The sequence below is a fragment of the Chlamydotis macqueenii genome, chromosome 1, assembly GCF_036417535.1.
Source record: "Chlamydotis macqueenii isolate bChlMac1 chromosome 1, bChlMac1.mat, whole genome shotgun sequence".
Lineage (NCBI taxonomy): Eukaryota > Metazoa > Chordata > Aves > Otidiformes > Otididae > Chlamydotis > Chlamydotis macqueenii.
Genome location: NC_141556.1, coordinates 144709646 through 144998003, shown reverse-complemented (window position 1 = coordinate 144998003; position 288358 = coordinate 144709646). Strand labels below are relative to the sequence as shown.

The 288358-nt window shown below is 40.7% G+C and overlaps 1 protein-coding gene and 1 non-coding gene across 2 annotated transcripts; both read right to left on the bottom strand.

The window, feature by feature from the left end:
- Window positions 1-13053: 13053 nt before the first annotated feature.
- On the bottom strand, window positions 13054-13125 carry TRNAE-CUC (transfer RNA glutamic acid (anticodon CUC)). Its single transcript has one exon. It is a non-coding gene; the product is annotated as a tRNA-Glu (tRNA).
- A 150484-nt stretch (window positions 13126-163609) lies between these two features.
- On the bottom strand, window positions 163610-288124 carry GABRB3 (gamma-aminobutyric acid type A receptor subunit beta3). The gene is made up of 9 exons (XM_086768977.1): window positions 288044-288124; window positions 287757-287848; window positions 287588-287655; window positions 201917-202137; window positions 194744-194826; window positions 193523-193660; window positions 184956-185108; window positions 180126-180370; window positions 163610-167598 (listed from the first exon to the last, which is right to left on the bottom strand). The coding sequence occupies exons 1-9, from the start codon at window positions 288121-288123 to the stop codon at window positions 167248-167250; spliced, it is 1431 nt and encodes a 476-aa protein (XP_086625103.1). The 5' UTR covers window position 288124; the 3' UTR covers window positions 163610-167247.
- Between the last annotated feature and the right edge of the window lie 234 nt (window positions 288125-288358).

Here is a 288358-nt window from a genome sequence, read left to right as displayed (position 1 = left end):
CTGCAAACGTTTTTAATGGACTTAGAGCCAGATCTAGAAAGCACGAGAATTTAAGAGGCTATAAAAGCCCAGAATCTTTATAAGTAAGAATGGCTTTCACCTTAGGCACCTCAGAGCTGCTGAAACTCCTTGGACATCTACGTCTTTGACTTCAAAGCCAAATTTACCCAGGTCTGAGCATTTCAGGTTTAAATATACTCTCCTAGCTTAAGTGTGTGTCGTGGTTTTGTTTAGTGAGGGGGGGGACTAAGGCAGTAGCTTCTGTAGGAAACTGCTAGAAGTCGCTCCGCTTTGTTCAGTGGACTCAGCCAGGCCTAGGGCGGACCCGCTGCTGGCCAAGGCCGAGCCAATTGGTAGCAGAATGTCCTGTGATAATGCCTCTGCGATAACGTATTTAAGAAGAGGAAAACAGGAAAAAAAAAAAAAGGGAAGAGAAGATGTGAAGAAGCTGAATGGGGGCAGAGGCGCAGAGGGGGAGGCACGAGCCTCATGGACCTTGCAGGCCTCACCCTCTGGCGTCCCGCCGGGCGGCCGACTGGGCCCAACTCAGCCTGGCCTGGCTGCAAGAAGTGGAGAGGAGATGAGATGGATGATGTGAAGAGATTCTGAGAGGCATCTGCCAGCCTGTTGTGAAGAACTTTTCTTGTGAGAGGAATGGCTGCAGAAGCCAAGGTCAGTTCAGAAGGAGAGGGAGGAGTAATGCGACTCCTGGCCAAGATTCCCCTGCAGCGTGGTGATGACCATGGTGGAGCATGTTGTCCCCCTGCAGCCCATGGAGGTCTATGGAGGGGCAGAGATCCACCTGCAGCCCATGGAGGACCCCACATCGGGGGAGGTGGATGCCTGAAGGCGGCTGTGGCCTGTGGAGGGCCCGCTGGGGCAACCATTCTGGAGAGACTGCACCCCGTGGAAGAGATGACCCATGGCAGAGCAGTTTCATGAAGGACTGTGGCCTACGGGTGGGACCCCACGCTGGAGCAGGGGAGGAATGTAAGTAGTTCTTCCCCCGATCATGAAGCAGCCGTGTAAAACAACACATGATGAACTGACCGCAACCCCCATTCCCTCTTCCCCCCTCTGCCGCTCGGCGGGGTGGGGAAGGTGGTAGAGATAATGTTAAGCTCGGGAAGAGGGAGGGGTTGGGGGAGGTTATCTTGTTCTCTGTCTCATTATCCTGCTAGTTTTAGTAATAAATGAATAATTTTCCCCAAGTTGAGTCTATTTTGCCCATAGTGGTAACTTTTAAGGATTTTGTCCCTGTACTTATCTCAAACCTTGAGCCGTTTTTCTTATATTATCTCCCCCTGTTCTCTCGGAGGGTGGGGGGAGTGAGAGAGAGACTGCATAGTCTGGTCCCAATTGGGGCTGAACTACGAGAGTGTGTATGTTCATCTCTTCTACCTGAACCCTACTGAGAGCCAGGCATTTGAGAGAGTGCAAGTCCTCTGTGGGACCTTCTGTGGTACCACATGTGCACACACAAAATCTGGCTCTCCACAGAAAGCCTCAGTGGATACTTTGCTTTTAAAGAGCGGGGATAAGAAGAGGAGTAATTGCTTACCTTGTATATAAGATATAAGCATTTCCCGTCACAGCCCTTGCCCATTCCCCTACAGAAGTAAAATTCCTGATGTGGTGCCTGAGGCTGGCTATAAGGTTTCCTAATCATGACCATTTATTGTTTCTAGTTAGGCACTTAGGGAGATGCTCATGCCTGCAGATGGTTCTGATACCTAAGAGACTTTGAGGTGGGAATTTCTTAGAATTACAATGGAGCTCAGTGTTCAGCCCACAAGAATAAGACCTTGGTACATAAATTCCTCAAGAAACTGAAAAATAGCCTGTCTTTGGGTAGCTTGTGTAAGGGGGACCATACAAAAAGCAAAGAAAAGGACTTCCTGATTCGTGTATCCTCATTTCCCTCACTCTCTACAAATGTGTTAGTGTGTTTTCCTGCCAAATTAGTCATCAGTACAAAAGTATTATATTAGAGGTCACACACACACCGCTTCAAATGGTGATGCATATAATCCTTTCATCACAGAGTTTTACTGGGAAAATTTAAAAAGTGAGATGGCTAATAAAGTAAGCTTAACTGATTCTTAGACAGAAAGATCTGTTGATTCAGTTTATGTTGCTTTGCAGTTGATGTAATATGCCAGGATAGCAGTATACTTGACTTAAAAAGTAATAGTAGTAACTTATCGTAAAGTGCTTATTATCATGGAAAGATCAAGGCTAGGCTGCATGGCAATCCGTAGGTTTGGGGAACTTAGGAAGATAAAACACAACAATTTATGGGAAAATACAGGAAGAGAGGAATGATTTCTTCACCAGTAACAGCCAAGCATAAGGAATGAAGGAATTCAACATTCACATGATTTCAGCAGCAGTGGGTAATTCATGAGATTTAGGATCAATTTGAAAATGAGCTAGGGAAGTGCCTGCTCAAAGCAGGGTAAGCTATGGGATCAGATCAGGTAGCTCAGGAATTCATCCGGTTGGGTCTTGAATCATAGAATCATAGAATCATAGAATGGTTAGGGTTGGAAGGGACCGTCAAAGGTCATCTAGTCCAACCCCCCCTGCAAGAAGCAGGGACATGCCCGACTAGATCAGGTTGATCAGAGCCTCATCCAGCCTGGCCTTGAACGTTTCCAGGGATGGGGCATCCACTACTTCTCTGGGCAACCTGTTCCAGTGTTCTACAACTCGCACTGTAAAAATTTTCTTCCTAATATCCAATCTAAGTCTACCTCCCTCTATTTTAAAACCATTACTCCTTGTTCTATCACAACAGGCCCTACTGAGCAGCCTCTCCCCATCTTTCTTGTAGGCCCCCTTGATGTACTCGAAGACCGCTATAAGGTCTCCCTGGAGCCTCCTCTTCTCCAGGCTGAACAGCCCCAACTCTCTCAGCCTGTCCTCATAGGAAAGGTGCTCCAGCCCTTTTATCATCTTCGTGGCCCTCCTCTGGACCCTCTCCAACTGGTCCATGTCCTTCTTGTGTTGGGGGCTCCAGAACTGGACACAGTACTCCAGGTGGGGTCTTACGAGGGCAGAGTAGAGGGGGAGAATCACCTCCCTCGACCTGCTGGCCACGCTCCTCTTCATGCAGCCCAGGATGCGGTTGGCCTTCTGGGCTGCAAGGGCGCATTGCCTGCTCATGTTAAGCTTCTCATCCACCAGCACTCCCAAGTCCTTCTCCTCAGGGCTGCTCTCAATCCATTCCCTGCCCAGCCTGTATTTGTGCCTGGGATTGCCACGACCCAGGTGCAGGACCTTGCACTTGGCCTGGTTGAACTTCATGAGGTCGGCATGGGCCCACTTCTCCAGCCTGTCAAGATCCCTCTGGATGGCATCCCTCCCTTCCAGGGTGTTGACGGCACCACACAGCTTGGTGTCATCGGCAAACCTCTGGGGAGGGAGACTGCACAACCTCTCTAGACAACCTGCTCCACTGTCCGGCTGTCCTCATCAGGCAAAAGCTTTTCCTTATATCCAACCTGAAACTCTCTTGTTTCACTTACGCACATTTGTATCTCATTCTCCCACCCTGCAACACTGTGAGTAGCCCAGCTCCACCTCCTCAATGATTCCTTGTAGGCACTGGGGGACTGTTAGGTCCCCCTGAAGCCATCTCTTCTGCAGACTGGACCAGAGCAGCTTACCCTGCCTCTCCTCACATGCCAAGGACTCCAGCTTCCACTGCCTTGGGGGCACTCCAAAAGCTTTCTCCAGTTTGTCTATGTCTTTCCTGCATTACAGTGCCCAAAACTTGATGCAGTATCTAGATATGGCTTGATGAGTGCCATATGGAGAGGGATGATCTTTTTTCCTTGGTCTATGTGCCTTGCCTCTATTCATAAACACAGGTGCTGTTGGCCACCTTTGCTGCCAGGGCATACCATGGACTCACATTCAGCTTGCTGCCTGCCATCATTCCAGGGCCTTTCCCACAGAGCTGCTCCCCAGCCTGTCCACCTTTTTCCAGAGAAAAAGCTTAGATGATGACCTTATATGAGGCCCCTACCCTGCAGATGTTTATCTTTTCCACTGTCTTGGGTGGAAATGAAATATGTCATCCTAACATGCATTCTCATGGAAGGTTAATTTAGTAGCCCTGACTTTACTGGGGATGACTCACGAGTCACGAGTTACTCATGTGCATAAATGTTTTCAAGATCACGCCTCGAGCATGTACCTGGGTTTGGAGGACTTTGATTGACAAATTTATTCTGTTCTCTTTTCTTTAAATATTAATTTGTTAACTTAAAAGTCGACTTATTCATACATTACTCATTAAAATATGAATAAAGTTAGTTATAAAAGGTCTAACCTAAAAAAAACCGACCCGCTTTTTTCTCAATTCTTTTGCAAGCTCTTAGGAAAAGTGTTATTCTCATTATATTTGAGGGATGCTAATGATTAACAAGGTTCATTATTAGTGGTGTACGCTGATATTTTAGCACTTTGAAGATTAAAAATCTTGGCTTTTCATCAAAATTATTAAACTGTTATCTCTGTCCACTTCAAAATCTTTTATAAAAGATCATTTATTAGTAATGGAGGATTCAACTGCCTAGCAATGATGCAAGCAAATCTTAATTTTCATTTCTTAGTACAGCAAAGTGTGAATTCTCAGATTTCTATTTTTCACCTTTTTTTTTTATTCTTGAATTGCTATCAAGGTCTCTATAATTAGCTTCAGCTGGTAGCTAGTTCACCTCATTTATTGCATCTTCACCAGTGCATCATCCCACCAAGCACTGCAAAAACTTAATATGCTGGGTCATCTTTGTGAAAACCTTTCCGAGTTTGATGATTTCTTGATTCATTGAAGCAAAATTTGCTGACAGAGAACAATTCCAGCTTTGAGATGAATTTATCCAGGGAATCTTGTATTAGTAAAATAAAATGATGGAACCTGTTGTTTTGCCAGATAGGTGCCTTTGACTGGAGATAGATTTTAGCTCCAAGAATGAAGTCAAAGTACCGGATGAGCTTCGTTCCTGTCTGATGGCAAAAAAAAAAAAAAAGAGAGAGACTATTTCCTTCCTTTTTTGCCCTCTTCCTCTTCTTGAAGAGTTTAAGTGAAAATGATCAGACTGAGGAAAGAAAGGGACTTTTACTGAATCACTGAGCATGGGAAAAAACATCTAGTAGTATCTTATCAGAACAGGTAGCTAGAAGTAGAAACCCTGCAGATATTGGAAGTTGCTCCTTCCTCCCTCCCTCCGTCCCTTCCTTCCTTCCTTCCCTCCCTTCCACCCTTCCTTCCCTCCCTCCCTCCCTTCTTGCTTCCTTCCTTCCTTCTTTCCTTCCTCACTTCCTTCCTTCCCCCTTTTGTCCCTCTATTCCTGTGCTATGCCAGTTTCTGAGCTATGTAAGTTGCTCTTCAGTCATGCACTACTTTGTGTGCAACTACTTTGAGAGCTGGAATGGATCATTGTTTTGGTGCAGCCTGTTCCAGAGAGAAAAAGGGTTAGGAAAATGTTGGGAAGAGAAATGCAGCCTGTTCCAGAGAGAAAAAGGGTTAGGAAAATGTTGGGAAGAGAAAGAAGAAAATGAAAGAAAGGTCAAGGCTATGGAAAAAATTCTGAAAGTAGGAAGAGTGGAAATAAATGGTAAGATTTTTCTGTGTGTTTTATAGAAGTACAGATTCTATGGCAATTAAATATAGTTGTATCTTACCCACTGCTAGATAGTGAATGATGACTAATAATCCATATTAGAATTAAAATCTAAATCTTTAGACTTTTTCTTATAGGGAAAGTGAAGTGCATTGCAAAGAATGGTAGTGATATGACTGCAAAGTCTGTTTGCAGACGGTGACTGCCCAAGTGGCTCTATAAGCACCTGCCTGTCAGCGACACTTTCACAGTGAGAACATAAATTACCAGCTACAATGCCCTATACTGAGTACAGCATAGTTCACCAACACACTTTGGAGCACAGTGTCTGACATTTCTGTATGTGGCAAAAAATCAATTATCGCCCTTCTCGATGCTCTTTTGTTTGGGGATGAGGGTTGGCGTGTTGTCAGGGCGTAAGCATGGAAGATCCTCCCAGTTGTGATCTTGACTATGAGTCTGAGATGTAGATAGCTCATTGTGCATGCATGTTTCTTCTCCTGCTGTGCCTAGGTTGAGAACAGTGTGATGAGGCACACAGAACAAAGGCAGCACAAGAAAACACTCTTTGCCTCCCTGTATTCCAAGCAAAGCCTTGGGGTTTATGACTGGAGGAGAATAACAGCAGTACGTGTAACTCTGGGGCCCCCACCATCTTCTTGGTGCTGTGGAAGGAAAGCTAAAAGCTATGTGGAATTTCACATGGGCTTTGCTGTTATTTGAGGTCTTTCTACTGGAATTAAAAGTGCAGTCATTAAAATTTCATGATACACTTCCAAGAAAAATGTTCTCTGTTTAGTAAAATAATTAAAAGCCTGAACAGTGTCTGCAGTAAGTGGCTATGGAGGGATGAATAAGAGTGCTGTAGAGGAAATGTGCTTGCTTTAATCAGCATTACATCAAGCAAGTGGGATCCACACAGGAGAAATGCTAAAAATCTATCATTCAATAGAGCTGCACCATTTCCAGACCCTTAGGGAGAGCTCAATGCTACTTTGCATTTCAGACACACTGTGGTTGGGTCAGACTAGAGTAAATCTAAACCATATCCCTCCCCAGGGTGCTTATATCATTCTAAATAAATAAAAACTTCCCAAAACAGAGTAGAATACATCAGAAAACTACTCCTCTGTCAGCCTTCAAGGTATTTCTGTCAGCCTCTGTGCTATTTTAAGCTCCTATATAGGTGGCAAACGCTCGGCTTGACACTGAATCTCAGTGACATGAATGCAGCGTTTCAGCAGCAAACACTGGTTAAAGGGAGGGCAAGGAAGCTGCAGCAGTCTCTCCTCCATATAGGGAAAGAAAGGTTTTATTTTTAGATTCTTTAACCATCTACCCCTGCAGCCCTCTCTGCTCCTTCAAATGCAGACATGTTACTCTGGGATAAGATTGTATGTGGTGGGCACTAAAATTATGCTGATGGCTTCTAGGAGACTCAAGATAGCAACAGGTGCCACCGTGAGCAGCAACATAGAAGCCTCTAAAAATGCGTGAAAGTGGAAGAAGAGGTTTGTCATCCGACCCAAAAGCTCCCAGTAGCTCCTGGATATAGTGCTGATGCTATCTACTTTATATCCTGGTGAATTGCAATGTTCAGCTGCCTGCTTTCTAATTTTGCCTATTGCTGTATTCAAATTAATGTCAGACACGATGTTCCAGAGCTTATGCATCTAACTGCAGTCATTCACCACAACAGCGGCTTCCAAATGTCCTATGGATGCTACTGTGACTGTATATAGCACAATGAATTTCTCGTGCCAAAGCCTTAAACCGTGGGTGTGGAGAAGAGAAATAGAAAAGGAGCCAAATTCCCAACACACCTTGTTGGAAAAACAATTATTTCTGAAAGCTAATCAGAAGCTGCTGGAAGAGGCATTTAACTTGTTTAACTTGTAGAAAATCTACACCTTCTTTCTGCAGGGTGGAAAATATTCTGCTCTTTTTGTAAGCATGCCCTGTTTGGTCTACAAATAGAACAAGAACATGCAAAGATCTTTGCTTCTGACCCAGCAATTTCTCTTAAGCAATCTAATGCTTTAATTTTGGTTCCACATACGAGCAGTCCCATTAAAGTCTCCATAAAGTAAAAGAAATGCTTAAGTACAGCAGTGTTCAACACTGTCATAACTGGGCTGAGGAAAGTGATGTTTCAGATTCCAGGTAACAGGCTGGGAAAGGTTTCAGTGTGTGTTTTCTTGTGTGGTGGCATCTTTATACTTATTATTTTGGTTGCCAAGGCATGCTCTCTTCAGCATTTCCCTCAGTACTCTTTACAAGGTTTACATTTCCTGAGGGTTTTTTTTTTCTAGCCATGTTCTCCTGTCACAGCTTACAATTTTTATTTTGGGCTTAGTAGCAAAATGCACAGTAGTTGGACCGCAGCAGCATATGATGAACACTTTAGGTCTGTTTCACCTCGCTGTCACTGAGGCCTCTGCATGACCCGGCTTCCGCAGTCTCTGCGTTCCATGCTACTACCTGCTCTTCTGGGATATTAATCACATATTGTTTCCCTGGCTCTAATTGGGAAGGTCTAAAAAGAATTACCCATTCCAGACATTGCTGGAAATTGGGTGTAGGTATAGCCTATGCAATGAGAGAAGAAATCTCCATGGACAGATACGGGGGAGGGAATTTTCCTTATAGATTTCATAGCGAAGTCTATGATGGTATTTCTTGCATGAATCTTTGTGTGCAGTTTGACTGAGAGGGGTGGAAATTTTCCAGAAAGTACACTGGTATAATATATGGAGCACTTGTTTATTATTAGCTATTGGGAACTTAAAATTAGGCAACTATTTTCCATGCTGCCCCTGGCTATGTTCCCACTACCGGCATAAGATACAATATTAGAAAAATGCTACTTCTCTTAGCTATAGGAGAGATTTAGTTGCTTGTATCAGAGGAGAAGAATTCAACAGCTTTGGATGGAAAGTTTCTTTTTTTTTTTCTTTTTAATAGTGTCACTTTTAATGGCTTTGCAATTCTTCAAATAAATGAAGTTGTAAGGCTCATTTCTAATCTCAAGCACACATAGGCATTTTTCAGAAGAGCTCTTAAGCAAGAATTTTATGATTTCACAGAAATACCCCATTCATCTTGATAGCTTAGTATCTGTGACCCAGGAAAACTAGATCTCTCCCTTCTCTGAGGCATCTCGAGACCAGGCGGTATGTCTTTATTGTAGGTGGGATATTCACATGACATTACTCTGAGCCGCAGAACTGTGCATGCATTAGCCATACTTGCCCAGAAGGCGAGCAGCTATGAAGACAAGGATTTTAGATGGTTACTAGATGTATGATTCTGTGATTACTATTCTAGGAAACTGGCAAATATGTAGAGATTTTGTAAACATCAGCTATTTTTCTGAAGCACAAGCAGGAATCTTTCTTCATCTGCTTGCTCTGAACAATTTCCTGTACCTGAGACCCTTTACTGGCAATAGTAGAGCTCCTTCTTTTAGTGAATTCACAAAATTTGGTCTTTCTGGACAAAGTGTTATTGTAGACTGTCTGTTGAGACTGACTGTTTAAAGTCAGTGAAGTAAAAGCCACAAACATTTGCCTGACTTATGCCTTACTTCTAGCTATTCTTCTTACCTCACTGCCTGATTCTCCTGACAGCTCTCTTGTACTCTTGCAGTGAACACTCTTTTATGTAGATGAAAATACTGTATTCATAAATTAGTCCAGAATAGCTCCATTTCTGTATGTGTTTTTCTGCCTGATGCAGCCAAAAGCTTTAAGATACACTCAGGACTGTTGGTCATGGCAGGAGCCTGGCTTACTCTTCAGCTAGCTCACTCCAACTACAAGGTATTTTTTCATTCAGCATTCCCAATCAGTGCAGAATCGGAAGTAAATTAACCAGTGTAAATTCATTAAAGACACCAGTACCAACCGTAAGAATATTTATGAATTCTTAAGATCTTCTTCTTTCCTCCAGATCAAATATTTGCTATTTTCAAGTGTTTTCTAAAGTTATCTTTGGCACAGGTGTTTGGTTTGCTTTAGGTACGAAACCCATTTCCTCTTGCCACCAAGGCTAATCATGCAGGCAAGGGAATATGTTCCCTAATCGTAGTTTGTTATTCCTTTTCATTGTTAGTCACACCTTTTTTTAGCTTTTAAAAAACTATCTCAATAGGTAGAATCAATGAGGCACTTCTATCATGTAGTGCCCATCCCAGTGTGTGAGTAATGAATAAAGTGAACAGTGTGCAAAGACAGTAGGGGTTTTTACATAAATAATTTGGTGAGTATTTGTGGAATACAAATTAATTAGCAAAAATTAATTAGTTAATTAGCAAAAATCAGCCTAATTTGCCAGGTTTTATCAGTGCAATGTAGGGGTACATTTACTGGGGAAATTGTTCACAGAATTTCTTACTGCTTAAGTTCTTTTTCTCACACTCTGACTTAAAATAGGTTTACGTTTGAAGATGACTGTACTGGAAACAAAATTGCCTCAGGTTCTTTATGGAAAATACAAAAGACTCATGTAATATTTGTGTCAAATTAATCACCTTTTACCTTGCTTGCCCAATCAGTATGGCACATCAAAAATGCTTATCACTGAGGGGTTTTAAGAGCAAAAGCTTTTATAGTTGCAAGTGACTCCAAAATAAAAAGTGCATGGAGGTTGATAACTCTTTCTTGCTGTGACCTTTCAGACTTTCATACTTGTCTTCATTTCTTATCAGAAAACCAGTAAACATCCAGAGTGTTTTCAAAACACGACTTGTGCTGAAATGTCTTTTTTTTTAGATCAAAGAAGTCAGATTCATAGATTTAAAACAATGTTTTATTTTCTCTCTTTCTGTGCCCAGTTTGACCTCAGAATCTTCCCACTGAAAACTTTTCAAATTAAGATCTCTTGACAAAAGTTTTAGTTTACCTGAAAGAGCAAAAAGTACTTTGTGAAAAGTGTACAAAGTGTTTACTAAAACATCTGTGTAAAGCGGATAATATTCTACAGTTTGTAGGCAAGACAGACAAAATGATGTATCTATGTTTAAGAGATTAAAAATTCAGAAGTCTGTGTTTTCCTTTCTATAGCTTACCTTGGGACACAGATTAACGGCATTTGTTTTAATACAATAAATTTATTCACAGGAAAGATTACAGGGAGCTAAGGAAATCTCTCTTGTCTTTGTGTTAGCTATATCTCCCTCTTCTTTGTGTCCATTGTTAATATGTGTGACAAATTACAACCTTTTCTTTCCCCACACCCCACAAAAAAATCCCCCCTACTTCAGAAATCCATTCACACTTGAACAGGGAGAGTAGTTTAAAGCATAGGAGAAAACCAGTTAGGCGATCTGAAATTTTCAGAGTATAAAAACATTTTCAGAGAGAGTCTTTCAGAGTCTGAAATATTTTTTTTGCTAAGGCATTATGGAGAAGAATGAAAATTGTGCTTCATTTTCCTTCAGAATATAGATCATATAGAATGCTACCATTCTGTAAAGACACAAACAAAAAGCAATTACATGAAAGTAAAGTAAGTATATAGTCAGAGTTGAATAGTTCACTGATCTGGACATTAAAAATATCTATGTGCACATAACTGATCAGGGGATATCATTGGCACACAACTCCCTGCATTTCAAATACAGTACAGCCATAGCTTCATCGCACCAACTAGAACGGCGTTATTACAGGAATATATCACCACCACCTCTCAAGTGAAAGAACAGTACTGATCCACATCACTTCTGTCCTCCTTTACTCATTCTTAACCTAACTTGTTGAGGTGGTGTGATTACAGAATATTATGGTTCTAGAACGGCCTGTGGTGGCTCTTATAAATTGCTGGTCTGCTTTTCTTAAGTTGATGGGTTGCTTTTTTTTGTGTGTGTGTGCGTGAATTCTATTTCCAACCTTATTTTATTTCAAATGATTGGTTTTATCTAATTTTGTCATCATGGCAAATATTGTAGCTGATTACAGACATACTGTATCTAAAATACCAAGAAACAAACACAATTAAAAAAGAACTACTTTCCCTTTGATCAGCAACCCATAGAAACCTGCTGACTTCTTTCAGACATTATAGCTCTTTTAATTAACTTACTACTGGCTTTGCTATTATACAGAACTAAACTACTGCAAGAATGTTAAGGCGATAATAAACATCTCATTTAAATCCACTAAAGAGAGAAAAAAAGTAATTTACAGCAAGATCTTTGTCCTTAGTTTACCCTTGAGTCCCTCTGTAGGAAGCAGACTTTCTTACTGAGTGAGATGAGAAATATCAGGGTTTTGCTGCCTAAAATCTGTTTAAGAAGCTGGGATCAGCATCAGTTTGCAAGATTTCCTGCTTTTTCATTTCCTTCTTCTAGTAAATTCAAACATCAGTTTTAGATTTGTAGAAACTTTTTATCTTTTTAATTAATGTCTCAGGTTTTTCAGTATTAAAACCTAGATGCAATGATGAGTTGTAATCTATGGTTTTTCAAAAAGGAACAACATTTGATTCAACTAAATCCGTTCTGACTGAAAAAAAATGGTGTTATCTCTATATATAGTACTGGGGGAAAAATGGTGACATTATTTAAACGATTTTGGTGTTTAACTTTCGGTAAAGAAGGGAGTTTAGAGAGGGCTTAGGAAATAGCACTAAAAATAATCCAGAGATCTAGAAAGCATGCTTCACATAGCAAGGGAATAAAGAAATTCAATTTATTTATTTTTTTAAAGAGAAGTTTGAGAGATGACTTGGTCAAGTGTGGCAAGTACCTCCATGAAGAAGTGTTTGCTGTTAGTGTAGAGATTGTTCATCCACTGAACCAACAGCAAGAGACTGAAACCAATTGAGTTCCAAATGGCAAGAAATGGGAATTTCTGGCCGTGATTGTACCAAAACACAAACAGAGGTGATAGACTCCAGGTTGCCTAATGTCTGTAAACAAGGATAGATAGAGTTACCAAATGATGCTCTACCTTTGTCAGATGTTGTGGCCGTGATGCAGGCAATCAGATGAGCCATTCACATCCTGACACTACCTCCTACCACAGGACTGTCACTCCAGTTGATTCTTTCATCTCACATGATAATATTTGAATCTAAACTGCAGATGCAGAAAGAACTTGACTCATAACCGAAAGAAGGCTTTACAGAAAATCTTAAAGGAGTTCAAGCTTTCAAAGAGCTGTGTAACAAATGTTGTGTCCTAAGCTGCCCTCTTACCCCGCGTGCTGCTTCCCCAAAGGGGCACTGTCCTAGTACACTGTCACCTCAACCCATGAGTTTTCCTTTCTTTCTGATTCTTTCCCCCATTCCACCTGGAAAGGGTGAGCGACAAGTACTTATTATATGGTACTTATTTGCTGGTTGGCGTTAAACCACGTTAGTCATTTTTAGCACTCAATATCGTGCTCCAAAGACGCTTTGCCGAGGGGAAAAAGACATGTTCCCTGACCGGGAATCGAACCCGGGCCGCGGCGGTGAGAGCGCCGAATCCTAACCACTAGACCACCAGGGAAGAGATACTAAATTTACTGGGGTCACTCGCAATCCTGCATAATTTGGGACTAGTTTCAGCTAACTAAAGCGGTTTCAATTTCTAATTGAATGAATCCAAAGAGGTTTGAAAATACTTACAAGATGTGCCATATAAATTCCAACAATTAGTAAGTCAGAGGTAATTGTGACCTGTTTCTGTATATACTGTGAACACAAAAAAGTGATAAATTAATCAAGTGCACTATTCATTGCAAAATTACTTTTTCAGTCTTAATAATGAAGCAATTGTACAGAGACGAACTCTCTGCTCTTAGACTTTCTGGTCACTAACACAAGCAATTTTTCAGGAATGGGGCAGGGTGTTGCTTTATCCTTACCCGTCTGCCACAGCCCCCAGTAGTCTCATTGCAGAACCATTGTGCTTTCCAACACCGTGTTAATAGCCTTCACTGTTGCTGGCCTAAAAGTACTGCTTATAAATTTGTTAGGAGGAGAAAGTTGTACATGACCTATTTCTACATAGGCACTTTGATTTGTACAATATTCCAGCATGCTTCATTGACTCCAATCCAGTTCATAGACCATTGGATATGAAATAAAACCAGAAGAAAATTGGCATGTACTGTCACCTTTTCTCTTCAGGGGCCAATGAGGTATCCTAAACATCTCTGATGACCCAATAATGCATTAAAAAGCCATTCATCACAGGCCTGGAATCACTGAAGGCTTTACACAGAAGACTTTAGTACTGCAGAGATTGTGTCTGTAGTATTTACTTCCTGCTTTTGATGATAAAAAGAGTGCTGGAAAGACTGTGGATTTTACATGAGGAACGCAAGAACAGAAAGGAGTAGGAGTAGGTCGCCTCTCCTGCAACACTTCATGTTTGGTCTTGGTGGCCCAGCCGTGTGGGATCATGGGAGAGGATTCCAGAGTTCAGACTGTTTTTGTATCCTGAGAATAACAGGAATATTCACTGGCTTAAGGGGATTAAAGATTAAAAAGGGAGAGAAAGAAAGGGAGCCTTTACTGAGAAGATGCAGCCAACGTCAGGGAAGCCGTTTCTATTCTATACACCTTGTTATTTAGAGCTTTGCGTCCAGCTTGCTTCTGGCAACTACGAAATACATAATAAAATTAATAACAGTTCATTGCCACCAGCTGCTCACAAGAAACAGATGCAATTGTGGAGGCATTTAGTCAGCATTTTTTCCTTTCCAGTTATACCTCATCTTGAGCACAGGATATTTGAATAATGAATTGTGTATTTGACTATGAAGTAGGACAGATATAAATCAAGTTATTCTCCTTAACTACTGCTTATTGCTAAGAAGTTGTTGCACAGTTAAGCACAGGAGACTTAAGAGAAGAACATTTGTGAGGAAAATTCAGCTTTGGCTTAATTCATTTGGGGCATTTCCTCTCAGAAGCATCCAGCATGAGATACATGCATGTGTGTATAGGGAGGACAGTCCCTTGCCATGCCAGGAAATGCCTGCATTGGCACTCCGTCTTGGGGATGATCTTGGATTTTATTACATTTCTAAATCTATCCTTTTCTCTTTACAGAGGAGAGACAATAACATTCCCATACCTGGGATCCCTCTGCCAAGGCTTCTCTCCAGAAATTCTAATTTGAAATGTTGTGGATCCCCTTGCCTGAAACATAATGTAACCCTGGCATACTTCCACTGCTGAAACATTTTCATGTTCCTAAAGGAAAACCACGTGTGTTTCTAAGCCTATTAAAAACATGATTTACGTGTGCAATGTCATTCAGAGTAAAAAAGTTGCCCAAAAGCATATACTTCTATCTGAATGCAGCAGCCAGCAAACAAGGAGTTCTTCAGTTGACCATTGCCATGTGTATAAGGATAGCCAGAACAGCTTGGTAAACTAAGCCTTGGATAAACTAGTTGTAAGACTATAGAACTCCCATATGACACAACTGACAGAAAATTAATAGATTATTCAGACAGAGAATTACATCTTAAATGAGAAACGGGCTGGAAGCAGTCACAATTTAGATAAAATCATAAGCCCCAAGGAAGAAAAGAGAAACTATTTTAGGTACATTTTGACTTCAAATTAAGCAGTCATAGAGTGGCTAGAGCTATGTCTGAAACTTAGATCACAAAAAAAAAAAAATAAAAAGAAGTAATAATAGCAAATATGACAGTAACACAAGTAAATAGCCTTATTTAAAGGACCAGAGGATTGGAAACCAATGGTTACAGCTAGAGACAAACATAGCCCAGGTAAAATATTATGGTAATAAGGAAATAAGAAACTTTACAGGATAGGAAAGAGTTATAAGTGGCAGCACCAAAGGTTGCTTTTCTGCAGACTCTCATCCTCTGGCTGGACAAGGAGATGCCTAAGAAGGAGCGAGGTGCAGCAGGTCAGCATCAGTGTGCTCCCGTGAAGGAATCTCCCGAAGTTGAGCACAGGGTGGCTCGTCCTCCGCCCCGCCACCCGCTGCTATTCTTCAGGAAGGATCTCGGAGGGTCCTTCTTGGTCATCTGCTTTCATGGAGATTTGGGGAATTTTAAATCAGAGGTTTTGATATGTTTGAAATTGACGAAAAGTTTCAGACCATGTTTGGGAGGCAGGAGAGACACAGGCATGCAGGCAGTGATCAAATACATTTAATTACCTTGGGAATGCAGGTAAAAAAATAATGCCCCAAGGAATAATTTCATTGAAAAGCTGCTTTTCTTTTCTTTGAACTTCTTAGTCTTGGTTAAGTTTCAAGGGGGAAGGAGGAGCAGAGAGTTTCTCTTCTCTGAAGCCTGGTGAATTGAATGGATGTAGTCCCCTGTTTGTTGAGCGTGGCCATCTTCCCGTATATTTCAGTAGCCGCTACACACTTACGCAGAAAGAAGGCACTATGTCTTGTTTTTTCTCTTTTTTTTTTTTTCCCTCCTGTGTTTTACATCCCAGTTTCCCCTGGAAACAGAAGTTATGCAGATCTGTGTGTCCATGCACATTTCCCTTATTTGAAGGAGGGATATGGGTCTCAACCATTGATGTGTTTCTATGAGTTTTATAAAAAAAATCCATAGCGAGGAAAGCAAGAATTGTGTGGGTCCTGACATTCACAGGTTCATCTTGCAGTGACTCACGTATGTCACTCTTTCATTATCTTGCCATTTCTTAAAAGACTCAAGCTGACTCCTGCCAAGAAAGATGCTTTTTCAAAATTTGCTAACATCTGCATTTCAGGGGTTGGTAATGCCAGGTGTTTTTACAAATCTCATAGTTTAGTGGGCCAGAGACGTCCTTCTCCACTCTTGAATAATGATTTCAACAACAGGGAGAGAGTGTCATGTCAAGCCAGTGTTATACTAGTCACAGTCAGACGTAGCATTAAGCAAGACTGAGAGATAAAATGACTTGTTTATTTGAAAATACAAATTTGCATGGAATAAATTTACAAAAAAATATAGCAAAGTTATTGAGTTTATGCTTAATATTAAGAAACTTTCTGTGCTGCTCCAACATTGCTGTGGCTTTCCAGGTCAGCCCAAACTGTTCTCTGAAACCTGTCCCGGGCTTGACATGTACTGGGAGCTCCCAGAATTGGGTCTTTCCTGCTCCTGGCTGAGAGTGAGTGATCAGGCTACTGTATCCTTTCCCTTGAGAGTTTTTTTTTGTCTTTTCTTCTGACCAGGCATAATCCTGAGTTCACATTCATCCTCCTTTCTTAGAGATACAGTTCTGATTTACATTGTTATTGTAAATCTTAAGTAGCAGAGACCTGGCTTTAGGTAGCAGGCTGTTCTGTTCTGTTTACTGGGTCCTTAAAACATGACAGATAGATACAGCAATCGATAGATAGATTCACACACAGACAGATAGATTGATCCACTTTATCATGAGATATGAAATGTACAAGATTGATAACATTTTTCTTGTTATAGTCATGACTCTACTTATGACACAAAACATAAATGATAACAGATAGGAGCATGTGGTATTTGGATGGCACAGCATTCCCATATGCTTTGTGTAATAGTATAACAGAGGTTAATCTTGCTGCAGTTGAAGTAGTTTTACACCTTCAGTTAGAATGTAAATGCACAACTCTTCCAACTACTACCAACGTTTTCATATTTATGGGCTTTAACAGGTACAGACCTCTGATCCTATACATAATATAATATCTGCTTGAGCATTAATTCTGCTTCTCACTGTGGTTAAGGCGAGACAGTATGGCCAGGCTTATATTTAATTGGATAAACAAGGCCTGGCCCTGTTTAACATCTTTGTTGGTGACATGGACAGTGGGATAGAGTGCACCCTCTGCACTCCCAAGTCCTTCTCCTCAGGGCTGCTGTCAATCCATTCTCTGCCCAGCCTGTATTTGTGCCTGGGATTGTCCCAGCCCATGTGCAGGACCTTGCACTTGGCCTTGTTGAACTTCATGAGGGGGCCCACCGACTTCATGGGCCCACCTCTCCAGCCTGTCAAAGTCTCTCTGGATGACATCCCTTCCCTCCAGCATGTTGACTGCACCATACAGCTTGGTGAAATTGCTGAGGGTGCACTTTATCCCACTGTCCATGTTGCTGATAAAAAGCTGTTAAACAGTGCTTGTCCGACCCCTGAGGAACATCACTTGTCACCGGTCTCCACCTGGACATTGAGCTGTTGACCACAACTCTTTGAGTGCAGTCATCCAGTCAATTCCTTATCCACTGAGTGGTCCATCTGTCAAATGCATGTCTCCAGTTTAGAGACAAGGATGTCATGTGGGATAGTATCAACTGCTTTGCACAATGGCTTGGAGAAATGTGGCTGCATGATGAAGTATGCAAGTGGATCAAAACCCTGCTGCTTGCAGGGACATCGTGCGTAGATAGATGGGGACACAGAACACAGTTTTCTTTGTCAGGATGGAGCATTTTCAAACCCTCTAGCACCCTGTCATTAGGCTGGTGGAAAAAAAAAGCCTGAGAGACATCTGGTCCTCACCTGCACTGTGCTGTAAGAAGCACAACACTAAAAGCACAACACTAACTGGGTGCCCAGCTCCTTCGCTGTCCCCTCACCTCTGCACCTATCGTCAGTGCGACACCCCAAGCACCTCTGAAGCAGCGCTGTGGGACAGCACAGCTGGTAGTACTCTGGCAAGGCTACCAGACACAAATTAGCAGTTACTTACTAAAAATGACAATTTCTTTCAAAGGAAGGCAGCCAGGTAAACTGTTACTGTGAAATGTGCTATATCTGCACTTAGCGCGATGTACTACAGTGACTATTTTGATTTAGCTTTCCCAGCTCTAAAAACACAGGCAGTGTCTGGCAGTGCAACAGCCATGCAAATTTCATGAGTAGGGAAACAGCAGATTTACAGACTTCACACCGCCACTGGCTTAGTGCATGCTTTCACCAGGAAAAAAGCCTGAGAGAGAGATAGGAAATCCAGACGCAGCACAACAAAGAAGCAGGAAGCCTAGCTAGCCTGGAAACTGGCATTTTCTGAATTATATGAAATAACAACTTTCTTTCACACCTCTTGCAGTGACATTTGGCACGTAATTACAGACAGTACCTAGGGCACTCCTGTGTAGTGCATTTCCCCAAGTACCGTAATTGGGGGTGCTCTGGGGGACACCTGTGCCTGCAGGTCCCCGAGGTCAGCATTCGGGTCCACATGCGTGAGTCCCCAGCTTCTTTCTAGACCTGACTCTACACAGCAGCAGATCTAGCTTTCTCCAGCTGATTTTGTTGTTAATGATGGTGTGGCAGAAAGATTTACTTAGCCAAAGACAAAAAATAAAACAGCCTGTGAGAACATGGTAGTGCATAGAACAGCAAACCTGTGAATATGCAACATAACCAGGGAGTATATTAATGTAAATATCTGATTATGGTAATATTTTTTCCCTTGTTTACTGATCGGTATTTATATTTGTGAGAAGTTTACAAGGACCTTTATCTAAGTGTTTGTAATCTCCTTCCTAAAAGCTTCAGATGACAAAAGAAAAGAGAAACCAGCCATTGCCAGGGCAGAATTGTTCTTTCTAATTTACAGCTGAACAACTGAGTGGAGGATTGATTGGGCAGCTTGCTCAAGGCCAGACATCAATGCTAGGGCTGTGAGTTGTTGTAACAGAGGTCTTGTGCATTCCTACCCAGCACAGCCACATCCTAAACAGTCAGCAATAGCGTACAAATATATACAGCAATATCATCCAGGGCAGCGTGCATGCACAGGAATAGCAACACTACAAAGCCAGTGTAGGTACTGATGAGAAAATCAGATTTAGAAAAAGAAAACCCTTTGTTTTCTGTAGTCTTCATTTTTATAAGTCAGGGTTTATCTGTTTTCTTTTTTCCTTTGTTTGTTTTTTCCCTGAAGTACTGTCTTTCCATTTTTTCTCTCTGCAACAAACATTTAGTTTTCAATAGTCTCCAGTATGCAGTTCCATCAATAAATGTTTTTACTCTCAATGACTGAAAACTCATGACCAGTAGGTCATCGATCCTGTTTCTGCATGAGAAACTTCAGCATAGAGATCTTTCAGAGCACAAGTAGTTCTTATGAAAAGTAAATACTGCTCCTAATTTGGCCTTTACTTTTTGTAGCATCTGTGCCCAGTCACAATTCTGGAAAGATATTGGCATCTATAGATTAAAACCTAATGATCTTGGGGAAATGTAGAAAGGAGGCTGATGAGATTCTTCCAGGCTTTATTCTTGCACCCAGACTGCAGAAGTGCTGTAAAGGGGCAGCAGCTTATAGCTTTGCTTTCCATCACTCTCGTTAGTATTCCTGTCAGAGAAATACCATTTAGCATTTCTCTTCTCTTACATGTCTCATTTATTTGCTGGCATTATTAGCGATGCAAGTCTTGTGGATACCTGTGAGAGGAGGACAACTTGAAGACTGGTGCAGAGAGTACAGTTGTAAATGATATTCATGCTTTCTATTAGGCTGTCTTTAGTTCTGTCAGTAAACATCAGTTATGGAGAAAGATGGTGCACTTTCCAAAATATGCAAGAAGAGCTGCATCAAGGTTACATACTACTGAGCAGTTCAAGCAGCAAGTAGTATTGTCAGGAAGGTCTGCTACCTATTGAAACAGGTTGAGCTCCTCAGAAGAAGCAGAAATTACATGCTGCAAAACCGTAGGAATGTGTGTTTTCTTTTATTTTTGCTGTCTCTGGGGCCTTTGTGCATACTCTAAAACAGTTATAATAATAAGCAACTTGAGTCCCAGTATGCCTCATAAAGAAGCGTAAGTAAGCTGGCTGTTTAAAAGCTCATCTGGCCTTTAATTATCTCTGCCACAGAGCCAAGCACACCCTGCCCCAGGATGGAATGGCTGTGTGCATATCTGGAGAACACGGCTTCCTGCCCTGCGGGGTGCTGGTCTGGGGGCCACTTGCTTACATGTCCCCCCATACAGACGTCTTGCTGACTCAGCTGAGGTCCCCATGGAGGGTCCCCAGCATGGCAGTCCATTGGGGACAGCACCATTGGAGGCACGGAGGAGGGCCAGTCAGGGTCAGGGTCTTCTCCCATCTCCTCTGGCTTGGCAGCTGAACACTGGGCCCATCTTCTGCTTCAGAGTTTCAGGGAACAACTTCCAAAGGTCTTTGGACTGAAAGAAACAAACACCTGTAGAGGTCTCTCTTCGCTTGGTCAGAGAGATTTATCTCTGCTCCTCCAAGGCAAAGCTCTGTGCTCCTCTCCGGCAAAAGCAAGCATGGTGATAAAGCTTTCAGAAACATCAGTTGGCAGGCTGAGTTAATTCATACAGAATCCTTACTATTAAATTTCTTCTGCCATTTTCGGAGTGATGAATTCACAACACAGAGCACTAATCATCAGGCAGCTACATCTAAGCCATGTAATAGCTAAATGCTCTAAGGGGAATTGACAGCTGACGTGTACCCAAAGTGTTACTTACTATGGCCTGAAATTGAGGGAATTATGTGACAAAATTAAGTGCTTGCATGCTGCCAGGCAGCAGCTCTGATTTTAGTAAGGACCAAAAAAATACAATTACTGCACAAAGATTTACTGTAGGTAAGTTTGATCAGGATTTTATACCTACAATATACCACTTCAAACTATGTCACCAGGTATGCATGTAAACACATTCATCTTGATGGATGTCACAACTTGCTTAACACAACCAATAACACAATGCCTTACAGCAGCAGTATCTTTGGAGAAAAAACCCCCAACCACCTAGCTTTCTTACTCTTTTAAAAGACAGCCATTTAAAAACACTTCTTTGTAAAATTAAGTTTAATTAAGTACATAAGATTCACTTAACAGGATTTTTCTTCCACCATAGAGATTTTGAATGCAATTTTATCACTCTAATTTGGTAGCTCTGATTTTTAACTTTTTTTTTTTTTACTCTGCAAATACATTAATTTGTCAGATCCTACTGAACAGAATCTGCAGCAGTCTTGTGCTCTGTTGCATGACAAGTATATTTTGTAAGTAAAAATGGTCTGTTTCTTTAAAAGGGATTCCCATAGGTGGACTCTCCAGTAACTGAGCTGAGAAAGCAGAGCAATTCAATGCATACCAGTCTGTTCTACTTTCCAAACTGCCAGGTTAGCAAGGATAGGTAGTGCTCCAATGTCTTATGCATACTCAAAATATCTTGCCAGCAGGGGGACGTAGAATTCCAGGTTTTTTTATGTGTTGCAAGACTGGTGGGACAATTATTTTCCTATGCCATGAACACCAGAATGGATCTATTTCAAAGAAGAACAACGTAAAAGCAAAAAACCAAGCAAGCTGATCTGAAGAATTCCCAAATCTGAGCAATTGTTAAATTGCTTCCCAGTTTGTAGTCTTAATAAATGATGACCATTAATGCTTTTGAATCACTTGCCAGATCACTGCCTGGGAAATTACTGGGGCAAGTATTCCTGAATCTATTCTGAGTAAATTACAGATAAAAACTGAGATAGCATAGGGATGATTTCAAAACTCTTTGACCAGGATGTGGCTGGCTGAAAACAATGCAAACTCAATCTGGCATTGCTCTGGAGCATGTTTTTCCCTGGCGTGAATCAAGTTAAGAATAAGGTAACATTAAAAAAAAAAACAACAAAAACAAACAAAAAACCAAACCAAAACAAAAAGCTGACTAGGCACCCTAGAGACTTTAGACCAACAAATACAATTTCCCTTGTTAAAGCAGTTCAGTGTTAGTCACAGGGAGAAATTTGAGCCCAGTCCAAAGAAAAGAAATTCCTTTGGGTTTTGAGAAACAAATTGAACATTAGCACCTGCCAGTGAATCTCATCTGGACATCTGCAGCCTGCTCTTTTGAAGCCAGCCTGGATCCCCTATCTCCAAGAGGGCCATAGCATCTTCCCTCCTGAGGAAGTTCCAGCTACATCATGGCAAGAACACTCTCCTGCCTGCTCCTCTTTTCTGATAAGAAATGTGAAGGCTGGCTTGTTTTTTAGGGCAGAGGACCTAAATCTAATTAATTCAATGAAGACATCACTTGGAGCAGCTCAGTTCAGGCGGGTGCTGAGCCAAAGGCTATCCCAGTGAACTGTGAGTGGGAGCTCCGCACCTGCTGCCTATGAAGGATTTGAACTTCAGCTCAGGTAGGAAATATCTTAAATTCACTGGCCTTTGTCCATTTTTGGCTGGTGTAAACCCAACAGCATTACACTGAATCACACGGACTTCAAGAGTACACACCTGTGAAGTTGGCATCTGCCCAAAGCAGAAAGCATAGATGCAGCCTTTAGAATCCTTTTTTTTTTTTTTCCACCTGAGCCACAAACCTAGAAGAGAAATAGACTGAGTTAATTCTTCTTGAACTCCTCATTCCGCATCTGATTTCCCTTTTCCTCACGCTTCTCTCCATCCAGTCCCTCACCTACCACAATTCCTTCTTCACCCAGAGATTCCTAGCACATGAAAAGATGCTTTTGCAGCATACAAATTAGAATTTGTCCTTTTGCTCAAAAGCTGCTTACCATTCTTATCGTATGTCAATTGAAGAAGGAAACATTTTATATTTAATCATAGAAAATTGCATTCAGATACAGAATCATTACACAAAACAAAGTGGCTGGTTAAGCCAATTAAGAGACGCTAAATTTTAAAAAGAAACAAGCTGTTGTCAATATACCAATGTCAATTCTCACCAGAGCTTTGTGTTTTCCAATAATAAAGTTCTTTCAGAGGGTCTAGTTCTGCTTCCATTGAAGTCAATGGCAGAACTCCCAATGATACCAGGAGGAGCAGAATCCAACTAATAATCTGCAAGCTGCTTGTTCAGTAAGAGTCAGAGTAATTACGCAGATGGCCATATAAAGAAGTTCAGCTGAAAGTCATTTTCTGTTAAAAAAAAAAAGATAAATATGGAAGAGAAATTCTGTTGTAATAGAAAATTACTGAAGGCTTAGATTTCAGTGACAGAAGGTGATAAATCCTTTGACATTATAAAACATGGTGGAGAAATTGTAACAGAATTATGTAACAGATATCAAGAGGGGCATAAAGAACAGATCTGTATGAAATTATACCTTTATTTTGATATTAAGATATAATCTTACAGGTTTAATTACATGCTGAGTTTTGCACTGTTGGAAGCAACTAATTTCAGTAGGGCTGTGAAGAGTCTGAATTAGTATATTACTGACTTGTTCAAATTTGTGTTACTTGAAACAGGGAGCCGGGTTCAAAAGAAGGGGAGTAAAAAGAAAGAAATGCCTGTAGATCTTAGGGCTAGAAAGAACCATTTTAAATTGCTGCAGGGGAATTTAAAGTTAAATTGGGAAATAGTTTATCTCCGGAGGCTGTGAAATCTTTATTAGCAGCAGTCTTTAGGAATAGATGTTAGATAAACATTTTTCAGAAATGTCAAAAGAAGCAATAGATCATGAATTGGGAAGGGAAGGCAGACTTCAGGATCTCCTGAACTCCCTTCCAGGAGTCTTTTCTATGATTCTTTCTTATTTTTTAATTTTTTTTTTATTTTATTTTTTCAAACTGACTATTTCCTCTAATCTATCATTTTACTCACTGCTGCTGTACAGAATGTGATGACTCCTGTTTGGCTTCTGGTTTGGTTTTAAAAGTGTTATAAAATAAAGATTCCTTTCATCACATTTATTACAGCAGTGCCTAATGATCAATGAAGAATGGTGCCACTGCACTAAGTGTTATACTTGGTGAGCATTAGAGGATCAGCACCTCTGAGGCTTTTGGACTAAAAAGCCTTTGGTAGTTTGTTCAAGCAGTGAATCACCCTCACACTACACAGTCTATGCGATGTTTTTCTGCTCCATTGGGAGAACTCTTTTGCACTTCCTATTTTCTTCCTCTGGAAATACTTAAAAGGTAATAAAATCGGTGCTTTTTCGGTGATGCAGGCTTGAATCTGTTCCCTGAGCATATCGCACTGGAGCTGAGATGCCTATGTGGAGAGATTCCTTACCTCTCCTCTCAATGAAAGGAAAGGAGGAGGAACCTTCAAGTGACGGTTTAAGGCTTGTGAGGTCTGTGTTGCCTTTCAGAGGTGATTCCCTTGTCGCTGCCCCTGTTGAGTATGTAGGGAAATTCAGATGGCAGAACCACTGACATAGAACCACTGACCTAGAAATTTCAGCCTGGTGTTAGGTTTTTAGATGGATTTAGTCTTTAAATTTCCTCTATAAGATGTTCTTTCAATTTCTTCAACAGGTTCTGTGGCTTTGTCATAGTTTAGCCCTGCTTGAGACTAAGCCTTACGCAGCCTCTTACTTGCCCTCTCCACCCTCCAAGGGAATGGGGGACAGGTAATATAACAAAAGGCTTAAGGTTTGAGATAAGCATAGGGAGAGATCATTTGAGTTACCATTATGGACAAAACTGACTCGGGGAAAAGTGATTCAATTTTTTAACAATAAAACCAAAGTAGAATAACGAGAAACAAAACCAGATCTTAAGAACACTTTGCCCCCACCTCTCCCCTCCTCCTGGGCTGAACTTCATTCACTTGATACGGTTTCACTGCTCTTAATGGATGAGCTTACAATAAAGTTAATGCAGTGATACCTATCCACACTGGAATCGCACCCCCAAATGCTCCATAGAGCCTTATAATGATAAAGATAACGAGCCAACGAAATTGAGTGGCTGGTAATTGTGAAGTCTCTTTTGTTGAAGGTCTCTAAATGGAAGCTGAATACAAAGCTATCTGGAATGATTTAGTTACAGATGAACTTGCCTTTGGGCAGATAGACAAAGTAATTGACCTCCTGATGTCTTGACCAGGTGCACTTTTTTACTTTATATAATCTTGCATTTTCATTGGGTAGCAAACCTTGTTAATCTATTTTTCTAAAACTTTTATGCTGCCTTAGTGCAATGTTGATGCATTGATCTTCAGAGTCACATCTGAGTACTAGTAATGCCTCCTATTAGGTTTGCCTGCAAAATTCATTTCTAAAATGACATTATTCTAAGATTGCTCTGAATGTAGCAAGTCACCTCCCTTCTTGCTGCTAGGTTTTGTAGATCTTTGGCTATCCTTTCACCCAGAGAAAGCCTTAACATTTGAAGAGTTGTTGTCAAGGATGGCAGATCTGTACTTTTTGAACTTAATAGGGGAAATGTATCTCTACTGTACAGAATTTTGCAAGCTGGTTAGGTGTACATACTGCATGTAAAAAATTCGTTACCTTTTAAATTCTGCCTATCCCTCTCTCCAACATACCTGCAGAATTTGTCTGGTGTCTTCATTTGGTTTTGTAACAGGAATGGACATTAAAATATTATTAGAGTATGACTGTACTAGATTTAGCTTTACCAAGTTTCAAAGCACTTGTTCAACTGTGTTTGTGATTGCTATTATAATTAATTAAAATGTTATTTGGTTGACAGTCTGGAAAATGCTTCTATAGAACAATTCAGACAAAACAGATCTACACTTTCCTCCTGGACTCTACTTTCTTTGGGTGTAGCGATCCACACATAGACCTTGATGTGGAAGCAAATTCCTGCTGATTTCCTTGGGAAGAGTGGCAAGTCTGAGAGCATTATATGATGATGTCTTTGAAATAAGTTCCATGCAAATAGAGGGTTTGTCTGCATGGGGCCCTGCTCCGGATAACGAGATCCAGGTCCCTCCTATGCATTTCTTTCTGTGAGAGTGTATCTTCTGTTTGACCAAAGAAGTCTGAATTTACAATTCTTTTTATCTTCTTGTTAGGCAAGATATTCATTATATTATATGATTTAGATGTAGCCTCTGAATAGAGAGAATATATTCCTATCTCAGACTTGCTCTTTCCTTGGGCATTTTAAATAACTGTTAATATACAAATTTAAAATTTAAGTTAATATGATATTTAGGATGTAACACTCCTTTGCGGTTTAACCTGTCATTATATCTGATTATTCCACTACGTTATGAGCTTACTCAGAGTAGAAGAGAAAAACATCTTGTCTTTCTGACGAGGCGAAGGAGAAGAAGAAATTGATTACACAAAGGAGATAGTGGGTCGCATTCTGCCTCTGTTATGCTGTTTTTGCATCACTGTTATTCTAGGCATTTCAGCAAAGTTACTCTGAATTTGCATCTGTGTCTCCATGTGCAGGATTTGGCCCACACTGTGTAAAGGCTACGTCCAGTTGTTATGGCAACAAGAGTTCTAAAAATTGTGAAAGAAAATAACACCAGGTTGTTATGATAAATGATGCATTAAAAGTGACTGCTTTCCTACACTTTCATAGTTTTAATTGTTGCTTTTTTTGTGTGTGTGTGGAATCCATTTTTATTGACAGATGTAATTAGCCAAGATGCTGCTGCAGCTTTAGCATTCCAGTGGCCAGATATCACACGGGAGATGACCAGGTTAGATTTTATAGCAAGATGAGTGATTTGTTAGCTTAAACTTATATGACAAACTTATGTTCTGTGCATTCCAACTGATGTCTGCACCAGCTGTTGTGCAGCAGCAGGAATCAATCTAAAGCTAATGTTATCACAATGACAAGAAGGAAACCACATTTTTAACATCTGAAACACTCTACATTCTGAAACAGGCTTGTGGTGGTGGGAGAAGTTTCTGCGAGTTCTTTACTTGTTTCTTTCAACATCCTTGCCTGGAGATATAACATGTATAATACTTCTGGTCTGTGCTGGGCTGAACTTTGAGGTCTATAAATCTATCCCAGCCAGCCCTCTGAGTTTACAAATCATCGGGTTGGATTTGCTTAATTGACTCCACCAGCCCTCCCTGACAAATTGGCCTGCCAGAAGTTATGTCCTTGGGAGGAGAGACCTGACTCACATCCTCCCGGAAAGTTACGGGTGGCACCAATTAAGAAGCATGCATACAAATGAAACTCTGGGAGGTTAAAGGCAGCAGTGAAATAAAGGTGAATTCAAGTTTTAATGATACAGCATACTATTATGCTTATAAAATACAAAGCACTTCTGTTCCAGTTTACAAGTATCAAAGTTCAGGTGTCTGCACGTAGATGTCAATATGTGCCTAAGCTTCCAGCATAGCCAATGGTGCCCACATCAGTGATGTGGGGCTTCTATATTTAAATCTGCTGCCATATGAGATATTTTGCAGTCTCAAAGACATCTACGACTTCCGTGATATCCGACTATTTTTGAAGCAGGACCTGGATATACTTAATATAGCACCAACATTTAGGCAACTTCCCTTCCAACCCTAACCATTCTATGATTCTATGATTCTAACTGAATCTTCCCATTATCTAAACTGGACAATTTCATTGCTCAGATATTCAGCTGACACCAATGTTAGCCTTGTTTTGTTTCAGCTGTATTAATCTGTTGTCCATTGACTGCAACAAGAGCATAAACACCAAATCACACATAGATACCTATACTGTAGATGTCTTACTGTGTAAAGACTGGTGCTGAATTTTGTACTTGATCACTGTTTTCCAGCCATAATCCTAACACCAAATGAAACAAGGGAATGCAAGGTGTTTGAGGTTTTTTTTTTTTTGCGTTTAATTAGAGTCATTTCCCATTAGCTACATTGAAATCAGAATAAAATTTCTACTGATTTGGGGGAGAGGGACACAGAATTAATGTGATTTTGAAATATAGCTCATTAATGCTAATGTCTGGGTGACTGTGGTTCCTAGCCTATATAGACTTGTTTTGGTTTATCTGTTTAAATATAAAGTGATATCTAGACTCTTTCCATTGTCGTTGGATGGGGAGACACCTCCACAGGCTCTCTTTCCTACTATTAACAAGTGAGCCTTACTTGTGAGACTCTTGAGACATTGTTTATGTCCAGAATAGCTTCTAGGTGACCAGAATTGGGTGAGATTAATTGCCCTGAATGATTGCATATAACTAATATGACAGATATTTGGGTGCCTCAGTAACACCAGTCCGTAGGTAAGTGGGAGTGGACAAGATCAGTGGACAAGATCATCTCCGCGCTTACAACTGGAGAAATAACTTTGAAATATTGACAGGCATTTCTGTTCAAGAGCTTTTATCACAGATACATAAATGTGGAAATTAATTAATAACTAAATTTTCAGATAAAATCACTGTTGTGGCTCTGATACATATTAGAAAAGGGACATGAACCCTCTGAGGCTGGAATAGGTTCTGTGTTGATGTCCTGCAGTGGGCATGATCAGCAAATTTAAGGATACATGTTGATCAACAGGAAAAAAATAGCCAGCAAGACTCAAATTCAAAGGAATCCTGAGCATACAGTTTGGGGTTTTTTTTTGCCAGAGTTTCTCCTGTGCTAAAGATTAGGAACTTGCTACTTGCTAATCAGAGCCTAGGTTGCTACAAACTATAATTTACAGCATGACCCATAATGTTGTTCTGGTTTTCAATTGCTCTGTTTACCTCATTCCCTGGAGCTCATAGCAAAACATTGCTGAGATGAAAGGAAAGTCAACTCTGGTAAATTCTCAGTGGATCTCAAGCACTCTGTCTTGGACAAAGTTTCTTCCTGGAAGCCAGGATTTGAACATCCTGCAACAGGCTATCATGTCTGTGGCCAAGCTCTGGGGCTTCAGGGGTGAAGTTGCCACGTCACCTGTGCCCTTGCTCTCTGCCAGAAATTACCACCCTGTTGGAGGAACTGCTGAAACCAGCGTGTCCTGCCTACACAGCTCCTGCAGTTCCCCAGTGCGGTCATGGGAAAGTAGCCTGCACACTGCCTTCTCCTTTGGTCTGTGCGCTGAGCCCGGCTGGGTCAGCATGGCCAGGGAAACTACAGCAGCTCAGGTGGGAATTTGAGTGCAACCAGCACGTGAGAGTGAAGCGCCAGCAACGTGTTGTTAATACATCAACCAACATCTTTGAGTTAAACTGAGCAGTTGTGGGGTTTTTGTTTTTTTTTTTTCCTCCCGGAGACAATGTGTGCATGCACACACATTCAGAGAAATAACTCATATCTTAGAAGGCAATGAAAATGAAAACTACATTGCAGTGAAAATCATAATGGCTGGAGGCTGCTATAGGATTATCATTTTTAGCTCTTAAACAATGACAGTACTTTCTATGCTGTAGGATAGTGAAGGTAAAATGTAAGTCCTGCTCAGATTAAGTTGGTAGGAAGAAAATACATAAATCCACAGCTTTAATGAAAAGAAAAAGTCGAAGTTGTTGCAGTTAGGAAAAAAAAATTACAAGGTCTTTTTAATTTATTCTGGTCAAACTATAGAATGTAGTTTGAAGAAGAAACTATATCTCACAGGAAGCTAGCACTGGCCTTGACTATGCTGAAGTTGCTTCCAGATTTGCACAGCAGCTTACGGCTTAGCTTCTTTTTAACCACCCGCGGAACTCCAAAATAGGATGAAATAGAACAAAACCCAGAAAGCGTACATAAAGCAACAGAACCAACTCCTGCACATTCCTCCTGTCCTCACACTCAATTGCACACATTCTAATAAAAATCTGAGGCAGTGTATTTACTGTCAGATGTGTTAGTGGGAAGCTGCAGGTGGAGCTCAAGAGAGGAGAGAGAAAAACGAGCAAGACTGGACTTAGCTACTACAGCAATCCGTGAGCTCTTCAGCAGCAGCAGTTTAGATGAAGTTTTGTTTTTCACAGATCTTTGCTTTAAAGGCAACAAGGAATCCAGGTAGCTTGGAGTAGTTAGAAAAGTCATAATGTTCCCTTCTCCTCTGGCAAACAGTCAGAAAGGAAAAATAGACCCGGAACAGAAAGCGGACTTCAGCCTTTCTTCTGTTCTCTGCGTAATAAGAGGCAAGGACTGAGGCAGCAGTGTGAAATACTGCTTTGGCATGCAGAGCGAGCGCCTGAGCTGGTGAAGATCCCTCTGTTGGGAGCACAGGGACAACTTCATTCATCACATTGCGCAGAAACTAATAAAAAGAATATATATTATTTGCTTTTATGTTTGCAGAGTTGTTAAAAATTCATGGTCCTATTCTCCGAGAGATTCATCAGGCATGAACTGAACGAACTGAAAAGTGTGTTTTATGTCGCATGTGTATATCTGGAGGGGAATTGGAAAGTGGTCATAAGTCATGAACTAAAACTAACTTCAGTGTGACCAGCATACTACAATGCTGCATCCATTTCCGTGGAAGTATATGTGAAGATAAAGCAAATAGAAGAGCCTTTTTAAAAGCCCTTCCTTTTTGTTGTCAACAAAAATCAGGTTTAGCTGATCTTTTAGCTTCACAGGTTGGGTTAGAGTCACAGACCAGACTGGGTGTTTGAGGATGAGAGATGGGGTACACTTATTTGTTGTTCTTCATCTGTGATCTGCAAAAGCACACAAAAAGGAAATAGAAGTAGATGATTAATGAGACCCTCAAAGGATGTCCACTTACACCTGCTGATGGATTTTGTGTCTCTGGAATAAAAATGATTGAGTAAGAATAAAGCAACATGATGACAGAAGCTGCTGTAACTTCCTCTTCCTTGCTAAAAAAGTGTATTTTGATACAGAAATCAGGGAATTGGAGCACATGAAATGGTACTTTCCATAAGGAAGTGTATTATGGCCATTTAACAAAGTTAATAATTGAAATTATTGAAATACATAAAAGCAGACCATGAAATATATTAAATTTGTGCCTTTTCTAATTAGATTTAAGTTTCAAGATGACATAATGGGACCAAATATATTGCTGCCAAAAATAAAAAGAATATGAAGTGTCACAAAATGGCTGGAAATCTGTATATCTTACTAAGTTATATCATCTCCGGTAAATTTTGGTCAATGAAAATATTATAAGCATTAAATATAAAAAATGTGAAACTACATAAAAGTCTTAGATTGATACTTTTGAAAATAAATACAGAAACACAAATTATTCTGAAAATTAGTAAGTAGTAAGCTGCTACTTTCAGTTACTTAGATGAAAACACTTAATCTAACAATTTAATTCATTTTGCTCTTTGTTATTTACCAATGACATAATAATCACAAACTTATTTGCAATTTGATTGCTCCTTTGTTGGCTTTTGACTATACATTTTATTTGTATTTTAGTCATGCACTCTTTAGATTTGTTCTGATTTTGTTATTTTAATTTATAGTAAAGGGTTTTCTGTGTCTGAAGCTACTTCAGAATAGGTATTTGGTATAAATTTCCCTTAACTATCTTTTTATTCCAGACTAGTAGCCTTCTATTATTAAAATTCTTAGTCCACGTAATGACTGATTTATGCATCTGAAAGAATATCCTATTCCAACCTTCTTCAATCTTCTGAAAAATAGTTTTAAGACTTGGATTCACCTACAGGAAAGTGGAGTTTTGGAGCAATCATGACTGACTCTTCTTCACTCAGAACTCATGTTTCTGAAAGGTTTTCATCACAAGCTGTTTGACCCCAGATATCAGGATGAGAAAATTGTCCACCTGATAGTTGGCATACCTCCTCTCTTCTGTAAAAAAAGAGCACAGCATTTCTGTGAACAGTTGTGTAGACACCGGCAGTCTGGAGAAGGAGTACTCTGTGTTAAAATTATCTGTGGTCATAGGAAAAGTTAAAAGAATCTCTAAATAACACGCTGATTACCAGGTAATACTTAGGGCTTTTTCCTTGGAGTTTTCATTTTTAAAGATTTACTTGTATGTTTAAGAAGGTCTCAAGGACAATGTTGCAGTATTGGACTCCAGCATTTCCACCAGGAAGGTCCATCTCCTCATAAGGTAGCAGCAGTCTGAAATTTGTGTTGTCTTGTTTCTTCCTGCACCACAACGTGTTTCTGCTTTTTCTTATGCAGAACTGATTTTATCTTTCACATATGTTGGAGACTGACCATTGGATTCGCCATCTCCTGCCAGTCAGAATTTTAATTTAATTTATTCTGAGACATAGTAAGAGAGTACTATTCAGGATTTACAGTTTTATGCTATTTCATTCAGACCTGGTGGAAAACATTGTCTTCTGCCAGGTCCCAGATCAGACAAAAAGGGGGAAATATCCAGGGAGAAAATGTTGTTACGTGGACTGGCAGAAGAGGCTGCAGGCAGATATCCCCATTACTTTGTAGGAAAAATAGTAGTTGCTTCATGTCCTGTAGTGGAACTCCTAGAAGGATGGAAAGCAATGGAAAAAGTGGCAATAAGATTTTGTGTGGAAGCATGGTGTCACACACACAGAGGCAAGAAAAGGTGTAAGGGAGCTTTGAAATCCACACCCTCAGCATCGATTCAGCCAGATGCCACAGCAAGGAGCTTCCTCACAGCGAGCCCAGCTGCCCAGGCATGTATTTTGCCCATGCGAGCCAGGAAGCCAGGATCCCCCTCCCCTACCCTCTCCATCTGCCACTGTTACCTTGGGAGAACGGATGGACTCTCCTTCAAATGTGCCACGAAAATGCTTTTCATTACTTTTAGTCATTTTTTAGAGAAACAGTGGGGTGCTGGGAAGGAAAACTGTGCTGAGTGGAGCTGGTTCAGGTGTCCCAGGACAGCTCTGGTCCCAAGGGGAGCCCCATTGCCGCTGCTTGGGTTGTGGGAAGCCAAAACCTCTGGGCAGCCTTACTGAGAGGGTCCTCTGTGGAGACCCAAATTGTGTTCCTCCTCCCATTGCCACAGGGATGGTAAATGCTCCTCTAATGGCAGCACGTGGGGACATGGGGAGAAAGACCTGAGACTGCTCCTTTTTCCCAGACAGACCATATGCGCCTCTAAAAGGAAATTAGAAGTTTGTTTTCTGCATATTCCTTAAACAGTAGGCAAAAACATCCTGAGAGCTGTACTCACGGATATCCATCCTGCTAATCAATAAATTCTACAGCTGGTGATGGAAGGATGATTTATGGCACAGTGCAGTATCAGAGTTACAGTGCTTTGTTGATGTATTGATGCAATATATTATGGAGGCAATATCCTCCAGTGATACATTGATTCAAGACATGGTTGTAACCACCAGCAGCATTATGGAACAGCCCTGTCTACCTGTTTTTCTTTCTTTTTTATGTCCATCAGATTAAAACATTTGGGGTGATGCCATCATGGCATTGTTGGTCTCCTCCAAAGAAAGAAAAATCCTAATTTTTTTGAAAGCTGCACTTGGACCTGCTGCCCCCTTCAGCCGGTGCGTAGAAAGTGTTGGGTGCTGTCCCTGGTGAGGGCAACCAGGTGGAGTAGGCCAGGCTTTAGCCACCACAGCTGGATGGACCAGGTATCACTCGCAGCCCAGTTAATGGGGGACTGCCAATGCAGAGGCTGCCGAACCCACCGTGTCATATTGCCAGCACGGTCTGTGTTTGCTTGCTCCTTCCTCTCTCTGTCAATGATGAGCAGTGTTTATTTTCAAGTGGTTTTGCTTTGCCACGTTCCCAGTGAGCCGAGCACATTTCAGCCAGCGGAGTATATAGAGCAATAAGACAACATTAAGAGAGCCTCGTAGGGAAGCCAGCATACTGCAGTGTTGAAATTAGACAACATATTGTACAACACAACCTCAGATATTCAGATGAACATTTTTCCTTGCAGTCCCGTAGGCACATCCAAGTTTGAGCAGTGAAGAGTACAAACAGCTGCAATCCTCAGGAGCCAGTGGGCACACTGCTGTCACCAGCTACTGAAGTGCACGTCAGTGACTTCGGCGTACCTTGAGGAAAGAAGTCTGCTACCCAAACAAAAAATGATTTCTCATCAGGGAGCAGAACAGTGGCTTGGAGGAGGAGTAGGCTGAGAGGGGAATTAAGTGTTCAGGTATTTTTCTTTAGATATTTTTTTTTGTCTGACTATCAGCACAGATGTGCTGGCATGCTCTGATATAGAGTATTGCGTGCAAAAAAGTTCTAACACCTTTTTTTTTATTGGGAAAAAAGAGCAATGAGTTATATTCAGTAACTGTTCAAAGCTTGTCATAAATCCAAAGAGCCAACAAATAACTAGACTACTCATACATCTAAATCCTCAGTGTGCCTCTCAGATACAGCAATTGGTTTGGAGCAGATGGAGAACTGAGAAGACATCCAAAGCTAAAGGGAGAATCTGGCATCCTTTCTAGGGACTGCATAACTGTGCGTCACTGAACTATGTACTTAGAGCTTGTCAGGGAGCCTTACAGGATGCAGCTAATGGCATTAACAAATTCCCCTTCTCATAAGGCCCATTGTACAAAAGAAGAAGCCAAGAAAGGAGGATCTGTTAGAAAACTTATTTCTTGAGTAAGACACAAAGACAAAAATCAAAACTGTTATCTAGAAAAGGCCAGGTTCAGGCTGCTTACTGTGTGTGCCTGGCAAGTGCTGCACCTCCTGTCACTCCCACTTTTGAAGGGGTGATAAGAAATTTATGTGGTTCTAAATTGAGGGGTCTCCACACACACACACAAAAAAAAAAAAAAGAGGAAGAACACATGTTCCCTTTTTGCCATAAACTCAAAATAAATCAGGGAACTGAATGCTCCTGTGGAGGGTGATAAAAAGATCCTCAGTAGCCTGGATTGCTGAGGAGACAGAGAAAACAGAGCAAATGAGATGATTAATTAGATGTTATTAAGCATCTGAAATTTTCTTCAGACAAAAGTGATCTAACATCCAGCTGCCAAGCAGGGAACCACTTACAGTATGATGCACTTGTTAGAAATTTTCAGACTAGCTGAGAAATCCTGGTGCAGATGTCACTACCTGTGTCTATTTCTGGCAGTGTTGCTGTGCAATTAAACTAGAATACTTTTTTTTTTTTTGCTCATCTGAAGGATAAGGTAGCTATAAGTGAAGATAACCATACGCTACTTCCTTCTATGAGGACATTAGCATTTGAAAACATTTCCTTGCTGAGTCTCAAAATATAATTTGATGTTAGTTATCAACTTCTCAAATGAGACAAAGCTTACCAGCAAGAAACTGATTTGTGACTGAAATTTCATTTTATCACCTTAAAAGTAGTGACACAGTCTGGCACACAACAGCATATATCCTTTGCAGTATGTCTTGATAAAAGTTTCATGTTGATCAGTTACTTGGGCAACTGGCCAGCGCACTCTGCTAATTGTAGAAGACAGAACATTTGTTTTGTAACAGACTTAGAAAAAAACCCTTCCAACTTAAATTAAATATGCTAAATGAGAGTAGGTCTGACTTGTGTTTTGAAAGAAGAGAAAGCAAAGAGTAAGTGATACTGATGCTTCAACTTCGGAAGACGTGTATCTTCCAATACATTTTACTTTTGTTTCTTCAGATTTCCAAACTGGAGATCAGGGAAAGAATTTATCACTTTTCTGAATGCTTCTGTTCTGGGGAATAGCCCTTAGCAGCAGAGCACAGAACAGAAACATTGCTGCCAATATGTGCTGAAAACGATTTTTAACCAGAAAAGAAATCATTGAAAGGTTTCTTTTTATTCAGAAAAACCACTGAAGGGACTGCTTGTGTTGCCGCATTTGTGTGAAGTAGGTTTTTGCTTGTACACTTTTGCTGGGTTTGAATCACAGTTCTCTGGAGCTCTCTGTACTATGAATATTTTTTCTACAGTAAATGCTGCTTAAAGACAAGCAAACTTAGGTTTTCAGCTGTTAGAATTAAAGGTTCTTGTTTGTTCACTGGAGAATTTTCCTGGAGTCTTTGCTTCCTTTGAGCAAAAACTCGAAGATCAGACTGAATAATGGGGCTACCTAGTTAAACACTGATGCAAAGAAATCTACCTATATCCTTCACTAAGTGATGTGCCAGAGAGTGGTGGTGAAGAGCAACATTTTCTGCTGGAAAAGCAGAAGGCTGCTCATTGAGAAGGATTTTTATTTCTGCTGTGGCTGCTTCCGCCAAGATAATCAGCTAAAAGAGGCCATAAGACAACCCTGATTATGTCTCAGTCACTGACAGCCATAACAGCTTGTATATACTATTAAGCAGTTTGTCACACATCACAGTATGCACTGAAAATATTGTGATAGATGCAGCTACTACTGTATACGGAGCTGTCAGAACATGGGAGATGTAGGGACTGTGCCTTCAAAAATACAGAACTTCCCAGGCCTATTTCATCTAGCATGTTACTTTTCAGTTGAGAAGCAGTGTAATCCTTACGAAATTGTTACGTATTCTTCCCTTCCTGGATATTTTCACCTTGCTTTTCCCCTATTGTAAGAAGGATAGAATAATCTAGCTCAATACATTCACAGCAGGTGTAATTAAAAGAGAAAAAGATCACTCGCACGCAAGTGGTCTTCAGAAAGTCAGGGTTTCCGTAAGGAACAAATGGTAAGGAGCAGAACCATGTAAAAGAAAGCCTGCTGAGGGGTAGGATGTTGTGGGAGAGGAGCACTGAGCTGTAAACTACAAGAAATTACTCTGATTCAGAACAGTAGACGTCAGTGATAGAACTGAAAGGTTTTACACCCTAGTATGGACTTTGGAGGATGACATCCTCATCTCAAGGGACGACCAAATATGTATACATTGCTTCTGATGAGGATTTGTGAAAGCTACAAAAATGGAAACTCCACTTTCTCCCCGGGGCACTTTTTCTATTCTGATTCTCTCATTACTGTTAGACAGCTTTTTAGCAAATTTAAACCGTATTTTTCTTACTGCTACTAAGGTCTCTTACTTTTTATCATACCCATCACATGTATATGCAGAATATTGTCCTCTTCTTTGCGCAGTCCTTTAAATATACTTGAACTGCTCCTCTGACTCTTCTCAGCCTTAGGTTAAACAACTCTGTTTCTTCCAATTCCTCCTACCAGTGTGGTTCTCTTGACCTACGATCATTTTGTAATTCCTTTCTAAACTCCATTTTATCTGTCTAATTCTGTAAGAATGCCTATGGAAACTGGATACCTTACTGTTAAAGTATTTCCTAACAGAAAGCAGAGCAGATAGACATCAACTGTTCAAAGCCAGGGAGCAGCAAGGACAGCTCCTCCTTAGGGAAAGGGGAGGCAGGAGCTGGCCCACGGCCTCAGTCATGAACAGGGGGAGCAGAGCAAGTCTGGCTACACTAATAAAAGTCAGATTGCCAAACAAGCCATGCTGATGAGGCAGGTCCAAGGTCAAGCTGGGAAGTTAAGACCACAGGTCAGGATCATCAAGGAACATAGCAAGGCACAGGCATGGCTGGAACAGAACTTGTTGTGATGTGCAATGTGTCTACAGACTCAGCTTTTTCTGTTACCTTTTTGTAGAAGGTATTTACTATCACCAGAATAAGCTAATAGAAGACTTACGTGTAAAAATAGCATAATTTGTTCCAAGGACTGATTTTTAGAGAGCACCACTAGAGAAAGAATTGTTCTCATTTAACCTTAGAATATGAAAACTATTTGACTTAAACTGAAAATCTTCAAGTCCATTTCTCAAATGCAATAATTATACTTATGCCTCCATAAAATCATGCAGGAGCTCATCTCCTCTCCCCAGCTTCCCTGCAGAACACAATGCCCATAAATCATAGAATCATAGAATCATAGCATCATTTAGATTGGAAAGGACTTTTACGATCAGCGAGCCCAACTGTTAACTTAACAGTGCCATGTCTACCACAAAACCATGTCCCTAAGCACCACATCTACACATCTTTTAAATACCTCCACGGATGGTGACTCAACCACCTCCCTGGGCAGCCTGTTCCAGTGCTTGACAACCCTTTCAGTGAAGAAATATTTCTCAATATCCAATCTAAACCTCCCCTGGTGCAACTTGAGGTAATTTCCTCTTTTCCTATTGCTTGTTACTTGGGAGAAAACACTGACACCCATCTCCCTCCAACCTTCTTTCAAGTAATTGTAGAGAATGATAAGGCCACGCATGAGCCTCCTCTTCTCTAGGTTAAACCACCCCAGTTCCCTCAGCTGCTCCTCATAAGACTTGTTCTCTAGACCCTTCATCATCTTCGTTGCTCTTCTTTGGACATGCTCCAGCACCTCAATGTCTTTCTTGTAGTAAGGGGTTCAAAACTGAACACAGCATTCAAGGTGCAGCCTCACCAGTGCCAAGTACAGGGGGACAATCACTTTCCTCATCCTGCTGGCCGTGCTATTTCTGATACAAACCAGGATGCTATTGACCTTCTTGGCCACCTGGGCACACTGCTGGCTCATATTCAACCAGCTGTCAACCAACATCTCCAGGCCCTTTTGCAATGGGCAGCTTTCCAGCCACTCTTCCCCAAGCCTGTAGCGTTCATGGGGTTGTTGTGACTCAAGTGCAGGACTTGGCATTCAGCTTTGTTGAATCTCATACAGTTGGCCTCAATCCATTGATCCAGTCTGTCCAGATGCCTCTGTAGAGCCTTCTTACCCTCGAGCAGATCAACAACCAACTGGTGTTGTCTGCGAACTTACTGAGGATGCACTCAATCCTTTTATCAAGATCATTGATAAAGATATTAAACGGAACTGGTCCCACTACTGAGCCCTGGGGAACACCACTTGCGACCAGCTGCCGACAGGATTTAACTGCATTCACCACAACTCTTTGGGCTCGGCCTTCCAGTTAGTTATTTTACCCAGTGCAGCACACATCCATCCAAGCCATGAGTAACCAGTTGCTCCAGGAGAATGCTGCGGGAAACGATGTCAAAGGCTTTACTAAAGTCTAGGTAGACAACAACCACATCCACATCCTTTCCCTCATCCACTAGATGTGTCACCTTGTCATAGAAGGAGATCAGGTTACTCAAGCAGGAACTGCCTTTAGTAAACCCATGTTGGCTGGGCCTGATTGTCTGTTGCCCTGTATATGCCACACGATGGCACTCAAGACGACCTTTGCCATAACCTTCCCTGGCACCAAGGTCAGACTTACAGGCTTGTAGTTCCACAGATCCTCCTTCTAGCCCTTCTTGTAGATGGGTGTCACATTTGCTAACCTCCAGTCAACTGGGACCTCCCTGGTTAGCCAGGACTGCTGATAAATTACTAATATGACACGGAAGCACATTAAACATCAGTCAGACTTTGGAGATTATTATTTAGAAAACACAAATCCTTTTAGCCAAATGGTCTGATGCTCCTGGTGGACTATACAAGTGAATAGGATTTTGTATCTGACAGGCTTCCTCAGATCTGCAGTTTTAAAGTTGTGTGCATCAACCTTGGAAAGGCGTGCACCTTGACTATACTTGTTCATATTTTACTTCTAAACAGACTTGCCATTCCTAGACTGGTCTGACCTGCTAAATGCTTACCACAATATGGGATGTGTACACTTAACACAGCACTTACCTTTCCATTTTAGCAAATAGATAGATCAGAGTCCTTACAGCTCTGTCCGAGGCCTCAAATATCTCCTCATCCCTTCTCATTGATTCCTCATTTACTTTCACTTGTGAGTTCTTCCTCCTAGGTTGCACTCCCTCCTGTCTCCTCAGCCAGCAAATTAATTTCTATGATGCCAAATTTATGTGGTGTAAAATCAGAAGCCACTAAACTCACCTGAGCTTTTACTAGCAGGATAATGCCTTTGTACCTGAATTTGGAAGGAGCATCAATATGCTCATCTACCACTTTTTATCATTAAGACATTCACAAACTTTCTACAAATACCTTGTTCTTTAATTCAGAGGTAAGTTGGTCTTGTGCTAAAGATATTCTACATAAACTGCCTTAGAAAAAACTCTTAAATAATACACTGCTCTACTCTGAACTGCTGTTATCAGGTACCCAAAGACATGGTTGATAATGACTGGTCCCCAAAAACATTAGTGTTGAATTTATTGTCATGAGTATCAATTGAAAGTCCCTAAACCAAATAATTTTGTCTTGATGTTCTTTGTGTCTCTAAGTTAACAAAGACACTGAAAAATAGTATAGCATTCAGGGGTAAGTTACAAAATCTGAATCAAAATCTGGACAAATGATGTGAAGTTAAACACTAAAAAGGACACTATGAAGCACCTTAATCACCTGCTGTAAATAGCTGTGCTAGAATATAATATACTAATGGAAAAGACATACTGAGAAACAAAGACTTGTTGCAACTCATGGAATTCAAATGGAGGTAACGAGAAAGGTGGGGTACAACTACCATAAAATGTTTTATCAAGGGATATAGATATATTCTCAGTTTTTTGGAGGTACTTTCTAGTTCCAGCATGGCTTTTCAGGCTCTGCGTGGGACCTGTGAGATTCTGTTGGCAGAGAAATGGAGGACGTTAGATTTGGTGTCCTGTAACTGTCTTCTTCCATGGTCACATTTTAATCCATTGTTCTTCATTTTTTTCTGGCTTTAGTCAGTTAATATAATGGTAAGCAGTGAAAATAACTGACTTTCAAGTCTGAAGTAGTAACACTTCTGGATATTCATTCTTGAAGATAATATAATTCTATCAGTGTCCGTTTCACTCCAAGATTTCTGAGATTCAATAGACAAGATGACTTATAAGGAGAGCTATTCCCACAGTGAAGCCAATTTGTCCTAAATACTCACCAGAGTCAAGAATGATTATGAAAAACAGCAGAAGATGTTGCATTTTCGACGACTTCTAAGTCATGAGCAGAAGACAGGCAGGTGGTGTACGTCTGCCAGAGGAAACATGGATGTGCATATAAGCCACAACTAACAGGAATACAGGATAGGAATAAAATAGCCTTGCAGATACCAAGGTCAGACAAAAAGGAGAGGAGGACGTTCTACATGCACCGGTGCAGAGATTCCCTTGCAGCCCACAGAGGACCATGCTGGAGCAGATATCCACACTGTAGCCTGTGGAGGACCCCACACCGCAGCAGGCGGATGTGCCCTTTATCTTAACCCTGTCCTGTCGAAGAGGAAGATTGAGAGAGGGGCCAGGTCGGCAGCCAAGTTTAATGCAACACATTTAGCTAGTACTTTCAAGTTCTACCTGTGGATGCCTTGTACTGTAGGGCATTGCAACATACATAATTTCCACAGGTGTTGTCAAAATGTCGTGGTTTCGTTAGTGAGGGGGGGGCCTAAGGTGGTAGCTTCTGTAGGAAACTGCTAGAAGTTGCTCCCCTTTGTTCAGTGGACTCGGCCGGGCCTGGGGCGGACCCGCTGCTGGCCAAGGCCGAGCCGATTGGTAGCAGAATGTCCTGTGATAACACCTCTACGATAACGTATTTAAGAAGGGGAAAACAGAAAAAAAAGAGAGCAGAAAAGATGTGAAGAAGCTGAATGGGGGCAGAGGCGCAGAGGGGGAGGCGCAGAGGGGGAGGCGCAGGCCTCACCCTCTGGCCTCTCGCCACGGAGCCGACTGGGCCCGGCTCGGTCCAGCCTGGCTGCAGGAAGTGGAGAGGAGATGAGAAGTGAATAAGATGTAAAAAGGATCCTGAGAGACATCTACCAGCCTGTTGTGAGGAACGGCTGCAGACGCCAAGGTCAGTTCAGAAGTGAGGGGGAGGAGTAATGCGGCTCCTGGCCAAGATTCCCTTGCAGCCTGTGGTGACGACCATGGTGGAGCAGGTTGTCCCCCTGCAGCCCATGGAGGTCCACGGAGGAGCAGGGATCCACTTGGAGCCCGTGAAGGACCCCACACCGGGGGAGGTGGAGGCCTGAAGGCGGCTGTGGCCCGTGGAGGGCCCGCTGGGACAGCTGTTCTGAAGGGACTGAACTCCGTGAAGAGATGACCCACGCTGGAGCAGTTCCACGAAGGACTGTGGCGTAGGCGTGGGACCCCACGATGGAGCAGGGGAGGAATGCGAGGAGTTCTTCCCCCAACCATGAAGCAGCGGCGTGAAACAACATGTGATGAACTGACCGCAACCCCCATTCCCTCTTCCCCCCTGTGCCGCTCAGGGGGGAAGTTAGTAGAGATAATGTTAAGCTCGGGAAGAGGGAGGGGTGGGGGGAGGTTATCTTGTTCTCTGTCTCATTATCCTGCTGTTTGTAGTAATAAATGAACAGTTTTCCCCAAGTCGAGTCTGTTTTGCCCGTGACGGTAACTTTAAGGATTTCTCCCTGTCCTTATCTCAAACCTCGAGCCGTTTTTCCTTATATTTTCTCTCCCTGTTCTCTCGGAAGGTGGGGGGAGTGAGAGAGAGACTGCGTAGTCTGGTCCTGATCGGGGCTGAACTACGACACAAAATAGTTGCGATTATCAATTCTTTGAATACCTTTACAAGTTCCTGTTAGTTTGCTGTGTTAGGCCAAATCACAGCAAAGAGACCTTTAGGAAAAAGCTTGGTAGGATCAATTTGTCCTTGCAGCACATCTCTAAAGTTTAGCCAACTTCCCAGTTCCCTCATGTTGTCCTACATGGTTGCCATGTTTAATTATGGACATTAATACATTTCTCGGTATGAAACGCACTTGTGACTTTTACCTTAGACACTAATAAGTTGAGTGTAATAGCAGGAAAAAGAAAAACCCCAAACACTGACATCATTAAGGTTAATAACCCAGTAGTTTACCAAAGACACTCCATACTCTAGTTTGAATTGATTATCTAAACAGTTTCACTGCAGGATGCTAACTAAATCAAGCCCATTTCTTCACAATCACCCAGAGAAATGACTTTGCTGTTCTATTTATGAAGGTAAAACATCTATACACTTTGAAATTTGCTTGTGACTCCTATCACTTTGTCAGGTAAATTATAAATGTACAAAATATTTAAAATAAAGGTGGATATAGAGAGAAAGAGTCCAAGTATATCAACGAATCTTTGCAATTAAGAGGAATAGAGCTCTCAGTCAGCTAATTACTTCAAATGAATTCTATTTAGAGTTAAGTATACCCCCCTCTTACTGCAAAATTATTGTAACCCTGAATTCTGTGTAGAATTAATTTTGCCGTGGTATGGGGAAGAAGATAAATGTAAGTATTTTTGAAATGTTGAGATATTTTTTTCCTGAAAGGTTAAAATAAATATTTCAGATGTCTTCATGATTTTTTTTTTCATTGAAATGCATGCAGATGTCTCCCACATTCTGTTCGGTAAAGTCTGTCACAGGGAGAGGATAAAACTGTTGTCAGGGCAGAGTGCCTGCTCGGCGCTCAGCATGCAACCCTGAGACCCACTTAAGGCCGTGGGGAAGGTGGGGGGGGGTGTCACCTGAAATCCTGGAAGGAGAGGTGAGGCTCACAGAACAAAGGGCTTCGCTGTGAGAGTGTCTGGATCCACCAGCATTTATATACCGCTGGGTTAGGACATAGGGGGAAATTACCTGCCTGTAGAGATCAGACAAAAAGTAAATTTACATGAGGGAGAAGTTAGGTGGTGACATAGTTTATGGGGAAGACAGAGAGGGCAAAAGAAGGTGGCAATTACATGGAATGAGCAGTAAGGCCACAGCAATCTCTAATCACTCTTCACGTGAATAAACCACTCCTTTCATTGAGTACATTTTTTTAAAGTTTGGCAAGTCACGTGCAAAGGGAGAAGCTTGTGGGATGGAGGTGAGCAGAGAAGGGGAGACAGTGATGACAGATGAGACAGTCATCCCCAGCTTGCTGCTGGGGTAGTGCTGCGGACGATGCAAGGAAAAGTCCCTCTGTTTTCTTGTTACAGAGTCATGTCCTTTCCTCAGAAACCAGTTCTCAGGTGGCTCACACAGATATTAAATACTTTGCCTTCTGAACGTGCAAAGCCACATGTGTTGAAATTCAGTGACTGAAGCTACTGTCAGAAAAACACCAGTGCTTAAGTTCATTGGCTCCGAAATAAGCAGTATCATAGCCTCCTTAAAAGCCTCCTTGTACAAAATAGATCTTAATTATGCTCCACTCACTGAATTTTACAACAGACTCGTCTGATAGTCCTTGCACTAGACTGCAACAGCGTCACTCTGTTTATGAAATTGTTGCTTGCTGGGAGGGCATGTGAAAACCAAAGGAATTTAATAAAGGGTCTCTAGCAACCTCAGAACAACAGAGTTTTTGTCTGCTTTAGATAACATTACACAATCTTCTTTATCTCGTTTCCATTTGCATCAGGGATATACCAGTCTGAAGAAGAGTGACCTACTTTTCCTGCAATATTTGCCTTGCTTTTAATTATAGCAATTATAGTGCCCTGATCACTGGCACAGTCCCCAGAATGTTGATTTTTTTTTCTTAATGTTATTGTTATATAGATTACACAGACTCTTTGCCAGCATGTTGCCCTCTAATTATCCAGCTGAAGATGTTGCCTGTGCCACAGACAAGCAGGAGAGCTTTGTGTGGGGGATCTTTGAAGATTTCTCAGGAGGCTGCTGTGCAGCAATCATTATGCATAGACTCCTTCGGGGGACAGGTAGGGCTGTATATTGCTCCTAAACAGCCTCTTCTTTCTTATGTTGTTCTTCCCTCGCTTTTGGTGCAGCCTTTATAGCAAAGTGTATAACAGAGAGAGAGCAGGCTGAAAACCATCAAATGGTTGGCATATCTCTCAGCCTGCGTATCACAGAACAATTTTTTACTCTTTAAATAGATGCATCAGGAAGTTTTTTATTAAATTATTTATTAAATTATTTTGTGTGTTTTTATTAACTAGCTTATTAACTTTTTTCTGTCTTTATTAACTCATTTAACCTAAGAACTAAGCTAGACTAATTATATTATTATTCAACAACAGAACAATTTTTATGTGGTTCAAGAGATTAGGAGGATGAACCAAGGTGAGCATGGTAAAGCTCATGGTATGTATGTAACACCAGAGAATAAAGGAGTAATGTTCTGCTTCATAAATTGTTCCAACATATCTTGGTTTCACAGTAATGAATATTTGGGCTTAGAAAAATAGAAAGTAGTAAAGATTACTTTTGCCAAAAACACAATAAAGAGAGAAAATATTCTTACCTCACAAATATTAATGGAGTGATTGCATGGCTTGATTAATGGGAAATTGTTTCAAGAGCTTCCCTCTGGTAGAAAACTGCTATTGTTACTGCATCTGAACCCCCTTCCTTCCTCAGTCTCAATCCTTGTACCTGCTCTGTCCTGATTCCTTAATAAAGGAACTCAATTAAACTAGGAATCAGAGGCTTTTTTTTTTTGCTGAGAGCTGGATGACATCTATGTTGTGTCCTCATCTGGACAATCAGAAAGCCACTGGTGAGGCCAGACACAGCTAGTCACCGATTTTATAGGAGTCTTTTCTTATCGTCCTTCTCTGCAGGAGATCCTACATACGTGTGTGAAAATCCTTGGTCTCCTACTTCAACAATAATACTGGTCAAGAAACAGTTAACTGAGAATGTTTTAATATTCCAAAATGTAATTGAAAGATGTAGTAAATATATCGTTGGAGCCAGATCAGAATTGCTGGTACCTCTACACTGTCTAATAATTCAGTTCCCTGGTTCACCCCTGGATGAACTGATCCCATAATTGCTCATGCTGCAGAAATGTTAATTTGCTTATGGCAGCTCTCTTTTGGAACAAGCTAATGTGTTCCCTTTAATGAAAACAAATGAAAATAAAAACCTGGGATTGCTTCTGAGGGAAGTCCAGCCCAGGGACTACTCCCAGTGGGCAGCATGGAAGAGCTAGTCCCAGGCTTAGGTCCCTCTGCCCAGCCTACTTCAGTGCTATCATAGCAATTTTTTTGCACATCCAAATAACCACCTGCCCTCATACCATGCCCCAGGACACACATTGCATACCCAATATTTCGTGCTATAAACGTGTCATCCTGGCGGGCTGAAACACAGCCCACATCACTTCAGAAATTTGCATCAGCAATATACTGCACATAAAAAAATACCTGTGCCTAATGGCTAAAATGATAGCCCACACAGCCCGGCAGTGACCCCAGGCTATGTGCTTTACAATGTGGACCTGGTGCTCTTCTCTGGAGGGGACTTCAAGGTGCTCTGATTCGCTCCACACTGCTTGGCCAGGAGCTGAAGATCATTTCTGAGAGCAAATGGATCTTGTAGTGTACGCGCAGCCAACAAGGAGTCCCAGCTGTAACCCTGCCCCCGTGCCAGTTCTAATTCTCACGCAAGATGAGCAGGCCCTGTTGGTATAATGCTATTCTTGTTCTGACAGCCCCTGGGACAGATCTCAGGTGCACCAAAATATCTTGCTTGGGGAAGGTGGATGGCCTAAAACTTCCAGGTCATGTACAGCTTGATGTCTCCTAACAAAACCCTTCAGGTCCTTCCAAAAGGGATATCTGCTGCTGCTCTCCTCCCTTGCCCATCAGTGTCCAGGCTTTCAATAAGCAGATGAAGGAGTAGTTGTGGTTAGTACGAGCTGTCCCACCAAACCATCTGGTTTTATGACTTGCCAGACTTCTGCCCCCTCTCCCTTCCTTTCATATTAATGTGCTTTTATTGCTGTAAATGCATGCACATTTCTTTACGTGTACATGCCATGCAACATGTTTCCACTCATCGCTGCACTGGCACAGCCCGTCCCTTGGTTTTTAAGTAGTGATGTCATATAATAAACATTCAAATCCCATGAAGGCAGCAGGAGGCTCCTGACAGTTGTAATTATATTCCACAAGGCATGAAGTTCTCATTGTGCTCCATTCGTGGTTTTGGGTTGGTTTTTTTTTTTTTTAAGCTGGAAAGGCTTTTTTTTTTTTTGTTCATTTCATCCATTTAAAAGCTGAGGAGGTGTATTCCTTTGGGGTGCTGTGAAAGGCTGACCGCCTATGCAGACATAAACAGGGTAAGGGGATTAACAGGGGATTGAAAGGACACGGCTCTCTATAAATATAGCAAAGCATCAATTTTAGATAATGCTTTTCTTCACAATGTGCTTAGGTAGTGTCACAACACACATATACAAAATGGGGATAAATTCCATTTCTGTCACAGCTTTCTTGCCAGAAGGGAAAATAGAGCCTTTATAGATACAGACCTTACTGTTAGGTCTACACATTAACTAATTGTAAAAGTGCTATAAAGGTAATCAGCATAGCAGAGGCTTTTCCCAGTGTTAAATATTAAAATGTGTCAGAAATCTAAGTTATTCAATCTCCATCTATACACACAAATTTGGTCTGGTTTAAGTAGTGTGTGTGTGTGTGTATCATCTTTCAATTTAAGCGTGATTTCCTTTCCTTGTTTAATCTGTTTTATGAGTTATTTAAGCACCACCGAAGTAAATAACTCTCAAGATAGTGCAAATGTCTTATTTCAGTTTCATTAGTCTAGTTTAAATTTAGCCCATATTAGAAATATTACGATGTTCATTTTGGACAATCCTTATATATTTGAGTGAGATAGGCCAATCTCTCCTTTATTTATGGGTTTGATTTAATTTGCAACTAAAATAAAGTTATTTTAGATAAGCACTGGTAGCCAGACATACTTGACAATGTTATTTAAGATGGAGACACTTCAAAGAGATAGGAAAAGTCTGAACTATGTCTCTGATCCTTTAATTGCAGGAACACTCTTTTGTGGAAGACCTTACTATTTCTGTCCCTTGATGGGGAACTTCACCACTGACAGAGTCCCTGCTCCTCATCTGCCTTACCCCTATGGGCACTCCTGGGCTTGACAGATGTAAGTTCTCATCATGGGAAACCAAAACAACTTATTTCAAAACAGTGCATTACGTTGGTGATAAAAGCAAGACTAGGGAAAAAGTGGGCCCTCTCCAAGAGGAAACGGGAGACCTGGTTACCTGGGACACGGAGAAGGCTGAGGTACTCAACAACGTTTTTGTCCTAGTCTTCACCAGCAAGGGCTCTAGCCACATTGCCCAAGTCACAGAAGGCAAAGGCGGGGACTGGGAGAACGAAGAACTGCCCACTGTAGGAGAAGATCAGATTCAGGACTATATAAGGAACCTGAAGGTGCACAAGGCCATCGGACCTGATGAGATGCATCCATGGGTCCTGAGGGAGCTGGTGGATAAAGTTGCTAAGCCACTGTCCATCATATTTGAGAAGCTGTGGCAGTCTGGTGAAGTTCTCACTGACTGGAAGAGGGGAGCAACAACTCTCATATTTAAAAACGGAAAAAATGAAGACCCAGGGGACTACAGGCCAGTCAGTCTCACCTCTGTGCTTGGCAAGATCATGGAACAGATCCTCCTGGAAACTATGCTAAGGCACGTGGGAAATAAGGAGGTGACTGGTGACAGCCAGCATGGCTTCATTAAGGGCAAATCATGCCTAACAAATTTGTTTTGTAACCCCTACGACAGGGTTACATCATTGATGGATAAGGGAAGAACAACTGACATCATCTACCTGGAATTATGCAAAACATTTGACACTGTCCTGCATGACATCCTTGTCTCTAAACTGGGGAGACATGAATCTGACAGACAGATCACTCTGTGGATAAGGAATTGATTGGAAAACTGCACTCAAAGAGTGGTGGTCAACGGCTCAATGTCCAAGTGGAAATCAGTGGGTGATGAGTGGTGCTCCTCAGGGGCCAATGCTGGGACTAGTGCTATTTAACATTTTTATTGGCAACATCAGCAATGGGATAGAGCGCACCCTCAGCAAATTCGCCAGCAACACCAAGCTGTGTGGTGCAGTCAACATGCTGGAGGGAAGGCTGCCATCCAGAGGGACCTTGATAGGCTGGAGAGCTGAGCCCATGCAAACCTCATGAAGTTCAACAAGGACAAAAGCAAGGTCCTGCACATGAGTTGGGCAATCTGAAGCACAAATACAGGCTGGGCAGAGAATGGACCGAGAGCAGCCCTGAGGAGAAGGACTTGGGAGTGCTAGTGGATGAGAAGCTCAACATGAACCGGCAACATGTGCTTGCAGCCCAGAAAGCCAACCACATCTTGGGCTGCATCAGAAGAAGTGTAGCCAGCAGATTGAGGGAGGTGATTCTGACTCTCTGCCCCCCTCTCATGAGACCCCACCTGCAGCAGAATCATAGAACCATAGAATAGTTTGGGTTGGAAGGAATCTTCAAAGGTAATCTAGTCCAACTCCCCTGCAAGAAGCAGGGACATCTCCAACCAGATCAGGTTGTTCAGAGCCCCATCCAGTCTGGCCTTGAATGTTTCCAGGGATGGGGCATTTACCACCTCTCTGGGCAACCTGTTTCAGTATTTCACTACTCTCATTGAGTACTGCAGCCAGCTCTGGAGCACCCAGCATAAGAAGGATATGGACCTGTTGGTCCAAAGGAGGGCCAAGAAGATGATCAGAGGGCTGGAGCACCTCTCCTGTGAGGACAGGCTGAGAGGGTTGGGGCTGTTCAGCCTGGCAAAGAGAAAGCTCTGGGGAGACCTTATAGAGGCCTTCCAGTACCTAAAGGGGGCCTACAATAAAACTGGAGAGGGACTTTTGACAAGGGCAGGTAGTGATAGGATAAGGGTTAATGGCTTTAAACCGGCAAAGGCAGAGGAAGGGTGTTCAACACTGTCACTTTTGTATTTCTTTGCAATTCTGCTTGGTTCAAATTCAAGTTCCCTAACCCCAGCTAGGAAGAGGTAGGAAAACCCTGGAACCCTATATCAGTGTCTCTCCATCAGTGATGCCTCTGCTGCTGCCCACACACTGGTCTTTTTTATTAGACAAGAAAATCCAATAGATTAGTGACCTTCTGACTCCAAGCATTGGCCTAGAGAGAGAAGAAAACTTTGTTAGCCTTGGCTGGGCTAGCTGACCAGCTCCCCTTTAATAGCTATATTGTAAACAGTGATCGATAACGTTCTCCTTGGTTGTACTTCAACTCAGTTATTACTTTGCATCTTTTTTTTTCCCCCCTGCTTTCAAAATCTAAGAGCCTCCTTTTATTTCACTTCATACTTTTTAAAAAGTAATAAATTGCTCTCAGTCAGCACAAGAGTTCTGGAAGAAGTGGAGGGAAAAAGAAAGACACAAATGTCTCAAGAACATTGAGAAAGCTGGGAAGCTCTAACTCAGCATGCAGTCAGAAAATACAACCCTTGATTGACAAAGCACCCAAAAAAACCCAGAGAACAGTGTGGATTCTGAAGTGTCTTTCAAAGAAAAAAAATAGTATCTACTGAAGATCTTTGGAGAGCCAGCCCTAAGAATTGCTTTCCAAACATCTGTCTAACTTAATTTTGACAAGATAGCAGCCTAAATCTATTCAAAGAGCCTTGTAACATCTCGTTCTTTCCTCACTTCCTCTAAGTTTTAATGGATTCTCCAAAAAGGAATGAAACTATGGGAAAGGAGACAGGGAAGTTTAATTTCCAAATCAATTATATAGCATGTTCTCATCCACGTATTTCTTAGCTCTGTCCTGGCTTGTGCCTGTGCTATAACAAGTGCTCTGCAGGCTATTTGACTCTCATGGGCTCTGTTAGTTCTGTGTTGAAAACCATCCTCAAGTGTGCTTTCCAACCTGAATCGAAGAGGAACTTCTGTGGCAGATTTCCATTTCAATGGAGCAGTAACTTCCATTTGGTATCTAACAATCCTGCTACTCTTGCTGCATGGCAGAGACGGAGAAAAAAGAGGTTAAGAGGTCTGCGAGGGATGGCAGTGATTTGAGTCAAGCCTCTCAAGTTCCAGTGTTTTTTAAGAGAGCAAAGCATATATCCAAACCGGATATTTCCAAGCTGCCTCCCCACTGTGCGCAATGATTTCTTCCAGTCAGTGGCTGCTGGCATAAGATTGGTAAATGGTACCTAATTTCTATAAGCCCACTTTTTCTAAAGCCTCAATGTTGGCAGACAGTTTGAAGAACTACTGGTAATATGTAGCTAAAAAGAACCTATAATGGTATGGCTTGCTGTAAAAATTTTATTACAAGTTTGAGCTAGTTGCATTACTCATTAGTGACATTTCTTAGGCAAGCAGCAGCAAAACTTTTACAGCCCTTTACATCATCAAATAATGCCTGTCCCCTCAGTTTTTTAAAACAGGCATTAAAATTCAGTAAGGCCAGATTTTTTGTCATTCTTTTCTCTTGTTCATTTCTTAAATATTTTGGAGCCCATACTAACATCAGGCAAGAGACGGTCAACACTGTAGTATGAAGTTACTTCAGAAAATTATGAATGCAATGGCCATTTTCTGGGAAAAAAAAAGATGTTCCTTGTGCTTTTGGTGGGAACATACACTGTAACATAAGTAAATCTTCACTAAAAATAAGAGCTTCTCTCTTTCTGGACAGATTTTGAAGTCATGGAAAGTACCTTTTTACGTGTGACTTTCTTCTCCCTATGAACAGCAAGTGTATTGACTTGGGTCAACTTTCATACCTCCCCGTCACCTCTCATAGTAAATAAGGGGATAATATATGTTCAGGGGACAATATATGTTTCCCGTCACCTCTCATAGTAAATAAAGGGACAATATATGTTCAGGGGAAATGTTAACTACTTAAAAGCTTTGCAATGCAGATATTGTGAAGGGAGGGGACTTCTCTCTAGTGGAGTGATAAATATTAAGATTAGATCAGGAAAGCAGACTGATAGCACTTCAGTTCACACCTCCTGCAGCCCACAACACTTTATTCAATTTGCTCTCATCACCAACTCAGTTTATAAATGAAGAAGCCACATACCTCAATATTTATAGGTCACAGCTGCAAGTCTATTTAGTGACATTATGAATACTGTAAATCAAGTCATATCATAATGGTTGGACGATTGGACTTGATGATTGTAGAGGTCTTTTCCAACTCTAACGATTCTATAAACTATGAAGTAGACCAATGGTATAAGAGTAAAAACAGACAGAATTTATTGCCAGGTAGCAAAAAAATATAGCTTAGATTTGTTTTTTCACTCACCTAAAATGGATGTATTGAGGGGGCAGGTATGATTAACATCCTCAGATGAAGCAGAGCCTTCTGTGTGCAGCCAGGAGTGATGAGATGAACCATCACACCATGAGTGTGATTCATTTCGACCACTATTTTTCCCTGTCTATCTGGTAAACCTGCCCTAGAAATAAACGGTGCAATTCCATCCAGTTTTGCTAGAGTACGTGGAAGGAAAACAGAGACAAAAGATCAGAGCTCCAAGCACTCCTGTGCTGTGGTGTAGCCCTTTTGGACAGTTTCTTTCAAGTCCCTTAGCAGCTGACTATGAGCTCCTGTTTTAGGCCATTCAGTTTTGCTCCAGCACTTCTCAGGTTCACCCGTCAGCTGCAGCAAAAGGGAGTAGTGCAATATGGGTGCTTCCCTGCCACTGAACTGTGTGTATTGCGCATGCTGTGAGCCGCAGAGTCGCTGACAGTAACACGAACTACTTGATTTGAAGGAAAAATTAACAAGCCTAAATGGTCTGATTGATGCTTCCCTTTTCAGATAGGAGGTTGTGGAGAAAGAGGACTAGCTGACTTCATGCATCTCCTGAAAACTCCTTTTCAAAGCTTCTTAGCAGGAAACCACTCCCTGCAACAACACGGCTGGTGCCTGAAGGAGGAAGAATAGCATTTGCTGCAGATTTATCACTTGCAGCAGCCTTCATCAAGTTGATATAACATGTGTAAGGCATGCACCTGGCCCAGGTGGTTTTGTCTGAGGTAAAATGCTACAGTAATCTTCTTGATTATAATTTACACCTCCTGGATTTCTGGGACACTTTTGTTGCTAGGGATCCTTTGAATTCAGTATTGCTCTTAACCCTGATTTCATGTTTGGCTTCGTGTCAGCATTTGCTGCTGGTAACAGATATGAAATGTTAGCAGGAACAGCTCTATGATGCTTCATCCCAGACGTAGCATCATCCCCAAACCTTCCTATCACTTCATGAGCTTTCATGGATAGCCATCAAGTAGCATACCTGTGTCTTACTGACAACTGTATGAAAATGAGCACCTTGGGAATCCCATCATTGTTTTTACAGGAGTGTTGTATGTTTTTTGAACTGAGCCTGCTTCTATTTTTTTTTTTTAATTCCCTTTATGGAATGGGATTTAGTTGCCATGGGCAAGGTAGTGCTTGTATCACCCCACAGAGTAATAGTTGATGCAGTTAGAAACCTACTATGCCTGGAAAGGATAAAAACCGAAAGTTTGCTTCTGTATTATTTGTCCAAAAGCAATTAATTTTGGTGAGTTTGGACTCTACATTTTTGAATACTAACTGCTGCTGGCCATGGTTAGTTTCATAGCATTTTGAGGTCTGGGAACACTTAAATATCAGATTTACTTAATGAATGACATAGCCAAGCTGGAGGTTGCCATCCTAATTGGCCACAGTGGAATCAATGAGACATTGTGGTTTTCAAAAGGAAGCTCAAAGTTGGTGAAGTTTAGCTAAATGTGTGCAAGTAGAGTGTGTTCTGTCTTTGTCTAAATAAGCAATGTATGGAGCACTAAATATGAGGTACTGACAGGAAGGGAGCCTTCTGTTTCCAAAGTGGAGCATGAATTTCATAGCTAATTATGTTATTTATAGAAGGATCCCTTAAATTTAAATTAATGTCTGGCTAAAAGTGGAAATTGTTTGTATTTGTGAAATTTAGCTTTGCAATAAGAGACGCTGTGTGGTTTTAGCAGAGCTTTACTTTTAGTACTCAGCCAGTAGATTTGAAAGATCCTTGAACTTTGTTGCAGACCTTGTCAGCATTGAGCCAAAAAAATATATCAGAAGCTATCGAAAGTTTCATTCTTTGTTCTTAGTATATTCTTGCATTCCTTGGGTACAGAGCTGTATTTCGAATACATTCAGCTTTGATTGTCTGTGTAACTGAATGTAAACTTCAACATGCAAAGAAGGGGGAAAATTAACTGTTTAGGATGACACAAGGCAAAACTAACAAACATTAAGCAAAAGAAGAGGCAAGACAAATCAAAATTTTCAACAGTGAGTTCTCCTAAACCACAGAATTTTCTCCCAGGTGAACCTAGAAGGAGAACACACTGCTGAAGGCAACAAAAGCTAGTTATTATGCACCAGTTAAGGGCAGTTGATACTAAGATTGAGTGTTGACAATCTCCATAAACAATCTGGGCCCTGGGGAGGAGTGGACATTCACTGAGTTAGCAGATTATACCCTGCTGGAGGGAGAGCTTGACGTGCTGGTGGGTAGAGATGCCATTCACAAGAATGTCAACAGGGTGGAAGAATGGGATGAAAGAAGCCATGAAATTCAACAAATTAAAATACAAAAAAACTGCACCTGGGACACAAAAACTCCATTCAACAGTGCAGGCAGGGAGTGAGGGACTAAGGAGCAGCTTTGCCCAAAAACACTCAGGGGAACCTGGTATACAGTAAACTGAACATGAGTCAGCATCATGATGGTGAAGACTATAATTGGGCTGTATTAGCCAGAATATAGCCAGCAAGTGTTTATCCCCTTCTGTCTGGCATTTGTGAGGGGGATACTATGTCCAGTTTTTGGCTTCCACATGCAGGAAGGATATCAGTAAGTAGAAGAGAGTGTGTGATGGCTGAGGAGCACATTATGAGCTGGGGTGCATTGAGAAGTCTTGGCTTCGTCAGCCTGGAAAACAGAAGTCAAAAAGAGGAGTCTAACTGCTTTCCTTTACTTTGTAAAGGGGACTTGTAGGTAAAGAGAGATGGATGCTTTCCAAATGTGCAAGACAAGAGGTGGTGATCACCAGTTGTGGTAAGGGAAACTTCACTCAGATATAGGGGGAAAAATTGTTCCCATGAGTGTGATTCAGCACTGCACAAGGTTGTCTCAGGATGTCGTGAAACAGCTTGGAGACTTTCAGCACCTGGTGGGAGAAAACACTAAGCCCCCTCACCTAATTTTGAAGCCAGTCAAGAGAATAAATTATAAATATATTCAAAATAATGATAGTCTAAGGAAGATGGATAACGAGCTGTTCTCCACTTGGGCTCATAAAAAAACCTAAGGATTGTAAATGAAATAAAAGGTGGTGAAATCAAAACTGATAAAAGCAGAGTTTTTTCCTGCATTATGAATTATTATATAAAACATGGAAGTCACAGTTTTAAAAGATTGGTACAGGTGTCTGGAAAGTTACAGGGAAAAGTAGAATAAGAAGAGCTTTATTAGTTACAGTGCCAGAAAAGGGAGATAAGAAGAGAGATAGAACTCCATATTTTGATTTTACAGAGTCCAAACACCTGCAACTCGTATCAAGTAGATGTCAGGGTAACTTAGTCCTCGGTTGCCTGCTGCGGAATATTTTCACCAGTCCTTGGCAGGAATTTATGTTTTAGGAATCCAAAGCAATCCCTTCTAAAGCAATAGCAAAGTGCACACAGTTTTTTATAAAACAGAATCAGGATTTTCCTGCAGAAAGACAGGATATTCAAATTTATAAGATAAATAAAAAATAAAAGTATTAACAAAGATATCATCAAGTAACAATCAGAGAAGCTTTCTTTCCTTACAGCTACCAGCCATGCTCAGAAATTTTCCTTTTGCCATTAAATAATTGATTAATCCAAAAGGACTGAAACTGCTCTGTTTCTCTTAAAGCCGTGCTGAGATCGTAAACCTTTGCTAGGAAATATGAACACAGGTGTTGCTGAACTACATCAAAATGTCATGTACTACTTACAAACATGGCCAGCAGTAATGTTTGAGTCTATGTCAGCACGAGCTTTGCCTTTTCCGAAATGAAGTGAGTACCTTCTCCTCTGGGAAGTGGTTCTGCTGACTCCACCTAAGCGCTGGGACTCAGAAGTGCTTCCAGACCTGGATGGAGTTTCCTGGACCCAGGACATGTGTATAAGATCTGGGACCTTGAATGTCCCTAAGTTTCTTGAGCTTAAGTTTTCATTAGATGGAGCCCAAGTGTGGGGACAAGGAAGAACAGGGACATGATCCTGCAGATCTCATAGTCTGCAGGGCTCCCCAAGACCACAACCAAGGGAGTGTTCCCTGAAGCACATTTGCCTAGTAGATAAGAGCAGCCACTGTGAATTATTATTTCCTCCAACATAAAAATAGTGCAATTATTACTCAGTTTAGCAGAGAATTGAAACACAACAAATTTACGTATGCATGTACATCTGAAGAGAGCATGAGAGATATTTAAATGTACACTAGGGCCGTTTGGACAATTGATGCACCATTGCATACATTGATGTTTCTTAATTTTTTTGTGTGTGTGCAAAGAACTATATGAAGTAGCAAAACAGAAACCATTAACAGGTAATTTGATTTAAAATTACAGGCTATTAAAGGCTTACAGGTCAAAGTGCTAGACTCCAGTTGTATCCCAACAAGAAGGTAGAAAGTTTTGTTCTACTGATTTGGCATTACTATAGAAGGCAAACTAAAAAAAAATGTCAGATAGGCATTAGAGCTGCAGCACTGATGTTCATAACTGGCCTTGTGATGAAAGATCACAAAATCTTATTGAATTTCATGGTGCTTTCAAAAATTCTACCATTATCTAATTATAGGCTTCAGTTAAAGGCCTCAGCAGAACTCAGCACACTTCTACTGCAGATTATCCAAAAAAAATGAAATTATAAGGAGCAGTAAATATTCAAACTGATATAAAAACTATGAGATTTAAAACTCAGTAAAATATTGCAATAAACTGCTTGCAGGATTTCTCATGCTTCTTGTTCCATTGTCTTTCTGAACTGGTGTCTGAAATAGTTACATTAAAAATGATAGAATTCAAAACACCTCAAGACTCACATTGGTATTTGGACATTTTTCTCTGATGTTTGGACATACTGCACTGGTTTAATTAGCTATCTAACAGCAATTTTCACACTTTAGGAAAGGGAGCACTTCACAGGAAAAAGGCAAGAAGTTTGTGTGTACACTTATGAAGTATTGCGAACAGATCTGGAAATTAATCTATGCACTCTGTCATCTCTCCTACAAATCATATCTGTTCATACTTCAGCCTTGAAAACAGTTCCTTTAAATTCGCCACATACTTCACTTCATCTGAATGAATACATCTTTTCGTAGCTGGTGACTCACTTGTTCCCCATACATATTGTCTTTAAAATATAAATTTCAGGGAAACATATAGCACTACTTCAAGCAGAACAACATCTCTGGGATTTTTCTATTAATGAATGACTCTATAGTAACCATGTTAGTTCTTCTGAAAGATAAGACAATACATAAGTTAATTTTATAGCAATTTCTTCAATTTTTTTTTTTTTGCTTAATAGTCATTCAGAATTCTTTCACTGCTGAGTTCTTTTGCCCACCAATACTATAATCCAGTGTACACTTGTTTTGCTTCTGTTATGTCCTCACTTGACCCCATCAGTATCCTTTTATCATTCACTTTTGATTCTCATTGACTTATGAGACTTTTGACAAACTTCAAGATGCCACAGGTTCCCAATTCTTACTGAAGGCGCTCTTGTTTTTACAGTCCCTGTCCTTGTGGTAAGCATTCCCTGGAGAGAGATGTTTCAGGCAGTTGGAAGGCTCAACATTAGGACATGTAAATGTTTAAATTATGGCTTGCAGATCAATGACAAGAAATAGGACATCTATTTCTGGTAACATTGTAGATTTATAGTTATGAGTCAAGGCTAATGCAAGGTGAACTCCTCCCTTTATGATCACTGCCACAAATGCATTAGCTCATCCGTGAATTTAAAAATCGACCTCCAGACAGTTAGTTGGCAATTTGGCACCTTGCTTTGATTGTATACAATTTAACAAAAGAACATCCAGCACTAATTTAACAGTAATATTGCTTCTGCCTTTCAGGAATGATTTATTCATTTGGATATGATGTCCAAATTACATTTCCTTAAGGAAGGGTGTTTACTTTGTTTGCAGTTTATTGTACTACTTCTCAAGGACATGACAAAAGTAAAACAGTTGCTACTGATTATTAGGTTGAATGTAAGTATGTCCTGAATGACGGTCCACTGTACAGACAACCCAGAGGGTGGAGGGGTGGATGGGAGGACAGTTGTTGCACCGTACTTTCTGACACTTTACAGCCTTCCTCATCTGGAAGCTACTGTCCCAACTATTATCCGTATAAAACAGACAGAGGTCTTGAACACCAGCACTGCAGACTCTGAAGGATTCACCAGACCTTTGAGCTCATTTTTGGAGCTGTAGCATGAGCATCTCAGCACTTTTCAGGGATCGATAGGCAAGGGGCATTGCCTTGCCTATGTTGAGCTCCCTTTTAGTGCTATAACTGCAGTCTTGTGCTGTTGTAGTGTCACAGCTGTTGTTCACAGTAAAACAGGCTTGGGTTTGTCTAGCCTCTTTGGCAAGCAGCTACCCCAGCATTGTACTGTATTTCTGTACAGCAGATCCCATCCTTACTCTCGTCCTAGAGGAGAAGGCTTTCTATTTCTCACCATTGCCTGCAATGGTGATGTAAGGCACGACTTAATATTGCTTACAATGTTTCAATTGTCAGGGTATAACTAAGAATTTAGACAGTGGATTGTTACACTTACACTTTCACATTAACAATATACTTACTGTTATTTTTAAATCACATAACATAAATGTTTAAGTGCCAGAGACTCCCTACATTATTAACATTTCAGATGAACTGTCTCCTTAGTTATTAACTCTCTTCTGGACTTACCCTTTCTGGCTGGGATTTTCACTGGGTTTAGTCACGTGCTGCCTAAATCCTGTGGAAATTCATGCCTATCTCTTTTGTTGTCACTAGGACTGTCTTGGATGTGGGCACGTAAGTATGAGCTAATATGCATTCTTGTCATTCTTTGTAGCCATAGCCCTGCTAGATATATGGTGGAGAGCATTTCAAAAGTATACTCTTTGAAGAAAATGGTTGCCTGCCCTGCTAAGGAGGTCCTGCAGCTGTAGGTCTAACATGTAAGCATCTTTGTAGCTGTGGATCTCATATCTGCTCAGTGAGTGCTCAGCTCTCACAGCATTGTATGTTGGGTATGCATGGCCATCTGGACCTAAAATAACCATCTGTGACTGCAGGTGTACTTAATGAGAAAGGGTATCTTCTTGAACTTAGTTCTCTCTCTCTGTTTCCAGGTCAGGCAGATAAATAGCCCTATCAGTGAAAAAAAAAAACCAAAAAACCAACAGGTTAGCATTGCTATCTGACTCCGGCAAACCAGCTGTCATTGCTGAACGGTGTAAGGTGGTCAAGCAGGCATCTTGTCATTTGACTACAGGCAGTGTTAGAGTTTCCAGCATAATGGCAAAGAATGCTCCAGAGGTCTGCTGGGGCTATCACTGTGACACATGACTTGAAAGCCTAAGCTGTAAATATGTCAGCTAGACATATTCATGCTCATTAAGTAAGCCTTGATCAATCAAAGAAGGGAGTGAAGAGACATCAGTGTAATATGGCTGATGTTTCTTGTTTTAGTGTTTCACGATGCGAAGGTGATCCAGAAATCCGCTATTTACAGTGTGAGAGATCCGAGGCTTTCCTCCCACTGACTTCCTCAGACAAACCGTGGGATGTCTGTGCCCACTGGTGTTTCATTTGGGCTCATTAAACATTTGATGGGAGGCTAGCTCGCAAGGCAACTCAACTAGATAACTAAACTAACAGTTGCAGAGTGGTGATGGAGAGTGTTTAGCTGGAAGAGTAACAAGATATTACTGCTCACAAACCTCTTTCAATGTCAGTCTGTTCAATGATGCTCTCATTACAGTGAAGATGAAACACTGCAAGAGCTTTAGTCTGGAGCAGACTGGTATTTCTGCTGGTTTTGTGGGGCTGGTGCAGGTAACTAGCAAAAGGACGTCTGAAAGGATGCTGCATCCAGGACAGCAAGGCAATTCCTGTCCCGGAATTGCACTGTTGCTTTACATGTTCTCTTTCTGCAATGGCTGCATGTGAATAGAGAAAAATAAGAATGTTTTCACTTGGCAGCACTTTTGTTTCCATGGTGCATTGACTAACTCCTTTCCCACTAATGCTTCTTATGTGGCAAGCTGAAGGAGAGTCCAGTAAGGACAGTGATAATGTTTCATTTGAATCAGCTGAAAGACAGATTCAAGTCACAGATAATGATACCAACAAATTTCATAATGTTAAAATTTTCAGAGAAGGATTATTGTAATTTTCTTTTTTTTTTTGAGAGAGAGAATTGGTGCAGGATTCTCTCCCTGTCCTTCTCTTTCCTTTTCTCACTAATTTTCTTTCTTTTCCTTTAGTTGAAAATCTGGAGAGGATTTCCACCTTGAAGGTAAGTAGCATTGGGGATCCTTCTCTATCGTTCTCTTTCCCCTTTCTGCTCTCATGCCAGGCACAAAGATGGCATCTCTGTCCTGTCTACCTCCTAAGCTGAACTTTGTCCTGCATCCCTTTGGGTGTCCTCTTGAACTTCTATATGAAATTGTACTGAGCTTCTTCCCTGCCATTGACAACCACAGTAACTGCTATGAAGGCCTTTTCATCCCAAAACCTCAGTCTCAAAAGTGTGAGAGGAGTAAGGGTAGTGTAAAGAACTCTCTTTCTCAGAGAAAGGAAAGATTTGAGAGTGAAATCCCAGGCCTGACTTTGGACTTTGGAATTGCGAGTGTGTGTTCCTCCCATTTGTTATTGATTTTGTGCCCTGATGCCCCAAAAAAAAGAAAAAATCCCTTCTCTAAAACCTATTGGAGAGACCTTGAGCTGATTTCGGGAACAGAGCCCTAAGTTATGCTCTCAGTAGACTCATGGTAAAGGGTATACTAGGGACAATTCCACCTCCCAGGCAGTTACTATGTGCCAACGATAATCTACATGTCTCAGAATACGGCTTCTATATTAAAAGCTAGCTGTAATGCTGAAAGCATTTATTCTCTGCAAATTTAGTTCAATTTTGTCTGCTTGGCATGGTTGTTAAATTTCCAGCCTTCATAATGAAGCATTTGTTAGAACTGCAATTGAGTTGTTTAACCTAGAAAGGGATTTAGTAGACTATAAAAATTACTCTTCCTCTAAAACAGGGCCAAAGATGACACTGTCTTTCATATTTGGGTAAAACTCCTGCTGAAATGAAAGGGAGTTTTACTTGTGTAAGGATTGCAGTGTATGCTCAGGCTCTGGCGACATGGCATCATTACTAGGCTACCGGTTTAAAAAGGTGACCTGTCTGAACAGGAATTAAAGATCAAGTCCCGAGAACTGTTATGTGGGAAGCAAGAAGGCTGTGCTGGATAACACACTTTTCACAATGTTTTGTAAGATAATTCATCAAATAGTAGTTTGTTATTAAATCATTTGACTCTTATTTCACTGGGGACTGCACTCATTTATAAATTGTAGCGGCTGCATTTTTGGGATTTGCCCAGCTGCCACCATGTATTGTATTTGAAAAGCCTCTGGCACACACCAGTGTGTTTTTCTTCCTAAAAGCATAGTTAGGCAAAACTAAAGTTTGTATTTTGAGGATAATGTGCTAAACAATCTTTCCACCCTCTCAGCTATTCAATAGTAAATTTTCTTTCATGTTCTGCCATCGGTTCACTCTGAACATCACAGCCGCATCTGGTGGTGCCGTGGTCTTCTCAAGTGTAATACATTTGCTAATCTCACCACTGTTTGTAAGTAATGTTTCTTATAAAAAGTTGCACTGAAATAAAAGTAGAAGTCGATTCTATTTCATGGATCATGAGGCTGTAACACAGAAAGTGTTAGAGTTATCCTTTTAATGACTTGCCTCCCTGTGGTGCTTGAACCAGGACCTCTTGTGTTAGAAGTCTTTCTGTACAAAGAGGACAGGAACACAGAGCAGATGAACAACTTTTTAGATAAGGCGGAGAAATGCTGCATCATATGTCATCATTTTAGTAGGTAAATTCACCATCCTCTCATAGCACATCTGCAGATGTAACACACACATGGACAAAACCGTTATCAGAAAATATACCTAGATATTATTGCCTCTTAATTCTAGCAGGCTGCACTGCTGTGAAATCAAATGTCTGTCTAATCAACTGAAACTAATTAAATAGCAGCTTTAAAAGTCATATTGATTCAGCTTTACCTCTCCCCCACTTTTGTAACAAGATAATGCTAAGCTTAACTTTTTATACAATGACAGGAAAAAAAAGTGCTTCCAAGAGCTATAATTAAGTCAAAATAAGAAATCTAGCTAAGCCTTTTTTTTTTTTTTTTTACTTTCAGAAGGCCAGAGGTGCAAGTATAGATGCACTTTCTTCTCCCTCAGGAAACTTTATACCTAAAGCTCCCTCCACTATATGAAATAAAGTTTCATTGTAAAATGTGATTAGGTGGAGTCTGAAGTTGGTATAATGTTTGGGAAATTTTTAAGCCTGTTTTCTCTGCAACCAAAATCCATCTTCACCTTGATCATAGCTATTGTTTCTTGGGAAGTAACCAGTGAGGAATACTGCCAGCTAGCAGAGGGAACAAGGCCTGATCAAACAAAATTTCACTTTAGACCCTTGACATTATAACAAACCCAGGACACCCTCTGCCTGAAATACAGGCTTGCTGGTTTGTGGGAGGCCAGAGGCTGAGGGCTGCAAGGCCCACAAAGCTCATGCCTCCCCCTCTCTGCCCCGACTCAGCTGCTTCACATCTTCTCTTCTTCTTTTTTTTTTTCTATTTTCCCCTTCTTAAATACGTTATCACAGAGGCGTTATCACCGAACATTCTGCTACCAATTGGCTTGGCCTTGGCCAGCAGTGGGTCCACCTTAGGCCCGGCCAAGTCCACTGGACAAAGGGGAGCGACTTGTAGCAGCTTGTTACAGAAGCTGCCACTGTAACCCCCTCTTGCTAAATAAAACAAGGACAGAGTTATTGCCTTAAAACTGGAGTCAATACATAGGGGCAGGCTTCAAAACTTATGCACAGAAAGCCAGCTTCTTGCCAGCTCGTGTAAAGAGGGAAGCTCTAATGATGGTGGTGCAATGAAGGATGTAACTTGTGAAGGATGTCAGCAGAGCAGCAACAGACACAGGGTGGCTTGATAGGTTGACTATCCCCTCACCCTAACGAAGTTTTGCTCCATTCTGAGTGAAAGCAGCTCTGTGGTTCTTGACTCTGATTGACTTACTGACTTTGTTTCCAAAGAGGTTACTTTTTCAATCAGCAAAAAATGAAGAGCAATATCAAAGTGCAAATCTCTACAATGTGCAGTTTTAGAAATATAAATAACACATAAATATATAATGTACAATGTAAGATTATATATAGCATAAAATGTATAATGTATATTGTGTATTCTGTTATATGATGTACGATTATATAATTAATCACATATCATACCTCTTATATAATATTTAATACATTAACAATATGTTATTTATTATATATTACATTTCTTCAGGCTGGAGGGAATCCTTCAGCACATTTTAGGACCAGATTCAACAAGGAAAGAACCAACTAAAATTCAGCCCAATGTGCAAAAAAGAGGAGCTGAAATTTTTTTCTCTAATATTTGCTTGAAGTGAGAAATGCTAGGAAGAGTTGATTTTGTTCTTAAGGAAAATCTTGTAAAAAGGATTTCTAATTTTGTAGAAAAAAAAAAACCCAAACAAATAAACAATAAACCCCTCATAGCAAAGAAAATCTTGTACAAAAGAAAATCTTGTAGCAAAGCTATATGGCAAAGACAGGGTGATGTTCTAGCCAAGGGTGTTTATACGCAGCATATGTTGTGGGTGAGGGTGTGAATGACACATGAAGCACCTGGGCAGCAATCCCTCCCTTTGCCTCTTAATTCATGTGCCTGTGGGAGGGGGCTGCAACCACAGGGCTCTCTCTACACCTGATGGAGACAAGCTGCTTTCCCTAAAGTGAACCAAAGCAAAAGCATAATATGGGTGATGTAAATTGTTCTCTGGAAAAAGCCTATTTCTCCCATCTGGAGGGGACTGAAGCTGTACGCAGCTGGAAATAAAGGTACCTTCGCAGGCACATGCTTCCCCCGTGCACTTGACAAATGCCCCTTTGCTGCAGTGGCTCAACACAGAGGGAGAGTTAGGTGCTAAAACAGGGGATTCATAGAAAATGCAATGCAGAGAGCATCTCCAGAGTGCTGAGGAGAGGTAAGAAACCTACATCAGACCCTCTGGGCTACAGGAACACACCTTGTGCTGCTGGGGATGCAGAGTGCCAAACCTCTTCTGCGGTTAGGTACTTAATGCCTTCCCTTACGAAGTACAAGAGTGGTCAGACCTTTGTTTTAAAGCCCTGACAATGCTGCATGACGTTAGCCTTTCCTTCATACCTTCTTAAAGGTAAGACTTCCTTTTTTTCTGATTCCTTTTTAAGTCAGCATTGACTGGATATTGGAGAATTTAGTCCAAATTCAATCTGAGCTTGAAGAGAGATGAATGTTTCAAGGAAAGCCCTAGCTTCTATCTGCTAGTGCTGTGTAAGATAAAGAGACTCTTTTTTTTTTCTTCTTTTTAAAAGCCTTTCTCACTTATACCACTTACTTTCACACTCATTAGAGTGAAGTCCAGGACACAAGTCCTCCTCCATACCAGATTGCTTTAACAATTAGCCTACCACCTTAGGCCCCCCTCACTAAACAAAACCACAACAAGAGGCATCCACCTATCCTCACTCGAGCATGTCAGTGATTCATTTTGCATGGTAGTGGAGGAGCTATAATGGGCAGGACACACACTCTTACATCCCACACACAGCCAAGTGTCCCCAGCTACCAGCTGGCAGAGTCCCAGCTCTCTCCAGGATCCACCCCAACACCTGGCTCCCGAGGCCCTTGCCTCCTTCCCAGTCTGTGCTTGCCCATGGTTGCAACCCACAGGCACCCACAGCCTGCACACCCCCATCTCTCCAGTGCTGGGCTGTCGTGGTTTTGTTTAGTGAGGGGGGGCCTAAGGTGGCAGCTTCTGTAGGAAACTGCTAGAAGTCGCTCCCCTTTGTTCAGGGGACTTGGCCAGGCCTAGGGCGGACCCGCTGCTGGCCAAGGTCGAGCCGATTGGTAGCAGAATGTCCCATGATAACGCCTCTGCGATAACGTATTTAAGAAGGGGAAAACAGAAAAAAAGAGAGGAGAGAAGATGTGAAGAAGCTGAGCGGGGGCAGAGGCGCAGAGGGGGAGGCGCAGGCCTCATGGGCCTTGCAGGCCTCACCCTCTGGCCTCTCGCCAGGCAGCCGACTGGGCCCGACTCGGTCCAGCCCGGCTGCAAGAAGTGGAGAGGAGATGAGAAGTGAATAAGATGTAAAAAAAGATCCTGAGAGACACCTACCAGCCTGTTGTGAGGAACGACTGCAGACACCAAGGTCAGTTCAGAAGGAGGGGGAGGAGTAATACGGCTCCTGGCCAAGATTCCCCTGCAGCCTGTGGTGACGACCATGGTGGAGCAGGTTGTCCCCCTGCAGCCCATGGAGGTCCACGGAGGAGCAGAGATCCACTTGGAGCCCGTGAAGGACCCCATACCGGGGGAGGTGGATGCCTGAAGGCAGCTGTGGCCCATGGAGGGCCCGCTGGGACAGCTGTTCTGGAGAGACTGCACCCGTGGAAGAGATGACCCACGCCGGAGCAGTTCCACGAAGGACTGTGGCCCGTGGGAGGGACCCCACGCTGGAGCAGGGGAGGAATGTGAGGAGTTCTTCCCCCAACCATGAAGCAGCGGCGTAAAACAACGTGTGATGAACTGACCACGACCCCCATTCCCTTTCCCCCCCCGCGTGCCGCTCGGGAGGGGGAGGTAGTAGAGATAATGTTAAGCTTGGGAAGAGGGAGGGGTGGATGGAGGTTATCTTGTTCTCTGTCTCATTATCCTGCTGTTTGTAGTAATAAATGAATAGTTTTCCCCAAGTCGAGTCTGTTTTGCCCATGACGGTAACTTTAAGGATTTCTCCCTGTCCTTATCTCAAACCTCGAGTCGTTTTTCCTTATATTTTCTCCCCCTATTCTCTTGGAGTGTGGGGGGAGTGAGAGAGAGACTGCGTAGTCTGGTCCGATCGGGGCTGAAGTACAACATGGGCCCAGAGCCCTGCTCCTGTGACAGGGCGGGCACTCAGCCCTGCCTCGCGTGGGCAGAGAGGATGGGGAGCCCTTGCCCAGGATAATCATCAGAAACAAAGTTTAATGAGAAGACAGGAGAGGCTGCACTGGCTAGCATAGGCATGCCTGGGCATACGGAGTGACTAGCACTCACTTACACACCAGCAACCCTTTATCTCATTTTTCCTCTGTTTTCTCATGTTTGTTCATCTCTAGTACCCCTTGATCCCTCCCTTTTACCACCTTTGTTCCCTCTTCTAGACATCCCATCCGAAATGTCTTTCCTCGATGCAGAGTCTCGTGCCTGCTTCTCACCTTTCAAGTGACCCAGGCAGACCCTCTCCCACGGACTCATCTTGATAGGTCTTACCCAGCCCATGGGGTGGCTGCTCCCAGTGACACCCATAAGGGACTCCACTGGCCCCCGGGGGATTAATGGGGCTCCCACCAACCCTTGGGCCTCCCTGCTCCTTTTGCAAGTCTTTATTTATCACACAACGTAAGAAACTTTTGTGTAAACCCGGTAGATGTTGGAAGCATGCCATGGCTGTGTTTGTTTTGGCAGGTTCTCCTCGAGCTTTATGCCTCATTAGTCCGCTCTCTGCAAGCAGGCAAGCAGGAACCTGGAGACTGAGACCATTTTAAAGAGTGGGGAACATTTTGTACATGCCAGTCATATGTAGATGTTTGAGTTAGACCCTAGGAAGCAGTTAATTATGGTGTCCCTGGGGGATCTGGACCAGTTTGGGAACCCTCTGGGCACAGGAATGGGGCAAGTTCCACCAGAGCCTGGAGACTGCATCAGAACAGGGTGAGCTATCAAAAGGAGAAAACAAGGCTCCATAAGAAAGCAGTAAAAGCACTAAAACAAAGCATGTTTTTTTGTATAACTGAAAGAAAAAAAGTCCTTGGGTGTTTTGAAAGCCTGCTGTCAGGAGGCGGGTTTTGATAACCTTTCAGTATTGATTAATCAGTTGCTGGGTTAATTTGAAACAAAGCCTGCGGCTTGTTTAGGAAGTGGTAGGATTGCAGCTTAGTAGTGTCCAAAATACCGTATCACTATCAAGGCTAATTTAACACTGATGGGATCAATAGGGTTCCTAAGGCTAGGAGTAGATGAGAAACATGGCTTATTACATGCTGCTCTAGTTCTCCATGGGAAAGAGGAAAAATATGCAGTAGGGTGAGAGTGGAAACTGTGGAGTCCTGAAAATCAGGCAGGTACTACTGGCTTGCTCCAGTGAGTCACCTGAAGCGACCAGCAAGTCGACTCCATCGGGGGCCCAGCTTAACTGCCTATAAGCTAATGCACGTAGCATGGGGAACAAACAAGAGATGTGTGAGTGACTGCAGGACTACCACCTTGTTCGCATCATGGAGGCATGGTGAGATGTCTTCTATGACTAGGAATTGGAATGGAGGGTTACAGGCTCTTTAGGAAGGACAGACAGGGGAGATGAGGAGGGAGTGTCACCCTCTATGTCAATGACCAGCTGGAGTGCATGGAGCTCTGCCTGGGGATGCATGAGGAGCTGACAGAGACCTTATGGGTTAGGATTAAAGGGAAGGCAGGGACAGGTGACATTACAGTGGGGGTTTGCTACAGGCTCCTGGACCAACTGAAAAAAAAACAAAAAGGAAGCCTATAGAGCTTGGAAACAAGGACAAGTAGCATGGAAAGATTACAGAGAGATTGTCTGAGCAGCCAGGGATCAAGTTAGGAAGGCTAAAGCCCTGACAGAATTAAATCAGGCCAGAGACATCACAAAAAGCAAGAAAAGCTTCTTTAGGTATGTCGGGGATAAAAAGAAGACTATAGAGAATGTGGGCCCTCTCCAGAAGGAAATGGGAGACCTGGGACATGGAGAAGGCATTTGACACTGCCCTGCACAACATCCCTGTGTCTAAACTGGTGAGACATGGATTTGCCAGATGGACAATTTTGTGGATACACTCAAAGAGTTGTGGTCAATGGCTCAACATCCAGGTGGAGACCGGTGACGAGTGACGGTCCTCAGAGACTGGTAGTGGGACCGGCCCTGTTTAACCTTTCTCAGCAATATGGATAGAGTGCACCCTCAGCAAGTTCGCCAACAACACCAAGCTGTGTGTTGTGGTCAACACGCTGGAGGGAAGGGGTGCCATCCAGAGGGACCCTGACAGGCTGGAGACCTGGGCCCATGCAAACTTCATAAAGTTCAACCAGGACAAGTGCAAGGTCCTGCACCTGGGTCGTTGTAATCCCAGGCGCAAATACAGGCTGGACGGAGAATGGATTGAGAGCAGCCCTGAGGAGAAGGACTTGGGAGTGCTGGCGGATGAGAAGCTCAACATGAGCCAGCAATGTGCGCTTGCAGCCCAGAAAGCCAACTGCATCCTAGACTGATTATAAAAAGAAGCGTGGCCAGCAGATTGAGGGAGGTGATTCTCCCCCTCTACTCTGCCCTCGTGAGACCCCACCTGGAGTACTGCGTCCAGCTCTGGAGCCCCCAACATAAGAAGGACATGGACCCATTGGAGAGGGTCCAGAGGAGGGCCATGAAGATGATAAGAGGGCTGGAGCATCTCTCCTATGAGGACAGGCTGAGAGAGTTGGGACTGTTCAGCCTGGAGAAGAGGAGGCTCCGGGGAGACCTTATAGCGGTCTTGCAGTACCTCAACGGGGCCTACAAGCAAGATGGGGAGAGGCTGTTCAGTAGGGCCTATTGTGACAGGATGAGGAGTAACAGTTTTAAAATAGAGGGGGGTAGATTTAGATTAGATATTAGGAAAAAAATTGGAACACTGGAACAGGTTGCCCAGAGAGGTTGTGGATGCCCCATCCCTGGAAATGTTCAAGGCCAGGTTGGACAGGGTTCTGAGCAACCTGATCTAATTGGTCCCTGCTCCTTGCACGGGGACTGGACTAGATGACCTTTGAAGGTCCCTTCCAACCCAAACTATTCTATGGTTCTATGACATCTCTCTGAAACAGCGACAGAGAACTGAGAGAGATCCCTTTCTATATCTGACTGACTTAGGTGCGCCCCTTGGCTGGAACATCCTTCTTAGAATGTTGTTGTCAGTACTTGCTCACTTTCCCCTCTTTCTGTCTCTCTCCCTTTCTTTAAGCCTCCAAACATACAAAATCTGAGTTTTCCCTACAAAGGCAAGCGTCTGTGCAATCAATTCCCTTTCCTCCATGCCTGAAAGACTTCAGCTTCATGTCCCAGCAGCATGCCAACCAACAGCGACAGCGTCACATTCCTGCATGTCCCTTCTTCCTCCAGTCTTGAATTTTTTCTTGCAAGTGGCACCAGTACGATAAGACAGATTGGGAATGGCTCTTCCTTCTGTCTCCACATCTAGTACCATCCAAGAATAACCCTTGTAGCCCTTACCTCCTCTTGCAATCACTAGGCTCTGTGATGTTTTGAAAGGTAAAGTTTGGTTGAATTCTAGTATCTTCTAGGTTAGAAAAGCAAAGATGATCAGAAGGAGAGCTTAGGACTTCTGGTCTTTATCAGAGGATGCTGGCACTTCCTGCACAGGTCCAAGTTTATGATAAGTTGACTGCAAAGCATTGAAGGGATTCAGCCAGAGTATTCCCTTCTGTGTTGCAGGTTTGAACCCAGCCTGTCATTACAGTGATGAAGAGGGAACTTCAGATGGCCGGTGAGTGATTTATTTGGGAAGTGTTTATTTATACATTCCTATCTGGCACACACATCATCGACAGTCATATTTCATGGTGATGGGGGAGACACTAGGTGTAATTATCTCAACCAGGCAGTCATTTCCTCCTTTTAGAGAAAAGATGAAGAGTTCTGATGTCAAAAGAATGGCAGGCCCTCCTTCCCAGAAGCACTGCTCCTTTCCATGGTAAAAATTTATGTAGTTCATGTAAGAATTTTCCTGCCTGAAAAAGCTAACTGAAAAAATGCATTTGGATCACAATTTGTTTTCAATTGCCAAACAATCTAGCATGTGATTGTGGCAGTTCCAGGCAACAAAATACAACATTTTTGTACCTTGTTAGAGATACTGTTTAACAATAATTTTTTTTTTAATCCATCCTATTTAATTTCTCAGCAATGTCACACACTGACTGGAGACTCGAATTGGTGACCTCATGATCCTTTCTAGCAAGTTAGATCTAGCAGGCTGAGGACGGGCACAGCACCAGGGCCTTACCTCCACCATTAACTCATCTCCTCCATCCTACCAAAAGATTTGGAGCTGTACTGGAAGCTGTGGTGGTTCTTCCCACAGCCACCTCATGCCAAAGCAGCCCCATAGTCTCTGAAGCTCTGAGGCAGAGCCCCACATCAGCATCAGGGAAGTTGCCCTCAGCCGAAATACACCAGGAATGGCCAGCTGCTATGCGCTAGCCTTTGCTCCCAGCAGTGCTGCCGCACGAGCTGTGGGTCTGCAGGATCCTTCCCCACATGGGACACTTGGCTGAAAAGGAGGTCTTCCTCTCCATTCCACTATCCTGTGTATGTGACTGCTTTTTGAGTCTTTCCTCCTCACAGCAGCTCTTTTTCAGGCCATAAGCATAAATATAGTTTAGAAGAGTAGGATCCTAGAGACTCCTGGAGCCTTCTGAACACTGCAGCCGTGGCACAGTATCCTGAGATACTGTGAGAAAAAATACCCAGCAAAAGTTAACATCAAATTGAATTCAGGGGTGTATGCAGGAGTATAAAAGTATGTATTGAGAGAAGTATCATCCTCTTAGTAATTTCCATGGAAGCTAACTTTCAATCAAATAATGCAGTCAACGTTCAAGCCAAAGAAAATGTGCTCAAATACAAAATGAACAGAGCTCAGCTAAAACTAGAATCAATAGAGTAGCGAACTTGATGACCTGTTCATCTTAGTATCATGTAATTGAGTCCAAATGGTATTTAAGCAGAAAGAAAACTGGCCTTACCATTTATTAATAATTACTCACGTTCTGGTAACAAGGCTACAGGAGTGTTCCTTTAAATGCATGTCGTGTGTTAGTGTTAGTACCCTACTCCAAGTAAAGGTAGCTGATGAGCTCCAGCCATGAGAAAAGAATCAAATACAAATTAAATATTTAATGGCTTTAGCAAATGCAGTGGAAGTAGATAAATTACAGGGGGGGGGGAAATACCCAAAGTAAGGAGAACTTAATTCAGCAGCAGCCTTCTTTAAGAGTTTCCAGTCTTTTTTATTTTGGGGAGTTGCACAACAATGACATATCCAGTGCAGCAGCTTGTAAGCCCACATTTTGCAGTCAGTTTTCATGAAGCAAAAGTGTAAGTAACAGTAAACAAAGGTGCATTGCACTTATACAGTGCAGTTTGCATGCTTTTGGTCTGCAAATAATTTCATATACACATTTAAGACTCACGATAGCTTTCTTGTAATTAGCCAGTAATACACAAAATTATGAAGCACTGTATCAAGCCACAGAAGGGTATTGCCTTATGTGATGGTTTAGCCCAAATTACCACACAGTAATTACCAGCCCAAATTACCATCACAGTGGGATGAGGGAGAGAATTGGGAAGGAAGAAGAACTCGTGGGTTGAGATGAAGACAATTTTCTAAAATAACAAGGGAAAACTACAATAATAACAGAATATAAGGACATTAAAATATACAAAGTGAACAATATATGTTCTCTGACCACCCGATGTCCCAATGACCAATACAGCCCATCCTGAGCAGCGATGACGGAAACAAAACCGAGCAGCAAGCAAAGGAGCAAAAGGGAGCCAGCAAGGCAGAGGGAACGATGCCAGCAAAACGAGGGAGAAAGATAGATGCCAGGAAGGCAGATACCCGCCCTGGGCAGCCCCCACTTGTATACTGAGCATGACGTTTATGGCATGGAATACTCTCTTTGGCCAGTTTGGATCAATTATTCTGTCTGTCTCTCTCCCAGCTTCCTGCATCTGCAAATGAGCGAGACTTGGAAAGCAGGACAGTGTCCTTGGTCTCATTCACAACAACTGATATCATCAGGGTGTTTATCAACATTGTTCACACACAAAATCCAAAACACACCAGCTACTGAGAGGAAAATTAACTCCATCCCTGCCAAAACCAGGACACCTTGTTTAATCAACAGTGTTGTTCGATGAAACTAATAAAAAAATGATGCATGAAATACGTAGAACTGATAAGGGAAAGGAAAAAAAAAGTTTTAACTTTTCAAGAAAACCTACATATCTGTCTAAGATTATCCTTTTCCTGATGACATCCTGCTTATTTTTGTGTTTGGAGGCTAGAAAGATAATGCTGAATCACGGTGCAACAGAAATAAATACTTAAATTGTGGTAGAGTGGTAGAGTGGGGTTCCCCCTCGCTCTTTTTTTTTTGAGCAATGAACAGGTTTCTGTGTTTTGTAAGGACCAAACTGAAGCTCTCTGAGGTTAGCAAGTCTTTGAATTGATTCCAAGGGGGTTTCTGCCAGTGATTAATTCTGCAATTTCATTGTGTTGCTGCTTAAGCTTTCTTTCCCCTTTTGGAAGAATAACTGAAATCTCAGTATATAGGGTCATGCTCAAAAGTAACCAAGATACAACCCATAGCTGGAAGGCACTGCTCCCTAGCCAAGATGTGGCAATTGACCATGTTGGCCTTCAAAGGCCATTGGAATACAAAGTAAAATCGATTATTTAAATCAACAAAAGTCTTAATGGAACTTTTAGTGCAATATCAGATTTCAGCCATCTGTGATATGCAACATTTTGCATTTTGAATTACATTAAAATTGCATAGTAAGTGAAATAGATATTGTGCCAGTAGATAATCAACAACAAACCATTTTACTTCACAGTGCCACAGCCAAGGAAGATGGTTGGTTACCACACCCAATCTGAGGAAAAACAAAATTCTTGCAAGGAAAGGAAATTTTTTGAAAGTTCTAATTCAATTACTTGTGCTTATGCAAAGATGCCCATACCAGGGCATCAATATTTTCATTACACTGTTGACCTCAACAATCAATCATTGCATCTGCAGCACAATTTCTCTCTTTTAATCAGTCTTTCAAGTTCTCCTTTCTCTGTTTGTCATATAGATTAAATATAATTAAAAGATAATGCTGCAGAAACTAGGTGACTTCAGTTGCTTAAAGCTGTTATTCCATTAATATCTGTATTCCTTTTCTTCATCTGGTCTTCATGAAATTCAATATATAGAGGACTGATTCAAAGGACATACAGTTATTAAACAGAACTAGTCTTACTAAATCCATTTTCTATTACACTTTCATTTCAGTATACTGGAATTTTATACAACGTTCATTACAAAAGTCTTCACATTTCTGTAAATATTCTGATGTGAGGCATGAGGATAAGTCATAGAATCATAGAATAGTTAGGGTTGGAAGGGACCTTCAAAGGTCATCTAGTCCAACCCACCTGCAAGGAGCAGGGACATCTCCAACTAGATCAGGTTGCTCAGAGCCTCATCCAGCCTGGCCTTGAATGTTTCCAGGGATGGGGATCTACCACCTCTCTGGGCAACCTGTGCCAGGGTTTCACCACTCTCAGTGTAAAAATTTTTTTCCTTATCTAGTCTAAATCTACATCCCTCTCTTTTAAAACCATTACCCCTTGTCCTATTATAACAGGCCCTGCTAAAGAGTTTCTCCCTATCTTTCCTGTAGGCCCGCTTGAGGTACTGGAAGACCGCTATAAGGTCTCCCTGGAGCCACCTCTTCTCCAGGCTGAACAGCCCCAACTCTTTCAGCCTGTCCTCACAGGAGAGGTGCTCCAGCCCTCTTATCATCTTTGTGGCCCTCCTCTGGACTCTCTCCAACTGGTCGATGACCTTCTTATACTGGGGACTCAAGTCATTGTGACTTATCATTTGAACAGTTCTCCATTTATAAGAACTTTGCTTATCTCTGCTTTCTGAAGTTACACAGAGAATTGCCCGGTAGGTAATCTGAGCTGCTTGGGAGTTCAGGTCCACTTCCCAAGGACCAAAGGCATCATGATACGGCAGAGCAAGAAATCTGAATTTTACATTGCAGGTTTGTTGCTTACAGTGTGAAAAATTATATATGTTGGGTGAATTGTTATTATTATTATTATTGTTATTTTATTTGAGTTGGTAGTATTAGTTTTTGTTTTATTTCACCTTGTTTTAAGTACAACCAAGCTAGGCCTCTTTTTGGCATTTCCTGAGTATTTCTAGCTCCTCTCTTAACTGGTATCCTTGACGGAAGCTCTTCCTTCCTGTCTTGTCCAAAGGCATCAAAACCAGCTCCTTGCTAGGCCTCTTTTTGGCATTTCCTGAGTATTTCTAGCTCCTCTCTTAACTGGTATCCTTGACGGAAGCTCTTCCTTCCTGTCTTGTCCAAAGGCATCAAAACCAGCTCCTTGTTCCAAGCTAGCTCACTCTGGACTGGAGGAAAAAAACATTATTTTTTTCTTACATAATATGTCTAAAGTCTGTTACGGGTTTTTGTTCCAGGAGCTTTTGATGGGTAGAGGCAATTGTCAATTCAATAGCCTGGTCATAAGGACTCCTGCTAGCAGTAGGTTATATATGAAATAATTATATGTAACTTTTTCTGCAGCACTAGGTTATGGAACAAAATCTTGCAGTTTCTGCTTTGAGACAACTACTTTTTAATCAAAATCATCCAGTGTTTGTTCATCATACTGGACCTAGGAATGTTCTCTGACATATTTTTGTCCAGTATGTCACATTTCTGTGGAAAGAATCTTTAAGTCAATCAACATGTATTGGTGGAAAAAATGTATCTTTTAAAACAAATTCCAAGCTACAGCTATTTCCGCTTTTCTGTAGACCCTTTAGACATCTGCAAAACCATCTGGAAACAAGGAGAAGCAGGTGTTTTGTGACTAGAGTTCTTCCAAACAACCACAATGTAATGAACCATCTATTTTACTGCATAACATACATAATCTCCAAAAGTGTGGATCCTCCCATCAAGTACCCATGGTCCACAAATCACATGGCTTCAAAACAGTAGTTTGGGTAAACTGGTGTAATTTGTGAATTCTAATTCTTTGTAGGAGCCTTGAATTTACAGTGTCATTCACAAAATAAGCAACCACAACAGATTTGCATGTTACAGACAACTAAAAAGGGTGTCAAAGTGAATCTTATCTGGATTATAATGCCGCTGGCAGAACTGTGCAAATGCTTGCTGTAGAAATGTTACGAAATGGTGGAAGGAAAAGTACCGTACTTCTCCAAATCTTCATATGTTCCTAGGAAGAGTTAATGTTCCCCTTTTTAGGTGCTAGATATAAACACTGGATCTGAAATCACAGCCCAGCTCAAATCACTGGAAATATTGTCATTAGTCAGGATGGAGCTCATATTCAGAGTTTGAAACACATGTCAATCGCTACCGAAACGCACAGCTCTTCTATCTAGCTTAGCTTGCTGGTTGCACTAATCACAACCTGTTGGGCTAATATTGCCCTAAAAACAGGGAGGACCTGGACATACCAAGGACTGACAGAAGTTCTGCGTCTTGATGCCAAGCATGCTAGTGGTCCTGAAAATCTTGCCTTAAATGGAAAAATATCTCTGTCTACGAACAAAGCTTGAAAAGAAACAGAAAAACATTAAAAGTTACAAAGGTAAGTACCAAAGATGCTTGGGCCTTAATTTGCCAGTCTGTTTTTATTGAGCAAATCTGTCAGTGCTAGTGCAGTGGGACTAATGAATGCATTGAGGCACCCTGCTCCCTTGTGAAGGAGATTTCTACTGCAGCGTGAAATGAAGGCAGAGATGAATTTCTGCCCTCCGAGGGTCCATCCTGCAGATTCAGCCCCATGGAAAGAGAGTCTCTCTCTTGGTGCTTCTGGAAAATGCTTCCTTTTTCTTGTGGAAATAGCAAGGAAGTGCTTCTGCTTGTCTCCTCCATAATTTTTATGGCTTTCACTTCCAACAGCCTTTCCTCAGTGCCAGAGAGTAGGTATGAATCAAGACATCGGTCTATTGTGCTCATCAAAATGGAAGCTTTTTCCCCCCAGAAATTCCATTCTCCCCATCTAAACAGTCAAGGTAACAGTGTGCCTATTCAGATTGCAAAACATGAAGTAAGGAGTCAGGAACTGTATTAACTTTGTCTGATAGCACCTAGCATGATGGGTTGTGGTCTGTAGTTTGGATTTAGGCACTGTCATATTGCAAACAGTAAACGTCATGGAAAGTTGACTAAAATAGGGTGAATTTTTAAAAAAACTCAGTCTCAATAGAATTTTTTATTTGTCCATAATGCATGAAGAAATATTTTTATACGAATCATTTACCATAGGTATAAATTAATGTCTAACAGTCTTGTCAGGGAGAGAAAACAAATTTGCATGAAGCACTTTGATGTATTTGCTAACTGACCCTTTTCCTACTTCCTTTAATGAGAATTTCGTATCTGGAAAAATGTATCATTTGTTACTGATTGCTATGTACCAAAAGAGGAGGGAGTAATTTTAGAACAAGCATTCACACCTGGTCTATATATAGCTAAATATTCTGTATCTATTTCATAGTCAGCTTGCAGAGTGGATTAAAAAAAAGATAAATGACTGCACCACTTATCTGACTTTTCAGAACAACTAATGCCTATTTCCATAATGAGAAGTAGATGGAATATGAGAAATGTATGTTTAATTTGTTTCTCACCCTGTTTTCCTTCTCACATAGTTTCTCTAAAGACTTTTTGTCATCTTCATACTACTAAGAAAATAAACAGGGAATTAGGGTTCATATGTATTGCTTCCTTTTCTAGACACAGTTCTAGAAAGGGAGTGAAAAGGAAGGGCATAGACTCAGCATCGCTGCTGTCTATCTCAGTGAGATGGTGAGTCGCATAGATATTAACGCTGAGAGGTGGCCTTCCTTTGTGCCACAGTGTCATGCTGTCTTAAAACTGATGTAGGCCAACTGCTGCCCTCTTGCATTTCCTCCTTGCAATAAAACCATTCACTACATTAAGGACCGTTTCATTTGATTATTGCTATCTGCAGCCACAGGCTACTTCCAAATGTAATTGTTAGCCTAAGATGTGTTATTCTTAAGAAATGACTGCTACTTCAATCTCCCATTGGCTGCTGGTTCCCCTGAGCTCTACTTGGTGGTCACCGAAACCCAGCCCTCCTGGTAGAGGTGGAGAGAGGGTCAGGACACTTCAGCAGCTGTTACCGTAACACCTCTTGTTAAGCATAAACACTCAGCATAGCAGGATATTTGAAGGCTACCAGCACCACAGTGCAAACAGGACAAGTGTGAAATCCATTTGTCATCTACTGAAGGGTCAGGAGCAAAGTTGCTGTCAGACGGACTAAGCACTCAGGATAAAAACAACAATGCAGGCTGTAATCAGCATCCAATGGAGGCTGTAATCTACATCAACCCAAACCATCTTATTCCCTCTTGTAGGGAAGTCAGCCAGGAAAGGATTAAGGACAACCTGGCCTACCTGGCCCAGAAGATGTCATGAAGGAGACTGTGAAACAATGAGAAGAGTGATGGCAGAGGCTTATGTTGTTTAGAGGTTTTGCTTTATTTTCTGCAATCTGTGGATTCTGTCTTTGCTTGAAGCACTTTGAAGGAACTTGAAACCAGCCTGAAATGGAGGAGGGATGACTTCTAGCTCTTGACTGGACAGTCATGTAAGTACACTCTCTCCCTTGATTAATTCCCATCTCATGATGGCAGTTTAACATTGAGGAAAAAGGCAAGGAAAAGGGTTTCTGTGAATCTGTCTTGTTCAGCTAATAGACAAGAGTACTGCAAAATTTTAGCTTATTGGAAATGAAAAGAGCTCTTGACTGCATGCATCTCCTGAGAAATCTTTGCTAGCTTTCCAGCACCAGATTGTATCACTTCATAGCTGGTTAAACAGGTCTTGCAGATATAGAATCATAGAATGGTTAGGGTTGGAAGGGACCTTCAAAGGTCATCTAGTCCAACCCCCCTGCAAGGAGCAGGGACATCTTCGACTAGATCAGGTTGCTCAGAGCCTCATCCAACCTGGCCTTGAACATTTCTCAATTCTCGATATCCGAGAATCTGTTTGGGTGATTTGTCACCAGTGTGGTCCCTCTCTGACTGACGCATCTGCTGTGTCTCTCTCTGGGTGCTACTTATATCACATCACTTTACCTGAGTCTTATCAAAATACTTAGAACGAACCAAGCCATACCAGGTATTCAAACATTTACCAGGCTCAGATTGTTCAGATCTCTGTATTTGTATTTTCTTTACTTCAGACTTTACACCTCAGACACACCACAGTGACATGAGGACATTTCCAGAGAAATACAGCATCCTATAAATTGTCTTCACAGTCTTTCTATGCTTAGTTAAGAGGACACATTTGTGAGGAGATACAAGGGTACTCCAAATCTCACACAGGACACACAGGGTAAGATCAGAATGAGGGAGAAGAATTAATTTGAACTCTGAGTTAACTCCCTTTGACTTTTGACACGCTCAAAGTAAGATGGGCATTCACCCAGGCTCACTGGAGGGTGAATCAGTTCCCGAGTGCTGAATAGCCTCTGAAGGAGATAATTTCTTTTAATTGGCAATACTGGGAGCCTGGGGTCCTCAGAGAGGAGAAAAAAAATTAGATACTCAGACATAAATGGGATCGAGAATCTGAGCCAAGGAGCCTAAGGACAAAAACTTTATCAAATGTTGAAGGAGGAAAAATAATAAAAAATAATGTGAGGCTTTTTTAAAAAGCCACCCTTACAAATGGGTTCAGGAACTGTGAAGTTAGACTGCAGAGATGGCCATTCCTCTGTCTGAACCAGTTGTCTGAAAAGGCTTTTATGTGTCTTTTATATCACTTATTTCCCAGTCTCTAGAAGTTGCAGTGCCTAGAGCTCAAGTGATGCACATACATTTCAGTTTGACGGTTTCATGAGGTGTATGAAAGAAAATTAGGCCCTTAAATAAGACATTTAAAAAATTTTAAAATCTGAGGATCAAATATTCTGGGGTCCTGGTTGTAGACTTTCTGTAAATCTCCTTCTACCAAATACTCGCAGGAAAACTTTGCCAGTGTTGTCAACAAATGCCTGTTTTAGAAAGGCTGGTCAGTTGAGCCCATAGATATACAGATGGCTGTAGCACAAAAATATGTAAATAACCTTTTCTCATGGTTTAGCCCCAGTCAAGAGTATGCACTATGCAGCCACTTGCTCACTCTCCCTGAGGGAGGAGAGAAAAACAACGCAAAGCTTGTGGGTTGAGATAAGGAGAGAGAGATCATGCAGTAGTTACTGTTACAGGTAAAATGTACTTGACTTGGTGATAACAAATTCAATTTATTAACAATCAAACCAAAGTAGGATAATGAGAGACAAATTTATATCTCAAGAACACCTTCTCCCCACCCCTTCCTTCTTCTCAAGTGTTGTAGTTTAGCCCCACTCGGGACCTAGCTACACAGTCTCTCACTCACTCTGCTCACACTCCAAGGGAATTGGGGAGAGAGAATATAACAAAAAAAAAGCTCGAGGGTTGAGATAAGGACAGGGAGAGTTCATTCAAGTTACTGTTAAGGGCAAAATAAGCTCAACTTGTGGAAAACTATTGCAATTTATTATTAATAAAACCAAAGCACGATAATGAGAGAGAACAAAAACAAGTTCCCTCTACCCCTTCCCTCTTCCTGGACTTAACTTCATTTAAAATTATCTCCACATCCTTCCTCTCCCAAGTGGCACAAGGGGAATAGGGAATGGGGTTATGGTCAGTTCATCACATGTTGTTTCTGCAGCTCCTTCCTCCTTAGAGGAAGAACTCCTCACATTCCTCCCCTGCTCTATCATGGGGTCCCTCCCACGGGCTGCAGTACTTCACAAACTTCTCCATCGTGGGGTCCTCTTCCACAGGGTGCAGTCCCTCAGGCACAAACTGCCCCAGCACAGGCCCTCCACGGGCCACAGCTTCCTTTAGGCATCTGCCTGCCCCGACCTGGGGTCCTCCATGGGCTGCAGGTGGATCTCTGCTCCTCCATGGGCCCCCATAGGCTGCAGGGGAATCTTGCTTGGAGCAACTTGACTCCTCCTCCTCCTTCTTCACTGACCTTGGTGCCTGCAGGGTGTTCCTTTCACATCTCCCCACTCCTCTGTTCTCTTCTCTTTGCTCTACTGGGCTGGGCCAGTTCAGGCCCAGCCAGTTGCCCAGTGGGAGGCTATAGGTGAGATCCACAAGGCCCGTGCCTCTCCTTCTCTGCCTGTATTTTTATTTTATTTTCACCTTCTTAAGTACGTTACCACAGGGGCGTTATCACCATCACCGATTGGCTCGGCCTCGGCCAGCGGTGACTCTGCCCTGGCCAGCGGTGACTCTGCCCTGGAGCTGGTTGGGTCAACCTGTAATCCCCACCACACCCCTCAAAACCCAACACACCTTTCCTGCATTTTAAGAGCATTAAGAATATTTTGAGTGACACCCACCCCTGTCATAGTAGTGTAATAGACACACATTCATAATTACAATCCTTTCACTTTTTTGTACTCCTATTTATTGCATAAAGGCTTTTCTTTTCAGAAATGTTTACAGTGAGACTTTTAAATCCAAATTACTGCTTCGCCAACATTTTGTTGCATATTTATAACTACTTGTGACATGATGCCAACTGCTGAATTAATTATTTAGTGAATATTTAGCATGACACTTGAAGGAATGTGATGAAAGCGCTGGCTCTAGACACTATTTTAAGAACTCGTATTAACGAGTGCTAGAAGTACCTCAAGGTATGTTGCAGTCCTGGAGATCATGTAATACAACAAAAGGAAATGGAGCAGCAAAACATTAAACTCCTTAATTTCCTTGTAAGACGTTGAGGAAGCAAGCTCGTTTGGAGGGAGCTGTCCTTTAGTAGCTTGCAATAAAGAAAACTTTCTAGTCTAGCTAGAAAAAAAGGTAAATACCACACTGACATATCTTTACACCAAGTCTGGAAATGTTAGATGAGAGATTCCATTTTTAACCATGCACTTTCTCCTTCATTCTTTTTTTCCTTTCCTCATTCTTTCTATGGGCTGTTTCATATAAGTATTGCAATTAGACATTGCAAAGGTTTGTCCAATCACCTACTCCAAAGCCTTGCTATTTCTGCATTCCTGTCGTAGTTCAGCCCCAATTGGGACCAGACTACGCAGTCTCTCTCTCGCTCCCCCCACCCTCCGAGAGAATAGGGGGAGATGATATAAGAAAAACGGCTCAAGGTTTGAGATAAAGACGGGGAGAAATCCTTAAAGTTACCGTCACAGGCAAAACAGACTCGACTTGGGGAAAACTATTCATTTATTTCTAAAATTAGCAGGAGAATGAGACAGGGAACAAGATAACCTCCCCCCACCCCTCCCTCTTCCCGGGCTTAACATAATCTCTACTACCTTCCCCTCCCGAGCGGCACGGGGGGGGGAAAGGGAATGGGGGTCGCAGTCAGTTCATCACGCGTTGTTTTACACCGCTGTATCATCGTCAGGGGAAGAACTCCTCGCATTCCTCCTCTGCTCCAGCATGGGGTCCCTCCCACGGGCCACAGTCCTTCGTGAAACTGCTCCAGCGTGGGTCATCTCTTCCACGGGGTGCAGTCCCTCTAGAACAGCTGTCCCAGCGGGCCCTCCATGGGCCACAGCCTCCTTCAGGCCTCTACCTGCTCCGGCGTGGGGTCCTCCACGGGCTGCAGGTGGATCTCTGCCCCTCCGTGGACCTCCATGGGCTGCAGGGGGACAACCCGCTCCACCATGGTCTTCACCACGAGTTGCAGAGGAATCTTGGCCAGGAGCCATGTTACTCCTCCCCCTCCTTCTTCACTGACCTTGGAGTCTGCAGCCGTTCCTCACAACAGGCTGGTAGATGTCTCTCAGGATCCTTTTTACATCTTATTCACTTCTCATCTCCTCTCCACTTCTTGCAGCCAGGCCGGGCCGAGTTGGGCCCAGTTAGCTGCCCGGCGGGAGGCCAGAGGGTGAGGCCTGCAAAGCCCATGAGGCTCACGCCTCCCCCTCTCTGCCCCCCGCTCAGCTGCTTCACATCTTCTCCTCCTTTTTTCTGTTTTCCCCTACTTAAATACGTTATCGCAGAGGCATTATCACGGGACATTCTGCTACCAATTGGCTTGGCCTTGGCCAGCAGCAGGTCCGCCCTAGGCCCGGCCAAGTCCACTGAACAAAGGGGAGCAACTTCTAGCAGTTTCCTACAGAAGCTACCGCCTTAGGCCCCCCCTCACTAACAAAACCAGAACAATTCCCTACAATAAAAGGCATTTCCTAGAGGATTCAAGTTTAGTTCACTCCAGCATCAAGTGTTCCAGAGAGTAGATCTTCCACTATTTCCCATAGGAATCCATGTCTCAGTATAATAGACATTCTGTGATGTGCACCTTAACTTTTCTCACTAATTTCATCCCACTGCTTCTGGCTATAAACCTCCACAGCTTTACAGTACCTCTCTTCAAACTTACCACCTGTACATTGCCACTGTTCAAAACATGAAGTGTTGATTTCTAATTGTCCAAGGCTTCTTATATTTAAGACAAGATTTTCTGAATGGGATATGTTAAGATAGCATTTTGAGGTAGGAAGTGCTGAGTGTGACTGCAGGCATTGCTTGGATCTCAACATTTCAATAAACTTACCAGTCAGCCTTTGGCTATTAATTATTTTTATGCAGCCACATAACTTTCAGCTTTCCCTCAATCACATCTTTAGGGACTGACACTACAAAAGTGGACATCAGAGGCAAATCTTCTACCAAGTGAAACAGAGGGTGAGGGCCACTGTCATTTTTCGTGTACTTTCTTGAGTTTCTCTATATATCCCAAACTTTTAGCTCTCTATGGAAGAGAGCAACTCAATTTGAAATTATGGCTTAGTTACATTTGGGAAAATGTCTCTTGATCCAGTTGCTCATGTCTTTCCAGAACTGATACTTTCCTTCCAACAGATGTCATTCATAACTAGAACACAAGTGCAAAAGGCCACTTTTCATTCATTTTCCAATTTTCATTTTCTGATGAACTTCTTCAGTTTCATAGCTTTCATGGGTGTCTCTCCTGCTTCTGAGGGTTTTCTGCCACAGTCCAAATGGGAGAGTACTTGAGGTTGTGATGTGAAAGGTGCTTAAGGCAACATCAGAATTATACACTGAGATTAATATAATGGATTTACCCTTACTTTAATTCCTTCATGAAAGGGAGAGGGTACCATTTTAACAAAAAATGTTATTCTTTAAAATCTTTATATTTTAACATCTAGAAGTTTAAAATGTGTAAAAAGATGTGTAAAATTAAAAGGTAGATCTTAATACAAACAGATTTTTACCTCTGTGTCAATCACTAACTGGACAAGCTCCTCCTCAACATGGGGGCAGACGGCGTGAGGAAGAGAAAGAAATGGGACACTCAATCAGAAGACAACTGTGAAATTCCCAGCATTGAGTATTTTGAAATCAACACTTGTATCAGTTCCACTGACTATAATTCTATTGAAGCACAACTTTACAAAATAGGTTTGAAGAATGGAACTTGGAAGATTTCTACATCCTAGGAAGAAAGGTGTTTAGAAATAATATCAGCAGCTTAGCTTGAAATCCCTCATCTGCAGACATCTGGAGTGTGAACAGATATTTTTTAAAAGTCAGGAATTTGAAATGTGGTAAAAATACTTTTCAAAGGTGATAATAGCAACTGTGAATGAATATGCAGAGATTAAATCCTGTCTGAAGCCTCTAGCACTATTGCATTAACAATCACCGGAATCTCAAAGAAAACTAAGTTTTTCTCTGTGACTGGGGGTGAGATCCTCTAAAAGTCCAAAGAATGACATTCATCAAGAAATAGAAAAAAAATCCAAGTCCTAAAAAGGAACTGGTAACTTGCCAATATTTGATAAATCTCTGTAAAATTTTCCCTCTCAGCCTTTTGCAGTACTAAAAGAAAATGACAGATCTCTTTGCTTTGCCTGGTACTGCCCCTCTCAAAACATCCTCCTTGTTAGGTAGCTCCTGGGATCTACTAGTCTAAAACGTGTCCTGCGTACCCGTGGTCTTGGCTGTACCATGATGACAACATCCCTCCACTTAGCACGAGCCATGTCTGCCCCTAGATGCTCTGATCTCCCTGCTCGTTAGGAGCTGTGAACCCCGCCGGTGAGTTTTTAATGTGATCTTTGTTACTTGCTGTCCCTCTTGCCGTGTCTGCTGGGCCTTCTCTGTTCCTGTGTCTTGTCAAGATGACGGATATATTAAATAGCTGGTTAACTACCTGGCTGATGTTATACGAATAAAGGAAGGGAACAGGGAGAACATAATTTCCCAGGAAAATGGGATGACATTATTAGCTCCACATTATTATGGGCAAGCAACAAGTACTTGTTGCTTAATAAAGCAGGGGCAAATATTAACAGCTGCTACCAGAGGAGCGTACTGCTTGCAATAATCAGAAACAAGCTGCTGATGGGCTGTGTAATAGAATTACAAATCAGTAAAGAAAAACTAGCACTCGTTCTGACAGGTTGGTGTAGGTAGAGATGAGATAATTATGACCAAACAAATACCATAACAATAAAAATTCACAGGGAGGGCAGCATCAGGCAGAGGCAGGCCGCAGTGCAGAACTAATGAGCAAATTGATGCTAAAATTCAACTCTCTTTAGCTGCAAAATGGAGATTAATTTGCTTTGTTATAAGGCACAGCTATTAAAAACCTCATAGGCCTGCAGACACATTGCAGTGCAGAGATGGTGAAATGAGATTTCTATGTCGGATTTGTACTCTTACAATTATGCATGAGGTTTTTGCATATTATTTGAGAGGCTGAGATTATTAATGACTCAGAATAATTTATATAGCCTTCGAAGTTACGTCCTCTTTTACAAAACTGATTAAGATGTGCTTGCTCTCTTCTTTTCTCCCTCTCGTCACCTTCTATCTCCTTCCAGCTGTGCGTCAGTTAATGGCCAAATATTGTTTCCTCCACTCATGACAGTATCCAATTCCATTTTTAGGGAAGTGTAAAATTCACATCAAACCTCCAACCACTTGAAGTCCACTCATTATCAGAACAGATCATCTACGTTTAGTTGTTATCAGGTACTCAGAAATACCAAATGTACACAGTGGCAAGAAAGAAGCTACATAGGATCTGCCAAATGAAGAAAGACCATATCTCAGCATCACATTTCTTTCCCAAGCCTTTGCCATATGACAGATGAGGCTGGCAGACCTTACCAGACAGGCTACCAGAATCACAGGATGATTCAAGCTGGGAGGGATCCTAAAGGTTGTCTGGTCCAGCCTCCACTCAGAGCAGTCCTGGTTTCCATGTTAGCACAGACATTGCAGGTAGCAGTTATTTACAGGATCTCCCACATGAGTTTCAAGCCAGCTGCATCTGCATTTGACTGCTTCCTCCCTGCTCTGTCCTTGTGTCTAGCTATTCTTTATTTTTTTTTGCCTTTTTTTTGTCTTCTTTCCACATCCCTTTATTTCACTGTATACCAGGGATGAGGTCCCTTTTTGCTCTAGTAGCATTAAGTCCACCTTGATGCCACCTCCTTCTTTCAAACCTTTCTGAGTATATCAGTCGCAGCTGTTACAAAGATTATTTCTACTCCATTCCATTGCGTTTTTTTGGTGTATTTCCTTTAGACTCTGTTTAGATAGGAAATAATTTGGGGCAGTATCTGTCACATCTTAAAAACTGTCATAGAATATCATGGTGTCATCCAGCAAACCAATAATAATGAGAATAATGAAATCTTTCATAGCTGTCAAACTTACTTTATCAGGAACTCAATTTTTAAAACCACAGAAAATGAAATGTTTGTCTTGACTTTCTGTCAAAAACATAAAATTTCAAATGGGTATGAAATTAACTTATTAGCATTATTTTCACTCACTATTTTAACTTTCAATCTGCAAAAATGTTAGATATGCAAAAGCACATTAAGTGACATGTTGTCAGTTTATAACTAGTTTCATACTGTTAAAATAGTGATTTATACTGTGTCAACTGTACCTCTCACATTGTGGTCTCTCACTAATGTCTGCACTTAACTGCATCAGCTTAATAGCGTTGCCTGCTGATAAAGGACTTACTTATTTTCTCTTTGAAAGGTTTTTGTTCACATCAGTTTAAAAAAAATATTAAATTTTGTGGAAAAAATATATTTCTTTTTCCACTTAAGAAAGTATTTTTGTTTAAGTATTTGTTTTTTTCATAATCCACTGGGGATTGTTGGGTATCCATAAGCTGAGGCAGTTTCTGGGAGCACTTAATTGTAGGAGTATACTTACAGAAATATCTCTTTGGCTTCATGGGTGTAATTTCACTGAACTTTATGAGTTGGTTCCTATATAACAGAGAAAATTATATGGTCTATAATATATATACATAGAAAATAAGCTTGAAATAATGAGTAAGACTGTTTAATACTCAAATAAATTGGCAATCTTCACAGAATTATTTGAAAAGCTTGAAGAAAAAATAAACAAAAGCTGAAGTACAAACATTTTGCAGCCGTTACGGATGATCTTGTACAAAAGCAGAAGACAATAACATGTACCTAATAATTAAACATTCATCATTGTACAGAACACTGAGAAATAACTTCAAACATATATGAGCAACAGCTTATTCTAGCAGATGAAACAAAATTTTACTGTTTTCACATATCTGATCAGCCATAAAGCATCTTACATAACAAAACGTAGGTACATTTCATTCTTTCTTCTTCTGTGATTAGATACAGGATCATCTCATTATACAGCTGAGTGAAACCAGAAGAGGCTCTTCACTTCGTTATAAAACTCACAATTGGAACCCTTTTTTTTCCCTTCTCTTGTTTCCAAAAATACATGTAAGCACATTATAGAAGACCTGGAAAACCTCTCTGCAATCCTCACACAAAAAAAACATTATGTACGTGTGAACTAGGTACTTGGTGACTTTGCAAGTTATGAGCACTGTTAGAGTCGTACACACAACCTGCTCGAAGGCCTTCAGCAAAGAGCATCACAGGCAAACGCATTTCAGAATGACAGACTGAATGGTCTCATGGGCTCATATGGCCTTAACATGTTTATTTTGATTTCTGCATTGCTCAGGGGTTGTGCTCTTCACAATCCTCCTGCTTCATTAGTTTTCTTGTGCGACTAGCCACATTAATGAACTTGGTTCAGTCTTTCAAAGACATTTAGGTGTCCATTTCTAGGCAGGCTTCAACCCACTGCAACTTCAGAAAAATGAAGCATCTAGATACAGGCTGGTGGATAGGCTTCCTGGTGCTTAGTTTGGTGAGGGGCTGAAAATGGAGGTCCTGACAGTCAGTGATAAAATGACAGAGCTGAGAATGGAGAGAAGAGCCTTCCAAACAGTATACTTCCTTCTTTACTATCTCTGGTCTACAAAGCTAGTTCTACATTATCCAATTAATCAATGTCAGAAAGCATTGCTAGGTCCTCGGATGAGACTCACGGTACTAACATAGCCTGGGCCAAATTCCTGGGCATAGCTCAGATCACAACATAGCCAAGAAACCATTCCCAAAGGGCAGTTTGCATGCAGCCACTGTATTTTGAGAAATAAGAGCGTTAATAGCCTGCGCTTGGGCTCCCCTGTGCCATTTGGCCTCAATGCCTGAAGGTGGACCTTAGCATATTTATTTACTAATATAGACATAGTCCAAATGAAATGTAATCAATGGACTGAATAGCACCAGTTCCTTTTCCTTAGCCCAGCTTCTTGACTGTCTGACCAAAACTGAGGAAGAGCTTGCAACTTGTCTTTACATCATTGATTTCTAAACGGCTTACCTAATTATTTTCTTAAAATTTCCTTGGCGTAATATCAGAAGAATTGTACAAGTCATTCAGTGTTTAGATCATAAACCAATCCAGAGATTCCTTATACTTTACTACTTAAAAATGAGAACTGGCCAAAGCTATGTTGCAAAGTCATCTCCCATAATGTTGAGAAATTACTTACTGAAAGATCCTCTTTCTTTTCAGTGAAGCTAGTGAAGGAAGAGTGACATGTTAAAATAAAGACTCACTCTTAATACTCTTATTAAAAGTTTGCAGAACCTTGCATATTAATTTAATATGACCCAGTGCTAAACGATAAATGAAATTGGCTTTTTAATTAGTACTATGTGTTTTGAAATGCATTTATGTGGCATTTTATATAACTTCTGAAAACAAATGAACACTCTGTTCAAGAATTAAAGCCAGCAATGTTAGATCTGCCCAGAAACTAAATACAACCAGTGAAAGTAAGCACATTATGTGCCTTTTAAAACACAGGAGTGTTGCTAGAGCATTATTGGACGAAATTCGAAGCCCTCCACCCTATATATATACAACCAGGCTGGTAATTAAGTTCTTCTATTTGCTGTGTGTCTAGAAAAGCTTCCACGACTTATTCGGTTAGCCAAGAATTTTTTTTTCAGAATTCCACATCCTTTTGGAATGGAATGTGTTGAGCCTCACAATTCAATATTGACTCCTCTACCATTTATTGTGTTTACAAAAGCTGCTCTGGAAGCTGTCTCATACTGTAGCAAAAGAGCAGCTTCAGCTTTTAAGTCTCTTGCTAGCTCACTTTTAAGACTTACATATTAACACATTGTGAATTATGCTTCTGGATTGCATCGAGTATTGCTCTCCAGTATGAAAAGTAATTTATAAGCTTCCGTAGCCACCTCCATAATCTTAACCCAGATGTGATCTGCAGTATATTTACTTGTCTCATAACTCACTTGTAAACAGACAATCCATCTTGGTCCAACAGAAAAGCCTGAAAGTACACTAAAGGCAAAGCAAAGATTCTCTGTATAACATTATATGCCCATTATTTGTCCTGGATGAGAACATTAGGGAACAAAAAGTGATCCGGGGTCTTTTGGGGTACTTATTGCAGGATGCTTTCTTTTGTTCTTAAAATGTCCCAAATGTTTGGTTCTAAGTCTATACTCTTCTTCTCAAAAATTTCTGGACTATGCTGTGCCTGTACCTGGAAAAGATAATTTTTTGCAAGAGCCATTAATTAGTATGTAGCACCCACCCCAACTTATACCCAACAAGTTGAGCTTTGTGACCACCTAAAAATCTCCATGTCATTGCTAAAGTCCCTTGCCTGCTCCTGTACTTCACCATCCCACTCCACCAAGGCCTTCAATCTGGATTTGTTCTTTCTGGGTTCAGGTTTTTCTGGAATTATTCTGCTGCACCATACATGCACAAAATGTTTGTGGAAATTTGAACTTTTAAACATAGACTGTGTATCCAACAATGCATAGCCCCGGCGTAGGTAAAACCATGAAACAACTTTTTCAGTCAATTGAAGAGGCTTTTGTCTTTCTTTCCACTACTCTGACTATCACTCCTCTCCCTCTTCTTTCCTCCAGCTTCTTTGTGCATTTGGGATTGATGGTTACTCAGTAACGAAGAATTAGGTACCTTCAGGAAATGTGCTGGTTTCTTTGTGAATGTGTTTTCACACATAATGTAACATTAAATTTTCTAAAAAAGGAGATACACTGGAAAATTATGGCACACAGTACAAATTTTAATTGCATTTAGCTAGTACCCCAGTCCTGAGTGGAATGCTGGTCTAGTCCTGCTGTTGGCGCAAACATATGCTAACGTCTTTGCAGGATCCTAAAGAAGCAAGCAGTGTGCTTGCATAACAAAATGTATCCCAATATTGTATTATAGATTTGACTCTCAGCTTCTTTTCAAATCTATATTTCCTACTTCAGATACAGCAGTGTAAGTAAGAGGAATGGCAGACTGAGTGAGTAAAACCTTTCCAGTGTTTGTTGAACCTTAGCCTTTTTCCTTCTTCTTCCCCACATTCTTCTGTAAGGACTGCATAGCTTTTATCAGGAAAGAGATTTTTTATATCATTAAATGTCTTTATCATTAAAAAAATATCTTTACCATGTTTTGCAAGAAATACATGCAAATTATAGAAAACCTTGTGTGTGTTGGGGTCATGAGTCATTGCTATACACCACTGTACACAGTACCATTGTGCAACTTCAAAAGGATGTTGTTCCAGTTAGAAAATGCTCTTCAAAGTTACAAATCAGGTAAAGAGAAAGAAAATTTTATATATAATTGTAAAAGCAGGCTGGGTTTCAAACTAATAATTAATCCATACAATGTACCCTAGAGATACAACAGGAATATGCTCTTATAATGATAGGGGCCTCCTGGCAGTACAGCACAGTTGTTCGCTGAAAAAGAAGCTCTGTTTTATTTTGTTCAACCAAGGGAACTGCAGCAGAACCTCATTTAAGTATCAGGATCACCAGAAACCAAGTGTGCTTGATGTTCTTTCCATTCCCATGAACAAAGACTCAAGCAGCAGTGCTGAGACGCAATCAGTGCCAAAGACCTTCTTCACCTCCATTTAAAATAGAAGCTGCACTTGGAATTTAATTTGCTGCATCAGTTTTCTTTCCTGGAGTTTGGTTGTAAGAGACCAAGAAGATGAGTGACTTGTTTATATATTTATAATTTTAAGCGTATTTAAATATGAGATAAGAACCACACTTGACTAAATAGAATGACTTTTCTCTATCATTAATCATGATGGAGGAAATACATCATTAATCATTATGGAGCTACAAACAATATGCTGTTCTCTTATTTTAAAAGTAACAGAGCTGAATTCTGACATACAGTAAGAGAGTTGCAAAGTGGCCTAGTTCACAGGATATAAGTAAGTTCAAAGGGTCCAGCAACACTTACATTGTTCTGTACAACTAGATAAATGTTCAATTTCTAGTATTAAAATATTTTTTTTTTTAATTTAAAGTTAAATTTAAATTTCCTTCTCTGCTGGGAAGCAAGAGACTCTTCCCCTGAGTAAAGGAACAATAATCCCTCCTTAGAATTAGCAAGATATAGGAAAAGGGGATAATAAATAGGTTAATAGCATTTTGGCTTAAAGATTTGGACCTTTTTTTATTACTCAACTATCTATACAGAAAGAAGTTCAGCTTATTTGTACACAGATGATGCATGTTTACCTCCCTTTTTCTTGTGATACCATATGGCTCCTTTACGAACATTATGATTGCTGACACAGCCTGAGGGACTCAAAAATAGAACGGGTGACTACTGGAAAGTAGGAAGTATTTGTAACTAATTCTTAAGCTTCTGGTAGAGTTGTGCCACTGTAACATTTGTTCCACCCTCATCCATCTCCTAAAAAAGAATATGAATGAACAGGAACTATAAGGTTTATGGGAGATAAGTTTATTCTGTTTACCACAGAGTTCCTGTATGAAGAGAAAACTGTAGAAATAAATTACCATTGAAAGTGACTCTTCAAGTGTAAAATGCTAAAAATATTATTTTATCAAATGGTATACTTTGCATTTCTAGGATTTCAGCCTTTAAAGTTCACTCATAAACATCACTTTTCACAGTGGAAATGTCATGGGAGCCTGTCAATAATTTTTATTTCAAGACAGGGTAAATGGTTAATTAATTCAGTTGGTAATTGTTATCTCTGCTAAGGAAGGCAAGCAGACACACGTAAGAGTAAAAGCATGATCCAGTAGCAGTAACCAAACACATAAGTAAAAAAGGCAGTTCTTTTGATTAGCAAGAATTGTGTATAGATATTAAAATCAACTTGGTCTTTTATCTACAGGTCTTGGAAAGTCATGGGAAAAGACAACAACATGTCATCACACAGAATTGTCCTTGGAAAGCTTCTAATTGGTCCTGCCCTGCAGAAACAGGTAACCCAGGCAATGCAAGGCTAAAGTCACAGGGTAAACTCTAAGCAAGGATATAGGGGCACAGCATCCTCTGGGGCACAGCAGAAAGAGGCTTTGCCCACAGCTTACATCGGAATGATCAGAGAGTTGATTTACAAAAGTAAAAGACTTTGTTTTCTCTCATCAGTGGCGGGCTACTTGTCATGATATATAGTGTATGAAATGTTCCTTCAGAATTAATTTTCTAAAACCAGACCATTACTGAATGAGTAAGTTCATGTGGGCAGTTCCAAGGTGACAAGGATTCTGCCACCTCCCCAAAAAGATACCTGGAATGTGAGGAGTTTCTTAAGTCAGATTCTACCACACTCATGAACCTTGCCCCAGTTGTTGGCAGACGCAAATTCTTCCAGAGAGTTGTGTTGGAAAAGATAGCATCAGGTAGATGTAGAAGAGTTTGAGGACAGAAAAAAAGACAAACTGGAGGAGAGACAGTAGACCGAACTACCAGTGATGCATTGAAATCAATAGCACTGTAAAGGGAAAACAGGCATCCAGTGCAGCTTTTAATTGTCAAAAACTACAGTTACTCTTATTATCAAGAATAAAATGTTGTAGAAGAATGACTGTAGCTATAAAAACCTACAATATGCTTACTACAGTATTTTTGGCTGCTAGTGAATAATACTATAGTAAATTTATCAGGCAAATAAGGAGACCCAAAGAAAACAGCTTTAAAAGATTAATGAGTTCAGTATCATATAGAGTAACAAACACCTGAAAAATATTCACCCTTGATATTGGCACAATATTATATAAGTGCTTTTGTTTCCACTGTGGGAAATTCATGCTTGATTTTATTATATTCTATATAGATGGTATTTATAGGATTTTGCATCTTTCACTGAGTAGAACTCTGTTCTGGCGTGCTCCAAAACATGCAGAGTGTCAGTGCAGTGCTTTCTGGCTTTGTTTTTTCCCTTTAGAAAGACTGAACTTTAAAGTCTGTTGCAAGACTTACTGTTTTGCCTTGGGCTTGTTAAAATGATCAGATTTTATTTTTTTTCCTCTCCTGAGAGTTTTAAAAGATAGCTTATTTGAATTGATGTTGCTATTTTTATTTGTGCCATTTCTTTGGTTTGCCCAGAATAATAAATAGGAACCTTTTTAAACAAGTGTTCATACAGATATAGAATAAATGTATGGCAGCTCTTGTCTCCTTCTCAGGGCTCCTGAGCCTCTTGATGTCCTGTCCATCTCTCTTCCCTTTAGACCTTTTTGGCCTGACTGTCTCTGTCCATGGTCACAGGTAGCACAGCTTCCCATCTCTGGGGCAGCAGCACTCCATTTTTCTTACACATCTGAGGCCTAGAGGTGGATTTGGAAGTGGGACATCAGTTGCATCCCATTCTCCATGTTTGCGAAAACCTGCAGGGCAGCAGCTGGATGTCTGTTCTTACTGCAAAGATCAGCTTACAAAGTTCCTGTCATGAAGAACAAAATAAAATTTAAGGCAACAGTGATCTTACAGCTTCAGAACATGCTCAAAGGTGAAAGTCTGACTGAACCATTGCAGGAGAGAGACCATAAAAGAGAAGCAATGAAACAAAGATGCCCATTCTGCAGGAAGGTCAGACTGTATGTAGAGCAGGGAAAGATTCAAATGACATTAGAAAGCCAATTACTGGATCCAGCCTCTGAAACAAGCTGTGTAATTTTAATCAGATGGGGCAAGACTGGAAAGGGAGGGACATCATGCAGTTTAAATTAAAAAAAAAAAAGAAAGGATAGATCTATTAAAAAAAAAAAGACTAGGAAAAAATGTATCGTGGAGCAGAACTACAATCGAACTGAGTCACAAAAGACTAAAAATGAAAAGAACTTCTTGAAAAAGATGTCTTAGTTGGTCTTTCCAAGAGGATTACCATAGAGAGGATAGAAACAAACTGTACTTTAAAGAACTTCTGTAGCCACATGAAAAATTTTGCAAAATAATTTAGAAGTCTTTGATGCGCTTTATCTTAGAATTTGAACACTACAAAGTGTACATTTTAATAGTAGGATATTCTCACAGAGTTCACCTCATGTGTTACTGCTTACCCTCACCTGAAAGGGTGATAACATGACAATGACTACAATCTGAAAGCCTAAATAGATGTGAAGTTGTCCTTCCCAATTTCAATGCAATGCATTCACTTGTTTAGCTGTTACCCCACAGGCACTTCTCACTTCCAGCAGCATATTTAGAAGTTGTCTCTGTCCCTAGTCTTCTCCATGATGGAGGTACCTAAGCTGCTTCAGAAGAGCTGGTGTCCCTACACCATCCATATGACACAACATGCTGTAGAAAGTGTGATGCTGTCCTGCTTAATTAATTAACCCAGCTTCCTAGCAGTGCTGTGGGTTTGGATTCTGAAAATCACTTGCTTGAGGGACTGCAAGGTGCCATGCCTCTGCATACCAGCAGGCACAGACACATCTCCCATTCCTCTGAACATAACGTGTTTGGGTTGTAAGTATCAGAGTCTGAGGTCGTTTAACGAAAAAAACCAAAATTTATCTGACCAGATTTGAGAAGTTTAAACTCTAGATGTCTATTTCAGAATAAGTAAAAAGTGTAAAGAAAAGTCATCTGGAGAAAGTGGCTCATGGGATCTACTTCAGACACTGAGGATGAGATGAACCGTGTTGTGGAGGAGGCCTGCTTCTCTCCAGTGACCATAAAAGGAGCATAGGGCAAGCAGGTCAGATGTAGATCAGCCTTCAGTTCCTTGAATTAGGACAGATAACTCATCTCAACAGCCTATTTCTACAGTCAATGAGGAAAAAAGCAGGCATCTCAAGAAGGTAATTCAGCCCACATCTTAGAATGTGGGGGTGATTTTAGGATTTTTTTCCTAAATACTAAAACAGGGACCCCAAGGCAGGTTTAAAATAGTTGCATACATTTCAGATAGCTAAAATGAGGTGAGATGACTCCTAGGGAAGGTGGATACCTTCTTTTGTCCCTCTATACATTTTATAGTGGGAATCTAAGACTTTTTTTTGCATTTTTCTCAGAGCATCTACATTTATAAAACTTACATGTTTGAATTAACAGTTTTATACTCTATATATGCAAGTTTTACTAAATATGAAGTGATTATTACTGCAGACACCTATGTGGTTATAAGCATAATGGCATATTGCTTTCCCTCCTTACTTCATGTCTTCATATTCACCTACACTTTAAAATGTAATTCTGAAATGCAGTGAGCAGTATAATCATAAGTTTAATCATAAATATTCTCTGTGTGAGAAAAAAATGCTGGAGTGCTCTAATACTGAAAGACGGATGGCAATAGTGAGCAGAGATTTACATCCATGTCTCTAATGCAATATGACAGAATAAAGTGTCATTTTGGAGAAGGGTACCCAGAGAATTCATGAAGCATGAAAAGAAGCAAGCCTTGACTACTTTCTAACCAAACACGAAATTGCCAGAAAAATGTTGACAAACTGGAGCGATTTCCAAGAAAACGGGCTACAAAGAGTACTAAGGAGTTAAGTACAGTGTGGTAAAAAAACAGAGGGAAGACAACAGAAGCAATCTAAGTAAGAAAGGCATTGTAAGCTGTATGATAGATATTCATGATAAGTGTCCTATCAAACACATTTTTCTCTGGGGCATTCCACTCCCAAAAATCGGCATGAACAGGCAATATAAAGAAAGCAACACACTTTTATAAGTAAGGACAACCCGAATCTCCGTCTGGGCTACGAGCTACTGCTCTGTTATCTACTGCCTAATGTGATTTCTTCCTGTCAACAAGGTAGCTGTTTTTATGGCTTCCTTGTTTACTCCAGTGGAAGCACTGGACTTTCTGTTTGCTTTCTTTCTCCAGTCTCTGTACCTGTATGACACATGCAGCTGCAACTGGCTAACTCCTTGCTTGCTAGAAAATAAGTAACATATCTCCATCTTTTAACGTCAGTATGGTTGAAATCATACTCTTGCCCATAAGGTAGAACCACAGTCTGAACTATAAGGGGCATGGTGAAGATTTTGGGTGTTTCCTGAAGGCAGACTAAAATGCCAGATTTTCTTCCAACAAAGAGCAGAAACCTTGAATAACCTGAGGATAAATTGCATCACTTAGTGAGCTGAGTTCAATGCAATGTATACTGATGGTCTAATTTGAAACCTTTGTTTTTATGGATGTATTAATTTAATATATTTTTCAGCTTTTTTTTTTTTCTAGAGGTGAAGAAGCTGGAGTTTCCTCCAGACATAAAAACTGGGATTGGCAATAGAGCAGGGCTGATAAGTACTAAAAGAAGAGAAGAATATACAACCCCTCTGGAAGAGAGCTAGAGGTCGAGTTTCTAAGGACAGTCTCTTGCATGTTGTTACAGAACATAAATATTTCCCAGACAGGACCAGTACAAAATACTGGAAGGAAGCCAGAAATACAGATTGCAAATATTAACAAAAAATGGACATGCATCTTAGCAATCTGAAGTCGTTGACCTTTTTCTCAGTACAGCAAATGGAATGTCTATATACGCATTTAAGACTGAAGTGTCTTGGAAGACATGCCTAGACTTAAATACAATTACTGGTGTAAAGAATTACCAAGTCATGATAATGCACTAATTTATTTAAACGTCACATGTTGCATGGCTTATGGTAAGGTGTGAAACAAAGTCATATAAGACATACTACCAGAGAATAATTTTAAAAGTATTGCTGATGTGGAACTGATAAATTGCCCTGGTAAGAACAAGAAAAAAACTTGTTACAGAAAGGGATATCACAGCAACATAGGCACATAGATGCTGATGAATGTAAAGGACCAAGAGAATAGATGCCTGGGATAGAATTCATCTTACTTAATTTTGATGGTTGATTTTGAGCTCTTTTAGTTCTTAGTAGTGCTGACAGAGATGTAGTAAACGTAAGCAATGGTATATAAAGGATGGTTTACCTGGTAGCTATTTCAGATTGCAGTGAGTTGCTCTCTAGACTCCATTGACTGGTGTTGACTAGATCACTATTGAGTGGAGCCATGCCAATGGCTCACATGTAGGCATTCACCTTGTAGCTAACTGGGTTAAGACGAGATTAATTCAGTCCCTATTTTGAGGTATATTATACCTTATTATTGAACGAATGAAAAAAAATAAATGAAAGGGAAAGGCAAAGGCTGATATTGTTAAATTATAAAAATAGGATGAGAGAATAAAAATATAAAAAAAAATCCACTTGAAATTAACTACACTAGTGGAAAATAAATATTCCTCTCCATTTGACACCTGTCTGGAATGCCAAATCCATTTTACCCATCAAGATTATTTCAATGGCGATGTGATTATACGAACAGCTTAGCCTTCGATTTTTTTTACACAATTTTACATTTATATAATGTGCACAATTTCATTTTATGTAATTGTAATTAGATACTTTTATATTTCTTTTTTTGTCACTGGCTATATTTTATTAAAATTGAAGTAGTACCACAGCTTCAGAAATCTTGGGAATTATTCTTTGCTTTGACTTGCTTTTTTTGTATCCCAAAGCATCAAGTCCTTATGCATTTTTGTAGCTATTCAGAAAGAAAATAGAATCTTTGATGACTTAATAACATTAAATAAATCATTATTATGCCATTACGTTGCAGAATAGATCAGTATTATGAAGGTAACTTATCTTCTAAAGGTAACGTTTGCTTGATATGGCTTGAGGTTTCGAAAACCAAATTCAGACCTCCTCAGGTGGCTGACTGATGACCTGTGAATTTTCCTGTGAATTCTAAGGATGGTTAAGGTTAAAACATGCTTCCTTTGCATCATGCCAAAAAAAAAAAAAGAAGCAATAAGAGAAAATATCTTATAATCTGGTTGGTAATTCTGAGGGAACACATTTTTCCTTCAGAGGTGTTACAGGGAAGAGTATTGGTAGTGAGTCTGCTCTGTGGGGTTTATATACAAGGGGTACTTCCACACACACACCCCGAGCAGGGTATTATTCTGCTGAGGAAACAGTTCAACTAGTTCACACCTGCTTTTTTTCACTCCTCAGGGAAGTATAGCAACCAGAAGCCTTGGATATGAAAAAGCAGTGAGAAGTATTCCCTCCACCATCCAGTTCAAGGTGCATCTCTGTGCTGCAAGCAATTTATGAACTGACTCTACTAAGTAAAGTGAAGATGGCTCAAGATGGAGGTGGTGAGGGCTGTTATCTGACAGAACCTTCTCCTGGATTTGACCACCTAAAGTATTTTCATGTTTTGCCACTAGGGTCAAAAACAGGAAAAAGAAAAATCCAGTTCCTCCATGAAGGCTCAGACAGGAGGTGGTCCTAGTCTCAGCTACAATCAAATATACAAACATGCTTTCATGAATAGTTGAGTATTTTTGACAGCAAGACTAGTTACTGTTGGTACCAGAGCTACCACCTTCCAGCTCAGTTTATAATGGAATGGATACAGGACTTTTGTCTGGGAAAAGCTAAATTGAAGTTTGTGAGACTGAGAGGTCACTGAACCCATGCACACCATTTCCCAAGTTATCTCCCCAATATAGGTTCACTGTTAGAGAAAAGATCATGTATTTTTGAAAATTATGCTATAGTACTGTATTTCATTTTTGTGCTGTCCTCACTGCTGCCAGAGTGAATTGTGTGTATATCAGACTCTATCATGGGATGACTTCAGATGAGGTCAGATCTGCCTTGTAAATACATCAGCACGCATCTCCATTACAAACTGTGTCTATACTAGCAAAGAGTGTGATCCAAAAGGAACACATTTGTACAGTGAGACGGGTGCTGTGGAGGACCTGATAGTCGTACTCTGTGTACATTCTTCCTTACACTAGATCTAGCCTCAGCCCATAGACTCAGTGACCTTTACCAGCTGAACAGCATTTGGTATATTTTGGGAGTACATCTCCCAGTTTAATTCATCTGAAAGGAATCTGCCTTGAGTGCTGTGAGACTCGTCCACGAAGCATGGTGAGAGGGCCAGGAGATCAGCTTCAAAAGTGCACCCCTGGCTGAGCTAATATGCTAATAATGCAGATGTACCCATAGAAGAAGAGTGTACACCAAGAGTAAACTTGGCCAGCAAACACCTCAGCCTCTACAGATGCCAGGGAGGTTAAATGGGACTTTATAGGTCACAGTTTTAAGCTCAGACATCTACATGTTGTCAGAGTCTAGTTTAGGTCTCTCAGTATCTCAGCAGAGCAAGGATTCAGCCCTTCTGGGCCTCTGTTCCTCAGGTGTAAGGTGGGAGTGATGGCACATCTCACTGGCCAGAGCAGATTGGGAAAGCAATACACAAGGAAGCAGAGGAAGGTTCGCAGTGTTGCAGAGCTTAGGGAAGAGCTGTGATCTCCATCAGCAGTGCCAGTAGCACCAGGGAGGAGCTATGGGCAGCACAGGAAGGTGAAGCTGTGTTACTGCTCTGCTTTGCCTGCTGAGATGACTGTACTCTTGGTAGCTCTGAAAGTCCCACATATACGTATTGATAATTCTCCCCTGAGAAAGACATGACGCTGTAGTACAAAAAATCGTTTACTTAGACATCGCAAGAAATGTGTTTTCTTTTGAAAAGAATGAAAAAATTAGGTAAAGTCTAATCTGTGGAAAATAAATTTCAAATTCACCTTCTCCCAAATGGCTGATTAATCATATCTGATACAGAAGTATGCCATCAGGTCTTAGCTATTACAACAGTTTGAACAGCTTCCATAAAGAGCTATTGACTCATATTACTTTACAGATTCTGTGAAAAATGAGACATTTCAGAGAGTTTCCTTGCAGTTGATACATCAACAACAAGCAAGATTTTATTCCTTGAGTTCTCAAAGTTACATTCACAGATCTTACAAGTCAAAAACTTAATGCTGCTGGAGTTATTTCTTTCACTGAGATATTTTTGAAAGCAATGTGCCCTTCACTCAGAGATTAAAGCAGACAGCCTCTCTGTTAATTTAAATTTACAATACTCATTTGCTAGGCTATCACTTGTTTTCATTTTTCTAGACAAGCAGCTACTGTTCACCAGCCCGTGCACTTGAACTGCAGATTGTATCTGCATGAAACTCATAATTCAAACCACAACAGCATGTAAGAACCCATTTGGAAAATGATGCCCATCAGGAAGAGATTCATTTCTCTGCATGATTTTTTGGCAACACTCTATTCTTCATAATTTGTACTGCAATTATTCTCATTTACTGGCACTACAGGTGTACATTTCTGTGTTCATTTTTAACTGTAGGTGAATAAGGAAAAAACTAATTCCCTCAAAGATAAGTCATCTATTCCATCTTTGTCAGATTTCCTAGTGCTTGACTTACAGCTTTTTCAATCTGAGTCAGCTTGACTATGGCATTAATGAGACAACCAAGTATCATCAACCCTAGATCTTGAAAAGATCATCAGATTGTCATTTGGATGAGGAATGAGTACTGTGATCTACAACTCGATGTGACCAAATCAAGTACCATATCTTCACAGCATATAACCTGTATGAAATAAATGCAAAACTATATACATTTGCAAGAGTGGGACTTCACTATCAAAAAACTTGCCAGTCCTCCTGGTCTCCTTAAACAGGGTTATTTAAAGATTTTGTGCAGGCTGATTTAGTCACACTTCTTCAGTGCTTTTACTCAGAGATTCCATATTTGAAAATAATTAACATGTTTGAGAAATAACTTTTCCTTATGTTTCATTCCAAGGAAGGAAAAAAAAAAAGCTTATGTAACTAAATATCTTTTAAAATTGATTGCTGGTAACTTACTCCAATGGTGTCATGAAGGATCAAATGCCAAATTTAAAAGGTACACCAGTGTGCTGGGAATTAAGCTATTCACAAGCAAGGGTGGTCCACTATTGAGTGTATTTCTAGATAGAGTCTCAAGATGTTGATAAAAAATACAGACCACTTCTTTCTCTGAAGGTCTTCTAACCAAAATGTAGGCAAGTATCGTGATTTCTTTTGATCCATTTGTGAGTACCTACAGTAAGGCAGCAAATGTCTCTTCATGTATTCTGATTGCAGAAATGTAGAACTCTTGAGACCTACCAGTATGATAAAAACTTATTATATCTGAACGTGTATTAGCAAATGTGAATTGGTACCTAAAGTAAATGCTGGCACAGCTACATTGACTGGTTATAGTCACTTGGGGAAAAAAAAAAAGTCATGTATTGTGAATAAATTATCTTCCTACCCATCCCATCTACTTACTGATGAAAGTCTTAGTTCACTTAATACCTTTCTCTCTTGAAAAGGACAGATGTTCCAGGTAAGTGCAATTATACAAGTCAGAGAAGGAAATGTGTAAAAAGAAACTTGATCTTCAGAGAAATGCAGGATAGATGTAGAGTAGGGGAAAGATAATTCAGACCTGCATCCTAAACAAGCTGTTTCAAAGCTTATTCGGATATTTCATTTAAAGCAGAAGCTTCATTGAATCATGTGCAATTTGAATGTTCTCTTTACAACTCATAAATTTTGGTTTTCTTATGGTAGAAAGAAAGAGGTAATCTTAGCAGCAGATTACTTAGATGGAAATAATGCACTGGAGTGCACTTCAAAACACTGATTTTATAATACCTTACAAGCATTGTAAGTCATCACATTTGAGGTTAAGTCACAGGTTACGTGAAGGAAGATTTGAGGGACACATGAGGAAATCCATCTGGATAAATGCGGCTTGATGAAGCCCTGCTGACTTTCTGTGAAGCATAGCTGCACACTACTAGTGCAGCCACACTGAGTTTGGGACCTGAGCTGACTTCTCTGCACAGCAGAGAGGTATGCATACTCCTTTTGTCAGAGAGGCTCAGGAGCTTACGAGGAGATGCAGCACAATAGCTTTGATAGCTTTCCATGCAGCCATAACTATAATTCCTGAGGGAGTTTTGGACATGTTTAGACAGCAACAGAGGGTGGGATTTAGTTGCCTACCTGCCTTATCATGCCTGTCCTTGTCATGGATGAAGTGACGCACTTTACCCATAAGAGAGAAGCGAGAATATACTTTTTTGCTATAAACCAGTGATTTATCAAAGTTTGATAGTAAATGCAACAGCGGTTTAACAAGATTCGATGGCCAGATTATGTACTGCATAGAGGACAGGGTCAGACAAAACTGTTGGGGAGACCCTCCCATTGATTCATGAGGTTCAGAAAGGACCTCCTTGCTTTCTAAACTCCTTCTCAGAGAAGAGTCTAGGATGTGTGTCTGGATCCAATCCTAGTCCTATTGATTGCACACATATAATCCTAGGATTATATGTGTGCAATCAATCCTTTATATCACTTAGCTAAGATTTCAAAGTTTAGCATGCTATTAGTCACTTACCAAGGATCTGTTGTCGCAAAGAATCTCTCAGTCTTGAGGATTAGCTTTGAGAGGCATCCCTACTCAAAGGAAGATCCTGGTGTGCAGCCTGCTGCTGTGCAGGAGAGCTCACAGGGCTCTTGGGCTGCTCACTATTTATGGAGTAAGATAATTGACTAATAGTCTTGTTTTCATATCAACTGTAGATCTTAGTTTCTTTCAAATTTGGCCTGAGTCAGATATTGACCAGCACTGTGGTTAGGTAGGCACATCACCATGAATTAGCCCATGGCTATTGTGTTGTCATCTGTCTTCCCCAATAGAGAATCACAGAATAGTTTGGGTTGGAAGGTCATACACTTTGAGCTAGATGCTGCCATCATGACCAGACACATCCATCACGGTGACCACTGGTGGTTATTGCTTGAGTAAGGTTATGGGACAAGGTCAGGTCAAGGTGGGGCAGGGGGAAGAACACTGTCACAGACCTACAGCAGGCCACTTTAGACACCCTGATGTAGCTGTGACATCTGTGCAGGACTAGCAAATATAACACAGGAGATGCTTTGCCTTTGGAGTGGCAGCTGGAGGACAAGGGGGCTACCTCATGGCACATAAGTGGCATTGAAGATCTATGACTGGGTCCTGGAAACCTTCCCAAAGTATCACAGTGCTTCAGAGCAGTGACTTACTTTGAAATATATCTAGAAACTAACAGGAGAATTGGAGAAATAAAAGCACTATTAGGGTGTACTTTTTATACTGCAATTTTGTACTTCTGTCATTATCATAATTCTGGGAAATGACAACTTTTAAGAACATGTTGTTTTGTCCTTTTAAACTTGTCTTTTTAACTACAAGACAGGTTTTATTTTACAATATTGGGGAACAGAAAAACAGCATTAATAAAGACTGTCTTACAATGATTTGTGTTTTGTTTTGCCACCCCTCTCTCATTAATCTTGTACTATTCACTTCATAGTTACAAATATTCTGTGGAAGATCTGAGAAATCTCATTGTATATTTTGGCCTGTGGCCCAATGGACAGGATATGCTTGAGCAAGGCACTGAACTCGGGTTTTCAGCTTCATAGTTAATTGCTTTAACTACTTGGCTACGGTAAAAAAGGGGATTTGTAGCCCCTGCCACTGAAAGCAGTGTGTCTTGCCCTGTTCTTTAGAAAATTGCTGGTTAGCAGCCTGCTCTTAGGAAGAAATTTGGGCTCTGGATTCTACACGAGCAGAGCTTATTAATCCTTACCTAAGGTGCAAAATGTGAATTTTAGACAAATATTTGTGTTCAAAAGCTTTCCAGATGTTTGGCAGTCTCAGGTACCCACCTTCTCCCATGTGCTCAGGCAGGACCGCTTGCAAACAGTACAGTCTGGTAACAGGAGCCCAAGCAGTGAAGCTAATGTGCAGTTGCACTTGCCTTTCATATACTTACAATCTTTACTGGACTGGCTCCAAATCCTCAGCAAAGGTCAGTCTTGTTCCCATTAAAATGAGTGAAAGTTTTCCCACTGAAATCAATGTGATGAGAATCAGAGTTATTCTCATTAAGTACAATTCCCATAGATTTAAGAGCCCATCATTTTATACTGACTGCGTATCAGTCAGTGTAAGAAACGGACCTCATTATGGAAAAAAACAGCATTGAGCCTTGCATTTTCAAAGCACGGTTTAAATATGAACCAATTAGCTTCAAAGTTTTCACCTGATGCAGTGACAAATCATGATGACAAACACGTTAGTGCTAGTTATGAGTCTCACTAACCCAGTCTCCATGCCTTGGAGTTAAGTCTATTAAAAAAGTTTTGAAAGAACAAAACTTCTATGGTCATGGTTTATAAGGGAACATGAATCATTTATACAAAGAAAAATAATGAAAGGATTTTGCTCAGAAAGGTATTTGCCTTTATATACCTTGATGTTAAAGCACCAGCAAGTTTATGTGCTGCTAAGGGAAATGAAAGGAATAGGATGGTTTCTGAGGACATAAAAGCAGCTTTGCCTTATTCTCCTAAAGCTGCTAGAAATTTCATGACTGATGTTTTGCAAGATGAAAAAAAAAAAAAAAAAGAGAAGGAGTCTACAGTTATTTCCAGATTTTACCTTTTTTTTTTTTTTTAATCTGATTTTTAAATGAGATTTCATGGTTAAAATGTCTTGTCCGTTGCTTTTAAGCCTGAATCTTCATTATTTTTTTGGTGTATGTCCCCTGAATGTCACCTTCTTCAATGTGGAAGGAGCATCCTTGGTCATAGCTGTGCCGGCTAGCTATGCTAGATGAAGGCTAATCACATACTGCGTTGTGTTCGCATGTTGAGGGAAGTGATCCTTTACCACTCTTCAGCACTTGTGAGATGACATCTGAAGAACTTTGTGCAGTTTGGGGCTCTCCTGTGCAAGAAAGACTTTGGTATACTGGGACAAATGCAGCAGAAACCATCAAGATGGTCAGAAGCTGGACCAACCAACAAATGAGAAGAGGCTGAAGGAGAGAGGCCTGTTTATCCTGGAAAAGAAACTGTTTTGAGGGAACTTATTACTGTTTTTACTGACCTACTAGGAAGGTGTAGAGAAGGCTGAGGTGGATTCTTCTCACAGATGCACAGAGATAGGACAAGAAGCCATGGACACAAGTCGAAACATAGGAAATTCCAGATGTAGGGGGAAAAATTTAAAGGAAAAGGTAGCTAAATTTTAAAAGAAGTTGCCCAGAAATGTTGTGGAATTTTCATCCCTAGTGACATTGAAACTGCAGCTGGACACCACCCTGAGCAATACGATCTGACTGGATCTGCTCTGAGTGGAGTATTAGACTAGATGCCCACCAAGGGTTCCCTTCAATCTAAACTATTCTGTGATTCTGCGGTGCTATGAAAAGAGGGCAGAAAAGTAGAAAGGGCTGGAGCATACCCTTCCCCCGAGAATGGTGCTGGATAGAGTAAACCCTTCTATCTAGGAAGTGGGCACAATTTGCAGCTGAATTATTGAATTAAAGTGCTACTAAATAATTTCCCCTACTTTTAGTGCATATCTCCTTCTGTTGACAACTAGGATTCTCTGATGAACAAGTAGTTTGTAATGAAAACCGGTTATAGGCTTCTGTTCTTCTAGCATTAGTTTTTTTTCAATTTACTTTATCTCATTTTCTCTGTGCACATTCATTTTAGCATCTCCATAAGAACAAATGGGTTTGCCAAGGTGCAATTTTCAGTTTTAAGTCTCTCTCACCCCACATCTTAAAGACCCAAATAAGCTGCAAATTGGCAGATGGACCTAACAAAGGAAGGCTTACATATAGCGAGATAAAGCAAATAAGAAAAAACACAGGTATTATTACAGTGACAAGTTCTGAATGGCATCCACGAAAGCAGGCTGACAAACAGAGACTGTGTTCTTATTCCCCAGAAAAGGAACAATAATTTTATATTGAAGAGCAGAACAATCTAAAAAAAAACTAGGGCTCCTTTAATTTTACCTTTCAATGTGGCTTTGAAAAAAAATGGGACACAGAAAACCTGGAGTCTTTTTTGTTCCTTAAATTATAGCTTATGAAGTCATTACCATGAATATCTTAATCTTTCTAAATGATCATTGTCTTCTTAATATTCCTTTATATAATACACCATCAAAATTGAAAATCAAGAGTAAATTTTTTTGCTGTGAACCATTTTCCTGCTCAATGTCATGATCTGCAGTCTGTATATGCACCATTTTCCTGCTTCTGTCGCTCTTGCAGATGTGTAGGTGAACTGTAGTGATCCTTACTTCACAAACAGTGATGTTTATCTGCTTGCAAAACTTTTTTTTCTCCACTCCGGCTTCCCAAGAGGAGCCAAAAACTGTTTGTAAATTAATATGATTTGACTTTGTTCTCCAAGGAGCTTCAGACATTTCAGAGCCTGGAGGTGCCACTAGGCTTGCTCTGTCTTGGAGAGAAGGCTGTTATATCCCATCCCTTTGTCCCCAGATTGAACACTACAGTCTGTATTTGACTAAATTATTTCTTTCAAACAGAAAGAGCTTGATCTGCTCGTCTGAAAGGGTCTACCTTTTCTTTTGGCAATTTCATCTCACGATTAAAAGTTTGCACCTGGCTTCTTATTTAAATGTGTTTGATATTAGCTTTCAGCTTGTAGTACTTGTTACTCTCTATTAGATGAAGGAGTCTTTTCATACATAAAATTTTTCTTTCTGAGATGGGTCTTAAATATTGCAATCACGTCACTTTTTTAACTCCTTTATGACATTTTTTTTTTTGTCATATGCCATGTTCCTGTGCACTTCTTTTTTTCTAAATCTCACCCTAACAGGCCTTTGCTTCAGTCTCTTGAATAACTTCTTCATTGTATTTGACACCAGAAGTGGAGATTTTTTTTTTGGTCTGACTCACATTTGATGCCGAGCAGACTGCTTCCATATTCTTGTTAATTTCTTCTTATCTATTGATATAAAGATCACATCAATCCTTCACTCACATCACAGAGCGATATTGCCTTTACTCTCCCTGAAATCTTCTGAGAACACTTACTTTCTACAGTAGCATCTCCCCTTGCCTATATTGATTTATATTCTCTCTTCCTAAATGCACAATATGAGGGGATATTGACCTGACCAAAGGTATTCTCCTGAACAAATCTCTATTTACAACATAGGTGTCCACACCCGTTCTACCACCTACAAGACAAAGGTATATACATTTCTAAGGTCCAACCACTCATATCCTGAGGATGGTGTTTAAAGTAGGCCAGGTGAAATAATGCTCTAAATGATGTATTCTCTGTACTGATGATAAAGGCAGGTGAGGTGGCAGGTGAGGTGGCTAACTCTGATGTAGACAACTAGTAGACATCTAACATGAGCTGCTGACGAAGCCCATGTGATCTCTTTCCATGCATTACAAAGAAGTGTTCAGTCTCATTTCTGATTTACACATCATCTTTGCTATGCACCAGTACACTCAAACTATGAAACAAGAGCCTAGCAGTTTACAAGTTCCCCATCCCCATTTAGGTAACAAAAATAACTAACTGTGTTTTAAAAGGTGATAAATTTTAAAATGTTTAACCTAGTGACTGGTATAAGACACACATCTTCTAAAGAACAGAGATAAAGCAATCTACGGTAGTAAATCCAGTGCTAGGAGAACAGACTGCATCTTTCCTGGTAAAGTCCCTGAGACTTCTGTCACTTACACTCTTATTTATGTGATATCAAGCGATAGTAGTGGATGGATTAGTCCAAAAGTTGCCTATATTCCTCTGGTCTTCAAATTGACTTTGCTCACCTCTGGCACACTGCTCAGACTTTCTTTTTATCAGTTATATCCTCTGGTCCTTCCTTCCACCGTGGCACTAATTTATGTGAGTTGCAGTGGGTTGACATTGTGGCTTGGAGTCATCTCACCTAACTTTTTAAAGCCTACAGTGTCAAGGTCCACATGTGACCATGTCTTCCCAGTCTCAGTTTACAGTCACTAGACCTTAGTTCCTCTGACTCATTTTAAATGTCCATGTTAAAATGAATTAAATCACAGACAGAAAAGCCTGCCTCTCTCTGTTGATGATAAGCCAGGACATGAAAGTTTACAGTGTAAATCTCACCTGGTCAGGTGAGTCTCACACGGTATGTCTGACTGTAATTGGGGCTGGCTGAAAGGCTTCTGTCCGTTCCCTGCCCTCAGTGGTAATGAGAATGACAGGAAGAAAAACACAGAGGAGGTTGTTTTCCTTTGAAATACTAACTACATACAGCAGTGAGTCAAAACAAATCGGTACAAATGCATTCTCAGTGGAAAATGAAAACTACTGTAAGTCATAGCAAAAGTCCTCCCGACTACTGAAACCAAATGCTGCGCAGTTTTCAAATTCAATTTAGAGGTAACACTTTCAACTGCAAATTTTGATTCAGGTAAAAGCCTGGGCTTGTTTTCTGTTCAGAACAAAAAAGTTTTCAACTGATGTATTTAAATGTTAACATTTAGACTCCAAATGCTCTAACTATGCAAAATTACTTTTATGTATTTCCAAAACGTCTCTGAAAAGTAGAACTGAAAAAATTCAGAAGGCAGCAACACAACTAAAGCAGGTTATTCAAGTGTGAATTATTCAGTTTAGTTCTAGATGAAAATATTTGTAAAACAATAGATATCACAGGGGAAAAAAAGCACATCGCCAGCATTTGCTATTGCATATTCATTGAATCTTCAAACATTTGTATTGCTCAGAAGGGAAAGATAAGTTATGCCATCAGACATGATTGTGCTCACGTGGCCCCCATTTACCATGGCAAATGGCCGGGACCACAACATCAGGCAAGATAGAAATGTGGCAGTAAGTGATGCGTGTGTGCACACACGTGTGTGGATCAACACCCTAACTGTACGGAGGGCATCGTGCTAGAGAGGAAAACAGCTGTCTGCTGGATTAAATGACAACCAGGAAGTTACACAGAAACTTTTGAAACAAAGTTTGAAAATGAGTATAAAAGAAGCATAAAATGCTTGTATGAGAGGAGAGAGTGCTTGGGGTGGGAATAGAGAATTGGTGAAAACCTTGGAGGCACCTCTGCTGCCCCTGCCCAGGCAGCCTCGACAGGGGACAGGGATGCAGGCAGCGGGGGTGACCGTGTGGGTGCAGCACAGAGGGACCCACACCTCAGGGCATGTCTGTGGCCCCATGGGGGCTTCCTTACCATCATGGAGGTCTGTGGGGTGCTGGGAACAGCAGGGATGACATGCATGTGTGTGTGAGATCAGAACTTCCTGGGATCAGCTGCAGAAGGGTATTTAGAAATGTGTAGGTGTTTATTAACATTTTGCAACTGTCTAGTTTTGTGGTTTATCTTTTTCATTAACAATATTGATGCTGCATATATGGTTCATGGATTGTGAGCCAATGATCTGTCATTAATAAATCAATAAACTGTTTCAGTTCTGATCTAATTCAAACCACGTGAACTGAGCAGTTTTCCCCTGTGACATCAGAAAGGGCTGCAAATAAACATTTCAGTCTACTCTGCCATCCCTACAGTGTCTTTGTGAGCTGTTCTGAAACAATAGTCTTGGCTCCAGAGTAAATGAGGTCCTTCTTTTAAAAAAAAAAAAAACAAAAACCAACACATTAGAATTGCAAACTCATCAGCCCTGCAGGAGACACTGTCCACAGAGGGAGACAGTGGGCTGCTGCTCCTGGAAGTGCAAGCAAGCAGGGGCATATTTACAAATGACTGGAGGAAAGTAGCTTTAATATATCTCTCTGCCCTGTGCTTCTCTGTCGGTTTGCCAGGAAGCAGGTAATACAACCCAGCATTGCCCAGATTCCCAAGGACTCTAGGAAGTATTTCTCCCCAGACGCACTTAGTGTGACCTTGAATGACTTCATCCACCAAGCCTGGACTGGTATCACAGAGCCTTATGGCTGCACAGACTGTGGCCTTGCCATCAGAATGATCTATGTAAGCAACTGAAGTTACCTGACAGCAGCCTTTTGCTATATCACAAGAGCCTGGTTTGGAGGATGTGTGCGTATTTGAGATGGAGAGGACCCAGGCATGGAGCATTTCTGGTGCCTCTGTACAGCTGCAGCATCCTCCTAGGCTGAATCAATCACCAGCAGAATCTCTCACACTTTCAGCAAAGCACCAGTAGCAGCCACTGCTTTAACATTATACTTACAGTTCTTTATATTCTTTCCTATCTTCATTTCTTCTGTGACTGTAATTGATTTTGACAGAAAAATGTAATGTCAGCAGGACTCACCCTGCCCTTCAGGTATCTCTATAATGGACGTAAGCGCACAGCCAGCAGCTAGTCCAGCACCTCATAGCTACATTAACTTTCCTTTTCCAGGAAATAGTTATGTGTTGCTAATGGGAAAAAAAAAAAAAGAAAACTGTGGAAATATAGTAAAATTACAGCAGAGAAGCAACCCAGTCCTTTACAATTCTATAATTTGCAGAGGGAAAGCCTTGTGTCTTTTCTGACACTATTCTGGCAGATCTAACCTCCAAGACTACGCAAGAACTAGAGAGACCTACTTCGAGACAGCCAGTGCAAACGCCTCACACGATGGCCCTCTTCTCCAAGTGCAGCCTTGAAAGAAAACTCCAAACGTTCATAGCAGTGCAGCTGGTGCACAGTTCCTGCATACACAGTACCTGTCAAACAAACAGGGGAATTAGTCAACCAAACATAAGCAGTTGCTTGTGTCTCTGTTCTGAGGATCTTTCTTCATTCTTCTCACAAAAGCATTTTCATGAAAATAGTTGCAAGGCCAAGGCTGCCTACCTCCTCTCATATAGATATAGCCATGCTGTTCCCAGCATCCTCAGTCCTAGGAATTCCCAGGTTCCTTTCAACAAGTCTAGATTTCATTATAACACAACAGCACCTATCTTATCTAGGTTTGAGTAGTATCACCCAGAGTAAAAATGTATGGGTTTACCTCTACATATTCCCAGTGGGAAGACGAGACTGCCAGGTCTGGGCAGTACATAATCTCCACAAGCACAGCACACCAGCTTCTCTTCCGGTGAAAACCAGCAAACTCTGCTGATACCAGTGGTGGAAACTGATCCGACCAGAAATACACTGATGTCAGTGCACAACTTGTAGCAATATTTGCTTTTGTGGCTTCCTCCGTTTCTATTACAGGTAAATTTTACAGATGATCAAATCCTGACTTTCAAATCAGAAGAAGAGAATGACTTCGGGGAAGCTGGTGGAGCTACGTATCTACACCACAGAGAGCAGGATAGTGGCTAGGACGTGTAAACTGGAGCACTGCTGCAAACTGAGGCGTAGCTGTAGCTGGTTTGTGCATAACAGCTATCCAAGAGGTGCGGTGTTTAGTATTCAGATACCATGCTTCTCAGCTGCCAGGCTCATCAGGGGAGATTAAGATGTCAAAAACTGACAATTTAGACAATTAAAAGCTTCCAGTGCTGGAGCCCATGAAGTAAGAGGGAGGTGCAGGTTGGGGGAGAAAAGGGAGGGGGAAGATTTAATGATTCCTTCAAGGAAATTCCCATCACCACCTTTTGTATTTTGGCCGATTTCTGGATGACAAATGCAAGCACAAATCTCAGAAATTTTAATAAGTGTGTATGACAACATTATTTTAAATTAAGTTAATCATATTAACCTCTTGTGGGCCCTAGTAAAGGCTCTAAATCAATAACCCTTCGTAAGTCTATAAGATAAAATAGCTGTATCTGGAGTGGGAGAAAGAGCATAATGCATGATACACATGAGAGGAGTCACAGCACTGCCTGGATTATCACAGCGGCTGTCCAACAAATGCTTGCAAAATGTTTCCCCTTGAGATACATTTGCAAGTTCATTAAAATGAGGACAGAGTGTCTACTACAAGTCTTGTGAAATTGAATTCTATGCTAATTTTCCTTGCTCCCATGAAGCCCTGCCATGGTCTGACAAGGTATTCCAGTGCTGACTTAAATGGAGGCAAGATATTACTGAGATAACTCCCCACAGATTTACAGTGAAAGCTCTTTTTATTTTCTTAGCATGTAATTCTTTTGCCAAAACATATGTGCTTTTACTATTCTAATGCCAGGTTGGAGTGGCATTTGCTGAACAATTTAACCTTGATATCACTGTTTGATTTGAGGTTGCTTTTTCAATGTCCTCAGAGGCCTGCAGATCCCCTCTGGATATCTCAGATCCACCTCACTGACCTCCCAGGAGAGAAGGCTCAACACCGTGGTGCAGTTTTCCCCGGCATCGTCCTCTCACCCTCTGCTTGCAGCCTTCCCACTCTGTTCAAAGCACTTGAATACACCCAGGACCATCTACTCGCACCACGGCAGCTGGCTGCTTAGGGCATCACTGGAGACACAGACCATCTGGGTTTTGGTCTCGGTGCTGCTGAAGAGTTACGCATTTTGTGCATGGCTGAAGGGCTTCAGCAGAAGGGAAGAGCCCGCTCCATCCGATACACCAAGTTGGCTGAGGATAAGGCTCTTTTCCTGGGGTGTGAGTTCAGGAGAAAGGAAGATTTGTACTGTGGAGGCTGAAGAATTTTGGCTGAGCTGAATTTGTTCTTCTGGTTGCCCTTCATCCTGGTGAATTATTTAATCATGTGGGCTAACAAAAAAAAAATCATTACTTTGTTTTGATGTAACTAATAGTGGGGCCTGACTTCTATCTTACACAAACATTACCAGATTAAAAAGTTAATAGCTTTTTGCACTTAATTTCAGCCCTGGTTTTGTCCACTTCTCATGATTAAGAAAAGAGAAATAATAGAACAAGGTTAAAATGCTCATCCAGCAACTAGTCAAATTTCTCTGACAATTTTTGCCGTGAAGTAGCTACTGAAGTTATCTTTAAATGCAGTGATATCCACTGCAAACATTATGTAGGAAAAAAAAAGAAACACCATAACTTTGAGCTGGAAAAAGATTGATTGTGTATCCTTTTCATCTGTGCACTTATTTTAACACCATTATCCCCTCAAATGCCAAAGTCTGTTTTCTGAAACAGAGAATTCTCAAACAGAAGGGAAAAGTAATTAAGGATGAGGGATACTACATTGGAAATTAATAACTTCTCATTAACAGTGCCTAGTAAACCCGCATGGATCACATTCCTTGGACTACATCCATACTACTATTATTATTACCGTTGTTTCCTGCTCCAGGTTAGGGTCACCTAGTGGGGTGACAGGATGTAATAAGGCACATGTAACATCTACTTGTCTCATGATGTTGGGTCTTACAAGGGGAAAAGACCAGTGTGAGAGCTGAGTAGATGCAATGGGTTGCTCCGGGAGATTCCTGGGTGGTGGAATCACTGGGACAGAATCACAGCAAGCATTCGAGTGAGCATCAGTAAAACCAGGTATGGCTTTTGGTGCTAGCCACTGCACTTAGAAAATGAGAATTACTGCTAGAAAGAGCTTACAACCTGGAAGATAAGATGTATCAGCAGGGTGATGGAATTTGACGTAGCATAAAAGTTTATTTATTGGATGACAATTATAGAACAGTTCTATAGATATGGTAAGCCAAATGGTAGCAGGTGGCAGGACTAGTAAGGATCTCATTGAATTGCTGCAGTCAATGACATTCTGAAACCAAATTTTGATAAAATAAAAAAGGAAATGGCTAAAAGGAACTGGTTCAAATTCATCAACTCCCTACACATGTAAACTTTGTTGAACGTAACTGAACATAACTGCATATTGTCAACAGTTAAATCCTAGTCATGGAAGAAGGTCACTGCATTTTTAAGTATGGACTCCTTCCCCAAAATATGAGTGGATTAACTGATTTAAGAACTTCAGTTTCCTTCAAGTCCCAAGCATGCAATGGATCTGTATGTACATGACTGGCGCAGTTTTACAGCCATGTAAATTACATGGTTGGACTTTCACCGACTCTGCTGAGGTATAGATGGAAAATAAGAGTTTGCAATGTACCAGACAGTTAGGCAAAAGAACATTAGGAGGGAAGACTGAAGTGGAAATGTTGGTGTGTGGCTAGCTAGCTTGCTCGTAGGAAGACCTCAGTCCCATAGAAGTCTTTACAACAACTGCGGAGAAAACATTGGGATGAAAATTGCAAGTGGCATGAAAGCTCTGTTACTAACAAAAGAATAAAGGAAGAAAAGAAAATTGGGAATACAAAGTGAATAACCAGCTTTTTGGTATCATCTAGTATCCTCCTGCCAGCCTTGGTGCATAGCACACATTGGCACACATTGACAGCCTTGGCTGTCTCAGATCAGGTACCATGGGGGAAGCAAGGCCAATGGCCAATGGCACAAGTTTTGTTTGCTACAAGTTTTGAGCTTTTGTAATGGTATATGTGCAGTTGTTCAAAGTGGTCCTTTTATAAGCACTCATTCACTAGACATGTTCATGCAACAATGTGCTTTGCTAACATCCCCCCTTCCCTAAAAGTGTTTCTGTGTCTAAGTAAGTAAGGTGTCAGAAGCTGTTCCATGCACCTTGTGTCATCACTGAAAGTGAGACAGGGAGCAGCTGAAGAGGGTAAGACTGAACTGTCTCTGGCCTCCTCCCTTCTGGCTGTGTCCCACCATCCCACTAGAGAAAGGCTTTGCTTGGCTTATCCTAACCAGGTGAATTCTGAATCCCTGCTTTGCTGTAGCACGATCTTAACAAACCAGCTGGATACCACAGAGAGATCTCAAAGCAGATCTTTCCCAAATGGACTTTTTTTTCCAGCTTGGGAGCCTGGATAAGGTGCCATACAGCAATGGCACTGCTCAGCTGTGTGTCCAGCATTAGCCATGCCTGGTTATGCTTCTCTTAACACATTCATGCTTCCAGTCTCAAGGGCCATGCACCTAAGTCACGCATACATAATTGTATTACAACTCTTACTGTGACATGTAAATTCCTTTTTTAGGGACAGACCTAAAAAAATGTAAGTGTGATTGACTTACAAATGTACTTACAATTCCAATAGACTATTGAAAGTTTTAAACCATGACTTAGGATCCTAAGTTGTTTAGATGCCCTTGAAAATATTACTTTCAAGTGTCTCTGTTAAAATCAACAGAAGTTGCCAAACTGACACCGGTCAAAAATCAGACCAGAAACACAAGCATTCAGAGGATTCTTGTTTTATACTGTCTCCTTTGTACTATTTTACATTTTACTTCACTAAGAAGAAAAATAGCCAAGAAAACTTACTTGCAGCAGTAGTTAAAGAAGTATATATTTTTTTTTCACTACAATGGCAGTTACTGTATCTTTTTCTCTTCATCAGCTTCTCACAGCTATAACTGAATGCTGAGTGTGAACTCAGGCAGTTAAGATCTCCTCACTGACTTCTTGTAGGCAAGTTGATACTGTCAGACCCAGGAAAAAATTGAAGTTTTCATTGCAAAGAAATATCATTAGTACAACATCACTCCACTATGTGAGCTTAGGTGCAGTTCCCCTTGAAGTGTCAGAGTCAATTTTATTGGGCATCAAGTGCCCTTTAAATTTCCATTTAGAAAAGAAAAGCACAGCAAAAATTCATTGTTAGCAAGCAGCCCTCAGAGGGAGTGAAGTAAATCCACAGACCTGAGCTGGAATTCTGAGTCTTTCGCATTGCATCTTGCTGGCCAACCACATTCACTGAACGTTTTTGCTTCCTGATGAAGAAAGCCTTCTTAACAGCTTCTCTTCAAATATGCAATCTCTGCACTCCTCTCTCCAGACTGGAGCTGTATGTGTGCAATTGTCCATACCACCACAGCTTCTAGAAAATGAGGCGCTTTTTTTCATGATCAGGAACCAGAAGATAGTAAGTGGAAGAAATGCAAGTATCTTTATATGAAGATGAATTTCCTAACCCCCAAATTTCTAAGCTTGGCATACAGTAAAGGCTTTGTGGCCAGAGCTGGCTCTGCTGTCAGGTTAAAGCATGCAGATTTTGCTCAGTGTTTTGCATTAATGAACAGGGATTACTTTTACTGGAGAAAGTATTAGTGGTATTTAGAGATCTCGTGGGAGCAGTCATGTACTGTTCTTGGCAGAATTCCTTCATCATCTAGTTAATAACTTTGGTTTCCTACACTGTTGACCCAAAGATATCTTAGAGGGGAGATGGATGATGAAATTAATTTTTCTTCTAATCTTTGATTAAACACGACAATGACTTACTTGACTGATACACATATTATAAGACTTGTTTAAAGGGAAGAGGCCACAGAAAAGGATGGAATATCTTTCAGTTACAAAGCTTTTCCTTATGTGTTCACGGTGAAACAAATTTCTCATTGTGGTACGTGTTTATCACAGGCTCTTACTCTAAACCGAATGTTAGCTTCAGGACTGCAGTTAATCAATAAACTACTTTGTCAAAGAAGTAAATCACAATTAATCCTGATAAGCAGATTTTAGTAGTTTTCTGGAGTTAATACAACCTATTGTAAGGAACTTCATGAAGTCGCATGACAATAGATCCATTGTCTTCTATGTACAGTCTCCATTTTGAGATTGCCAGTTGCTAAGTTTGAAAGTGATGAGAATTCTGCTTTATCTGAAGCAGACACAAAAGCAATAGCCACTGGACACTTTTTGATGTGTTCTAAATCTGCAAAATGTCCTTCAGATGGAAAAAAAGCATTAGTAACAAGGATAATTTTACTCCTCTATATATAAAAAAAAATCCCTACACATCTGACATACTATGGAGAGCACTGTGCAAAAACTCACAGCAGTAGCAGTCTCATCTGCTCTCCAGAGTTTACCCTGAAAATTCATGTTAACTGAAGTGACTGAGTGCAGAGATCCAGGTGACTCTGATCTTGCCTTGGCTGTGTTATAAGAAGTGGCTGAATGCAGAAACATCTTTGGATAGACAGACAGGTCTATTAGACACATTCATCCAATAAATTTGTCATAGGGAAGAACCATAAAGGCTCTTCTTCTTGGGCAAGTCTTGATCAATTATTATTTTTTTATTTTTAAATATGGAAGTTTACACTTGTACCCTTTTTCTTTGCAATATAGAGAAGAACTGACAGGATGCCATAAAATATATCTGCTATGTTCTAATTTAACAGTTTTCTGGTTAGTTTTTGAAGACTCAATCCTGCAAATATATATTCTTGATCATAAAACTTGTAATGCTAAAAAAAACTTGACAGATTGGAAGTTACACAAATGACCAGCAGGATTTTAATAACCCTCCAACATCCTCTCTGTTTAGCATTAAGGACTGATTACTTTCCATTCAATGCTGGTTCAGTTTCCACAAGCCAACACTTAAGTGAGTCACCCAAACATTCAGGATGAATCCTTTCCAAATACTCACATCTTTCCAAAACCAAAAAGAAACAAATCTCAAATATTTCCACAATTTCTGAAAGAAGAATGATTAAAAGTCTTTTATTAAGATTGGATAATTTCTTAATATCTGTAAACATAAATAAATGCCTAAAAAGACGTTCTTTTCAAAAAAAAAGATTGCAATAAGTTGCATTAATATATTTTCTTATTTTATTTCAGAAGTAAACTTTCTTATTTACTTGACAACTGTGTTCTCCTGTGCTCCTCAACATGATTTTTTCTGAGTGAAAGGATTCAAATGAAATGTTTGTGTTATATTATTGGACCTTTTCACTGCACTTTCTTATAGTTAAGAAGAGACTGGAATAAAAAATTCATGTCAATTAAAATCAGTGATAAGGACATAGAGAAAAGATAAAATGAGTTGTTGATAAGTTCTTAAAATGTTTCATTTTTGTTTAGAAACCATTAACCAACACATCCTGAGACAGACAGATGATATTCCTAAATCTGTCATAATACTCTATGTGAAAAAAACATTGGTGAAGGTGTATATATGATTACATCATGTTTCATTTAAGTTCTGTTCTGTTGTCTGCTTATAGTCTGCATAGATGTTGTAGGTTTTTTGAAAGCAAAACAATGAACAGTGATTAACAACACAATTTACTGGGTGAACTCTGTATTAACTATAACAATTTACAACCTAGAAATATTTTAGGAACCAAACTAAGGGTTGGTGAATATTCAGCAGACAAAAGACCAGGTGAATGAGTTAGGTAGCTGCATTTGTGAAAATGTTAACGCTGCATATTTTAATGTATGTGATCAGCTCTTAAAACAAAACTGAAAAGCAGAAGTATTTCAGGCATAGAGAAAATATGCTTTGCACGGTCTCATTCACTTGGCTGAGCAAACCCTGTTGATGGCAGCTGGTTCAAGTCCAGAACTGGCCGTTACCCTCAGGCAAGGGCCTGAGCACAACAGCATTTTCTGCTGGAGCATCTCTGGGTACACACTTATCCCCACAACAACTGGTCTTTCGAGAGAATATCTTTTGTAGCTTCGTTGTTCTTTCTAGAACTGTGTAGAAGGGGACATTTGGCCAGCATAAGAATGCGCACGACATAAAGCGGAGTAAAAGTCTACCTACCCACTGTCCTATCTCCACTTTGGCCAGTATAAAATACTTAAAATGCAAATAAAATATGATCTTTTTCCTGTTACCTATGCCCAACCCTCAGTAATAAGCAGTTTAAGGAGGGGACATGTTGTAAGAGCTCCCAAGGTACAATCCACTAATTAGTCCTTATGCAAGACCTTCTAGAGCTCATAGCGTTTCAGCAGAGAAAAAAATCAGAAAGGGGACAAAATGCACTGCTGCTCCCTTTTCAAATGCCATACATTTTCCATAAAGCCCTTTCCCTTCCAGCATTTCCTAGAAATCCTGTTAGTTACAGTAACATTCAGTACTTCTGTTCTGTATCCTGCTCTTTGTTTTACTGATCAACCCTCACCTTTTCTCTGTGCTTGCAGTCTGATACTTAAGAAGATGCAGGAGACCTTTGTCCATGGCTTTAAACGTAACATGGAAAAGCTTAGGACAGCCATTGAAATGAGCAGGAGACTACCAACCATTATGTTGAATTTATTTATATTGGAGTACATTTCATCATACATTTCTATCAAGAAGAGGACAATGATGGCAAAAAAAAAAAATCAACTTATTTTTTTTTCTAAATGTATTTTACATTGGAGACATGGCTAAAAAGATTTTTAAAAATTAACATTAGCCAGAGTTTTTACTTGTGTTCAGAACTTTGCTCCAAGAATAAATAGCAACTGGGGAGAGAACAGCTCCTGCTCCTGAGACTGTGACAAGGAAACAAATGTTCATTGCAAGAAGTCAGGCCATCTCATTGCATTTTCTATTTTCTTGCTCACTTCCTTTCAATCACATAGAGTTTTGTGATGTCACCCAAACAACTCTACCAACATCAAAGTAAACAAAGGCCATTTTCTTATCTGATAATTGTGCTCTTTCTCATTCCCTGCTGTATGTGCTTCTTAAATATCTGATGTCATTAGCATCAGCAGTTACCAGTACATGTTGTCTCAGTTGCACACCACATGAAACAAAACTGGTAAGAAATATTCCCAATAACTAGGAGGCTATTGATCATCAATTAACAGCATACTTTAGTGGGTTTCTTAGCAACATCATTTACTTTAAACATATGCCACCAAGGGATGTGTTCTGTGTTGTCAAACAGCAAATGAGGGCAGCTACTGATCCCTACCCTGCTGGGTACTGAATTACAGTATACAAGAATAATTATGTCAAAATGACATTTGGACTCAAAATACTTTTATTGCTCCATGTCACCTCCATCCCCTCAATGGAATTTTTATCTAAAAGTATGATTTACTGAAGGGACTTCAATCACAAATTGCCAAAAAAAAGTCAAATCTCCAATCCTGAAGTTACGGAAACATGGTAAAAATATCTGCTGGAGAAGAGAATGGAGATCCAAGTGGTCCCCACAGCTAGGTGAAAGCATCTAGTCAGAGTATTTTTAGGGGAAAATAGAGAAACAACATCTTGAAAAGTTTTCAAGAGATCATCTAGTTCTAAAAAAATTTCTGTTTTGGAGTATGCATAGTTCCAGGGCATAACAGTCTGTGTGATGACAAAGTTTCTTCTAATGCTTCACATAATTTTGCATCTAGTATTTGCATTGTCATCTATTTCTTATTCATCCACCTGGGCATGGAAGACTGCTCATTCCCTTCTTTATTGCAGGTATAGTTTTATATGTCTGAAAAATACCACTTTTCTGAACTAAAAAATGCCATTCTTGCAATCTTTCTTCATGCAGCAACTTTTCTAGGCATCTAATTACTTCAGTTTCTCTATTGAGCATTTTCCCTCCCCTTCATATTTCTTGAAGATGAGGAACAAAGTAGATCTAATATCTCTACTGCACCCTAACTAGAGTGAAAAGTTTTACTTACAGTCAGAAGTCCTGTCAGTTTAATGAAGGGGGTTTGTGTGCACCACCAAGCTCTGTAACCTCTTTGTTCTCCTTGGGATCTGGCTACATGTGCTCAGGCCAGCTCTGCTGTGTCTTGACTGAGTAACCTGGCATCACACTGTCAAGAATGACCTGGGGAAGAAAGAGCTAGGAGAAGTTTCACCAGAGGTTCCTCTTTCCTTGGAGCTGCATTTAACCTCATGCCCTCCTTCCTTGTCCTTGCCTGTTGGTATAGCTACACCTAGACATGCACCTCATTCACCCTTACCTACGGACTTGACTTCCCAGATGGACTTCAGCCCAGCCCTAGCAATGTGGCTGTGCCGAGCAGCCACATGGCTCTTGGTTTACCCTGGTCACCATCCCTGGGTTTACTCCTTTGCTAGGCCCTAAGGGATAGGCCTTGGTCAGTGAGGGCACAGCCCTGCCAGCCCCATGACCATCCTAGGCAACCTCTCCTTGTCAGGGCAATTGGCCCTTGCTGCACCCTGGCAGCCACTCAGGTTATTATCACTTCACGGATCCCTTTTAAACACAACCAGTGTCTATATATGTACATTCCCGACATTGTATGATGCAGTTGGCTGTTTCAGGTGCAATGCTTTTCCCACTATTGAATTGACTCAATTCAAGGTACACTAGCTGTGTACCTGGTCCCAGGCTTTAGGACCACTGTAAAACAAGGAAATTACACAGATTTTTCAGAGTGTTATTTTAAATAAGAGTTGTTATCTACAGCCCAGGCATGAAATAGTCCTCAGTTAAATAAAATATTAATTTTAGCTAGTTGATGTCATTTGCTATATGCTTAATCAGAGTGTTACTCATCTCTGACCAATGATGCTTACTGGATCTGCCTTGTTTTCTGGGCTCATTCACAGGTGTCAACAACGTTAAGCCTCATTTCCAATGTTTCTTAAAATAGCAGCAGTTGTTTTGGCACTGTTTTTGTTAAGTTTCAACTGTCCTTTTGCATGAATGCAAAAGGTAACCATCAAATGGTAATGAAAATAAGCCACAAATAAGCTTTCTATACATTCAAAACCAAGAATTGTGAATTGACAACTTGTCTTCTCATAGGTGGATTCTTTTTTCAAGAAGTACTTCTTTAAAAAAGAAGTACAATACAATTACGTACAAAAACTACACAATCCAATGCAATCTCATTTTTAAAAAAAAGTATAATGCAATTAATTTTAAAGCTGTATTCATATTTCCATCTTTATCAAGTAGGTATTCTGACCAGGGTAGAAAACTGAGGTTAGAAACAAAAATGTGAAAGAGACCACAACTAGCATCTACCTTGGTTTCTTTTATCTTTGCACTTTCGCAGTGCTGGGCCCTTGACTGTCCCCACAGACCTTGCTGGCCCTGCCAGCCCCGTGGGGCTCCCGCCACCTTGCCCAGGCCCAGGACCTTACATCAGCCCCCAGGGCTGTCAATCCCTGCCCAGTGACGTGGCTGGTCTCCAGCTTCCCACAGCCCTGCCTTGCCCAGCTATGGGCCCCAGTGAGCTGGACCCACCTCGACCTGTCCCCAGGGAGGTGTCCGATGCCCAGAACTGGTACTGACCTCCTGGCCCCCAGTGTCTTGCTCCTAGCTGGGGGTAGGATGGGCCCTGGTTGCTATTAATTTAGCAAACTGAAATCTTACTTTATAAGTTTTGCTGGTTTTAAATTTTGTCATTTCTTTAATTTATACTGTTTCCTCTTAACAATGGGTACTGTGCAGACATTTCTGTTGCTCTCATTAACCCTGTCACAGCCTTTGAGGCCAGGGAGAAGCTATTGCTCAGCCTTTTGAAGCCATGTTTCTAACAACATTTCCCTGTAGTTTTAGGTGGCTCTCATCCTGTTACCTTTCTGTGCAATGCATATACATACACGACTCTAAGGGCAATATGCTAGCTGCACAGTCGAGATAAAGAAGATAGGCAATTCATACCCCACTGCTATCTGTCTGACTCAGATGTCAGGGACTCTCTATTTCTCCAGGTTGCCCAAGGCTGCAAGCAAGTTTTGGATTTACCTGCCCTTATGATAGGTCTTTGCTCTTCGAACTCTGCACTGTTTTGGTAGCAAAGGAACACTTGTGCCTGATTAAACCCAGGAAGACACCTAGGACTTTCATATTTAAGCCTATTTACAAAGTGTTTCCTTGCTGACTACAGTGTTTGAAGCAGGCAGTTGGCCTGCATAACTATATTCCAGCACATTTTTTTTCATTGAATAGTCATCCGGTTTCTACTTTCTTCTTCTTTCTGAAATCCTAGAACAAGATTTCAGCCACGTCTCTTCCTTCCCTCTACTATAGCCAGAAAAACAATGTAGATGTCAAAGGCACAGCAAAAATTTCAAGGGACAGAACAGCTCAGGAACTAATTTCACTAAACATGCATGTGTATCTACCCCATATCTAGCCTTTGAAGAGGTTTATCAATAAACTAGACTGCAAATGCAACATGCAATCAGTCAGAAAAAAATCTTACATGAGACTTTCCTCATCAACTCTTCTACTACGGAATCATAGAATAGTTACGGTTGGAAGGGACCTTTAAAGGTCACCTAGTCCAACCCCCCTGTAAGGAGCAGGGACATCTTCAACTAGATCAAGTTACTCAGAGCCCCATCCAAACCGGCCTTGAATGTTTCCAGGGATGAGCCATCCACCACCTCTCTGGGCAATCTATTCCAGTGTTCCACCACCCTCATTGTAAAATTTTTTTTTCCATATATCAAGCCTGAATCTACCTCCCTCTATTTTAAAACCATTACCCCTCATCCTATCACAACAGGCCCTGCTGAAGAGTTTCTCCCCATCTTTCTGATAAGCCCCGTTTAGGTAATAGATCCCTCTGTGTAGCTAGATCCCACTACTCTTTTAAAAAAATAAAACTAGGTCCAAAACAGGGAAGAGGAAATGACAATTTGAAGAGGATTTTTTTTATTGAGCACAAATATAGGATAATGATTTGAAGGGGCAGACAGAGCATAAGGTTTACTGTGCCAGCCTCACCTCCCTATTGAGTTGACACACTAGTAAATTCTGAAAACATGCAAACTTTTCATACTATTTGTGTTAATGGGATAAACAGTCATCAGTTCAGCTCAAGCAAATAATTTGATTCCTTTGACAGTTGCTGCATTTTAGTTACCCTTGAAGAGCTGTGATACCATGCCCAGATTGGTACTCAGTAATGGACCAAGTCGTAAACTCAGTGACAGTGTGAGAACCGGAGGACATTTTGCATGGTGACTGATATTCTCTCAAGTCTATTAATGCAAATCTGAACAGTTTAGCCCTTATTTCAGTCACTTTTCCTCAGACTGTTGAGAACACATGCAACAAAAACTTCAACTTTTTTTCCAGTAAGAGCACTTGGCAGGAGAGCTTTGAATGTGTGCTCTCATGGGGAAATATGTTATGAATTTATGTGCTTACTTCTTATTTCCTTAAGGATGTAGGGTTTTTTTCCTACAATAATTTTTTGAGAGTTAATAACTGCTGTCCTCTTTCAAGATGAACAACTCTAGAGAAACACTAAATACTGTTTCTGATTTCTGCAATCTTAAATAGTCTTACCAAGATGTGAGTAGCCTTTTGGGAGAAAGGAAAAGGATTTGAGTGTTACTATGGACTGTAGAAATGCCTGTTTGCATTTTAGTTAAGGTAAACCATCCCGCTAAAATAAATAGTTTTAAAGTGTCTTTAAGAAGTTAAGCATCTTAACACCACACAGAAAAGTTATCAGAGTATTCCTAAAAGCATCTCGTAGGGTTCTTGTGACTTAAAATTCAAAACTGATCTTTGCAATTTGGCAAAGACTGCACAGTGGAATTGCCACTTTTCTGTGGACGTCAATGTTACTTCAACTAGCACCATGTTAGCAAGCATCAGTACATAAAGCATTTCACATCTCAGCCTATTTGATAGTTATTGCCTCAGTCCCTTCCCAATGGCTTTCCCTTTTTGAATCCAGTCCCAATGTTCCATTTATCTGCCAGCTGAGAATAATTCTGAAGCTTGCTAAAGAGTTATTTTTTTTCCTTTCCAGTTAACGTGTACAGTCATGATTTACCCATTTCTCTCACTGTCACGGGGCAACGAGGGGGAAAAAAAGGTTAAAAAATGCAGAATTTTTGTATTTTGGTTATGTTCTTTACTCTCTTTTTATGACTTAGCAAATTGTATTTTGACCACAAAAACCTGTAAATAAAAGAACGTTTCTTCTGAAAAATGTCTTCCAAAAGCTGTCTTTCAAGAACCTTCCTCAAGTTATGAATGATATTGTCTTTTTCTTAAGAGACAGAGTTACCCATCTCTCCACAAGTTTGATTTACAAAATGGTGGTATTTCCTAGGGAGAGAAAGAAAAAAGCTTTCAACAGAATCTGAAGAAAACTGATCATGCTCTTTGAGTTACTAATACTCTTTGAGTTTAGTTTCAGAAAGTCATGAGCTTTCAAAATTCTGATTTCTGCCACTTGTTTAGGGTTTGCATTGCTTCCGAAGTGAATCTATATTTCCCATTAATTTAATAATCCAGAAGTTCCTATATTCTATGCATTTAAAGTTTTAGAGGCTGTAGGGCATATCCCCAAGAGACAGAAGTCAGCATAGCTCCAGGAATGTAATTCAAACTCTATTGATTTATACCTGCTGATGAATGAGACAGAAAAAGAAAATATACTCTTTGAAAGACAGAAAAATCCTGATAAGAAACCAGTTGAAATTGCTACTTGCCAACAAAGTATTTTTCTATTGCATTCATAGATAACAGGCATCAGGTATTTAAAAGACAAAGAAAATACCACCTGGGAGTATTAGAACTCTTGTTTTACCCTTAAGCTGCTATACATGTTTTCAAATATTTTTTGAATGATCCTTTGTGCCATATGCCTTATTAGTATGTTTGTGTCTGATTAGAAACATCTTAAAGGGTTTATTTTCAGAAAGCTGATGTTATAGCTTGTGTCCCCATCATCAAAAAAAAGTCAAAAGATGTTCTAAGGGCATCTCTAGATTCAAAATCTGCCTTCAGAAAATCCTGACCATTCAACTTAAATTATGGACATAACCATCAAGAAATAGGAGTCTTTTGACTGTATCCTCTTGTCAGCTTCACCAGTCTTGTGCCTCTGAGGTTGAGAATGACAAGGTCACAGAAACAGAAGTTGGCAGCCTCCATCTTCGCCACCAAATCTGAAGGGGTTTCCTAGATTTAGACCTTCAGCCTCGGTGGAGAATACACCCCAGCAGCTAACAGAGGGAGCCTGCATTCAGCATCACCTTGCTCTGTTTACAAAAGCTGCTGTGTCCAATGAATACATGCGAGACACAATTAGCAGGAAGGGAGTCTGAAAAGAAGCAGATACTCTTCCTCAAGGTTGATCTCCTGCTCCAAGAAGCTTCATGCAGGTTGAGAAGGAATGAAAAATGTGTCAATATAAAAGCATAATAGAGCACATAAAGATAAAACATAGGGCATTCTACAAGCTTAAAATGTATGAAGAAAGAGAAGTACCAAGAAAAGCTGAATATAGCACAGAGCCTCCCTCTCTGATAAATACATATTTGTTTCATAAGCTATCCCTGATACAGTGAATATAAAGGCGAAAAATACACGACAGAGCCTCCTGGTGATGGGAAAAAAAAAAGCTTATCTCAGTTGATATAAACTGAATCAGGATTAAACCAGTTTAATTTATGGCATGTATTTAGCTAACAATCAGTGACCTATACATTCAGGACAAATATCAGCACTAGAACAAATATAAGCTGTGCCTTATGACCACCAACACAATCTGTCGTGCACTAGGACAAGTAGAAGAGCGTACATTGCTGTGCTCATGCCCTGGAATGCAGCACCTGTTTACAAACAGGGAAAACAACATAATGCCCTAAAGTAAGAGCTTACTCCCCAAAGTTGTACTTTGACTTCTTTCAACATGCTGTTCTCTGCTAGATTTCTCCTGGCCTTCTCAGAAACAAGGAAAAACATCAGAAAGATGCTGAGAATGTGGAAACAGAAGAGACAGCAGTGACAGGGTATGAAGGTGGAGTATGATTCCCTAAAAATAGGTGTCCAGGGGCTACTGAAATGTTCAAAGTTATCTGGCTGCCACTGCAGAGTGCCGTGGTTCTCCTCTAGGACAGACAACCTGGGAAGGCATTGTGTCTGGATTCCTTATCTTTAGGTGAAAACACCAAGTCAAAGTCAATACAGGCAGTGGAGTTTGGAGACTCATTCAGCTTTCCCTGAAGTCAATGTGCACACTTGTTTAGTGTGGGAAGAAGCCTCCTAGTAATGATAAAGCGAAGAGAATGGGTTTACTCTGGTATGAAACAGCATAAGACTGAAACTCAAAACAATGTAAAACCTAAGATGCATTAAGGGCCTTATAGTGTTAGAAGCACAGCAATATAATTTTATTTGGGATTCAAATTACTCTGGGGAGGAGGGAGAAATTAGTAAGACCAATTCAGTGTTACTGGAAGGGCCCTTCCGCCCGCTTCCACACTGTCAAGTAAGGGTTGCCATTTGCTGGTGTTCCCAATATTTTGTCTCAGGAAGCGTTGCACCTGATTACAACAAGCCTTCCTTATCCTGATGTAATATCCCTATTACATACTAGGATATTTTATTTAATCTTGCCAAATCATCAGTGATGTAAACTGGCTGAGTTGCTGAAAAAGTTCATCTACCCCAGTATTGGTAGCTAAAGATGTAAGTTGGACACCTGCAATATCTTCAAAGTTGATTCAAAGAAAAAAGTGCCTCCAGAAATGTCTCATCTCATCTTAAAACAGTTGTTCAAGACAGATCAAGTGAACCATCTCAGGAGGTGCTCATTTTTCTCTAATAATTGTGAAAGAAACATGCTGTGACTGGCCTAGGCTTAGTCATCTAACTTTGACACCTCTAGGGTAGATGAGATGCTGCCTGCCCTCACTGACTTTGTGGCCTCTAATGGTGTCAATGAACGTCAAAGAGGCAATGCTGGAGAAAATAGATTGCCAAGGAAAATGAAGTACCCGGTATGGATCCCTCATCCTGGTTATCAGAATCGTAACAATACCACAGACTCACAGCCATTGTATTGTTGGAGATATTTCTGTTTTGAAAGTAGAGCTTCTATGAAACGTCACTCATTTTCACATTTCTTTTTTCTTTTTCAGGTCTTTAGGTGTCTCACACAAAAGTTCCCTTCTGACACTCCAAGTTTATGGCATCAAGAAAGGAGAGGTAATAATCACCCAGGTTTCAGTTTGGTTTGTGTCTTAGTCCCAGATAGCATACAGACCTCATCCACAAGGGAATATTTATTCTCAGCTTCTTGCTTTTCTAGTCCTAAAGAAAAGTAACTTCTACACTTTAGCTCTGGGGATTTAGCTCTGTTGTTCCAGCCTTTAAACAGGCTGGAGAGCAGACACTCGTACCTTGGGTCACTTTCAAAAGTAAGCATTTCTTAGCTCCCTATTCTCACAAGGTACAAAAGGGTGATTTGACATTTTAGTTTTTCAATAGAAAACCTGAAAAAATGAGGAGATGACTCTACCCCATGAGCAGTAGACCAGGTAAGCATAGCAATACAGAGACAACTATGTGGAAAGCCAAGTATGTGTAAGCATTTTTTACTTTTCTCAGTTCTGATCTATATTGGTTTTGCCTGTATAAGGTATTCATATTCCCAGAGTCTGCTTTGTTTACAAAAACAAACAAGGTTTACTTTAAATTAAAAGGAAGATGTAACTTTTTCAGTTAAATGTCTAAATCAATTAAGCATATTAGAAGAAAAACGTCATAGGATTTTGACACAATTCCACAGGTTATTATTGCTTTGAAATGACGTAAAAACAGAGACCATCACTTAAGTGGCAGTCTCATTCAGTAAGAAACCCATGCCAAATTACAGAGACTCAGCAAAGAGATTGCTGCTACAAAACATCGATTTAACAGTAAATCCTCATCTTAGTACTCGGAGGAGCAGAGATTTTCAGAGCAAGTATTTGCAGATTGATATATCACGTTCCATTCAACCTTTAGCTCAACTGTGCACCCACTGGAAGGAAATCCCTTGGAAATGGAGAAGGAGGGCGGGGTTGGAGAGGATGTACCCATATTTCAGGATTTCCAAATCTGGCTTCCCTTTGCAGAGGGTTCTGCTGCTCTGGTAATTCTCCACAGCTATGCAGAAGGGGCTAGGTCTTCTCTGCAACATCTGCTCCCTTCAGAGAGCATGCAGAGGAAGCAAACACTGCAAGGACAGACAGAAGCTGAGTGTCTGTATCCCTCAGTGAAAGACAGACACTCTACTACAGAGGACAAAGTGTAGGAGAAACTAGGAAGAAATGGCTATTGTGTAATGACTTTCTGCAGCTTGGAGATGGCATGGTATTAAATAGACCTTCAATTTGTTTAAACTACACCTGCAAGAATACCCTAGAACTGCTCTTATGGATATCAAAAGATGGCTTAGACCTGAAGCAGTTTATATACACATTAGGAAGGAATGCTTAGAAGGTTGTCTCAATAAAGTTATATGTATTTTATAATCAATACTGAAATATGACTTAAGGTATCCACGAAAGACTTTGAATCAAATGTAGCTCTGAGTGACAACTTGGAAGCTAATTTTTACATTTCTATCTCTTGATTGTTAGGAAGGTAATGTTAAATGGTAATGTTTACAGTTTTCACAACTGTAATTGTGTTAATGATGGGTTTGTGTGTGTAAGTTCAGGCTTAGTATGATTGATATTTTAAATAGATTTGTTTAATATCCACTAAACTACAGGTTTTACTTGCCAAGTCTATCAAGAAAATAAGTGAGATAAATTATTTCCCTAAACTACAGTCTACAATCTGATTAAATTAAAATTTGAGTGCTTTGATTCCTGTCAGTGTTTAGTAAATACTTTTTTTTTCTTTTGCTTGCTTCTTTACAGAAATACCTTAGAGCTAGACAGTGAGGAGAAGCCCTGCCATTGAATTCAGCATCATCCCTCAGAAAATATTTTGGAGGTTCAGTGCAATTTATTGAAAACACTGTTCTATCAAAAGAAAGGTAAAATGGAATGAAAATAACTATTTTTACTTCTTTGAGGTGATAACAGAACAGATAATCTCATAAATTTGGACTGATCTGTGCACAGCAGTTCTTGTCCCAATCTACATACATAATATGTAAATGTGAATTTTGTCTCTCCACCTGCTGCTTACCTGCTCAAATGAGTTTGGAAGGTTTTAAGGCTGAAAAGCTACATGTCCTAAGGCCTTTTGGTGGCAGAGACTGCCTTGGTGACCTCATGATCTCTTTAGATACATCACTGTCATTTAACAGGAGATCCTTACTCTACTACAATCTCCTTCCAGGAGCAAGCAGGGCACTGTATCCATATCTATACAGTCTCTGTTACCCACAGCTCGGTGTGGATTTGAATCAACAATGCCTGTAGGAGTGTGATCTGAGTGGAAGTCCAACCCTGTGCTCAAGCTTGTGTAGCATTTGGGTTGCTCATGCCTCAATAAACTCTGTCATCATCTAGGTACTAAGGAGGATCAGGACAATTAGGGTCAACCCTCAGAAAAAAAGATTACATACATTTGCAGACCTTTCTTCTATTAACCTATCTAGCGAGCATGATGTGTGTCAAGAGTTTCAACTCTGTGAGGAGGAGGAGGAGGGAGAAAAGACAGTAAATAACCCTTCTACCTCTTGCTTGATTTTGACTTCGATTCTTAGCAACCTCTATTCTCCCAGAGAGGGATTTTTTAACTGATCAGTTTGCTGACAGTGGTAATTGTAACAATAACCACCCGTAACAGTGTCAGAGAAAGAGACTCTGTCATAGCTCTTTGCTCCTGTCCACGAGTTGATGGATTTCCCAGCCATATATTTCAGCCTGCTTCTTAGATCATACTCTGGATGTTATGGCTGTCTGCTATTCAGATATTTGTATGCCCAGGCTCCCCTCATTCTCTTCCCCTTGATGTCTGTTGCACTCACTTTGCTCTCTCTTCATTTCTACTTACTGACACACTCTGCAGCCTAGTGCCAGCAAGTTTGCTTCCCACCGCAGCAATTCCTTGGGTGAGCAATGTGGGTGCCTCAGCTGAGACTGGTACTCTGCAGTGACTCTACCCTACGCTGAATTACTTCTTGCTCTACTAACTACCCTTCTTCTACCTCTCTCCCTCCATACTACTGCAATAGTGCTAGTATGAACTCCATCTGAGGCAATTAATTACCCTGCTTGCAATTTTTCTTTCATTTCTATAGTTGATCTGTTTGCAAGTTTTCTGCACAGGGAAGTACAAATCTACCCTTTGCCACAGACTAAGATACTTAGATGTCACAGTGTGCTTCTGTATGAATAAGATCTAATAGACTATGGCCACATCCTGATCATATCCCAGGTATAAATATAGTAAAAAAAAAAAGCAAAAAAAAAGCATATATTTTAACAAAAGCTGATCTTTCTTGTGATCTTTCCTTCCACAGGACCAGGAATAAATGCCTTTACAGCTTATCCACCAGTGGACAGTCAGCCTCTTCCTCTGTGGAACGTGCCTCATGACCACATATAGCTAGCATGTTTTTTGAAGACTGAGACTAGTATCTGGAAGCTCCAGCCATTAGGCTAAGTTTATTACTGTTAAAATCTTTCTATGTATCTAGAACATTTTCCTCCATGGCAATGTTTCTTTATCTTACTGTGGCCACTCCTACTATCTCACCAGCTCGTCATTCAGTCATAGCATTTCTATTTTCTAGCTTTTCACATTCTGACCATGGCCCAATATTCTTGATTCCTACTGCAAAATTTCCTTTACACAGTATGACTCTCATTGAGGGTTTCACTATCTTACATCTTTATTAGTACAAAATTGTTTTCATCTGCTTTGGGAAATCCCTCTCTTTGCATATCGATTCAGACTGCTGCTGAAAAGTGCTCTTCTATGAGTCATTAATTTTGATCATATTACTCTTGTCTTGGAAGCTTTTCACTGGCTTTTTCTCTTTTCTGTTTTATCAGACACAGGCCACTTGTCATCACTTTTAAGGATCTTAATATCTTTACCTTTCTATTTCATCTCTGTTCACTATCCAAATGACGTCTTGCAACTCTTTTCACTCTATGGCCTCACCCCGCATTTTCCACAGAGACCTCTGTAAATCTTTGCAAAGTTACATCAAGATTGTCCTTCAGTCCCTCCTTCACAGTCTTATTCTCTGTGAAGATAGCAAAGACCTTGACAACATCTAGCCCGTTGATGGGCTGGAGCAAATATCTCCAGTGCCTTTGCAGGACAACTCTTTCATTTTATGTTAGCTGGTTTTCTGCACATAGTGTGCAAAGCGTCTGGGGAAAGGATTAGGTTTTTGGTTATGTGCTTGTATTTCCTAGTCTTGGTAGACTTAGTCCTCTTCCATGACTGGACTTCCTAAACACTGTGGATTACTGGCAGACAACTGTGTGACTTTTTAAAAGCAACATATAGATATGCTGGCATACGCCAGAATGGGAATACAGCTATGCTGGTATACTTCCTGGAACAGTATAAGCAATGCTGGCAAAAATACTTGGGGCAACAGAAACTGAAGCTTTTATTACAGTTAAATAGTCAAAGCTGCAAAATTTCCTCATTTAGAAAACCTGTAGGTCTCTCTGATTCATTTCACCATCAGACACTGAAAGGGTGGAGATGAGAACATACTGCTGTGAGGGGCATCAATATTATGACAATGAGAGCTAGAAAATAAATAAATAGATATTTAGTATACAAGATTATACAGGAAACACAGATGTCAAATCACCTGGCAGGACTAAGAACATTTCTTGGAGGCATGACAAGACCCTCTGTGATCACACTATCATTCATCTTCATGAGTTGCCATATCTACGAAATCCTCCTCCCCAGTTCCTCAGCACATGCATGGATTGGTGCCCTCAGAGAATCATATTTATTGCAAAGAAAGTTAATATTTAGAGATACGACTTTGTCTTCTTTTATGTTTTACTTATTATTTGGGTTTCTAGTTGTTCTTCATCAATTCCCTCTCCCATTGGAGAAAGATTCCCTACATCAATTCTTTAAAGCAACATTACAGCTGCTCATAGCTTCTTTGCCACGACAATTAAAAGCTAAGGCATTTTTTTTCTCACAGTTGCAGTAGGTTTAGGGTGCCAGGAACTAATTAAGGCCGTTTGATCATATGCCTATCCCCTAAGTTTAATAAAATGGAAAAAACTAATCAGTCAGATCTGTTTAAAGAACTGGTTTAAGAGTTGGAACTGGTGTGTTAGCAGTAGGAGGGATAACATGTTGTTCTCTTCTAAATGTCCTAGTTGAAAAGAGTGAAGACTTGCTATATCTGAAGATAAATCCCTTTGTCAAATGTCAGTCTGTGGAGCTAAATTGATGCAGCAACAAGATTTAGGAAGAGCTCAGGTGAGGCTGCACTTGTGAGTCTGTGTTTGCACAGGGAGGGGTCCTACCACACATCCCTGCATAAACTCCCTCTAGCTCAAATACAGTAATAAAGAAGTTAAGGCCCTAATTGAGCAACTTCTCTGTTCCATTAAGCACATGTTCAAGTTATAAGGCTCTGTCTTTCTCATGTCATGTCCTAATTAGTTATATGACAAGAAATGATCCATAGCAATTGTTAAGGAAGCTGGGAATTAGAGACTGACATAGGAAACGATTTATAAAACCTCCTGCAAGGGTTATGTCTGGCAGTGTAATGCAGTAAAAGAATTGGAGTAAAATTCTGTTTACAGCAGCAGCTCCAAGCTCTCTAATCACTCCAGCTCTATTAGTCATATGTTTGCTATGAAATTTGGCCAAATCACTGCAGAAAGAATTAAGTTTACAGTGGTGGATTCAGAGCTTAGTTAGACACTAGCTAGAATAGCAGTTTTTTCGCCATATGCACATGGGCTGGGGCAGCCTGGTCCTGGATCCCAAGCCTTTAGATCAATGTCTGTTTGGAGCATAACATCTTTCTTTTTCAGCCTGGTAAGTATTTAAATTTCTTTTCCATGAGAAGTTGACAGGAAGATGGGCACAAGGCTTGATGTAGGCCGAGTCCCACCTGCAGTGAATCCAGGACACTGCTCAAATGCACACCTTTATGCAAGAATTCAGGATTTCTCCTGACTCAGTAATGTAGCCATCCCTCTGAACAGACAACTACAGGCAGAGTATATTTACTTCACCTGTGGTCTAAGCCAGAGGAGCCATCTCAGTCTGTCCTTGACTGTGGTCTACGAGAACAAGCAACCCTGTACATCTAGGTTGGGTTCAGTCTTGAACCCAGCTCAGACCCATACTTCATTCTCTTCTCCTACTAAAAAAATAGGAAAATTACGTCTCTGAATCTCATAGGAGGAGGATGATGTGATAAAAACACACTGCTTTCAACATCAGCTTCTGACAAGCACTTAATTAGACAGGGATAAGTAGATCACAAAATCAATCCATATAAAGGCAGCAGCTGTTTTGACTCTGAATAGAAGTATTTTGATAGTCAAATAGTGAATGGCAACTGTCCATCTTTCTTCAATGCAGGAAAAAAAAGGTTGTTTGACAGCAATACACCATTTATTGCCTTTTCAAAACGCTGTTGTGTAAGTGCCACTTGCATTACAATCATTCACGAGAAACGTCACTTCAGCTAAGCAAGCTTACGACTGAGGCTCTGTCATTACCCATCCAGTCTGCACATTGAATCAAGTGCTGTGATAAAGGGGAGCAGAAGGCAGACGAGTGAGGTAAGTGGGGAGATGACATGCTGAGAAAGCTTGGCAAGACAATTTTCTCTCAGCCTTAACCAAACTGACAAATTCCCTTTCCATGAAAATCGTGATCAGCTTGCAAATAAAGTTTGATGATTCAGAAGCTGCTTCTGTCCATCTGAAACAATATTTTTAAGACTGTGAAACACTGCATTTTCAACATAAAGACATTTAGGACAAAATAATATAGGGAGCTGCTAGTGTTAAAAAATGCCTGCAATTTGCACCAGCCCGAGGGCACCCAAAAATGATTTTGTCACCATGGCTGCATCCCTATTTGATGCTGTGACCCCCGTTCATCACCTCTGACACTCTCCACAGCCCTTCCAACGGAACTGGAGCTCCCAGAAAGTGCTGCACAATTTTCTGTGAGCCAGAAGTTCTGCTAAATGGGATAAGGATGGGCAAGCATCAGCAAGATTACTTCAGCCCTGCCTTTGCAGCTACTAATAGCTAGATTGAGCCTGGTTCTGGCCTTATTGGTAAGCCCAACACATAAAATGCATTAGAGACTGAAGTTATCCAAAAGAAGGGAGAGTTGAATGAAACAAAATGCTGTCTCTGGTATTTTCCACTTCCTGATAGCTCAACTGGACTCTCTGTAAGAAATCTGAGAGAAGAGTGTGGAGACAAGTTTAGCTTGCAAGACTCATGAAGCCAGCAAATAGGCTGATTGCTTAGGCTGCCTTCAGTGTCAGGCATTTATTGCCCATGTGGGTTAAGCAGACTTCCTGAGGTCATGTCAATCACCTACTATCCAGTCAAGATTACAGAGTTCCCCTGGTTACATAGGACATTGCTACTTTAGTCCCGGCAATACTGTAATTCTATAAATAAACTCTGGCTAGTGAGTGGACTTTGGGGGCAAATAAAGATCCTGCCATCAGTTTTAGCAAGAACAGAAATTAAAATATATGTGACACTAAATCCCTCCTCCCACCCCATCCCTGTCTAGTTGCAATCATCACTCTAAATGAACTGGTGTCTACATGCAGATGGCTGTATCATCCTGTAGGACTGTGTCAAGGGGCACAGTGGTCCTGGAGTGATGGCACCAAAGTCAGGATAACAATGGTCCCATTCCTGTTTGAATCATCTCTTAAATGTCAGCATCTGACTTCTGAAAGACTCAAAAATAAAAGTTAAAACTAGCAAGTTAATTTTGGCTTTTCTTCTGCCTAGTAAAAGCTACAAGCTGCTGCAAGTTCAGAGTGGTGAATTAGACACTGGCTTTGCCATGAGCATTCTCTGGGGAACCAGTAGCAGCCTAATACATTTTATTCATTACCTGAGCAGACTTTATCCCCAGTGCGAGCATGATGGTATTTCACCGAATGCAGCCAGCTTCACTGATCAGAAAATGAGAGCCCACAGTGCTTAGGAAATAGCCTACGAGAATGAAAATTATGTGGATGTTAATGATGTAGGGATAATAAGGATCATTTGGATTTTGGAACGACTGCATATTGTATTTATCACAGTGACATTTAGCTTGCTCTCTTTGAGGTAAAAAACTCGTTTCACAAGTGACTTTCATTCTAAAAAGGTTGTTTTCTATTTCTGTAGTAACTTTTCCCAATTTAGATTTAGAATCTAGCAGTATCTACAAGATTAATTCAGTGAAGTCTCAAGCTTAATTCAGTGAACTCTCCTGATCGTGATATTGCCAGGGTGGATTCAGCCTATTTGGAACATACGTAATGCAGCCTGAACTTCAGGACATATACATTGCTACACAACATTTGTACAAACTAGCAATTCACTAAAAATATTTTTCCTAATAAAATAATGTAATTTTAACAAACGCCGCTCTCTTAAACAAACCAAGACTAAGTTTGGAGTTTATTATCTTGTGGTATAGAATTCTACCTGAAATATTTTAAGAGCAGGCAAAACATCTATTTTTAATTTCCCAGAAGAAGAGGATGATTGCATCTGCTTTTGCATTCTCTTTAAATTACCCTTAGTTTCTTGTAAAGCATGTGTCTCTTCAAGCCATGATCCAGCAAAGCTGGTTAGTAAACACATTTTCCTGGATGTAGGTCACAAAACTACTTCATCCATGACCAAAACAAATTATCTCAACAGCACCAGATATTAGATTTAGCTGTACTATTCAGTATAAACAGCAAAATTAATGAAGTATAATTTTAAAGAAATTTAACTCTTATCTATCATAAGTCTGTAATGCTGCATCTTCATTGGAACTGCAGGCTGCCGTCGCACAAGAGAAGCATCAATGATATTTGGTGTTTGGACTTCCCTGAGCAAAAAGAAACTATTTCATCACTGCAAAAAGAGATTTTAACTGATTAGTCACAGAAATCTGCATTCGCTCAAGTGTACTGGCTGCACTCCATTTACCACCGCACATCTCAATTTTACTATGATGCGAGTTGATTGACAAATTTTATTGACAAACAGAGGTACTCAAGGCTATTCTGTCAACACAGCACTCCAGTTTTTCTCCAGGATAACAGACATGGAGAAGATGAATGCCCATAAGTAAATTAGTAAGTAAATTCCTGCCTTCCTGTAGCTGACCAAAATGCTGTCAGATGATGAAAACTGCGGGCAAAAACCAACTAAAAGTGCATTTCATAATCCAGTAATGTCTTTCCTTGAGGGAGAGGATATATGGGTAGGGTCTTGATATTGTATGTAGGAAAGGTCTTGTTCTAGTGTTGAGCAGAAGCATAACAATGTAAGTTATCAGCAAAGCAGCTGCTCAGTGTTGGCTTGGCTGCACTTCCACAGTGCCTGCTTCCACAGCACCTCTGTGCCCAGCTGTCAAGTTTAAGATATTGCTTTCTCTCTGGGGAAACCTTGGAGCAGACCATTGCAAAGTCAGGAAAACCAAATTTCTAGTTCCTAATAAGAGACTGAAAAAGGGCAGAGAGAAGGGGAAAATGTCTGGAGACAACTATATCAACTGTATACCACGAGTAGTGCAAGCAAGTCCCTGAGACACACAAGCAGAGTTGATCTCACCAGTGAGAGCATAAGGAACCAGATATCAGAAAACCACCAGGCTTACTTTGTGACCAGAAATATTACACATCATTTTGCAAGCAGGAGACTCACGAAAAGGACTTGCAGTTACTCTAAGCAAATACCGTGACAATGCTGTGTGTGGTGCTGGCCTGGGAAGATAGCACTCCTCAGTGTAACAAAGGTACATTTGACTCACAAATTAGCCTTCTGGTCCTCAGCACAATTGAGGCAGAACAAGTTCCTATTTGCACTATAAAATAAAGTGACTGTTTGTGCTCTGTAAAGCCATAAATACCATGCTTTATTTACTCCTGTTTCTCTGTTTTCCCAAACTGCTCAAACACACTTATTTTTGTTAACGTTTCAAATTTACACTCAGCAGAGTGAAAAATCTAGGCTTGTGGAGCTTCAGATAAGTTGCATGGTACTTTCTACTGAGGTGTAGGGTTTTGAGGTAGAATTAAATGGAGATATAAAAACTTCACAGTTCTTCAGCTACAGGTCTTCTATAGGAGCTCAGGCAACAACAATTGATCATGTACAAAGAGATGTACAAGACTTTCTTTGGGAAACAGATACAGAAAATACCTCTGCCTACCTCAGCTCTTTCCTGTGGTGACATATTTATCGTTGTATAAATTTGCAAAAGTTATAAATAAATCCAAACGTGCAGTGCTTCAGGATGTTCTGATCCTCAAAGTTCAACGTCTTCAAATGTGGTACTAGTCTTAACACAGCCTGAAACAGTCACAGAGACTCTATAGTACATGACAGTATTTCAGTTAGTTCTGTCTCTTGTGCCAGAAGCATGTTAAGCACAGCCATCCTGGAAAAATAAATACTAGAAAGACTGAATACATCCCTAAATCCTTGAAGATTACTTTGATCCCAAAAGCAGCTGGAAAATAATGAGAGAAAACTCCTTAAGATCTGTTACACACACAGGCACTACTTCTTGCTCAGGATGCCCCTGCATCTCGGTTTATCAGAGCTAGGACACTCTTCTGGAGAGACACCCATCTGCATGCCCTGCTGTTCTGCTCTTGATTACTTGTGCAGTAAGCAGCCTGACTTGCTGGACTTTGGACTGAGCCATGATGACTCTTAATCCTAATCTATATTTATGCTGTGTCTTTTTTGACAGTGTCATTGTTGATGTTTGTGAGCAAACTAGTTCCAGTTCCCATGCTGTTTCCTCCTCAGGACAGCACATGCTGCTGTACATCTGAATCCATTCTGCACTCCAATTCAGTAGTTTTCTAGGCCAAAACTTTGCCCTCTCTTTCAGTGTTTGCCTAAGTTCCCCCTGCAAAAACACAACATCAGAACTGCAACTCACATTTGCTTTGTTTGAGCAATGTAGTGAGCAGCAAGGCAGCATAACATTTGGCAGATGGCAGGCCAAACAGTTACCATTACAACCTAAGTGTAACAGCTGCTAGGGTCTCAAGTCTCCCAGCCCTGCATCCTTTGCACAAAATAGATATTCTGCCCTATTGCTTTACATGCTTACTAAGTGGCTTCAAAGCACAGTTATGTACTTGGCATACATAAACTCTCATCAGTTTGTCTCCTGATCATGTACTTCACATGAACATCCTTGCCGTCTTAGGAGCTGTTCTGGCTTTTAGTGTCACTCTGATTGATTGAAACTGGGAGATATTTGGGCATCTTCAGTGATGATGTGTATATCTGAACTACTACATACTTCAGCCTCTTTCTGCATTTTTGGTCCTTTTCTCCACCTGTCTGTCCCTGTGAGTCTTCTATCAGTAGAGACACATTAATCCTTATCACACTGTTAAGACGCCAAAATTGTCTAAACATGAAAACAGAGAAAGATAATTTAGGGCAAGACACAGAAGCATGATATCATCTAGCCCTTCCATTTTTCCTCAGTGTTCGGCAATAATTCATTTGACATAAATCTTCATACAAAATTTCAGGAAAAAACTCTCCCTTTCTGCAAGATGCTTAACAACTATTTTGAAATTAATTCATCATACCAAGGCTACATTTCTTGAGGAAGGAATTATTTATCACTGATCTTTCTGGTAGGGGGAAAGTTTGCTGGGCTTGGGGTCAGCAGGTTTTTATTTTTGAACAAGTGCCAGAATCTCTTTAGGTCTGGAAACAGCAATGGTGGAAACCCCTCTAAATCTAGCCCATCTAATTTCTCAGTTAATACTGTGACCCCTTCACTTACGTTTATGGTACACTTCTGGAGCCTCAGGCACAGACTAAAGTGCAAACCCCTCTGTCATAGTTTAGCCCCACTCGGGACCAAGCTACGCAGCCTCTCACTCACTTTTCCCATCCTCCGAGAGAATGGAGAAGAGATAATATAATAAAAAACTCAAGGTTTGAGATAAGGACAGGGAGGGATCATTCAGGTTACTGTTACAGGCCAAATCGGGTTGACTTGGGGAAAACTATCTATTTATTATTATTACACAAAATGAAAGCAGGATAATGAGAAAGAGAAAAAAAAAAAACTTCCCCCCACCTCTCCCTCTTCCTAGGCTTAATTCATTTCAAATTATCTCCACATCCTTCCTCCCTCGAGCGGCACAGGGTAGGGAAGAGGGAATGGGGGTTACGGTCAGTTCCTCACACGTTGTTTTCTGCCTTTCCTTCCTCCCTGGGGGAAGAACTCCTCACATTCCTCCCCTGCTCCAGTCGGGGCTCCCTCCCACAGGTTAAAGTCCTTCATGAACCACTCTGGTGTGGGTAATTTTTCCACGGCGTGCAGTCCCTCAGGAACCAGTTGCCCCAGTACAGGCCCTGCACAGGTCACAGCCTCCTTCAGGCATCTGCCTGCCCCGATGTGCGGTCCTCCATGGGCTGCAGGTGGATCTCTGCTCCTCCATGGGCCTCCATGGGCTGCAGGGGGACAACCTGCTCCACCATGGGCTGCACCACAGGCTGCAGGGGAATCTTGGCCAGGAGCCGCATTACTCCTCCCCCTCCTTCTTCACTGACCTTGGCGTCTGCAGCCGTTCCTCCTAAAAGAAATTCTTCACAATCGGCTCAGGCACACCCCTTTCAGGTTCTCTTCACATCTCCTCTCTTTACTTCTCTTGGCCGGGCCAAGGCCAGAGGGTGAGGCCTGCAAAGCCTACAAGGCTCGCACCTCCCTCTCTCTGCCTGCCCTTCCATTTCTTCACTTGTTTTTTATTTTCCCCTTCTTAAATACTTTATCACAGAGACGTTATCACTGTAACCAATTGGCTGGGCCCTGGTGAGCAATGGGTCCACCCTAGACCCAGATGAGTCCACTGGAAAAGGGAAAACTTCTAGCAGCTTTTCACAGAAGCTGCCATTGTAACTCTCCTGCTGCCACTACACAAACTCAACACACTCTCTCTCCTTCCAGACTCAGTGACTAGAATTGCTTGAGGTTAGTTAGTTTCCCAACAGACCTGGCATGGGGGAATTGCTTGGGTTACCTGTCCTTAAACCTGGCTCTCTTCCTGCCTCTTGGGATTTATTTTGTGCCTTCCTGGCTCTTTGGCTCTCGTACAGATGGCATGTTAAAAGCAACGGCAGAAAGAGCACTGGCTGCAACTGAACCAAAGTGTCACCAGTCATCTCCTTACCTCTTGTGGTTCCCCACTTGTCAGTGCTCCCAGGCAGCCATGGCAGCTCTGAATTAAACATTAAAGTTTTGTTTTTCAAAAACAATTACGGATAGTTGGTGAGTAAATTCTTTATTCTCAGTCTTACCTTATAAGCTGCAGCAAAACCTCTCCCAGGAGCTTCAGTTGAGACTTGAGGTTAGATGGTGGCATAAAAGCATATCTGGCAGGGAGGAGACACTTAGGAAGATACTAAATGTTTTAAGGTGCTCCTGCTTTGTGATTACTGATTAAACAATGTGTATCCTCAGTAGTCACACAGTTGCAGGCAACATTTTTGGCAGTTGTCCTAGTGTTGTCTAATTGCCACCTGTCACATCAACATGCCAGGTACTATGCCCTGTGTTCTCTGTTGAGAAAGGCTGCTTCAATGGGTTAGAACAAACATGCCAAGGGACACGTTTTTAGTTGGTTCACAAGAGTCTGTGTTGCAGTGGCTTTAGGCATTCTGGAGGGAGAGGAGAGCAGAGTCTTGCATTACCCAAGACAATCAGGTATTTTCCCAAGGAGAGTAAGGGTAGGAAAACCTTTTATCTTAATGCCAAAACAACACCAGATGCTTTTGGTCACAGGTACAAGACCATGCGAACAGGTAGGAGGGAGTAAATTTAAATAAATGTTTTGTGAAGCTTTTTAACTATTAACTCATTCCCTAACCCTGTTTTGACTTCCTCAGACTGGCTGTCTTCAAAATAAGTTTTCTGTAACGGCACTACAAACCTCCCTTTTGGCTATGGCACCAGGAGTCAGTCTGTGTCCAGCTTCTGTCTTGCTCTGCAGACATAGCCAGAGTCAGCTGAACTTTGAGGCTAATTGCTCCACATTTCTGCTACCAGCTTGGGGGACTCAAGCTTGCGGACACAGTGGAGAAGTAATGGAAAAATGTACAGATAAAAATGCTGAGAAACAGCACTTCATGTTGCACTCATGAGGGTGGCTGGTTCTTTGCATACTCTAACACTACTAGTGATTTGGAACAGGTCATGGACTGACCTTGCCAGACACAGTGAGAAAGGTCAGAAAACTTTGTTTCAGTCCAGCGTAGTGAATGGAGACGCCAGGAGACTTTTTGCCTTTCACAAAATTCAGCCAGGGTGACAATAAAGTCTGGTTAATCATAAACTCTCCACAGACTTTGAAAAAAAAATATCAGTTTCCAGATTTCCAACTGTTTCTAAACCTCACAGGAAACCACGATTGAACCTGGATTGTAACTGAGGGAGGAGAGGTTAGGATCACAGTTCCCTGAAGAAAAATGCACAGGGGGTGAAAACTTGCTTGAAACAAGCTCTGCAGTGCTAGCTGCTGTGCTTAGCATGTCAATGGTCCTGTGCCTCAGAGAAGCACATCCACGGAGTCCCTGCTGCACCTCCAGCTGCTTGCAAAGCTTCGTGATAGCACTGGCCATCAGAAGAGTCTGTCCCAGGCGGTCAGCTTCTGCCAGACCTGCCACAGAAACTTCTGTGACTCTCCATGTGCTCCAGAAACCACACAGATTTATGAAAGGTTTTGTTCAGTTCTGACATGCTCTGAGGAAACTGGGAGTTAATATAGATCTATAAACATGCTCAGAGGGAGTAATTAATTATGGCATGTGAATGATAAGATCAATATGTACACATTTGGAATAGTCCTTGCCCCGCCTGCTCAGTGCATAGGGGAGATTATTTTTAGCAGTGCAAGTTGTCTGCCAAGGAAGATTTTTCTACCTTTGCTAAAGTTACTTTAGCCTGGGAAAGGCCAAGGGAGAGACGGCTGTTGGAAGAATACGGATGGAGAGCAAGCTTGCTTCTAAAAGAGAGAAAAAGTTTGGACCAAGTTTGCAAAGCCAAAAGCTAGGTTAATTAAAATATTTCATTCTGTCATTCTGATGTTCATGGAGGCAAACCAAAATACTTAATAGTGCCCTTCAGGGTCAGACCGTGCTTTGCTTCACTTCACATCTAGCTGCTTCTCACAGTCATTGTTAAGTGTAAGCTTCCAGCTCACAGGGACATCAAGTTTATTAATCAGATTTCAGATGAGACCACATTATATTGGTCTGAGTCCCAGGATCATCAGGTGTTTTCTGCTGAGGACTGAGTCTGGTACTTTATATGGATTGTGCATTTCTGGGCATTGTCACTGGAAACTCATTCTCTACAGTAAAGCTGATAAGGTATCACCAAAATTAGGTACATCACAAGCTGTAAAAGATTAGCTTTATTTCATATTAACAGAAAGGGTTTGAGACTAGAGTAGAAGCACACTGAATGGTGTAGTATGAAAGAGGAAAGTCTTGAAACAAACTCTTCCAATGTCCACAAGTTACCAGCAGAGAGGCTGCAATATGGAGTTCCATTAGGCTTCTGCTGAATCTATAGAGTTTGAGCATTAATTTCTTCCAAGTTCTCAGAAAATCTTAAATTGAATCTCTCTGAAAAGCCATACATCAAAATGACAGAATTTGAAGACTACGTTTGTTGTGACTAGAAGCTGAAATCAGTTCCTTGGTCTCAACGACATGAGAAAACAGCAGAAAAGAAGAGAAAAAAATAAAACTGACTGAAAAAAAAAAGAAAGAAAAAGGAAGATCTATCATGTTTGAGGAGAAGGCAAATATTTGAGAAAAAGATAAAAATAATTCCCAAACTATTGCATCTCACAGCCACGGTGACACACTCTGGAGCCCAGGTTGCTCCTCTATGTCTTCCTCCTCAGGTTTTCCGAACAGTTCTGCCTTTACCGCACTACCACGGGGTGGCTCCTCCTCGGAACAGAGAGTGCTAGCAGACCCCAGTATATTTACCCAGATTTAATGTGACCTCCAAGCCATTCTTGCTCTGATATTGTTGGTAATAAGAAGTGTAGTGTAGCTGGATACTCTCAAATAAGTGATAGCACTGGACAGTGAGACATAGCCACATTGGTGAGCCAAGGTGGGCATAAAAGCTAGTGTTGCCTGAGTTGTTCTCTTCCCAAGAAACAGCCTCTAGGCAAAATCACGGGAAATGGATATACACCAGTCAAGGTTTATTTCTCCAGGTTAAGGAGAAGATTATGTTTTTCTTGGAAAAGTCTGAGGGAGTACGCAGGAAAAAGAGCTGACCTCCAACGGTTACAGGTTAAAGAAGTGGTTAAAAACCCAAGGATAAATACAATTTCAAAAGAATAGATACCATCTCCTTTGCTGCCTCTCTCTATTTAGCCTCAGGACTCTTCTCTCATTCATGGAGGTTGACAATAACAAGATTAGTCCTGAACATATACTCTGTCTGCCTTGAAATTCAAAATCTGTCTCTCCTTATGTCTGAAAGACTTAATTTATTGCATGTTTCCAAGTTTTTTTTAGGCAAGCAAAGCAAGCTAGACCCTTTCCTGGGATGCTATTTCTTCCTGGCACATCGGTTAGTATCACAGGTTGTGATCCTGTGGCTCAGCTCTTCTCTGAGCCCTTGCTGGTGTCAGCCTCATTATTCTACTTCTTTGCCTTGTCCTACTTCAAATTCCTGTTCTCCTGTGAGTCCCTCTCAACTACCAACAACAATAGAGCAGTACTTCAACAGGTGTACATCAGAAGGCACTAGAACATATTTTTTTAATGAAAGAAATAAGGGAATTTAAAAACACTTTGTTCCATTTGGTGCACAGCTCCTTCTGAAATGACACAACATTATTTCCTATTGTTGTCCTCCTATTTGTTTCTTTATTCACCTGTTTCATAAATTAAACTGGGAACTCATTTACTCCTTAGAAAATAATGGAGAAACAAGCAATAGAATAAGGAGTTATAGCTCCATTTTTTCAAGACTTCATGTTCTTCAAAGGAAAGAGAGCCCAACTCTGCATCACTGGGATTAATAACTGCCAGAGGTTCAACAGACTCCTCTAAGGCATTGCAACCATTGCTAGAAACAAGAAATCATATATGAGCTCTTCCTTGCATCGTACTGAGTCCTGTAGAGTTACTGTATCTCTTATCTTCTTCTTAAAGCATTTCCTTTTTTCTTCTTTGCCTCAGCTGGCTGGTTAGGTGGTCTCCAAAACTTGGGCCAAGGGTTGAGTGAGGTGTTGGAGAAGGTCCTGCCGTTCTGTCTTCAAGGCAAGTTATTTCCTCTGAGGGAGTGGGAGTGTATTTACCAGCTCACAGAATTCTTCAGTGTGGTCTGTTTTACTGAGTATTAGTGTAATACTCAGCATTTTACTGACTACTAGTGACTTTCAGAGGCCTTCAGCACTGTATAGCACTCAATACTGCCAACTCTCAAGAGTTTATCATATTATTGTAAGTTTGTTTTCTAAGGAAAAATGATACACCTTGGTTTTGTCACCCTTTCTCCTTCAGAAAGCACAAATCTTAGAGCCCTACAGGTGCATATATAAGCTCAGTTAAAGTCAGTCAGGGATATTAAGACTGATGAGGAAGTTGAGGTCTGAAGCCTGGGAGTAGTCCCCAGAGCTGGGAAAAGGGTCTGGGGCAGAGAAGGTTAACGGTCCAGAGCAGGAGATGGGGTATCTCAGGGTGAGGAGGTGGGAAGAGGGATGGGGAACTCACAGAAATGGAGTTGATTCAGTGCTGTACTTGCCAAACGGACCGTGGCTGCTGTAGGAATAGGGAAGGAGAGGTAGAAGTAAAGACATCAGTGAGTAGAGAGCAGGCTCGACGTAAAAAATATGTTGATAGTTTTATGTTTGGGGCTGGCATATGGAAGGGGATGGAGAATTATATTCCGAAACTCTAAGTGTCGATCTTCAGCTGTCAACATACAGCTGTGAAATGCAACAACAGAGTGTGTGGCTTACCGGGTCTGGCGGAGGTCCCTGCAGGTGGGAACACAGCACCGTCAGTGCTGTGGGGGCCTCCACCAGCCCCAGGCAAAACCACTAAAAGTGCCAACCCTGTGGATTGCCCAAACCTGTATCAAAAGGAAGGTACCTGAAGGAGTCTTGGGTTTCTCTTCTATTTGTGTTTTTTTAAAATGCTATGGAGATTTTATGCAAAACTATTGTAAAAAAAAAAAGGAATAATACTGCTTTCAGACTTAATGATCTCAAAGATAAGCAGTGTCAGAAGCAGGTGCGAATCAGTCTTTCATGACAGAGATACTGAATGTTGCCAATGTCATATGGAAAAGTAGTGTCTGAACATGTAAAGACTCTCATAAGGCATACGCAGTAGAGGAGAGGTGTTACATTCAAATTACACAAGCACAATTTGAGTTTTCCCAGCTCATGAGGCTTTTTTTGGCAATAATAGTAGTGTTATTTTAGCTTCACGAGTTCCACGTAAGCCAGTGCTGAAGTTAATGACAGGCAGTATACACTGAGCTGCATAACAACATCTATTTTTACTGTAAGAGTTTGGAGCATTTATGCCCTTGAAACAGTTTATAGATTTTGCTTAAACTAGGTGTTTATTGTTCATTCTTTCATATGTTTGAATTTAACCTCTACAAAGTCCATATACGTAGTTTGTGTATGTATGTAAGCTTATGTACACAGGCAAAATGAAACATTATTTCATCAGCTTCCTCAACTGAACTGTAAGTGGAACATTACTTACTGGTTTGTATAGGATATATGTGAACGGCAGATGTGTACCTATGCTAAAAACATGCATGTGAAGAGAGAGAACACAGAAGATTTTCTCAAAAAATATTGCTTTCATATTCTGCTGTTTGTGTTGCTCTATACCAGGAGTGTATGAATGCAGCAGTGGGGTTTTTTTTTGTAGCTAAGTAACTCATTTATCTATTTCCACAGTGTTTTGACTTCTAGGAATTCTAATTGGTGTTCCATTAGGCGCAGTGCTAGCTTGACTTCCAACAAATACAGCAGACTCTTCCAGTATGCATCATTAATGACTGCATAGCACACAAAATTGTTTTCCATGAAGAAAAGACAGATGGCTTCTTTATGTTTTTAATATCGCACAGAGTCAAATCTTGCAATTACTTTTATTCAATAAAATCTTTTGTCTCCTCTGCAGTAAGATGTATTCTAGCCTTTATGGCCTCACAACTTATTAGATAAATAATTACTGAATTTCCATCTATCACTGAAGGCACAGATATGCTATAGATACAGATGGGACTGGAGTGTGTTTATGAAACTGATAGATCATCTTTAATAAGTGGGTTCCTGAAGTGACCTTCAGAGCTATAAATAGATACCATCAGGTGTCTGAGTCTAAAGCCTAGCTTCCTAAGAAGAAAACAGTAGGTAAGGAACATCCAGAGGGCAAATAAGAGAAGGAGGGTCACTAAGGTGCTTTAAATTGTTCTTTGAGAGGAAGTCTACCTCTGCAGATTAGGTACAGTGCCTAGGAAAACAGTGTGACCACCTAAATAAAGTTAGAGTCCCAACAGATACTGATTGAATCTCGCCCTTTCCCCTCCTCCAAGGAGAGTATGACGTATCAGAGGAGAGACTATTTTGGCAAGTACTTTGGTTATAAGATGTTTTAAGCCCCAAGGGGATCCCACACATCTCCTCCCAGCTGAGGTAACTTAGGAGCACCCAAACACAGGTATATTACCTGTGCTGATTCTGTGATATAACTGGAAATCCATTTTTTTAATAGACTGTTTGAAATGTATTTACAGGAAGGTTCTTGTGCCTGAGGGTGAGGCAAAGATGGACAGTTTACTGGTGGTTTTCCCACTCTTGGCATGTGCTAAGCACTGGGACAATGTGAAGAAGATGAAGTGGTCTCCTCTCCACCTAGAAGTTAGTGGTCTGCTCTAAGCTATTTACCTAAGATCCCCTGTGAGTTGATGAAGGTAGAGAAGTGATTCCTTCCCCCCATCTCAGACACTGAGACACTTCACTGAGAGACAGCATATATGAACCAAAACTGAGAGGAGCACATTATGTTTTTCAGATCTTGGGCAATCTGTTGCGGTCAGGTAGCCATTCTCCAGACTGTTGAATGGCAAAACAAAAAATAAATAAATCACCTTCTCTCCTGTCACTAACAGCGAGAAAATAAAAGATGGAGATCACTGGGACCCTAATTGAGCAAGGAGAAACTGAAGTCATTGTTACAAATCCTCACTCCACAGAGAGCAGAAGACTCTCATTAGGGAAGTCTTGCGCAGCCTCTCATTTGGGCACTAGTTTTACTGTAGAACAAGTTATTTATTCCAGAGGGACAAATGACTGAAAGCACAAGTGTTCCGCATTGGTATTTGCATCACAAACTGCCCAACCTCAGCCCGAACTGGTGTCTAGAGTTTCCATGAGAATGAGGGCATCAAATGTTCAATCTGGGTGCTCTGGTCCCAAGAAAAAGAGAATCATTGCTTTCTTTCCAGAATTGTAACAAAGGTGTAACATGACTGGGCAAATTTTAAAATGTTGAAAAAGGACACAAGAAATTCACACTTCTATTTTTGCAGTGGATTCAGTTTTCTTCTATAATTTTTCAAATCCAGATGAAGAGGAATCTCAGACCATCTGTACTTTAAGGATAACCTGGACAACAGCTGTTTCTCTTACATCAGGGGTGAACATTTTGTTTTCCTCTGTGATTTGTCATCTAGTTTTTGTTTGCTGTTTTTATTTTTTGCTACTATATTCTTTTCCCACTAGGTCTACTTTTTGTTTGAGTTACAGGCTTGTAAATCAACAGGGAGTGCAATGAAGTCAGTGGTGGTGTGCTGACATAGAGATAGCAATTCCTCAGCAGAGAAGTCTTTGGACATCGCTTCCTAATGCTTTTGTTCTGGTTTTGTTAGTGAGGGGGGGGCCTAAGGCGGTAGCTTCTGTAGGAAACTGCTAGAAGTTGCTCCCCTTTGTTCAGTGGACTCGGCCGGGCCTAGGGCAGACCCGCTGCTGGCCAAGGCTGAGCCAATTGGTAGCAGAATGTCCCATGATAACGCCTCTGCGATAACGTATTTAAGTAGGGGAAAACAGAAAAAAAAAAAAAAGAAAGAAGATGTGAAGCAGCTGAGCAGGGGGCAGAGAGGGGGAGGCGCGAGCCTCGTGGGCCTTGCAGGCCTCACCCTCTGGCCTCCTGCTGGGCAGCCAACTGGGCCCAACTCGGCCCGGCCTGGCTGCAAGAAGTGGAGAGGAGATGAGAAGTGAATAAGATGTAAAAAGGATCCTGAGAGGCATCTGCCAGCCTGTTGTGAGGAACGGCTGCAGACGCCAAGGTCAGTGAAGAAGGAGGGGGAGGAGTAACGCGGCTCCTGGCCAAGATTCCTCTGCAACTCGTGGTGAAGACCATGGTGGAGCGGGTTGTCCCCCTGCAGCCCACGGAGGCCCACGGAGGGGCAGAGATCCACCTGCAGCCCGTGGAGGACCCCACGCCAGAGCAGGTAGAGGCCTGAAGGAGGCTGTGGCCCATGGAAGGCCCGCTGGGACAGCTGTTCTAGAGGGACTGCACCCCGTGGAAGAGATGACCCACACCGGAGCAGTTTCATGAAGGACTGTGGCCCGTGGGAGGGACCCCACGCTGGAGCAGAGGAGGAATGCGAGGAGTTCTTCCCCCGACGATCATACAGCGGCGTAAAACAACACGTGATGAACTGACCGCGACCCCCATTCCCTTTTCCCCCCCCGTGCCGCTCGGGAGGGGAAGGTAGTAGAGATAATGTGAAGCTCGGGAAGAGGGAGGGGTGGGGGGAGGTTATCTTGTTCCCTGTCTCATTCTCCTGCTAATTTTAGAAATAAATGAATAGTTTTCCCCAAGTTGAGTCTGTTTTGCCCATGACGGTAACTTTAAGGATTTCTCCCCGTCTTTATCTCAAACCTTGAGCTGTTTTTCTTATATCATCTCCTCCTATTCTCTCAGAGGGTGGGGGGAGCAAGAGAGAGACTGCGTAGTCTGGTCCTGATCGGGGCTGAACTGCGACACTTTACACAATCTTCTGTAACTGTGCATGAGCTATGGAAGCTAGTGATTTTCTGAACCAGAAATTTTAATATCTAGTTACAAAATGTAGCCTTATGGTCATTTGTCACTTAGTCCTAAGGGTCCGTATATCTTTGCACGCTTCCTCTCCAGGGCCACCACAGATGATGAGCACTTTGGGAACAGAAAACAACAAAAGCAACAAAAACACTCACTTCAGCTGTGTGGGAGTAGATTTGTACCAGTCCCATGGTATTGTTGATATCTTCCCCTTGGGATATATGTAATTTTCAAGTTATGTAGAAAGAGCATGTGTGTGAAAGGGAAAGAGATGTATATAGAGGGAGAACTCTGTGCAATGCCTTTGTAAAAACTGCATTAGCTGGAAATGGCAAAAAATTATACATCACCTCAATGGTATCATATGTCTTCTCCATCTTCCCCTTGATCTACAAGTAGGTACTTAAGAGTCCAAAGTTTATCTAAATGTGGAGCAGTGGCCACCATTTTAAGCAATATCTATATCTTTCCATAAAAACCCCTGTTTTCCATTATCCATTCAGTCACCCTGCTACTGGCTCTGTTTCACTAGCATGATCTGTGCTTGGATTGGAAGCCCACTCCAAAATCACTCTTGAGGTCAGTACAGCCAGGCAGTATCTACTGACACTGTGGATAGGCATGATGAAAGCCTGTGACCAAAAGGACTACCTCTATCCACCTTTCTCTTTACAACACATCCCATCTTCCTCCTTTCCCTCTCTTAGATTTGATTTCTTTCTAATTACAAGTTGTACTACCTCTGGATGATGACAGGTAAAGGCAGGAGATTTGTGGCCCTTCTGCTTAAATTTGGACAGTTTGGGCTGTGCGTCAAATGGAAAATGAACGTGCCTAAAGTTCTTAAAATTCAGAGGGAGGTTAATGGTAGGTGGTCTTTTGTATCATGCTTCTCAAGTAGTGCTGTGTGCACCTAAGATCTTTATTTACCTTTCAATCACAAACAAAAGCTCACTACTGTGCTGTTTCTATTCCTCACATCTGCTTACAAAAAAAATATCTCTGGGCGATGCCTGATGGCTCTTCTCAGATATATAATTGAAGAAAGGGAACCTCTGAGGGAAAAAGCACTTAACCATGTTTAACTTTTTGAATTAGATGCATCAGCTTCTTTGACCCTAAGGATGATCTCAGATATATCCCAAACAAGATAAATATTCAGGAAGGCTCTTGAAGTGTTGTTTTTCTATTCTCCAGCCTTCTTAAATTTCCCTCCTAGCTCAGACTAGTCTGTGTCACATTTCATGCAAGTTGTAATCTCCAAGGGGAAAAAAGCACTTAACCACACTGTCAGGCTCTTACTTCAGGCTCTCAACAATCTTCTGCTTCATCTGAACACTAGTGTATATGTATGAGGCTTATAGATATTGTCTGACTAAACAAATCAAACCACCTGCTATCTCATAGGAACTTCCAAGGTAGCTTTACTCCCCTACTCTTCAAAATGTCAGGATGTCTTTTAAATATGATTGAAAGTCTGCTAGAAATGACATCCAAGGTGTAGTAACTTGAAAACAATCATATTAATGTAGGTAAACAAGTTTGATAACTTTGCCATAATTAGATAGATTTTAGTAACAAGAAGTTAGAAAGGTATATATAAAAATTTGTGAAATAAGACATACACAAATATATTTTTATATTGTGTATATAGTAAATACATGTATAAATACTATAGCAATGTAACGTAATAGCACATATGTTGTTAGACTAGACTATTTCAGTTGGAAGGGACCTACAATGATCGCTAGTCCAACTGCCTGACCAGTTCAGGGATGACCAAAAACAATACCAAAAAGTATGTTGTTAAGGGCGTTGTCCAAACGTCTCTTAAACAGTTACAGGCTTGGGGCATCGACCATCTCTATAGGAAGCCTGTTCCAGTGTTTGACCACCCTCTTGGTAAAGAAATGCTTCCCAATGTCCAGTCTAAACCTCCCCTGGCACAGCTTTGAGCCATTCCCAAGTCTTATCACTGGATCCCAGGGAGAAGAGATCAGCACCTCTCTCTCCACTTCCTTTCCTCAGGAAGCTATAGAGAGCAATGACAGTCTCTTTTTCTCCAGACTAGACAAACCCGAAGTGCTTCACCAGTCCTCACAGGACATGCCTTCCAGCCTTTTCACCAGCTGTGTAAACCTCACCAGCTGTGTTAACCTCCTCTGGATGCACTCAAGGACCTTCACATCATTCTTAAATTGTGAGGCCCAGAGCTGCACACAGTACTCAAGATGAGACCTCGCACCAATGCTGAATACAGCTGGATAATCACTTCTTTTGATTGGCTGGTTATGCTGTGTTTGGTGCATGCCAGGATGCAGCCCTCTTGGCTGACTGGGCACACTGCTGGCTCCTCTTGAGCCTGCTGTTGACCAGCACCCCCAGATCCCTTTCTGCAGGGCCACTCTCCAGCCACTCCTCTCCCAGTTTATACTTGTGCCTGGCATTACTCCATCCTATGTGCAGAATCCAGAATTTCGACTTGTTAAATTTTATACCACTAATTATAGCCCAATGCTCCAATCTATCTAGATCACCTTGCAAGGCCTCTTGTCCCTCAAGAGAGTCAACAGCACCTCCCAGTTTGGTATCATCAACAAACTTGCTAATGGTGCATTCAACTCCTGCATCCAGATTGTTGACATAAATATTGAATAGAACTGTCCTTAGAATTGAACCCTGAGGAACACCGCTGGTGACCAGTCACCAGCCAGATGTAGCCCTATTCACTACGACCCTTTGGGCTCTGTCCTTCAGCCAGTTCTTCACCCAGTGCACCGTGAACTCGCTTATCGCACAGTTGGACAACTTGACCAGAAGGATGCTGTGAGGGACAGTATGAAACGCCTTACTAAAATCCAGAAAAACTACACCCACTGCCTTCCCTTCATCCATGAGGAGGGTGACCTTATCATAGAGGATATAAAATTAATTAAACAAGGCTTTCCCTTTGTGAACTCATGTTGACTATGCCTGATTTCCTATTGCTATGTAAGTCTAACTTCTAGGAACCCTGAGAAATCTGGGAACTCAAAAGGAAGAATCTATGTGTGACCAAGAGTATATTAAATCTATCCTGAATCACACTTGGAAAAATATCAGAAAGTTGCTATGTCTTAAAATATTGTAAATCCACACCTGAAGTAAAACATAATTGGATAGATGTTCCACAGACAAGCAGATTATCTGGGAAAATGATCACAGAAGAATAGACTGTCTGAAAAAGTATACATTGATGGATGGTACACAGAATGGATGAGTTATCAAATTAAAGAAACAGGAACCTTCTATAGGAAAATCAATTAACTTTGCATGTGGATCACATAAGTCAATCACATGGAGAATCATCAAAGTTGACCATAACTAATATCTTAGGTCATGTGTATCACAGTCCATCACATATAGCTGAGTTATGCAGACACTGCTTTTCTTCAGAGTTGGGTGTGCAGAATTGTTCATTCTGACATCCCCCACTGTAAATCTAGGTATGTCAGTATTAGTTTAGTGATTTTAGAGGGAAATACATTTCTTTGCTGGTGTTTGTTTTGGTATCCCACCCTTGAGATGTGTCTGTCATTCGGATGTCGCAGAGGGATTTCTTCTGCATTACATTCACAGTTCTTGCGGACCCTATGGAACCACATGCAGCCCTACAGAAATATAAAGGAATAGTCCAGATTGATTTTTCTTAATTTCTCTTTGCACTTTCTTTTCTTCTGCTCTCAGTTTTCTAGCCATCACTGAGACACAACTCACAGTTCGTGAAGAAATCTCAAACAGCCCAACAAAATGGCATGAGAACAAGCTCTTGATGCAGTACTTTTGTACTCCACATCCCTGCACTGGCAAGTGCTTACAATTCCCCCGGGTGTCTCTAATTATAATGTATGGTTCATTAAAAATGACAACAGCGTTCATCGAGCCTACATTCTTGTGATTAATTGCAATGTTCTCCTAATCAGTTGTTGTTATTTATACCTCTGCCTTTATGCAACTGATTATACTGTACATTTGCACCATTCAGAGAGTAACAGAAGGGACATGAAGGGCATGTTTACATGACACAATGGAGCGTGGTGTAGATACGTCTGAACGAGCGGTGACCCAAGCTGTGTGCTGGCACAGAACAGAGCTGTACGGTGCTAAAGTTACTCGCCTGAGTCTCCGTCTCAGAGCCACAAGGAAGCCACGCCAATCTCACAAGCTCTGCCTCTCAGAAGGATTTGTTAGGCTCTATGAGAGCTGTGGAGTCATGTTTTTTTCTGCTTTCAGTTAAGCTCATACTGTCTCCAGTTAGTGAAAACTCACAGGCAGCTCGGTGCAGGTATTTCTCAGGAACTCCCTTTGAGTGTTCCTACCTCTATGTGTGTGTATATATCAGATATAAGATTTCAGCAACCAGAAGGTAAATCCTTCTTTAAGCCTCCTAAAAATATCTTTAAAACATCCTAGATCCACTGACTAAGCACTGCTGTGTATTAAAGAATCACCTGAACAAAATCTGAAAAAAAAAAAAATCTGAAAATTCAGGTCCCATTCATCAGGAGGAACAGAAATTTTGAGGGCACAAAACTCCAGGAAATGTTGCCAAAAACAAGGCTGTAGTTCAATCAGCCTTGAGTTTACATTTGTCTGCAAATGGTTTCTGGTTTTCCTTTCATGATCTCAGCTAAGGTAGTAAGCAATTTTAGAGGCCTGTTATTAGATATCCCAACCTGAGACAGACACCAGCAATCTGACTTTTGGAGAAATTGCAGAGCAGGTATCTCTGAAAATAAGTTAGCCCCTCTCAGGTACACTGGATGTGCACAGAAAAATTGCTGACATGCCAGCTCATTTTTCAGAGTATTTTTGCAGAGAAGCCACAAACTTCCTACGTTGTTACAGATCTTTCTTATGTCTTCCTCTTTTAGTTTTCTGCTTGCTACACATCTGCTCTGTAATTCTCCTGTTCCTCAGTTTCAGGCTTTTAGTTGCAATCTAATGCTATTTGCACAGCACTATCGCCTGGAGGCCTAAGTCAACTTTGGCAAGCCTCCTACTGGCATGTTATGTTAATAACTGATTGGTTTTGTTCTCAGTGAGAGCAATTTGTTCCAACAACTGGGATTCATCCTACGTTTTTAGTGAGTGCACAGCTACGCTCCAGCACAAACATTAAAGGCCAAGATCTTTAAAAATAGAAAGAGAGGGACCACCAGCATCACTGCATCCAATCCAACAGCTGCAGGCAACCATGGAGTAGCTGCCTAATCCAAACTGCACACCAGCATCCGACCCCATGGTCACAGAGTCTTGCTCCTGAGGGTAAATTTACATTTTCAGACTTCTGACTGAAGTTTTTGAGGATCCAAGCTTCAAATATTCAGACTTTTGAGCCAGACAATTGTTAAAACTTTGGCTCATGCTGGTATGTAGGTACTGCAGGAAAAATTATGCAGGTCAGGACGTGCAACTTATTGCATTAATTCATAGAGAGCAATGGGAATTAAGGTTGCAGAGAGCATGTTTATCTGTAACATATTTTTTCTTCAATATATGCAAAGTATATCCCTAATATTACATGTGTTTGTATTTGTCAATGTGAGGATGTGTCTCCATAGTTTAAGCTAGGCATTTTAACTGCCTGCAAAGTTCCCAAAGAAATATCCCCAGACGAATAAAAAATGCTACTCATGAGCAACGAAAAATACTACGTGAAAATTACTTTGTCATCACATGCAATTTGCATTTTTAAAATGTGTCTGTGAAATTTTACAGTCATTTGCATTTCCAGTCAGCAATTAGATTAAAAAAGCCCACAACTGCAGCTGTGACAAGTACTCTGTTATGTGAAAAAACATAAATAATCCTCTTGTCCTCCAGTAACAGCTCTGATGAGAATGAATTTTAGTGTAGCACTCAACTTTTGCCTCTTCAAGGTTGCTTTCATCCTTGATAGAGTATAGCTGGAAAACCTAAAAGAACGAGTACAAACAAGATATGTATTTAATAATACAAATTGCTCTTGACCGTTTACAGAGCATCTTTTCAGGCACCATTAGGATCAGCTGTAGAGTAGCCCCAGAGACATAGAGAGGCTTTTCCTGGCACACAGGGTGGGATGGCGTCCCATCAGCTCCATCATCCTTCAGATGAAGGGGAGATTAAGGTCTTTGGAGATGGACATCCATCAGCTTCCCCAGAGCTAGGAGCATATGCCCTTATAGGAAGGGGAGTCAAGGCCAGACACTTTCTTTCCCATCTTCCCCACCCATTTTGTTGACAAAGACAGAGACTTTGAGGCTTTGTTTAGCAAAAAGAGATACAGAAGAGCAGGTCTGCATATAAAGATCACCTCTTTTCCCCAGCTTCTTCAGCCTTCAGTACCAAAATTGGCACCTCCCTTACAGAGGTGCCTCCAGCTCATCCTGAGCATTAGTGCACCCAAACCCGGGCATAGCAGTGAGCCCATGACACCTTTGGGGAGTAAAAGACATTTGGCGTAGAGACGACTGACACTGAGAGTTTACTTATTCAACAGCTGCTCACAGATCAGGTCTCTATATTAAACGGCCTTTGTCCTTAGCTTTGTCTTCGGCGTCATTCTGTCCCGTCAAAAAAGCATCTCCCCATTTTGCGCCAGCACCAGCAACTCATGACTAGCTGCAGGATCACAACATCTCTTGGGGCTTGAATTTCAGCAGGGACCTTTTGGAAATAATGTCTCCATGCAGCCTTGCAAGTGGAATACCGAAAAAAAAGAAAAGGAAACGGCAGGCAGTTTTAGTAATTTTCGAAAATGTCAGCTAGTATTCAGTGGTGAGTTTTCAAACATGTCTCTGCAATGGCAGGAAAGCTTCTTTGGCTTTCTGAAATGGCCCTGCTCCGCTGGGCTGCCAGCTGTACCTGCAGGGCATGACCCACACTGGGCAGCCAGAGACACCAGCAATTTGTTACAAGTGCAGTGCATCACCCTGCTCCATGCTTGGTTGTTGCCGTTGCTGATGGTTTTCCTTGGGTGGTTGGTTATTAAGAGCGACATTTTTGAACAGTTTTTATGCTTAGTTGAGCTGGTAAGAGGAGGTGCTGCAGTCTGCTGCAGCCCCATCCTGAGCACCTTGCTTCAAGCGAGGACAATGGCTTCAATTTCAAACCCTGAGATAATTCAGTGTTCAGAGTCTCTTCCTGCCAACGTCAATGCTCAAATTGTAACAGAGGACTGTTAGGTCTGAGACCCAGGACCTCGTGGAGGAAATGTGGCACCTTGGAAAATACCCATCACCTGTTGATGTCTGGTTTTCTCTGCGCTTCAAAACCTCTTCTTGCCTTGTCAGTAGAGCTGGATGAAAGATACTGAAGACTTGGTCTCTATTATTCACTAGTGAGATGAAATGCAAGCTTTCCCTTCACCTTTAATTCAAGGTTTCTCCTTCCTTGTAGTATGTGTTACATGAATTCCTTTCCTTACATTAGAAGGCAAGTGGATAGCACAGGTAGAAGAGAATTAGAGACACAAAAGAAGTCTCAAAATAAATGATGAGCAAAGAGCTGGGCAGAGGAAGAGACTGACAAAGGTTATGAGGACAACATGTCCAAATAACACAAGAGAGAACATGATCCAGAGGAACAAAGGCAGTAGGAACAGTACATAATATTTCAGTCATTTATGATTTAGAAAGAGGATTATTATTCTGCCACAGGTGAGAGAAAGACTAAGATGGTGGTCGGGGAGAGAAGAGTATGCTGTGACTAAAAATAGCTGAATTTGTTTTAGCTCAGCAAAGTGAAAATTTAGAAAGATGTGATTTCTGTCTAGAAGTATATCAAAAGTGTAAACGCCAGGTGGAGAAGGGCTGTTTGAGCTAAAAGGCAATTTCGGTAAAAGAACAAAAGAAGGGAAAAAAAATCAGCCATAAATACATTCAGCCTGGAGAGATTTCTAACTGCCTGAGCAGCGAGAGTCTGCAGCGTCCTCTCGGCTGGAGCCACTGGGGCCACCTCTGGGACTTAAAGGTAGAGCCTGGTCACTGCATGGAAAGGAGTGAGTGACAGGGCTGCCTGGCTTTGACAAGGCAGGATGCTCCTAATGTTCGGGTGTTGCTCTCAAAAAAGGCAATGAAAATGGAAATGAGTGGAGGGCTTGCTGGCAGCCTTTTTGTTAGCTAGCAGCTATCAATAGGACTGAGTGCACTGAAAATTTCCACAGCTAGCTATCAGACCCTCATCCAGTCAGTCCCCTGAAGCTCTTACCTTCATGTTTTACAATCTCTTTACAATGGAAAAAGGTGAATGGTGAAGACAGTGTTTCAGCGGTTACCAACAGTTTTTCTTATTAGAGCTGAAGTTACCAAATGTGCTTTTCAAGATCATTTGACAGGCCAGTCAGCACTGAACTCCAAATAGGCCACCTAAATATTAAACAGAAATTATTCCAAAATCGCTACATTATCAGCAGCATGAGAGTAGCCCCCCTTGCCTTCCCACCTTTGGAAGGTTCTCATCCTTCTCGGTTGTCATGATTTATCCATCCTCATTTAAACCTGTAGTAACTCACCCGCAGGCTGCTGGGCTGGTGTCTGTGGGCAGGAACCAGCACGAGAATTAGGTCTTGTTTTTACCTTTGTAAATCAGAAAGCAGTTTCTGGCCAAAAAAATCTTCACTTCCTAAATCAGAGCTGTCCCCTAGCTTGGGCTACAGTAACCTGGTTAAACATGGTCAGCTCTTATATAAGGTTTCCTTTTCAACAAAGCATGTAATATGTCTATAGTATTATTAAATAAAAATAATAATATTAATATTATGATAACAACATTTGTATTAACAAAAAATAATTAAAATACTTATCTGTTGCAGCAGGACATCAATTTGCCTCTGGAGGTGGAGGGAATTATCAGACCTGCCAGAGGTGCTCTGCTTCTATTTTCTTGGGGGTGGTTTGGAGGTTTTTTATCTGGTTTAGCATTTTGCTGCTAAAATCAAAGCCTGGGTTTTGTGGACATCCATGAACAAATGAAAACGCGATCTAGCTGCTTGTCACCTTACTAGCAGCAATGTACTTGATTAAAGAAAAATTGCACAAATTTCTGTTCAGGTTTCAGTCCTCTACTGTATTTTGATCTTTCCCATAGATGCCTTAAGTTCTGGCATTTTTTTATGTCTTGAACTTTATCTAATCAATTAAGATGTAAATTTTCCGTCAGTCTGGCTAATATTAGCTTCAGGTGGTCTGCAAAGCCTGTTGAAATCTCTAAGAACTTTTCTGTCGACTATAATGGGCTTTGGATCAGGACTTTTGATAGCAGTAATTTGTTTGAATCTATTCTAGTTTAATGAGTGATTAGCAGACGTTTTTTTCCACTCTTTACCTAACAGTTGATAAACCAGATTCCGCGAGGAGTTGTGTACTAAATAATGGTATGATTTTACAACCCTCAAATTGCTTTAGAAAATAGATTTATAAATCATGCACATAAAAGTAAAGGATATTGACAATTTCTCTGCTGTAAAAGAGGAGGCTTGCTGTGCTTTATGTGAGTCTCTCAACAATAAACTGTTACCTACCATGGGACACAGGGAAAAACTATCAGATCTTTATATATCTTGGTGTCTTGGGTACCTCTCCTTTCTCTTCTCTTTTATTTGAGGTAATTTACATGTCTTTGGTACTCTAGCTCAAATTTTTGCATCTTTTATGACCAGGGTCTTGTTTAAACAATGTTTAAACAACTCTTCATGTGGGAAGAGAGTTGTGTAAAGAAGAAAGCCCTTGATTTTCCAATTACTTGTTGTTATTCTTTAAGTCACCTCCCAATCCAAGCAATGTTTCTAATACTGAAAGATAACAACTATCAGGATTTGTTCTACTCGACCTTTCATGATATTTAGGCATCTGGATTTCCAGCTCAAGTAATCAAGATGATAATTAAACCTACATCTTTGTGAATGTCAAAACTGTCATCTGCATTCAGAGTGTTACAGGTCTGCAACAAACAATGATCAAGAGAAATTTAACATCAGTGAGGTCATTAGGAAATTCTTCCAGCATTGGCTTCACCAAAAACTGCCTTGTCAAACCAAATGAGATACATGGATGTATAATATATGAACTGCCCATATAGAATACCTAATCAATGTCATTATAATGTAAGCATACTTTGCAAATGTAATTGTTGACAGTATTTTAAATAATGCTGAAGCTTTAGTAGCAGATTATGGGTATCCTTTAGATAGTTTCACTATTAATTCCTTGCATTATTTGCAGTTATAAATGCATTTATTACAGAGCTTAATTACTTTCCTGCTGCAAATGGGTGTTGTATTTTTAGTGATAGCAACAGAAAACCTCAATGCTTCACATTAAATAGTGAAAAATTAAATGGTAATTTGAAAATAATTAACGATGCAGTAGCTTCCAGCTTAGAATAAGTCAAAGTCAAGAATGTTAAGTTCATGGGAAAACGTGTCATGAAATTGTTCCCTTTTGCAAATGAAGTAATGTTACGATTTTCCAGTCCCAGTCAGCAATCAGAAGTTATTTCCCAACAGCCAACCTGGTCCTGAGTTTCAAGGTAAAGTTGTAGGCCCACACTTTGCTCTCCCCGATACCGAAGGGTGGGCAAGTGGTACAGTGTTGACAGTGATATGGGATCATTTCCATTGCAGGATGTCTTATGTCATCTGCAACTGAAACAGTTTAGGCCAAAACACTATAAATCTTGGTGAGTGTAGGAATTATTTCCATTTCTCTGGCATTATTTTTCTCTTGCGCTCCCTGCCATGCACAAACTTCAAGCACGGCAACTCCAGCTGCAGAGCACCGTGCAGCAGCACTGCTACCCACACAGTTCCCTCTGTCATCACTCACAAGTTTCTCTAGAGTCTGGTTTTGCAGCTAGTCAAAGAATTAAAACTAAAAATGTTGGCTTGGAACTCTAGATGTGGGCTTTAAAAAGCCATCGGGATGATAGTATATATTTCCGTTGGTTATAAACAGGGTCTACAATGATTGAAGGACTAATTGGGTGGCTCAGATAAATGTGCCATGTGAGACAGAGCGAATTCAGCCCACGCATCCTCTGCAGCAGCAGGGGAATTCGACAGCTCTGAAGGGCAAAGCTCTGAACATCCAGCATGCAATTGTCCAGGAGCAGTGGCAGGAAACACAGAGCTTAGGGAGAATCCATGCCTTGAAGGCACTCACAGATATCTCCTTGCACCCAAATCCTTTTCATGACAGGGGGCTGCCCTCCATCTAGGATGCAGTTAGATGTAGTGCTTTTGTCAGGTCTTTATATCAGAGGCAGATGCCTAGAGGGCTTGCCCAAAGTCTGCTCTGGGTCACGTCCCAGGACCATTCTCAGCTGAGCTGGGAATTTCCATCAAAACTCTGCAGATGCTTAGCCAAGAAGAAAGACCTTTGAAAGCAAGAGGAGCACAAGTGCCTGACTCCAGCCTAGCTCTCAGGCTGCCTGCACTGGGAGATTTACTGCATGCCAGTTCCTGCTACTGCGATTGTTTGTGTATTTCACATTAAATATCCTCAGGGAAAAAAAAAAAAAGAAAGATAGAAAGACTTCATTGCTAGTGATTTTAAATACTTTGCATCTACCTACGTTACTGGACTGCAAACTCTTAAGAGTAGCCCTAGGCAGGAAGAATTTTGTACCAAATTACTTCTGTCTCTGTGGATTAAATGTATAACCTGAAGCAAAATTTAAGCCTGGATGTAGGGAGAGAGGTTCTTAATTGCCTGACAGCCTGCAAATTCCCCTTTTTCTAGTAATTTTCAAAGGATGGGAAAATGGGGTCTCTAGTGGCAGCGCTGGCATTTTAGATGGAGGAAGTGTGAGGCAGCAGTTAGTTGTTAGACAAATATAGCATCTGATCTGTGAGATGCTTTCTCACAAGCGAAAGATCTAACGGTACAGCTGAGCAAGTCATTACTTGGCAGCACACGTCTGCAGGCTTGAGCTCTCAGTAACCTGTAGACAGGTGGTTAACCTAATGCAGGGGCTGTGTAAACTCTGACATGGATGAAGGATGGAGGAAATGCCCAGGGGAGTACTGCTGAATGGATTTAAAGTCTTTAGTAAACTCCCTCTGCTCTGTCCCAGACTCACAAGTACATTCATATAAAAAGCATCAGCACCTGGAGACAAGTGTGCTAACTCTTGAAGGCTAGAACAGAAACAGAAATATATTTAAATACGATACTAGAACAAATAGCCTAAAGATTACCATGATGTATCGTAGCCCTGAGTACACACACTGTTTGCTAGTGTGCCTTCTGCCAGCTAGAATAACGGCTACTTTATCTCCAGGTTTTTGCAGCAGGAGCAATGACATCTGAAAGAAGCCAACTGCTGGTGGTAAGCTGGGGGATAAATCAGAGTTTAGCCTAAGGCTCCCTCTGGAGTCAAAGGAGAGAGAGCAGTGCCTCCAAGGAGGGATTCAGAGCAGGGATCTGGGTGGCTTTGGGGAGGTCTGTCTAGGGAAAAACCAGGGAGGTGCTCTCCTTATACTTCACTGGAGGTACGGCAGTGCAGGGCAAACTCGGCTTGAGCAGCCACTTTCTAGGGTTTCTCTTATTCCAGGGGAAAACAAAACCTGCTCATCTAAATTAGACTGCAATGCCGGGACAAAGGCATACCAGATACCACATTGCAAAGGTAAGGGACATTGTCCAAGCAAATATTGTGCTTGCTTAAGCGTTATCTAAAGTTCAGTTAATTAAGCAATAATTTAAACTCTGGCTGGTTTTAGAGGCAGTAGTTCTTCTTGTGGTACTATTAGATATCCCATCCACATGGCTCTACTGTTCAAGTATGACAAGTGACGCTGTATGTTAGGTAAGCTGCCGAAGGGTTTGATTTTCAGAAAGCGTATGGCCAAGTTCATAAGTCAGGCCGTCACACGCTGTAAGAAACACAGAAGTTAAAAACCCAAAATCTGAAATAATTTTAGAAAAGCTCACACTCTGTATCTGGAGGAGTTTCAAGGTACGTATGAGAGATTCTTTGTTCAAAACCAGTTCAGAGAAGCCTTGGGATTCCCATTGCTTTTAGTTTAGTTTTCAGCTGTCTCCCATACTTCTTCTATTAGCAGGTAGTGCTGCCTGTTGTGACAGTCATAACTATAAAACCAACATCAGTGGAAATAGTCTTGACACTAACAGGAATATATTTATTTGGGCAAAACAGCTGATCATTTCTACTAGAATCTGAACTCCTTTAATATAATAAGTAGTACTTAAACAATTAATTGATAATGCTTATCATACTTGAGCTCCAAAATACACAAAGAAATTAATCTTTTACCAGATATTCCCAATCACAAAACTATGCTTGGTACCTTGTTAATTTTTCCTACTCTACAGTATGGGATGGACTGGAATAAATAGGTAATAGACGTTACTTATGATCTGGGAAGTGTTGCTAAAAGTGAGCAGAAGCATGGTGAAATTAGAGGAAGCCTTTCTGTTGACCTCAAAGGCCTTGCAATCGCATTTATGGTGCTGAATATTTTATCTGCTCCTAGAAGTTGTGACATATATCAATAGCTACAATGAGATTTAGGCAAGCATGTGACAGCTTGTTCCAATGCAAAGCATGGCAACTGTGTTTGAGGACAGTCTGCTTTCCAGATCTTCAGGGTATTTGTTTTTTTGTTTTGGGGGAAGGAGTGGATGAACTACTGTTCAGACAACTTTAAAAACCCCTCTTGGAATCTGTCCGTATCCTCACTCCTCTAAAATAACTTACTAATTCTTAGCAATAAAAAGTGTAATGAACATAATTAGCATTGCTGATGCAATTAGCATAACTGCAGAGAGGTTTTTTTTTGGTTTGGTTTTGAAATATTTATTACTTGATTAATGAAAAAAATAAACAGGACACCACTCTCTTGTTTTGCTATCAAAAGCTCGTTTGCCTCCTGGGCAGCCAGAGCTTTCATATAAAGCAGAAGACGAACTTTCTTCTCTTAACTGGCAACACCCCAGCTTGAAGAGAGGTTGATTTGCTATTAAAAATCTTGCTAAGTCAGTGGATGTAGTTTTTCCCTCTTCCTTAATCTACTATAGAAAATACTAAGAATTATAGTTCAATGCTTAAGAATCCCTTTTGTTAGTTGTGTGTCAACAAGAAAATGCTTTCATGTGTTTTCTTCTTTAAAATTGTTTAAGACTAACCATGTGATATTTAACATGTAATTAAACATTGAAATTTAGCAAAACACACAGTCATCACAGTCCCTCCCTCCCCAGAAAAAAAAAAGCAATTAATCTTTAAATCCTTTTTAATAAATGAATATTCATTCATCAAGATTTTCATAAAGCATCTCTTCATCACTCCATTTTACTATTCTTTTTTTTTTTTTCACTGCTGAAGAATACCAAAAATACATAGATGTGCCTTAAGCAAAAAAGACTGGGTTTTACTTTATCTTTACAATGGGATGAAATCAACTTAGAGTTAAACCACCATAATATTTGTACTGTTTATTGACCTTTTGGGCTATAAGATAGTTCTAGTTTTCTGGTTTTTTAATACCTTTTACAAACAAACAATGTGTAAATGTTATTTATAGTACTGTTGAGTTAGAAAGGAGCTAATTAGCTATGAAATACATTACTCTGGTGCAATTTGGTTGAAATTACCATTTTTAGCCGTCTATGGTTAAAATCGTATACTGCACCTAGCATACAGGGACAAGGGCCAGAAAACGGGAGGTCAAGGCAAACACTGTTCTTAACACATGGCTCTGTGTGTGTGTGTATATCTGTGTGAAAGAAGTGATGCAGGGCATGGAGGAAGGGAATTGGCAAAAAAAAAGGCACAAATATGTGTGTTAAAGATGAAGTGTTAACCCTAAGTGAGATTTTCCTGGCTTTTTTCAAGTCAAACCAAGACTTGGATCTGTTCAAGGTTCACGCTGCTTGTGCCCCATGTAACTCAACTAGACTGGTGAATATGAAATCTTGTGAAAAAGCTGAAACATCCAACTGCCCGCTTTTTGTGATGACAGGCAAGGTGGGGAGTACAGTTTCATGAAAGGGGCTGCAGTAACACACTGCCCTCCGGCTGTGCAAAGGGTAAGAAAGAGAGAGACCTCAAAGACTCAGCTCTCTTGGATCCATGCAGGGTCCTGAAAATGCACATTGCCTCTTTGCTCTGGTCAGACAGTAATTTTCCATCTGCCTCGAAATCCTGGCTGAAGCCACTGCAGAACTCATTTCAGTGGGATTTGGATTACACATTTGTATCACAACTAAAAAGTCTCCTCTCCTTTTTGAAGATCTCTGCCTGACCACATGATTTCTAGGAGCTGGGGCTTGAAGAAAAGACAGAACTGTGATTAAATCATGAGGGTGCGACCACTCTCTTCTTGAATCCCATTCTTCAGGGCCGTTGTTTAGAGCACTTACTCAAAGACTTGCTCAAAAATAATTTAATTGCGCTAAGTTTTCTAAAGCAAAGCCTTCCATGTTTAAGTTTTATTAAAATCAGGTGGTTTTTTTTTGTTTAATTGTATTTTGTTATTAAGATAAAAACTTGGGAGGGCTTTCCAACAATTCTACCAAATATGTACTTTGGGAGGGTGTTCATTGTTTAGTTACTTTCATTATAATGATGACAATGTGCTTTATAATCCCTTCACAGTTTGAACAGATATTAGAGAGCTCATAACACATTGCGGTTTACCAATGGGAGCTAATACTGAGGAGCTTTTAAAACCCAAGTTTTTCTGCTCCAGCTCTACGAGTTCCTTTGAGGCTCCCTGCAGATACAGTGCTTAAAAACTGCAGTTACAGCCACTTTGCACCAGTGCCAAGGATGCAGCAGGACTGCAGTGCTGATCTTGCACAAGCCAGCAACCGGGGTTACGAGGAACGCTACCAGCTGGGGATCGCATTGCAGCTTTGCTGCAAGGCAACTGTGCGGAGCCCATTCCTGTTCAAGGAGCAGCCCTGAGGATGGGGATTACAATACAGACTTTGCAACCCAGGTTTGTCTATGCTGAATTTCAGCCCAGAGCAAAGTTTCACAGTTCAGTTGCAAATAGTCAGGGTGGGAACGGTAACGGACCGTACATGGCAGCAACACAAGTATCATTGCTCTACTCACAGATAAATCAAGTACTAGCAAGAACACGGTCATTACAGAGCCAAGGCAGCCTTTTCAGTTTCATCCCTTTTCGGTGTTTTTGGTAGATGCATATGCACACATTTTTTTTCCCATAGACATCTCTAACTAGCATCCAACACTCTCTATTTGCCAAAAATTCCCATTTATGTTCAGAGGAATTCTACATGCAGAGAACTGGTACGGCCACGGTTGAATTATTTTTTTTTAGATCTGTTTATGCTACTGTATCTGTTGTTATTTGTGAATGTACATGATAGAAACACTGTTTACAAAAAATATATCTTCTTTTCTTTAGAAAGGTTTAGTTCTGATAAATAACAAATTAAGTGTACAGATCTGAAATTGGCATACCTTGACAACTACAATCTACTAGACTGAAAAAAAGTTGGAATCCGGGTGAGGGAATGAATTGGGATGAAAACCAAAGTGGTCATATTTGCATGAAGGATATGTTTGAATATAGCTGATGCTGAAACAAAACATATTGTTTGCTGTCTCTTGTGATTGGTGACTGCAGCACACTAGGTTGGTAAGTGTACAGGTATATACTTTCAGTATATAAATAAAATATGAAAATGCTCCATTACTGTATCAAAGTATCGGAAGTGTTCTATTTGCTCAATTCTAGAGAGTAAAAAGTTGTAACATCACAGAAACAAAAATATGACATAGCATGCGGTCACGATAGCAAGCACAGGGAAGAAAAATATAGAGAAAATATACTTATATGCATATTATGCAAATATATTTTACATTAACATACAATGTTATAAGAATGTTAAATAATGTGAATGCATGTTTAAAAAAGGCTACAGCTAGGTGGTTTCATGTCAAAGTAGCAAATAACCTGAGACATCTTCTATGCTTTCACTGGAATAACAATCTTTAAATCTACAGCAGTTGTAGAACACATTGACAGTAGTTGAATTCTCAGCTAAATTATACTAAAAATGTGCTGTTGTCTTTCAAAATGACATGGCAGCTGGAACCAGTTCAAGGGAAGGAAAATGTGCTGTACATTTACAGTACTTACAAAAGATTTGTTTCACTGTTGATGGACACTTAAAATGCCTGTTTGAAATATTATGAACATGTATATGTCTCCAAAGACCTAGAGTAACACTCCCCTGATCAGCTTGCCTACTACAGAAGAGAAAGCAAGAGACCAAAAACGATGCCCACTCAGGTCTGGGGAAAAAACGTATTATAACGTCTATGAAACCAAGACATTTTAGCAAAGAAAAATAAATTTGGTTTAATGAAATCGTAGTTGATGGATCTGCAATATAAATGACTGATTTTAAACTTACCAGTGTAACTCTACCACTTTATGATCAGTGTGTATGGCAGCATTTACAAACAATGTTACTAAATACTGACTTTATACACCATTACAGCTGTTTGAAAATTTCTATGACAATCAAAGTTTTGTAGTGATAATATACAACATTTACTTTCTCAAGGCTTGTTGTTTTGACGACACCTGCCTTTCGATTTAAAAAGTTCCTCTGAAATGCATTCTGTGTGAAAGTGCCCATAACCTCAGAATGAATGTGTACACGTGTGTGTGCATACATATACTTTTGCTTTGCAGTGTGTGCTTTTATATACACACAATTCTTTGCTGTATGTATTCACACACACGAGTGTGGTCTACATAGTAAAAGTTCATATATATATATATTTTTACATATAAATATATATATAAACTCTGCAGGCAAGTAGTACTTCACTTGTTATAATTGAAGTCCTTTAAAAAAGTTCAGTCACTCAGTTAACATAGTATAGCCAGTAAATTAAGTTGAAAAGAGAAAATGTGAACGGAAACACCATTCTTGACCATCTGTCGATGGCATTCACATCTGTTAGATCAGGGATTTTTATTTTCAGTTGCGAAGATCTTCTTCGTAAATGGCCCCTCTTGCTGTGGGAGCCTGTTCTTTCTGACGAACGCCTTCCAAGGCTTTCACGATGTGAGCTTTGTTTTCTGTACTGGATTCCTGAGTTGTCAAAGGATATTGTTGAATTTCTGGCATCCGTAATGCTGGTGGTGACCTCATTGCTTGCCACCTCGTTGTGAATTTCAAGCGATGTTAGCAGAATGTTTCCATGGGTGTCCACCTAGGGGGCAAAAATAGAAAGATAAATTGTTTCAAAAGACTTGACATCTGTGAGCAGAATGTGGGCGTATTTAAATCTCCAAACTCATACATATTTTAAGAAAGCATGTATTCATTTTAAGCATGTGATAATCTTAGAAAAAATGGCAATACTCAGCTGCTTAAAATTAGACAAGTACTTAAATACTTTTACAAACAGAGTTATGATCATACTACGCACATCCAGTACAAAACTGCATTTGGCTCAACAAATAATTTTCCTCTCCCTCTAAACCAGCTGCATTTTAAAGGATGGTGTAGTTCAGCGAAATCTCTACTGAGATTTGCTGATGGTGAGAGGAGAGGGTAAGGGATGGATTCTCTCTCTGCTACTTACATATAAAGTTTGCTAAGATTACAAGAATAGTTCTGACCTGCTGAACTCTTGGCATTGTGGATTCACAGAGCTTATTTACAACTTTTCTCTTAAACTTTTCCTTCCAAAGTCATTTGTACAGTTTTGCAATCATGGCAATGCTTAACTGTGCGGCTTTTGCACTTGGATAAGTGATCTTAGAAAGCAAGAAACTTAGACAAGGAAGAAAGCTGCTGAACTGAGGAAACAGGTAGCACTCTTCCCTTCCACCTCCATATCCAAGAGGTGGTGAGCTGAGTGCTGAGCACAGGTGAGCAACGCGATGCCATTTTTCGGTAAATATGTGGAAGGTTATGAGCGTTTAGAGTCCTTAAATTCTGGTCCAGACTCTCTAGTACCCCTGAGTGCTGATAGAGGAAGAGCAGCACAGAGTTGAGTACGGCTCCTTCAATCCAGAAAAACTTCCAGTTCCCATGAGTAGCACTGATGGGCAGTCCCAAGCAATCCTGTCTTAGTCAGTATTTGGTAACTTCAGTGGTAGAGCACCACATCCCCTTGTGCCCCATGTCCTCCAGTATGAAGGACAGATAGAACAGACAGCTGATGCAGGGATCAGCTCCAATTTTCCTGCCTGCTTTTGGGAAAGGAGAATAACATCCAACTTCAAAATAAATGCTCCGTACCGGGTATTTTCAGCCAGTTAACGCATATGAGACCCTATTCAAGCTAACTTGGCTCCTCACGTCAGAAACAAGATAGTGAATCATGGCATACAAGATAATTTCCGGTTTTATGTATACAATCTATTCATCCGCAGTTCATGCTGCAATTAAGACATTTTTCTAACCTGCCACATGATCTAGTCGTGTTAACTGTGCAGCAGTTGAATATCTCATCTCAGAAGCATCTGTTTAAAAGTGGTTGAGAAAGCATGCTGTTGTCATGGCCTTATGAAGTTCGTACAGTCATCCGATACTATGTCCTTTGGAAGCTTTGTGTGATGCATTAAAGGCATGCGTAGCTATGTATCTGTCCATATGCATTTAGCTTTTTTCAGTCTTGTTAAAGTTCTGTAAAACGCATATTTCTTTCATCAATTATTGATGCTACAGCTTATCTTTTCTTAGTGAAAACAATTACGATAGTATATCAGTAATGCTTTGCCAAGCTTCTTGCAAATGGAAAAAGAATATAAAATGCTATGAATGACAGACAGGCAAGAAGGAAAAAAAAAATCCTAAGGTATCCAACAAATTCTGGTGTTGTAGGCAACAGTACATTACGCTGATGTGTGCCTATAAATAAAAATAAACAACATGAACAAAATAATGGGGCGGAGAAGCCTCAGTGGTGATTATGACAAATTCATTTTCCCTGTGGCAGAAACCCACTGGGTACAAAAGTAGGACCTTGAGGTTTGTAGAAATGAGTTCATGCTGTTAAGCAGTATCTGTAACCAGGGAACACAAACAGCTGTACAATATAGACATGGATATCATCACTACTTATGATCATCTCTGAAAAAAAAAAAACTGATTCACTTTTCTTTGGTTTTTTTCCACAAAGAATACAAATTATGATCAGGATTTGTAACAGAATTGCGTAAAACATCCCCACAATCTGTGTTTTCCTTATGAAGCTTAAAACTAGATCTCTCATCCAGGCCCCCACAGTGTCACATGTCATCTCCTTTCCCATCTCTTCACAGGCTTTAAGAAATGTCCTTCAGCTTACCAAAAATGCCCCAGCAGAAGCTGGGCTCCACCCTCACAGCACTGCCTTCCCCCTGCAGGTCTCTACTCCCTCTTCTTCCAACACCAGAGATGTCAGCTGATCTTTCCCACAGGGCTTCTCAATCTCTGTGGATTCTGCCTGCCACCTACATATATACACACATTAGCCTGTCAATGGGTACTTTGTTCTTCTCCACCAAGCTCTAGACTTTTGCAAATGATGTATCAGCTGAAAGCTTGCATTCTAGAGGGTATATCTAAGTGTTCAGGCTTCTCCTGCCCGAGGAAAGTATTAATTTAATTCCACTTATTTCATCAGACTGCTTCACGTAGCCTGCTTCACCTTATCTGCCAACTTTACACACCACCCTAGGGCAGCTTCTGCCTCTGATCTGCCAATGATGCTGCCACTTTTCACAGCTCGTCACTGCATCTACAAATCAAATCAGAAAGGTGGTCAAGAAAGTTGCAACATTTGTGTAAATGCTTTGTCTGAACATACCATTATGTCCTATGAGGTTATTTGACAGCATAAATTTTCTCAAAATATCACAAGACATACTTGGAAATATACTTTTGAAATGCATCTCTTTTGTTAACAGCGCAACAGACTTGCATGTTAGATACAAGGAAGGAGCAGACAGAGAGAAGAGGTCTGAAGAAACTGAAATCAGACTTCTGGTCTGAAGACATTCTTGAGATCTGCAAATTGTATTGATTCCTTCAGAGGTTTTGGATAAACCACCTAAGCTCTCTACAAAGTTAGAGCAATATATGCTAATACTTTGTGACAATCTTAAGGTGATGTTGTGAAGTATGAATACTTAATGCATGCAACATGTTAAAAAGTATTTGCACATAAGCATGACTTCTGACTGATTTAAGTAATGATTTAAATGACTTTGACAAATGTACACAAGTTCTCTCAGTGAATAAAGAAGCAAACCAATAATGGCAGGGTATCCTGTGCAAGTCAACTCATGTCTGACTGAATATACAGGTAAGGCAAAATCCTCCATGAGTGAACATGAGTTGCAGGGATCTGGACTCAATGAACCTTATGGGTCCCTTCCAACTTGAGATACTCTATCATTCTATGAGTGCAGATCAGTGGCTCCAGGGAAACTGTTACTCCAGGTACAGATATGTATTAAGAAAAGCAGCTGAACTGACTACAGTCATGGCTACACAGGATGAACAAGGGCAATGTCTTTGATAAAAATTTATTTTTACTCTCTATGAGCCTTAGAATATCATTTTTATCACTTGGCTCAGAAATGTCACTGTCTGTGCACTGGAAATTCTCCCCAAAATGTTAATGCCAGGCTTTGCTCTCAAACTTTGTTATAAATTAGAGAGATGACATTATGTATTTGGCCAATTTCCCCTCATCCTTTACCATCCTGCTTCAACCTAAAGATATCCCGTGTCTTCCTGGGCCTCCATGCTGCTTGTACTCTCCTTTCTGCCCGACCATGGCTACATCCAAAGCCATTCATTCCCGTTTCCCTGCTGTGGTCTCCACTGCTGCTGCTCCCGTCTCCTCCCCTGACACACTCCAGGGCTGGTTGTTTCCATGGTGTGTTTCCCAGTGAGCTCATCGAAGCAGATGGAAACAGCTGAGTACCAAATCATTAATTAATTCCCTGCTGAATCAGCATGGATCCAAATAAGGAAAACTGATCCTCTTATTTCAGAATCTATTTTAATCAAAGCCCATCCCTCCCACCTCTGAACAACTACAGCTCCTGCACCAGGATGAAGGGATTGAATCTCACATAACCCTGTTTGGAGGCTGAGAAGCATGACATGCAGTGAGACATTTTATACTCAGAAAAACAGATTCACTTTTGAAGATTCACCATTTCTGAACTATACATATTACAGCACAAAGGAAAAATCCAAAGACTCTAGTAGCCTAATGCCATTTCATAAAAATGACCATAACTTACCTAACTGAAGCCAGAAAGAGAATTAAGATAAGGCTCACAAAGAAACTCTGGTCCTTGTTCTTGGAGGAACACCACATTTCCAACAAGCTCAACTTGGATTGTAGGTTGTAGATATGAAACTTTGTCCTGGTTTTGTGTAGCAGAGCAGTTTACAGTGGCAGCTTCTGTAAGAAGCTGCTAGAAGTTTCCCCTTTGTCCAGTGGACTCAGTTGTATCTAGGTTGGACCTGCCACTGGCCAGGGTCAAGCCAATTGGTGACAGTGATAACGCGTCTGTGATAATGTATTTAAGAAGGGGAAAATAATAATTTTTAAAAAGGAGTGAAGAAGCAGAAGTGGGGGCAGAGAGAGGGAGGCGTGAGCCTTGTGGGCCTTGCAGCTCTCACCCTCTGGCCTCGTGCCAGGCGGCTGTCTGGGCCCAACTTGGCCCAGCCCAGCTGCAAGAAGCAAAGAGGAGATGACATGTGAATGAGATCCTGAGAGGCATCTGCCAGCCTGTTGTGAAGAATTCCTGGTGAGATGAACAGCTGCAGATACCAAGGTCAGTGAAGAATGAGAGGGAGAAGGAATGGTGCTCCAGACAAGATTCCCGTGCAGCCCGTGGTGCAGCCCATGGTGGAGCAGGTTGTCCCCCTGCAGCCCATGGAGGCCCACGGAGGAGCAGAGATCCACCTGCAGCCCATGGAGGACCCCATGCCAGGGCAGGAGGATGCCTGAAGGAGGCTGTGGCCTGTGGAGGGCCCGCTGGGGCAGCCGTTCTGGAGGGACTACACCCCGTGGAAGAGATGACCCACGCCGGAGCAGTTTCACGAAGGACTGTAGCCCGTGGGAGGGACCCCACGATACAGTACGGGAGGAATGTGAGGAGTTTTTCCCCTGAGGAGGAGGAAGGAGCAGCAGAAACAATGCGTGATGATCTGACCATAACCCCCATTCACTCTTCCCCCCTGTGCCACTTGAGGGGGGAAGGAGGTAGAGATAATATGAAACTAAGTTAAGCCTGGGAAGAGGGAGGGGTGGAAGTAAGTTGTTTTTGTTTTCTCTCATTATCCTGCTTTGGTTTTATTAATAATAAATTGCAATGGTTTTCCCCCAAGTCGAGTCTGTTTTGCCTGTAAAGGTAACTTGAATGATCTCTCCCTGTTCTTATCTTAAACCTTGAGGGTTTTTTTTTGTTATATTATCTCTCCCCCATTCTCTTGGAGGGTGGGGAAAGTGAGTGAAAAAACTGAGCAGCTTGGTCCCCAAGAGAGGCAAAACTACTATAAACTTCAATGCCCTTTTTACACCTGGAAGTCCTGAATTTATATCTTAATTCTTGACAAGATATTGTCTCATTTAGATGTTAAGTACTATATTTTTAAAGAAATGCAAGCCAAGACCTGCTATTGAATAGCTTTCTCCAATCAAGGTTCTTGGAAAACTTCAGCTTTAATGTCAGTTTGGAAACACTTTAGTAGGGTCAGGAAACTACCAATAAGGCTTGATTTACTATTATGTAGTGTCTGAATTATTTCAGGTTCATTTAGTTCTTTGTTTAATATTCCATAAATTTTAAGGAGTGCTTTACAATGAAATCTCTTTTTCCTCGTAAGTCTTTCACTCCTCTACTACACAAAAAGAAAGAGAGGAAGCATTTTGCTCAAACCCCATAGGTATATTTAAGAGTTCATCAATCCCAAATTTTTAAATATCGTGTAAACACTTTCCATCATATGAAGCAATATAAATGCAAATAGCAAGTTTAAATAACAGCATGAAAAGCTGTGTCTGTAGTTAGTCTTGCATTATTTTACACCAAAATTACTTCTCAAGTACACTATGCCACAAGACAGATCTTTTAAAATTATGATAAAATGCAAATTATTTGAGGTGGAAATTGTAATCTAGACTCCAGCTACCTGATTCTCACCTGACCTGCCCTGGTGCAAGCTTTTATGATTATGCAAGGGGCAAACTACCTGGTAGCAGTTTTCATCTTCTTTAATGAAGTAAAAATGGCTTTCCAACATGTAGAACAGTAACCGATTAGGCCGTAAGTGTTATCTGTGCTTAAAGCAAAACTCATTGACCACATCATGCCTTGAATATTTTAAAAACAATTTAAAACCGCAAGCACAATAAAAATTTGATTTTTGAGTGTTCTCCCAAGTCTAAAAGTTGAAATTTCTCTCACTACCATTTAAATATGTTTATATTAATCAATAAGCACAACAGAATGAAAGAGAATTAAGTTATATCAGCCTAGTAGATGAACCCAGGGTAGGCAGCAGATACTGGGAAGATGGAAAGATCTTCAAAATAAAGTACGAAGAATACAAAAAAAATAAGGTAGTTGCATCTCAGTATCACTGTCAATCAAGTAAGAATGGAGCTTGACAATTAACCTTGGTATATTTGAACCGATGAAGAAAAGGAAATGAATGTATGGTCTTCCTTTCCCCTGTATTTTACACTGTGTATGGATTCTTAGACTCTCTGGGCTGCACTATGGATTGCACCTACAATCCTTCTGGACTTGCACCATTCATACTTGTGCAAACTGGTTGCAGAAGACAATTAGTACATGCATGAGTCGCCCAGTGCACAATGAATGTCCCCATCAGAAACGCTACAGGACCAGAGTTCTTCGCACATGAACTGGCTCATCACCCGTGACAGGTATTTGTCAAAATTTGGCACCTTCTCATCACACTCATGTTTCAGAAATATCCCACTGTTTGAAAAAGCACCAAAAAAAGTAGCCAGGAAAGATGAAGATGCACAGGAGAATACTGCCAGCTTTGCTATTCTCATATTTCCCAATTTAAACTGAGCAATAATTCTGCCACAGCAGCCAAGATATTCATTCTCAGAATAAAATCCCACTTGTGGGAAGGGTTGCTACAATTAACAATTCTTTAAAGGCGCTAAGTAGATGTAAGTGGCCTGAGCCTCTATTCTCAACATCTGGTGGGAAGTTGCTGCCTTGGCCAACAGCAGGTGTTTGAGCCAGGAATCTCCAAGCTAAAAAAACATGCAGACATTGCCTGATGAGAGGGGTCTTTTTATATAGCGTTATGCATTATTTTTTTTCAAAGGAAGCTCTTCCCACATGTCTGACAGCCACAAGGGGTTGAAGCTTGAATAAGCTTGTGTGATAGTTACCCTCCTGGTTGATATCCTGGGGCTGAACTTTTGTTCCCACCAAACTGAAAACCTAAATTGTCACAGCTTGAACTAAGAAGCAATACTTTTAGCAAGGGACTGTAACAAATCATAACCTCTGCGGATTGGCCCAGAAGGAGCAATGTCCAAAACACATGCTCACCAGCTGATTATGCCAGTAGCCACTATCACAAGAGTGAACAGCAAGTGAGAACAGGATTGCCTTAGAGCTCTCTCATGCTGATTTAGTTGTAAATTAGGCTGTATCTGAGCCTTATTTAAAATAAACAATTTATGCAGCAAAACTGAAAGTGCATGGAGAGCTACACAGGAAGCCTGAATCTGCCAACACAAACAGGAGAAACAGAACTGATCCATAACAATGGTGATCAGTTTTCAAGGGACAACATTTTTACAGGCCACCTATTCTTTTCTGTCAGTTTTTCCACAGAAGACTTTAATTTAGGCACTGATACCATGGGCAGAATAAATATTTTACAAAAAAAAAATCAAGATTCAATTCTTCCTTTATACTAGAGCTTGTCCTTACATATGAACCAATGTATCAAGGTTTTCAATCCAAAACTGGTATGTGTCTGAAAAATGGCTTACACACACAAAAAAAAAAACAACCTCAGCCTATGTTAATCTCCAGTAACTTTGGTTTGCTGGGAAAAGGCTGGAAAGTTTAATGAGGAATACTATTTACAGTGCATTATCTGAAATAAAATGTGATGCAAAAACAGTCAAGAGACGAGATAGATAACAGTGACATTTTCTTTGTAGTCAGCCACTGATCCACAAATAAGTCATTTGTAAAGGCTCTCTCAGGTTTCATCTCATCACTAGTTCTGAATCTTCTGAAACCATTTCCAAAGAATCAGTTTAGTCAGACATGCTTTAGTCATTATGCCACCTTCAGTAGTGCCACATACAGGGTAGAGTGTTCCTCTCCCCACTGATTTTCTTTGTCAGCTCTGCAACGTGAGGACACAGGCTGTGACATTTCCACACTGCCAGAGCTCTTCTTTCTCTAACACCTGGAGCTAGTAGGCTCATTGGCTTTAACACAGGGGCAGAGCTGGACAGAAAGCCGTAATGGGAGCAGTGAAGCCAACAAGCAGCTCAGTGGTGGCAGCTGGTGGAGCCCTCCTCAACACGGCAAGCCTCAGTGGTAGCATATCAGGAACAACTCAGAAGTGCCCCAAAGCTTGGCGCTGGAGAGGCACATCCATAGCAGCAGCATCAATATGGAGATGGCTGTGCCAGTTTTGGCTTTTCAGTCCCGTAACCTCCAACACAGGACAATGCAAGTGCATGCATTAGGCAGCTGAGTTACTGAGCATGAACAACGGCTGCTTTGCAAAGCAATTATCAAATAAAACCCAAACATACGCACATCTGTGGACTTTGTGGCCTATTAAAATTCTCCTGCTCTACAATAAAATAAGACTAGGAAAGCATGAAAAGCCCTTTTGCTACTACAAGAGGAGTGTTTATAACCAAGCCTGCTACCTTGCACTCCAGGCTTCAGTCCTCTGACGTGTAAAAAATGAACTGAAATACCAGTGTCCATGCTGGTTCTACTGGTTTCCACAGGCTAAAATGCTCCTCAGTGAAAATGCTGCATTTTCTCTCATCCTTCTCTTGTTCCCTTTGCCTGAGAGAGGCACTGCTTCAGCAGCACTCCCAGTCTTGGGTACGATAAGAGCAACGCTCAAACTCAGGGCCTGAGTGCCAGGCAATCTGTTGTGCTGACTCTGCTCTGCCAGCGCTGCCTCCCAACACAAACAAGTGATTTCCACAGTGCTGCAGCCCCTCCTGACTCAGGCTGGACCTGATACAACACAGAGCTCTTCTGTGACTACATCCATAAGTTACAGCAGCTGATGTGGACAAAAAAAATGGACTAATGTTTATTTATTTATTTGCTTTGTTTTGGGTTTTGGTTTTGTGTTTTTTTTTTTTTTTCCTAGTTCCCTGAGCTTGCATTCTAAATCAATGACAGGGAGCTCATGTACACGGTTCATATACAAGCGAATTCAATTACTATAACAAAACAGCAACACAAATCAACCCAAAGTGGTAGTCTAAGAGACAAACTAAAAATAATGTTTTCTTCCAGTTTTATATTTGAACCTTTTTCGATCTTCTTTCCAGCACAGCATCCATTTTTGACAGTCATCAAACCGTAATGATAACTGCAAAGGAGGCTGCCTGGTGTTAAGCATTCTCCCTTTCTTTAAAAATGTCACTCAGCCCCAAATCATGTGAGATTCAAAATATTTCCCAGGATTAGAAACATTCCCTTTCTGAATGGAAATAAACTTCATGGAAGCCTGAAGCCACAATGAAATCACAAAACCAATAATTGAACTCATGCAAAGTAGTCTTCACCTATGGCTCTGAGCTTCCCTTACTGTGCAGTATGTCCTCCAGTTTGTGAGACTCTTCCAGGACATCCAGCCCCTGAGTCCCAGCTCTAAAGCAAGAAGCAAGCAACTGCCAAGCAGTTGTTATTTCTATCAGATTCAAAGATCTTCAAGAGCCACCAAAGGAGAGGTTGGAAGTTAATGACTCTGTACTGCCCTTGAAGACATCAGAGCCAAACTTGTAGAGCTTTCAGGTACTGTCTTCCATGGCAAGTATGTTAAAAACTCTGGGAAGACCACCTACCCTGCTACATCCATGGATGTCTGTACAGCATGGTACACAGTGGGAATGATCCAGAACCATGGAAACCATTTTCCTCCTTCAGGGCTGTGGTGTCTGGAAGCCCTGCTAAACTTTGTCCAAAGTAGATCTAGATGGATTTTCCCTGAGCTGCTCATCCTGAAAGCAATGGGACCTCTTACCTGCTCTGAGCAGTTCCCTTTGGTTTGCATTTGCCAGTGTTTCTCAAATAAGAAATTCAGATTTGACATCCTACATCCACTGAATTTGCATTTTCTGTCTATGCTTTGTTTCTATCCTGGTTTCAGCTAGGATAGAGTTAATTTTCACATAAGCTAGGAGAAGAACTGGAGCTGGCGGCACCTGTGGCTGGGGGACACAGCAGGGATAGTTTACCCAGATTATCCAAAGGGCTATTCCAAACCATGTGAAATCATGCTCAGTATCTAAAGTGAGGACTGTGCTAAGCAGCAGGCTCTTGCTACTTGGGAGGGAGGTGGGCATTGGGATCCACTGTGAGCTATGGTACTGTATATTATATGCTTAAGTATTTTCTGTTACTACTTTTTGTTTGTTTGTTTTCTTTTCCTCTGTTGTCCTCTTAATCTGTTTTTGTCTCAACCCACGAATTTTGCCTTCTTGTCTTTCCTGATTCTTGTCCCCATCCCATTGCAGGGAGCAGTGAGGTGGGAGTGAGTGACTGTGTGCTATTTTAGTTGCTGAGTGGGGCTAAACTACAACAGTTTCTAAGGAAGATTTCTCACCAGTTCTACTTATGTTTCTGCCTTTTCCTATTGTATGCTGGCACTGTGTCTCTCTCCAGTGACTGCAATGAAGCTCTGTTAATTTCACCAGCTGAGGCCTGGAGACAAAATGTTTTCTACACAGAATGGGATCATATCTCATTATTTATCTTATGTGATTTAAATAGCAAATATTCACAGTCAGTATGAGTATATGCATTTCTACAAAGCATACAGAGTTCCCTTTCACAGCTGAGACTCCAAGGGACAAACTAACACACTCTTCTTTCAGCTCTGGTGTGCTGATTTTGCATCCTAATTTCATTCATGCACACTTGATATTAAACCAGCAGAATAGTCAGAACAGTCCACGATATTTGCTTTGGATGGTCCAGAAAGAAAAGAAAAGGTTATAAGTCAAAAGTGGGAAAAAAAGACTGATATATCATAAAACCATAGAATGGTTAGGGTTGGAAGGGACCTTTAAAGGTCATCTAGTCCAACCCCCCTGCAAGAAGCAGGGACATCTCAGATCTGGGATATAAAAATGGCATGATCTGGGTATGAAAACCCCTCATTTTCATTAGTTAAGGTACTTATGCTTCTTTTGACAATTTAGAGTGATTGATCTCAGAATAGAAGAAAAATCAGGCATGGGGTGCTATTGGGCCCACTAACAAGACTTGTACTGAATTATGTAAATCATTGAAATGGATGAGATTCACCAGATGGTTTCCATTGGGAGAATTGAACCTTAGTGCATACATCTACATTACCTGCTTGCAGCTAAAATCTTCTCCATTACCTTCAGTTGTGATACTCTTTTTTTTTTTTCTCATCTGTTTTTTTTTTTTTAATTATTACAGGGAAAGGGAATTCATTCTTGCTGCTAGCTTAGTCCTAAGCAGTGCTGCCAACTGTGATGAGAATTTGGTTTCATAATATAGTGGACAAAAATGAGTTTATTTGTTCAAAAATTGCTTCACAGATACGAGTGTTGATAATTAGGTACAGTTCTGCATTACATGTACTATATCAGACAATCATTAGAATAAAAAATACAGCTTGAAATTACTTTTATGATACTGGTATTTAATAACCTGGTGGTAGTTTTGTCACTGTGAACTCTTCTAATTTATAGCTGATAGACAAAACAGTCTTACTCAACAAAACTGAATGAAAAAGCGTCACTGGGAGCATTTTAGCCCCAAAAGATGTTATATTCAAACTGACATTGCTTGTTAACATCAAGTAATGTTGAATACCTTGAATTTTCTTCCAAAGGGGAAAAAAAAGGGGTATTAATTGGATGAAGTAATACTCCAGGCAAGGAAATAGGCTGGAGTGTAATCAGCACAGACCATGCCAATACTGTGCTTCAGAAATCAATCTGAAAGTTTCTCAAGGAATCCTGATTTTCTGCTGGTCTTAAACAGCAGCAGATTATGATGCCACACAGAGCAGTTCAGCTATGCTGGCCAATTAATTAGCATGGCAGAACTAATCCTTTATCTGTTCTCTCCCATTCTAAATGCATCTGTTCTAACTGAAAAGTATGAGAAAAAGTATGCTCAGATCCTGGATTTCCTTGCCTAGGTACTTAAACAAAATCACAGTTAAATTATATTTGATTTAGACAAATAAATGCCTTTGTAGGTCTGAGCCTTTATCTTCAAGCTAGCTGCACTCTCATTGTTTTCTTATTGTTACAGTTACTTATCATACTCATATCACAGATCATATTCATTTCGATTTCTGTATGCCTAAATATATTCCTCTATGTAGATTCTTGAATATAAAACCACCAAAGTTTCTCCACAAAAAGAAGATATGGTTGGAGATGTTTTTATGCAAGCTTTTTTGTTTATTTCATACAGTTAGTTCTTGTAATAAAAGAGAGACTATATATAGATTAAAGAATCCTACCCGGTTGCCTTCAAACTTTGAGCGATCGTTGTGTGCCTTGGCGGTTTTTTCTGCAAGTTTCTTCTGCCTTTGAGGGCCTTTTCCGAAGAAAATGTAGTTGACAAAGGCGTATTCAAGTAAGGCCAAGAAGACAAATACAAAGCAGCCCATAAGATACATGTCAATGGCTTTAACATACGGAATTTTAGGCAAAGTCTCTCGCAGATGAGTGTTGATTGTTGTCATAGTCAGCACAGTTGTAATTCCTACACAAAGAATAAAAAAGCACATATCTTAGAATTCCAAGCACGCCATGCTTCAGTTTTATTTTCCTTTCTGGTAAATTTGCCTTGCCAATATGAAAAAGCTTAAAAATCTGTGAAAGATATCTTGCAAGTGACATCACTGCAAATGAAAGCAAAATTAAACTCCATGCTTTATTATTCTGTTACAATATTTCCTTTATATGATCAGGAGGAACAACTGAAAAGGGGGCCTGGCACCACTGCCATGAATTAACGTAGCTTCACCGAAGCCAGTGTAGCTGTACAGAGGATCTCTTCCATGAAGACCAAAATGATCTGCAACAGAAAGGCAAATAGTCTGCCAAACATTAAAAAGTGTGCTCTTCCAGCGCTGTGGTGCTCAACAATGGAGAGAAGTTTTTTAAAAGTAACAAAACTAAGTAGAGGTCTGGATAGATAAAACCACATGAACATATTGAGGCAGAGTGTCCGTATAGATGGTGAAAGATTCCTCTCATGCAGTTTTAAATTTCTAAGAGTTAAGTAGTTGGTTGTAGTCCTGTCGGGCCCTCCTGTACTAGATGGAGGGAGATAGGCACCTTTCTAGAGCAGTTCATTCCATCTATTTTAGACACCTATTTCAGGAAAGGACAATAAAGAAGAGAGATTTGAGACTACTAGTTCAGAGCAGCAGTCTAATTTTTACACAGAAAGAAGTGAGATGAGCCGTGAGAGGCAGACAGTATGTGCATTTGTGGGAAGAAAAAGCCAAGGAGGGAGAGCAGCATTTTTATAGCGATAGACTGGACACTAATAAAGTACCTAGAAAAATCTATAAGGTATGTCAAACCCTCATTTATTTACCTAAGGATGGACATAGCACCTGAAAATATATTACAGACCCCTGTTTTGAAAAGCTGGTAAGAAAAGCAAATTTATTGTCAGTCTGCTTGAATTCACACTAAACTGCAGGGTCTGTATCTCTGCTGGAAATTTTATGAGAATCACAAATCACAGGTGGCTGAAAACACTGATTTATAGAATAAGAGTATATTGGTAAAAGAGGCAAGGCATTCTAATAGGTCCCCTCCATTATTATTTTCTCTGATTCCATAATTATACCATTAGTTTGTAAGTAGTCACTAAAATGCAGGCAGAACAAAAATAAAGAATGAAAGAAAATTGCTGCCCTATTATAAAGCACAGCTTCTTTTAACTGAAGAGACAGAAAGAAAGACAATATAACTCCAAATCAAGCTGTCAGTGTAAATGTTGTCACTCCAGGGAATTGTAGTAGTAGCCTACGGGGTTCTGTAACAGATATTTTGTATATTCAGCAGGTCAGCATCATGCAGTTTTCAGTGCTTTTCCTCTAAACTGTGAAACAAGTCTGTGTTGATGTCAGATGTTTCATGGCTTGAAACACAGTGGAGAGACACATAGCACAAGCTTATTTAAAAATTGTACTGGGTGTAATTTACCCAGCTCTGCAGTAACATGAGAAGTATAGTTGACATATTATTTTTACCTAAATAAACTTTGACAAAGTCTCTAGAAAACCTTCATGCCAGCACAAGGAACAGGGGTGAGAAGGCTGGAGGACTGCAGCAAACACTATCATACATTTGCAGCCCAAGGGATTTCTCTAGCCTGAACAAGCTTCTTTCTTTGTAGGATTACCTGCTGCTGCTTCCCAAAAGGGATTCCAAAAGTTACCCAAGATCAAATTGATTTTTGTATCAGAAATTGCACAGATTCCTTTTAACATACCCCTGACATCTCCCACAGATGCTTACCAAATGCGAGGTCAACAAAGGACTTAGAAGCCTGCCCAGTGGGTGTTACAATGCCCACATTTTTGGTACCTGTCCCCGGGCTGTAATCTTAATTCCAGAGATAAGTCCTTAAACACCACATGGGGAGAGTTTGGTGATCCAGAAGATGAGGCATACTAAATCAAAAGGTGGCTACCACTAACCAAAAGGAAATATGTCCCCTGGGAGATTCTAACACCCTGCAGGCAAATGCCCTTCTGAAGATCAAGGATTTATTTCAAAACATAGCTGGAGGATAAGCAGCTGACACTCACCTATCATATAAAAGCAGGATAATCTTGTGATTACAGCCCTTCCCAAAAGTGAGAACTCTTGACATTATTTTTCTCCTCACTCAAAGGACTGAATTTAGGAACTTCTAGGGCTAACTAGCAAAAGCTCAGTTTTGAACAGAATTTATGGGTTTGAGTATTTCTCTTGAGATCAGCCCTATATCAGCCTCTCCCTGCAGTGTCTATAGCACATAGTCTCTGGAATGACCTGGCCTTTGCTTCATGCCTGGGTTGCTCTGCTGAGGGAACTACTTAGTTTATTGCAGCCTGGACCACAGATGGCGTGTGCAGTGAGGGACTAGGGACAGAAGCAAAAAATGGAAGTGAATGAACTAAAATCAGGTTATTTCCAAGAATCATAGAATCATAAAATCATAGAATGGTTAGGGTTGGAAGGGACCTTCAAAGGTCATCTAGTCCAACCCCCCTGCAAGGAGCAGGGACATCCTTGACTAGGTCAGGTTGCTCAGAGCCTCATCCAACCTGGCCTTGAACATTTCCAGAGATGGGGCCTCCACCACCTTTCTGGGCAACCTGTTCCAGTGTTCTATAAGAACACAGGCTTCCTTCAGGAGTTGAATCAAAGCTTGTCTCCATGTCTCTAAGGGCTGCACAGGGAGTTCTTCCTCTAACAAACACCTAAACCAGCAGGCCTTATCGTCCTCTGAAATTAGCTTTTCAGAGCTAGTGACATATGTCCAAAGCTACTACATTGCCTTTAAACCTTCATACCACTTCATATCAGCTTCAGACTCATAAGAGTGGCTATACAAAGGAACACAGGATTAGACCCATGGTACTGAACCTCATTATACAAACATCAGGTGATACAAGACATAATCGCCAAGGCTCTAATTGTTTTCTCAGAAGAATTTATTAGATGGATTTTTGTCCTCTCAAAAGTACTTTCAATCAATTGGAAACAGAACATCTGGGCTCCTGAGCTTCTTTGAATGTACTCTCTGACTTTCGTTCTAATATTTGCGTTATCACAGTACAGTACTTGACGAACTTGTGTTACACAGAAATAGGCCACATGAGACAGCCCGGTTCCTTAAACAAGGAAAAACCATGTGAACTCATTATAGAAGGGCGTAGAATGTCACTGGGTTTGGTAACTTCTGTCTAGCTATCTAATTCTCTGCAGTCCTGGCCAGTATGTAAAATCTAGATGCTGACTGATGTGTTTGAAGTGTTCCCCTCACTCTATCATATTGTCTCCAGGGTGGAACTTTGGTAGTTCCAGTAGTTCATTTACAAATACATCAGAGCTGTTTGGACTCTATGTCCCACCTCCCATTAAGCTACTACTTATCTGCAACTTGCTGGACATGCCCTAGCCGCTGAGTGGTAATGCCAGACTGTCTCATGCCCATATGCACCAGCTAATCCATAGTATCTGTAGAATTAGTGTACAGTAACTGCAGTTAATCTACAGTATCGTCAGGTACCCACGTTCAGATGCTAGGACGTAGTATGATGTTGCACAAAGGAATAGCTGTGGCTGTCCAGCCTCCTTTGGTATGTGGGACCTTGGGAGGCATGAGCTACAGAAATGGGAAATCACATGGACATGGGTTGGAGCCCCAGTTTGCTGCAGTACATATCAGAAAAATAAGGGAACTAAGGAACATGTTCCTGTTTTAGGAAGAGAACAGAATACAGCAGGAAATTATACAGCATAGGCTTAGTGTCAAGTTTTGGGCAGGAAGGTATGTGCTATCGGGGAAGCACAAGACTGAACTGAAGACAGGATTTGGGATGAGATGAGAGGCAGCAGTAGTTATAAGGATTTATGGATCCATTTAATCTCCCTTGTCTATAGCTACCCCTGAGTATGCTTTTGTAACAGATTAAATATTTCCAATTAAATATTTTGAAGCCACCTTCCCTTATCTAAAAGATACTTTGGTCTGAAAAGATGTTGGACAGGGATCACCAACCTGTGCCAAATCCGTAGTTTTCTGCCATGAGGTAAACACCACTGTAAGCTGTCATAAAAATGCACTTAGCATACTGTGCATTTTGAGTGTTAGGTGGGATGTCACGGTCCGTAGCTGATGTGCCTCTGCACTCTGAACTAGCACATAGTTCTTGAGGTCTGTTCCTGCCACTATCAGTTAAAGCACCCAGGACCTCAGGAGAAGGCTTGAAGCCACACTTCTCTTCCCACACTGAGCTGGACTAAAAGCCCACACTCAGGCCCTTGGAGTATGATTTTGGAGCCGGTCCCCTTGCTGAAGCTACTGACAACAACATTAACTTTGATGAGAACAAGGCTGGGACCTGTATGAGCAGCTCATGTCAAAGATTTAGTGGTACCTACATTCTTGCATGCAGGGGAAAACTTATCACTTTTGAGGCAATACTGGATGACATGGTTTTGACGTAAATGATTTTGGAATATCAAAACACTGACATCACATTGCAGTCTTTAACAAGCTCTGAAGGCTACAGTCAGTCTGACATTTTAATACTCCACTCATTCTTAGCACATACCAAGGGCAACTCTTGCTGCTGATGCATCATAATTGATCCAGAATGACACCCATGATAAAATGGTAATCAGTATAGAGGGCATGTAGGTTTGAAGAATAAAGTATCCAATATTTCTCTTCAACCTGAAGCTCAGTGAGAGTCTTGGATAGGCACCTGAGGAAAGGGAGGGGAAAACAGTGTTATTTATACTGAAGAAAAGAAAATTGCAGATACTTGTCTTCCGTTTTTGTAGAAACTAAAGCGTGCACATTTTATGGGGTAGAATGACATCTGCAGAACAGTTAGGAAAGCACCTTCAATATGTTACTGGTTGGTATTAAAAGAAACTTTGCAGTGAAGACAGTAATATCCAAGCAACTTGTATTTGGGAAGAAATGAGAAAGTAAATTATTCTAGATTATTGAACAGATGGGTGAGCACCGGTTAGTTTTTAAAAACAGATGCTTAGGTCTCCATGTAAAATGCTTATCCAAACACACAGTTTTAGGTATAGTATTTATATTGAGAGGATTAGTAATGTACATAGTTTTGTATTTATATGGAAGAGTTGTTCATGAGATGGCACTTCTTAATTACATCTGAACTATGAGGAAAATGCTACCTGTGCTGTCAAAAACAAATTGTAATTGATCCCAGTGAGGAACAGCCTTCAGACCAGATCCAAAGGCCTCTAATATCAACTACAGCCAGACAGATTTTTTCTTCTGGCTATTCTTAAAATATTTTAAGCAAAAAAAAAAAAAAATTATATGTGTGTGGGTATATATACAGTATATATATAGGATTCATGAACTGTTACAACTAGAGCAAATAAATAATGAAAAAAATAATAATGTCAATGTTTCTAACAAAACATTTTACTATTTAACTTCAATCTGGTGTATTTCAAAATTTCTACTGAGTATATATATATATATATATTTAGAAATCTCAAGCAATTAAAAAAAAATATGCCTTCTTTCACCAAATGGAAAGAGAATTAAACCTGAATACAGCTGTACAAACAAAAGGTAGTCATTCACACCTTAGTTCCATGATTTCAGTGTTTGTGTTACCAGCCTCAAATATGATAGTTCTAATAGCTTATTTTAAAGTTATAGTCAACATCCTAAAAAATATTTCATAGAATCATAGAATGGTTAGGGTTGGAAGGGACCTTCAAAGGTCATCTAGTCCAACCCCCCTGCAAGGAGCGGGGACATCCCTGACTAGATCAGGTTGCTCAGAGCCTCATCCAACCTGGCCTTGAACGTTTCCAGAGATGGGGCCTCCACCACCTTTCTGGGCAACCTGTTCCAGTGTTCTATAACTCGCATTGTAAAAACTTTTTTCCTAATTTCTAATCTAAATCTACCCCCCTCTATTGTAAAACCATTACCCCTCGTCCTATTGCAACAGGCCCTACTAAACAGCCTATACCCATCTTTCTTGTAGGCCCCCTTGAGGTACTGGAAGACCGCTATCAGGTCTCCCCGGAACCTCCTCTTCTCCAGGCTGAACAGCCCCAACTCTCTCAGCCTGTCCTCGTAAGAGAGGTGCTCCAGCCCTTTTATCATCTTCGTGGCCCTCCTCTGGACCTTCTCCAACTGGACCATGTCCTTCTTGTGTTGGGGGCTCCAGAACTGGACACAGTACTCCAGGTGGGGTCTCACCAGGGCAGAGTAGAGGGGGACAGAGTAGAGGGGGACAAAAATTTTTTTCTGCGCCACCGCCAATGAACATAATGAGGGCCCAACTAGATACTAGATAACATTCCACCCATTCTAATGCAAATATGTGCAAGATATAAAATATTACATCTAGAAATAAATATTACATCTAGAAACCAAGAAAAAATAACAAACTTCCCTTTAAATTATGTTCACATGTTTGCATATGTGCATAAACAATTATATTTGCCCGCATACACAAGAATGATGCATTTCCTGAGACAGAAAGTGAAAGAAGGAATAGAAAACTGCAGATTTCTCTTCATTGCATCCTTGATACTTAGGTACCCTTTGAGTTATATGACAGAAAAAAATGCTACACCATTTCCAGGCAGCAGAAGCATCCAGGGAGTATCAAGCTTTATGGAACTATCCTTAACAGTTTTATCAAACAATCTCAGAAGAACTATCACTGGAAAAAGAATTATCTAGTAGATGTATTTGGTTGCTGTGATTACTTCAATCAGTAATAATTTTTTTCCAGGATGAAATGCCTTCTAGTTTCACCAAGAGAAAAATATTGGTAGAGTCAGAAGAATTTATTTCATCGTGAAAATCAGACCAAGGTTTTCTGCTGTCTAAAGCAGCCAACATAATTTTCAGCAAAGAATTATTTAGACTTTAGCTTGCTTAACATGTTCATTTTCCAATGACCAATGTTTAATTTCAAAAGATAAATTATTTGAAACCATGCCTGCTTTTTTTTTTTGCTAACAAAGCTTAACATTTTCATTGAGCTTCTTATGAAACTTTTTCCATGGCCTTGTGTCTGCAGACTATGTAAATAAAACGGGAACATACCCTGCCATCATGAAATACATTAAAAATGTGGCAGTCCTGATCACTTTTCTGCAGCAAGAGCAGTGTATCACACAGAAATCTTTATAAAGCTCTGTTGAGGAAAATTATTTCATATAATACACCATCAACATAAAGGATTCTCAATAAATCTCTTCCTTTCCAAAAGTCCTATCCAGGTCTAGGTGTCATTGGAATGTCACTGAGATGACTGGAAAATCTCCCTTAAAATACTGATTCTCTGATAGTCTGAAGGGTTCATTCAAGAAGGTGAACTGAATCACTGAATCAAAGCCTCTTCTTGGGCTGCTCCAGTGACAAGGACCCTGGAAGTACAGGGGAACCTCAGAGAAAGAAGAGAGTACTTTGCTATTGATAAAGCAGGGAAAATGGTGTAGATCGAGAAGGCATGTGTCAATAGTGGAGAGATGTAATGTGTCATGTATGTCAGTAATATTCAGTAACAAAAACATGAACAGATAAACAGTATAACAGAAAAAACTTTAGACATTTATTTTGAATGCTTCGCTTGTGACCATCATCTATTACCTCATCACCATCTCTGCCTAATGAGAAAAGGTAATTACTGAAACTAGTGGGACCTGGTGGACTCTCCAGACAGATTGTCTCAAGGCCAGAGATGTCAACATAAAGTTGTTTCAAGCACCAGGTTCTTTTTTCTGAAGCTAGAAGACAAAACCCTAAGAACCATACCTAGGCTCAAGGCTGTCAGTCCAGGCTGTCTTCCTGCCCTAGAGTTGGAGCTGAACTGTAACAGAGAGATTCAGCTGCGAATCTGAAGGCGCACTGTTCCTTTCAAGATGCTCTGTGACATCTCAGACACCAGCATGCAGTTGGTGGATATGACATAGCCCCTACATCTTTTTGATCAGCAGCTGGACATTAAGAAGGCTGCCCAAAGCCATCTCAAATAGCAGCTGACAAAGTGACTCACTTGAACTGCATACACATGAGCTAGGTGTCTAAGCTCCAGTTAGAGAGTGAGTTCATCTAGTCAATCTAGTAAATGCAACCTAGAGAATTATCCATCTCCTTCTCAAATAGACTCCTATTGGTGGACTGAATTTGTCTCCAGACTCCATGGACTGTATTGACTAGATTCTCATCAACTAAGACACCCAGTTCATATGGAGACACTGAAATTATAGTCACTTTAAATCAGAGAAAGATTAATCCCAGCCCTGCAAGTCTCAGGGTAGGTTTTGAGGGTTAGATTGCTCCTGAGCAATCTAACCTGCAGTCTTGCTGGCATCATGGCTACTTACTGGAGTTGACAGATTGCTCAGTTTCGTAGAGGTAAATATAATGTCATCCTGTTTTGTGGTGACTTTCCAAGCTCAAATTTTACTGGGAGGTCAGGATTTCAAGAAATTTCAGAATAATTTAGTCTTTGTATAGTTCAGGATGAAATTAAAACATGCACTGGTAGCCTTGTTTTTTCACACTATGCAGCTCTCCTTTAGGAAGCTCTCCCTGAGACTACACAAGTTTGTATGACTTTAACCTGTATTGCTGCTATGCCTTCACAGATGATCTACTGGCCCTGCCTCCAGTCTGCCATCTCTGCTATAGTATCTCACCTCCAGCAAACAGACCACAGGAATCTGTGGAAAAAAAAGAATTAAAAGAAGGAACATTCCTTATTTCCTCTACTTATTTCCCCCTCTTTGTCTGGATGGCTAAACCTCAGTGAAAAGGATGGATCCTAACCTGCATGGAACAAACTTTGTAAGCACAGATCTTTATTATTTAAGAAGGAACCATCTTGTGCAATTTTTTTTAATAAAAATGGATTTCTTGGTGAGCTCAACAATTACAGTGTTACTTGCCTGATTATGCTTGGATAATGATTTGTCAATTAAAGCTCAGTACATCTAGAGATTAATTACCAGGAAATTCTAGTTGTTAACATTCCATCAAAATTTGTTTTTGCCTGAAGAACAGTGTTGCTGTTCAGGGACCAGATTTGTTACCCGTCCTCCCATGTCACATAACACGTTGATGTCTGTGGGCTAATTTAACTAGTACAGTAATAACAGAATTTTGCCTGAAGTATTTAAAACTAACAACAGTATTGAGAATGCAGGCATGAAAACAAATACTTAATAACTGAGCTCAAAATCATAGAATCATAGAATAATAGAATGGTTAGAGTTGGAAGGGACCTTCAAAGGCCATCTAGTCCAACCCCCCTGCAAGGAGCAGGGACATCCCCAACTAGATCAGGTTGCTCAGAGCCTCATCCAGCCTGGACTTGAATGTTTCCAGGGATGGGGCATCCACAACCTCTCTGGGCAACCTGTTCCAGTGTTCTACAACTCGCATTGTAAAAAATTTTTTCCTAATATCCAATCTAAATCTACCTCCCTCTATTTTAAAACCATTACCCCTCGTCCTATCGCAACAGACCCTACTGAACAGCCTCTCCCCATCTTTCTTGTAGGCCCCGTTGAGGTACCTCTTTCATATATTTGAACACTTGGTGAAAAGTAATTACTTGTTTCTGTTTCAAATTCATTAAAAGCTAGCAAGCTGAAATATCTAGCTCCAAGGCTAAATTAGTCTCTTGCTGTTTTATCCAACTATGAACCAAGATAACAGAGTTGGTCAGTTACAGAATTCTTATTTTAATCTATTCTTCTGGGAAGGTTCTTCAGCTAATTGGAAATGTACTTTACAGATTGATCTTTCAGAATATAGCAAATAATTAATTTTCAAATCTTTTAAGACTACACTTCTCTTACCAACAGGTTGCTAATCTGGCTCTTACTGCTATGCATCTTGAAGCTTTTAGGTGGTGTTTTAGATTTCCCATTCCTGTTCAGTTTCTTAGCATTCCTGGATGACAAACATTTAGGAGGCAGACTCAGCTCACAGGTCTAGGCAACAAATTTCAGGTGTTTGCATGCAGATATTTACACATGGATGGTGCATAAGCTCTCAGTATAAACCATGGAGATCTAGACTTACAGCCAGCTGATTCTAAGGATGTGACTTAATTGCCTATACAGAAGTGTCTAATGTCATTTGAGATGCCTTAGGTTCTTGAAGAGTAGAACTTAATTAATGCTAGATAAGTAATTAATACTGAAGCAGTAGATTGGCAGAGATGACATAAGATTGTAGGACTTTGCAGGATGCTCTGCAGCATCTCAAGAGGCACCAGATACCTATGCTTAGGCAACTGGATAGGGTCCTAAAAGCTATTCACTTGACAGAATAGAGATGTTGAAAAGCTGAATTTGCTCCACTGACAGCACTGTTCTGATATCATTTGACTATGGGCTTGATTCAGATACTGACACATAGGCATCCAGGGCCATTTATAGACATCTTATGATAGCCGGTAACGCCTTCTGATGTTAGAAGGATAGTCAAACCAGATTTTTCTTCTTCATAGCAATTTAAATTTTACTTTCTCTTCTTTCCATAATGGAAAAGGAGAACAGGCTACTGCTCATGTCTTTGCAGATACCTTCTAGACACTTGAAGACACTATTTAAATCTCACCAAGCATTCTCTTTTTTTTTAAATGACATGATCATACCTGTTTCTCCAGTAATCTCAGGTATTCCATTTTCTAGACTTCCACTCATACTTACTAATTTTCCCTAGACCCCGTTCTATTGCCCCACGACTGTCTTGAAGAGCACTACCCATGACCACAAATACTTGGCTCAGGCCTTAACAATGCAAATCAGACTCCTTACAGGATGTGTTTTGTTGTTAGTTTTTTTTCTCAAAAAATGTTATTTGCTCATATTCAGTCTGAGAACAACAGCAGCCCCTAGATTTCTACACACAGAACCCTGGCCTAACCTGGTATTCCCTATCCTGAATTTGGATAGGAATAATTATTTGAATAGATGTTCTATTTCGCACTTGTCCATACTGACTTTTGTACTTTTTTTCAGACCCATTTTGCTAATTTGGCAAGATCATTTTAACTCCAATGTCATGCTTCAACATATATGCAGTTCCTCCAATATTCTTGCAGCCCTGCACAGCTTTTTGTCATTATCTATGGGGTTTTTCTCATGTTTGCCATTGCTCCTCAGCAGTAACTATGGGAACAGATTTTTCTATTTGCATAAGTTACACAAGATTATACAGCACTGCTCCTCATGGAGGACAGGAGAAATAACTACTCCAAAAGCTGTTTACGGCATGACTCTGAAGTGTCCTTTTAGTATTATACAATCAAAGTACATTAGTACTGAAATCTCTGAAATGTTCACTGAGATATTGCACTCAAAAAACTAATATCTTCCCTTGAGACTTCAATAATGTCAAAGAAAAAAAAAAAACACCAACAAAAAAAACCATGCCTGACTTATTTTCCACAAAAATGTAGAAACTGTCCCTAATTACTAGAACCATAAGAAAGTAGAGATTTAAGAAGAAATTCAAAAAGAGTGTGCTGACTTTATCCATCAGATTCACTAGCATGCTTCAGATTTATAATTAAATATGTGGTTTTGAGAAACAAATGTGGTGTTTCCCCTGCATGGAAGTAATTGTCACAAAATTTCATAATTAATCAAGCATTATCATAATGTCCTGTATAAAATAATAGTAAATTCAGTACAGTGTCTTCATCAGTGACAAAAATTATGTGCTTCAGAAAATGGCATAAGAAACATGGTGTAATCTGTTCTCTGTGACTGCCTCACACTACTCCCTTAAACAATGAAGCATGAGACGTTTTTACCCCTTCTGCAAGTTTTATAGGAAAGAACTGTTATGATTCTGAAAATTTGGTCAGTCATATAAATATCTACTCCAAATTTTCATTCTCAAATTTGTCTCACAGCTCTTTGGATTTCTCTTTTTCCTGAATTTAACAAATCTCTCTCATCTCTAAATTACTAAACCATGCCTTTACTGAAATATTTCATGCTGAACTAAAAGGTGGCTTAATAAAAACTTTCCAGATAAGTTCTCTGTATTCTTCTTGTTCTCCAAAAGAGCCATCCTACAAAACCATATTCAGCCCTGTGGAAAGGCAGGAAAGCCCTGGCTGCCAAAGGTGACACTAGCTGCAGAACTGAGGGATATAGGACTAAAGTATCTGTTTCTCTACAGAAAAAAAAAACACCTTCCATTCACAATGATAAACAAGAACAGCAGCAGTTGGCAAACCCCCAATCAATCCCAGCAATATTTACATTTTGTTCTGAAATACAACTCATGTTTCTGCGTACTTTGAAACAGATGCTGTGTCCAAAGAGTGGGTGAAGTGATGCTTACAAACATAATAGAGCTGTGCTTCACTTGTTCTAGGACACTGGGACAGATGGAACAGCAGACTCCTGTGGTTTGAAGAGCACTGAAAAGCTGGAGGTCCCAAACAGTGGCCTGATGCTTGCTGATGGCTTTATGTGTTGCTTTGGTCTTGTCACACAAAACAACATTTTCCTATGCTGGTGTCTAACATTGAATATGTAAATCAACACTGTGCTGTGTCCCCCAACAACATCCAATGCTGTGAGTTACCAGTAACTTTTATTACATCTTCAAGGAAACAAGGAAGAACCCCAGGGATTTAATTTTAGCATCTTAACAATGATAACAAAAGCATTGGCTATGTATACAGTACTACATACCCATCAGTGCAAATCAAGATATAAAAGGCATTACATTCACTAAACAACAATACAACAAACATGCATTGAAAAGTTGTAGGGAGGTGTTCATAAAAACGGTGGCTTTTTTACTTGGTATGCCAAAATATACTCACGTATGATTAGTAACCCCATAGGCTACATTTAAACTGATGATTCAGAGGTGAATGACTTCATATTTATTTAGATCTTAGATATATAGGCGCCTGGTTAAATATTCCACACACATACACAAGAAAAAGAAAAATAAACAAGAAACGCTGTTTCATGGACTTCTGCCTCCAGGCTTTATCAAGTAATTTCTTTATCCAAACACACAACATAGTGCTAAGACTATATATAATTATGATTAATAAACCAGTAATTGTTGTACACAAAGAAATTAAACACTAAATGGGCAAATGACAATACTTGCCTGTGGCAAAGACAACATTCTTTGACACCAGTCTGTATTCCACAATGGAGAACTGAGGAAGCTCAATCCTTTCCACACCAGTGACTGCGTTATCTCCACCTCTCCAGTAGAACTCTATGTCGTCAGTTGTGTAGCCATCTGCAGGCAAAGCAGGAGAGTAGGTCAGAAATAACAACAGACTTTGATGTAGCTTCAAACAGTGTACACACTGTTTGTTATTTGAGACGATGAAAATAATCAGCTGGAGCGGTGTACGGTATTTTGTTCTGTATGTCTGTGGGACGGTCTCCTGAAGAGCTGTGCCACTATGGTCTGCACAGGAATTTGAAGCAAAATACTGTTTTCTATCACTCTCATAAAATTCACATAAGGATTAATGGCCCCAATGAGACAGAAAATGCTGCCCAATAATCTGCAAAATTGCAGATTAGCATGATTTAAGACATCATACGCATTTAGCACTGAAACCAAGTGTATATTTACACTGATAATCACCAGAAGGTGGTGGATTATTCAATGAACACAGACAAACATAATCGGGGCAGATATCTTCCAGTCACACTAAAGAGTGTGAGTCGCGTCATTTCCATTAGCTTCTATAGTGGAGGACTACAGCTGAATATAGAACATATATAAAACTATTTTCTGTATATGGCCCACAATCTCCAGCCAGTAGCAGAAATGGAGCAGGAACTCTTGAAGTGCAAATATACATATGTATATTGCAATCCTAGGACATGACCTGGTGGAAGGGAGAATCTGATTCTGTGTGGAACGTAATTGCAAATCATAAATGGGGCCGATCTGAAAGCCCAGGAGGGGTCCTGTGGCAAGACTATCCATGCATAACAAAGCGTACTGAAAGAAAATGCTATGACAGTTTACTCTCTTGAAAAGGAATCTGATTAAAACATGAACATTCATTCTCTTGTGTTGAAGATAAGCATCCAGTCACTGCCTCTGCCAAGTCAGGCTAGAGCAATAAATTACTTCATTCTGTCCTAAACCTGTTTTTTCTAGGATGTATCCATATGTCTAGAAATTGATGACCCCTTATCTTTTTTTTTAACAGTCAAATAAACAAACAAAAAATCTGAAGGGTGATAATTACATGATTCCCATAGTGTTTATAGACATAAGTGTAAATATTATACACTTCTATAAAAGGAAAACCGCCTCGCATTTGAAATAGGTTTTAAACGCATTTTCTCGTGTACGTACAGCTTTCTATTTCCAGAGTACAGTTTTGTTCATCTAATGGGTATCTTCTCAAATCCATCATACAAGCTGCAGTGGTTGTGATTCTGAAATAAAAACATCAAATAGAATTACTGTACAGCCAGTCATCCAGGTTTTGTTGTTGTTTATTTTTCAAATTTTTCCACTCTCAGAAGAATGGCTTGCAATAATTGAGAATCTGCTCCATAGTTTTACATTGAGTAGCAGCTTAATACAACAGTGGTTATGCTGACTGCAATGGAAAGCTTACTGTGACGTACCCTTATGCAACCAGTCCCTTTGGGGTTCAGCGGACCTGTCCACATATGCAAATAGTACACAGACATGTGCTGAGATTAAAAAGTACAACTTTATTTCAGAAAATGTGAAGCGAAAAACAGTCTGCTACAAATGTCAAAATGATTAGAGCTGTGTGAATAACTGATCCCTTGGTTTTGTGGCAGCTCTAGAAAAAGCCTGATATGTTGAAACAGGGTTCTAAGTTCAGCAAAATGCTTAATTTCAAAATTGAGTATATTTCTCTAGTATTCAAAAGTAAATTAAAGAGGATTTTGTAATGAAGTACCATATTGAATTTTAAATTTTCTCCCCAAAGAACAATATATATTTGCTTCTCTATTTCCAATGCAGGCAATTTAGCACACTAAGAATTAATTTGCAAAACATTTCACTATTGATGAATTTGCATTTTCCATTAAGCTCTTGTATATCAGAAGTCTCAACAATATACATGCACAACCAAAACAATTGTATTAACAGCTTCACACAGCATTATAGAATAATAGAATAATTGAGCTTGGAAAAGACCTTTAAGATCATTGACTCCAACCGCAAACCTAACGCTGCCAAGTCCACCACTAAACCACGTCTCTACGTGCCTCATCTACACATCTTTTAAATACTTCCAGGGATGGTGACTCAACCACTTCCCTGGGCAGCCTTCTCCAGTGCTTGACAAGCCTTTCAGTAATAATTTTTTTTCCTGATATCCAATCTAAACCTCCCCTGGTGCAACTTCAAGGCTGTTTCCTCTCATCCTATCACTTATTACTTGGGAAAAGAGACCAACAGCTGCCTTGCTACAACCTCCTTTCAGGTAGCTGCAGAGAACTACAACTATAGAGCGGAGCTGTAAAATCTCCCGTCTCCTTTTCTCCGGACTTAACAACCCCAGTTCCCTCAACCGCTCCTCATAAGACTTGTACTCCAGACCCTTCACCAGCTTTGTTGACCTTCTCTGGGAGCGCTCCAGCAACTCAACGTCCTTCTTGTAGTGAGGGGCCCAAAACTGAACACAGTATTCGAGGTGCAGCCCCACCAGTGCCGAGTACAGGAGGACAATCACTTCCCTAGTCCTGCTGGCCATGCTATTTCTGATACAAGCCAGGGTGCTACTGGCGTTCTTGGCCACCTGGGCACACTGCTGGGTCCAGGTCCTTTTCTGCCAGGCAGCTTTCCAGCGACTCTTCCCCAAGCCTGTATTGTTGCATGGGGTTGTTGTCATGAAAGTGCAGCACCCGGCACTCAGCCTTGTTGAACCTCATACAGTTGGCCTCAGTCCATCGATCCAGCCTGTCCAGATCCCTCTGTAGGGCCTTCCTACCCTCAAGTAGATCACTTGAGGCAAGTTGAGACACTCCTGCCCGACCTGGCACCATTTTCAGACTTACTGAGGGTGCACACAGTTCCCTCATCCAGATCACTGACAAAGATATTAAACAGAACTGGCCCCAGTACTGAGGCCTGGTGAACACCACTTGTGACCAGCATTGCCACTTTATTTTAAAATGAATGGATTGATACATTTGTATTAACTTTTAGACAGATATAACCACATGCTCACGACTAATCTTCAGTGTATTTCAGTGTTTTGCTGAATCAAAGCCTTCATCAAGAGTATGTACATTATTATGCATAATTTTATTTCTAATGGCTTCATATAAATTTCACATTTAAATTATCTTCTAGGCCTGACTAGGTCCATTCCTTACTGATCCCTTCCTGATACAAAGAAAAGCTGGACCTTGTACAGTTAGTTCCTAAACAAATAATATTCTCGTGATAATTTATGCTAATAATACAAGAGGGGAAATGCCTTAAATGCACCCCTAGAAGCTGGAACTCTCAAGGTAAAGGTTTTGTCTGTGTGTTTTCTACATTTTGAAGCTTTCTCTTTAATCCCTTAATTTTCTGAAATCCTAATCTGGTAAATTACTTTAAAATTCAGGGGCAATATTTCAAGAGCAGTAAAGTAGTTAGGTGCCTTTCTTCAACCCTTTCACATTAAAAAAAAAAGCAACAAACCCAAACCCTATTGTTATTATGAATGCCCTATCCAGTCTCCCAGAAAAGGAAGGAAAGAATGCTTATTCTTAGCATATAGGTTATTTCAGATTGATAACCACATAATATCCAACGGAAGGGATCAAGACCATTACAACTATCTCATAGGACAACAGAGTCCACCCTTCTCTGACTGAGAAGGTGCTTATACAATAAAATATTGTAATTTCTTTGCACAAGGAGAGACAGTTGTATGAGCACAAAGGCAATGGATGAGCTAGGAGAGGAAAAAGCTTAAGTATCTGTTACTCAGCATATCTTCTCACTTGTGTTCCCACAAACAGCCGGTGAGAAAGGCACACAGATGATCTTCGTCCTTCTCAGCCTTATCTATGGTATGATCATGTCTCTGCCACTGCTGTCCACTCTGAGTGTCCTCTGAATACCCTTATGTTAGTCCCACAGGCTTTCAGATACCAAGTATTGTATGACAGGAGGATACTTAGGCCAACCTTCCTCCAGCTGCCTGCTGGGAGATGTGCTGGTTCCTCTGATAACACATGACCCAGTGGGCAGGAACAGTTTACAAACAGCAATTCCTCAGCTCCTCTGCAGTTTAGGGGGACGTCTTCTCTGCAGTCGACATTTGCAAGTGCCCTTCTGGACCCTCAAGCAAGATGCTAGACACCAGGCTATCAATTATGGAGATGAATGTCTCCTCAGATATGACAACTACTAGCAGCTCTAGCTAAGCATATAAAACTAGGACTAGCCTGGGGTCTTAGAGGAGAAAATTTAGTCCTAAATCTGTGATCATTGATGAACATTTTAAATGACAAGGTCTTAGCTGTGATCAGCTTTACAAAGCCATACTGATTGTGCAGTCAAATGGTCTTGCTCCTGAGTCAACTGGTAACTGTACTCAAAGTAAAACAAGCAGGCACACTTGGGCATTGCTGCCATGAGGTTTCTATCCCACGCTTTAGTACATTCCCCTGCGCTGACCTAGGGTTCATTTAAGATCCTGCAGCAGAATCCACATGAGCTAAGTTGACAAAAGAGGGAGTGTGGTACCAGGATCTTAACTATTATATTGTATAACTAGCTTTAAATGCCAGCCATACAGAACACATGCACTTACAAATGATTAATTTGACAGAATTATTAAAAATTATGCAGCTGGCAAACTTGCAGTCAGCTTACTAATTGCCTTATGACTTTTTAGGAATATATTTTTATTTTGCCATGTTCACATACTGTAGTGGTTCTGTGTCACAAGTTCCAGTACCAGAAGCTGTACATTCTTGCTCAGGTAACTTTTTACACTACAGCAAAATGTTTTTAATTTAATAAATATTCACTAGAAAAGAAGATACAGCTAGATATAGATAGAAACAGATTTACTCCATTTACTCAATGGAAGTTGAGTGCTCAGAGGTCCCTCCTAAATGAACATTCAGGCTACCAAATTTAACTTGCACAAATGCTAACCAAAAGTAAACGTTAATTGCTCAGGCTTATGCATGCTCCCAAGAAGAGCAGGTTTATTTTTTATGGGATGGGATGCTGCCTAACACAGCAGGACAACAAGGTTTCAAGAACTCATCATCACAGCAGTGACAGAGAAACAAATGTGAGCCAGACAAAGATAAAGCGGTACACAGATACACATACCTTTTGAGTGAAAGCAAGACACAAAGGAAATATTTTTAATTGTTTAAAATTCTCTACTCCAATTATTTTTCCTCTGGATATAGATTCTTTTATCCTTCTCTGCTACTATATTACCAGGCTCATTGCCTTTGATTATACTCTGTATTGCAGAGGAACCCCACCTGTCATGTGCTGGAAGGTGCTGCACAAACAACTGACAGAAGGATATTTTCTGTCCCCTAGAAGTTTACAATACAAATCAGTCTAAGCAAAATAAATACTTTTTGTGTGACTAGGTCACAGTCCTGATGGCTAATCTGATCCTCTTTTCCTATTGATACAGAAATACATTCATTCAAAAAAAGAACAGAAATAAGTGCAGTTGCCTTGTCTAACTGATCACAACTAACCTTTTCCCCTTGCAAACATGCATCGTGTTATATAAATGGGTGGTAACTATCTGAGTCCTTTCAGATAAAATACATATATTCCTCCATTCTATTTATTTGTAACATTTAGAATTGTACTGCCTGAGAACAAGAGGTCTATATATGGCAAACACACAAGGAGTCAGAAAAACTATTTTTGATCCCCAGTCTGTAATGTCATAATTTCTTTTTTGGTGTATTATGAAAAAAGCTGCTGTACCATCATGTCTTGTATATTGTTCTGAACAAGGTGGAACAAAGTCAGTATTGTGCCCAAAGGAAAAATTCCCCCAAAATGGATTGAACTTCAAAAAGCTACTGTCCCATTCCCCTACTCTCAGACTTTTGCTGTAGCAGCAAATCATTTTCTCTGAAGTAGAGAAACTTTGGATAACTGACAGCCAAGTCTTTCAAAGCTATGATCAATTCCACGCTGTTCAGAAGAGAACAGAGAGTCAGTGTGGCCTCAGGATAACTTTCGCTATATATTTTTTGAGGAACTGCTTTGCTCCATGGATGTTCTATAATTGGTTGCAAGCCTCCAAAATTTCCCCTATTATTCTCAGTGACCCTGTGTTTTGTGGCACATAAAACTCCAGGTTCTGGTCTCAGTTCACGGGATGAATCATCGTCTCCAGACTGCAGCTTGAGGCCAATGCCATCAGGATGCTCAGAAGCCACAATACAAGAGGATGGGCTAGCAGTAAAGCAACACAAAGTTCAAGTCTTTAAATCAACAGAGCTAAGGCTCAGATATTTTCTTCCTTCTGATCTCAATATTTTTTCTATATTTTGCCTAGATTTAATTTCACACAATTATCCTCCATTAAGTAACTCAAGTGCTTCACACTGTGGATATCTGACTCTGGATATTGTGTGCTTTCAGAGGAAAGGGAATGGAAAGGAGTGTGCCACACATGAGCCATTGGTGAAATCCCTGCCAAGCAAATACTATCAAGTGAAATGCAATTAGCTTGTGGACATTTTACGTTTTGCAGAACACACTATTTTATGACAGATAATCCTCATCTGAATGATTCCAAATGTTTTTAGGGTGTGACAGAAAGACTTCTACACATTATTACAATCACAAGAATTCAAATGTCCACCACTTTTTTATTACATTGTTTGTGGGAAGGGTTCTTGAGATAAAGGAAATAAAAATATCTTGCTTCATTTTTTGACATTTAACTATGTGTGGAAGGAATCCTAAACCTGTATACTGGGTCAATGGTATCTGAGATAAAAGCCTCCTTTTGCTAAAAACAGTTAGCAGTTAGTTGTTAATAGACAACATCTCCTGAACATCCTAAACTTCTTTCAAGTTTCATAATAGGCTGAGTCTGTTTTTATTTTGTCTAGAAAGACTAATCTAATTATAGTCCATAAATGATACAGAATCATAGAATTATAGAATGTTTAGAGTTGGAAGGGTCCTTCAAAGGTCATCTAGTCCAACCCCCCTGCAAGGAGCAGGGACATCCCCGACTAGATCAGGTTGCTCAGACCCTCATCCAACCTGGCTTTGAACGTTTCCAGGGATGGGGCATCCGCCACCTCTCTGGGCAACCTATGCTAGTGTTCTACAACCCTCATTGTAAAAAAATTTTTCCTAATATCTAATCTAAATCTACCTCCCTCTATTTTGAAACCATTACCCCTCATCCTGTCACAACAGGCCCTGCTAAAGAGTTTCTCCCCATCTTTCCTGTAGGCCCCCTTTAGGTACTGGAAGGCCACTATAAGGTCTCCCCGGAGCCTCCTCTTCTCCAGGCTGAACAGCCCCAACTCTCCCAGCCTGTCCTCATAGGAGAGGTGCTCCAGCCCTTTTATCATAATAGGAGGTAAAGAGATGAGAGACCAAGACCCAAGTGAGGTAAAAGTTCAACTGTTGATAAAAACCAAAAGCAGGTCAGCTAGTCATGTAATCTACCTGCACCACTTTTCAGATCTCATTCATTTCCTTACTAGGGACTCTTTATCCTGCACTACACACATGCAGCAATCTTGAGTGTTATCTATGCTTAAAAATACAAGAGATTTCTGATGCGGGAAATGGAGCTTTCACTAGCAAAGATTTGTTTTGCTGGTACAGTTTAAACCACTGGATCAAATGGAGTAACTTGTCCAAAGAAAGCAACTTTTCAATACTAATGACTCTTCCATTAAGATTTTTGCTAATATAATTATGTTTATTAAGGGAAGGATTTTTCAGCATTCCTAACCATAAAAGCTAAGACAGAAAACAAAAAAAAACCACCACAGGTCCAGCCTAAAATACAGAGGAAGTAGGACAATCTAAGGCCATATTGTACCTCTGGTTTGAAATATAACACATTGTGTGCTGATCCCTGTTTGAAGAAATTACTGAAGTTACCCATAGTCATGGTTTTGACCGTGGCCGACTCCATTCAACCAGGGCTGCTTGTGACTTTTTCCCTATAGACTACAGACACATCAAGAGACAACATAAGCACGTACATTCAATATTATCACCTGTATTTTGGACAAAATTTTCAGGTTTACAATTAATGCTTGCCTTTCTCCTTCCTGTAGCCACCAAGCTTTCCAGATATGGTGACTCTACAGAAACAGATAAAACCTGACTGAAGGCGCTTCTGGCAAAATTAAGAAACATTGAGTGTGTCATTTGTTTTCTACGGGCATCTTTCAGAGTTACAGGAAAGGTTACATAATAGACTACACAATGTTTGTAATAACCTTGTACCAGGAAGCAAATATCAACAATACATTACAGCAGCGATGAAATCTTCATCATGGAAGTACTGACCTGAGGCCGTAAAGCACCGTTCCATCTGGGTGAAGGCGAATCATTCTATTCTTCACGGTAACGCCATGCACAAATGATTTCTTGTCATTTAAGAAGTAAGTGTCAGGCACCCAGAGTTGATCTGCCACTCGGTTATCAAGCGTGAGGTTGAGAGGTATGCCAGCGTAAGCCAGCCTCTTATCTCTCCAGTACTGTTGAAAATACATAGTCAAAGTATAATCCTGGTGAGAGAAAAAAAAGAAGCGCAACAGTCAATCATACTTGGTGTAACTAGAAAAATATTTTTTTCCGCCTGTCACTAGCTTATATGCTGTTGGTTTAATTTAATTTTAAATAGTTTTGCGAAAAAAATGCTTAATAAAACATTAAATATTCCTATCACTTATTAAATAAATCTTATAATTCAAATATCACTCTAGTATAAGGGAGCATTTCAAATCTTAAGAAATTCCGCTATTATTGGTATGCTTTGTCTTGCTTCACAATTTCTTTCATTTAGTCCTCCTGACAACTACTGGAAATTATGATGTTTGTCAAATGATAAACAAGGTAATAGGTAAATACTGCCATCTTCCCCATTTTTAAAACTGACAGATGAATGGAAAAACATTCACAGTATTTTCGAGTAGTATGAAAAATTGTATCTGAAAAATAAGCTGCAAAGATGTCTACACACAAGTCTTTGTGTGAGACTGCATCTTGCATTGTCATAAAGCTTTTCTCATCAACAGGCTAAATTGGTACTTAGAAAAACAGTAAATTGCAGTAAAATCCTACTAATGTAAATGTTTTTTGGTTTTCAAAACTTTGTAAATTAAGGTTCATGGTGTCTGCTAAGAGCTGTGATCCCTAAGATAAGAGCCTAATAATGGATACAGAAGCCTAAAAAAAATCCATTTTAAAATTCTTTATTTCATTTCAGAATTTGCTAACTTGACTTGGTAATGTCACAATAATGCTGTATCGAAACACTTTGAGAGTCTTAGACAATAGGCTTCATTCATTAGCTTCATGGGATTATTAAAATACAGAGTACGGGAACATTTTAAAGTTAAGCGACAAAAAAAAAAAAAGAAAAAAATAAAAATCACACGAAATAGCAAAATTTCCTGTCAGGAAAGAAAAACCTCTGAAAGTGTGGAACGACATTTTCATTTTTAGAAAGCCTATTTTTATGCATGAAATTAAAAAGTTGAACATCTGAAAACAACACTTTTTTATACATGGAAATTAATGTTTACAATTAAAGAAAACACTGGGTTTCAGTCTGATAATATTGCTGTATTTAACAATGAAAAAAAATGAGAAGTAAGTACAGGCCATTAAAACTCTGATTTTCAAATTACTGAAGTGCTCTAAATGATAAAACTCTTTCATGAAACTCTTCATAAAACACTGAGAGATTTATGTGATCTCCAAACACATTTAAATATTTAGCAGCAGGTGTGCAAGCCACAGGATACCTGTATTTGCATCTGGTTCTACAAGCTAGTGATGCAAAACCCCTCAGGCTTGCTGCTTGTTTGGGAAAAGGATGCTCAGGCTTTCTAAGTACAGCTGTTGGGAATGGTCCATTCTTGTAATGGCTTTCATGCGCAGACAAACCAGTTTCAGGCACTGATCCTGCCCTGCTTCCTCAAGCCCTACAGCCTTTCCTTGAAATCAAATAAAACTTGAGGATGCCATTCACCCCCAGAGTCTTTGCATTTTTTATTTTTTATCCAGCGATTGATTCTTTTTAATTAGGGAGCTGCTATAGCTTTAAGAAATCAATTTTAATTGCTTAGAAAAATAAATCATTATAGATATCAAGGACAAGCTGTTCCCATTTTAGGAAACTAAGAGGAGACCTTTGAAAACAAAAGGGCCCAGTGATGGGAGAAAGGAGCCCGTGTGGAACTGCCGGGAAGGAAGCTCATTCTTCAAAACTCAAATCCAACATGACTGCTCAGGTGTTTCGACCTTTTGGTCAGAAGCTTTCTTCCATGGGACTAAACATCCCTGCTCATCACTGAACAAGGTAGTTCAGTGGTAGAGGTACATGCTACACCGGGTGCAGTTGCCTTGCTCCCACTAGCACGTCAGGAAGACCACATATCTCCTCACATTCTCTGCAACCAATTTTCTGACACTGATGCATTAGAATGAATATCCTCTACCAGCTCTGTTTCACCTTAATTAAAGCTTGCTTCTATTAATATTCAAAATTTGCTGTGTGCTTGGCTTCTATAATGGTTTGCATATCAATGTCAAGAAACTGGGGATCATAAAAGCTGTGGACACAAGCAGTATACCAAAAGCTCACCATGTATAAATGTGCAATTTACGTGCAAAATAATGCAAAACAGAAATAAAGAGACAGGGTGGCACTGCACAGCACTGGAAGATGTGAATAAGCTAGCCCTGAAATCTAAGAGAAGCAGTATATGTGAGCAGGAGAGAGCTTTAGGCTAGCCTCCTTTTCCCCTTGCCTTGAGATAAAATACATAACAACGAAAAAAGGAAGTCATGAACTGGCTAATTAAAACAAACATAACAACATAAGCAGTAATAGTCTGTCAATTTATTTGTTTATTTAACTATGGCAGGGGACAACAGAGAAAAAAAGTTTACAAATTGCACACAGGAACAGCAACATCAAGCAGACATCAAGAACTTTCAGTATCTTGACTGAAAGACAAACTTCCAAAATACATCCTCTAAGGTACAAATGTCATACTTCTTATTTAATCTTAACTTTAAATAAAAACCACCTATTTATATGTCTGCTAATGTATATGACTATACTTGCATGTACTGAAAGCAATGATACCTCAAAAAGTTATTTTTTTTTAAAAAAAGTACATTATTGCACGTGAAATATCAGCTCATTCCCAGTTCTTCACTTGGTATCTACCAAGGAAAATGCCCAGGCAGCATCTTCTGCAATGTCAGGGTCCTATCCAGACACACTGAGACGGCTGCCTAAGCCCACTCTCTGCACTTTGAACAACAGACACGGGAGAAATAGAGTTCCTTGCAGGATGGTTGGACTAGATGACCTTTGAAGGTCCCTTCCAACTCTAACCATTCTATGATTCTATGATTCAATGATTCTCAGGTAAGTACGTGTGCTACCAGACACCTTGAAGGACAACTGTACATTTGTGCTCTCTCAACCTGACCTGCTTGGAAGATGACGGGATAGAAAGAATGAATATGAACCATGCTTCTTCACCATCACACTTTTTCCAATCACCTCAAAGTAAAAAGCAGCAACAAACTTGTATTAGAATTGCACTGGAACTGCCTGGTTGTGCAAGGAGTGACAAAATGAGCAGGAGAGGCCAGTTCCTTAGGACAGCTCTAGCAAAGTGACCACCAGCAGAAACTAAGCTTATTAAAACCCAAGAGGATGGCAGCTCTCATTCTTTGATTAGCTAATTTGCTAGGATTTGTACCCATAAAGGCAGTTTTCATCTTTTCTATACTCCAGAGGAAATGCAAAAGTGGTTTGAGTGTGGACAGGAAAAAATGCACCAGGTATTTGTCAGGTAAAATGAGAAAATGGACTTTTACCCCTAGGTAAGTAGCCTACAAAGTTTATTAAGGGCTACCTTCCTCCAGGAGAGCCTATGATGACTAGCTCTGATACAGAGGTCAAGAAGGCAGATGTCTAAAGCTAGAAGAGATTAATCTCACTACCGCTACTGTATTAGGGTGCTATTATACGTCAAAGATGACACAGAGCTGCCAGCTTTAGGAAATTCTAAACATCGCACAGAGCAGCGGCCAATCTCCCCAGCAGCAAAGGCCTCCATAAATCATTTTTTTCCCCATACAGTACCATGCCACATCAAGGTCCCCCTTTTCCCTCTCCAGTTCCTCACAGTAATAGATGCTCCAGGCAGAGAATGGTAACAAAATCACTCAAAGCCCTACAGAAAGACAAATATGGTGCTTCCGAAGTACAGGAGAAATGTCCTCAAAAGGGGAAAAGATAGACTGCACAAGCAACATGAGCTTTCTTTTGTGTATTCAAAGACCATGGAACATCCTGCAAGGATAAAGAACAGTGATGAGCATGCCTGACTTTCTAGCACTGCAACAATGTCACTAATGTAAGGAAAGGCACACAGAAAGGTGTGCTGGTTTTTTTTTCAACATAGTTTTCCCTGTGGAGAAAAAAAAAATGAAAAAAAAAAAAAAGAAAAAATCTCTAATAGTAGATAATACTTGTGAAGAGATTTAAATATAATGATAAAGAGGCTAACATCACAACTTAAGTGGAGTAAAATATATCTGTGTTCTTCGTGTGTACTATCTGTGATTTCAAAACATCTTAAGCAAGAATTATAGAGACTCACACATACAATGTATGTGCTAACTACGTACAAAGAAATTTTTAAGTATTTTCTACATGATATTTGTCTCTCCACAGACTGAACATAGCATGTAGGAAGCATAACTATGATTTAACTACAAACCCACTTCAGACAGGCAGAATGTATGATAGAATGCTACTGTACAGTACCTAATGCACTGACTATAGGACTAATGAGCAATAAATACTAATATGCTGTAATACTAAAAGCAAACAATAATTTGTTTTCTATTACAGGGCTTGTTATCTTTAGCTTTTCTCTCCTGCACTCAATAAAAGAGAAAGAAAAATTCAAAAATATAGTTTGCTCATCAAAATAAAATTAACAACGTTATAGCAGCAATAATGCTCTAAAATTGGCTATCACTGTTTACAGCCTTACTGTATTATGTATCAAGGATGTTAAACTTTTCCATTAGCTGCAAAAATGTTGTGTTTCTTCAAAACGACTGCTAGATAGAACGCTACAATTAATAACTATGATGGAATACTATTAATTTGGCAGTTCAGCAAAAGAAATTATTCAATGCAAAATAAATAAATATATTGAAAATTACTGGAAATACTAGAAAGAAAAAGAACTATTCCACTGCTTGGGAAGACAGTCTTGTATCTACTTGAAATGCAGATTCCTATTTCAGATTTGCATTTGGGTGTAAATCCACATCCTTGTTTTCTTGACCAACAGACGAATGTGATTTTTTACCATCAGCTTTTGGATTATTTATTTTTGATGAGTTAATAAAGTAAATACTCATTCAGTGGATAAAAAGATGTATTGAAAAGCCATGCCTTAATCTCCGTATAATCTCAAGGTCTCTTCCCTCACCTTCCACATAATTTCAAAAATTAGATATGGCCTCTGTAGTATAAGGATCTATTTCTGACACATTGATGATTGAGTTACGTTCCTCCCAATAAGACTAAAGTGAGTTTCAAAGCCAAACTCATGAATCCTATGCTTTGAAAAAATAGCTGTAAATCTGTCCCCCTAGCATACACAGAAGAGACCTGAAAAACAAATTCATGCACACATTAATCCACATAGCTAAATACGAGTTTAATAAAGACATATCCAGACAGGCTAACATTAGGAAGTTAGAATTTACCAGCAATACTATTCAGTTGTGTGAGATGATCACTTCAACATTTTTCTCAGCATTCAACATTTTCTAAAAGCTTCAGCAATTTTCACTTTGAAAAGAAAAATTATTAAAGAAAATATTTACCTTATATTTTACCTGTTGACTTTTTTATTTGCCCAATATCTAAACCATACATTACTTATTTGATTGTCAGTGAACGGAGACAATCACCAGAGTCTATTGTTCTGTAAAGTCTCTGACAAGAAAACTGCCTCACCAGAACCTCTCTGGTGCTAGATGTAGTTCATGAGCAGCCTGAGTGAAGGAGACGTGCACACACACACAGATGCACACACAGTACCTTCCTCTAATGTTTCTTGGTCCACCTGCTGTTATAGTAAAGATTCATCTCACCTATAAGATCCTGACTTGGGCTTCTCTGACATCACTCAAAAACCCTTACAATAGCGACAGTTTGAAAATACGGCAAACATTTTCCCAATCATGTGGCTAAAATACCCTTCTGTTAAGAAAATGCAATGCTAAAGCAGCTCAATTACACTGATTTCAATGTGACCCTCCATGTTGTCTTGGTATCCTTTGTACCAAATCACCATTATTTTTTTCGTCTTCTACTGAAACACACAAGGCTGGTGTTACAAATAGATCTAAGGAAATATTTAGCCTCCAAGAACACACTTGGTGCTACAAAACAAAGTTTTCCTAATAAATGTATGACTGCATGGGTCTTTCCTGCCCTCTCAGACCCTTTGGCACAAGAGTTTCCATCTCCACCACAACCACACTGCCTTCTCCAAAGAGCCTGTCCTCCACTAAGCATCTCTGGGTGCTCCGAGGAGGGTTGCCATACCAACAAGCGCTGACAGGCAAAGGGAGCATGGTTGACATAGCAACCAGCCAAAGCAGCTTCTCCTCAGCTTTCGGGGGACAGGTCGTGGTCACTGCAACAGAAGAAAAGCTTCTCAACAGGAATGAAGGGATCAGCTGGGTACTCTCAGTGAGTATGAGTACCCTCATGAGATGCCCCGTGGCACCTTCTTGCCATGGCCACGGGAGCTTACTTTTCAAAAGCTGGGTATCAGCTTTTCTCTGTATGTGTTCCTCTGCCCTCAACAAAGTGATGCCTTCCTGCTCTTGGGGTGTCCTTTCATCAGAACATCAGAGGACATCAGCTGACAAGGAAGCAAGAGCTTGGACTGAACTTTGGCAGGTGAATATGGAGAGAGAATGAACAAAGTTCCTGCAAATATTTCAGTTCAGGGACATAAGTCAGGACAATAAGTCGTCAGTCTGGGCTACTTAATCCCTGACAGATGGGGCTGGGGGGAGAATATTTAAATATTCCTTCTCTGATTCAGAGTATCACAGGTTTTACAACACCATAGGCTTCTCAGTAATCAGGAGTTTCTATTCCCAAAGGACTGATCAAAGGAAAAACTGACATACACCTTTAGACATCAAGGGTATCGTACTCTCTGATCTGGTGGCAGAAAGCTAGCTAAAAGAAGCATGGTCTTTCACTACACCTCTGAAGTTCTGTCCAAAGATTGTGTGGCAAATTGCTATCAAAATCCACTTCATGATGGACAGACAGAACATAAAATTCAGCATCTGATGGAGCCCTCCTAAAAAAAAAGAGGAATAGAAATAGAAATGTCAAATTTTTAAATGCTATACTTGAAAATTCTAAAAGAGATCAAGTCAGAATAAACCCCACCAAATATCCTTTAAAAAAAAAAAAAGACTTACAAGAAAGAAAAATAATGCTAGGCTTAGCAAGACACTGAACTTACTTCATGAAGCACAAATTTATTTACCTTAGAGCTGACAAGACCTCAAGAAAACAGGTACATTTAATTGCAGTAATTGTAATCCTGCTAGCAATCTACAGTGGAGAAAAAAGTCAACCTTTTTCAGCTGTCAGCTGGTTCCCACGATTGAGGCAGCTGACCTTAGAGAGATAGGAACTGACAACTAATGGATTGTACCTCCTACACAACAGCAGCATGTGCCACCAGTGAGTTGGAGAAATGAGCTAGTGCCCTAAAATATTAAAGCTATGGGATTTTTTTTTTCAGTTATGAGACATGAACAGAGGCTAAAAATTTGGGATCTACAAGGTACCCATTTTAGACAATGAAGGACTTCTCGCACTTCTACTTTGTTCTTTCCATAAATATACCAACTGATCTCTCTCCTTGGTATTACTTGAATTATGAATAAAAATCTGGAAGGAAAAACTAAACTCAGAGAAAGTCTTGTAAGTTGATACTATTTGCTGTATTTGTTGAAGTCTTCCTATCTCTTAGGCTACTGCATGCCAATTCTTTTAGTGTCCGCAAGGTGTTCCAGGACAGCGGCGACGGAGGTAGTTAAAAGCCTCAACAGCTGGGCATACACAGATATGTTTTAAATACCATGAACATAAATATATAGCTTCATGCCCCTCTTATTTGCTATCATTGAACAGGAAAACCATGCAAACCAAATTTCAGTAACCCTGTATTTCAGACTGAAAAGTCTTTTTGTTACCACAGAATTGTTAAAAGACCTTTCTAAAGGCACTCCAGAACTCGTATGGCATTTTTTCAATCACTCCAGAGTTAACAAATAAAACAAAACTATATTTAGGAACAGAGAGCTAAGGGAAACATGCACTTGAATGAAAATGGAAACACATCCACACTTTTTGGTTAAAAAAAGGAATATTTACTCCACTGTGGGGAGAACTTCTCAAATTTTCTCACCTCCAAACCTATTCATTTGCTGTCTCTGGGACCCAGCCAATCTCACTGGCAGTAGAGCAGCAAGGCTGACACTCACATTTCTACTTCCTGTCTGTGATTATCCGAACCACCAGATATTCTTACAGGAAATTCTATTCAAGACAAACACTATGAACAAAATGCTCTTTGAGAAAGAGAGTGAGAACACATTGGCCATCAAATGCTTTGAAAATGCATAACTTGAAACATGATCTGTGTATTTTTCACTATCATGGCACACACCATATGCGTGTGCTAGGACTGAAGGGCACCCCAGACCTTGCTGGCCCTGTGGGACCCCAGGATTTCCCCCACCCTGCCCACAGCCCAGGACCCCACATCACACCTTGGGGACATCAGCAATGCCACAGCAGGGCCAGACATCAGCTCTCCACAGCCCTGCCCTGCCTGGCCATGGGCCCTACCAAGCCAAACCCATGACCTGGCCCAGCCTCAGCCGTTCCTGTTCCAGTCCCCAGGGAGGTGCTTGATGCCCCAGCTGCCCCACTCATGGCTGGGGGTGGGACAGGCCCCAGCTGCCAGGCCCTGCCCTGCTGCCCTCCATGAGGAGCCCCCACCACTATGGACAGCATGATAGGGTGTCCACAACAACTGTGGCTCCTTATATGTAAATGGGCAGCTCATTGGGACGAGGATATTATGTGTTCATTCTTGAGTAAGGAAATAAACTAGAAGAGATTTCTCTGCAACGAACAAGAGTCGGAAAGGTGATCAATCAACTGCCCCATGCAGCCTATTCCCTTCCCTCCAGACACTCACTTTGCCCTTTCACTCCATCAGTAACGCTAAATCTAACTCTACATTTTGCAGTAACAAAATTGGGACACATGCTAAGTCAAAAGGAAAACAATGCATTTACTAAAAACTCATGACTGCAGGTAGGATAAACTCATCCCATGACATGGCTTACTACAAAACTTGGTAAAGCGCAAAATAAATAAATGGGTAAAAAAAGCCAAATGCTGCATCCAAGAGGAAATATTACAAGCATACGTGATATTCAGCCCCCACACAAACCTCTTGCTGTATAGAGACTTGTGAAACAAGAGGAAAAGAACATGTCCCCTGCCAGTGCCCCTTAAAAAATTAAGCTGTGAGTGATTTTAAAGGGAAATATCTTGCGGAGGGAGTGTCTCCCCTCCTGCACATGATCTGAACACCCTGTAAAAACCTGCTAGTAGCTTTTGGAATCGGGGAATCAAAATGTGTCACAGCATAAAGAAAAATTAGGAGGGTTTCAACCTGTGGCGCTGCCCAGGAAGGTCTAAACAACTGACATAAACCTGTATTTATTCACACATCTTCAAAACTTCCAGGTTTAGTAGCTGGATTTTTGAAAGTGGAACTCTCTGATGACAGCACACTCTCCTAGGGGCTTCTATCTACTTAGGATGCTTAGAGAAAAACTGATTCTGTAGTGGATAATGCGTTGGTTACTTTCCCCTTTCTGAGAACCTCATAAAGTTAAACCAAGCCGAGTGCAAGGTCCTGCACCTGGGCTCGGGCAATCCCAAGCACAAATACAGGCTGGGTCATGAGTGCATTGAGAGCAGCCCTGTGGAGAAGGGCTTGGGAGTATTGGTGGATGAAGAACTGGACAGAAGCCAGCAATGTGTACTTGCAACCCAGAAAGCCAACCATGTCCTGGACTGAATAAAAAAAGAAGCGTGGCCAGCAGTTCGAGGGAGGTGATTCTGCCCCTCTACTCCACTCTCGTGAGACACCACCCGGAGTACTGCATCCAGCTCTGGAGCCCTCAGCATAAGAAAGGACCTGTCGGAGTGGGTCCAGAGGAGGGCCACAAAGATGATCAGAGGGCTGGAGCACCTCTCTTATAAGGACAGGCTGAGAGAGTGGGGGTTGTTCAGGCTGGAGAAGAGAAGGCTCCGGGGAGACCATATAGCAGCCTTCCAGTACCTAAAAGGGAGCTACAGGAAAGATGGGGAGGGATAAAAGTTTTAAACTGAAAGAGGATAGATTTAGGTTAGATATTAGGAAGAAAATCTTTACTTTGAGGCACTGGAACAGGTTGCCCAGAGAAGCTGTGGATGCCCCATCTGTGGAAGTGTTCACGGTCAGGTTGGATTGGGCTTTGAGTGACCTGATCTAGTGGAAGGCGTCCCTGGCTATGGCAGGGGGTTTGGAACCGGATGATATTTAAGGTTGTTTCCAACCCAGACCATTCTGTGATTCCATGGTTCTATGATCTAGACACTTCCTCGAGGAACAATACTTTCCTCAAGGCTATTGTAAGCTATTTTCTGACATTAACACATATGTGTGATACAAGATACCTGCAAAAACATGAAACTGTGAATGTATTCTGCCATATGTTTGCTTCAAGTAATTGAACGTAGAAGGGGCTACTTGTGTATTGCAACATTCCTCCTAGAGTAGTACCAACTGGCAGGACAGAAGGCAAATATTTTATTTCCTTGTAAATTTAGTGAAAACACTGAGTACTTAAAACTTGGTTTATACACCTTCCTTACACAAAGTGTTTTTCCCTCACTAAACAGTTACTCTGCTGTATGTAATGCTTCTCCTGCAGCAAAATTACTCATATAAATCTGTGCTAGGTAGACATACTGATTTCAAAAGTGCTCCTTGAATTCAGAAGTAAAGACACAGACCAGTTATTTAAAGAACCAGAGTCTTCCCTACCACAGGTACAGCCTATAACCACTGCTCAATTACTAACCTAATTCATCTACTATTGTCAAATACCTCAGAAGCAGCAAAGTGCATTTAAGAGGCAAGAAATCATTTTCCCCACAAGGCCTTTGGGTGAACAAAATGTGGCCAAGTAAAGGAGCACGAGCAAGGTACATAATATACCATTGCTTTCAGCAAGAGATTAGTATTCTGCAGAGCACCTCAGTTATGCTAATCAGATGGCCTCCTCACATACAAAAATTATATCCTTGATCATCTACCTCGGCTCTTGCTCCGGCAGTGCTTTTTCATGCTGGCTGGAGAATCAAGCCTTCAGACAACGGCTTAGGGATGAAGTGTTTAGATTCATCAGGAACTGGACAAACTTTGTACAAAGTCTATACAGCAAAAGTAGGATTCATGTGAAACTGCTGGCCTAAAAACTAGGAAGATTACCAGAGAAGAGGACTGAAGTAAAGACTATGGGAAAGCCAAAAAGTACAGAAAAAAATCTGGCTTGGGGGATGGATCATAGAGGGGTGAAATTACAGAAGCTTTATATTCTTGAGAAAAAGGTAAGACAGAAGCTAGTAAAACTCATTTTGGACACAAGTTAAGCTCATTCTGCACCCAAAAATACCATTTCAAGATAGCATAGAAAAACAAGCGACCAGATCAAATGCTTACATGTGACTATCTAAATGCTAGAACTTTTAAAATAAGATGAAGGAACTAGGATACCTCGTTTTAAGTGAGAATATTGACCTAATAGAAGCATCAGAGACTCAATGGAAGGAAAGCAGTCAGTGAAAACATAAAACAAACTACAAAGGGAAGAAAAAGAAGGATGTAGTGCATGTTATAGAAAGCTTTGCATCAGATAGTCAACTGTATTGAATGTTACACATTATCTCTATGGATTAAGATGCCAGGCCTACGTAAGTATTAGAAATAAGTTGTCATTGTCACTGCCTAATCAGGATGACAATGGTGTCAGTGAGGTGCCAAGAAAGATTTAAGAGACAGCAAAAAAACAAATTAGTAATCAGAAACTTCAATCACCTCCACATAGACTGGGTAAATGTCAGGTTGGAGTGTGATGTGGAGACTAAATGACACCACAAATAACTGATTCATGGAGCAGCTTTTGGTGAAAGCTGAAACAAGGCAAAACACTCTCAACTTGGTTCTGAGCAATGTGCAAGTCATGGGTCAAAATGCTGTGACAGAACAACTGCTCCATAACCCTGATGGAACTGGGAAAACATATTTTAAAACTTAGAAAAAATGTAAAATTACATGAAAATAGTATTTAATTTCAAAAAGGAAATTGTATAAAAATGAGGCAGCTCATTTCCAAGTTGGAGAAAAGATTGTTTATAGTCATCATAATATGAACTTCTGTATATCAAAAATAACTGCTGAGTAACAAACAAACAAACCCCAGAATGTTTAAAATTTCAGGTAAATAATTTTATTAGATCTAAAAAGATGTAATTCAAAAATAAGAAGTCACATCCAAAGAAGAAAAAATAGATAAGAAGAAAAACATAGAAAAGCAAGCAAAAAACATATAAGCAATAATTTGCTAAAGGCATAAACTTTTATTATAAATAATCAAATGGTCTTAAAGAAAGCCTTGTAGAACAAGAAAGTAGTTCCTTTCATGGATTAATGGCCAGGTAAAAGATAGGAAAGAAACAACAGAGCCTAGCAGTCAGTTTTCACAACAGCAGAGGGTGATTTGCAGACCTGAACGGGCATCTGTGCAGGATTCCATTCTGGTCATCATCCTCAAAAATGGCATAGACAGGGGATCCACATTAAGGTGCTTATATTTGCTACAACATTTCTCCGAACAGTAAAAATGAAAGATGTGAGTGTGAGGAGGTGCAGAAGGACAGCAGGATTCTGAACGCCTGAGTGATAAAACAGAAAAAAAATTCAATGCTGACACAAAGTAATGCGTATCGGGAAAAAAAAATCCTAACTATGGAGCAAATGGTAGGTTCTGAGCTAACTATGATCACTAGGAAAAAACATGTTGCAATATTAATCAGCGGTTTTATGAAGAGATCAGTTCAATATTCTGTAAAGTCAAGATAAGCAAACAGAATGTTAAGACTGTTTGGAAAAGAAATAGAAAACAGGAAAAATCATTGTGCTGCATTATTTAATCTATTTACATATTGAATACCGCGCGCAGTTCTGGTCTGTGTCCCCAACAGGACAGAGCACAACAAGGTACCAGAAACTGCAGCAAGGGGAATGAAAGGCACAGAAGTCTCCCATATAAAGACAGACTAAACAGACAAGGACTTTTCTGTCTAGAAAAGAAGCAACTAAGAGCTATATTGCAGACATGTATAATCATCTTGTGGAGGAAGCCAAAAGCCATTCACAGCTCCTCAACTGTAAGAAACAGAGCAGCGAAAGAAATGACCAGATGTTGGGCTCAAAACAAATGAAAGGATATTCTGTTTTCATGGATATGCACATGGATGTACATGTTTAAACTGAGCAGTTCTTACCCACTGCTCAACACTAAAAATATGCAGAGGTCCCAGGAAGCTCCTGAGCAGCTTCACAGTTTGATGCTGGGAGAATATCAACGAATATCTCTCTCATCGAGAGACTACCTCGCCTCATACGGCCCACAGACTATTATCCACTGCTGGTGTTTCATGTGGGGGCCAGCGACACAGCTGGCAGCAGTCTAAAAAACATCAAAAGGGATTTCAGGGCTCTGGGTTCAACAGTCAAAGGCTCTGGGGCGCAGGTGGTCTTCTCGTCAATCCTCCCGGTCGTAGGGCAGGGACCTGAAAGGGCCAGACTTATCTGGCAGGTTAACTCTTGGCTCAGGGAGTGGTGCTACAGCCAGGGCTTTGGGTACCTAGATCACAGGGCGTGCTTTGAGAAGCCTGGGCTGCTAGGGGCGGATGGCGTGCACCTAACCAAGAGGGGGAAGAGTGTGCTTGGACAAAGGCTTGCCAGGCTCGTCCAGAGGGCTTTAAACCAGCGTTGCTGGGGGAGGGGGAGCACAGTTCAGCCCACTGCTGTCAGCATGGCACCAGTGCCAGCACCGAGGGTCCAGAAGCTGAGGAGGGATCACAGATAAGTGCAAATGAACCTAAACTGCGGTGCAATAGCACCCCTGTCAGTCCAGCCAGCAAGTCGGCTTTGTCGGGGGCCCAGCTGAAGTGCCTCTATACCAATGCACGCAGCATGGAGAATAAACAGGAAGAGCTGGAGATGCTTGCACACGAGCAGGGCTACGACCTCATTGGCATCACGGAGACGTGGTGGGATGACACATACGACTGGAGCGTCAACATGGAGGGGTATAGGCTTTTTAGAAAAGACAGGAAGGGGAGACGAGGAGGGGGTGTCGCTCTCTACCTCAGCAACCGGCTGGAGTGTGTGGAGCTCTGCCTGGGGATGGAGGAGGAGCTGACAGAGAGCTTATGGGTCAAGATTAGAGGATGGGGACGGACAGGGGACATCACGGTAGGGGTCTGTTACAGGCCACCTGGCCAGGAGGATAGAGCAGACGAAGTGCTCTATAGGCAGATAGGAGCAGCCTCACAGTCACAAGCCCTGGTCCTCATGGGGGACTTCAGCCACCCTGACATCTGTTGGAGAGACAACACGGCAGGGCACAGGCAGTCCAGGAGGTTCCTGGAATGCGTGGATGACAACTTCCTCCTGCAGGCGATAGAGGAGCCGACAAGGAGGGGTGCCATGCTCGACCTTGTGCTCACCAACAGGGAGGGACTGGTGGGGGATGTGAAACTAAAGGACAGCCTTGGCTGCAGCGACCATGACATGGTGGAGTTCAAGATCCACGGGGCAGCAAGGAAAATACACGGCAAGCTCTCTGCCCTAGACTTCAGGAAGGCGGACTTCGGCCTCTTCAGGGACCTGATGGGCCAAGTGCCATGGGAGGCGGCCCTGGAGGGAAGAGGGGCCCAGGAAAGTTGGTCCATATTCAAGGAGCACCTCCTCCAAGCTCAGCAGAGGTGCATCGCGATGAAAAACAAGTCGGGCAAAAAGGCCAGGAGGCCGGCGTGGATGAGCAAGGAGCTCCTGGACCAACTGAAAGTGAAAAAAGGAAGCCTATAGAGGGTGGAAGTGGGGACAGGTAGCCTGGGAGGACTACAAAGAGGCTGCGCGAGTGGCCAGGGATAAGGTAAGGAAGGCCAAAGCCCTGGCAGAACTGAATCTGGCCAGGGATATAAAATGTAACAGGAAGAGCTTTTATAGGTACGTAGGGGACAAAAGAAAGTCCAGGGTAAATGTAGGCCCCCTCCAGAAGGGAACTGGTGTCCTGGTTACCCAGGACATGGAGAAGGCTGAGGTTCTCAATGACTTTTTTGCCTCAGTCTTCACCGACAAGAGTTCCTGTCCCACCGCCCAAGCTGTAGAAGGTGCAAGCAGGGACTGCGAGAATGAAGAACTGCCCATTGTACTCGAAGAGCAGGTTCGGGATCATCTAAGGAACCTGAAGGTGCACAAGTCCATGGGTCGTGATGAGATCCATCTGCGGGTCCTGAGGGAACTGGCGGATGAAGTTGACAAGCCACTGGCCATCATATTTGAGAAGCCGTGGCGGTCTGGTGAGGTCCCCGATGACTGGAAGAGGGGGAACATAACCCCAATTTTTAAAAAGGGGAATGAGGAAGACCCAGGTAACTACAGGCCAGTCAGCCTCACCTCTGTGCCTGGCAAGGTCATGGAGCAGATTCTCCTGGAAACCATGCTAAGGCACATGGAGAGCAAGGAGGTGGTTGGTGACAGCCAACATGGCTTCACCAAGGGCAGATCGTGCCTGACCAATTTGGTGGCCTTCTATGACTGGGTGACGGCATCGGTGGACAAGGGACGAGCAACTGACATCATCTACCTGGACTTGTGCAAAGCTTTTGACACTGTCCCGCACGACATCCTTCTCTCTAAACTAGAGAGACATGGGTTTGATGGACAGACCACTCGGTGGATAAGGAGTTGGCTGGATGGCCGCACTCAGAGAGTGGTGGTCAACGGCTCAATGTCCAGGTGGAGACCGGTCACGAGTGGCGTCCCTCAGGGGTCCGTGCTGGGCCCGGCCCTGTTCAACATCTTTGTCGGCGACATGGACAGTGGGATAGAGTGCAACCCTCAGCAAGTTCGCCGACGACACCAAGTTGTGTGGTGCCGTCGACACGCTGGAAGGGAGGGATGCCATCCAGAGGGACCTTGACAGGCTGGAGAGGTGGGCCTGTGCCAACCTCATGAAGTTCAACCAGGCCAAGTGCAAGGTCCTGCACCTGGGTCGTGGCAATCCCAGGCACAAATACAGGCTGGGCGGGGAATGGATTGAGAGCAGCCCTGAGGAGAAGGACTTGGGAGTGCTGGTGGATGAGAAGCTTAACATGAGCAGGCAATGCGCCCTTGCGGCCCCATCCTGGGCTGCATCAAGAGGAGCGTGGCCAGCAGGTCGAGGGAGGTGATTCTCCCCCTCTACTCTGCCCTGGTGAGACCCCACCTGGAGTACTGTGTCCAGTTCTGGAGCCCCCAACACAAGAAGGACATGGACCAGTTGGAGAAGGTCCAGAGGAGGGCCATGAAGATGATAAAAGGGCTGGAGCACCTCTCTTATGAGGACAGGCTGAGAGAGTTGGGGCTGTTCAGCCTGCAGAAGAGGAGGCTCCAGGGAGACCTGATAGCGGTCTTCCAGTACCTCAAGGGGGCCTACAAGAAAGATGGGGATAGGCTGTTTAGTAGGGCCTGTTGCGATAGGACGAGAGGTAACGGTTTTAAAATAGAGGGGGGTAGATTTAGATTAGAAATTAGGAAAAAATTTTTTACGATGTGGGTTATAGAACACTGGAACAGGTTGCCCAGAAAGGTGGTGGAGGCCCCATCTCTGGAAACGTTCAGGCCAGGTTGGATGAGGCTCTGAACAACCTGACCTAGTCAGGGATGTCCCTGCTCCTTGCAGGGGGGTTGGACTAGATGACCTTTGAAGGTCCCTTCCAACCCTAACCATTCTATGATTCTATGATTCTATGAAATACCACAATTTAGTCTCATCCTACTTTTATACTCTTCTTAAGCCTACACCATTGCCCACAGTTGGATACCGTGAAAGGGGATACTGAGAAAGATGAGCTTCTGGTCTAACTTCATAACACCATTCTCAGGTCCTTATCTTCTTGGAGTGCACTGTTATTTCAGACTCTGCTGCATTGTTCAGGAGCTGATGCACTTGTCCTGTTGCTTTTGGGGCTGACAACTCATCATTCCAAGGGAAAGGAAGTAGAAGTTGTGACCAGGAACCAGCTTACACAATTCATTTTTGATTCAACTGCATATGAAGATAATCTTTACATAACATTTTTGCAAATAGCATGAATATGCCAATGTAGAACATTTAACTGCCTGTCAAAGTTCAGAAATTTTTACAGAGACACGTCTTTAATGATGCTGACTGATAGCTATGTTCACTTTAATTTGTCTAACATCTGCTGCTGGTAAATGTAAGCAGATGCATCTAATTATTACCTTTTTATACTTGTATATGCATAGCACAAATAAGAACATGAAAAAATTAGATTTTTGTGAAGCAGAGGTAAAATGCCTTTGAAGCAAATGACATGGCAATGAATCAGATAGCTAAAATATCTATTTTATAGTTGGGAAGTTAACAAATAAACACAAGAGATACACTACTCCAAGTGAAAATCATTTGAAAATGATAGATACGTTTAGTGTACGTGAAATTTAAATTAGTTTGGAGCTTGAAGTCAGAACTGTGTTCTTTCCAATTTATGTTGACGGATAGTAGTAATATTTTTGACCTTATTTTCCAACTACAACACCATTCACATTTTATTTCAGTGTTTTTTACATACTGGAAGATTCTTAAATTGGTGAAAGCTCCAACTGAAGTGGTGCATTTTCTAACACAACACAACAATTACTTACATTTCTGGTCAGGAAATGTCAGGAGACAGAAATTTAACCCAGAAATCCCCTGTGTCACAATTCTCCGCTCACTTACATCTGTCCCCTCAAACTGGGACCTCCAGTCCCACAGCCCTTCATGCAGCCTCTCCACTGTTCTCACCTACATCTGTAGCCACAGATTTTGGGTCAGCTGTTGACAGTGCAGCTCTTGGACTTGCTGCTGTGCCCAGGGACAAATTGCTACCACTCAGCTGGCTACCGCCGTGCAAGCCTGCAGGCCAGCAATGCCGCTCGCCTGACATGCAGGGTCTTGCTGCTGTGCGAGGGAGTAGATTCCAGCTTTATGTCCGTATTTCTGACAGACCGTTGTCTGCCCTGTTCCCAGCTGCTCAGCGTGACAGCATGCAGGACAGTCTCTGGACTCTTTGGGGTTGTAAAATGTATTGCAGAAAGAGGGTGCAATGGGTTTTTAGGGTGATTTGATCAGGAAAAGCTGAACTGGGACAACTGCTGCAAGAGCAACGTCATTTCAAACAAATCAAGAAGCTGCACTAATCACACCAAGTACAGAGTTGGTTAGGTTATCACCTCTCATACACAGAGCCAAAGATCGTGCCAGTAAAGAAGAAAATATTTTACTTTAAAATATCTATTCAATCCACAGATAAATTCTATTAGCAGCTTAAATTTGAAGACCATTTTTTTCACCATTAAATTATCTGATTTTATTCACAGTATATAGACAAAATAGCTCTCCTCGTAACCAAATATCAAATTTTCTACATGGTAAAAAACCTGTAAATAGCTGAAATTCTGCTAGACGAGAAAGACATACCTAAAATCACTTTGCATACCTATATAAACCTGTGGACAGGCTAAAAATAATTATTCATTCAGCTCAGTGTGCTACAGTGAATTTTGATTTCGTTCCTATTTATGCAAATAAATATTTTTTTTCTACACAATTAGCAGGGTTTTGTGACAACTATAAGAAGTTTGTGTCTTTTTCTAATTAGAATTGCAATTATCAGCTACTAGCGGAAACAGAATTACCAAATCATTAATTATATAAAACAATAACAAAAAGCAGACCATATCTCAAACTCAGAAATAAAATGTATGTGTGATTTGTTCTTCATTATGCAACCTGGTTTTACATTGTCTCTTGCACATTTCTGCAGGTTCATCTCACTAAGAATTCATTCCTATATGGCCAGCTGTCGTAGTTCAGCCCTGATCAGGACCAGACTACGCAGTCTCTCTCTCACTCCCAGCTTTTCTACATGGGACCAGCTTTTCTACATGGTCCCAAATCCATCAGCTCACTGTCAGAGGAGAGGCTGCTGGATGCTGAGCACATTAAAACATCTGATGCTATACTGGGAAAAAAGCTCTTCAAAATTTGGTCATAATGATGGAAATGGATGCATTTGAAAAGTACGGTTGATTGGTTATCTTTTACAACTAACTGTAACAAGTGGGTTTACACTAATAAAATAATTTACTTTCTTTGAATTCAGATCCTGTTCCCCAGTGGAGTGATTTATTTTATGCTTAGAAAAGGCCTTTGCTAGAATTATTGACGTATGTGTTATTATTAGAATAACATGACATGGTAGAAATATTCCAAATGGATTCATAAAGTAGGTCCCTGATAATATAGTAACTAAATACAAATATAGAGGATTTATCTTTCCTACCAGATACACAGATTATACATGCATTTGTATGTAGAAGCATGCAGGCTTTAAGTCCTGGTTCCATGCTAGCGTACGTGAGAGAAACATCCAGTGTCTTCATGTCACACTAACTCATCTTCCCAGTAATACAGCTATTCTACCTAGGCTTTAACAAGCAACTAGTTTATGGATTATGTCACCATTTCAGAAAAGTAACTTGCTGATCATTCACAAGTCGTCTGAAACATATGAAGAGTCACCGCTTGGAGCTACTGTTTCAAAACCTTTACCTGAGGCTATGAATTCTAGAAGGCTAATTTAATTAAAATTAAGTAATATTGCTTTTTGGGAGTATGACAATTTATTTTACACACTTTGTGTTTTCAGAATTAGTTGGCCTGCCTTTGTGGGAATATTCCTCAAATGACTACAAAACAGTAATGTTATTTGGGTGTTTCCAGTAATGACAAATGCACATTATATTGAAAACTGTAGGGAATTAACTCCTGCCTTTCACAAGGCTAGAATTTCTTTGACTGTCATACGTTCGGGACACATTCCAGTTACTCCTACTTAGTTAAGGTCTCCTTTCAGTCAAAGAGGATGAAATGATTTCCAATTGGGGAACACAGAAGTGGAAAGTCATGCACCTATGGACTAAAACCAACAACATTAGCTGATCAATTGGCAGGAAGTGTGGAAGATGAAGCTGGGTATTTTGGGTGCTTGTAAGAGTGCTACGCGTTATCAGTGGAATGCATATATGAAAGATGCTACTGTAATTCTAGCATGCAGCAAGTGATGGAAGTAGCAGTGCCACTGAACAAGGTATCAGTTTAAATTTCACCTAAAATACACTATGAAGTTCTGAACATCTTTCCTCAAAAACTTAGAAAGTCCAAGGGAAAAGAGAACCTGCCTTGTTTAGCTCAGTGAGATGAAAAAATTGAGTGTATTATGACTCTCTCCGCACATGACATACACTTATTTCTTTCAAACTGAGTAACAGGAAATGAGGGGAACGTGTGTGCCTACATTTTAGCAAAACATGCAGTCAACGACACATCTGCATTGTTTACCTTGATCCTAGGAAAGGAAACACTCCATGTTCAGATGGTTTACAATTTATTTCCTCAAGAACCACCCAGCCACACTTCTTCACCATTTAGCATTAATCTTTCACAGAAAGTCTTAAAATAAACTACAACTTACATATAAAAACAGGCAACAGGTCTTCTTTTTCAAAGCTGCCTAGGTGCAGTTAGGGTGTAAATTACTTATGATCTTAAACTCCTTACCAAAGATCTCGTCACCTAAAATGTTAAAATTTTAATGGGAATTAATCAGAATAAATTAATCAGAATTCTTCTAATTTATTAGAAAAATATATTAATTATATTTAGAAGAATCAGTTGCCTACTTAATGTTGATCTGATTCATTGGTTGCTGTCATTGATTGTCACTAATGAAAGATTCAAGGTGTTCATTTTAGATGATTTACAATGTTAAAGCCAGAAAATCTGAACATAATTTGAAGTTGTGGAACTTGCCCTAGTACACTTTGGGCTAAAGCCACCAAGATATTTGCATACCTCAGTCCTCTTCAAGAGCATCCTTCACACCGCACACACACACCAAGAGCGTGCGAAATCATGTGCATGAGATACAATGATGTTGGAGGGATGACAGACCTCTGCAGCGTGTAGAGATGCCTGATGCCATCTGCTGATGGGCTGGCTGCCTCATCAAAAAGCGATGTAAAGGCCCAGGAGTATTGGAAGGGGAGACGAGCCCATTTTGAGAGTGTAGTTTGAGTGGAGTGATGGGTTTGTACATAGGAAATGAGACCTCTGTGCTTTTGTGATCTGGACTCTGGAGTTTCCCAGGAGTGGACTGACACGCCAGTATCTATGATCCAAGTGACTGATGCACGTGGAAGAGCTCATGAGACAGGCTGATGACAAAAGAAGACACAAAGCAGAGGTAAAGCTCTGCTTTGGCACCCTGACACTTGGTAAAACCAGGGTGTAAGGTGCAGCTCAGGTATAAGCAATTGCTGCTTTCAGACTGTTCCTACACCATCATGTTAGCATTATCACAGTTTTATTTAAAATATGCTTTTTCTTGCATTCAGGGCTTATGTTCAAGTTTGCATTTAAAGGAGAAGATGTTGATGAAAACCTGCAATAACAGTGATACTGTGCAGTTTACAGGTAATTACAGTTTTACTACTGTACCTAGACAGGTCGACAGCACATTCATAGCTTTGACACACCAGACCTATGGCAGGTCCAAGCATTCTCTAGAGCAGAGTCATAGCAGAAGAGTTTCACATTTTAAAATACTTATGTTGTGTGATTCATGTTCTGGGCTCATCTCAGGCAGATAATTTACAAATAACAGGCCAGATTCAGGTGACATGATGCTATTGGAACTCTACAGGTTTTGATGGGGTTGTAGTCTTGTAAAGGAGATATAAGTTTTTCCCAGTAAACAATAAAATAATGACTCATGTGGAATGCTATGGTGCAAGGCTGAATACAACCCAGAATTAAACACTTATGCTTCCCTCCTCTGCAAACTGATGTTGATTTCTGCCTCCTAAATATTTCTTTCTCTTTCTACAAACTGAGTTTGTGCTCAGGCAAATTCTTCATTTATTGATCTTTTCAGTATTCCACCTACAGTCAGTCATTATATGGTCTATGCCACTGGAGCTTTATCCTCTTTGCCCTATTTTTGTTTCTCTCTGATTCGGTCTGTACTTTTAAATGCATTCCTCCTTCCACAGAAATCATATTTCTTCCTCTAAATGTATTCCCCCATACTTGTTTCTGCCACTATGTGCTTTTTAGATTACACTTGTTGTTACATTGTCAGACCAGAGCAATAGATTCCTCCTTATTTGTCTGCTGTGGATTTAGTCTGAATTCACACAGATGCAACAGTGCAGAAACGGAAATAGAACATTTTAAGGTGTGGGAATCAATCTTTTTCCACAAGCCAGCACTTGTATTTATGTGAACGCATTTTAATAAGTATTTCTCTTCCTTACAAAAGTGCTGTGAATAACAAGTAGCCATGCAATTCTGCAGGGCTGGTCTTGGGAACTTTGCTGGTTGCTGTGTGCTGGCTCTTGTCATATTTCTCTGCATCAGCCATGTTTATTCACTGTTAGATGCAACCAGTTTAAACCTCACTAATCTAAACATCTCCTAACTCTCTAGGTAGTAAATATAACTCCCTGCCTTGTAAAAAATACAGATCACTGAAGCCACCTAAAAACTAATGATTTATCAATATGCTCAGATTTTTGCATATGATTTGAGGCACCTGGGCTTAAATTTACCAGGCCCATAAATTCAACAGATAAAAAGAAGAGGAAAGCTGAAAGACTTCCAAAGTTCAGCCAAAAATTTCTGCCTTTTATTCTAAGATTTACATGCAGGTAAAAAAAAGGTAACTTTGGCTACTGATTCCTCTCTTTCTGGTAGTTTTCATGGGCTGATATTGCTGTGTGTTTTAATGTTGTGTTACAGAATGAAAGGTATTCACAGGAGAGAGCGTTCATTCAGGTCTAACTCCCTGGATAGTTATACACACAGCATTAAGGAAATGGCACTTGGTCATTTGGAGACTTTTCTTTGAATTTCATAGATTTCAAATCAGTTCCTCGAAAGGACCTCAGGATAACTGTCGATGAGAATAATTAAAATATTAATTAGCAATGAGTGAATCACAATAGACTGCAATCAAACTAATCTGATGCAGTCATTGCATTTCCATATTTTTTCCCCTCATAAACAATACATGTCACAACTTTCCCAGGATGCTTTAACTTCTTCCAGATGGATTAGCCAAATTATTTGTAAGTAATTTTTATAACTTCCTTCTAAAAATAATTTTTAGAAATTTCTTTTCTGAATATTGCATCTTTATTGAACATTTTATTCTTTCACTCTTCATACGGAGAGAAAAGAGATGATAGCCTTTACTCAAAACATATTCTTTAAACAAAATACTTTAAAATATTCTGGAAAATAAAGAATATCTCTCTTCACTGATCATTTTAACCGTGACACTGTTTCCAGGAAATTTTAATCAGAAAATCCTCAGCAATCTTGGTCCAGCAATATTGTTCTCATTCTCTAAGTTTTTAAACTACTAAGTAACTTCCACAGTTCTTTGCTGTTTTCTATTGCAGAAGCAAACTGGAACAATCATAAAACCATACAACTTCAGCCCTAATGTTTGTTTAAACACGCAGTGTTACTAGGGCCTCCAGCCATAATGATGAAACTCCACTCATTTTGTGTAGCTATCACTCCACAAGAAGAAACAGCTTTTCTGAAAACACTACAACTGTGTTTTACCCTTTTGTACATGTACAATTTGGTCGCGGTGTGGAAGTAATCCATGCAGCAGAGATGTAAATGACTCGGAAACACAAATGCTCTGTTGCAATGAAGTCAGACAGCCTGGCTTGAGGGGTTGTGCTCTCCCTCCTTTGGCCACATTTTGCCAAAAAGAAGTAAATATTTGGATTATCTATTACCATCACAGGATACAGTGTCACTAGCTGACACATTTTAAACCAGTATAAATAAAAGGAACACAGAATGACACCCATACGTAACAGAGATTGACACTAAAAATATTTATCTGTCATATGCCTTTTCTGAAGCCCAAACCCTTTTGCACTGTCCTTAAGAAGGTTGGCAAGTACTTCAGTCAAATGGAGATACAATATTTGCGCAGGTATGGTTTTACCAGAGAAGCCAGACTTCCAATGACAGAATGGAAATGGCCAAAATACTAGGACAGCACCTTACACATGATTCAGCTCAGCAAGAAAAGGTGTCTATCATCCCGGCGTCTGAGGGCAATTGGAAAATGCAGATGTTGAAGGTTTAGTTTCACTATAAAGACATCTATGAAAGAAAGGATGGATGAACCAGAATAAAAATGCGCTCTCAATGAGGAGACCTCTGCGCGTGCAGCCTCAGGCAGAGTGCTTGTGGCAGTGACCAACTTATTTCTGAACACCATGGAGATTCCTCTTGTTTATGCACAGTCTGACCGGGAAAAAAGGACTTTGCATACATTCTTGACTTTATGTATTTCCTCTTTAAATAAACACAACTGGACCAAACAACATCAAACTCATTCATCTCCCTTTCTCACCAAAAAGATAACAAGACCCTATATGCTATCAAACTGCGTGAACCTCAGCACAGTAATACCTACATATGCTGTTACAGTTTTAATGCTTAACTAATTAATATTCACAAAACCAATTTCATTATTTAGTATTTACAAAACTGAATCTGTCTGGAATACACATTATGAAGCACCAGTTGAATGTAAAAGATGGAAAGAAATATGCTCAAAGGCTGTTAATATATTAATGTCTTTTAATACACCTGAGGTATTTTTTAGTAAAACCTTTATTTTTCACTTCACCTTTTGAGATTTAAGCCATTATTGAAGTAAAAGTAATTGGCACCTTGTGGATGTGGAACAAAGAAAAACAGTGTTACTTTATACTTATGATATTAAAAAAAAAAAAAAAGAGTAAATAAATGAGTTCCCAATTGCCCGTGTATTGAACTCAAGGCTGAATCAGCTCATTCCTAGAGCTGTACTAAAATTTCAGTGTTTCCAACTCAGGAAAACACCAGCCCATAACAAAGTAGAGTGTGTAGTTAAAATCCAAGATTTGCTCATTTATTGCTCATACAATATTTTATTATTATTATTATCTTTAGGAATTAAAGTAATTTTAAAAAGAAGTTGTCTGCTTAGAAATAGCAAGTGTCTTCAGCTGAATGCATTTGCTGGGGGTAGCAGGTGAAAACACCTCTTTCTTTCAGAATCAGTGACTGCCATTTCAGGCTGCAAAAAATAGAAAGCAGTAAAATGTCAGCTGACACAATGAATATCTGTATCAAAGCAATGACACAACTTGGCTAAAGCTAGGGAGATGTATGTGATAGCTGAGGGCAGTAGAGCTGTCAGCCTGCTATGCAGATTTTATTGTATGTCTTGTAAAAAACATAGTTTATATTGTGCACCACAGATATAATATTTTTGCATTTGTTAGTGCTCACTTTCCTATCAGCACTTTTACTTTGTAATCAACATAAATCTGCAGTATTAGCAGCAGCAGAATAGAGGTAGGCAACAGGACGTAATGACTTTGTTAACTGTTATTTGTTTGTCTGCTTGTTCAGTTAAAGCAGCTCAATGAAAATATCAACTTGATTAAAAAGTAACCTAATTTAAATTAAAAAATAATTACATTAATTAAACTAGAGTGCCTGCCAAATTTCCATAATGTCAATTTTAGCGAAGAAGCAACCCAAAACTCCATGGGCAGCCACTCCGATGCTTCTGAGGATATCTGACATACACAAGTGTGTATCAGTTGCATCCCCATAAACAGGAGATAAACACATTTCTTTCTTGCATCTGTCCTCTTTTGGTAGCTTTGGACTGTTATGTGATCTCTGTCTACCAATATAATCTGTCTGGCACTAATTCAAAGAGTGTGTTCCTGCCAAATAGTTTTCCCTATGACAAAAATGCTTCCCATTTTTCCCTTCTGTATTCCCATATATATTTGCATTCATCTTGGATAGCCTGTGGACTCTTGGGCTGTAGGAAACACTCAGAAAGTTTGCAGAAAAGAAACTACTTTAGCTGCAGAGAAACCATTTCAGAATATTTTTATTGTATTAGATAATGTTTTAATATTCACACTGTCCTCAGCAGTCGGTTTGCTGATATTGCTCTCATTGGTAGTACATAAAGCCCAAGAGCTCATCAAAAGGAGGACAAGGATAAAAAAAGTACCCAAATGTCTAATAACTTTGTTAAATTGGGGTCACCAGTAAACACCATGATGAAAACAGGATACATTTCACCTGTACACAATGCTGATCTGACAAGAGATATGAACAGTGAGACTACCTGTAAATCACGTAAATCACTTACTACTGATGCCAGTACAAGCTCTCCCTTCATCTTTCACAAAACAAATGACAACATAGATAAACAGGATGGAAAATCAGTGGCAATGACTACTAGGATATTTTATTTCCTTTTTGACTCTTATGAAGAGACAGCACAACAAATTACAAATGAAAATAAAGAGAAAATTCTATCCAACAGTCACTGTTTACTTGTAGTGTGTAAAAATTTAACATAATTTCAGCTGGATCTATAATCCTTGACTTGTTGCTTTGATGCTCCATGTGTACACATAATACATAAAATATACACATAAAAACAAGGTAGCTTTTATCCTGAAATCTATAAAATAGTCATGGAAGCACATTTGAAATACAAATATTACAAATATAAGAAAGCCTGTTCAAATCTAGGAATGTAAATATTAATTATGAGATAAATTAACTTAGAAAGTGGATAAGGGTTTGTGGTTTTTTCACTTGCATGAACAAAATAAACAGTACCTATTTTACAAGGATTTCTTGGGGTTTTTTTCAGTGGCTCTTTACAAAATAATTCTAGTCCACGATATAATGTCTTTCAGTGTTTTATTATAGCTCATTTAGTGCTCAAGGTTTTGTTTTTTTCAGAGCTCTCAGAATCTGGCACCCAAACATCAGCTTGTGACATTGCAGTACAGTAACTCATCTCACATCTTTCAAGAAAAAGAACATTTTCACTCTGCTGGATACTTGACACAAGATGACTCACGAACTGAACGCTTGGCAACTTTAGGCAACCAGATCAAAACATCATTTTCTGAACCTTCTAGTAGCCTGCTGACTACTTAATAATAATTCAAATTTTCCCACTCCAAAGCGTTGCTTTTTCCTTTACACTTGCCTTTTTCCTCTCCCTTCTCCTTCCCTTAACCCTCCCTTTCCTCACTCCATCTCTCCCCTTCCCTCTTTTTTCTTTTCTTATGAAAAAGAACAAAGTTCATCATTTGAGCCATTATGCAGTGAAGGCATAAATAAACTCAAGTGGATGCTGGATGACAACAGGAATGGTACCCCGTGAGCAGCTCACTCAGGATACTCTTGCTGTATTTTTGTGCTAGCGTATTGCGTTCTTAATTCCCCAGCCCTGGACCCCTCCCAAGGGGTGATCATTTCTAAGCAGAAAGATGTGATTGCGTATTTCAGTTACAGATTCTATATTCTGAACACTTGTGATCACTGAAAAACTCCTTCACAGTCAATATTACCAAATATTGCAAGACATTAAAGAGGCAAAAGCTTCCAAGGAAAGAAATACGACACAGTATAATAAACATCTGAAACGAAGCCAGTCTTGTATTTTGTTGTATGGACAGCGATTCTAAATACACGCTATACGACGACCACATTTTCTTTTTATGAATGGCAGGAAAAAGAAAAAGAAAACATCTATTACTCCTTCAGAGAGCATAAGCCCTTAGGCCCAGGCTCATCCAGCTGAATTTTAAGCACTTACATGAGTGAGATGCGTAATTGCCCTGGGCCAGTGGAGAAAGACAAGCTATTTTAGAGGGCCATTTAGATCTTAGGCAAGCTGAAGCCTCTGGAGGTGCACTTCTCTTTCCATTGACTGCATACGCAACCTAGGACAAATGCTCTCACAATTTAGGCACCTAATATGAACCCCAGTTCAGTTTGCACAGGCAAGTTACTCAACTTGGGACTAATTAGAGTTGAAACAAAGCCACCTCTGAACCTCAGAATCTGAATCAAATATCTATTGCAAAAGTGAGTTTAGTCCTGCTGTTCCAATTTTCACCCCATAATTGCAAGCAACTCCTGTCCATTTCAGACCCTTATTATATTTCTAGAGGTGAAGAGCTGATATTTGTTTATAATAGGTTTAGAAAAAGCTTTGTATTTCACTTTCCTGCTGCCTCCAAATTTTTGTAAATAGGAAGGATCATCCATCGTCTACCTACCACTCAAGATAGTAAACAGATAACTAACCTCTGCTAGCACGCCATATGCCTCTATAAAAATTTCACGACACATTTACTTGTAGAAATAAAGCAAGAAATAACACATCTACTTCAGCTAGAATTGGTTCTGGCAGTTTTACTTACCAGACAGACTCACAGACTACTGGACAAGCATTGGTGTGAGCTGTCGTTTTACAAATAGACACTAAATTTTCATCCCAAGGTGGTAAATAAAGTGTTTGTACACACAATCATTAGCTTAATTTTGGTAGACTGTCTAAACCTGTAATTTCCTATTTATTAGAAACTCTTTTTTTTTTTAGTTTACTGCAGTGAACAAACAATAAAATAATTCACATTATAAACTATCTACTCACAATCTAAGCCCAAAGCCCTAAGACCCTAAGCCCAACCTAGGTTTCTTTTTATTTCCAGAGAGAAATTAACTCGTCGTCTCGAGGACTTGTTAATCACAATGCCAAGCAAATATTTCCATACTAGAGGCATAATATAGGGAAAAAAAACTGCCTGCAAAGCAATTCATTCCAATAGGGGTAAATATATAGAGTTAAATGGGTCTCTGACACTAAAATTCATTCTCTGGCAGCCTAGTGCATTTTTGCACCGATGGCTCTGGCAGATCTCGGTATATCCAGCCCTGTGCTTCACAAACCCCTGTAGCAGAGCCTTTGCTGGCCTGGAAGCTGATTCACATGCCGCTTTGGTAGCTGTGGGTAGGATTCAGTTACAGAGACACACAAACCTACTCCTCTTGGATATCTAAGACTTCTGCACAAGACTGCAGATAGGACCCATGACCATCAGATGACTCCCTCCCTCCCTGGAGGCCAGATGGAATACCTGCAGCACCAAAAGGGACACTAAATACCTGTAACTCAGCAAGGGACCCAATCCTGTCTACTACAAAATAAATACAGACATTTTTTATTAAAAAAAAAAAGAGAGCAATGAGCCAAAGTTGCAGAGACATTAGCCTGAAATAGTCGACTGAGTGACAAGTAGCAGGCAAAAGCATAGGCCATAAATTCTGATGTCAAACAAATTTCATGCCTCCTGTGTAACTTCTCCCACTTTCTATTCTATTTTGCTAACTTAGTCATAGAAGAAGCCCCTGCTGTTTCTCTATCATGGTTTCATTTTTTCTTTATAAATCAGTCAAAAGTGAAATGAGATAAAAGATGACAAGAAATACTTAACTCATTCAACTCATTTTCGGTCCGTGTCTGTGATGTTCATTTGCAACTTTTCCACCCAGACATCCTCAAAATCAGTTACTGGAATGGGAATTTCAACCTCCAAAGCTGTAAACACCTCCAGGTAAACAATCCTTGACAATATATACACTGATAGGGTAAACACTCACTTTCCTGAATGGCTCATTGCCAAAGTCTTCAAAGAGGGCAGGATTTTACCTTCAACAGGTAGACATATCACTTCCTAATATCTCTATATGTACAGTAAATGACCAGCTAGAAATAGTATTTTCAAAAGAGCGTGAATCTTGCTGGTGTAGAATTTGTCTTTTCGAATTACATGCCTGTGCAACTGTGGCCTTTTGGTTCCAGCACTTCAGCTTTTTCAAAAGTATGAGGAGGAATCAAAATATAACTTAATTATACTGATATCACAGTTACTACCTATTTTATGACCTAAACCAGATAAAAGGTATAAGTTTAAGTATTCAAGCATATATGTATCTGGAGAACATAGGAGTGTTTATATCCTATTCATCTCTTGTGTACAGAAGTAATCTTTGAAAACTCAGAAAGCAGAGCCAACAAGAACAGCAGGAAAAGACTTAGTCATTCTCATTAATTCTGCATCGAATTAATTAAGCAAATTAATAGGAGAAATTTATCTGTCAGACATCACTCATTTTACAGAGTCATTAAAACTTGATGTAAGAAATATTGGATGAATAGCAGAAAAGCTGTATGACACAAGCTTTTAAACAGAGGGGCAAAATTATACTCTATGCAAATTGTTGTCCAACTCAGGCAATTTTACATATTATTAATTTTTTTTTCAATAATTATCAAAAAGTTGTTGAATTAACTTTTGAGGTTTGAAAAAGGCAGTATGATTTAGTTCTGGGACAAGGTCTGACCAATACTATATCAACTGTGTGCATCCTCATGAAGAAACCTCATGGGGAGAAACAAAAAGAAACCCATCCTACAGGAGTGACCTTTAGAAAGTGGGAAAAGACATCTCAGCCATTCCTGAGTACGTTAGCTGGGGGAATTTGCTCAGGATAAATGTACTGGAAGGATACCTCTGCGTTACAGAAGACAAGCATGAAAGCAGATAGGCAAGAAGCAAGCATGATATGCAAAGCTGCAGTACAGATTTTGCAAAAGATTCTGGCTTGCAACAGGTTGAGCACTGAGTTGACTTCAGCTTATGGGTGCCAAAAGACTGAGAGAGAAGGAAAGAGAGAGGGAACTTCAGTGAGATTCAAGCCATTGTAGCCAAGTGTTGTGGTTTTGTTTAGTGAGGGGGGCCTAAGGTGGCAGCTTCTGCAAGAAACTGCTAGAAGTCGCTCCCATTTGTTCAGTGGATTCGGCCGGGCCTAGGGCAGACCCGCTGCTGGCCAAGGCCGAGCCAATTGGTAGCAGAATGTTCCATGATAATGCCTCTGCGATAACGTATTTAAGAAGGGGAAAACAGAAAAAAAAAAAAAAAAAAAGAGAGAAAGGAAGATGTGAAGAAGCTGAGCGGGGGCAGAGGCGCAGAGGGGGAGGTGCAGGCCTCACCCTCTGGCCTCTCGCCAGGCAGCTGACTGGGCCCAACTTGGCCTGGCCCGGCTGCAAGAAGCGGAGAGGAGATGAGATGGATGATGTGAAGAGATTCTGAGAGGCATCTGCCAGCCTGTTGTGAAGAACTTTTCTTGTAAGAGGAACGGCTGCAGACGCCAAGGTCAGTGAAGAAGGAGGGGGAGGAGTAATGCGACTCCTGGCCAAGATTCCCCTGCAGCCTGTGGTGACGACCATGGTGGAGCAGGTTGTCCCCCTGCAGCCCATGGAGGTCCACGGAGGAGCAGAGATCCACTTGGAGCCCGTGAAGGACCCCGTACCGGGGGAGGTGGATGCCTGAAAGAGGCTGTGGCCCATGGAGGGCCCACTGGGGCAGCTATTCTAGAGGGACTGCACCCCGTGGAAGAGATGACCCACACCGGAGCAGTTTCACAAAGGACTGTGGCCTGTGGGAGGAACCCCACAACAGAGCAGAGGAGGAATGTGAGGAGTTTCTCCCTCGACCAAGAAGCAGCGGCGTAAAACAATGTATGACGAACTGACCGCAACCCCCATTCCCTCTTCCCCCCTGTGCCGCTTGGGGAGGAAAGGTGGTAGAGATAATGTTAAGCTTGGGAAGAGGGAGGGGTGGGGGGAGGTTATCTTGTTCTCTGTCTCATTATCCTGCTGTTTGTAGTAATAAATGAATAGTTTTCCCCAAGTCGAGTCTGTTTTGCCCGTAACGGTAACTTTAAGGATTTTCTCCCTGTCCTTATCTCAAAATTCGAGCCATTTTTCCTTATATTATCTCTCCCTATTCTCTCGGAGGGTGGGGGGAGTGAGAGAGAGACTGCGTAGTCTGGTCCTGGTCGGGGCTGAACTACGACACCAAGGAAATCAGAAGCTCCTTGTAAGAGTATTCCAGTGGGAGAGCTTAAAAGACCATAAGTAGTCAAACTCCTGTGGATGTAGACTGATTTGGGTGAGAAGCTGAAAATAAGAGTGCCTGGTTTGGTGCTCTGTCACACTGCAGCCACGGTATAGCTGCTGCTGTACTGCACTCGATGTACTCGACACAGGTTAAGGTGAGCCGTCATTGGCTCTCTGGAAAGAAGAAGGGCTTAAAGCACATTGCTCCATCTGGAAACAAATGGTGAATGAGTATGCACAGAATCTATATGTGAAAGTACAGAGCAGCTCTGGAAGAGCACTCAGGAAAAAGTCACACATCCCCCTGAGCGCTCCGGTGCTCCTGCCCCCCTTGCCCACAGTTCCAAGGTTGCCTGCAGCACATGGAGCAGGCTGGCAAACAATCACAACTCTGGGATGTTACTGTAAAACGTGCAGGTGCATGGGTTGCATGAGAGCACCTTTGGACAGGAGCAGCAACCGGCAGGACTGAATCTGAATTTTACCTTTGTTTTCAAACATGCAAGGAAAACCAAGAGCAGTCTTAATACCAGCAGACAACATTAGGAGTGAGGATGCAATTTTACTTCCCTGAGAAAACAGGTTAACATCAGAAGACTTGCTGTACTGATGCCAGATGGGCTTTTTCAAGCATCTGTAGACCAAACTGAAGGCTTCAGGCAAACCAGAGACAAATACACAGCAATGTTCATCACTGACTCATAAACAGTACCAGAGAAAACCAAACCAAGCAAACAAGTAGATGCAAGCAAATCTGGAGGCAGGACTTCCTACGTTTTAGGCATTAAATGCAAAATGTATTGCTGTAATTTCTTTGTGGTCAGCTACCCCAGCAGGGTAAAATTATTAAAGGCAAAATTATTGCAGTTAAGCAGAACAATTTTGATGGAAGTGTGCAAAGCATTTGATTAGAAACAATCTGCTTTTAAGTAAAAACATAAATTTGTTTACACAGGCATAATTTATAGACATGATCAGAAAACTATTTGTAAAATTGTAAGCAAACATTTTTCTGCTCGGATTAGCTGTGCTAAACGGGCGATAGTTTTGCCCTTTCTCCCTGCTTTCCTCTTTCTTCAAAACTCAGAAGTTAACACAATACCTCTTAATTCAGAAAAATGTGAGAAAACATAGGTCACTTGTGCAAAAAAAAAAAAAAAGGCAACAACAGCATTAACCATTTTTATTAACAATTCAGCAAGAGAACCATAAAATATCAACACTCTGGAAATGCCAAGACAGTACTTCAGAGCCTCACTTTGCCTTTTTCCCTGGTCTACATATAGGGTAGTTAGTTCAGGCTTAGGAAACGTTCCCTCCATACCATCTCCACGTGAGGAGACCAGGGATTCCCAGCAGGAGATGCTCTGCTGTGGACAGCTGCTTCTTGCTGCTCCTCCTGTGCTTCGTCAGCCAGATGCCTGGGAAGGCTGGAGCTGAACTTCCATTCACATCCTCTCCTCTACCCAAGTTTGGGTGGGAGAGCAAAAACCACACAGGTCTTGCTCTCTCTTTTCCTCTATTCCAGTACCAAAATGTATGAGAGGCTGCCCATGCCACCACAGAGGTTAAATCTCTTGAATCTCCAACAGGGCTGAATCAAACCAACTACAAGGTGACTATAAGAAAGGATGCTAATGAGAAAATAGTGAACATCACCAGCCATTTCAAACATTTTAAATACAAAGTTACAAAAGTAAAAAGTTAGACTTTGAACTACCCCCAACACAATAAAGAAGGAAAGCAAAAAGGGAAGTGTTTCTTTTTTACTTTTTTTTTTTTTTTAATCCAGTAGGACATCTAACAGGGGTGATGGCTGGTTTTACTTCTAGAGATTTGAATTCGGATCTCTCAGAAAAGTGTCCCTGCCAGGGGTATTCTGAAGAGTAATTTGAAAGGCCTTTAAGCCACTCCTATCTTTAAGGCTTCTTGTTCTTCTGCTAGTTTAAAATACTCAATTACTCATGAAGCCATAAGGAAGCAAGCATGAAGTTAACTGTGTCACCAGACGACTAGAACGTTCACCTATAAAATGAGCCCCTCTTCCTGCTCCAGGGAACACCCAAGGGTTACACACCAAGTACAACTTGTCAAATGGCAAAGACTTGCAGGACTCTACATGGGAGTAAGCTATGCTCATGGTTACACTATCCAAATGGTAAATGAGTCAAAATTCTTTACAATGAAGAAAGGAATTGATCCTCAGATGTCCATGCATACAAGTGCCACCAAAGGGCTATAAAGTGAAATGAAACCTCTTCTATTTAATTATTCTGACTTAAATGCTTATTTGTTTTTTTTTTTTCCTTTGGAATCTAATGAGTACCTTCTGAATCAATCTCGCTTTTCCCACAAAAAAAAAAACCAAAAAATCCCTGTAACTGCAATATACTTAGAGAAGGAAAAAATCACCACTCCAAAAGAAACCTATAGCGACCAAACAGAAAATTAGAAAGAAAGCTAATCCAACTGGCTTTCAAGCCAAAGGATACACTGGGAAAGACCATGATCTTCACTGGCCTTTCTTTTAAATGCCATAAAGAGCAATGTTCCATATCTACTGGAAATCAATGACTCTGAGGAAGGGAAATGGCTGAAAAAGGCTCACTGTGGCATCTTCCTCTTTAACTGGAAGATAAACTGAGTTTATCTGTATACTTCCACATGAGCTAGAGCTAATTCATGATCTGCACTTGCTTCTCCCTGGTGCTGGAGGTGGGACCATAATTACTGCCCAGACAAACTGACACGCTCTGTGGAAAGGAAAGTAACAGGCCAAATCTCTTGACCTGAGGGCTGCTGTATAATTTTCTGTAATTCTGAAAAGCTAAGTCCTTTTGATCTCCCAGTTGCTGCAGTAAAACACAGTATCTCTGGAATCTGAAATAGATTCTTCAAGGAAAAAAGATGTACCAGTTTCAAGCCAGCCATGGCATGGAAACACTACTTCACTGGTTGTTTTCCAGTGACACAGTCATAGTAATTCACAAGCATGATTCTTGCATAATCCTGCAGCTCATTCTTCTTTGTTTGTGGATATAATTATAGCTGGATAAGATGTTACCCAGATAACTTAAGATACAGGAGAAAAAAATTATTCAATTTACACAATAATGTAATTAAATGTCACAGTGCAAATGTATGCTGTTTGTTTCATTTTTTAAAAATCATATGTCAAACACTAACCTTCTCTGTAATAACCATCAACTAGGAACATGGAAAAGCTGCAAAGGATGTACAGTTATGCTGAGTGCTCTCTGGTTGAAACTTTTAATTCGCGTGGAGGCCCACGTGAATCCTCGGTGCACATTATGTGGAACTACTGTTGAAAGGATACACAGGGCACAGTGAAAGGGGGTGAAGCAAGGCTCTACGGTCAGGGTTAGGTGTTCACGTTTGGTACTCTGATGATGCTACAGAGTTGTTATAGCAACAGGCCAGGACTCTCTTGGGGAGAAAAAAAAGAAAAAAGAAAAAGAAAAAAAACAAACAGAAAGTGACATGTAGGTCACTGTGAATCTGTTTTGATTGAATAGGGATTCGAAGCGGGCACTGCTCCACGCTGATACCTCCGTACAGACTTGAATTTCTCCATTTGTTTAGGCTGGGACTTTATTGTCCATTAGACTTCACAATCAAATGTGTGCATCCTCCTTTAAACTAAATAAAATCCTAGTTGGTCCAGTCAAGTAGAGGACAACGGATGGCAATATTACAGAAAACAGACAGGGATATTAACTTAATCATGCCTTTTCCCAGCAGCTCAGAAATTCCTTAATTTTTCCTCTCATGCTATTCATGCCTTCACCTTACTTTCCTGTTTTTTTGACCAACAACAGCAGCAAACTGTAATGTAAGCGGTTTAAAAAGAGTTCATTTGACTTATATTGAGCTTGGAAGCATGGCAACTATTGAACTGCAAACAAAAATGTCAGACTCTTCATCATTGTTTACTGCTATGCTCGTCTGCCTCCTTCTGATTTACCTTTGCTGGATTTTGAAACACTCCCCAAAACCTGACTATTCAGAACAAATTTCTCTTTCTCAAGAAGAATTAGTGTCTGGAAATCTCAAGCAAATGTTTTTCTTTTCATCACTTAATATAAAACACTAATAAGGGAAATTTCCTCATTATAGACCTATTTTTCATATTTAAATTATCTACATTTGTTATCCTTGATCTTTTTTTCTAATTTGGTTGGAAAATGGGGGGGGGGGGAAGTTATTTAGCAATGCACCATAGAAAAAAAGCACCAAAAGTCTGAATTTTACTAACTTCAGCATCTTGAAAAAAATAAAGGGAGAATTAAAGGGTAATTCAGAAATGCATAAATTCTAACCATTCATTGCAACATTGGCATGGGGAAAGTCGAAAATCACCTTGATGTATAAAAGACTGGCTTATAAAGAAGCAAAGCAACCTGGAGAAATGTTCATATCTTGGTGTGTGTCATGCAGCATATGGCAATCTTTGGTTTATACTGTCAAATGTAGATACAGGAAGGGTAACATCAATTTATGACAACTATATTATTCAGATACAGCAAATCTAAGTTTCTAAAGCCTTCAGGGCTCTACAGTATGTCAAACACAGTTACACTCTCATGTTTAGTGGCCCTTAAATATGTATCCTAACTATGCAAATACCTACATTTTACATAAAACTCCTCAAGGACTACTGGCAGGAAAGGGGACACACCTTTTGAATACACAAACATACGTCAGAAAGGGGAGGCCCCATTCTTTCAGGTCTTTTTAACCCAGGACTAGCGAAGGGCTGGAGGGAGAGTTAAAGTGCTTGAGGTGCCATGAGCAGAGCAATGACTTTCCGCTGACGCTTTTCACCCACTTACCAAATTCAAATAGGGCATAAATGTAACTTCTTGCAATACCTAGGAAACTAGGATATTTTTGAAAATGTATCCGGTTCAGCCCAGAAATAAATTAGCCGCTGTACATTCAGCTACATGGGAACGTGCCGAGGATGACTAGCCAGCTGAGGATTACTCATGGCTGTGAAACCTGCTCTCAGCATTCACAGCTGATAAGCATGCAGTGCATGGCCTTTTGGCTGTCTATATTTGTACCACTCTGCTTTGGGGGCTTTGCATTCACTTAGCATTGGTCAGGTCATTACATCAGGCTTCAGCGCTTCCTCGTAAAGCAGAATGATTGCCTGAAGCGCTTTTAATCAGTTTGTAACTGGAAATGTTCCATACAGGTCAATGGCTATCAGTTGTTGGAGTGTGCATAATGTAATTAGCATGGGCTACAATTCTATTTTTGACTTAAATAAGAGCCTTTTTGCTAAAGTCCACAGCTTTATCTGAAAAGAGAATGCACTGTCTCTTTCTTGTAGTAGTGGCACAGTCCACGGAGGCTTCATTCTCCGAACCATGAAATCTGGACTGTTTAAAGGAATCCATTATGCATAAATACTACTGGAGGGGAGGGAAGAGAGGGCTGTCCGGTTTTCTTCAATGCAATACTCTGCTGCCTTTCCACTGCAGAATTTAGGAGTTGTCTTTCTCTTATTAATCAATATAGAACATGTATTGATTAATACATGTTGAAGGGCATGAAATATGTTACTACTGTTAGCACATACCTTGTAAAGCCCTCCACAGATTGTTCTCTATAACGCCACAGGTTATTGACATGACAGCAATTTAGTCTTGTGAGTCTTTGGTCCTCTTTCAGCAGAAGTCTTCAGAGAAGATTCAGTTGTCTTCTTTCAGCAGAATCTTGTAGCAGTAGTTTCTGGACTCCTAGGTGTCTACAGCCCTAAAACCATTCCTGAACTAAAAGGATACTACCTCTCCTTTCAGCTCCCTCTAAGCTTTGGGAGTTCCTGCAGCTCCTCCTCAGCTGAACCACCGGCTGGTTTCTGCAGCACTCTCCTGTGTTTCTCGGTAGTCTGGTAATTAAACAGACCTGGCTTTGAGAGACAGGTCACGCAATTATTCTGAGGCAAACAAGACAACTTCTCCAGGCTACTGATAGCGGCTGTTGCCCTCTCATTGCGTTTTACATATTTAAAGCCTAACTTCCATCACAAGGTAAAATTAGCACTGAAGCAGATAATTTTTTAAAGCATCGGTTCATAATGTTAAACAGAGCAAGTGACTTTCCCTTTGAATTTGCATGTTAACATCATCCCCACAGTCTGTGTGTTCTTTGTCTTAAATGGCAATAGGTGGGGAAAAAAAGCCAGGGAGGCAAAACAGCAGCAAGCAGTAATGGTGAACTGAAATAGTATTCAGTCCTACAAAAAGTCTCCTTTTATTATTATTAAATACCAATATTAAAGTAGCAACTAAATGTATTGGTTTAGATTAGGATGTATTTGGCAGCTACTGTACGGAATAGACACTAATACAGTTTTCATTCTGTACAGGTTACAGCTTACATTTTACTGAGAGGCAAAAGGATGTTTGGGAAGAAATACAAATACAACCAATTCTACTGACACACTTTGCATGACATCTTTGCCTATTAAAATAATAGTCAATTATTCGTATGTCATCATTCTCTCAATGCACTGGAAAGCATGGAAATTCAGACATCTCTCTTTGTCATTCCAGCAGAAACAGGTCATAAACAGCCTGAAAACTTACCGATGATGGAGAACTACACCAAAAAAAAGTGTGGGCATTTTTGTTTGAGTTGCAGAAGGGTGAGGAAGATGAGGATAGTTCCCTTTGCGGAGGGGTACAGAGCAATCTGATAAAATACAAAACTGACCCAGCCAGGAAAGATACAGCTCTTTCCAGCACAAAGTGAATGTGATGGAAGAAGAAGAAGGTGTAGTGGGAGGATTCCCAGGGTCAGAGTTCAGATCCAAACTTACTGGCCAAAAAAAAATTGCTTGAGTATCTGTACTCTAAAAAAAGAAGAACAAAGAATGAAAGATGTGAGGAAAACTGGAAATGGAAAGGTAGTGTCACTAAAGGACAATGAAGTAAGCTTGGACCACACAAGGACACTTCTTGAAAACTTACTCTAGAGATGCATTAGCAACTACAAGTAGAAAGAGAAGAAATAAAATGAGTTGTAACCTTAAACAAACACGGAATATGAATGGGAAGGCAAGCCTGGGGCTACGTATTTATCTAAGTATTGTTCAAGTCTTGATCAAGGCAACCAAAACCTTTGGATCCAAACGACACCAAAGATCACACAAAAATATACTGACAATAGCTAGTGCTGGTTCACATCTAGACAAGAGAACTCATGAGAGGCTTTACCTACCACATTAAGAACAAATGGAATTCATTGGCAATAATTATGGAAAGAAAGAAATTCAAGCATGGCAGCTTGACTTAATAACAGCCAATGCCAACAAAAGCTTTGCAGTCAATCACATTCAGCACAATTGGAACTTAAGGGGTTTTGTTTGTGTTTTGTTTGTTGTTGTTTTTTTTTTTTAACTGCTGTGCCTCTGACATAATTATTAGTTATTCAACAGAGGGCTCTGTTGGAGAGAAATGCCAGTCTGTTTCAGATGACCAACTTCTGGCATTCTGGCCCATTGCTAATCATTTGTTCATTCTGCTTCTTTGCAGCCTCCATCTATTCCTTCTCCGTGATCTTTGCACACTTTTTGCTATTCCCTTCCTCCCATTCTCAGCAGAGAGGTGGACATTTTGAAGGCCAAGCATGAAAGGAAGCAAGACGTGACTACTTTGAAGTCCTTCCTTCTTCCCACTCTAAGCTGAGTAGACAGTTTTATGGCTTCTAACATGACTTCTCTACTTGCAACTTTGGGTACCCTCCCCTGTTTCTGGAAGGAAGAGGAGAAGGAGGGAGCCACTTGGACTGGTAGCTTGTGCCCATTCTCCTTATCTGTATTTAGACAGTGGTATCAGTGCAACACACTTCGGAAATGTTTGCTGCTCACTGGCTCTAATGACTGGGATGGGGAAAAAGGGGGATCTGAATTGCATTTCTACCCAGATATGTCTACACATATTTTGTATTGGCTTAAAGCTAATTGTAAACTTTAAAAAAAAATCTAAACAAATAAAACTTCACTCCCTCTTCTCAGCATTAATGACTGTACTCCCAGATATCCTTGTTTATAACCAAGACCAAAATGCTAAGCTTCATAAGCAAGGTCTATTACATAAATTAACTTAAATAGTTCAAGCTGGCTTAATTTGTATTGAAAAGATTCCATTAGTATGTACATTCTTCAAACAAAAAGAAATCTGTCTACAAGTGCAGGGTTTATTTATGTGTATAATTAGTGTAATTGTAATAGCTGCAAAATGAAAATCTGCAGAAACACTCTAGAAAACATGGAGCAATCAGTAACAATTATCATTCCTATTTACAAAATCTGCTAACTGACTGAAGAGTTCCCTTCTAGAGACTTTGAAATGTGTTTAGTTTTAGAAAGAGCATGAAAAAACAGCTCAGGTCCTTTGCATTGCAGGTCATTTGTCTAAATCCAGTGCTAGACAGTCAGTCCTGTAACGAGTGTGGTTCACAGTTTATAGGAAATATTTCATTCTCCTTAATGAAGTCTTAAAGAGTGTATCACAATTATGGTTAAGGCATCAATGCTGAAACATGATTAAGAACACTTTTTTTTTTTTCTTTGTAAGTCTGGCTAAATAAATTAATGCTGCCCAAAATGTTTCAGTACATCTCTAACTTTATGCCTGGGCAGAGGTCACACTGAAGCAACGTACACGCTCCAAGTTGGAAAGACACCTGAGCGAGCTGCTGAATAAGATCTAAATTACACCCTTGTGAGGAAGCTCAGCTGGGAGGCCAAAGTCACAGAGAACAAATTACCACTTTGCCCTCAGACATGGCTTCCTCCAGACACAAACAGAATTATATCAGCGGGGGCTGGGGAGAATTTTGCATTGGTGACAAGATAGGTGCGATTTTCTGTCCGACCTAGGGAGAGCGATAATACGGAAACCCCTTCCAGTAGTCCCGCTGACACTCCAGGAGCCCAGGGCTTCTGAAATGAGCTCCTGAGCAGATCTCAGCCTGGCTTTCCATCTCCTGTGCAATTATCATGGTCTTTAATCAAATTAAAACTTGAAAATCCACAGACAAAGTGCTGAATGGTAATTTTATTCCAGATTTGAAGAGCTGTTTGCTGGAACTGGAGTAAAGTAGGAGAACAGAAACTCTCTCAGAAGAGTGGGATAACCTCAGCTAGTAAAACCTTTGGAAAACACATACCATACAGCCAAGTATCTAGGAGTTAAGGATAAAATTCTCAGGCAGAAAAGGCTGAAATGTACCTTGAGACAGGAGTCACACTTGCTGACTACTGTTTTCAATCTGGCTGTTTGTTATGAGGTACTTACTCAAATTACATGGTGACCAATAAACTAATGGAGGTCTTTTATAAATAAACTGGTTTTGGTCATAAGGTCTTTTCAGCTAACAGCATTCTATCACATCAGCAGCTGCAAAAGAATAAACCCAGGTATTTCCTCAGACAGGCCTCTCTCTTCAATCTTGCTTCCAGCAGAGAGGTGGTCGATTCCAGGAGAGCACGGTTCACCAGTGGCTGGGTGATGCAGAACCACTCTCGCGCTGCTGGGGCTGAGCTGGCACCAGCAGGTCATACCTTTTCCTGCCGCGGAGGCGGCGGGCTTAGCTTCCAGGAGGAGGATCTTGCTATGCCTAGGAATCAGGCCCCTCCAGCTGCCTCCCATTCGGGCACAGGACTGACTGCTGGTACCTATCCTGTGCATCAACAGGATGGACTGCAACCCTCAGGGCTACCAGTCTGATTCTGCTCCCTTCACAAGCAATGAAAATTGTATTTTAAAACTATATAGATACATACTTATATATCCAAAGAAAATACGACTTTACATGCTACTGATGAGTAGCCCATAGGTCAGCCCGCATCTTTGATACTTAAAATGACAATATTAATATGTCTATTATCTTTGAGAACCAGGGTACAGAGCTACCCTGAGGAGTTTTACACATTTTTTTCCCTGCACATTCTATTACTGGCTTTATATTCTTCTAGAAAACAAAACTCATTCTTTTTGTGGCATACTCCTGCTTGCAAGAGGAGATCAAGCACATTGGGTGAACAAGGATTCAGAGAAAAAAAAAAAGAAGTCTAGCTGTCTGATATGATAATTTACCATAAGAAACAGAAAGAAAAACCATTTGGCAGGTGGCAATGGACTTAGTGTTGCTGCTAGCAAATTTTAGTTTACTTTCAGTAAGAGTACATTCACTGCATAGTAACCTTGAGTTCACTTTGCCAAAATCAGTGGAGAAATAGCCTGTCAACTGCAATAGATGTAGCTGGCTATAGGTAGCTGGCCTAGAGTACTCACTTTCGAAGTGGTGAGTTGGCAAGGCTTGTCTTCCATTTGGAGGCACATCGTTCATGCTTGTCTTTGCCTCTACTCTGTGGGTTGTCCTCTACTCTTTACACAGGGCATATAAAACACTAAACAGTAATAATCTAATTTTATCTGAGCATTTATGTTTCATGAGGTCCACATTGTTCCTTCCTGTACTTTGAAATGCATCATTTGCCAAAAAAAAAAGTTAAAAAACTTAAATTAAAAAAAGAAACGGGAAATGAGGGCTGAAGAAGAGAAGAACTACAGAGTAAAAATTAAAAGAAAAAGCACACAAATATGGCTTGATTATCTAAAACAATTCCCCAGCTGAGAACTCTTAGCTTCCCTACAAATACAGTTGCTCCCTTGTAAGTATGTTATAAATCACTATTCTGCTGGCAGAGTATGTAACCCGTTAAACTGCTAGAGATGTTATATCTACATCAGAAAAGAATAGCTCTATTTTTAGCCACAAATATGTTCTAGTTAAAGAAAGGCAAAGTAAAGCCACGGCAATTAAACCTAGTAGCTGTGCACAGCAGTCTTGTAAGGCTGCCTCTCTATAGATGAACGGCAAATGCTGGGTGACTAAAAGCACTGCAGCTGAAGGAAATTGCACAATTAAGATGCTTTTCTGATTTGGTATTTTTAATCTGTTTTTTAGGGGAAAGAAGCTATGCATTTCAGATTTTCTTCTAATAATAGGGAAAACATTTCAGTGAGGTTTTTTCCTTCAATCCTATACCTTATTCCTTCCAAGAATAAGAAATACAGTGAGTTTCAATTTCTTAGACCACATTCTGCTATAGAAGAGAGGAACGAGAGGAAGATGTAATCATTTGGCTCTTTGCTTTCCTTCCAAGGTTCTCAACTCCACCTCTAGTCTTTAGATCCTAAAAAAAACCAACTCAAGCAGACAAAAAAACCCCACCCCAAAACAAAACACAAAACCAAAAGAAACCCCTCACACACACAAAAAAGTGCTTGTTTCTTTTTCAGATATTGCAGACATCTCTCATTAGCAGACCTTTCTTTGGCCCAAATTTTAGAGTGCTTGGTAAAGCCACTTGTAAGACACAAGACTCAGGATAAATAGGTGTTAATTATGTTTTGAAGAGTCTCTTAGCACTTTTTGCCATGTTGCATCTCCAAAAATTGTCTGTTCTGGAAACTTCAAATAAACCTCATTGAAGTGAGAGGTAGCTGAAAAGAGCCACCAGAAGAAGTAGGAAGGCATTCTGGGATATTATTTGTTGGTAATTCGGACAGTAAGAAGAATCTTACGAGCTCTGAAAGGTTTTTAAAGGACGTGAAATGACTAAATAATATTCAGAGTCATAATCATTATGCTTAACTACAGGCAAACACAGCTCTGGAAGAAACAAGATTAAGATTGTTAATAATGGTGGAACTGAGTTATCTTCCACCCTTTTGAGAGACATACATATTTCAAGGCAATGGGTAAAGAAGTTTTACAGCCAGCAGTGCCTTAAGATGACGTTTTCAGGATAATACTAGTGCCTGAATCAGAAGCTTCCTTCAGGTTTGCAGCGGAAAAACGTAATCCCACTGAACTGGAAGAGATTTAGCATGTTGAGGCTTGCACAGGGTATAGCACATCTGGCCCTTTGTGCATTGTCTAAAGAGATGGACCCAAGAGCTCTTCCAGGTGATGCTACGAAGGCCAGAACATAATCACAGTGCTTACCAGTGAAGTCCCTGAACAGGACACTGGAGATCAGTGTTCAAGGGACATCTTGGAGTATTTTCTCTGAGGATAAGGTATTGCAGTGCTTCTGCTCACAGGCTGTGATAAGGGTCAGTTGTACATGGAAAAAAAATGGCTGATAACTGGCACATCTAACTGAGCTTGTGGCACCTGTGCAGGTTTTTTCTTTTTGAGAAACTCTGATCAGTAGTAGGCAGCTTCCCAATGTGTGTTTACAGGGATGCTGGAACCAGATATTTTAAAATGAGGGGAAAAAAGAGATTTCAAACTGCAGCTAACACAAACACATAATCTCAAGATTCACACATTAGAGTTCCTTCTTAAAATAAAGGGGCAGAACCCATTTATGATCTCCGAATAAATGCAGGCTCTCTTTCAGAGTCTCCGTACAGTCTTTTCTTTATACAACCACCCTGTTCTTACACTCCAGCCAAGGTGAGCTTCATGGAGAGAAGCACCATTTCATAAGACACTCTGTCTTAGTCAAACGTTTCGCCTCCAAATCTCTATCACAAAGATTTCACTTTTCTTTTCTTCAGAGGGCATACGCTCCTATCCAGTCAAACCCTGAGTCTGAAGTATCTCTTCATCTATAATAAAGGCATATCACAGTGGTGACAGATACGGATGCTGTGTTAATAAACACCAAGGACCACAGCCTTATTTGTTACAGCTTTGTATCGCTGAAGGTCTGCAAGGAGGGCAAGAGGGCAAGCAGAAATCAATACATGCAGATGGTGGAAACACCGAGAAACTGCCAAGGTGGACACACGCAGCTCTCCAAAGGCTGCGAGAGAGGTAGGGAAAATGGAAAATCATGAAGGAGTGTAGAGAACCCAAGGACCCATGAAAACTGCTCTTGAAATGTTTTGTCCCCATGTCTTGCAGAGAAAATTAACAGAAAAGAAATTCCTAGAGGAAAAAGTCTTTACTAAGTTAAAATCACAGTTCAGAACATATTTCAGTAACTACAGGTAATACAAAAGTATTTCACTTGCAGTGAAATAATAATTAAAAGTGGAGAAAATTGAGTGTTAAATACAACTAAAACTCAAAGATTCAAAAGCACTGAAAATTGTTATCCAAACAGCTCCGGGTCTGTCCAAAAGCTATTCATGTGGAACAACAAGACAAAAACCAACAACAAAATAAAACCCAGTTCAGTAACTCTGAGATATCCTTTCCCACCAGAAGGAAATTGGTTCATTTTCATCAGTGATACAGCAAAATAAAATTATTTAAATTCAACTTCTGAATTTTTATACTACTATGATCCTCTGGGATCCAAAGAGAGCTCACAACAGAAGCCGTAACTTACATCAACTTGACTAAGGGCAGAAGATGGAAGTCAGCCTTCCACAATGTTTTACTGTGAACCCTTCCATTACCTTACAGAAGCTCTGTACGTCACACAAAGGCACAGGGGTTACATGAAATAAGACTTGCACATATCTATAAAGCAGCAGAGGGAGAAAGAATCTGACCTTAAACTGTTAATTTAACAAAAACACAATTGTGCTTTTCAGCCTGAAGCCAATGTTACATAAGTACAGTAATAGAGAAAAATGGTTTCCATGCAACATAGCCAGATAATACATCTGAATAAGAGGCTATTTTTAGTTTTCAAGAAAAATGACTTCTTCAGATGAAAGCATCACTTTCACTATACTAAAAAAAATTACTTCTCGTCAAACAGTCATAAGCATAATGTGTATCATCTATTCACGTTTTGCACAGATTTGATATTTTACCTGATATATTTCTTAAATGCCAAGTTCTATTAAAATATATATAATTTGTCTTTGATAGTAGAGTATTTTATTCCAGCAGGTTCTGTTTACTAAAATTAATAAATACAAGGTTTTCTTTGAAGACAACTGCATTGCTATGTGCTGTGAATAGAAGTTAAGTGATGTTTCTGTGATACTAATTGTAATTTTTAAAAACACTGGCGTAATTTCCATGTAAATCAATTTCTCACAACAGAATAATGGAACTATTTAGGTTGAAAAAAAACCTTTAAGATCATCAAGTCCAGCTGTTAACCTAGCCCTGGCAAGTCCACCACCAAACCATGTCCCTAAACACCACATCTACACGTCTCTTAAATACCTCCAGGGCTGGTGACTCAACCACCTCCCTGGGCAGCCTGTTCCAGTGCTTGACAATGCTTTTGGTGAAGAAATTTTTCCTAATACCCAATCTAAACCTCCTCTGGTGCAACTTGAGGCTGTTTCCTCTTGTCCTATCACTTGTCACTTGGGAGAAGAGATTGACACTGACCTTGCTACAACCTCCTTCAGGTAGTTGTAGAGAGCAGCCTCTCAGCCTCCTCTTCTCCAGACTAAAAAGCCCAAGTTCCCTCAGATGCTCCTCATAAGTCTTGTGCTCTACATTCTCCACCAGCTTCCTTGCTGTTGTAAAGGAAGGTCTGCAGCATAATAAAGAGGTATTTTTTCCAACTTATCCTTTAAGGACCTCTCTTTGCCCATTTAAAATTCTTTTGCTATGTTGAGTGCATGGCACTCACACACCATGCTCATCACAACAGAATTCAGAAGACACTATGAATTATGTCACTGATTTGCATTAAGACTACACTACAGGATTAATTTCAAACAGGACCTGAAGTCTCTGAGCCAGTCCCTAAACCAAAGTACTTACTATACAAAGAAAAGTTAAAGAAAAAAAAAACAAGCGGAGAGGAGAGCACAACAGTGACAGAAGTCGTATTAGTTTCACAGAGAGAGAGTGTCATGCTTTCTATATACAGATACATAAGGCAGGATGACAAAAGAAGTGGGAAGGCAAAAATGGCAGAGGAGAAGGAGCACAACAGGAGAGGGAATGATAGAAAGGAATAACATATTAAAAGCAATTGGCTTAGGCAGACAGTTAGTGCAGGGACAGGTGATCGCAGGTGAGTAAAGTCCTGCGATTCCAGTTGTAACTCAGCAACTCAACAGTGAGCACCTTCAGCTGAGCCCACTAGTGAAGTAAAACCATCTCAGACACCAAGTAAGTGGCTTTCACCAATAAAGTTTACTTCACAAACAGGAATGCAGTATTGCGAGTACAGTTACTTGATGCTGGGGTACAGCTCACGGTAGCAGCTCCATGTCCTCAGCAAGAGCAGTTGTGCTAAGAGCACAACCACCCCAGGCTTGTTCATGTACACTTGCGTCTCACCTCTGCCAATAGCTAGTGATGGCCACCATGATTGTTCAGATTTATGTTTTTCCATGATGATCAGTTCTGCAAGCGTATGTTAGAAAAATAATGGACTTAGTTCACATATATTCAGAGATAATAACGCAATTCAGCACTACTGAATTCTTCTCCTGGGAAAAGGAACAGTTATTTAGTCTAAATACTTTGTTTACAGCCCAAACTGAAAAATAATGCTGGCTAGTCAGCTGACATATGCCCCAAGCATCTTTACATGACAAAGGAAAACTCCCTCAAACAAGGACAACAGCATGATAATGAACAAGCAAATGAGATTTATTGCCCTCATAACACTGTAATTAGGATGGGATTTAAAAATGGAAGCAACTAAAGGAAAATCTGAGGGAAAACTTAAACTGAAGCAGTGACTATTTCTAGAAGGGAAAGCCAGAAACCTGAACACCTAAAGATGGCAGATGCCAGTTCTAGGAAACTTTCTGAAGGTTTTGCAAAGTCAACAAATTGTTCCCTCATGCTAACTAAAACTCACCAAAATCCAGAAATTAAAATCATACTCTCAAACACCTATAAAAGCTTGTTTCAACATTCTGTACCCATATTCCTCTATCATTGCGTGCTGTCCCTCAGTTGTCCCAATGCAACGGATAGAGAGCTTCTTTGTGAAGTGCATTAGCTGAAAAAATAATTGACACAGCTCGACAAAGCACTGCACTGCCACAACCATCAGCCTTGGACAGCTGTGGCACAGGTGAGAGGTACTTGGGGCCACAAGAAGAAGAAAGCAGCAAAGACACCTTTGGCAGTGGAGGAAATACTGACAATACAGCTTCCTCACTTCCTGCACCAGTGAGTCCACTTTTCCCTGAAACAAAACGTCAATGCGTTGCCCTTTATTTTTAAGTCTTTTGGGAATTCTGGTATTGCTTCATAAACACTAAATTCAGAAGGGCAGTATATCTTAAGCAATCAGGCTTTGGCTTCTCTTGAATGGATTACTAAAATAAATTATTATTTTCAAGGGGTTTGATAACAAACACAATGGAAAATTTTTAATCTTATGTTGTTTTATGTATCCTTAATAATAATAATTCCTATTAAAGAAAATATCGTGGATGCACCAAAGCATCGCAACATTTGTAATAGAACATAATAAAATATCCAATAAGATAAACCTTGAAGAAAAAGTAAGAATCTGAATGAACAAAAATACAAGTCTATTCACGAACAAGTAGAGAAGAAAAGAATAAAGCCTAAGGCTTTGGGGGTGTTGTGGTTTTGTTTAGTGAGGGGGGACCTAAGGTGGTAGCTTCTGTAGGAAACTGCTAGAAGTCGCTCCCCTTTGCTTAGTGGACTTGGCTGGGCCTAGGGTGGACCCGCTGCTGGCCAAGGCCAAGCCAATTGGTAGCAGAATGTCCCGTGATAATGCCTCCGTGATAACGCATTTAAGAAGGGAAAAACAGAAAAAAAAAGAGAAGGAGAACATGTGAAGCAGCTGAGCAAGGGCAGCGAGGGCAGTGAGGGGGAGGCGAGAGCCTTGTGGGCCTTGCAGACCTCACCCTCTGGCCTCCCTCCAGGCATCCAACGGGGCCCAACTCGGCCCTGCCTGGCTGCAAAAAGTGGAGAGGAGAGGAAATGTGAATAAGATGTAAAAAGGATCCTGAGAGGCGTCTGCCAGCCTGTTGTGAGGAACAGCTGCAGACGCCAAGGTCAGTGAAGAAGGAGCGGGAGGAGTAATGCGGCTCCTGGCCAAGATTCCCCTGCAGCCTGTGGTGACGACCATGGTGGAGCAGGTTGTCCCCCTGCAGCCCATGGAGGTCCGCGGAGGAGCAGAGATCCACCTGCAGCCCATGGAGGACCCCGTACCGGGGGAGGTGGATGCCTGAAGGAGACTGTGGCCCATGGAGGGCCCACTGGGGCAGCCATTCTGGAGGGACTGCACCCCGTGGAATAGATGACCCACGCTGGAGCAGTTTCACAAAGGACTGTGGCATATGGGTGGGACCCCACGAAGGAGCAGAGGAGGAACGCGAGGAGTTCTTCCCCCGAAGATGAAGCAGCAGCATGAAATAATGCATGATGAACTGACCACGACCCCCACTCCTTCTTCCCCCCTGTGCCACTCGAGGGGGAGACGGTAGTAGAAATAATGTTAAGCTTGGGAAGAGGGAGGGGTGGGGGGAGGTTATCTTGTTCCCTGTCTCATTCTCCTGCTAGTTTTAGAAATAAATGAGTATTTTTCCCCAAGTCGAGTCTGTTTTGCCCGTAACGCTAACTTTAAAGATTTCTCCCCATCCTTATCTTAAGCCTCGAGCCGTTTTTCTTATATCATCTCCCCCTATTCTCTTGGAGGGTGGGAGGAGTGAGAGAGAGACTGCGTAGTCTGGTCCCGATTCAGGCTGAACAGGGGGTTAGTTTTTTTTTCATTTTACAAAATAGTATTTAGAAGAATATGTAAGGTACAGGTAAAATACGTAGAAAACATACATTATCTCATTTGAAAAGTATTGCCTCCAGAGTTTTATTTTTAGGCATCAGTCTGGGCAGAAAGACGAGCTTGACAAAGGATATATAGCTTTGCAACACAAAAGAGTTTAACTGTCACCTGAGACAGCAAGAGCCAGAAAGCTCTGAATAAACATTTTGTGCATGTATGGAGGAATCTATTTTTATGAGTAACGGGTCATTCAGGCAAAATCTTTTAGTGCCCTAACACCCCTGAATGTGTAGTAGGGGAAACAGTAGATTGCTAACATGCTGATCACCAGGGAACCTGGAAAAATATGATGCATCTTTGTGGATGTTTCCCTGCAAGTCTTTTGCAGAATTCATAGCAAGACACTCCACCAAGAATTGTGTATCCTTATGATATAAACAAAACTTCAGTTAGTAGCTATAAATTCTTTTTTTTATTGCTAACATTATTCACCAGGTCTTTACTTAAGGCATTTCTGTTTGGTTTAATTCCATTTTTTAAAATCTAAACACTACATCTTAGCTGTACTTTAGGTGGGGTCAGCCTGAACACTGCAACAGCAATTGCTGGCACAGTTTTTGACCAAATGTGTTTGGACTGAGACAACTCGGTCATTTAATTTAATTAAATTTCTCTACTCTTCTTCCTTTTCCATCATGTATAATTTAAGCCATGTGTAGAATCTTAGATCAATGCAGCAGTGAGAAAGCAAATCTTTCTAGTGGCAATTCCTTTAAGCAAATCTTACAGTCAGTGTTAATAAAGTGAGTAAGGGACTGAATGAGAACAATCTTATGTTTAGTAGTTTTTAAAACATTGTACATTTAAGGAATAATAAAAATTCTTAATGTTACAGTGTCAGTGGTGTTACTTTATACTATATACTCTTCAGCTGGCACCGTCCCCAAGCATATTGCTGATCAAGCACAATAACTGAAATCATTATGTCACTAACACACTTAGGATGTTGGACTAAGCAAGCTGGTCGCTATTATTAGCATTTGCCTTTTGATGCAAAATAATAACTCAGAATGAAATTCAGTGCTAGGGAAAAAAAAAAAAAAAAAAAGAACCAATTTTATCTGAGGCACAATTCCAGTGAGTATATACGAGGAAGACCTGGGACCAATTCATCAACTAAATCTGTTGTATTACAGATGTTCACTTAAGTGACAACGACTTTATTTTGAAAAGTGCTGAACCAGCACAAAATAAGCAAAGAATCTGCATGCAGCAGAAACTGCAATTACCTGAGGTGCTCCTTGAAGCTCCAAGTCAATCTTTAGCTATCACAGAGAGGTTATCATGCAAGAGGATTTTCTGATATTTTGTTCTTAGTAAACTATACAAGCACACTGTGGGGTTTTGTGTTTGTCATCAATCCACTCCCCAGTTTTGAAGACTCACATATTGTAAAACATTACCACGCTGTTGTGATGTAAAAACCTTGCCTGTTGCTATTCTGCTATGTTTTGGGTTCCCTATTTCAGTCTTGGAGTAAATTAGTCTTCCTGCAGCTACCCAGCCGGACTATACCTTTCTGCTGAATACTGAGAAAAGTCAAGGCATGCATACATACTTCTGCACCACAACAATCACAACAGTACTCATTTTGCCTACAACAAATCTTCTAGGATCAAAGTTGCCTCTTTGCCTCCCATTTTTAAGGGTGGGAATAATTAGTAAGGAACATTCTCCATTCTGGCACAATTTAACTGGAAACCTATTGGCTTCCCCTACGAATTGGCAACAGGGTAAGCAGGTCACATAGCCAAGGCTGGCAGGCTGTTCTTACAATCCACTTAACTCCCTTGTACAGCCAATCCCAATTTACCCTTTAAAATTAACACAGAAGAAAATAATTAATCAAATACACACACATGCTTTTATTAGAAAAAACAGAGAATGAATGTTATCACCAGTAGAAGCAAATTCCATGACCATCACGGAGTGTTTCTTAAAGTGTAGAATATTTACTATTCTATGGGTTAAACAGCCAAAAGGATGTTTATAAAGAAAAGAAAAATAAAGCACTATGCGTTTATAGCATTAAACAGCATCAAATGCTCTGAAGACATTCCAGCTCCAGAAGAAGGGGAGAGCCCAAAACCAAAAAAGAACAATCTGATCACCCATGATCTGACAAGCCCAGAAAATTTTGTAGCAATATATGAAACTCTGTTGCTTTCAACACAGATTTGGAGGAAATTCTATCTACCAGAATGAACAGAACAATAATTAAACTTATTATTTTGTCAGAAGTTTTCTACTTTTCATACTATTGATTAACTGCTGGCAAAAATTAGTTTACATGTCTTGCATTTTTAAGAGTGATCTATGTCTACTGCCCTCTGGACAGTCTGGGTCTCTTAAATTACATCTACTGACTAAGAATTTTAATAATTGTTGCAGTGATTGATACTTTCTGGATCATGAGGAGCTGAATACAAAGAAAGCAGCACTTCAATGTTTACTATCAAACACTGGCTTTAAATAAACATCCATAAAAGAAAGAAGCCTTCTTCAGCAGGACAGAAACTATTTGGGCAAAAATTATCTCACTTTTGTAAAAAAAAAAAAAAAAAAAAAACAAAAAAAAACCAAAAAAAACCCAGAAGTTTCCTAAGAGGATTTGGAAAAACTCAGAGACGGACAGAGCCAGGGCACTCCTTATATTCTGAACAGGAAAGCAATGTGAGGGGGAACAGGCAAGGGGAATCTTTTAATGCAAATTGTATCACATAAGAATAATATTCTATTACACAAATTTGCTAAAGTTGCATAAGAAAATTGCAGGGAAGGCTAGACTCTAGGTTCTTCATTCTGCTACAGTAAGCCTATCGCAGTCCCCTAGAAACTCAAATGTAAAAGGACTGAGCAGTAAAGGTAGGAATATCAGAATCAGATCCTGCTCTCTCTCTTTGCAAAGTGAAATCTCACACTGTTTTTCACTAAAACACAAATTTGACTTAGAAAGAGTTGGAAGAAAATTGAAAAAAATCCCAGAAAATGTTTTTTTGAAAAACACATTCCCAAGCTATTTGCAATTATTCATGTGTTAGCTAACATTTCTCTTCATTTTTTTCTTTTAGGAAAATTATATTTGTGTAAATTTTTGTGAAATGTCCTGGAAAAGTAATAGAGAGAGAAGCACTGTATTATAATTTACTGACTACTACTGGTCCGATTTCTTGAACCCTAAGAAGTTTGGTGTCTGGTTGTGAAGAAAGCTACAGTAGGTAGTTGATATCAGAACACAAATTAGACCCTTTTAACCACGGCATGCAGAGTCAGCGAAAGGGAAATACGAAAAGATAAAAAAGTTGTAACAGAGACTTCAGTCAATGCAGCGAGAAGGTGATGGCAACAGCCATGTGTAATCACGCTCCTGACTACTTAAAACATGCACTGGATGACACGGAGAACTGGGATTTCCACAGCATAACAAAGTTTGAGAGAAGTAAATCCTGTGATACAACAATTTTGCTACCTGATGTATACATTAGAAGATCCTGTAGAACTTGAGCCACCACAAATATAAAAATCACAACATGATAATGCTAAGGTAACAGAAACAGTAAAAAGATGGGTTAGAGCGATCCATCAACATCATGAGTACTGATCAGCAAAATACTCAACACAGATTCCAGCACCCACGAAGGAACAGAGCCTTGTCAAAACCCATGTCTCTAATTTGAAAAATCCATTTTCATTTGTGCAACTACTGAGCTGCATTAACCTCACCACTCCAGCTGGAATGGGATGCCTAAATCGCAGAAGAGTACAATTTACAGATTTTATCTCTTTGCTGGGCAACCAGAGAAGTTCCCCAGCTACACGTGTGTTCTTGAGCAGGAACAGTGTGGAAGGCAAAGGATGCAGCAGCACACATTAGCTCATGGACCATGAAATGTTCTGCAAAAAATGTTTATCACACATAAACCTGTACAGGTGTCTCTGCATTTCATCAGCTTAACTCATTTACTGCCACACACGCACTCTCAACAGCGAGCAGTCACTAAACAAACATTATTCCTTACAGTTCACCCAGTGCTTTTCCATCTGTGATTGACTGAGAACAAATAATGGAAGCATTTGCTACTGAAGATTCGTTTCCCAGGTTGTACAAATCAGACTGATAAGCCAAACAACCTTAGGAGAATTGTTTTTGGAATGGAAACTCATCATTTGTATCAGAAGAATGCTTTAAAAAACCTTGGGTTTCCCGATGTGGCACAATATAATCTGTGAGGATAAACAATACACAATCTCTAAAGAAACCCTAGCCTGGTTATTTGGAGATTATATGAAGGCTACAGCTGCAGTTAAAGGACTGTCTGTCTAGGCTAATTTAGCCTGCTGACATTCTGCTATGGAGATATTTTCAGCGTTTTGGAGTCCCGAGTCTCATGGGGGAAGGGAACACTTTTCACGAGACACAGCAATTAAGCAAGATTAGCAAATATTCAAATAATTTCAGCCTGAATGCTGTCCTGTGCAGCCCTGGCCCTGAAGGTTAAAATTATTATTTAACTCCTTACTGACCACATCCTCTGAACTTTAATCATGTTGCACACAGGGCACAGTGGAATCCTTTACCCTGTAAGTGGGTGAAATACTGGCTGCATTTAAATAAATCCACTGTAGATTTACACATGTAGGAACAGAGAATGGGAAAGTACCATCAAAGTTACCTAATGCCACCCCTTACAATGGTTAAATTAGATGGAGTCACAATTCTATCCACTAAGAGAACTAAGAGTAAGTTACTAACCAGTGGCATTAGAAGGGCAGAAGCAGGCTCTTAAATTAAGGTTCATCAGCCAAAGTCTGTTAGAGACATTGTTTTTCCTACTGTACTACTGAACGTTATGTAAAAGGCATGACTTCCAGCCTGCAAGCTTAATGTTCTTATGCCCGGACCATTTCTATGGGCGAAACCTAAACGGCTTCGGCGCTTGCAGAAGGCACGCACACAGCAGCATGCAGTGCAGTGCAGTAAAGAGTGCCTTCTTCAAAAGCTCAGGAACCTCACTTCTGATTTTTTTTTTTTTTTTTTTTACCACAGGATGGAACCATCAGCCTTTGAGTTATTTTAGATACCAGTTAAAATGCATCTGATATGGGCATGCAAATAGACAAAAACCCACTGGCATTTCCAGAATCAAAGGTCTCACATACAATGCAAACTGTTTGACGTGTTTTGGGCAGGCACCTCTTGATCAGCTTCAGGGCAAAAATGATCCCAGATTCGTCTCCTGATTGTGCCGCAGGGATATGTCTTTAACATCCAGGTGGACAGTCAGTGAAAGCTGACATACAATTTGGCAAATCTGCTTGATTAGGTCAATTTAGTGTCTATATGCAATGTACTGCATTCCTATGTATTCAGGTTATCAGTGATGGTTCAGATGGTTTGCCTCCAAAAGCACTGCAAGAGAGAAATTATTATGACACCTTTTTTTGTGTGGTAGGTGACACACAGGAGGATTCAGTAAATCCAGCAAACACACCGTACAAATGAGAACAGAGACTTAAAAGGTCTCACAGACAGCCCTCATGCCTGTGGTGCAGCAGCAGGACTGAAGCATCGTGGCACAGCGGTCCTAGCCAAGTCCTGAAACACAATGGCTGTTTCGAGAGGGAGACACCATCCCTCCAATAAGCTCAGCCAGTGTGTGTTTTGATACAACCTTGGAAGCACCAGTCCCACTGAGATTAAACTTCACGGACGAATATAGCCTGCACCAACCAGTTTTGGTTTAGATGACTTGAAGAAGTTCATCACATTGAAGTGGATGGCTGCAAATACAGCACAAGCTATTTGCCTCCCAATTTTGTTTTTGAATGGGAGGTACTTGCAGGAAAGGGACATTAATGCTTTATCATTGTCTTGTTCAGAACAACAAAGTCTGAAAAATTCTAGTAGAAAAACACTCTGGCATTTCACCCATACGGAGAAAACTGAAGAAACAAAAAAGCAGAAAAAACTGCACCCGAGAAATGTCAGAGAATTATTCTAGTGAAAGAAAGTGGATGATATGCGAAGGCAGAGGTGGCAAAGAAGATGAAGACAAAGATGAAGAATAAGGGCAAGGGGCCCTAGGATCATTTTTTAACTTAGTTTTTGTTCATTGTAGCAGAAATACAGGAGATTTCTTTTGAAACTTATCTACTATTGCACCATTCATTAGGAGTGTCCTGTACACTATTCCAAGTGCAGAACAAGAAAACATATTCTAGGGGGCTATGGAGGAAATTAATGGACTTTTTGTAATTACATAATTTGTTTAAAGGATTTTGAGATGTCTAGTACGTAAGACGGTGGCTTGCACATAGTATTGACAGCCAAGAACTTCCAAGTTTTACCACAGTTTTTTTCATCATTCCCTCCATTTCGCCAAGCATATTACTTCACCCAACATCTTCCTAAACCAGATAGAGCTAGGCATTTAAATTTATTTTTAGGAACATAGCTAAGTGATTTGATGCCTCTCACCTGCCATATGCAGCAAAGTAAGTAAGACCTGTTAACTAAACATTATAACATTACTCAGCATTTCAGGAATAAAGCATTATGAGATGAGATGCAGCAGGAGAACAGAGTATGCTCTACTTCACAGTCCACTGCTAGACTTCTCAAAAGAAGTCAGCTCAGGCTGAACATTTTTGAAGGCAAACATTCAATACTTAATTACGTTTTATGAGGATACAAATGATGGCACCAGATCCCAACATTACTAAAAGGAGTACAAACATTACAGAATCATCCTGTATAGCTCAAAGCACTCAGTCCTTATTTTACACACTCTTTTACAAAGGCAAAGTAGGAACAGAAGACATTTTCATCTTAATTAATCAAAATTCCAGCCTGGCATAAGCAGGGTAAGTCAAAGCCTTATTTCCATGCAGTCATTCAACAAAAGCCTACTCTACATCTCAGTACGATAATGGACAGCAGAAGAAGGAGTTTTGTACTTAAGATCCAGGTGAAATATTTGCTACATTTAATCCAACTACAAAAGTATCAAAATCATAAGTTATGCCAGGTTTTATCATTATCACGAGTAATTCAGGCTGATGTTCCCTAAAGTGGGTTTGTTCATCTCAGCACATGAAAAATCTGAAGTGGAATTTGTGATCCATCCTTTGAAAGTGCATGGTAGCACTGATAGGATCAGTAAAAGTAAAGAGGGTTCATTTTACTTTAAAACTGGATCATCAGTAACTGAGGTGTATGTTCAAGTTGTCTTCCCAAAATGGCAAAAGCAGCCTTAGTCCTAGATCAGATCAGTACTCTGATCACTGAGATAAACTTTCACAGTTTGATCAGCTTAATATGCAGAAACATACAAAGCTTAAAACAGTTTGGTCTACATTCTCCAAATCAAAGTATTTGTCCCAAATACAATCAATTACCTTAATTAAATATGCTAGAATCTCTCAGGCTGTGAAGTGGTTTGGCAGCAGCTTTCCATAGAGACTCAAACCTCTGCAAACACCAAGCACAATCTTTTCCAACTTTCCAGCAGCTATCATTCCCATTCCATCTCTTATTTTTCAAAGAAATGGGGATGGGCATTAAATAAATGAAGTAGCCCTGGTAAAATTATACTCAAGCTCAAAGTGGCAGACAACTCAGTTCACATTTGTTCTCCCTTCCCTTAAGGTTTTCATTAAACAGCAAAGTTTTTCCTAAACATGCCTTGTAACCTTGATTCATTTTAATTATGCTTTAGCTGGTATCCAAATAACTTAAAATGAGTAATTTTTGTGATTAACAAATATAGTAGGATTGCGACTTCCAAGCCAGTTTTATTGCACATTGTATCATTGCAAATCTGTTTAATTAATACATAGTTAGTTAGTTAAATGACTCAGTGGACAAACACTGAAGAGCCTACTGAAGGGTAAATACTGACTCGAAATATGCATGACATAGGCATTTATAGGTTCTTAATCTGGCTTAATTGTTTGAAAAAAAAAAAAAAGGGAGTCTATTGCACATACACAGATAATATTCTCAATTGTACCAAAAATTCAAATTCAATAATAACTTCTACCTAAAGTATGCTACGTTGTGGCCAGGTTCCAGGTAATAATGATACTAAGCTACTCTGTCTATACTCTTGATAAAAACCATCTAGACATTACAACTCCCTAAAAAAAATTACTAAACAGTGGATAAATATTTTTGTGTTTTCTCAATAATATACAGCTCAAGGGATTTCAATGTAACCTCTCCTGTTGCCATTCTCTATGAAGTGTCTGAAAATGTAAATGAAATGGCTGAGCTGTAGAGCTGTCTGGCCAGAGAGGTCTCACTGGGAGGAGGAATAATGAATCATGGTATCGTTCAGACAATTTGTACCCCTTCCTTCTCCAACATTTTCAGATATGCTTATTGCAGCTTATTATACAGCTAGAAATACCTCTGAGAGCTCTGGTCACATAGCTGATAAGTAAAACAGCTACAAAAGTAAGGACTGTCCACTTCTGTAATCAAATCTTTCCACCTCCTACCAGAAGGGAAAAGTTAACTTTGTTTTATATACAAAGGCCTGATGGTAGACTGAAGAAACTCAGCTACTACTTACTTTACAGAGCCTATATAACGTGCTTCTTTCAGTAACTGACTTACTCACATTATTCCAGATTCATGTCAAGACGGACTTTGTGAGGCCCTGTGTTAAAGCTTTTTAAAGGACCAACCCCACGAGAGAAGAATAAAAAATAATATCTGTCTCACTAAAAATTTGGGGAAAAATAAATCCAGTCAAACTCCTGTGACTTTTTTAAAAAAACTTTTTTTTTTTCTCTCTTTTTTTTATGTAATGAACTTGAAGATGTATGTTCCAAGTTCACCTCTGCAATTCTGCTTCTCAGCCCTGACTGCCTCCCTCTGGCTCCTTACCCCATCTGTATGCTTATGGGCATACAGTCTTCCGGACTAGAGAAGTTCTGTTCAGAGGTACATACCATTACACAAGCTCAGCATAAAAAGGAAAGGTACAGGAAACAAACTCTGGTTTTGAAGTCATATGAATTACAGAAGCCAGGCTTTTCACAAGTGTCTAGCCCTTAGGGTTGCAGGAAAAAACCTTGAAAGGTGAATTCTCACTGCTCAAAATCCATAAAACAACAAAAAGCCCCACAAATTGTTTTTATATCTGACAAGTACTAATACAGTTCAGCTTTGTAATCAGTTTCAAGATGCAATAGCCAGCCTTAGACCTCGCATCTGGCATACGGCTATAAGACAGAGCATGGCCGCCCTCCCGCTCAGCACCACACCTTCTGCCAGGGGATCCCAGCCCAGCCCAGCCTTCCGCTCCAGCGCTGACTCCCTCATTTAGCACTGAATATAGATTTCACATTGCTTCAGCTCCATGCGACATTCTTGGAGGTCAGGATCATGTCACCAACATGATTTAGACCTCCATTCAGAAATTTATAGAAGACAGCAAGTGTTGAATCATTTTCTCAAAGGCAAATATTAGAGGTCCAACACTTCTACATTCTCCATCATTTGGCAGTGATAAGGATCACAACGGTGTTGAAGAAATTCATTTCACTCATATGAGAGAAGTACACCCAAAATTCTATTATTCAAACTTAAAAAGTGAGTTTAGAAAACTAAAAAATATCTGAATGCCATCCACTCTCCCCACACATTGGTACTGATAAGTATCTACAAAAACACCATGCAAATCATGCCCCCCAGAGCTTCTCCTGACCTAGGCTCTCTGGTCTTGACATTCAGACACAGCCCAGGGCTGAGCACCCTCAAGCTTCAGATCCCTCCTGAAGTTTCTTTTTAAGCATCTGCTACTGCTCGTTTGACTTAATCTAATTAACAGGTGAAATTTACTGATGCCTCAACCTCAGAGACAAAGCCAGCCAGGAGTGCAGGCCACGCTCTGCTTCACCTGCAACCCGTACACACAAATCAGCTCAAACCAAATGAATGTGCACAGGAAAAGAGCACAAGGCAGACTATCTGACAAGGGCTGAAAAAAAACAAACAAAAAAAAAAACAAATACAAAAAGTCCTGCAGAATGAAGCAAGATTTTTTTTTTAACCTACATATCTTGGAGAAGGCAAAAGATACTGACTGACCTCACTACTCCTGTCACTTATTGATTTGAAATTGCTTCTACCTAAGCATGTTGGCATGCAGTTTACAAACAGAGATTTCCACTACTTGTCAATCTCCACAGCCTAACACATCCCACTGACCAGCACCTTATATTCGTTCTGAACCACCACCATATAGATTATTCATATGGTACGTGTATACTATGTCTCCCCTAATGACTCATAATTGCTCTTTATCTTTTCAGCATCTGTACGCTACAATCAGAGATTATCTCAGGATTAGGTTGTTACTTCAGAGTGCATCAGGTGGTCAGGGAAACTATTCTTGTGCTTGATCTGATGTCACCTAAACCTCAAGTCAATTTGCCATTCCTTCATGGAGAAGTAAACAATTTCTAATCAATTATTAGCAATTATTTTTACTTTATTTTCTGATCTTCCTAAAGAATGTTGATTTCTGATTTTAAAATTTAAAACATAAAAAAGATTATGTGGCATAAAACAAAATACCAGTTAATACTGTACATAAGAATGCTGTTGTACTTGTATTAGCAAACTGAGAACAATGTAAGGGAAAAACAACACTTTACTCATAAAGTATATTACTGTTTATCTTAAAGTATAAAGTAATTTATCAAATTGTATTTTTAAATGGACCATGAATCTTGAAACCCTGTACAGTATTTTTTTCCACAAGTAAATCCTTTAAAAAGCATTTATTCCTCAATTACAACATCAAGTCGAAAAAGCATGCTTATCTACTTTCATTTAGCAAATCATTTAGCATCAGGAATGCATTTAACTCTGTGGACTAGAGTGTGTCTCACAGTGATGCTAAACCTAGGCCTTCAAACACCTTTGCCAGTTTGAACAACCCTGGCAAGGCTCTCTCCTTGCTCACCATCATCTCTGCATTGCTCTGCCACAGTGCCGCTACGAACCATGCAGGAAAGACTACTGCGAAAGCGGGGCTGGTAGAACCAGGATGCTGTCATTTCTGAGGTGGTTTTCAATAGATGAATCATAGAATCATAGAACAGTTTGGGTTGGAAGGGACCTTTAAAGGCCATCTAGTCCAACCCCCCTGCAAGGAGCAGGGACATCTCCAAGCAGATCAGGTTGCTCAGAGCCCCGTCCAACCTGGCCTTGAATGATTCCGGGGATGGGGCATCCACCACCTCTCTGGGCAACCTGTTCCAGTGTTCCGAAAGGAAAACCCTGCAGCCAGATTACAAGTAGCAGGCCTTCGTGCTGCACTCCTTCAAAGGCAAAGTGTGTTTCAACAGAGCAGAGAATACAGATGACACTGACCCAGACCATACACAACATTTCTTTCATTTTTTCCTTCCTCTTTGCAGCTGGCAGTCTCTATTTGAAGTGGGTACAAGGGGCAGTGCTGCTAGCAAAAGGGGAAAGGGGTTAAAAGATCACAGCTGCTGCAACATCCCATAGCCTGGGGTATGTGGTGCTGGTCCCTCTGACAGCAAATCCTCAGAGAAAACAAATCCTTGGGGCAGGCTCACAGAGGGAGTCCTTCATCTCCATACCCATACCACTCACACCAGAGGAGTGACCAGCTCCTTCTGTGATTTCTCAAATGTATTATCTGAGAGAGTTAAGTAATCTCAGTTTGATTTAATCTAGTGGCTCTAGAGGACAATAAGTATTTCAAGCTCTATCTAATTTCTGGGGGAAGTAGTAGATTTAGGATTGAAGGAAAAATATTTTTTTTTCCCAGACTCTACATTTCTCTGCTTCTTCATGATATAAAAAATAGTAACAATAGCAAGACAACTTTATCTTTTAAAATAGCTTCTGTTCCTAAAAGGTGAAGCTGCATTTGCTGACACTTCCACTCAAGAAGACAAGAAAAACATTTAAGATAAAATTAAGAAGTCTAGTCAGAAATCATCCACACTTCTACCATATGACAATAAAGGGATCAGGAATTTATTACTATAATCAAGGTAGGTTCTCTATATTAAAGAAATAGCTTTTAATTAACAGAGCAGAAAACCTATACAGAACCTCTGGAGACTCTCTGGGTTGCTCTGAGAGTATGGAAGTCACTCACAGCTTAGAGGGTTTTTCCTCCAGCAGCTGCTCCACTGCGTTACGAGATGCACTACGTGTCACTGCAGTACAAGAACTTGTAACAAACTTAATTGACTGTAGCATTAGGAATTTATGATGAGCTCTCCAAGTATAAAGGACCATTTAAAATAGCTGACAGAATTTCTATTACTTTAATCAGACTCTGCAGTAAAATAATGTAAAAGTATACTGTAGAGTTTTAACTGTAACATGTTAATAAATAAAAGTCTACAGCTAGTTTTGAAAACTTTAAATACAATAGTGAAATTGCATGAAAGAAAGGAAGAAGTAATTTTTTTTCAGTGCTACTTCTCTACATTTTGTTTGCAGTCATCCAATTTATTATTAAACAATACTCAGCAATTCTGGTAAAAGGAAATACATATCAAAATAAACACCTTTTAAATCCTATAATCTTCCCAAGTAAGTACTTGGGAAAAAATGCTCACAGTGGGAATGGAAACAAAAGTTTCTAGCAGTACAGATCTGAAATAATACTCTTTAAAACAGTATTTTTTAGCACACAGGAACAAAAAAACAGTGTTGAGTGAAACAACATAACATTTGTGTTGGTTCATCTTACTCCTCTTTGAGAACACAGAATTAGCCATGATTTTACCTTTCTAAAATGTTAACTGGATTTGCAAAAGACTGAGCACAAAACAGGACTGCACCTTGGAGGTAAATGCCTACCTTATGGGGAGAAGCAGTTCAGACTCTACAAAAATGCATATGAGCAGTTCAAGCAGAAACACGATCGGAACAAAAAGCAAAATTTCATTTTGAAAAATTAAATGACAACAGGTCAGGACATATTTATGTAAAATGTTCAAAGTCTGTCTTTGCTTATTTCTAATATTATGAGATCTCTTAAAAGAAAATAAAATGAAAACTCAGATGGCTAATGTTCTATTAAGCAATCAACAAGTTATAAATAATTACGGGCTTGTCTATGCACTATTACATGAATAATTTTTACATTTATTTTTATCCTGACATGCACAGAGTACTGGAAGTCTAATGCATTGGTTAAGATATAGCCAAAATTATAAGAAATTATGTTTAATGTTAATATATTTTTAGTAGTCACTACAGAGACATTTTTGAAGTTGGGATTTTTTCCTGCCTATTTTGTTGTACTCCTCTGTGAAATGATTCCCAAATCAACATGTTTCTAAAATACTGATCCTAAGATGTGCTTTGCTATCGTCATTCCAGTCAATTTAAACAGATTATTCTCCCCATATATATATATATATATAACTAATAAAGATTAAGTGATGCCACCCTGACACTAAATTATTCCACTTGCAAAGGAAGAAAATCCAACATCTGCCAAAAAGAATAACCTGAAGAAACCCCAGACGTTCTATAGAGGGTTGATTAGTTACACCCATAGTTTCGTACCACTGTATCCAATGTCAACTGAACTAGTGAAATACAGCATAGCAGAATACCATCTTGTTTTCATTCAGGAGATGATATACAGCACCTTAAAAAAAAAAAAAACACTAATTCTCAATTGATATAAAATGTCACAGTATCACTAACTTCAGAAGTGAGGCATTGCGGACGGAGGCACACAGGCTGTGTCATGGGATGATTTCAGTGAAGAAATGAGTTTGTCAGCTGCATCAGGTCAGGTGCATGGCAGAGGAAGCTGGCCAGAGTCTGGGGTGCTTGTCCTGTGCCAGCACCAAAAAGAGAAAAAGCTTTCTGCAGCAATTCAGGAGGTTCTGGCAAGAAGGCAGCTCATTGCTTGCTACAAGCATCCTCACTGAAAGACAGCACTGAAAATCGTGTAACAATAAGAGATTTCAGTTTCAATTGGAATACGTTCTTTCCTCCTCACTATAATTCACTATTATATATAGCTACAGATGTTACTGAGGATATAAAATATATACTTTCTTTCATGGTTAAAGTGTAAAAAACATACTAAATAAATCTGTCGCAAAAATAAATGGGCAAATCATGCATCAAACTGGAGATTCAGTCTCTATTTCAGAGTAATTTCTAAAGCTGACTTGCGGCTCCAAGTAGCAATCTCTCTAATGCAATGACACAGACTTCACAAACATCACATCACTGCATGCACCTGGAGCGACTTTCCTGAGTTTGGACTGTAAGTATGACAGCGGGATCTTGAGGGGTATAAAATTATCCCCGTAGGGCCCCAGTAATAAGTCTTATCCTGAGAGTCTAGGACATTCTATGATTTTTGTGATAGCCGCGGTCCTACCTAGGAATTAATAGCCCAATCAAAGCATGCATTGGTTAATGACTTTTACAATCCCAGCGTAGAAAAACATGCTTAGTCAGGCTCTGCTTCAGTTCAAGCAGCTTACTGTGTGTTTAAGGATACACTGTTGTATCTGTACACACACCGCTGGCTGGTATGTGTACTTCTGAGGGAGCTGGGGCTGTTCAGCCTGAAGAAGAGAAGGCTCCTGGGAGACCTTACAGGCCTTCCAGTACCTGAAGGGGGCCTACAGGAAAGATGGGGAGAAACTGCTTTAGCAGGGCCTGTTGTGATAGGACAAGGGGTAATGGTTTTAAAATAAAGGGAGGTAGATTCAGACTACACATAAGGAAAAAAATTTTTAGAATGAGGGTGGTGGAACACCGGAAGAGGTTGCCCAGAGAGCTGGTGGATGCCCCATCCCCGGAATCATTCAAGGCCAGGTTGGATGGGGCTCTGAGCAACCTGATCTAGTTGGAGATGTCCCTGCTTCTTGCAGGTGGAGTGGACTAGATGGCCTTTAAAGGTCCCTTCCAACCCAAACCATTCTGTGATTTTATGACTAGTCAGTCAGAATTGATTATAACTATAAATCCTCAGAGAAATATTTAATAGGCATATAATGTTTACTTCTTTGGAAGTATCTGATGCAACTGGATCCCACTGTGAATGACTAAACTGTTCCATGGAACAGTTCTCTGGAAAAAAGTTAACAAATAAATAAATGAATAAATAAATGGCCAAGCATACCTCTGTAACAGATTGACTTCAAGCAGAGATTTGATAGAGCATGACATGGAATATAGTTACAAAGCAAAGGCGTGATCATCATGTGCTAAAACGCTGGTGTTACCTGTGCTGTCCGAAATAACAGTGAAAGTAAGAACATGAAAGCTCAGGCTTCAATACACTTCTGCATTCCTGGAGTCAGCTTGGCCACTGCTACTACATGGTAGTAAGGAAGTACAGCCCATTCACCTATTCAAAGCCTTTATTTTCCCACTTGTACTACAGAGATCATAGACACCAGCTTCTGTTATACATGCACTTTTACTTTGCTAGGAGCGCGTATCACCATAACGGGTAGATTCCAACAGGACTGTACTTGCTTTCACATTGCTGAAAAGTATTATTGCACCAAAATCACGCTTTGTCTGCCAGAATATATTGATTTTGACAAACTGACATTTAGAAAAAAACTGTTTGAAAAAAATCAATGTTCTGTTGCAATATTTCAGTAAATATTTCAGTAGTTTCATATTAAATTAGTCTGACATTGAAAAAAAAACATTATGATAAAAACCATTTCGACTGCTCACAATAATTTTTTTTTAATCTGTTCTATTGGAAATATTTCTCTATTAATTTTTTGTTGATTCTAGGCAAAAACAAATGTGTAAAGAATAAAAATGTCAGTAAGTGGACAGTCCAGTTCCCACACAGTTCACTTAATTAACAGTTTGCATCTGCAAGTGGCCTCAAGAGAAGACTCCACATGACAGTAAGTCTACTACTTGATGTCCTCCTCCCCTACACTCCAGACTTCTTTTGGAGGATTTCTACAGGGGTTCTTCATACCCTGCAAAAATAGGAGTTCTAATAAAGGGACCTTGTACAGCTCCCTTTCTGATTGCAGCAGGAATCTATGCTGGAATCTGACAGCTCATAGCTGTGGTTAAGCAGAAGTGGAGAACGTATAGGCACTTGTGACTTCTCTTGCACCATCGGGATTTTGCACATTCTGCAAAAATAGTCTTGGAAGACCTTGAAACAAACCACTAGAGAAGAATTCTAGCAGTTTGCACCATCACAACAGACTGAGAAAACTACTGTGAGGATTAGCTTCTCCCTTTGTCTGCCCACTCTCTGCTCTCCTCTTGCTTTTCAGCATACCTGAGGCTACAGTGATTGACTTACCTGGAAAACTCTATACCAGTTCCAGGGTAGACAAAAGTGAACAAGATACTAAGGTGAAGAACATGAGGAAGAACTTACTGAGAAGTTAAGACTGTGTGCTGGTGAAAGGTCTGTGTGTGTGGCGGGAACCATAGATCATGTCTAATCTGAGACACCCGGGAACTCATCATCAACTCCTGAGTAACGGTGCAGGTCTCCAGGCACCATAGCTCAACAATGCCCTGACCACATGACAAATAGCCTGTTTTCCACCTTTTTATGATGCAAATAAAAATTATATTGTCCATTTCAAGAGATGCCATACTTAATCCTGATCTCTATTTGATTTTCTGTCTTAGATTTCATGATGACTTAGTTCTGAAGCTTTATCTTTTTGGAAATGGAGGAGTCACGAGTTCTTGAAAGAATACTGCATCTGCTCTCAGTTCCTATTCTGCATTAAAAAAATACAGATTTTAACAGCTTTCAAAATGTATTACATGCAGTACTTTATACTGTTTGTACACTGAAGTTTTCTGGCATTCAGAGGAAATAGTTGGTGAAAGCAAACAACTTCCAGAAATCTGCATGAGTGCATGGAGGTAGACTTCACTGCAATGTCAGTGATGAACACTGGACAGCTTTGGAGATGTAATGAGCGCAAGTACCAATGATGATGACGCATGTTGTAAAAAGTATGATCTACAAGGAAAAATGTGGCCAAAAATTATATACAGAGATATAATTTCTCTAGGTGCACATTAGCTAAATAAGAACAATCATTTATTTTAATAACCCTTAGCTTAAGCATTAAGAAATCAACTGCAACCACAGATATTCCTGAACTGAAAATCACAGAGACTGGGAGATTTTCCCAGGGAAGTATCACTTTTTATGCTATTCATTAAACATCTGATACTAGTCACAGTCAGAGATATGATACTGGGCATACATACTGGAATGACCTGATACAGCAATTCTTACACCTGTTTACCACTGCACCTTGTAAACAGCGGAGAAAGGAGAATAAAGATGAAGATATCCCTTCACAACTAGTTGCTAATTAAGCATGGAATGAATAACACATCAGATGGGGATGTGTTTCAGTGTCCCAGAATGAAATGACAATTCATTCTAAAACTGGGAGTCAGTATGGCTTTGAGTTATCTATATTAGCACTGTAGCTCAAATCGGTAACAAGATTTTGAAGGGAATCTGACAACTGCTCTGCCTTACTATGCCTTGGTTCATGCTGCTAAGCTGTTTGGGAGCATGTCAGCTTTATTCCTTTTGGGTGGGCCCAAACCAGATGTGCTCTCCAAAAGCACACCTAGAGCTCCAAGTACAAATCATCATGCAGCCCATCGAACCAAACTAGAACTACTTCTACACAGTAATCTCCCAGCAGCAGCATTTAATGTGGATATCAGGCATCCAGCTGCATTCTGCAGATTTGCACCTACTCGACTGCACAGTACCAGCCTTTGTCATCAAAAACTGGACCACATCTCAGGAAAGCAGGGTCTGTCACTGGTCTGCTCAAGGACGTAGGACATGCTTCCTCTCTTGTCTGTGGCCCCACACCATAAGACTATTTAACTCCTTCAGATGGAACTTTCAGATCTATCAATGAAAAGCAATTTCCACGGTTATTTCAAACACATGGTTAAGACAATATTCTGGTAATCAATTCCCTTACAGACGTGCAGAATTGTACCTTGGTTTTGTGAACAACCTATGCCCCATCCACATCTCACTTGTCAGGTTCTTCACTAGAGAAGAGATGCATTTGGGCAGACTCAGACCCTCTGGACCCCACGAGCAGCTTGAAGGTCAGCCTGCAGAGCATGCAAGTAGATCTGATCAGCTCAGTGTGGAGAAGGCATTCTTTAATGGATATCTTACAGATTGCTGCTATAAATTGAGATGTCAGTCAGCTTCATTCTCCGCTGATGTGTTTCCAAAATAGACAATTTCCCACATTTGTTAACATAAATCCTGCAAAATAATTCTACATAGCATTAAAAAAAAATACATAGTTTGATTAGTACACACCAAACAAATATTTATCTGTGTTAACTTTATTGACATTTTCTCCCTCATCTCTCATGCACACTGAACATCAAATATTTTTTTGGAGCACTACCAGGGCAAGTGGAAGGAAAGTCTGCATCACAGAAAGGCTCTAACGGTGCCAAGGATGAAAAGCGTAGGGTGCTGGGATTCACACAGCTGGCTGTCGCACCCAACAGGGACAACCTGCCAGTTCAGCATCAGCTATAGGTCTGAGGCTTGATGAGCCTGGAGCCATGCATTTCCTTCAGAAAAAAAAAAATAATTTGGGAAAAGCTGAACTGCAGAAACCACTGAAGCCTTCTGTCACAGAAAACTGTGGGGAACTTTCACTAGCTCTGAATTCCAGATGAGAATTCACCTTTGTTTAAAAGTTCAACAGGTATGGCTTAGTGAAGATGTTTATAAGGCTCAATGCAGTACAGTCAGTACATATGGTACAAGAAAAAAAGCTGAATTTATTAGGTCCACAGGTCAGTATATAAATTTCTTGAAGAGACTCTATGGCTATGTCTCTACTAGTGAATTAATCATGACTAGAATATTAAACATATACTCTGGCACTGAGGCCATCTGGTAAGAACATCTCAAGCCCTTACTATCAGACTTTCTTGCCCTCCAAAGAGGGGTGGCTGTAGGCTAGCTGGGTATCAGAAGCATCTCTGGCCCACGTGGACTCCTGAGCAAGCCTGGGGAGCCTTTGGGGGAGCACAAGCTGGCAGGGCCCAAAACCACCCCATGATGCACTCCAATAAATTATTAGTAGGGTTGGTTGGAGTTCCAGTACTCAGGAACATCTTCCAAAACTGTCGTGAAGTAGCCTATTTGCAGCAGTGACTGTATGTGTGTCCCCCCCTGCCTTTTTTTGTGTAAGTTAAGAGCAGGAGCCAAGAGTCGTGGAGGGATGGCAGAAGAAACACACACACACACACACACATACACATGTCAGGGAAATTCACTTTTTGTGGATATTTCTTCATAGTGCAGTAGTAACTGTTGAACTGTAAAGTAGAATTTCTTTGTGATGCATGCTAAATCTAAATGACACTGAGTCTCTGGAGATTATTGAATAATTAATAAAACATTTTTCTCCCTTTTTATCAGTGTCCAATGCTCTAGTTTGTTTATTCCCATGAAGGGAAAACAAGAAAAAATTGTGTTGGCACCTGCTGGTAAATACTAGGCACTAAGTCAAACAAAACTTTTTATTCAGTTTCTGTATTTTTCACTGGGAGTTTTGCTCAAAAAGAATTAAGGAAACACTGTTTTGAAAACATAGTAATCGGGTCTTCATCAGGTAGAGCTTACAGTCAGAATAGTTGAAGGGAAAAATGGGAAAAGTTGTTTTAAATCACCTTCTTGTTCCTCTGATCCTAAAGTGGCCAGAGTGAGCCAGCTCCTGGCATGAACTGCAGCAGAGCAAAGACTACAGAAATCTGACACTGCCGAGTCATCTAAGTGTCAAGCAGACCCTGTTGTACACAAATTCTGTCCTCTGCTCATCCAGGCAAGCTTCTCTCCACATCCCACCTAAATGGAAAGGGGGTATGAGCTCCATGAAGGTATTTCCAACAGTGTTCTTCTCTTCTATCCAAGGGGAATCCTTGGCTTATTTACTGTCTTGAACTGGGACACCAACCAACAGCTGGATTCTAGAAAAGGATCTGTCTACCTCCGACACCTCTGGATTAAAAAAGCCTCTTTTCATACATAACGCTATAGTCCAACACTAGACAATAGATCAGCGTGAATCATGACCAGCATTACAGTTGGTGGCCACTAAAGAGAACACTTGATTAACAACAACAAAGATAAGCCGGAGAGTGATTAATGCAAAGGGGCAAGTTTTAGAAACACATCAGCATTTGAGAACTGCAGCCAGTATTTTCACAAAGCTAAGAAGTAAGTAATACTGTTCTCATCTGCATGGAGATGTTGAACTGAATACTAGCCTGCTACATGCTTTGCTGCTTTTAGAAACAAGGAGAGGGCAGAATGAGACTTAAAATTTGCACAGATCATGGGATGATCAACGGAGGTAATGTCTGAAAAAAATCTTTTTTCAAATAAATGAATATTCAAAGTATTTTTGGAATTTAGTCTTGTAATTACATATAATTATTCTGCTGCTTTTAACACACTCTCCAACACTCACAATGCTGTGGTCCTTTTTTTTCAGGGAATATAATAAGATGGAAGGCATGGCCACGTCTCTCCTTCAAAGCACCTAAAAATTCAGGCTATGATACTTAACTGCTTAAAAAATCTCAGTCTTGGTGTGAACATCTGCACGTCTGTACCTTCTCTACCATCCTATGAAGATGCAATGGGATAAGCTGATGGTCAGGATATTGGCATTAGCGCTGTATTGCTTTGCTTCTGCCAGTCTGTGTGACAGCCAACAGAAGACGGGCCAAAACGTCTTCTCTTTGACACCACTGAAATTGCACCACTGCATGTAATAGCCAAATTTGACACTGTATTTTCCCTGAAAGGGAAAGGAAAATGTGTTCCTCAGAAGTGTGATATGACATAATATGCTAAAATAGTCTCCTCTGGAGCTTTTTCAGTCAATCAATAAGATAAGTGTCTTGGAGGAATATTGAATACATGGTTTTGATCACGTGGAGACTACGGCTCCTTCTGAGTAACTGCCTATTTACTAATGGTTTTTGTGAAAAACAATAAACATACGCTGTCCCTGCTGAGCAATGATAATCAAATAAAATTGAACTTTCACTCCACTATGATCTTATAGTAATCTAAAAATTGAACAATTTCTCCCTACCTTCCTTCCCTGTGTTCTCTAACTCCGTTACAAACAGTCACAGTTTATGGTATGGCTCACTACAGCAAAAGCACAGGTAGCAGTAAACTGGAGGATTTTTTTCAAAGTCTTTTAAAGATTTGACCCTTCTTATATTTATATATATGGCACAAATGTCTGCTCTTCAAGTCAAAATAAATAAACAAATAAGACATAGCATAACAGCATCATTAAAAATAAGCACTTTATGTTTTCAAAGAAATTAACGTGCCTGTACTGACAGCCATGCCACACTGGTAGGAAAGGAGACCCAGAAAAGGACTGGAAGCTGAGCGTTGAGCGATGAGGCTGGGTAGCCAGCTGTAGGCAGGGGCGTCTTGAAGAACATGAAGAAGCCTAAGTGGTAGTGGGTTGGCTGTGCTGCAAAAACTGATGAAAAAATATCACACTTCTGACAAAAAGATGACCGGAGAGTAACAGACATGAAGATTCAGCAAGGGACAACAGGGAGAAAAAGATGGAAATATACTCGTAGTCTCAGTAGAAGCTGGGACAAAACCTTGTTGCAGTGATAGATGACCACAATTCAATGACAGATTGAAAAGTAACCCTGACACTTTCATCGTTTGATCGCCTTAATCAACATTACATCTAGTCAATTCTTCATACCCATTATCTTCATATAGCTGAAGGTATATCACTCATCTTTGAAAGGTGGTATTTCATATTGTGTCCTCTAGAAGCAATTAGCTAAATCCATCTTCTGAATCTTCAGCATTGTTAGTGCATTATTGCTGTGTTTTAATCAAATTCCTCAGAAGTGATCTGCCATTAAGTACAGATTCATCGTAACACCTTATTTCAGGTTTGCTTTGATTTTATCATCGTGAACGAGGTCACAGTAACGTATCAATGTATAAAGAGACATATGGGATTCAACGATGCCACACACAGTAGGTGCTGAGGACGTTCAACATTGCTCTGTAAATGTAGTAATCAAACAGCATATAGGGTTGCAATAAATTTTAGAACTCATTTATTACCATGCTATGCAGTAGCAAGCATCATCTAGAGTCCAGCTGAGAAGGACTAGCTAATTGTGTGCCAGAAAATAACAAGCTACATTTGTGTTTAGCTTAATTCAGCAATGTTTTCAGGGAGAGGGAGGGATTTGGTTTTCCCACAACAGATTTTTTTTTTTTTAGACTGCACACCTTGGGAAAAGGACTAGAAAAATAATGATGAGAAAAATGCAGCCTCCTGCTTTAGAGCACAATAGATGTGAATAACCAAGAGTCAAGAGGGAAGAGAAAGAAAAATTGCAGAAGATTCATACAGGAGTCTCATGAGATTTGGTCACTTTCTTGAGCTATTAAAAAAATCATTCAGGGACTTTTAGGGAAAAGTAGTAACAAATTACTACGACTTCTGTCTTTCAGACAGCTGTTCAGTGAGCACCAGCAGTCAAATTAATAGGCATACTTATATCTGAGTGGAATAATTCTTTTTTTCAGTTAAACTACTTTGCACATACAGAAACTTTTGTGCCAGCAGGTTATTAAATTGCATTATACATGTATCTCTGGGGGTAAATTAGAGGAATACAAGGCAAGATCATAAGTGAGACCCTTTTAGATCTGACTAATGAAGGAAAGGGGTAACATCATGAGTGTTAGGGCTAGATTATTTCTTTAGGAAGGCTAAGCAAAAGGGATCTTCTTCAGAGGCTGAAATTATTTTATAACATAAAGATAAATAAATATTTCACTAATGGATAACAAGATTACTTTACACAAACTTCTGGCTTCCTTTTCCAAATTACAGCGGCAGCATCCAATTCAAAAGGCACCTAACACCACACAAATGGGTATGCCGGGAAAGACGTATAGTATCAACCTCGACGCAGTACTTTACAGTCAAGTTAATAATATATGAGCCTACAACTAAAGTGGGTCTACTGGAAAGATAAGCTGATCAACTACCTTAAATGCATTTTCTAATTCACTGCCCATCTTTTTCCTTGTCTTTTTTTTTTCCTATCCATTTAAGGGGGAGGGTTTATAAAAAGAATTGTAGGCAGATAATCAACAGTTCTAAAATAGGTACTCTATTCCCTAGCTCAATCATTTCTCTGAAGAAAAAAAAAATGGAAGAAATGCCAAAGGAGACACCATTTTTTTGATTAAAAGGAAATGAAATATTTCCTCCTTAAAACAGATTTCTCTTAATCACCTCTCGTTCATCACACAAACACACAGGTACTGCTAACTACTTAACCACTTCTCTTCACATTTCATAATCACTCACTGCCCAAGGACAACCTTCTTTCTCTGTCACATGAGGTAAAGGTGAGGTCCAGGCCAGCTCACTCAGGCAATTAACGTGCACCCACGTTCCAGGTGCCTTAGGAAGGCTGCGTAGGGGACTCCGGTACTTCCTTTGGTTTGTATTAATGAACAGAGGTAAAGACTCTGGAAATCCTCCATTATTCACCTAAAGTGAGGTGAACATCATCTCCGTCTGGAGTTAAGTGCATGTTAACTGCCCAGCATAGCTGGCTTAGATGCTGCCTCAAGCTTCTCCTTTCCATCGACAGCTATCGCTCATCTACCGGGTGAGCTGCTCTGTGATGCAGCTTAACAAGCATCTTTCTAGCTGTGTGACAAGTCACTATCGACAGGTATGAAGCCAAGCAAATCCAAGAGACAGAGCTTGTCCCTGAGAAACCAGTTTGCAACAGCAGTTTCCCAGTGTGCAGAGAATATTTGTCCATGTATTACCTCTAGAAAACATATTCTCTAAGAGAGATGAAGAGCTCCGACAGCACGGCAGAGTCAAGAGGACATGCAGGCAGCATTCATTTCACCTATGTCCAGAAGCGTAACAAATGGGCCTTTGGCCCAAGCTGTACTCCCTGTATGGAGAATGGAAAGAAGAAAGCTCTCTACAATGAGTTATCTTCTAATACAGGTACCACCAGACAGATAGGATGTATCACCTTCGGCAGAGTCACAGCTCTCTCACCAAAAAGGGTTACTACGTACCTTTGCAATGCAATGCAATGAATGGCACTTTTTGGATATATCTATCCTAGTGAACAAAGTGGGCTGGGGAGTTTTCTCATCCAAAGGACAAGAGGCATGGCGTGGCATGGCACAGCTTGTTTCTATCTAGACGAACTTACTGATCTCACAGCAAAAATGCATCCAAGCTGCCTACAGGGAATGGAGCTGGAACGCACTAACCTCCAGAGAGTACCCAAGCATCACCTGGGAAAACGCTGGGGCAAATCCATGCTAATGATTAACATAAGACAGGTGCATCCCTGAAGTCAGGCACCTTGCTCAAGCACAGAAATCTTTACATTCTTCAGATTCTGCAGATTATGAGGAGCACCACAACTCTTACATCTAGCAGATCCATAGTTTATGGGGTCCTTTAGAAAACAAAATCAAGGGTCACATCTATTCTGCAAGTTCTGCTAAGGTTTTGCTATGCAAAATTCCAATTGGTTTAGGAGATGTTTTTCTTCTCCAAATAGAAAGACTATTTTACATGATTGGAAAATGCTTAGACAGGCCAAGTGTCATTATCTGAATAGCCCAGGAGGTCAGAAGCTAAAGCAAATCACTGCTGGTACAGAGAAAAAGACATATCATTATGTTATATTACAAAAAAAAAAAAAAGGCCCAAGTTAATCTTCTGTATCTTCAATGAATAACAAGACTTACTGCATTACTCAGTACTCCCACCTGGAATTGGTGTATTCTAAAATTCAGAATTTAAATGCATTTTTATATTGTCTATTACAAAATTTCAGTGCATTTAAAAAGGCACACTGGTATGAGAAACCACCATGAAAAACAGCGATCTGCTTACAAAATAACTTTTGATTAAGCAGAAAAATGGTTTCCACTAGTTTACATTCTAGCATGCCAAGTCTGACAGATTCAATTTCTTACTCTTTCAGACTTATTTCCCTACTGAAAAATGTGAGACAGGCTCAGCTTCCTTGCATAGCCAAACTCAGCTCCTGGGAGAGGAAGCCCTCAGCATTTTGATTCTGCACCAGCCCAGTCCTGAAGAGCGGAGGCCCCTGTCCAACCAAGCTCATGTGGCGTGCGAATGGGATTACACCTCAACATTTGACCCCGTAACTAAGCAATGAGCTCACATGCTAAGCCTATGATGATAAGTAACCACCTGAATGGGAGATGTTAAAATATCCCTCAGGTGATCAGGAAATACCCACATTGTGACCCAAGGGAACAAATCTCTTCCTTTCAAGTAACTTTAGTGTTAACAGACCAGCAGAGCATGATAGTGAGGCTATCTTATATCTCAATTAAAAGAGCAAGGGATGACCTATTTTTAAACACATGGATTTGAGCTGCCTTTTAAAGGTTATCGTCTCTGTTCTACATGTATTTTTATTCAGGATTCATAGAAAGTCTACCTGAAAAATCCTCTGTAGTTCAAACTATATATAGAATTTTATATGTATTAACCTGCTGGGTAATATTCCTTAGTGCTGCTAAAGATCAACTGTGTACCAGTTCAGCATAGTCTTCTACCTACCTTTGAAAAGGTAAGTTAAGGAGGAGCAATAGGTGGAATTCATCCCAACATTAACTAAAAACTGAGCATCTGTCCTAGGACAGTCAACTCTCATTATCTTCTCCACCCCAATACCCTGTTAGCACTTCCAGACAGGCACTTCTGGAGGGTCAGTCATCCTTACTGTCTTAGACACTTCTCTTAGAATAAAATATATTGTCTTATGGAAGTGCTTCTCTCTGTTAAAGGGAGCTCTGATGATCAGCTCTGGCTGGATGTCAGTCATCTGCTGGATAACCTGTTTAAAGCTTGTGAAACAGGTTGTGTTCAAGGACCTAACTCTCACTGATACGACCATGCTGTACGGAGCTCTGTATTGACATAACTTCACAGCTCCCAGAAGCTGTACTAACTGCACCAGAGGCACCTCTGGCATCTCTGCAGAGGGCTGTGTTGTGCCACGGAGACATACCCATGAACTAATGAAAATTCAACATTCATATTAGTATAAAGAAAAAAGCCATTAACTGCTATTGAACTGCCAATTATTCAGTGTAACTGCAGACCTCCCAGCACAGCTGTTTTACCTTCCCTCTCTGCTGTACGCAATATTACATTCACATTGCAGGTTGCATTATCACAGCAACCTGTAACCGGTTCCTAACTGCTGAGAGAACAAATTATTTTGCCAAAATTCTTGGTTCAAATCCATAATAGTGAATAACGAATTAGACACGCCTAGACTTGGGGATTTTTTCCTTGCAATCTCTGTAGTTATAAGGAACTGTGAAATTCAATTACAAACATTAAATGAACTCTCCTTTTGAAATTATTCTTCTTCCAGCTACTTTATGACTCTGAGGAGAAAAAAGACAGTTTGTCCTGGATAAGCTAAAACCCCTAATGGTAACTAACTATTACTCAACCTCTTCCACTGAAAATTTTCAGTATTGACGGATTGCACTTGATATTACCCAAGTTTAAATCTTTATATAATCAAACCTTTATTAAAATGAAAATTGTGGGGAGAAATGTATCATTACCAAATGTCCTAATGCTCTTTGCTTAAGTGCGGACACTTAAACAAAAAGTACTCTCTCTCAGAGTCTTGAGACTCTGGAAGTCTGAAGTTACAAATCATGGGAGATTGCAAGAGCACACCGGAGAAGTATTAACAGGTATTTATTTTATTCTTCCCTAAGCATCCACTACCAGCCAGTATCAGTCAGTACACTTGGCTGGGTGGACGTTTAGTCAGATGTGTCATGAACATTCCTGCATTTGTATGTTGTCTTCTGCCAAGCACAAGATTGTCTGCCCTGCGTTCATCAAATTGCTAAGCTTTCTATATGACTAGAGACATGAAATTATCTGAATAAGCACTCAGTGCATGAATAAAAATCATCATATAAATAACACTCTTTCTCTCTTTTCTTCTGTCTTCAAAGGAATAGGAAAAATTGCTAGGCACAGAGTAGGTATAGATTCATCAAGTTTCTGTGAATTTTCCACTTCCTATATAACTTAAATGAGCATACATCTTCCTTACTTGGGCATGGTGAAAGGTTGTTGACAAAAGTAAAAATTTACTCATGGTTACATGCACAGAAGTCCTGACCTTGTATCACCAGTATATTCAAAAGGACATACATGCGATGCCTGTTGCATTCAATGCAACGGTATCAAGAACACAACGAAGATACATACACACACTGGAAACTAATGACATCTCAGATAGCGTGGCATATCCTTACGACACTGGCATATATTACAAACGACCTATGGGAGACTCCTGATCTTCTGCAGCATCAGCAGGAGACCAACAGGAGCATCTGAAACCACACCAAGACATGCTTCTGTGTACAACTCGGGAGCACTGACAGAAATTATAATTAATACAGTGCTGGAAAAGATCTCAAAGCATCAGGTAGCCCAAGAGCAACACCATTGGAAGAGCTATTTTTCTAGTCTCTTCTTGAAAATCTGCAACAAAGGAGACGCTACAAGAAATGTAGTTTGCTGAAAACTAATCTGAAATCAATAAATTAATTTCTTTAGGTCTTACTTGAATTGGTTCTAAAGATCAGCTCATCATCCTCCTCTCAGCACCAACTTCCTACATGTTGGGAAATTTATGTCCTCTCTCCATCCTATTTTTCAGTGCTGAACAAACCCATTTACTTCAACATTGCTGCATACACCTTGTTTTCTAATTATTTTAATTAGAAACATTTGTTTCCTTCCTTACACCTCCTATTCATTTCCATCTCCCTGCAAGGAGTGCAAAAACACTGTACACAGCATCTTGCTCAAGCTTCACTACCGGTGGACAGAGAAATCCCTGTGTCTCATGAATGACACTTCTATTTATGTACACGAGAGTAACGTGTCTTTTTTGAATTGTATTGCACTTGTGATTTGGATTAACTTTTTCACTTGCTTTAGACTCTGGTCCAGTAAAATCTCCACATTCTTTTTTTCCTGTGCTGCTGCTTAGCCAATTCTTTCTCAGTTTAAGTACTGGGTTCTTGGGACAACCAACTAACATCACGTACCTGGACTCGTGCAAAGCATTTGACACTGTCCCACACAACATCCTTCTCTCTAAACTGGAGAGACATGGCTTTGATGGATGGACCACTCGGTGGATAAGGAATTGGCTGGATGGCCGCACTCAGAGAGTGGTGGTCAACAGCTCAGTGTTCAAGTGGAGACCACTGACGAATGGCATTCCTCGGGGATCAGTATTGGGACCAGCCCTGCTTAACATCTTTGCTGGCAACATGGACAGTGGGATAAAGTGCACCCTCAGCAAGTTTGTTGACAACACCAAGCTGTGTGGTGTGATTGACACACAGGAGGGAAGGGAAGTCATCCAGAGTGACCCTGATAGGCTGGAGAGGTGGGCCCATGAGAACCTCATGAAGTTCAACAAGGCCAAGTGCAAGGTCCTACACATGGGTCAGGGCAATCCCAAGCACAAATACAGACTAGGCAGAGAACAGATCGAGAGCAGCCCTGAGGAGAAGGACTTGAAGGTACTGGTGGATGAGAAGCTCAGCATGGGCTAGCAATGTGCACTTGCAGCCCAGAAAGCCAACTGCATCCTGGGCTGCATCAAAAGAAGCATGGCCAGCAGGACGAGGGAGGTGATTCTGCCCCTCTACTCTGCTCTGGTGAGACCTGACCTGGAGTACTGCGTCCACCTCTGGAGCTCTCAACATAAAAACAACATGGACCTGTTGGAGCAAGTCCAGAGGAGACAATCAGAGGGCTGGAGCACCACTCCTATAAAGACAGGCTGAGAGAGTTGGGGCTGTTCAGCCTGGAGAAGAGAAGGTTCCTGGGAGACCTCAGAGCAGCCTTCCATTACCTAAACGGGGCTTATAGGAAAGATGGAGAGAAACTCTTTAGCAGGGTCTGTTGTGATAGGATGAGGAGTAATGGTTTCAAAATAGAAGGAGGTAGATGTAGATTAGATATTAGGAATTTTTTTTTTACAATGAGGGTGGTGAAACACTGGCACAGGTTGCCCAGAGAGGTGGTGGTGCCCCATCCCTGGAACATTCAAGGCCAGGTTGCACGGGGCTCTGAGCAACCTGATCTGGTTGGAGACATCCCTGCTCCTTGCAGGGGGTTTGGACAAGATGACCTTTAAAAGTCCTTTCCAACCCAAACTATGCTATGATTCTATGATTCTTCCTTCCTTAAGAAATGTAGCACTTTGTGCTTACCTCTTTTTTATTTAGGGCCATTCCTCTAATTTGTAAACATCACTTTGAATTCCATTTTTGTCCCTTCAAATGTTTGCAATTATTCCAGATTGGTGTCATCACAAATTGTATCTATTTCATCATCCAACTCAGGATGATTCAACATTGGCAGCTGGAGTTGGATTTTAAAAAGCCTATTGCCACCTCCAAGCAACATTAACAACCTCCTTGTCTCTGCATAAGCAGGTATTTCTTCCGCTTTACAACAGCCGCTTTCTTCTGAGGATAAGCAGAAGCCTGTCATCAATTTCCTTGGCCAAACAGAAGTCATTCTCCTATCATGCTGCCTGCCACAAGCACTTCTCTCTCTGTCAAGAGGAACTATGAAACATGACAGGAGTGGAGAGAGAGGGAGCCAGGCTGGGGGAGTTCACAGGTATTGTCCTGAGGAAGAAAACCGGATGGGGCCAAGAGAAAGGATTAGAAGGAAGGGTGCTCTTGTTGCCAGCTAGCAACTAGAAGGCAGGTAACCTGCTAAGATAGACTGTCCTCCAGGAGTAGTACCCGTTGCTGCCGCCTTGTAGCGGACAGCTGCTGGCTCATCACCAGCACAGTGACAGCACTCTCTGCAGGGCTATGCTGGCCTCAGGAGATGCTTCCCTGCTTGGGCAGTATTTCTTTCTTCTTCTTCCTTTTTTTTTTCCCTGCCTATCAAACATATATCCATATATATAAAAATATACACAAAAATGATTTATAAGGTCTCTCTGCCATATCTATTTAGTATGATCTACTAGTCTTTCTACACATATTAAATTACAAAATACATAAAAGCAAAAATCAGTATATAGAGTTATGTATTTTATTTTATACTCTTGTGATTTGTGATCAAGTTATAAGCACTGCATACATGCATCTTCTTCTATCTAGAAAACCTGAGTTTGCAATAAAAATGATTACGTAATCACTCTATTAGTACAACTCATTTAATTTCACCATCTGAATCTTCGAAGCAAAATATTTCACAACTCAGTTACAATTTCCTGCTTGAGGTAACTGAGATTCTCTTTGAAAAGTATTTAGAAAGCAGCTGTTTATGGCAGGAAACAGAAGTTACATTTATAATAGGAAACACAGGTTACATTTCACCATGCCTAGCTGCACCCACCTGAAGACTAACCAAGTTGCCTTGGCTCTCTCCGTAGCCACTGAGGAAAGATGGACAACTCCCAGAAAAACAAATCCTTCAATCTTAAAAAAAACCAACCCACACAGATGTCTAAGATATCTCTTACAAATTAGTGCCAGTCTCCTCCTGATTCCAGAGGGAGCCTGGAGGATGAGCTTTGGCTGGACACCTAGGGAACAAGTCAGTTACCTAAACAAGGGTGTCTGGTGCCACTCTGGATGCCCTGGATCATGCACAGGGCTGGCAGGTACAGCACAGGATCTATGGGAGTCCCCTACCCTTCTGGAGAGGCAGCTGGAGTCCAAACAGGACACCTTGAGGCATTTAAAATATCTGAGAAGCACTATTAAAGTGTCTTCTTTATTTTCAGATAACTAGCTCTCTGGACTCCACTGCCCGTCTTGACAAGGACAAGACTCAGTTGTTTAAACTTCAGGAGCTGGTGTCATGTCTAACACACGTGCGCAGAGCACACAAACACAACAGAGGACTTGCAAGAGATCTGCACCAACCTGGACTGGAAACTGGAGAGCAAGTACGATACCACGTAAAGGGAGTAGACAACTTTGCCTAAGCAGCCACATTCTGTTCCAGAACCCCATTAGCTACAGTTGTAGTGCTTAGCAGTCCGGCTTACATTTATACATCTAATTGTATACATCTCAATTAACAAGAACTGAATCCTATCCCATTTTTTAGACATCTAAAGCAAGATGTGACAAATCTCACCAACGGAAGTATGAAGGCTCTGCACCTTCAGAACTTCAGCTGAAGTACGAATTGATTCACCTAAAAAAATTTATTTATGCATCACTATCTAAGGAAGGTAGACAATATTTGCCCTGGTGAGTAAAAATCTTAGTTGACCATAAAGCAGCAACTAAAACACAATTTGTCAGAAAAATGTACAAATTGCTTTGAAAATCAGCAGGCATCTAAAAAAGTCCATACAAGCGCTTGCAGTTTTATAATAGAACATATGCAAAAACAAAAAATTACAGTGTTAGCATGGAACAGATTACATCTTTTTCAAAAACAACAACTCGTAAGTTTTATGGTCTGACTTTATGTCAAACTAATTTTCTGAGCACAGTATTCCCAAAACAGCAGGAGGACTATAGAGCCAATGATGCCTCCTGGGTTTTGCTGGTTTGAGTTTAATTTTATCAAAATTAGAGTCTTTGAAAAACCCTTGATGAACAGCTCTGAAGTTTCCTCTATACACAAAGAGAACACAGACAACATTGTAGAGAGCAGCAGCATAAGTTTCCTTTCTTATAGGAGATCATACTATTCTCTGAAGAAGAGAAGGCTCCAAAGATAATGCAAAACACTATCTCTAAGAAGAAAGGTTCACTTTTGCACTGATCTCCTTGTTTTCTCCATCCACTTATAGGTTTACCTCCCATAAACTATAAAACACATCCTAAAATAAAGGGAAAATGAAAGCACAGCACTTTAGTCTTCCAGCTATAACGATGAGTTTAAAGAGGGGGTTATTTGGACACTCAATGTATTTAACTTCCTAAGCATAAAAAGCTACAGGAGTATTTGGGTGCTTGAAGATTACATGCCTGGAACTAACACATTTGATTTGCAGACCAAATGTGGAACAAGACTATACAAATTCACAAATTGTGGATACTGTCTGATCAGAAATAGCCTGACAGGCTAGTAAAAAGCAGGAGGACTATTTCTTATTCAATTCACATCATCTAAGCAAAACATACCTCTAAAACACAGAAAGCACAGAACACAATCAACTCACATCATGTAAAATAACAAACTATCGCAATCTGACAACAGTAGTCTTCCGTACTCTTTATCCGTAAACCGACTTACAGTATTTTCTCAGTATTACATCTGTTACTATTGATTATTATTTTGTTTGGAGATGTACATGACTGTACATTTTACAGGCATTTACAGCAGTTTTAAATGCAATTATGGAGGTATGCACAGAAATCGGTAGGTGGTTAAGTACCCAGTTACGGGTAGGATTTGTGAAATAGGCAAATACTAGTGGGAAAGCACGCATAGGACAAGCAAGGAAATAAAGCGGGTGTGGAGATACACACTTATATACATGCACATATATACGTGGAGGTCATTAACAGACTGCAGCCCTTCCTTGAAAAGTGCACTTCTTATATTCAACTTCATTAATTCATGCTTGCTACCACATATATAACTCAAAGTATAAATATCAAAGCATATTATTTTTACCTCATAAATGGTTAGTATTTTCAGTATGATGTAAATAGAACAGCAGAGTAACAATTTCAGTAATGCTACTCAATACTTTCAAGATGTTATGAGACCAGATAGAAATGGCTTATTTAAAACTTTTCAGTAAAGCAATCTGACGCTGTGCAGTCCTGACTCTTGCCTCAGTCCTCCTGATCCAGCTTAGCATTTCAGCAGCAAAAGTAAAGAAAGATACTAACTGTTCCGTGTAATCTGAGGAAGATGTGCATTGCTATTCAGTAAGTCTATTCTAAAAAAACAGCTACAGGTAGTCTGGATGTACAGAGGGCAAAAGATCTTTGATAATTTTCAACAGAAAGACTAAAAATACACAAATAATTTTTTAAAATGCTGGAAAGCCAAACAACTGACTAGTAACTGAAGATTCATAGTGGAATATATTATATATAAGCCTACAGTTTGATTAAGAATAGAAAAGAATATGATAGAAGTCGTAATTTTTGTTACAAAGAATTGTCATCATAACACTGAAAGCTACATTACAGGCTGTCTAGAAGGCAGTATAATAAAACTTGCTGTAATAACTTTTTATTTATATTAATAAAATTGAAGAATGTTAATTCTCCAGTTATTTTATTTTTAATATAGAGATGAATTTTAACAAGCTAATTTATAAAAGGTTACATCAATGTCTACATTCAAATCAAAGGAATTAATGTCCATACTACTACGGTTCATAGAGAGAAATTCTTGTAAGACATTTCAGTAGCTGATGAGGCTAAAGGTCAATGCCCACAATATCTGCTTGGAATTAAATGAAAGAATATGTCAAAAATTAGAAGTTTAGCTGGTAACCAGCACGAAGCTCCACAGCTATGCTTCAGTTCTTCAACCTAGCTGTGACTTTTTTTTCCCCCTCCAAATTGCTATCTTAGAATGCATACTTCAGTAACCATGAAAAGCTCCTTCTGCTCATCCTTATTCACCATTTCCTGATATTTACTCAATAATCTTCGCAGATCAGTATAAAGTTACCTAAAATAAGTGGAAGCAATCAACTCAGGCAGTACTTGAACATAGCTGTCCCTAGTCAAAGATGACTTCTTCCACAGGGAGGAGAGACAAGCTCAGCTGAAACTCCAGTTGTAGTAAGGTGTTCACCAACCAGAAGCCTTTTCTGCTCATTTCTCCCAAGTAAACTAGTAGTTTTTGTAACAATAGCACTTCAGCAATTTCCTTCAGAAACACGTATCTGTTTCTGTTGCAAGATCTATATTTTTCAGACTTTGCACTGCCCCATGAGAAGGCATGGAAAAAACCTTCACTTCTTTAGAGCTCTGGCAACAAAGCGGAAACACTGGGCACTGACTTGTGGGGCAGCTAGAAACCAAAGTAATTGTTACACTGGCTCACTGTCTGGGAGAAATGGAGGGCACTCATCCTCTCTAGGAGCTCCTGTCTTATTCAAGGTCTAATTACCCAGTCTAGCAGCACAACAAGCAGCATAATTACTTACTTTTCCTCATAGCCCTGCTACAGTGGGTTGGACAAGTTGTTATTTAAACCTAACAGGCTTTCCCACAGCTGGGGGGGGGGAGCACAAAAAGCACCAGACATACCCTCATTTTCTTTCCAATCTCAGTCTGCCTTTCTCTGATATTTATTACCTACATGGCACTTCACATACACAAAGTGTTATGGATTCATTTAACGCATAAAGTAGTGCTTCCCCAAGGGCGGAGCATAGCCAAAGGTGGGCAAGGTGGCAGTGGGGATAATGAAGTCAGACTTTTCAATTACTCCGCAAAGACTCAGCTTCCATTTTTTTGAAGAAGCAATCCTACAGGTACAGAAAAGCCTGCAAAATATACCAGGTGTCTCTGCAGCTGCCCGAATTTGCAGGAAGCCTAAAATAAACCCTTGTAAGTAAGAACTATCTCATTTATCCCTCCTGAATGAGTAGAAAGGCAGATGCTGGTGGCACTTTTAACTACAAACAGGTAACTAACTGTATCTCTGTTAAAACAATTTTTTAAAAGATCAGAAGTCAAATGAGAAGTTTCTATCTCAGAATTTCGGGCAGAGCGAGTGAAAGAAGGGGCAGGGTTAATGAAAATACATAGAACATACAAAAAGCCAAGCTACGCCAGCTCGTAAACCGCAGCAGTGCACTGAAGGAGGGGCAGCCCTGGTGTTAGTGCCATATTTACGGAAAGAGAGCTCAGCTTCCCAACACGCAGAATTATTTTTAATGTCATAAATGCAACTACAGCACTGCAGAGCAGGCTGCTCTTTCACCTCAGGTTTGCAAAAGGAAGAATAAAAGGGGGAAAAGAAACCAAACCCACAACTGAGACACAGGGGGAACGAGTAGTTTGCTCAGAAACACGAAAAATCCACCTCAGATTTAGGATTAGGACAAGAGACAACAATTCTACCTTCCAACCCCAAAACCACCAAACCGCACAGACCGGGGGGGGGACCGAACCCAAAACGTACCGAAAACCTTTGCTTCCCCTCAGCGAACCCTACAGCCCCCGAACACCATTGCTCGGCGCAGCACAATTCCGATCCCTCCGAATCCCACGCGCGATCGCGCCTGCTCTCGTCGCTCAACGGTAATTAACACGCTCGCACATGTCAGAGTTTACCCACCGACAAGCCGGCTTGGTGGTTTGATTTTTTCTTTTTTAGTTTTTCAATTTTTTTTTTCTCCTGAAACGCGCACGAAGCGGCAGGATGCTGACAGCCGCGGCCCAGCACCCCCGCGCTCGGCCGGTTCACGCACACCCGTGGAGGCGGCCGTTGGCAGCCAGAGAGGGGAAAAGGGGGAGAAGGGGGAAAGCGGCGTCTCCGGGGAAATAAAAGTTTTGAGGTGGAGAGGGCAGCGCTCGGCAGCAGCCCCGGCCGGACCCCCCCAGCTCCCCCACACCCCGCTACTCACCATGTTGACTTCGGAAACCATGTCGATGCTGGCGATGTCGATGTTCATCCCCACGCAGACGGGCGGACCTGCAGGCGGAGGGGACCGTTACCCCAGCAGCCCCGGGGAGAGCGATAGGACAGGGGACACGGGGGGGCTCCGGGCGGCGAGCCCGGCCGGGGCGACTCACCTCCGAAATCCGGGCGGAGGCGGATGTCGTAGCCCTTCAACAATTTATCCACAGTTTCTTTCACGAAGGACATGTTGCCGGGATCGTTCACACTGTGGGGGAAAGAGATAAAGGCCGGGGGGGGAGGTAGAGGTGGGGTGCCGGGCGGGAGAGGCAGAGGACGGGGTGCGGGGGGCCGGGGGCGACGGCGGGAGCGGGAAGGGGCGGGGGGGGGGAAGCAGCGCATCAGCTTGTTCTGGCCAAACGCACCCCGTGCCGCCCCGCCGCCGGGGCACACCGGCTCCTACCTCTGGGCGCAGCAGACCACGGCCACCAGGACGGGAGCGGAGAAGATCCCGAAGATCCTGCCTCCCCCAAAGCCCCACATCCCTCCGCTCCGCGCTCCCTCTCCGCAGCAGCAGCCGCCGCCGCGATCCGGCTGCCCCGGCTACCGCTGAGGAAGAGGCGGAGGCGACAGTCCCCGTTCTTCTTCCCCCCCTCCCGCCCTCCCCCCCTTAAAAATAAATAAATAAATAAATAAAAATCCCCCCTCCTCTTCCTCTGCCCCAACACGGCAGCCCGGCCCTCGGGAGCCGCCGAGCCCCGGAGGAAGCCGCCCTCCG

Coding starts and splice junctions, on each gene's coding strand:
- GABRB3 (XM_086768977.1), bottom strand. CDS start 288,123: ATGTGGGGCTTTGGGGGAGGCAGGATCTTCGGGATCTTCTCCGCTCCC. Junction 287,656..287,756: donor CCTCCGCCCGGATTTCGGAG/GTGAGTCGCCCC, acceptor CTCCGCCTGCAG/GTCCGCCCGTCTGCGTGGGG. Junction 180,371..184,955: donor AGCAGCAAGAGTTGCCCTTG/GTATGTGCTAAG, acceptor TTCTTTGTGTAG/GAATTACAACTGTGCTGACT.